This window comes from Gobius niger (assembly GCF_951799975.1).
Source record: "Gobius niger genome assembly, chromosome: 15".
NCBI classification, from domain to species: domain Eukaryota; kingdom Metazoa; phylum Chordata; class Actinopteri; order Gobiiformes; family Gobiidae; genus Gobius; species Gobius niger.
Window position 1 is genome coordinate 5,764,500 of NC_136866.1, and position 287,616 is coordinate 6,052,115.

Genomic DNA, 287,616 nt, shown 5'->3' on the forward strand with positions numbered 1-287,616 from the left:
CTGACTAAAAGTGAAACCACACAAGAATGGCAGTTACCAGAACTAAAGTGAAAGCCTAGAAGTCAAGATATTACACCAAATGCATATTTATTGAGTACAACCCATTACTTACTATCCACTTTGACACACAATAGATTCACTATATTAAAAATGTATGTTTAAAACATTTATGTTGCCACTATGACTACAGCAACACTATGTCCTAGAACGAAAAGTAAAATTGTTGAAGCAAAAGTGAAAGAATATGTTTTGGCTGCTTACATAAACACACAGGAGATAGTCTTTCCCAGTATTTCCAAATAACTTCTGATGCTTGTACTTATTTGTTCAAACTTGTATAACAACTTCAGATCGACGCTGAAAGTGATAAATGTTTTTGTCATTAACTCTTATCGTTCATGATAATCTAATCTAATCCCGTCTTTTCACTGCACGGCTGAGGAACAAACACCCACAGACACTGGAGAACCTGTTTCTACTCGATTTACGGTAAAGCGCTGTGCCGCTTTATCCGGAGGTGGACACGCTGCCTCGGGCCAGTGTGTAAATGAGGACAAAGAGAAAGATGACAGGTGAAGGATGGTTCATGCTTACTCATACAGTCTCACTGAGAACGCCCTGATTCACAGGGAATACAATTGTGCAACCTAATTTATTGACCTCAGCGTACATACTTTTCACGTATAATTATTAGGTAAGCATTAATCATACTTGTGCCTCAGTCAAGAGCCAATTTCAGGAAAAAGAAGAGACGTCCTTTTATGGAAGACGGAGAATTTCGACTTTCCTTTCAATCAGACTATGAAATAAAAATCCAAATATGATTACGGCACCCAACAAATAACAAAATAACATCATCTCTATTGTTTTTTGTCCGGTATACCAGTGTTTCCCAACCATGGGTATGAGGACCCCCAGGGTAGACACTTATGTACCTATGCAAAAAGAATGGAAAATACAATTTGCATGTTGCTCTTTCTTTAGCAGTAAGTTTTAGAAGAATGAGAGAGACAATTTTGTCATTTACTTTCTTAAAGGAACAGGCCAGCGTTTATACAAACTGAGATATGTTCTTACCTGAGCTTAGACGAGTTGATACGTACCTGTCTGGTCATTGTGCGTGCCTTCAGTCACTCAAAATGACCAAAGATGTTGTTAGCATTTGGCCCCTCCCAGTATATTCCTATAGCTCCAAACTTGGTGAAGTTGGAAGCTACCACGCTCTTCCACGGGCACGCACAAAGACCAGACAGGTACGTATCAACTCTTCTAAGCTCAGGTAAGAACATATCTCAGTATGGAAAAACGGTGGCCTGTTCCTTTAAAGACGTCACCAACACTTCAGTTATGGGTACTTAGGGTGATAGGCAATGCAAAGGGGGTACTCAGACAAGGTTTGTAAATGATAATATTACTGTATCTTACCCTTTAGTTGATAGAACTGTCAGTTTTATAACCACGCACTCCGTTATCACTAACATGTGGTCAGTTGGTTGTCCCTTGCCAAAACGGAGATTATTCACGGCAGTTTGGTGACTAACACTAACTGAAAACACATTGAGGTCTGTTCGGTCCAGAGGAAAATGTTGATTTGAAAAATAATGATCGTTTAGTGATGTAACAGCGAGCAACGGTGATTAGTGTCATCGTGTGATTGCAGCCTTTACAGCGCAGTCTGAGTGACAGGTGTGGAGCTCGTGAACTGGGAGCGCCTCGGTTACATAAAGCTCAGACTAAGGGTCATTAGCGCAGATAACAGCTGAGGAGGGTTTAGAGATAGAAGTCCTTCTGTAAGAAATTCTTATTGTGTTTAACCCCTGATGATTGTCACATAGTAAAAACAAGACCTGAGAACCACTGCTATTAAGGGATAAAGGCATTCTCCATAGTATGTCTTTTCTTTTATGTTTTTTAATGAACAAGATGCTTATATATTTGTTCAGTGACTTCAATAACAAGTACTTTAACCCCCCACCTGAACCGAGCACATTTTCTCCAATTCAGCATAACCCAAATCTAAAAGCTTCCTGATAAAAGCGTTAAAATAGAGTTTGGGAAATTCCACAGTTACCATGGAGATCCCCCATCTTTGCAACTGTTAGCATACATTTCCGTTGACTAACATTAGCTAAAAACAGTATAGAAAGTGGAGAAAAAAGCCGTGGAACAACTCTGTTAGCTGCTGAGTTACTGCTGGTAAATACATCTAATACACTGTGGTGTCCAAGTGTTTTAATGTGAACAATAACTCCAGTATTTTAACTTTTAAAATCTCCATTAGTTTACAATTGCTGCTAATCCCATAATGCTTGGCGATATGACATGACATTCCCGAACTCTATAGCGACAACAAGGATGAAAATGCAACAAAAAAGAGGTCAAAAAGCATCAAAGAACATGCTGAAAAAGAAACAGTGACACAATAAAAAAGCGACAAAAACACGACTAAAGAGAGAAGAAAAAAGCAACAAATGAGCAACAAAAAAATGACGAAAACAGGGCAAAAAAGGCTTAAACAAGAGACGAAAACATGACAGAAACGTTGGATTGAAACGCGGTGACAGCACAACAAAAAAGTCACCGTCAGTTTTGCGGGTCTTAGCTTTCAAATGAGGCTTTCAAATAAAGCCGACCTGGAGAAAATGCACTCAGTTTAAGTGGGGGGTAAGTGGTTAAGATGGAGCAAGTCTTAAAACTGGTATGTATGAATAAAATGTTTGAGCTTTTACTTTGCATTTTGAGAACTTTTGACCACTGAAAAGACTGTTTTGAATTCTGTAGTATTGCCATGACAACAATATTGACTCGACCTTGAATCAGTAACCTTTCTTTGAGGCCCAGCATGCTTAATAGTCCAAAAATCAAGTTCTGATCTGACGGCATTTTGTTTAAATACACACAGATTTCGAGTCCACAGTCAATTATGTGCCTAAAACCAGGACGTCACCAGGTCTAAACCAGAACTAGTGCCAGCTCGCGAGGCTTTGACCTGATTTTAATGCGATGTCTGGGGGAGGTCCTTGTTGTTGACTCCAGACACAGAGAGAGAGTTTCCATTGTGGAACATTTCTGGCCCGAGCTCTGCAGTGCCACAGCTCAGAGAGGAGCTACAGTCGCGATACAACTTTATTGTTTCACCGCAGAGGAACTGTCCCTCTAACAAACCGTTGAACTCGAGCGCTCGCCAAGCTTTCCATGAATCTGCAGCAGCTCAAATATGCACAGACCCATTACGACTTTTTCCATTAAAGTCGTCCAAACCACAAATAAGCCCTGTGTCTCCCACCGCATCAGGTTATGGGGTGAAATTTCCACTCAGAGCCACTCATATACACTTCCCATTTAAAGATTTAGTTTCTTGCTGTGTAGCTTTTTGTGCACAGAAGTCGAGCTGCACGATTTTGGAAAAATATGTGTGTGATTTTCTGACATGTATTTACAATAACATTTACAGTATTTTCCATTGATTTAGAAAGATTCATTTCTGCCCCGAACATCCTGTTTAAGAGTATTTCCATTTGAGAGTAAGCATGAACAAATTACTGCATATTTGGAGTCAGATGACAATATTGAAAAATGATTGATATCTTTCTGTAATTTATCGAACCAACAAATATATCTTTCAGGTTTCACGAAGGCTAAAGTTCACACACTCTAGTCATCTGACGCATCAAAATGATCACTGTTTTCTTGTGTTAAAAAGCAGTTTCCTGTTCATGAGTGGCTTGTAGCGTCGGTTAACAATGATCTTCTGTTCAAGCGTAGAGCTGTGGGCTGCGAAGAGCTATCGGGAGCGACCACAGTGGGACGGGACCAGGCATGTGACTCTGAGGAACTAACACTGGCTTCAAGGCGACTTTAGAAAATAAACAAATGAAGGAAAGACAGAAATGTGTTCTGCTGGTTGCACTTTCCTGGCAAGTGAGCAAAAATGTTCTTACTGGAAAATAATGACATGTTTCTTCATTATCGGTAATTAGCTGAAAGTTGTAAATACTGGGAGACTCCAGCCGGGAACCCAGAACCGGTTTGCAAGAGTAACACTCTACTTAAAGGGACTAGATGCAAGTTGGTCATTGTTTTACTCGCTACTGCCACCTCAGGTCTTATGCGTAATTGCAGTCTCTATATTAAACTCGTGCATGACGGCACTTAGGACCCGAATTAACACCTCTTTGAGCGACAGTGCAGGATTTTAGAGGCAGTTCTGCTGAATAGATACTGTAGCTCTTCAATAGGTCTGAGCTCATTCTACACATTAGGACATGGCTGGAGCATGCAGGGGGAGGAAAATACTTAGTTTTAACATTATTAAACTCCATGTAGTCCCTTTAACCTGCATTTTTAATTTTCTCTATAGAACCATTACATTTGGCACGGTAGTACAGTGGTTAGCGCACGTGCTTCACAGGTCCCGGGTTCCCGTCCCACATGGTCAGGGCCAGCTGTGTGGAGTTTGCATGTTGTTCACGTGTGTGCATAGTTTTCCCCCGGGTCCTCCGGTTTCCCCTACCACTAAAAACATGTACAATAGGCCAGGATGAATGAGAGTGTGTTTGTGAGTGTGCATGGGGGATGACGGATGGAAATTAGCCTAAGACATGTTTACATACATGAGACTCATAAACTTCGTAACTTTCATTGTGTCTACTTGTGTTCTAGTATCACTTTTTAGGTTCGTTTTGTCAGACACTAAGGTTAGAGATGTTAAAGATCTTTTACCTTTACATGTTTGAGGCTGAATCTTAGGTGGTTCCTAAAACGGGCCCGTGACTCCTCTAACCTTTCCAAGTGGCGAATTGCTTTGACACCTTTTTGTCCAAATCTTCCACGTATAAACTTCGTAACGTTCATTGTGTCTACTTGTGTTCTAGTATCACTTTTTAGGTTCGTTTTGTCAGACAATGTTAAAGATCTTTTACCTTTACATGTCATACTTCTGATGACGGCCTGCAGATGGCGGCTGAAACATGTAAAGGTAAAAGATCTTTAACATCTCTAACCTTAGTGTCTGACAAAACGAACCTAAAAAGTGATACATGAGACTCATGTTTGTTCATTAACATGCACTGTCCCGACCAAATAAACCAATAAATACATTTAATGCCCAAAATGTGTCTCTCAAGCCTCTCAACAAGACTTCTGGGACCAACAGCTCTGGTGAAATGAAATATATATATACAGATAGATCTATAATAGACAGATAGACGTGCAGCACTTCACACAGGCGCAGGACGCAGAGAAGAATTGTACTTCTCACAGTAATTTTACCAATAGGTACGTTTTATTTTAACTTTAGTATTATTATTTTGATGCATCTGTGCACTTACTTGAGTAAAAGATTTCTATGTTACTCATTCCACTGTGAGTAAATCTAGAAATGGAACAAGCTTCATGTTGACACATTGTAGTAAATGTGCTACACAAATAAAGTTGACATTGACACATAAAATAGCAAACCTGTTTTTGTTGTTGATATTTTTGGAAATATGAGCGTTTTATTGTTGGTGGTGTTGTTTTTAAATCATTTCATCACTTGTGTCACTACTGAATCCTAAATCTGACTTTTATGCTCAGTTCCTCACAATACTCAAATAATATTCTCCTCATTTTTTAAGTAATTATTTGTGGTCACTAGTAAAATTATTTCCAAGTACTTGAGTAAATATTTTTAAATACTCTGCTGTGTGTTTTGAATGTTTACCTGGCTGGCTGTGGGGCTCTTACCTCCATGAGTTCCTCGAGACCCCCTGCCTCGCTCCTCCTCCCAACTCTTACGTCATCATCACAACACGGAAGTAGCGTCAGGGGTGCACTGGGCTGCGGACACTGTTGTTGTAGGGCAATCAGGTGAAAAACAGGGCGATCAATTGGGTTTCCAGACCAGTGAACTAAAAGTGACGGTGTTTCACAGACCTTTAGATGTGTTGAAAGTGTACATTCGTCCCAAGGATTAGCATAAACAGCTGGACGCGTAATGGCGCTCATCCCCTCACAGGTTCTCCGGATAGCCATCCTTCTCTCGTACTTCTCCATCCTTTGTCACTACAAAGCCCTGGACATGCCCGCACACCAGACCTACGGAGGCAGCTGGAAGTTTCTCACTTTCATAGACCTGGTAAGAAACTAAATAGCGGTGTTTTGTCCTCGCAGCCCGCCGATAAATCGCTAGCAATGCACTGCACGTTGTCGTCTCGGCGTCAGTGTTGTTGTAGGTTTCGCGCACTGTCAAAATCTCTGTGAAATTTAGCGACTTAAATATGAAGAAATTAACTGTGCTTGTGTAGAAGGAATGAAAGATATGCTTTGCAGAAAAGCGCGGGATGAAGAAGAAGTCACTGAGCCGCTGCGGTCCTGTCATTTGATGTAGACGCAAACAATGGATCAAGCAGCGCGTTCAACTTTTATTGACAAAGTAAATCAGTAACATGTGAATCATCTCAGGTGAACCTTATAACCTTAAAGGGTCAACGTGTGCAGTGGATGCATTGCAATAATGAATAATAATAATGATAATAATAATAGAAAGACACAGACAACAATCTCACAATCTCTAACGCTCAAATAAATGGGCTAATCGCCATACACTATTATTTACTGCAAATGTACTACTCTATCCTCAAGGGCATTTCTGTACATAACCACCACATAGTATAGAGTGTTTCATTCACTCTATACTAAGTGCCACTTACAACTTTGCTAGGTAACTTGTCATGTGACAGCGGCCCTTCATTGTTCCTGTCCCACTCACTGAAAGGCTGTGTAAGCTGTATTTGGGGGCTTCACTCAAGAAGATGTAAAGCCAAAAGAAGAGAGTTCTGATGGTTAAAGGTTAAAGGTCCCACCAGCACTGGCTCTAACTGAAAATAAACTGAAGATTATGCTGGAGCTAAAATATATATACAGCTCTTTATCTTAGCTGTTTATTGCACTTTTGTGACTGTATTTTGTCCACTGTTGTTGGATTCAACAATCAGCAAATCTGAAGTGAATTTTTAAATAAAATCCAGTGCAAATGCCTTCTGTTGTATTTATGTTCAGTTACCTGTAATAATTATTGCTTAATTTGCTGAAAATCCAATGTTAAAAGTATCGAATATCGTATCGAAAATCCACTGTATCGCTCGAATCGTATCGGTCCAAAAAAAATGATGTATCGTTTTATATCGAATCGTTTGGCCTCAAATCGATATGTATCGTATCGTAAGTGGTGGTTATGCTGTAGTTGCCCTTGAGGGAAGAGTAGACAGAAGGCAGCATATAGTCTGGCTGGCCAGGCTACACATCTACAGCATCTCTGACCATCACAAATAAGTCAAGTTATACTTTATTAATCCCCTTAGTTCTCTGCATTTAACCCATCCTCAGTGCCGCTGGGGCGACCTGTGGGCAGCAAGTGTGGACTGGTGCTCGACGTCTCATCTCCAGATGTGAAGCCAAGCTAATGGTCAGAATCACCTGGCTGGCGGATTAACCTGTTGTACATGTTATAGTGGTATAGGGGAAACAGGAGTGTCCGGAGGAAACCTGTGGGGAAAAATGTAAACTCCACACAGAAAGTGCCCGTCCAGGTGGGAATCAAACCCGGGACTTTCTAGCTGTGAAGACCAACCGCTGCACTACCGTACCATCACCATCCACACACTTAAACCAAAGTCTAGTTAGTGTTAAAAGATGCCGGGGTTAAAGTTAGATGGTAAAAAAATATATGTACAATAGGGACCAGGACCCTCTTGGAAATGCGATTCCTAATCTGTGGATAATACTGATTGCTTTCAAATTGTCTAAAATTGATTGTGGTCTTTGACACAGAAACCTAATCTCATTATTGGCACTTTCTATTTGATTGACATGTGGTCAGTCAATCCATTGTGAGTTGGAGCTGAGTGCGGGATGTATAACGACCATTTGAACACACAATATTGATGCAAGAACCGTTTATCAGTCACTATGTATTGACACGCTTATACTTAACGCTTATATTGACCCAGGTTTCTCACTAGTTTAGAACATACAACTGAAGACAAGGGGAATGCTTCCTTATTCTTAATCAGAAAGTAGAATATAAAATTAAATTAGAAGAATATATACATCATGTTAACATTTATTGCAGTTAATCATCTGTATTTTATCCTAACCTGTAGCTGAGTGCATTCAAACAGTCAAACATTTTCACACTGAAATCCAGCAGCACAATACTGTATACCACCAAATTATTGTTAATGGAATTTCAAGTGACAAAATTTGCATATTTGAATTTGAAAATGTGCAGAAGTTTAGTTTAATTTACTCCCATTTTAGCCTTACCTTTAACCCTATCTTTTTAGTCTTGTTTTGCTTAAGATATTTAACTGAAAGGGACAGACTTTGTTGAAATGGTTTAGTAAAACTTTGCAATAATATCATTATCATCACATTATTCATGTTAGCGAGTATTCCACTTTCATTTATCGTGCAGCCCTGACTGAGCTATCAGACCGCCCGTTAGCTACTGAGGTTGAATCCTATAAATATGCTTTTTCTTTAACTTTAAACAGGTTCGGGTGCAAGGAAACAGACTGAGTGTTGATTCTAAAGGAGACATAGGGAGGCATTTTCAAAACAATGTTCTAAAAGTTGATTTATGTTGTACTACAAAGGTTATTTGTGCTACTATAGTCCCCTATGATAATACTTCTTTTTCTGGCGACTATAAACTAAAGTTAAATCTTGAGCCTAATTCAGTAATGAGCCTTTAAAATTGAAGGACGGTACGAGGGAACAGAGCAGCCATTCAAACTCCAAACAATTCTTCCACTGTGACTGACTGTCCTCAAGGCATTTGGTTTTCCATCGCAGTAATTGCACCAAAACATCCTCCACATTCAAGTTCAAGTTCGGTGTCTTTGAGAGGGCTGGAGTGGACCACAGTTTGTGAATGCAGGTGACAGCAGTGGTTCAGAGAGTTCAGCTTTCTGACAGCCTGATGGATGACGCTGTTCTTCAGTCAGCTGGACTTGGCCGCTGAGGACACGGTGTGATGTGTGTGTGTGGGATCACCCGCGAGTGCACTCTAGCTCCTCTTGGTGAAAGCAATAAAACAAATGTCCTTTCGGCACGGTGGCTGAGTGGTTAGCGCTCATGCCCTTAAGCAAAAAGATCCCGGGTTCAATTCCCTGACCTGAGTTAGCATGTTTCTCTCCCTGTGTCTGGATCAGTTTCCCCCCCAAAAAAACACACAATAGGTGAATCCTCCAGCCAGGTGTTTCTGACCATTATTAGCTCCTTACGGCTGCTCCAGCTGCATCAAAGGATGGGTCGTATACATTTTATATACATATGTTGTACAGTTATATAATGACAAATAAAGCACCGTAGCTTAAACATTTCTTAGGAGGATAAATTACATTCTATTACAGTGTAATCTCCAGACAGATTTTGTATTATTTATTTGGTTGGGCAGTGCATGTTAATGAACAGACATGGGACTCATGCATGTAAACACACCACGCCGGATTGTAGCCTTGGTCTAATTTGCACCCGTTGTCCCCCACTCACACTTTCAAACACACTCTCATTCATCCTGGCCTATTGTACATGTTTTTAGTGGTAGGGGATAGGCCCATTCCCAAGTTTAAAAATCCATTGTAGCCCTTAAAGGGATTATACGGAGTTTAAAAATGTTAAAACTAAGCATTTTCCTCCCCCTACATGTTCCAGCCATGTCCTAATGTGTAGAATGAGCTCAGACCTGTTCACCACAACTGCTTCTAAAATCCTGCACTGTCACTCAAAAAGGTGTTAATTCGGGTCCGAAGTGCCGTCATGCTCGAGCTTAATATAGAAGCTGCAGTTATGCATACGACCAGAGGTGGCAGTAGTAAGTATAAAATGACTAACTTGCATCTAGCCCCTTTAAATAACAAAGTTTGCCCACACGTTATGTGGCAGTACCACAAATAGTTTAGTTTAGCATAGAGTACCTGTGTATTCAACCTTTATGGAGTAATGTGGATCAGGCAGTAGCAGTACTCTTACTTAAGTACAGATTTGTACTTTTTCCACTCCTGCTTTAAGAACAACAGTTGGTAGAGCTTATTAAAGCAGACCCTGAGAAAATGCTGTGTCACATTTTCCACATTAAGGCAGTTCCTGGTTTAACTGTGTGTAGTAATAAGGACCCAACCAAAAGCCCTTAAACGCACCACTGCAACATCTGCAGTCCCTGAAGGCAACGCGGAACAGGGCGGATTATTAACACCGAAATGACAAAACTGAAATCTGTGACATGAAGCCTGCAGCATTAATTAACCATTCAATATTCTGCCAAAATATTATTGTGTAACCTCACCCAAAGTATTGATTTGATTAAAAAAGGTCTAGTTGATCATATGAATTATAAACCATGAACTAGTGTGGATTTTATTACTGATTCCTGACATTTGTTTCAAATTCAATCCCGGACATCTTCACCTTTGCACAGGCACTAACTTGTATTGACTAATGTAACACATGAACGCTATCATGCTCTAAGACCGTGCTAAAGCTGCTAAAATCCTACTCTATATTTTTATCGTGAAGCACATCTGCTAAAACTTAAACTAGTACTATTATTGTAGACTCTGATTTTGCTCAGTGATCTGTTTAGAGAAGCTCAGCTCCATCACTGGAACAGTATTGACTACAGTGTTTTATTACACACAACGCGAGGGAGGGGCGTTTTACTCAGTAGCATACTAGACGGCCATTATCTTCTCCCGCTACGAAAGGGAGTTTAACTGGTTTATTAAGTTAGAAGCTCATGCGTAGAAATACTTTTACGAACATCAATGAGCATGCTTGACTGACAGTGGAAACTCAATTTTTTATTGAATCAACTTTTCCCGAACAGGGCTTAGTATTTCATGTTAAAACCTCTTTCAGAAAGGGACTTGGTTGTTAATTTGCCCGTTCTCAATCTGTATGCATATAATATTCTTCTGCTATTCTTGGTCCAATGACTTTAGTTTACACATACTTTATTATATAGTTGTATACTGTATAAAGTGTATGACCTCTTTGATGTACTACTGTGTGTGCTTGTGTGCTCAGGTGATCCAGGCTGTATTCTTTGCCTTGTGTGTCCTCATTGACGTGTCCAGCCTCCTGACCAGAGCGGGGGAGAGTCGGGAGCAGGAGAGGCAGCTTCGGAAGCTAATCGCTCTCAGGGACTGGATCATGGCCGTGTTGGCTTTTCCCGTTGGAGCGGTGAGAATTAGGCCAAACCTGCTGACTGACTGCATGCTTCACCGCCAAAGAGATGATAAAAGTGTCAGATGCTAAATGTTTGTATTACGCCTACCAAATGGATAATATTTTGAAGTAACAGGAAGTTTACTTGTGCACAGAATCTTCTTGACAGTGACCACAAACCCTCCCTTTGCATTAGTTTTTCTCAAACAATGAAGCCTGTGTGGTGGTGTAGAGCTGAGTGAGGCGCTCAGACGGTGACCCCTGTCTGCTCCTGGGGCTGTTCTGTTACAGTGGCACACTCCGGTCACATGCTTTAGCCTGACTTTAGCCACGGCGCTAACCTCTATAGCCCTCTATAACACAGAATACCTCACCTGGCAGTGGCCCAGGGCTGCAGTTCTGTTTCAGGCACACGTTCTACGAAACCTGAGGATCATACGGGAGCCTATAGACGAGTATAGAGGCCGCTCCGGGCTCGAGAGTACCCTGCAAGTTCGGTTTACACACAGCACAATGCGTACAATTATAACAGCCGCTGAAGACGGGAATCCTAGCTTTCCTCAGCTGATTGGGAGCACACTGGTTTAAGTGACTAACGTTGTCTTGGCACTCAGGCAGAGATATTTTCTTACTGAAGATTTTGTTAAGACACCTGGATACAGTTTAAGTCACACTCTATTGCACTGTAATTATGCGCAGAACTTATGAAGAAGTCAATCAAGCATTCTTTTGTGGTATCTTTCCCAAGGACACAGTGCGTTATCACACAATAAATAAGACGAGACTGGATACTGGATTGTTGTTTTTTTTAATTGAAGATGCTTTGTCACTCATCCAAAAGGCTTTGTCAGCTCGACAACACATTGCTTCTGGTTCCAGGCTAGACATTTTTACGTTCCTTCTTAGAAAGAGTTAGATTTACCGTTGGCCCCACCTAGCTCACTTTAAGATCCACTCTCATATTTAATCGTTTCAATTATTCTGCCTGGGGGGCACTGGCATCAGCTTGTTGCCTGTCCAGACCAGGGATGCGTCTTGATAGTGTGGTCTTAATTTTTAGCAGAAGAACTTTAGGTAGAGGTAAATTAAAATCTAGGCCTCCCTGTCAGTATCAGATTTACTGACGCAAAGTGTGCATGCAAAAAATAGACCAAAGAAAGTTTAACATTATGCTGCAGGTTGTGAAAACAAACACTAATATCTCCTCTTATTTCTGATTGTCAGTTTGTGGTGTTCACATTCTGGTCTCTGTACCTGTACGACCGGGAGCTGGTCTACCCCAAACTCCTGGACAACTTCATCCCACAGTGGCTCAACCACGGCATGGTGAGTTATAGCAAGTCCCAAAAACATGGCACTGGTTTTCTGTTTTGTATGTCTTTTATGCATTGTTTTGAATGATTATGCCGTTTTATAACATTGGTCTGAGTGTTATCGATGATGCAAGATCTAACTTTGAATAAAGGAGCATTGAAGCCTCTGTTCATTTACAGGATGTAGGACGAATCTTTTGTTTCAACAGATGCTGATGAACAGATTCCCCATTGTGAAGTGGGTTCAGATAATCCAATTGTAGAATAAGAAACATGCAAGCTTTCTGATGACCAATACTCATCCCAAACAAGAAGAAGACCAGGAAACGTCCAATATGTGGACACTAAAACAAAGTTGAGAAATAAACTTATACCGGTGAGCTTTTAACCATCTTATGAACCTTTGTGAAAAAACACTGCTTCACAGAGCATTGAGTAATTAACTATGGTTGTTTCTTCTTCTACTGCTGAAGCGCGCCAATCCGTATTACACATTTATTTCAGTTTTGCGAACACAAAACTGTCCACCACATTTCAAAACCCCATAAGCCATATCCTGACCCTTTTATTGCTAGCATGCCGTGCAGTGTTAATTTCGTCGACTAAAATATTTAGTCTTAATTTTAGTCAAAGTGATATTTTTGACGACTAAAATTGGACTAAAACTAAATTAAAAGTTTCTCATGAGACTAAAACTATGACTAAAAGGTCCAGATATTTTAGTCGACTAAAATAAGACTAAATAAAAATGAAAGGGAGAGAATAAAATCATCCAAACTTCTATTGACCGTCTGACAGAGCCTCAGATCATTTAAATTCACTGCCAAAGGATCAGCTCTGAGCTCTGTTCACGTGGAGCAGCTCCATGAAGTTGAGGACCTTGATTAAATATGATTATAATGAATATTATAAATGCAAAGTCGACTAAATTAGTCTTAAATTTAGTCGACTAAATTGACATGCAATTTTAGTCGACTAAAACTAGACTAAAATGTAAACTTTTTTTTTTGACTAAATCTCAACTAAAATTAAATGACATTTTAGTCAAAAGTCTAAGACTAAAACTAAAACTAAAATAAAATATGTTGTCAAAATTAACACTGATGCCGTGAGATGAAATGAAAGTGAAGTCTTTCCCCATACTGCCTGCAGAGGGCACTCCAGGCCAGTCAGAAACCCTGTCGAGCTCAGTCTTTCAAATCTTCAAATCTTTTTTTTAGACATTTTATCAAATTTTAAAATAAATAGCCCCAACAATGAATGATATCAATCTAAAAAATCTCAGCAATATGAGTAATTGAATAGGTTTTGGTCTCTACACACATGCTGTTTTTCTTGTTGGCTGGAATCACAATGATGCACCTGTCCTCACATGCCTATTATCACCGCTCCGCTCACCCCATTAACACGAGACGCTTCAAAGTCGGCGAGTCTCTCTACACCCGGGCGTCCTCTACAGCGATGATGTCACCGCACGACTGTTGCTAACAACGACATTGCGAACGACCAAAACAACAACAGCATCACATCGGGTACACCCTACTTCCCATCACCGCCGCCTTCACGTGCCAATCTGTGTCCGAGCGTTCGGGTTACAGAGCCTCCGCCGTGCTCCTGCAGAGGCTGTCGGAGCCGCAGAGGGCCCCGCGCATGAGCCGGAGTAAATATTTATCTGTATTCCATGGAAATGACTGTTGTTTTGTTTAAATCCGCCGCCATGGAAACGCGTCGAGGGCAAGGCCGAGGGACGACTGAAAAATGTGTCTGAAACAATGCAGCCAAGAAAGCCGTGGAGAGACGTGGAGTTTGCAGAATGAAAAGGAGGATTCTGCCTATGTCAACACGAATTAAGAAAGTTATTGTTACGTGCAAAGCATAAAGTCCTGGCACCTCGGCACAACCAGTCGTAGAGTTAAAATATTCTTGGCCAATTATAGCCATGAAGGAACCATTTCTGCATTTGTCTTTGCAACATGGTGGAATAGTAGCACTGTCGCCTTGCCTCAAGATGGTCCTGAGTTCGATTCCCGGGAGTGGAGGGAGTAGAGTTTGCACGCTCTCCCAGTGCATGACTTGAACTGGAGAAGGAGAAGTCTGCCTGTATATGCTCCAGATGAATGAATGAATGAATGAATAAATGATTTTGCTGCTCAGACTGAACAAAGTAAGCTGCTCTACTTGCAGTCGCAGTGCACGCAGTTACGTAGGAAATCTCAATTTTTGTTCACAGTCTGCAGTGTTGAGTAATGCCAGGTTCCAAGGTAGGATGGCTGATGCTCATGATGTTCGCCTGAGTCACATTTTCAAAGTGCTTAAAGGGATATTTCAAGATTTTTGACATAGGGCCTCATTTCCTAGTTATCCAGAGTGTTGTTGATTTCTGGAGAGTTTTTTTTTTTTTCTTAATTCATGCAGTCCTTATAATGGAAGAGTTTAGTGGCGCTAGGCTAGTGCTAGGCTAGCGCATGTCTATGGTAACTAGTAGCCTGCATTATAAACCTTTTCAAAATCATGGGGTCGTCCTACAAACGTTGCCATATCTGATTTGTAGAAAGCTCCTTTGTGAATTACACGTGTAGTAATGTGGCCACAGGTAAACAAACTGCTGTAGATCCGGTAACCGAGCAGATCACTCCACCGCTGCGTAGCTACAACCAGGAAGCTGATGCTGCTCAAGTTCTTTTAAATGCAAAATGGTTATATTTCAAAAAATATTCAGTCAACACAGACATGTCAGTATTCTGGTGTTATAAGTGATTTTCCTCAGGTGCACTGTGCTTGGGGTCAGACTGTTTTTAATGCAGGCTACTAGTTACCATAGACATGCACTAGCCTAGCATTAGCCTAGCACCACTAAAGTCTTCAAATACAAGGACTGCATGAATATTTTTTTAAATTTTTTTAAAGTCTCCAGAAATCAACAACACTCTGGATAACTAAGAAAAAAAAAATCCAGAAATATCCCTTTAACAATTTCAATCTTCTTTGCATTTGGCTCCTGTTTTCTCCCGTGAACATTTAAATGCCATATTCATTGAGGCTGAACACCACACCTTCGCTGTTACCAGGTCTTCAAAACAAAACACAGCGTTCTGTACATTGGCATCTGTAACCTTTGGACACCTCCCATTTTCAAAAGCTCCTAAACCGCAAACTTACATAAACAGTTGTGCTTTCTGATATTGTTTTATGTAAACGCTTGACTTTGTAGATGTTGTCGAGTCATTTGTTGGGGCATGTCTTACCTCGATCCGCTTGACTTATTTTCTTCTGGGCGGAGATCAATTGGTTGCAACTTGTTCACTTGTGCCAGTTGGACAGCTTGCAAATTGTACAGTAATTTCAAGGGTTCAGAAAGTTCAGATGGATTGTGGTGAAGGAGGAAGATCTGTCTTATTTTGGAGACATTTTCTGTTTGAAAAAAAAGCTTTGCATTTATTTAAAGTACTCAGACTGGGGCATGCCAGGTTTATTTAGATTTCCCTTTTATTGTTTTCAATTTGGCAGGTTTGCCTTTAACACATTTCAGAGCTAAAACTACAAATTAACGAAGCACAAACCGGAGAGATCAGGACTTTGTGAGGACTAAATTGGAGATTTTGCTAGATATTCACACAGGCTAAAAAACTATTAAATGAGGTTTGCCCTTTGACTCTTTAAACTATTTACCACATAGACATCACACACAGATTTTTTTTGCCTCACAGCCTCTGTGTAGATCGCATAATCCGGTTTACCCTGAGATGCAGAGCAAGCAAGAGTTCTGTTTTCCCGACCGCTGTCCGAGTGCGAGGGGTTTTCCAGAGAGATAAAGAAAGGGCCACAAACCACCAGGAATTGAGAGTAGAGAGCTATCCCACATCTCAGTTTAACACTTCAGAAGACTTTCTCCATAACATCAGGAAATTAACTGTGTTAAATGTAATACTTAACACGTTAAACTGTGTTAATTGTTATATTTTCTTTTTTGTGTGTGTCACATTTCTCTTTGTTTCAATAACTTCTAATGTTGGGTATTTAGTTGTATATCCTGAACAGACATTATAAAAGAAAAATTATACTATATGAAAATTAAGCCTGAACCTTATACAAAAGTCTGATCAGATTTTGTGTTTCATTTCTATAAGCTGACAAATCTGTATTCCCCATTTAGAAAGAAAGGAGAAAAAAAAGGTCAATATGCTTTTGTCTTAATGTACACATTCACACATACACCAGGCTACTTAGTCATCAAGCAAATATTTCCCTACACCCTTTTCTATACAAAACAAAAACAAACCGCTTTGTTGCCTGATAATTATGCCTCTGTATGTGTAAGTGTTGAGTAATAACTTATGAACCTGAAGCGTTGGCACCTATGGTGCTGTGCCACAGCTGTGAACTCAGGGCAAACAAGGTAAAAAGGTCTGCCCCCCCTTCTGTTTCTATGGGGATAAGATAGATTCACAGTGCCCCCAAGTGGACACAGACTGCACATTCCAAAAGTAACTATTATGAATCATACATGGGTCAAATGTTTTTTGTTTGCTCCAGTTTTCTGTACCACTAAAACATGCTGGTCTCATTGGATCAAAGTTGCAGCCGTTCAGGACTAACCATCTAACAAATTTGTTGTATAATTATTCTGTAACAAATAAACCACTTTAAAATACTTAAGAAAACAAAACATATTTTATTTAATATGGCCACACCATTTTTTGATTAGGCAGAATACAGTAGAAATTGGGAAGAGAAAGAGAATTAACATTCAGCAAAATAACTACCAGAGATCTGTTCACTTAGTTTTTGATGCCGAGAGTAAAACTACAATAATACATTGTGAATTTTCACTTCCTAGGACTGTGAACTCTCCTGTTACTGGGATAGAAAAATAAAGTTTTCTTTTCTGTTTTTTTTTTTTTTTTTAGCACACTACAGTTCTGCCATTCATCATAATTGAGATGCGAACTACCCACCACAAGTATCCCAGCAGGCTGTGGGGTCTGGCTGCTGTCTTCACCTTCGGAGTGGGCTACATCCTCTGGTCAGTTCTATGTCCAGGCTGCCTGTTTGTGACTGTTTGACTTTTTTCTCTCAGTGCGTCATTTATTTTCTTATTGAATACATGAATTATTCTATGTTTGTTTTTTTTGTGGTTGTGCTTGTGAAAAAATAGTTAATTCTATGGTAGATGAATGAGAAGGCTTGATGTCCATGTACAGTGATGTGGTACATACACATTTGCCCTCACAGGACGTGCTGGGTGCATCATGTGACCGGCGTGTGGGTGTACCCTGTCCTGGAGAAGATCGGCCCTATGGCTCGAATTGCCTTCTTCAGCGGACTGTGTGGGCTCATCGGCGTCTTCTACGTATTTGGAGAGATTCTCAACAGCTACATCTGGGACCAGCACATCACCAGCAACACAGGTTAGATAAACAATTGGGCAGGAATCTCCATCTCCAGTAGTTTTTGGTTAGGGGTTCCAGACTAAAAAACATTGTGGGTGAGAACTGCTTCTTAATGGGATTGTCTCTTTTTTTTTTTTAGCTAAAGTGAAAGGCGAGTGACTCTTTGCTTCAAGCGAAAATCCTTGAAGGTCAATCAAGAGTTGGAGCGTTTAGCCCCGCCCACCTGGACAGCACAAGAACGGAAACAAAGCAAACCTCTACTGAACTGCTTGAAACTCCCATATGTACATCCATAGGAACAAATATCCGATTCCTTTCATAATTATTACTGTAAATACTTGAAATACGGAAGCAAAACTTGTTCATAATTTGCTTTTTCATTTGTTTTTGAGCTGCTGTTTTTGTTTTTAGGAAGAAAATGAAACGTTTTTAGGAAAAGTGAACGGTGAGGTTCCTATACTGTTATCTATTTGCTGGATAAAAGGTCTGACCAAAGGGAACAACTTAAAAGACATTAAGTTATGGAGTGATGTTCTGTGGCACAAAGAAGGCTCTGAATAAATAAAGTTTGAGAGGAAATGTAAGTGTTCTTTTTTTTATGTCTTTGTATGCTGTGAAATAGAGCCTTATGTGACCAGCACTGAACATTTTAATGTGATTGGAGCAAAGGGTGGGAGATATGACAATATTTTAAAGGGGGGGTATTATGAAAAATCGACTTTTTCAAGCTTTACATCATGTTATTATGTCATTCCCTCATTAAAAACATGCCTGAAGTGTTGCCATGGCACATTCACATATTTTTGAGTAATCTGTAAAAACTCTGATGGCGGCCATTTTAGGGATAGGTTTGCCTGAGTCCTCCTAGGAACGCCCCCACCTCCTGGAGACGCCTCCGAGCTTTCCTCACCAGCCAAGTAACCAACCACTGCTCCTCAGCAGAACCCCCTCCCCACTGATGCCACTAATGGGCGCTGGCTGCCCTGCTTTATGACCACGACACTGGGGGCCGCCATTGCTCCGCCATTACTGTAGTACCTCCATATCGCCACTAGGCCCCGATTGAAAAGCATTGGAGTTTAGACACCTTAAAAACAACTTTAACGCCTGGTTAGACTAGACTAGGCTAGATATTCCTCCTGAGATAACGCTGGGTTAATCACAATAAATGAAACCAGGCTGGTTTTCGTAAAAAGAATTTTTGAAATCTTGTACTTAATGAGGGTCGGACTGTTAGCATTGGAGCAGCGCGAGCTACACGTCACGCAAGGGCCGAGTCTACGGTGAAGATCCCGCCCTTATGCCCTTTTTAGGAACATGCTTCGTCAGAGCTGGGGAGGGGGAGTCTGTAAATCCGCCATGAATTCCCCCACGACCGTGGTCATTATGGTAAACGGGGAGGAGTGAGCAGAAGACGTCCATTATTTTTTACAGTCTATGGTTGCCACAGACAGCGTGTGGAGGGGGCGTGTCGGAAAGGGTCAGAGGTTCTTAAAGAGACAGAGGCCTATTTCAAGACATTCACTACAGCCATTTTGAGAGAGCAATTTTATACAAAGCAGTTATTCTAATTTACTGCATTTACAGACCAACAGAAGGTTTGGTCATCATTGTAGTGTGATATAGACTGGTGCTATGGGATTAAAAAAAAAAGCATAATACCCCCTCTTTAAAGAAACTGTTTGTGATCATCAGACCCTGTGATGAAATGCCAATCAGGAGAGATTAACTGTAAGATGATTTCAATGCGTTTTTGTTTAATGTTGCTGTTTGCTTTTCCCCATCCGCTCTGCCTATTGATCATTCCCTGACGTGCTGTGAGTGAGAGACAGTGACTTTAAACAACCGCAGTGATGTTAGATTGTATTTTAGGTTTCAAAGGACATTTTAGGCACTCAGCCGATCCACCCGATCGCACAAAATTGTGTTAAACCATTCCGTCAACACAAAGTAATCACCGCACCTCCTCCTCCTCCTCTCGGGTCATTCAGTTGAAAAAAACAATTTAAAATAAAATCTTAACACTTTTTTTTTTTGTTTTTTTTGGCTGTTCTGTCACTTGTCTAGCCTTTTTTTTTTCTTCCAGGTGTGAGCTTCGTATTTAACTGAAGAAACCACGCTGCTCGGTCGTTCGTTAGCGACTTCACACGCATCCGCTCCGAGGTGCCACTTTCAAACACGCGCACCGAATATATTTACATAAATCTGCATGTCGATGAGAGGAAGACGGCAACATTACGACAGGTTGATCTAGTAACGCAGGAAATTAACGCTCAAAATGTTAACGGAACTCGAGGGATTTAAGGATGTTGAAGTCCAGTTTACTGTGAACAAAAACAGTTATTTTCGTAGAGATGCTCTTTGTGAAAGCATCTCATTATCATAGTTAGATCAAATTGAATTGGTTTACATTAGGGGCCTAAAAGAGAATGGGAAATGTGCAACCCACTTTGATGAATATTGATAATGACTTAATGTCACTTTAGAATTGGAAAGTTGGATGAAGTATCTTGTCCAAAGACTGCATACATTTCTGCACTACAAAAAGTAAATATCAAGCATTGGCTTAAATGACTTGAATTGAGGAAATGTATCTTGTTTTGAGCGGTTTTCACTCATTTAGACACTTTTCCTGATCGGACCAAGTTTACTTTGCTTGTTTGAGGACATTTCAGACCAGCTCTAGTGTAAAAAAAAAGGGGTGAAATAAGAAAGTAAAATTGCCAATGAGATAAGACCAATTTTCTTACCCCATTGGCAAAGAAAATGACCTGAAATAAGGACGAAATGTATCAAAACGAGTCAGAAACATCTCAGAACAAGTGAAATAATCTAGGACAAATGCCCAAGAACTTCTTAACTCGTCAAAACAACTAAAATTTGGATTATTATGCTCAAATTGAGATGTTTATACTGATCTAGTTAAATACTTTTTGCAGTGTGGGAGCCTGATTCAAACCACCTTCTTTGAGGAAATGTACGAGTTTCAACCCTGCAACAGTTTAACTATAGCCATACAGCAACATACTCTGTCTGCAAAGGCTTCCTCCGGGTGCTCTGGTTTCCCTACCACTAAAAACATGCAGGCTTCCTCCGGGTGCTCTGGTTTCCCCTACCGCTAAAAACATGCAGGCTTCCTCCGGGTGCTCTGGTTTCCCCTACCACTAAAAACATGCACAATAGGCCAGGATGAGTGAGGGTGGGGGACAACGGATGCAAATTAACCTATGGCTACAATCTGGGTTGTTTTACATGCCTGTGAGTATGTTCATTAACATGCACTGTCCCAACCAAATAAACAAAACAAATATAATGGACTAATGTTACACTGCTGAGAGGCTTCTCCAGAAATGTTTTAATTGTCCGGTGGAGGCACTAAAATTCCAGCATGAAAGTCAGGGGTTTGATCCCCGAGCTGGGTTTGGCCCGTCTCTGTGGAGATACATATTCTCCCTGTCCCTGTGTAAGGTTCCTCCGGGAGCCCTGTTTCCCCATCCCACTAAAAAACATGTACAGTTGGCCAGGGTGAACGAGAGTGTGTTTGTGAGTGCAAGAGGTGGAAATTAGCCCATGGCCACAATCTGGCGTTGGGTGTTTACATGCATGAGGGATGAGTCCCATGTGTGTTTGTGCGCTCTCCTGACCAATTACACAAATAAATAGGCATTAAGTTATAGTTGTTTTACCCTATTGCTGGGTTGCAGGTGACATCATAGCATTCTGAAGGCCTATAATATTATATAGTTGAAAAATTATTTTGTTTTTGAGGAAATGTTTGGTCTTGTACAGAGAGATCATGGACCCAGTGACTGATATTAATGATATATTTTTTAAAGAGGGGGTATTATGCTTTTTTCAATCACATAGCACCAGTCTATATCACACTGCAATGATGACCAAACCTTCTGTTGGTCTGTAAATGCAGTAAATTAGAATAACTGCCTTGTATAAAATTGCTCCCTCAAAATGGCTGTAGCGAATGTCTTGAAATAGGCCTCTGTCTCTTTAAGAACCTCTGACCCTTTCAGACACGCCCCCTCCACACGCTGTCTGTGGCATCAGTGGGGAGGGGGTTCTGCTGAGGAGCAGTGGTTGGTTACTCGGCTGGTGACGAAAGCTCGGAGGCGTCTCCAGGAGGTGGGGGCGTTCCTAGGACTCAGGCAAACCTATCCCTAAAATGGCCGCCATCAGAGTTTTTACAGATTACTCAAAAATACGTGAATGTGCCAAGGCAACACTTCAGGCATGTTTTTAATGAGGGAATGACATGATAACATGATGGAAAGCTTGAAAAAGTCGATTTTGCAAAATACCCCCCTTTTAATTCAGATATTTTCTTTGTAGCTACGACTTGTGAAAGTGTAAAGCTGTTAATAGGAAAAACTGCCTCCTGCCCCCCGTTGGGTCCGATGACATCATCATATTCTAGAACCTGCAACCCAGCAATATTTGTTATATTTAGTGAAATATCACAGGTAAAATTCAACTTGCCCCCAATGCACTGCCTCTGCCCCCATCAGACTGGGCACATGGGCTGGCAAATCCGATTACACTCGTGATGTGCTGCTGCCCCTGGCCAACCCTCAGACACACCCCTTATATTATGTCAGCAACCAGATATAACATGGCCATAACATGTGCATGATCAGATATTCCCATTCAAGCCTATATAATTTCCATGCCTAATCTGTTCAATATTGATGGATTAATATGTTTAACCATAGTTTCAGATCAAATGAGATTACTAAAATAGACAATAGCTCCCTCTCCTGGGTGGATCGAATTAAAGACAATATTTGGACTGAAAAGCAGGCTATTGAAAACTCATGATTGTTAAATTATACACATTTTAATTGATTACAAAAAAGAGAAAAATACAAGATCATATATAAATCAGTTCTATTGCTTTCTGGTCTTGGGATTTGGTGCTAAAAAAAATAGAAATACGTGTTTGATGTTGCACTATGCAATGTATGACAACAAGTACTTTTATTTTTGTTACCATTTGGATTTTCTTGTTTGTAAAATGTCTTCAGCATCTCCACAGCTTCCTCTGCTCTGTGACCTGCAACACACTGCACACCAGTACCATGTTTTATCAATCTATTAATAAAACTTGAATGCAGATTCTTTGCCAAAGTTGCCCAGGATTATTTGAGAGAAATTTTGTTTTCCTTCAATCCAATCCTATCAACTATTGCACATTTTGCCAACAACTGTTCTCAAAGTACTGCATACAGTACATACAAATAAAGAGATTCTTCAGTATTGGGGGTAATTTGGAATTACATTGTTCACAAATTACTAGTTTTAGCTTTTACCAGTTTTAAGAAATACAGACATTTTGCCAACCTTAAATGTGGTCCCAGTTTGTGGTAAATTTGCAGAAGAAATGTCCAAAACAGATCCACAGCCTCCAAATCTGTCGTTCCTACAGCCGTACACCACTACAGGGAGATCTGACCAGCTGTCAAGGAAGGGTAATGCACAAAACTGATTCCCAAACTGTCCATCTTCAACATACCACATGACTCTGATAATGTCTATGCTGCTCTATTTGAATTTAGAAAAGCCACTTCCTGATGTAATTGATGTGACTGATTAGTGGGGTCTTGCACAGGCCTTGTCTGATGTATTTACAATTGTGTTTCTGCTATAGACCCATCCTAAATGAGCCAGGATCGTGCATAGTTGGCCACTTCTCCAGGTCTAAGTCAGAGATAAGTCAGAGATAAGTCAGAGATAAATTCAATAAGACAAAAACCTGGGACACTAGCACAGCACTCCATACTCCACACTATCCACAATTATTTGCCAGGGAGCTCGATCGATAGAACTAATAACTGCACAGTTTATCCGCAGAAAAACCTGTGTAAAAGGATACTGAAGAGCCGGAGTGCAGCAGCACACATGATACATGGCTCCACTGTAACATACAGCACAGTTTTGTCACAAACTGTTTTAACTTCTAAACCTTTAACTTTGCACCAATCTCTGAGTTCATCCAGAGCCACCATCTCAGCATGACGAGTGGCCTGAAAACAGAAAGTATGCATTTATATTTTTGTATTAATTCACTAAATACCAGAACAAGATCAATCCCCTGAGGTTCTTACGTTTTTGGTCTCATTAACTTCGTTTCTTCCTTTTCCTATGACCTCATTGTTGTAAACTAGAAGACATCCAACTGGAACTTCGCCATTCTCCAGAGCATCCTTGGCCTGGAAAAGAGGAAAAAGTAGTTCCTAGCGATTTGTTTTTGATTTTACCTTTGATAAGCATTTAAACATTTCCTGCAGTTTTGGCCCATATTAGTATACAAGTAGGATTTTTTTTTTTTCATTTAGCAAGAATCATGTTTTGGTTTATTTTAATTGTAGCTTATGTAATCATCTGCAATTACAGAATCCGAGTTTATTACCATATCAAACGCCTTATCCATCCATTTTTGGATCTCTTCATCGCTGGGATAAAAGCTTTCTCCACAACCGTCTGCTGGTCCCATTATAGTCCTCCTATAATTGGCAGTACACTGATAAATCTTTGTACAAATCTGTTAAAAAAATATTCATTTTATGCTCATCAAACACATTTCCAATTCACAGTTTATCAGCATGAGAGAGCCATGCTTTGGAAGAGCCGGGGGAACAAAATAAAGGTTGCACAAGCTCTGAAAGCAGCCAATCACATCGATAGTTGTATCTGGTAAAGTGTAATAAGTGAGTAAAAGCCATATCCGGTAAGTGTGTGAAAATAAAAGGGATATATTGCGATTAGAAAATATTTAACTTTTTAAAATGCACAGTTTTAAAGCAGCTTTGTGAAACACTGCTGACGATTTAATACACACTGCATAAAAATCAAATCAAATCTGTTTTTCCTGCTTTTATTTTGATAGTGACTTCCGCCCAATGACTTATTTGTTCCGGCTTGACGGTTGACAGCTAACGTGTTAGCAGAGACTTGCACGGTTGCACGGCTTTGGAAAGTGTCCAGTCAACATGTTTGTCATTTAGCTGGTTTTAAGTGTATTTTGGAGTCTGTGTTTTGGTCACGATTTAATTATGTTTTCTTCAACTTGGAATTTTTTAAAACGCCATAAAAGAAAGTTCATTTTTACCGGTGCAGTAGTTGGTGGTAAGTTTAGCTTTAGCATTTATTTTGCTGCTGCTATGACAGTGGCTGCTGTATTGCTCAAAAGCAAACTCTAAAAAAAATGAAATTAATGTAACTATGACCTTAAAGGATGTCATTGTATGTCGTTTGTGGCACTAACGTGTTGCAGCTATGAAATCATGGCATTTTTGATGTTAGATACACATTGTGATTTGATTTGCACTGGGTTAAAGTTTCATTTGGGAAGTGGTTTTATATTTTTTCTTAATAAATCGATCAACTGAATTCAATTTGAATCCTATGTAACCCATAGCAGCTCGCGTTAAGCTTCTTAAGTCACATCAGATTTATCAGTATTATCCTGTAACACTTTACTTTAGTCCAAGAATGAGAAGACGAAACAAGAAGTAGTGCACTCACCATCACTATTCTATCTACATAATCCATTACAGTGATTAAAGGTTTGTAATGTTTGGCATTTCATAAGTTGATCCTCTTGTTTTATTCGCAGGCGTGTACTTCCTGGGTAAATATGCACAGAGGAAGATCAGAGAGATCCAGGAGAGAGAGGCCAATGAGTACATTGCTCAGGCCCGAAGACAGTTCCACTTCGAGAGCAACCAGAGGACCTGCAACATGACTGGTACGTGTTACACTCAGAAGTCTATAGATTTGATGTCACCATAGCCACATTAATGTACTCTTTGTCATGCTTTGTAACTGACATCATGTCTTGTTTCAGTGTTGTCCATGCTGCCATCGCTAAAGGAGGCCATCGCAACTCAGCTCAACTCTGAAAGTCTGACTGCGCTGCTGAAGACAAAGTGAGTGAAAATGTGTCTGTTTTGCTGCATGTCTGTTTCAAATTCCCTTATTTCATTGATTAATGTGTTGAACTGAATTAATATGGTCATCTGTCTCTCACCAGACCGACTAACAAGTTGGAAATCTGGGAGGACCTAAAGATAATCAGTAAGTTTGGTCTGCGGTTTCTGAAATGTTGATGTGAAATTGTGTGTGGTCTGTTGAACTGGTGCTGTGGCAATTATAGGTAAGAAGTATGTTTTACAAAAAGGTTTTATATGAATTTTCTGTGCAGGTTTTACTCGTACGATTGTTGCCGTCTACAGCACGTGTATGTTAGTGGTCCTGCTCAGAGTCCAGCTCAACATCATCGGAGGATACCTGTACCTCGATAACTCGGCCAACAAGAGCACGACGGTCAGTGGCTTCTCCTTGGACCTTCTGTTGTTTATACAGTGTTGTCAAGGGCATGTCTGTATCGCGTTCATTAACACAGCCAGAGCATTCATTTAGAATGACAGGAAAACGTATGCACAGCAATATAAGTCCATGTATTTGTTTTGTTTTTGATTGATCGTGAGACAAAATGAAAGTCCTTGATGTCAGAACTAGGCCAGCTACTACCGAGCCAACTTGGCTGCAGATTTAAAGGAATAGGCCACCGTTTTTACATACTGAGATATGTTCTTACCTTAGATTTGACGAGTTCTTTAGGACCTGTCTGGTCTTCACCCGTGCCTTCAGTCACGTAAACACAGCGCAGACGGCGTTAGCATTTAGCCTCTCCCTCTCTCCTCTATAGCTCCAAAACAGGTCAAGATAGAAGCTACCAAGCTCTTCCACGTTTTCCCTATTTAAATATGGTTACGTGAAGTGTTCCACTACAAAGTATAATTACACAAAATTAAACAATGTGGATTTTCTAAGCGGATAAAAGGGGGAACTATATTGTAAGGCGTAATAATACCAGGAGTTGTTCGAAATCCGCGCAGTAATCTTCACTTTACTGTGCGGATGCCAAATTACTCCTGGTATTATTACGCCTTACAACATAGTTTTATCCGCTTAGAAAATCCACATTGTTTAATTTTGTGTAATTATACTTTGTAGTGGAACACTTCACGTAACCATATTTAAATAGGGAAAACGTGGAAGAGCTTGGTAGCTTCTATCTTGACCTGTTTTGGAGCTACAGTGGAGAGAGGGAGAGGCTAAATGCTAACGCCGTCTGCGCTGTGTTTACGTGACTGAAGGCACGGGTGAAGATCAGACAGGTCCTAAAGAACTCGTCAAAGCTAAGGTAAGAACATATCTCAGTATGTAGAAACAATGGCCTGTTCCTTTAACCCTCTGAGGCTGCTGTAAGTAAAGAGTAAAGAGTTGTTCTTGTTCTCAGGCTCCCATGGCTCCTCCAGACGTCCAGCAGCAGTATCTGTCCAGTATCCAGCACTTATTAGGAGATGGTATGTAGTTCTATATAACTTAGGCTTTAATCCCTTGTACCTCTTAACATCCTTTCTCACTGGAATTTTTCTCTGTCCAGGTTTGATAGAACTTATGACAGTTGTGAAGAGAGCTGTGCAAAATTCATTAGGAGGGTATGTGTTTTAAACTCTATACTTCTGAGGGATTTATTCGTCTAAATATTAAGCATCTAGTAACCATAATATTCAATTAACGACTCTGAGTATTTTTGTCTCTGCCACAGTGTGTCCCTGAAGCAGACTCTGTCGCTGCTGGAGTTGGAGCAGCAGATCAGTTGGATTAGGGCTGAGGTGGAGGGTTCTGAGCCTGAGCGTCCGATGTCCTGGTACATGTTGGCGAGCGACCAGGAGGCGCTGGCAGACCAGGTAAAATAATGATTTGGTATTGAGAAGTTGTGGCTCCGATTACTTTTCCAAGCTGCTAAAAGTGCTGCATTGTACTATACTTATTCCTTGGGTCTAGTGAATGTTGAATGTCTGTCGTGTGTTCAGGCTTGTGGTTTGACCGAAAGTGATGTGCTGACAATACGACTCCTGGATGAGACCAGAGACATGTTGGACAGGTGAATAACGCTGACTTCACAAGGTTTCTTTGCACAGCTGAGTTTGAATTATAAAAATCTGTATGTGCTCTTTTGGACACAGCCCTGACTTCAAGAAAGTCCTCAACACCTGCATGAACAGAGGTTTCTCCCGTCTCCTTGACAACCTGGCCACGTTTTTCAGATCTCCGTCTGTGGAATCAGATCACAGTCCTGCACCCGACAGGTAGGAGTCTAAAATGAAGACGGTCAAAGCCACTATAGTGTGTATTTTCAACCATTTCTGTAGAGAATAAACATAGTCAGCTGTATTTGCTGCACTTTAGAAGATCAATTTCAGGTAGAACTTGTATTCCATTTACTTATGAGAAGAAAGTCATAGAAATGCCTAACTACTCAAAAGAACAAAAGTAAATGACTGAATCCTTCATTTTATCTGTGAGCTCATCATCCAGCTGTTCCCATACATTAGAAAGTGGTTTAGAAATAATTTAGCAGGAATAATATGGAAGTTTTATTATGTTTTTCTGTTTCCAGTTTGACTGCAATGAGTTTACCACTGGCCAAGATCATTCCCATCATTAACGGACAGATCAACACCATCTGCAGCGAGACGCCCAGCCACTTTGTTCAGGTGAGATTTGAGGAGAATTTGTCAATACTCAACTGTTATTGTTTTGGGCTTTTTCCAATGCTTGTATTTTTTTTTTTCTCTTCAGGATATACTGTTGAACAACCAGGTGAAGGAGTTTGCCGCTAATGTTTATGAAACGTTTAGCATGCCCCAAGAGCTGCAGAAATAACTACAAATTAAAGACAAATGCACTACAACATGAGTTGGACTATGCCCCCAGGTCACAACATGAACTGCACATCCTCAAAGTGGCCAAGGACCCAATGCATCAAGGGAAATGTAGTCCCATTGAGCAAACGGCTGCTATACGCGTGGACAAAACTATTCTTTCGGATTTTACAGATTTTGTATCACTTCTGGTGAATTTATTAATTCTATGAATAGCCTATTTGCTTCTCTCTTTAATTTCACTATAATTTAGGGTTTTGTTTTTTTCTAAAACTCACTGTTCTAATACATAATTTCTAACATGTTGTTGGGAGGCTTTGACATGGCTTATGTGAAGTGTTGACCAAGTCAAAGCAAAACGTTTTGTCAATTACAAAATCTTTCTAGACATTTTTAACAGATTGTAAACAATATGAATTTCTTGTCTCCCAAAAGTAAGATTGGAAAGAAGGAAAAGGCACTTTAACTCAAGTCATAATCGAGATGAGGTGCACCTGTAGAGAGTTATAGCAAGAGGCCCATATCATGCTCATGTGAGAATAGCTATATTACAAGCATTTGGCAATAGAAACGTATCTGCAGCTATACCATGGCAATAAATAACACGTTAATTCTTACGTTGTCCAGCAACGGTTTGGAGCATGGAGTTGAGTAATTTCTTTAGTTTATTTCTCAGTTCAAACATAAAATTGTACTGATAAAAGTCATAGTCAAACCTCAGACCTGGTTTTGAAGTTTAAATGGTTAAATCACAGCTGGTTTTACAATGTGGAGAACAATTCAGAGAAATGAAGCTGTTGGGCCTTTACCAAGAAGAAGTCATAAATTCCAACATATGCCACTTCTGGTAACTTTGCTTTCATTCTCAAGTTGCGTGTTTTTCATCTGGCTGAACCTGTATGTCTGTTAGTCTGTCCAAAGGTTATGGAAGGCTAGTGTGCAGAGATACAAAGATCTATTTTGAAGATATATTGAAGATTTAATGAAGATGAACAACACACCAAATGAATGTACAAACATAACTATTTTATTTACCAATGTATACAGTACAAAACATTCTTCAGAGGTGAGGTTCTCAATGGGACAGGGCGACCATGTTGTCCTGCTGCAGACAGGAGGAAGCTGAGGAGAAGCAGCAGTTTGTCATGGGACAGAAGGGTTCGTGACTCTGGAGCGCTTCTGAGAGAAGGCGCTGTTCCTCTGACAGAGAGTCTACCTGCAGATGAACATAAGCGGAATGACATTTGTTTTGTCCTTGTATCGCTCTCCTTTGATTTATTGTAGCTTTTTGTTTTAATTTAGTTTGTTAAATCGTGGTTCTGGTTTACAACATGTGTGAGAGAATCCCATTGTTTAATATAATTGATACCTCTTTCCTGAGTTTTCTGTTTCTATGCTCCAGATGTTCACAGGCCTGAAGAAAAGACAATTAATCCACGCTTTAGTATCACCTCTTTCTCTGATCTGCCCGATAAAGGCCTACATTCCTTTATGCACTGACCTCGTGCAGCTGGTCCGCTCTCTGAGTTTGTCTCTTTCTGCTTTTCTGAGCCGCCACCCTGTTCTTCTCTCTCCTCTTCATCCTCCGCCCCTCGTCCTCACCCTGTCAAACATGATTGACAGCAGCTCAGTGGTTACAACATTTGTCCACAGATCCAATGGTTAGTGGTTTTAAGTGGTGCTCAACATGACATTTATTTTTAGCTCATTATTTTAGGCTGGTGAGCTGTCTGTAAACAACACCAAGAACATCTCTGTAAAATTAAAAACTCCTGAAAATGAATGTGCCTTTGGCCCCAGGTGTTTCCAAATGATCTGTGTCCAGAGTTTCCTCAAAGCTATTTACTGCTTCATACAGAAAATTTAAGGAAGCACGTCTTTTTGTCTTGCTGCAGGTTAAGGAACAGGTCAGTGCCATTCTGAGCTGTTCGTATTATTTTTTTTTTTTATGTAACACCAATTAATATTGAAATAAAAATAATAGTTGCAAAGCATGTGGCCAAGACTAAATATGCAACTGTTTCTCAACCATCCACATATAATATCACAAGACTCACTTCTAAACTGCTTTTAGAGAACCACAAGATCTCTTGTCACGGCTGTATATTATTACATCATGACGGGACTTTCAGTGGTTTAGTGGTCGCAGTCGCAGGACATACTGATATTGTTCTATTATTTCCCTTTTCGTTTTGATAGGCTTTGTTTTCAATCAAACTCGACTTATGACTTTGAATCATAATGACAATAAATTGTTTCTAAAGTATTTGATGCAATAACATTCACTCAACTCCAAAAAGAAAAGATCTCTAGTCCATTGACTTACCTCCTCCCAATTGTCGCCCATCTGGATTACTGGTTGAGCCGACATCCCCTCAGATCTTTTCTATTTAATGAAAGCTACACCTGGTTATAGTTGTTAATGTGGACAGAAAGAGTCCAGAGGCTGAGGACAGGAACCATCTCAAAAACTTTCACTTCATCTTTGACTTCATTGCCCTTTTAGAAGAACTCAGGAGGAACAGGCAAGGAAGTCACATGACACGGTCCACTGGCTATCAGGAGTTCAGTTTGCCTTAACATTTATATGAAGTACATTAACACACTTTGTATAATTCTGACTAAAAATAATTACTAGGATAGCAAAGTTGTATGTGGAATATCGAAGTGACTATAACAACCAAAATCTACTGAGGGGTTAATTTCTCAAGGCAGGCGCCAAATAGCAGGTGCAAGGGGGGGGGGAGAGAATTCATATCTAGTGGCCATGGCACATCTAATTGACCATTTCAAATATTACTCATTTTGCACTTGAGCAAAACACAGCCGGACACAGCCCAGAGAAAATAATACCTGCAGTGAAATAATGGATTTTTTTTTCCCGGGCCAGTCAAACGAATGGAAACGTTTTAATTCAGAATGTGGTTTCTTTTATTATTTACACTTATAGATCTTGTAGGACCCAACAGCAGACATTTAAGGTATACAGTAACCCGTATGCAGTTGTTAAAATAAAATATATTGAACATACATTAATAACATATTACTGAAGACGGTTCTGTTGAGCATGTTTAGAAATAGACTAAATAAATGTTAATACAGCCGCCTGCAGTGATGTTTAAGCCAGATAGTTGCCTTAAATGTATTACATGATGGCTCTTTAATGTATTGTGTTAGCCAAGCTCACCTCCATCATGGACAACACCTCCCACCCACTGCACGGGACTGTAGAAGAGCTGTGCAGCTCTCTCAGTGGCAGACTGAGACACCCTCAGTGCAGGACGGAGCGCTACCGCAAAGCCTTCATCCCCACTGCTGTCAGACTGTACAATAAGACTGTGAAGTAACATGTGCAATAATCTCTGTATCAGCTGCACTTTATTAACTCTGAGTGATCGTCTTGCCGACTGTAACAAGTGAATTTCTCCTTTGTGAGATCAATAAAGGATTATCTTATCTTATCTTATTAAACATATAAAAGGCAAGTGTAGTGAATAATGACCCCAAAATATGGCTTCATTCTCAAATAGATTTTTATTGTCAAAGTTACTGACCTCTTAACTCCCACCTGAACCGAGAGGATCTTTTTCCTCACGTCATCAGATTTTGTTTGTTGTTATTTTTTATCACATTTTTGTCACATTTTGTCACATTTGTGTCATTTTTTTTGTAATTTTTTCGTCAATTTTTGTCAATTTCTTGTGACATTTTTGCCACTTTTTCATACATTTTTCGTCACTTTTTTGTCAATGTTTTCTCACTTTTTTGTCACATTTCTATCACTGTTTTCGTCTCAGTTTTGTTGCCATTTTCACAGCTTTTTTCCAGAAGCTTTTGGACTGGGGTAAAGCCAAACTGGAGAAAATGTGCTCGGTTCAGGTGGGAGTTAAGGGGTTAAACCTGTAACCAATTTCTCCCATTCTCAAAAAACGACAAAGAGGAAGTTGAATTTAAACTGTTGGCGCCTTTAACTTGTACTGTATTTAAATCCAGTCTGTTCATCTGGTGAAGATGATTTTTAAATGTCTTTAGTTCATTCTCCTACTGTGCTTCTAATCCAGTGGTATGTAGCAGTTTGTCGCGGCTGCCTCCTCTACGAGCCTCCTGATCGGCTGTCGGAGCTTGGGGAACGAGCTCAGAGAATCTGATTGGTCGTTGTGTCCGAAGACTTCTCTGTGGATTTCTAGTGAGGCCTCGCTTGGCTTTGAGTTGAGGATCTGACATAGGCCTTCAGCTTGTTTCTGCAGGGTCTGGATGGACTGAACAGAGAGAACACACACGGTTTCACTTTTATTCAGTTTGCAGTTTCTGTGTCTAAAACCAAATAAACCAGACAAAATCAAATTATAATAAAAGGTTTTCCAAATGACTGAACTAATGATGCAAATGACTCGTGCCACTGCTTCCCATAATATGACAAACCAATAAGACAATATTTTGGTATTTCTTAAATGAAAAGGTAATGCCAATGCTTTTATTATAGAGCATGGGTGGTTGATGATTGTTTATTAATCTTATAAACGAATGTGTAACACTGAAACTATAGTAATTGGTGACTTTACAAGTAAACTGTCGAACATTATGTTGTTTTACCTTTATGACTTGAGTGGCTTGTTTTGCCAATCCAGGAGCTTCTGCCGACAGCGTGCTCATTATATTCTCTGAAAATTAACGTAAAAAATAATATTGAAAGAGAACACTTACATATTATCATTATAAATCCACCCTCAAATGCACAGGCATAAATAACTGCATGCAACGATTACTATTATGTTAGGTCACTATTTTGCTCTGCCACCTTCAGAAAGAATCACTTCTGCTTAAAATAGGCATTTGAAACTTTCACCCTGGTATAAACTCTTCAACTTCAGAACACCCACACAACCTTTTGTGGTACTGCTGTATGCATGTGTGTGTATATGTATGCAAGTACTCATACAAACAATATGTATTCACTCAGGCCCTGAGGAAGGCCTAGAGCCGAAACGATATTTCTACTTTTGGAGTGCCTCAGTTTGTTTGATTTTTTGCTGAAACGGATCCCTGCACTGAAGAGCACCCAAAAGACTAAACTTATACAACTTTCTACATCCGAGTAGCACTCCAGCCTCCCAATTTTTTCAATATGTATTCACTGTTTGTAATGTAAACATTGCTGATTTTTTACCATGTTCTGGATCCATGGGCACGTCTTGTGGCTGGGCTGTGTTTTCATAAAGGCCCTGGAAAATGGTAAAAAAATACTTATTTTATTATATTGATGTTCATGATGAAAATGATTATTATTACAAAATGTCCATTTTATTCAGATTTACATCTTCACTTACAACTCACCAATAATTTGCGTTCAGCCTTCAGAGCATGAACCACGTGGGGCAGGATCTTTCTGGGGTACGTGCGGCGTTTGTTGCTGGTCTCCACAATCACATCGTCCAGTTGTCCATCCAGGTCAACCTCTTCTGAGTTGCATTAGAAAAAACACATTTAAAAACACATTTTTTTATTGTTTTGAAAAGCAATTAGAAAACTATAAATAAAAATCAATAAAGAATTAAGAAACATGATCATAAGCAGCATCAGTGAACCAAACATTTTATTGTAGTGACATACTGTATGAAGTAGAAATTAAGAAAAAAGCAGGGCTGGGATAAAAATGCTAGGGGGATGCTAAGGATGATTTTGAAAGTTATTACTGCAGAATCAAGCCGATATAAGCAGATCACCTTCATCTTCAGGGGCATCGTTCCAAGGCTGTCCATTCACCAAAACATTATCTTGAACAGCCGCCTCAAAGTTCTGCAAAAGCGAATCCATGAAATCAATTCACAAACAAACTGCAAACCCTATAGCACTGATTCATCACTATTATAATAACCATTGATTTCACTTGTTTCTCCCCAGTTTATTCAGTTATGCCCAGGCCAGAACTTACACACAACCTACTGATATGATCCTCAGTAATTCAAATAATCCTAGAAAAAATAACTGCAAATGTATATAACAATAAAGCAGCCATACAACAACCATGTAGAATGTTTTTGATGTATTTTAACATAAATATATATAACTATTTGTTTTGTTATATAACAGTAATGTATTTGTATAACTCACCGCAAGCAGTTCTCCCAGTAGCTCCTGCTTTGAATCCGCAGTTAACTCCGTCTGTCCGTCAAAAACTGTCTTTAAAAGCTCTTTGTATCTGTTTATCTGCTCCTGCAACTGTTTTTTGGACTCTACTTTCACCCTGTATTCAATATTTGAGTCTTCAACTGAGGCTTTATTGTTTTGTGCAGCTTCCATCTTTACCGCCAACTTTTGTTTACGTTTTTTCAATCCGGAAGTACTTGTGTCACTTCCTGGTCCGTGTCTTTATTGGTTCCCCCTTAATGTGAATTACGAACGTTCCACAGCATCAAAACGGATGTGGATGTTTTAGTTTAGCTCTTACGAATCTACGAGCGAGTATATCACTCAAATTAATCTTTAAATGTGTGCAGTACATATGTATAAATAGATATCCGATGGCGAATGTTTTTGTAGATTGCCATTGTCACATATCCGCACGGGAGTTTGTACAGGTAGCCGATGCTTATGTTTCTGGAATATTAACAACACGGTTATTAACACTTATATTTTAAGCGTTGGATTAGAACAAGTGATCGCACAATTCTTTTGTTGTTGTTGTTGTTATTATTAATTTCGTGATTGGTTGTTTTTGTAGGATCTGGACGATGTTATTCAGAGGACCACCCAGGTTTTGATAACTTGCACACATTTTTTTAGCACACTACTCATTGATCCAGTCTAAAATGTGTGTGTTTGACAGGCTGGAGTAAAGACTCTTGTGGCTGTAACAGAAGATCAGAGAGAGTTCGACAGAGTTCTCCAGTTGCAGAAAAGGTTTCCATATCATTTTGAATTCAGATGTAATCACTTTATGCTTTTGCCATTGCGCTGTATAATCCATCCATCCATCCATCCATCCATTTTCTTCCACTTTTCCGTTCCCGGGTCGTGGGGGCAGCTGCTGGAGCTGCCTAAATCACATTGCACCAGCCCCTTATGGCTCCTCCTGCAGGTGGTGGTTCCACAGAAGGACGGCCTCACAATTCTCAGGCCTGTTGGTCTCTCATAAGGGCCTTCTGAACCGCTCTTTGTCAGACCCGTCACCCAGGACCTGTTTGCCCTGGGAGACCCTACCAGGGCTCAAACCCCTCCACCACATTAAGGTGGCAGTTCCAGGAGGGGGCACTGTATAATAATAATTATAATAAATAATGGCTTACACTTGTATTGCGCTGTTCAAGCCTGTATTAAGTTTCTCAAAGCGCCACACTATAGTCATTATTCCATACTCGGTGGTGGTAAGCTACTAATGTAGCCACAGTTGCCCTGGGGTGAGGCAACCAGTCTGTGCCATCGGCCCCTCCGACCACCACCAACCATTCACTCACACTGTTTTTAGTGGTAGGGGAAACCGGAGTACCCCGAGGAAACCTACACAGACATGGGGAGAACATGCAAACTCCACACAGAAACTCCTCTGGCCGGGAATTGAACCCGGACCTTCTAGCCGTGAAGCATGAGCACTAACCATTGTGCTACCATGCCATATAACTATGACAACTAATACGCATGCAGCAGTTTTTACAGATACTTGGTGGCTACAATTTTAAAAGTACCTTTATTACAAAGCGTCATACATTTGGCTCATATAATAAAGAGCATAGTTCTGTAGTTACAAAATAAAATCCTTTCTAAACCTTTATTTTTTTCTTTAAGCTAGTTTTCAGTTCTGTGTATTGCTGAACCTGCCTCTTGTGTGTGGTACAGTTATGGAGGTCTGATCGCACCTTGTTTTGGGGTCCATCCTCTTCAGAGCGACGAGGGGCCGGACAAGCGCAGTGTGAAGCCCCAGGTAAAATAACATGTACTGGAGTCAGGACTGAGAGAGAGCAAGGGAGTCATTTTATTTAATGCTTTGAGCCATGATACACACAACTCACAACAGAGAATCAGATCATAATCAGAATTACTTACTACTGTTGCCTATTACCAGGGAGGGCCTCAACCAGGGGGCATTTTTAATTTCTGTGAAAATCATGTCTTACAAAAATATCTTCACATTTTAATGGAAAAATACAGACCAATGACACAAGGGTTCAGTAATGATCGGCACCATCTGAATGCAGTGAAATGGAAACTATAGGATAAGTGCAAAATGAATCCAGTTAACAAGTTTTCCAGGTCAGTGCATTCAAAGTACCAGTCCCCAGCCTGGAGAAATGTTGAATGTTGAGTAAGGAAGGGCACCCTGTGTGAGATATCTAATTCAATACACTCTGGGAGTCATTCTGGGAGAGTTTTCACAGGGCATTAGTCAAGGAATCCATTTTATCTTCCAAAATAGTATTGTATTATTTTAGACAATGCGAATGACGCTCATGTTGTTGTATTTTCCATTTTCAAAGCATGACTGAGGAAGTGTTTGCTGCAGTCTAAACTCATTCCGAACATCACATTTTTTCAAAGGGGATCTTTACTTGCAGTGCTAACAATGGACATGAGTTACTGCTCGATGAAAATGCTTTAGAAATGGTTTTATCCACAGATATCTAATTTTACAATACACAATAGACAAATCTCTATCACAACACAAAAATGTGTACAAGGCCTACTCTGGAAAGCCGCCATTTTGGATGGACCGTTTCTTTGGTTAAACCGCCTGCCATTGTTTGTGAAGAATTGAAAAATTGTGTAGTCTGACAAGTCAGGCTTAGTGTAAACCACACCTGTCTTCCTTAAAGGCATGTATCGCAGGGTTTCCTCAAGGAGAAATTATGTAGCATTGGGTTTGCTTATCGAAAAAGAGGGGGTATTACACACGGCTTAGGACGAGAGAAAACTTACATCAGTAAAATAGTAAAATACTTGTGATAACCAAATACCACAATTCTATTTATTACTGGCTGCCACAGGTTTTGTTGTTTGGGTTTGTTTGTTTTTTAATCAGATCAGTAGCCGATGTCCTGCTTGAGTCGTGTTTTTTGAAGGATATAACGTTAACTTACTGCATTTCACCAGGATCTGGAAGCTGCGTTGCCTTATTTCTACAAACACAGGGACGAGATAGTTGCTGTTGGAGAGGTACTGTACAACTATTACTTATACCTCTGACTTTTCCTCATTTATACTTACAGCAAAACTGCCTTGAGCGCGTATATCACATATAAAGATTGCATCATATCAACAATGTTAGATTTCACATAGTTTATATGTATGTTTACAATGTACAGATGTTTTATTACTTTACATATTTGTCAGTATTATTAAATCAAAGGAATAGACGTATAGTTACAAAACATAATAAGCAGCCTGATTACAAAGTACAGATTAAAATGTCATCTTGTACTTAATTAACAGAAGTCTTATGTAATAAAGTCATGCTGTAAATCTCTTTCTTGCTGTAGTGAATCTTTCCCTCTGCTGTCACGAGTGTCTCCATGAATGTGGTGTTACTATGGAGCCTGACAGAGGAATGTGGATTTAGAGCAGATTTTACTCTTCACTTCACCAGAGACCAACAGCCCGACTCTGTCTGCAACTCTGTTTTTACATGTCCTTTTTTGTAAGACCAGAAACTATTGAGACCACTTGCACACATTCATTTGCATAACGTACTTACTTGCTAAAGGGCGACCTGGTGGAATACGGGTGAGCACTTAAAGCTCACAGCAAGAAGATGGCAAGGCAAGTTTATTTGTAGAGCACAATTCATACACAAGGCAATTCAAAGTGCTTCACAGTTGCAGAAATACAAGAAAGCAAATAGAGTCAATAAAAACATCAACATAAAAATTTATCAATTACAGTAAAAGGCAAGAGTGCGGATAAAATACTTTCAGTCATATGCATCGGTAAAAAGAACAGTTTTCAGCCTGGATTTGAACATTGTCAGAGTTGAGGCCTGTCTCACATCCTCATGAAGACTGTTCCTTCTTTGAATCCTGGACCGTGTAGTGACTTTTTTGTTTGGGTTTGCATGTTTTTTCCTAAATCCCTTGTATCCTAACCCCAGTCCATGTGTTTTCAGATTGGCTTAGACTTTACCCCTTGGTGTGCCCCATCTGAACAGGAGAGAGATGACCAGATGAAGGTGTTCGTCCAGCAGCTAGGGGTCGCCAAAGAGCTCAATCTCCCTGTGTATGTATAGTACTATTGGGAAAAACTGCCAAATCTCACAATATTGCATTATACTAGCTATTACAGATTTATATTGTTCATTTTCTGAACTGTCTTGCAATAGTAATATTTTTTTGTTCTCAGAAATGTCCATTCTCGGTCAGCAGCCAACGTTGCCATCTCCACAATGAGAGAACAAGGTGTGGTAAAAATGACAAACAGACATCGTCGATAATTTCCTCATTTTGTGTGTTTTCTGTTCCATCAGGCATAACTGGCGCTCTGCTTCATAATTTTGCGGGGAAATTGTCTGTTGCGTTTGACGGAGTTAAAGCTGGATATTTCTTTTCTTTTCCTCCAGCTGTGTGCACCAACCCACAGGTACAGAGCCACTACATTAAGCTTGAATTTTCAATAAAAATGTGTCATTTTTTATGTTTAATGGGTGAAATGCAGAGAACACATTTTCCTGCATCTACCAAAGTATTACAACTGTCTAATATTTCCTGCTTATACCAGTGGTGGATGTCACATTCTGTAGGGCTTTCTGCTTACAGTTAAAGGAACAGGCCACCGTTTTTACATACTGAGATATGTTCTTACCTTAGCTTTGACGAGTTCTTTAGGACCTGTTTGATCTTCACCCGTGCCTTCAGTCACGTAAACACAGCGCAGACGGCGTTAGCATTTAGCCTCTCCCTCTCTCCTCTATAGCTCCAAAACTGGTCAAGATAGAAGCTACCAAGCTCTTCCACGTTTTCCCTATTTAAATATGGTTACGTGAAGTGTTCCACTACAAAGTATAATTACACAAATTAAACAATGTGTATTTTCTAAGCGGATAAAAGGACTATATTGTAAGGCGTAATAATACCAGGAGTAGTTTGGCATCCGCACAGTAAAGTGAAGATTACTGCGGAGTAAAGTGAAGATTACTGCGCGGATTTCGAACTACTCCTGGTATTATTACGCCTTACAATATAGTCCCCCCTTTTATCCGCTTAGAAAATCCACATTGTTTAATTTTGTGTAATTATACTTTGTAGTGGAACACTTCACGTAACCATATTTAAATAGGGAAAACGTGGAAGAGCTTGGTAGCTTCTATCTTGACCAGTTTTGGAGCTATAGAGGAGAGAGGGAGAGGCTAAATGCTAACGCCGTCTGCGCTGTGTTTACATGATTGAATGCACGGGTGAAGATCAGACAGGTCCTAAAGAACTCGTCAAAGCTAAGGTAAGAACATATCTCAGTATGTAAAAACGGTGGCCTATTCCTTTAAATGAACATTCACTAATGAAACATCTTGTATTTGCAGAAAGTGAAGCTGATAAAACAGCTCCCACTTGAACACATCTGTCTGGAAACAGACTCTCCGGCTTTAGGCCTCAACAAACACGTACGTCTAAATACAGTCCTATAGGATGCATTATGAATTAGATAAATGTTGATATACTTAATTTACTTAGATAGCAAAACACAAATGATTTTAAGTGTATTTATTTTTCTTTACATTTTGTGTCCCACAGGAGAGGAATGAGCCGTGCAACATCGCTCTGGTGTGTCAGTACATCGCCCAGATAAAAGGACTGTCCACAGAAACGGTTCAGTTTGTTACAACTCAAAACGCTCAGAGACTTTTCACAAAGATCAGCCAACTCTGATACATCTCGGTAACGACTTAAGAACGGGTCTGAGTTGGAGGCGTTAAAGCATCCAGAGATCACAACCTTTTGGGAGTCCAGTTGATGTTGGATGAATTCAACGTCCTGCAAATGCCTGCGTCCGCCTCTAGACCAAAAAACCCTGTACTCCTGATGCACTGAGTCTGAAGCAGTGCACCCTGGTTAGATCTTCAAAGGTCATTTTAATCCTCTTCATGAGCATCGTCAGCCCCCACAAGTCTACACAAGGTGAGACTTATCTGGAAAAACAAGAAACAAACCTTTGGCGAGCACATTTGACAGGAATATTTTATGGAACTTAATCAATGCTTTGTGTCTATTAAAACCTGAACTTGTTTACTTTCATGGCATCGAAAATATTTGTACGATCACAGTGTCGACATTGGACTTATCAAGTACTTTTTTGGGAATTCGCGAACTATATTTCTTCCTAGATTTCATTATCGAGCCATCATTCTCACTAATCTCAATGCACGAAAACATTATCTGGCACTCCTTACTGCTGTCCTCGTAGTGCCGTCTCTGGGCCAGGGGAGCAGGCACGGGGTGGTCCAGGCGTGTGGTCGTGATCTGGGACTGGCCCGTCAGAGCGTGATCCAGGCTGGAGCTGGTCTTCAGGTGTTTTCTATAGTGCCTCCTCTGGACTCTGTCCCAGGACTGTCGCGGCCCCCCTTCTACCTGGCACCACGTCTCTCTGCACAGGTTCAACTCCAGCAGCGCCTGTTCGTTGTGGGCTGACATGCTAGATATAAAGATAGATAGACAGATACTTAATTAAAAGTAGGTAAGCAGATCGATAAGGTAACTAGAAAAAGTCAGGTCAACACTGTGGGCTGTGTATGGGGTTTGTGATGTCAAGGTTTCCATGGAGATGAGAAACTAGATACATGCAGAGAGGGTTTGGGTTACAGACGGCATCTCTGGATTGGCACATATATGGTCATGTTTGAAAACAGTTAAGGGGGAAAACAATTTGGAGAAACTTTCTTTTATTATTCAAAAACTACTGTAACAAATACTGAAATATGAATTTAGTTTTGTACTAAATAAAGATACAAAGACATGGAGAGGAGCAAGGTGGTTCAACAGCCCAAAAATACATAAATAACGGAGAATGCTAACTTGATGCTTCATGTTAGCATCGGGCTAATGCTAACGGTTAGCTAGCGCTAGCTACAACTGCCGTTTTTTCACTTCTACTGAACAATCTGCTGTGAGAAAATATCCAAATGGGCCCGATTTACACTTGACTTTATTTATGTGATAAATAATAAGTTCATATTCCACTAGAAAATGGCTCAAAAGAGTGAAAAAATTGTGTTGCTCTAAAGATTCTATTTTCCCTTTGACGAGGCCACGCCCCCTTCTATGACGAGATGCCGTCTGTATCCACATGTAGACACAAAGAAACTGATGAAGTCCTGTTTTTTTAATTTTTTTTATTGCTTTTTTGTGAATGGGAAAGCACTTTGTAACCCTGTTTTGAAAAGTGTTTTACAAATAAAGTTGATATGCTTTCCAACATTACTTTGAAAAGACAGCCTGTAGAGGAAAATACACTCCTTTATGCTTTGTCGTTGCACACAGTGTACTGTAGATCCAGTTTTAAAATACACACTCACTATAGGTGAGCTCTGGATATATGACCTACAAAAATACTATGAAGTAGAGACCACACTTTTCTATCCGGAACAATGTTATTTGTCCAGTTGGTGTATGAAAGCTGAGACAGAGCGAGACCTCCCTTTGGCTGTTTGGAAAATACACGGGGAAACCCAATCACCCTGAGAAGCACTTTACTAAAACTGTTGAAGTGGCGCTCGCACATCTCAAAAAAGCCTAATTTAGGTTCTGAATGTTCGACTCACAAACTCCTGACAGGCTATCTACTCCACTCTCTAATCCTGTCTGCTTTTAATTTGACTAAGTACTCCGTAGTGTAACTATAGGGTGTTGGTGCTGCTGATGCCCTGCTTTTGAACGGAGCAGAAGTTGATTGTCAGATGGGAGATAAACGCTCGACTGGAGTGAAAAAAGCGGAGAATATTTAGTCCAGATTAAAGTGTGTTAAACCAGGATTAAAGTATTAGTCATGAGCATATGGACACGGCTAATCAGAGTGGCAGACTTCAGACTGACAGGACTGAGTTGAATACAAACTTATAGATTCACACATCAATTGAAATGTATTGCAACATGTTATAATTTGGGATCCATTTGCGTACAGACTTAGGAGATAGCCAAACAGTTGAGTTAAAGAGGGGGTATTATGCTTTTTTCAATCACATAGCACCAGTCTATATCACACTATAATGATGACGAAACCTTCTGTTGGTCAGTAAATGCAGTAAATTAGAATAACTGCCTTGTATTGGCTGCCCATTCACCACAGAATCCACTACAAAATCTGCCTCCTCACATACCAGTGTGTCCATGGAACAGCCCCGGCATACCTCACTGAGCTCCTTACCCCACACACCACCACAAGGCGCCTACGGTCCACTTTCACCCACACCCTTCACCAGCCCGTGACCAAGCTCTCCACAATGGGCGACAGGGCCTTTAAGGCAGTTGCCCCGAGACTCTGGAATGCCCTGCCAGAGTCCCTGAGGGCTCCCCAGAGTGTTGAGGCCTTTAAAAAAGGCCTAAAAACACATTTATTTTTAAAGGCCTTTTCAGACTAATTTGTTTGTTTGCTGCGTTGTTTTTACTATGTGAATGCATAGACTGTAGAAAATAATGGACGTCTTATGCTCACTCCTCCCCGTGTACCAGAATGACCACGGCCGTGGGGCAATTCATGGCGGATTTACAGGCTCCCCCTCCCCAGCTCTGACGAAGCATGTTCCTAAAAAGGACATACGGGCGGGATTTTCACCGTAGACTCGGCCCTTGCGTGACGTGTAGCTCGCGCTGCTCCAATGCTAACAGTCCGAGCCTCATTAAATACGAGATTTCAAAAAATCATATTACGAAAACCAGCCTGGTTTCATATATTGTTATTAACCCAGTGTTATCTCAGGAGGAAGATCTAGCCTAGTCTAGTGTTGAAACAATTGAAACCAGGCTTTAAAGTAGTTTTTAACGTGTCTAAAGTCCAATGCTTTTCAATGGGGGCCTAGCGGCGATATGGAGGTACTGCAGCAACGGCGGAGCAATGGCGGCCCCCACGTTTGTGGTCAAAAAGCAGGGCAGCCAGCGGCCATTGTGTGAATGTTCTTTTTGTTTTTATCAGATTTTACTCTTCTGTTGTAGCACTTTGAGGTTTCGTTGAAATGTAAAGTGCAATATAAATAAAATGTATTATTATTATTATTATTATAAAATTGCTCTCTCAAAATGGCTGTAGTGAATGTCTTGAAATAGGCCTCTGTCTCTTTAAGAACCTCTTTCCGACACGCCCCCTCCACACGCTGTCTGTGGCATCAGTGGGGAGGGGGTTCTGGAGGAGCAGTGGTTGGTTACTCGGCTGGTGACGAAAGCTCGGAGGCGTCTCCAGGAGGTGGGGGCGTTCCTAGGAGGACTCAGGCAAACCTATCCCTAAAATGGCCGCCATCAGAGTTTTTACAGATTACTCAAAAATACGTGAATGTGCCAAGGCAACACTTCAGGCATGTTTTTAATGAGGGAATGACATAATAACATGATGCAAAGCTTGAAAAAGTCGATTTTGCATAATACCCCCCCTTTAAGGACATTTCCCTCCCTCCAGGTAGGCTAAAATACAGCAGCAACATATGACTCAGATGTGACACAATGTGGCCAACAGTTGGAACAGTATAGCCACTGGGCAAACATGATTGCACCTGCAAACAGACAACCGCCCGTTCATTGACTATGGCACAGCATGACCTCCCTTGCTCTCTATGACATTTGCATCAAGTCATAGAAAGCAAGGGAGGACATGCTGACTCCACCCAGAGGACAGGTGAGATGCCTGAGGGCTCTAACAAAAGGGGGATGAACCCAGATGAACGCCACCCATATAGATCAGAAAATCCCACAGGCGGCCCCAAACGATAAGAATGAATTAGCACAGCATTACAGATAAACACAATGTACTAATCCTATATACTGACAAAAGTGTTTATCAAGTTATTAACCCCTTAACTCCCACCTGAACCGAGCACATTTTCTCCAGTTTGGCTTTACCCCAGTCCAAAAGCTTTTGGAAAAAAAGCTGTGAAAATAGCAACAAGACTGAGATGAAAACAATGATGGAAATGTGACAAAAAAGTGAGAAAACATTGACAAAAAAGTGACGAAAAATTGATGAAAAAGTGGTAAAAATGTCACAAGATATTGACAAACAATTGACAAAAAAATGACAGAAATGTGACAAAAAATTACAAAATGTGATAAAATTTTGTCAAAAAAAAGATAAAAAATGGACGAAAAAATTTCAGAAATGTGACAAAAAAATTACCCCTCCTGGAACCGCCACCTTAACGTGGTGGAGGGGTTTGAGCACCAGAATGATCCTAGGAGCTCTGTTGTCGGGGGCTTCGTGCCCCTGGTAGGGTCTCCCAGGGCAAACAGGTCCTTGGTGACGGGTGACAGCTGCCCCCACGACCCGGCAACGGAAAAGTGGAAGAAGATGGATGGATGGATGGATGGATGGATGGACAAAAAATTACAAAATGTGATGAAATTTTGACAAAAAAATGATAAAAAATTGACAAAAAAATTACAGAAATGTGACAAAAAATTACAAAATGTGATAAAATTTTGTCAAAAAAAAGATAAAAAATTGACGAAAAAATTACAGAAATGTGACAAAAAATTACAAAATGTGATGACATTTTGACAAAAAAATGATAAAAAATTGACAAAAAAATTACAAAAAATGACAAAAATGTGATAAAAAAAATGGACGAAAAAATGACAAAAAAGTGACAAAAATGAGTTGAATACCCAACAAAAAAATGCTGGAAAAAAATCTGATGACGTGAGGAAAAAGATCCTCTCGGTTCAGGCGGGAGTTAAGAGGGTAAGCTCCTAATGCTGAATGTGTAGAAAACCTTTAGCCCCTCTTTGGGAACACTTGTGTCCTTATTATAGCCTATTTATAAATACATTAGAGCTTAACTAACTCTATTCTCCTCTCATCTCTTCTATGTCTGTTTATATGTGTTGTTATGGACCAATGAGTGAGGGATGTTTCATCATGTGTTGTCAGACTCAGCTTCCACATGGCACCCCTGGGTCTCCTACGCACTGCGAGAGGGGCAGTCTGCTCTTCACACATTGCGATCCTGTGCCGCTCTGTCATTGGCTGTGGGGCATCGGAAGGCTCTGCTCCGTGACTAATACAAAGGATACGCACTAATGCCAAAGCGGCTGTTCCTCTATCCTGACGCGCAAAAGGAGACACACACGGAAGCGACATCAGACCAGGGCGTGGAGTCAGTCTGGAGCATCTATGACGGATATCTATTTCTATAAACATGTTATTACTGATTAGAAGCTGTTCAGATGAGTGAAGAAGCGCGCGTTTTGCTTTTCCGGCCCGCTTCCTCGTTTTGAAGCGGAGGCTGCGCACCAGTAGCATCATGGTCGCCGGTGAGCTGGTTCAGGAGCATGTGCGCGCGGATAGCGGCGCAGCACCTGACCGCAGCCCACCCCTCTCCATCTCCCGGAAGAGCCCCGAGCTCGAGCCGCAGAGGGGCGCGCAGACCTCGGCGTCGGAGCAGCATCAAGCCTCGGCGGCACCGGGAGAGCAGAGCGGGGAGAGCGGGCGAGAGGCGGATGAAAGCGAAGCGATGCTGCCGAATGGAGCCGGGTGAGATAAAGGCTATTCCAGCTATAGAAAACACAAAAATAGGATCCATTCCATTTTCCTTATTCACTGAAGTGTGTGGAAACGGTTTATTTTGTTTGTAGGAACCATAGAGGACCTTCGTTGTTCAGTGCCAGATTCACCTTTCACATAACTATAAATAACTTAAAGCCTCATTGCGGAACATTACAGGCTGAGTGTCATAAAACTCCACAGTGGAATAAATGCTTCTTTTTTTAATCTTTTTTCATTTAAGTTAAATAAATTGATCAAGCCTATTAGAATAACTTGGGGATGGACGTCTGTGGGCTTCTAAGTCAAGTCTAGAGGAGAAACACAAAGTCTGGCAAATAGACTCAAGAAAGGAATGTCCCGAGATGAGCGTCAGACAATATGATTGATGAAGGTGAATACCATTCTCCACCCAGAGAAGTGAGTTGCCTGAGGGCTCCAACAGCAGACTTATATGAAAAGCCCCCACTGCTACATTCTTCAAGGAATAGTATTGATGTATGCAGGCTTAAGACTTGCTTGAACTCTGCTGGTCCTCTTACCACCCGCCTAAACCTGAATTTTTGTCACATTTTTGATTAATTTTTGTTGAATTTTTGTCACTTTTTGGTTGAGTTTTTGTCACATTTTTGTTGAATTTTTGTCACATTTTTGTTGATTTTTTGTCACTTTTTGGTTGAGTTTTTATCACATTTTTGTCACATTTTTGTTGATTTTTTGTCACTTTTTGGTTGAGTTTTATCACATTTTTGTCACATTTTTGTTGATTTTTTGTCACTTTTTGGTTGAGTTTTTATCACATTTTTATCACATTTTTGTTGAATTTTTGTCACTTTTTGGTTGAATTTTTGTCACATTTTTGTTGAATTTTTGTCACTTTTTTGTTGAGTTTTTATCACATTTTTATCACATTTTTGTTGAATTTTTGTCACTTATTGGTTGAGTTTTTATCACATTTTTGTTGAATTTTTGTCACATTTTTGTTGATTTTTTGTCACTTTTTGGTTGAGTTTTTATCACATTTTTGTTGAATTTTTGTCACATTTTTGTTGAATTTTTGTCACTTTTTGGTTGAGTTTTTGTCACATTTTTGTTGAATTTTTGTCACATTTTTGTTGATTTTTTGTCACTTTTTGGTTGAGTTTTTATCACATTTTTGTCACATTTTTGTTGATTTTTTGTCACTTTTTGGTTGAGTTTTATCACATTTTTGTCACATTTTTGTTGATTTTTTGTCACTTTTTGGTTGAGTTTTTATCACATTTTTATCACATTTTTGTTGAATTTTTGTCACTTTTTGGTTGAATTTTTGTCACATTTTTGTTGAATTTTTGTCACTTTTTGGTTGAGTTTTTATCACATTTTTGTTGAATTTTTGTCACTTTTTTGTTGAATTTTTGTCACATTTTTGTTGAATTTTTGTTGCGTTTACATCCTTGGTTTCTTCTCATTTTTTTGTGGCTGTTTTGGTGCTTTTTCCCAAGAAGCTTTTTGATTAGGGTAAAGCCAAACTGGAGAAAATGGAATCCGTTCAGATGGGAGTTAAGAGTTTAAGAAATGTAAACAATTATCAAAATGTTTGCCATTCCAAAGTACAGAGCGATGCACCCCCTCGCCCCCTTATACATCAATCCCACAGGCGGCCCCAAACAGTAAGAATAAATCAGCACAGCATTACAGATAACACAATGATCTAATCCTATATACTGACAAAGGTAATCAAGTTATGTAGCTCTCAATTCCTTTATTTAATGCTGAATGGGTAGAAAACCTTTGGCCCCAAAAGCCCCTCTTTGGGAACACTTGTTAGAAATCATAGCTTACTAACTCCGTACTCCTCTTTATCTCTCCTATATGGGAAAAAGAGAGGGTTAAATCCACCCAGCTTCTTCTCCTATTAGAGAGTATGTTGAAATGATGTTTGATGGCTTGTGACAGGGTGGGGGCCTGTTTGACACACAAAGGCTGCCACGATGTAACATTTTCATTTCCTTTAAGATAAAGTTTCTATTTCAAGTTTTTCCATCAATATTGTGTTAAACATTTTGAAATCTTGAACAGATCTTGATATGCAGAATGAATACAGGGGTCTTTTCCGAGCTAGAATAGTCCTAAATTTACTCAACCAATTGGAAAGATACATTTGTTTTGTAAAAGTAACTGATATCAATGCATAGATAAGATATACGTTTACAAATGAGTAGAAATGGTAATGTATAATAGGTTGGTGTAGGTTGAAAAGGTTGGGCAAAGTGATAAAGCAGTGCAATATGAGCAAAGGAGACTTATCACGATCTAATATCCATATTTTAACAATATTCTCCAACTGTCCAACAGGAAACCAGAGGACCAGGAGTGCAGGACTCTGGAGACCAAACTGTACTACAAGAGATTCGCTGTTTTGACTGTCTTCAGCCTCTACTCTCTGGTCAACGCTTTCCAGTGGATCCAATACAGCATCATCACAAACGTCTTCACTCAGTTCTACGGGGTGACAAATGACAAAATCGACTGGCTCTCCATTGTTTATATGGTGGCCTACGTGCCGCTCATCTTCCCCGCCACGTGGCTGCTGGACCGCAGGGGGCTCCGGCTGACGGCGCTGCTCGGATCTGGGCTGAACTGTGCCGGAGCGTGGCTGAAGTGCGCCAGCGTTAGCCCGGATCTGTTCGGGCTGACGGTCACAGCGCAGGTGATCTGCTCCGTGGCGCAGGTGTTTATTCTGGGGCTGCCGTCTCGAATCGCCTCCGTCTGGTTTGGGCCCAGAGAAGTCTCGACGGCGTGTGCCATGGCTGTGTTAGGGAACCAGGTAAGAAAAGTAGTTTATTGTGTATGGGATGTTAGTAATTATAGCATGATGCTTGAGGTGCTGTGCTTTTGCCTTTCTTTTTTAGTTGGGGACAGCCATAGGTTTTTTACTGCCTCCGGTCCTGGTTCCGAACACTCCGGACGACCAGGATCTGACCGCCTACAACATCAGGATCATGTTCTTCGGCACAGCGGCGGTCTCCACTGTGCTCTTTCTCCTCGCACTTGCAGGTACAGAGCGTTCATATACATGCATGCAATCGGTGAGGAGAGGTTGAAGAAATCTACAGGCTTTTTATTTAGCATGAGCCTCAAAACATGCCTTCCTAATCAACAAAGCTGCATAAATTTATGAACACTTATTTAAAACTTGGCCTAAAACACCACCAAGCATTTCCTACGTCAGTGTGACATTAGATACAGTATAAGTGTTTACTACTATGTATATTTGTTTTTCATATTACAGTATAAGAGCCTTGGTTTAGTGCACGTCTTTGTCTTGTGGGAAATGCCTTTGTACCTCTGAACAGCTGCTACTATCTCTGAGGATTTCAATAAACACAATGTGGTCAAATGAGCCAGTCGAGAGAAAGATAAGTCACTGTTCAGACTGTAATGTAATTCAAATCAAATCAAATCAAACTTTATTTATAAAGCGCTTTTCATACCAAAAGGTATGGTAACAAAAAGGTAACATTTAAAACAATGCACCTGGGACAACCTCCCATATATATAAATTTTATATATTAGGATTAAATAAATAGATTAGTCAGTTAAAGGCTAAGCTAAAAACGTGGGTCTTGAGCTGCTCTTAAAAACATGAACGTTCTCTGCAGCCCTGAGCTCCTCCTCAGCCCTGAGCTCCTCCTCAGGTGGTTCCAGAGGCGAGGGCCGTAATATTGGAAAGACGCCTCACCATGAGTCTTTTGTTGACTTTAGGAGTAACTAGGAGACCCCTGCCGCGGGAGCGAAGGGGCCGTGAAGGTTCATAAGGTAAAAGCAGTTCTGAAAGATAAGAAGGACCAAGACCATTAAGACATTTAAAAACCATTAAAAGAACTTTAAAATCGATCCTGAAACACACGGGGAGCCAATGCAGCAATTCTAAAACCGGTGTAATGTGGTCCTACTATGGTCCTACTATGGTGCTAATGCAGTGCCTGTTATCACTATTGCTGGAACTATATGCTACTTTTCCATTGAGCTTTTAATACATAATCTTCTACTATGATATTACAATTCACTATATAGATTGGAACTGGCTGATTCTGTTTAAGTCCTTTTTGAAGTTCATCTGTAGGCATTAAATGTGTGTGTAACATTGCGGTTTAGTATTAATTCATTCCAGAGTCGGTCTCAACTGCCTTTTCCAGTTTGGTTTATTATTATGTCATCATTTTAGTGCTTCAAGCGTAGTATTGTAAAAGCCAGATTGTTTTTAATCATTGGATTGAGCCCAATAGCAACTTGATGGGAGGGTGGTGTACACAGTTTTCAGATACTGTAGTGTTTTTAGGTGTTGTCAAGATATGTGATCACAGCTCCAGAGACATCCTCCTTTCTTAAAAATATATATAATGTTTGTTGTCAGTAAACATTTAGCTTGACATACTGTATCAAGGGGATCTTGAAGAATCCATTATCCCTATTTTTTCACTGCTTACAAAAAATGTATTAACAGATGTTCACATGTTTGTATCGATTTGTGATTTCAGTGATTAAGGATCGTCCTCCCAGGCCTCCGAGCCAGGCCCAGGCCGTTCTCTGTGACTGTCTCCCTGAAGACTACTCCTACAGACAGTCTATGTGCAACCTGATAAAGAACAAGGCCTTTGTGCTGCTGCTCATTAGCTACGGTAAACACTATATCTATATACTCCACTCCACGGAAATACAGCTAGGTTTCAGAATGAGGCGTTCGACTTGTGTTGTAAGGATATTGAATTTACATAAGAAATTATTTGGCTGATTGCTGTCCAGGCATGAAGTAGAAAAAGCATTTACCCACAGAAGTGTTTTTTTTTTTTGGGGGGGCCCGTTGCTTTCTTCATCTACTGACATGAATATACTGGAGTGCCAACCGGATCTGCTCGGTGCTCTTTGTCATCATGTGCCTGAAGAGTTTTTGTTCTCGTATACAAAGAAACTGTATTTTACTGCCAAAGCCTCTTGACAGTCAGTGCTTTTTCAATGGTAAACCAAAAGTTTTAATTTCTAGTTTTGGGAAATGCAAAACAGACTAGTTTCCTGTCTGTGTCAGCAGTAAGTAGACATCCAGTTAATTTTATTCTATTTGCCGTGGCAGACAAACCACTAATGGCTATTTCATGTATTACATTTTCCCCCACATATCTCTGCTATAGTTTAAATGATGGTCTCTCTTTCAGGTATTTTGACTGGTGCTTTTTACTCTGTTTCCACACTTCTGAACCAGATGATTATGCACTGTTATCAGGTAGGCACTTTTATATCAATAATTGTCTTTTACATGGATAAAAAAAAAAAAATTCTGCTTTGGATGCACAATTTCTAACACAGACAGATTCCAAAGTACTGATTTGACATCCATTCCCAGCTCAGGCACCTAAGTCTAGAGGTATGGAGTCTGAACCCACTACAGTAATGCCCAGTGCCAACACAGACAGACGCTGAACAAGCAGGGATGGAGTAAACCACGACGAGGGTGTTTTCTGAGGTTATTGTCCTGAGATCATTAGTTTAGTTCACGCATGCCTTGGTCCCTCCACAGCACCGTCCTCTGCCCCGCCGCACCGAGCCCCACTGCGTGTCCAGAGAGCAAACATCACTGAGAAAACAGGGACACTAAAACCAGATAGGACAAGAATGTGTTACATAATTAACACCTATGGAAGCACAAGAAAGTCAGACGTATAGAAAAAAAAAAAGTCAGGAAAAAAGCAGCCCGTAATTGCTAGGAATTTATTTCAGTTTTGCACTTGTAATCAGGGTTACAAACTCCTTTAGCTCTGACTTTTCCTTTAGTATTTCTTAAACTTGTTGAACTTTTAAACCCTATCGTGTGACTTGTGCCCTGTGCCCTGTACAAAACCTCAGACGAACTGCCCATGTGATTGTTAATCCCTTTACATTTTGCCGTTTTAAAATATGGGAAACATACATGGCTCAATGTACAATATGCTGTGGAGTCTTAAAGGAATAGGCCACCGTTTTTACATACTGAGATATGTTCTTACCTTAGCTTTGACGAGTTCTTTAGGACCTGTCTGATCTTCCCCCGTGCTTTCAGTCACGTAAACACAGCGCAGACGGCGTTAGCATTTAGCCTCTCCCTCTCTCCACTATAGCTCCAAAACAGGTCAAGATAGAAGCTACCAAGCTCTTCCACGTTTTCCCTATTTAAATATGGTTACGTGAAGTGTTCCACTACAAAGTATAATTACACAAAATTAAACAATGTGGATTTTCTTAGCAGATAAAAGGGGGAACTATATTGTAAGGCGTAATAATACCAGGAGTAGTTCGAAATCCGCGCAGTAATCTTCACTTTACTGTGCGGATGCCAAGTTACTCCTGGTATTATTACGCCTTACAATGTAGTCCCCCCTTTTATCCGCTTAGAAAATCCACATTGTTTAATTTTGTGTAATTATACTTTGTAGTGGAACTTCAGCTTGATTAAATAAAGAAAAGAAAATGATGGGATTTTATAGTCAGATTGCTTCCTAAAATAGAAATAACAAAAAAAGTCCTGAAAACTTTCTTACACACTTACAGTGGGAATGAGTATCTTGATCCGCTAATAAACTGAAGCTCTTATATTAACCGCTTGATTCACTAACTTTGTGTTGTCCTCCTTCCAGAACCAGGAGTTGAACGCTGGTCGTATCGGCCTGACTCTTGTCGTCGCTGGGATGGTGGGGTCTATTCTCTGTGGACTGTGGCTGGATCACACCAAGACATACAAGTACGTCACGCACGTACGTCTCCTTAAATACTCGACTCTGACTTTGATAAAATGACACGTCCCTTTCTTCAGGATGACCACTCTGATCGTGTACTTCCTCTCCTTCGTTGGCATGGTGATCTTCACTTTTACCCTGGATCTGGACAATATTTACCTGGTGTTCGTCACTGCTGGAGTCCTCGGGTCAGTAACACATTTAGTCTTTTTCTATTGAGGAATTGAAGTAAAAGGCATATTTTTGATTCATTTTGAAATGTCCAAGTTTCTTACTTATTTCATTGCTCATTTATGCTGTGGGTTGTTGCCTTTTGCTAGTCAGAGATGCCACTGCACCCATTACACAACAAACCTATTCACACAGGCCACGGTCGCCCCAAGTAATAAAGTGTGTAATTTATTGGCGCCCGTTGTAGAAACCACTGAAAGGAAGTGGTCTCCTGTAGCCCTTTTTGTTGTTTAATGCTGTTCATGTTCCTGTCTGAATTAATGTAGAAATATTAATGCTACACAATAAGATATAAAGAGGTTTCTCACTGGTCACAGCTTGGTTTTTCTTTTTTCTTTATTTTTTTTTTCTTTTTTCAGCAACATTTTTATTGAATTTTCTCAAAAAAGCAGGAATTGTTTTACAGGCTTTGATAAAAGTACAACATGTATCAAAGTAGTCATAATATTAACAATATATAAGTTTATAGAGGCATATAGAACAGTGGCAGCCCGACCCTTGCACACCACAACAAACCAACCCCCCCCCCCCCCCCAAAGTGCTAATAAAAATAAAAATAATAATAATAATAAAATAATACAAAATGATAATACAAAATAAATTAATAATAATAATCATTTAAAAAATGGAATGATCATGAAGTTACAAATCTCCACTTTCCATCAAGACATATGACAGATCCACCCTTTCCAAATAAGTAATAAAAGGTTGCCAAATCTGATCAAATGATTCCCCTTTACCTTCAAAGTATAGGTTATTTTTTCCAATGCTAGAGCTGATGCCACAGCTTGGTTTTTCTAATTCTTGTGCATTTTTTGGCACATTTTTGCGGCGCAGTTTGAGTCAAAGCTGCTGTGTTAGGGAGGTCTGTTATCAGTTTGGTGAAAGTGGAAAGACTGATCTTATGCAACAACTGCATTCTTAATGTTTTGTAGTCAGTGCATGTTGTCAGTATGTCCTTGAGATCAAACACATGAAGGTTGAGACTGAGGAGACTGAAGACAGAGCGATGATTAAGTGGCTTTTAGCCGATTGGCTTTGAGGACAGGCACTCATGATAAACGGTGACATAAAAGCCATAAGAGGCCACAATACATCACTTCCATTTAACTGGGATTTACACATGTTTTACCAACACAACCTAAAACAAAAATATATTCTCATTTTGTGCCTTATAGACCTATACTATATAATACTAACTCATATAAACTCTGAAGCCTAGAAATATATATTGTCACATGATTGTAGTACTGTACTTATTACTTAGGTTTTGTTCTTACAGGGCAATATTTTACAACTTGGTTCAACAAAGAACAAAAAGGTTTCCTGTTTTGAGTCAATACAAATGTTGAATCCTGTTGTGACTTAGAGTTATGTTGTTGGTTCAAACAAGGAAGTGTGTTTACTAAAATATTAATGAAAGACAGATAATGACAAGAGCAAAACCTCCACCGTTCAACGATAGTATATTTATTGATCTGTTTGTGCGTTCACTTCATTTATAACTGTTTAATTTATAAGATACATCGCACAATCTCAACATGTTTAGGCTTCACAAATAGAAGCTATACTCAAATTAAGTTGGCTTTTGTGAGTCTAATCTTATAAGTCAATGTTACTCTTGTCTTTTGTCCAGGTTCTTCATGACGGGGTACCTGCCTCTGGGTTTCGAGTTCGGAGTGGAGATCACTTACCCTGAGTCTGAGGGCACCTCCTCCGGGCTGCTCAACGCTTTTGCACAAGTGAGATTCAAGCCAGTGATAATGACATAGATACTGTATTATGTGCTATTTATTGCCAGAAACATGGTGTAACTAGGCTTAGAGTTGGTGTACTGTGTTCAATTTCATGCTGCATACAAAAGCAGATCCAGTATTACAGTATTTCAACAGCCAAAGCTAAAGCGGCTAATCAGAGTAAAATGGTAACTTGCCAATATAGCAGACAGTCTACAAGTGAGTGTTAATGCCAAGTCATCCTATTGTATTCTCTTTTTTTTTGCAGATATTTGGGATCATCTTCACTCTGATCCAGGGCAGACTCACCACTGACTATGGGCCACTGGTGGGAAACATTTTCCTTAGTGTCTGGATCTTCCTCGGCATCATTCTCACAGGTACAGACTACATTATACAGTCATTTCCAGGAGCATCGGACATTAAGAGAGTAAACGGTGCTGTTTACCCTGGACCAGTGCTTAATTTGATCGTCGGGAACGCATTCCGCCAATTCAGTTTTTTTCAGGGTAAAGGATCCGGGAAATATTTAGGAGAATCCGGCAAAAAATGTCTCTGATATAATGGTGTCTAATGAGAGTGTTCCGGCAAATGTTTTGGCCTGTTCCCCCAATCCATCACATCAGACCAAAAGTGTTCCTGAAAATACTAATTTACAAATTAAGCATGCCCTGGACCCAGAGCAAATGCTTTGAAATAGATAGAAAACATGAGGTACAGTCCCACCAAGGATCACTGTGATCTTTAGAAAAAAAGAAAACTCTTTGGAGAGAGGATTTTAAGCTGTTATTGGGAGGTGTAAAGTCTCCATTGGTTTCCATCTCAAAAAGTAGCAGTAGTACCACTAGGGGGTGGTTTTATAGCAATGTTAGATCCTTTGCCAAGAAAAGCGCTAACCTCTCCCCTGCTTTTTTACGCGCCTCGTTGTGTCATCCGGTTTGTACAGTTCACTACATCATTTTTTTTGTGTCGTTTTAGCTTTAATCAAATCTGAGCTGAAGAGACACAACGTAAACATGGGAGTGGAGAGGCCGGTAAGTACAGTGCACAACATATTTACCTGCTGGACATCAATATAATGCTTTAAAAAGGCTTATATAAATGCACAGTTAGTTCTATTTTCCTATCCCGGTGGCCTGGATAAAACCTCCTCGAAGGCTTTCCTCGAAATCTTTCTCCTGAGATGAATTCTCTGTTGTAAATTTTCTTGACATTTACTCCCTGTGCTGCTCTGTCCTGGCAATGATCCAAAAACCAAGGCCATTAACGTCACCGTGCATCAGAGTCAGAGCGACTGATTAGCTCTGATTGACTTCAAGAGTCTGCTAGTGTCCTCGAGAAACATCAAACATTCAATCAGCAACAGGCAGTCGTAGGAACAGGTTTTGCCTTCATGTGAGGCTCTAGTTTAAAGGAACAGGCCACCGTTTTTCCACACTGAGATATATTCTTACCTGGGCTTAGACGAGTTGATGTGTAGCTGTCTGGTCTTTATTGTTATGTAGCCTCTCCTCCTCTCCTCTATGGGGCCAAACGGGGGTGAAGTTAGAAATGGCCAACCTCTTCCACATTTCCCCTATTTAAATACGGTTACGTGAGTAGTCTCCAAGTATAGTTACACAAAATTAAACATGTCGATTTCCTGAGCGGACAAAAAGGAATACTATATTGTAAGGCGTAATAACACCTTAAGAGCACTTCGACATCTGCGCAGTAACATCTTCCCTCCTATAGAATTCTCTGCGTAGATGTCAAACTGCTCCTAAGGTATTATTACGCCTTACAATATAGTACCTGTAAAGGATCAAAAAGGTGCGCAACTAAGTTCGCCATCTGCTCCGGTCCACATCGAAATCACTCTCAGGAGAATGGTTTCCTTCTTAAGGTCATTTATTCAATCATATGTCACAGAATACATGTTACAGCTCAACATGCTTCTACGGCCGTAATACGGAAGTCTAAAGACCAGTTGCACATCCATGTTTATATAGGCTTGGCTGTTGTGTCCCAAACGACACATAACTCTCGCCCCTTGAACACAGATAATACGTAACTCTAGACTTTAAACACAGAGAATTGTAGAGAACTGGGCAAAACATGTTTTCTTAGCCATTAATCGTTAACCCTATAGGTTGGACAATCATTTTGACCAAAGTACAAGAACATTAACGAAAACATCTTACCTAAGGATGACAAAACAGAAAACACGTGTTACAGTCCAAGTTATGACCTCTGCGAAGGTTTTATAAATTGAGACAAGATTAATTAATCCACAATTCCCTCTCTTGATTACCTTTTAATACAGGTAATCACAATTAAAAAATAAAACATTCATAATATCTTGATTCAGTTGACATTAAGACGCAAATCGCTATCTCTCTTTTAAAATTATAGAATTATACACCCATCTTTAGTAGTGATGTTCAAATAATTGGATTAAAAACAAAGCTTTTTATCATTTTGAAGTTCAATTCGAGTCATCATCATTTTCGTTATGGCCATGTTAATAGATCTAATTGGGCATTACATTCTACGTTTTTTAGAAGGGCTTCTGGTGTCTCAAATGGATTTGACATGTCGCCTTCAGTTAATGTTTTGCTGATGCCAGGATGGATGGATAAAGCTATAAGACAAATAAAGTTTTTGGTAAAATTTTCAGGACTCATTTCCAATCGTTCTCTAAACAACAATAGGCTAAACACAAACAAAATTGATATCATTAAGAAAATACATATCGCCATACATGGAGAACGACTCATCTTCCGTAGATTTATTTTTAAAATGTTCATAATGGAAACAGCTTCTTCTGGTCACGTGTAGGATGTAAGATGTGACCACGATCATCTGTGTACCTGGAGCAGAGGTTTACCAGCACATGCTCTTTTACTTGGTTCTAAAAGTGTCTTTTCCTGTACTTGGATGGTGTTTTTGTGAATTACAGTACCTTTGGTTCAGCTTGTGGGAGAGATATAGTCATAGATCTCCCTCTCTTTTCAACAGTCTTTATCAAGTTCCAGCCTCTCCAATTAGAGGTGCGTCCTTGTCCTGTAATGGAAGAGATTCATCCGGCAGTTCATCTGATATTTGATTATATGCAACAATGTCTTTTAGTTCAGAAGGGCTCACATTTCCCCTATTTAAATACGGTTACGTGAGTAGTCTCCAAGTATAGTTACACAAAATTAAACATGTCGATTTCCTGAGCGGACAAAAAGGAATACTATATTATAAGGCGTAATAACACCTTAAGAGCACTTCGACATCTGCGCAGTAACATCTTCCCTCCTATAGAATTCTCTGCGTAGATGTCAAACTGCTCCTAAGGTATTATTACGCCTTACAATATAGTACCTGTAAAGGATCAAAAAGGTGCGCAACTAAGTTCGCCATCTGCTCCGGTCCACATCGAAATCACTCTCAGGAGAATGGTTTCCTTCTTAAGGTCATTTATTCAATCATATGTCACAGAATACATGTTACAGCTCAACATGCTTCTACGGCCGTAATACGGAAGTCTAAAGACCAGTTGCACATCCATGTTTATATAGGCTTGGCTGTTGTGTCCCAAACGACACATAACTCTCGACCCTTGAACACAGATAATACGTAACTCTAGACTTTAAACACAGAGAATTGTGAGAACTGGGCAAAACATGTTTTCTTAGCCATTAATCGTTAACCCTATAGGTTGAACAATCATTTTGACCAAAGTACAAGAACATTTACGAAAACATCTTACCTAAGGATGACAAAACAGAAAACACGTGTTACAGTCCAAGTTATGACCTCTGCGAAGGTTTTATAAATTGAGACAAGATTTATTAAACCACAATTCCCTCTCTTGATTACCTTTTAATGCAGGTAATCACAATTAAAAAATAAAACATTCATAACCTCCCAACCTCCCGCACAAGCTCAGGCTCCTTCCCCCCCAGCGAGGTGACGTTCCATGTCCCGAAAGCCAGAAGCTGTGCATGCGGACCAGGTCGTCGAGCCACCTGCCTCTGACTGCCACCCAGTCCTCTCCGCACCCGACCCCTACAGATCCCTCTGCGGGTGGTGGGTCCACAGGAGGGCGGGCCCACGTCGTCCCTTCGGGCTGTGCCCGGCCGGGCCCCGTGGGCAGAGGCCCGGCCACCAGACGCTCGCGTTCGGGCCCCAACCCCAGGTCTGGCTCCAGGGTGGGGCCCCGGCTGCGCCATGCTGGGCGACGTCTCGGTCCTTGAATGTCATACGTCCATGAGATTTGGGTCATGACCGAAAGGACAAGATCGCGAATACAAGCGGCCGAAATGAGTTTCCTTCGCAGGGTGGCTGGGCGCACCCTTCGAGATCGGGTGAGGAGCTCAGTTACCCGGGAGGAGCTCGGAGTAGAGTCGCTGCTCCTTCACGTCGAAAGGAGCAGCTGAGGTGGCTCGGGCATCTGTTCCGGATGCCTCCTGGTCGCCTCCCGCGGGAGGTGTTCCAGGCATGTCCTAGTGGGACAAGGCCTCGTGGAAGACCCAGGACACGGTGGTGGGACTATGTCTCCGAGCTGGCCTGGTGTCGCCTCGGGGTCCCCCCCAGAACAGCTGGAGGAGGTGTGTGTGGATCGGGAAGTTTGGGCATCTCTGCTGAGACTGCTGCCCCCGCGACCCGGCCCCGGATAAAGCGGAAGAAAATGGATGGATGGATGGACATTCATAATATCTTGATTCAGTTGACATTGAGACGCAAATCGCTATCTCTCTTTTAAAATTATAGAATTATACACCCATCTTCAGTAGTGTAATTTTCAAATAATTGGATTAAAACCAAAGCTTTTTATCATTTTGAAGTTCTATTCGAGTCATCATCATTTTCGTTATGGCCATGTTAATAGATCTAATTGGGCATTACATTCTACGTTTTTTAGAAGGGCTTCTGGTGTCTCAAATGGATTTGACATGTCGCCTTCAGTTAATGTTTTGCTGATGCCAGGATGGATGGATAAAGCTATAAGACAAATAAAGTTTTTGGTAAAATTTTCAGGACTCATTTCCAATCGTGCTTTATGTATGTAAAACCTTCTTTTGCACCCCATTTTATTTTTCAAGAGTATTATTCAAATATGCTTTGTTTTACATCCAAAAAATATTAATTTAACGTACTGCAAAATTATAGTTAATACTATAATGATTCAAACTTCTGTGTATATATGGTTTTGAATTTTAATCCTAATGAATGTATTAAAAAAATGTCAAAAAAGTTAAAAATCAAAAATTGAATAATTATTTTTTTATATATCTTTTCTTGTTTCTATTTCCCCTCTCTTCTCTGTATTTTCCTCTCTTCTTCCCTCTCTTCTTCCCTCTCTTCTTCCCCTGGAACTCCAGGGGTAGAACTTCTTGAATGGTGATTCTCATCAGCATTTGTCAAGCGTTGCACAGCCAACCTCACTGTTTTCAGTGGCTCATGTTTGATGGGAAGACCAGTCGTCAGTTTGCAACCATTTCTTATCCAACCAGCAATGGATATTGTCCTCTTCCAAAACTGCTTCGCCCTCTTCCTGTTCCTGTTCTTCTTCTTCTCGAGTGTTAACAAATGGGGCAGTGTAATAGATTACCTGGATTTGGCCTAGGCTGGTTTTGTTGTACAGTGTTGTACAGTGTCCCTTGTGCTTGTTGTGGTTGCATCACCATCTTGATGGCAGTTGCCAATTGCTCAGTTGTTATTGGCACATCTCCTTCAGTGAGATCTTGTTTGACTGTCATAACATTAGACGTCTTTTCTTTCTTCATGTCTTCAGACTGTTTTTGCAATTTTTGCAATTGTAGCTTTATTGCCGCTAACTCAAGTTCTTTCTTCTTAGAGTCAGTTTCTTTGTTGTTGTTCAACCACTTGGTGACGTTGTGGTTGCAATATGCATCAAATTCTTCTTCAGATTTAGTATATAAGCCAATCACATCACTCAATGCATTTTGCACTGATTTTGGCATTCCCTTGACCAAGGTAGAATAGAACATGACTGTTATGCCAGTTCCTGGTTGAATTGGCTCTCCTGTTGCATCATGATACAGGGCTTTAGCACGTTGTTTGTAGCTGTAGTAGTCTTCGTCATCTTTCATCCGCAGTGACATAAGTTCATCAGTCATGATGCATGGAAATCTTGTTTTTAATTCTTCTTCTAGTGCGTTTCGAAACATGTGCATGGAAACAGTTTTCTGCAAGTTCATGTGCACTTTAATTTCCACTGCACGTTTGACGTTATGTGCGACTGTTTTATCTGCAGCTTTCGTCAGGGCAGCATGTACATCACCCCAACATAATCTGTCTCCAGCGGTATGTTTAAGAAGTGCTCTCATCCATGGGACTCCGCCCTTATTTAGTTTTGGCAATACCAGCATTAAGGCACTCCAATCTTTGAGTGTAAATGGTTGATACATCACTTGTTGATTGTCCGTTGTTCTTAATGGATAGACTGTAGCAGAGTATGTTGATCGTGGTTCTGCTTTTGCATCTGGCAGAGGATCAATAACGCCATTAATGAATGCCCCATTGTATTCTTCTGTGTCAACGATTCCAGAGAAGTTTCCAGCGACAGCAAAGGGTTTTTCATGCTGTGTATTGTTGATATGTAGATTTTCTCTTGTTTGGTCAACACTCTTGCTTCTGGGTCGTCTTTCGCTGACGATTGTGTCTAGTTCTTTCAGTTGTCTGTCAGTGTCTAATATGCTGGTTAATGCTGACACTTGATTTTGTACTGAATTCACTTGCTTTTCCAGCTGGACCAGGTCAGGAGTATATTGTATTGGTGTCAATGACAGAGCTCCTGCTGTTATGTTGTGTGTCATTAAAGGCCGGAGGTGTCATGAAAGACATTGATCTATTGTCTGTGGCTGCTTCTTTGCTATGGAGGGACGGGTACAGACGTGGTATAGGTGCTGAGTGGGGGGTACGATAAGGAGGCGATTTGGCCATGCGTGGTGTCTTCTTTAATGATTTACCATCATGTGATTCACCATCATGTGAGGTTAAACTTTGAGTGGATGATGGGTAGTATAAGGTTTTATATGTCAGGGGTATGTCTTCTTGGCTTTGTGTTCTTCTTGTAGTCTCTTTCAGGCTTTTTCTCAACTCATCTACTTCTTGTACATCATCATCATGATCATATGTCGTTGGAGAGGTTGGCCGTGTTGGAGTTTGTTGTGAGCGTGTGTTGTATCCGTGTCTTTTGTCTCCTTCTAATATGTAAACGATTGTTGAGGGTGTCTTCAAAATCTTCTTCGGGAGAGGCTTTGTTTTAAATGTCACTTTTTTATCTTCATCCGTTGGTTTCATTACAAGGATTGATGACAAGTCTCTTAATTGTTGACTTTTCAGCATTTCCTTCGCCCATTTCTGCATCCTCCGAGCTTGGGCTTGTTTCTTCTGATGGTCTTTGATTTTTAGTTCATTCAGTCTTCTTCCCCGAAAGGTTCGGGTGGGATGGGTCTTGTAGTGAAGGACTTTTCCTTCGTGGTATTGCATGATACTTCTCCATTGGTCTTCTGTTGGTGCAATCGCATTCTTTCCCCCATGGATCAAGCTTTTTTGGGCGTATTTTTTTCAGACAGTACTGGAGGGCCTCTCGGGGCCCCCGTTTGAACCCATTCGCCAGGCAGGGATGGACTGTCTGTCCTACTTTGCCCGATCAGAGCGGTACGCCACTATCTTGAGCGGACTGCCAGCTTCAGACGCTCAGATCAATTGTTCGTGGGCTTTGGGGTCAGGAACAAGGGTGCCCCACTGTCCTCCCAAAGATTGGCCCACTGGATATGCCTTGCCATCCGCGCTGCATATAAGGCACAAGGACTCCTTCCGCCAGCAGTGGTCAGAGCACACTCCACACGTGGGGTTGCAGCTTCTCCGGCACTGCTCCATGGCGCTTCGATTGAGGAGGTCTGCATGGCAGCCTCTTGGTCGTCCTCTTCAATGTTTGTGCAGTCATATCTGTAGGACGTTGCTACTGGTTCAGTTGCCCACGCAGTTTTGGGTGATGGACGGTCATGAATTCCCCCCCCCCCTCAACCCTATAGTGGTTTGGGAGGGAATGACCTGGATTGGTTTGGCCTTGGTGCTCTTGCACTCTTGGGAGAGACGCTTCCGAGCTCCTGTTTTTCCTGCATGGTCGGTTCGGTGCCTCAGGCGCTCTTGGGAGAGGCGGCCTGGCCGAACTGGACCATTCCTTTCCTCGGGTGGCCAGCGCTCTTGGGAGAGGCGGCTACGGCCACCCTTGTTATCAGGGGTGAGTCTGCACTAGCGCTCTTGGGAGAGGCGGCTCGTGCAGGCGTCACCTGATTGTCTTTTTCCGGGGTGAGGCGCGCTCGCGTTGTTAACGGCTATCGGCTGCCCCTCACCCTGCCCGTGAGCCCCTGCTACCTAGGGAGCGCTGGGCCGCTCCCTGGGATGCATAGAGTTGCCACGGGCCTGCTCTAATCATGCGAGACCATGCCTGCTGGGAGTACATTGGTCGGCCACGGCTGCGCGTTGCTTTATGCAATAGCGCAGCCTAAGGGCAAGCACACTATTGAAGTAGAAATCTAAGTTACCTATGTAACTATAGTTCTACGAAATGTGTGCGCCGCCCTTAGCTACGGGCCCAGCAGGCACGTCCTCTCTTCGATGGCTGAGTTCAAAGGAGACGATTGAAGGGAGAGTCCCCCTTTTATAGGGGTCAGGGGTGAGTGGACCCCAAGTATGATTGGAGCGGTCAGTTCTTTGATCCTCTCAGGGCGGGAAGCTGGCGCTTCCGAGAGATTTGCAATAGCGCAGCCTAAGGGCGGCGAACACATTTCGTAGAACTATAGTTACATAGGTAACTTAGATTTATATAGGCTTGGCTGTTGTGTCCCAAACGACACATAACTCTCGCCCCTTGAACACAGATAATACGTAACTCTAGACTTTAAACACAGAGAATTGTAGAGAACTGGGCAAAACATGTTTTCTTAGCCATTAATCGTTAACCCTATAGGTTGGACAATCATTTTGACCAAAGTACGAAAACATCTTACCTAAGGATGACAAAACAGAAAACACGTGTTACAGTCCAAGTTATGACCTGTGCGAAGGTTTAATAAATTGAGACAAGATTAATTAATCCACATACCCCAATATAGACCAGACAGTTCAACTCGTCTGTAACGTTGAAAATGTTTGGTGGAATTTGCCTTTTATCTGGTTTATGGTCAATATTTCTATAACATCAAGGTTTATCTAGACAAAACAAAAACTGGCAGATCTCTTCTGTCAACTCAAATGATCTATTGTGCTCTTATTTTCTCATAATTGTCCCCAAAAGTAGTGATATTTTTCTCAAAATATGAGCAGGATTTTGGTCAGTTGAAAGGCCTTTCAGCCAAAAGGACAAATACTGATCTGATTAAGTATATTTGTATATTTCTTTCTATATATTGTTTCTCCCATAGTTTCATCGGCCCCTGCTCTCCATCTGAGATTATGTTACCGTCACTTCTGGTCTATTTCCAAAGTGTGTTTCTTAGTGGAGTTACAGAAAACTTGAATTTATGAATTAACTTTTGGTGTAGATAGATTATTTTTGAAAGGATTCAGTCAGTACCATAGAAAGATTAGAAAATGCAAGTTACAGCCACAAGGGGGTGCTATACACTACACGTAATACTAGGTCTAGATCATTTTAGTTTATGTAATGAGTTTATTTATTCATGTTGGATTAGTTCTTCTTGTATTCATCACTTGTCCCTAAACCACTACTATGCCCCCTTTTCCATAACAATTAATGCTATTTCCTGTTTGTAGCTTCCTGTGGAGTGTTCGCCTGAAGAGAAATCCAATGATGTAACGATCCCAACATCGTTCAGTTTTTCCAGAGAAACTTCAATATAGAGTACAGTGGGTATCGCAAAGAGGACCAAATGCTCCAGCCTGGGAAGAGTCGCCTGCAAACTTCACTCCATCCACACTTTACAGCGGTTTTATTGATCCGTTTGAGAACACGTTGATGCTGAATCATAAGTGCAAAAGACTATTCAAGACTTTTTTGTGCCCAGTTGCAGACTCCTGGACGACTGAGAAGCTCTTGCACAAATGTACCCAAGAGTAGGCACTTGTCATATTGCTATTTATTTTAACTGTTTAACCATTGAAAGTTACAGGTGATGCTTCAGACACTGTGACTAACTGTAATTGTAGATATTGGCGAATGCAGCTTCAGTCACTGAGAACTAAAACCTCAGCAGATAAACTGTTACTCTACAAACACGGAAGGTCAAAGGTCAATATCAGACGTAAAATCTGCATTGGGTGAAAACTCTTCATTCTTCCGACCGAGCCAATGTTTCCTGAGTTACTTGAAGATTCTGCTGTTTTACTGTAAAAATGTACAGCACTCTTTATTAGCATCTTTGACTTTTTATTTTGTTTGTTTTGTAATGTAGCTCTTATATTTTTGTAACAGTTAAGTTGAACAGATTGTGGCAAGAATTTTTGTGTCTGTCTGGACACCAATAATGGACATCGCCAGACTTGAAGGTTTGCCGCCAGATTGGACGTTATTTGGTGCATTTGTTCACCAAGAAATTAACCACTTGAAATCTGGATGACTGAAGAATTAAGGTCAAACACAGATCGTGCTCCAAAAATGAATTGTGATTGTACCGATTTTCAACGCACATGAACTACGCCCGAATGACATTGAAGGATGGGTCAAAAACAGAGAATAATTGTACCTATGGGATCTTATACGGTGTTCAGAGTTTTTGTTTTTCCATCTTGGCATCTGCACATTAATTTGTTGCTTTTCTCATTCCAAAACGACCACCACAGACCAAACTGAATGTGAGCTTTTTACTTAGATGCACAATTCAAAAGTGACGCACAACTTTTAGGAAAACTGCCACTGTCGGTGTCTCGACAACTGATGATTCAAATTCTATTCAGTTTGGTGTAAAGTACAAGAAAACTAATGTCGCTGAAGAAACCAGAGACGCACATTGTCTATATCTTTAATTGTTTGAAATGCAATATTGTATGTGGTTTTGGCATGTCATTTTAAATGGAAAAATCCATTATTTTCAATGGGAGTTTAATAATAGGCTCAGAATGTTGTGCACAATGTACCTCTGAGCATTTACCCATGAACTACAATACCTACATTTGTTTTTTACAATATTGTCATTAAGTAATCTTTTAAAAATGTTACTGCTGCCTCACTTAATGAAAATCATAACAACTTACAACAAATGTCTTTGTTAAAAAGACAATCTTTTAACATTTGTTTGCAGAATTTGGTCTCCTGCTAACACGTGTACATTTTTATCTTATTTATTTAATGTTATTTATTGACAATTCATTTTAACCGCAATCAAACTTTTAGTGAATTAACCTGTTTCATGTCAGACATTTCGGCTTATGAACCCCTGGACTATTGTAATGTAAATATACATGTGTAAACAGCTGAACTGCTTTGTTTGAGTAAAAATGAAACTTATGTTTTGTTGATTCTGCACTTCCTGTAGCTGCGATCACTGCACTTCAAGCTGCTGCTACTGCACGAAATACTTATACTCACACTGTACTGTATATTCCAGTTACAATTAAAGGGGGGGTTTTATGCAAAATTGACTTTTTCAAGCTTTACATCATGTTATTATGTCATTCCCTCATTAAAAACATGCCTTAAGTGTTGCCTTGGCACATTCACGTATTTTTGAGTAATTTGTGAAAACTCTGATGGCGGCCATTTTAGGGATAGGTTTGCCTGAGTCCTCCTAGGAACGCCCCCACCTCCTGGAGACACCTCCGAGCTTTCGTCACCAGCCGAGTAACCAACCACTGCTCCTCAGCAGAACCCCCTCCCCACTGATGCCACAGACAGCGTGTGGAGGGGGCGTGTCGGAAAGGCTCAGAGGTTCTTAAAGAGACAGAGGCCTATTTCAAGACATTCACTACAGCCAGTTTGAGAGAGCAATTTTATACAAGGCAGTTATTCTAATTTACAGCATTTACAGACCAACAGAAGGTTTGGTCATCATTGTAGTGTGATATAGACTGGTGCTATGTGATTGAAAAAAGCATAATACCCCCTCTTTAAGTAAAGCACACTGTGGCCTTTATTTTGTCAAGATTTCAGTCTCCAGTGGTCGACAATTACAATTAAAAAAATGGCGAATGAAGAGGCTTGATTACATTAACAACCAATAGAAATCAATATATCAGAATCTTTTTTCTCTCCAACATATTTCTAAATTCTTCACATGGCACAAAACTTTTAAACATTACCAAATTTGATAAACCTTAGTTTATTCCTTTCATTCATTTCACAATATAAAAATTGGTTCATCAACTGATAGAAATCTTAAGGGTTTATCTTGCGACCTAAAAAACTTTATAGCATCTTAATACCATTGTACAAAACCTTTAACATGGAAAGAAATTGGTCGTAATACCGATTGAAATATCTTGCTGAAATTAACATATATTTACAGCCAAACAAAAACCACAACATTAACTTATTTGCAAAACAAAAAATCTAAAAACTAAAGACAAATGAGAAAACTGTCATTGCGCCTCAAGTCTCCTCCATGTTCCCATCTGAAATGTACAGAGGCATTATTAATTTAATAAGTACACATTTACATTTTGCAGTTTCTGACCCGTTTAATCGCTCAGATGTTGGTGGTTGAATGGAAATGTTTGAACATCTTGGAGCACATGTCTTTTTGTTTATCGAGATTTTCTTTATAAGACCTATGAACGAAACAGATCAATTAACTTCTGTCGGAAGAGATTTTCCATATTTGCGTCGTCGTGATCTTACATCGCCACTTTCCTCAGGAGGTTGTTGATGTCGCTGTCGAAAGGCTTCCTGCCCTGGGCCAATAGGAGGCACTTCTGAGCGCTTTCATACTCCTGCAGCTCCACATAGGCCTACCACGAAACACAACTACTTCAACACAGAGCAGGGAAATATACAGTAGATATGGCAATAAGATTTGTGAAGGGTAAAAGTGATGATGACGGTATATAAAATGGGTATGGACACCTCAAACACTCAAACAAAAATGTCTTTATTATCAGTTACCAAACATGTGTCCGACCATAAAAATAATAAGGTTTAATGGCAAATCCAAGCTTACTGCAGTGGTTAAAAGAAATTGCAGGTGTAAGAGGACCAAAACATAAAGACAGGAAAAGCACTTCTTTAAACCTTTAACCCCCACCGTTACCGAGTGCATTTTCCCAGTTCAGCTTTCCCCAAATCTAAAAGCTTCTCGACTGGAGTTTACAGACTATTTTCACTATGTTTACAGCGGTGTATTTGTTGCTTTTCATCACTCTTTTGTCATGTTTTCGTCACTTTTGTCTCTCCTTTGTCGTTCTTTTATGGCTCTTTTGCAGCTCTCATGCGGCTCTCTTGTGGCTCTTGTGTCACTCTCCTGTCTCTCTCTTGTCTCTCACTTGTGGCTCTCTTGTGGCTCTCTTGTCTCTGTCTTTTCTCTCTATTGTCTCTCTCTTGTCTCCATCTTGTCTCTCTCTTGTCTCTCTCTTGTATCTCTCTTGTGGCTCTCTTGTCTCTCTCTTGTGGCTCTCTTTGTCTCTCTCTTGTGGCTCTCTTGTGGCTCTCTTGTCTCTCTCTTGTGGCTCTCTTGTGGCTCTCTTGTGGCTCTCTTGTCTCTGTCTTGTCTCTCTCCTGTCTCTCTCCGGTCTCTCTCTTGTGGCTCTCGTGTCTCTCTCTCGTGGCTCTCTTGTCTATCTCCTGTCTCTCTCTTGTCTATCTCCTGTCTCTCTCTTGTCTCTCTCTTGTCTCTCTCTTGTCTCTCTCTTGTCTCTCTCTTGTGGCTCTCTTTGTCTCTCTCTTGTGGCTCTCTTGTCTCTCTCTTGTCTCTCTCCTGTCTCTCTCCTGTCTCTCCCTTGTCTCTCTCTTGTGGCTCTCTTGTGGCTCTCTTGTCTCTGTCTTGTCTCTTTCCTGTCTCTCTCTTGTGGCTCTCTTGTCTCTCTCTTGTCTCTCTCCTGTCTCTCCCTTGTCTCGCTCTTGTGGCTCTCTTGTCTCTGTCTTGTCTCTCTCCTGTCTCTCCCTTGTCTCTCTCTTGTGGCTCTCTTGTCTCTGTCTTGTCTCTCTCCTGTCTCTCTCTTGTGGCTCTCTTGTCTCTCTCTTGTGGCTCTCTTGTGGCTCTCTTGTGGCTCTCTTGTGGCTCTCTTGTCTCTCTCATGTCTCTCTCCTGTCTCTCTCCTGTGGCTCTCTTGTCTCTGTCTTGTCTCTCTCATGTGGCTCTCCTGTCTCTCTCTTGTGGCTCTCTTGTCTCTGTCTTGTCTCTGTCTTGTCTCTCTCCTGTCTCTCTCTTGTGGCTCTCTTGTCTCTCTCTTGTGGCTCTCCTGTCTCTCTCTTGTCTCTCTCTCTTGTGGCTTTTCTCTTTTCAGTCATGTGTTTCTTGTTTACCGTGTCATCGTTGGTTTCCCGGCACGTTTTTGTCACTCTTTTGTTGCTTTTTTGTTGCATATTCATCCTTGTTTTTGTCACTACAGCATATTTACACTTTTTTTCCAAGTAGCTTTAAGATTTAGGTAATGCCAAACTGGACAAAATAAGCTCGGTTCAGGTGGGAGTTGAGAGGCTAAATGATTTCCGACAGCTCAGAGGGGCATTTCCTCACCTGTCCACAGCGGAACAGAGCCTTGGTGTTGGCGTGGTCGATCTCTAGCGCCTTGTTTCCGTACTTCAAGGCCTTCTTTGGACTCTCAAGACGCAGCTCAGTGAGAGACAGGTTCAGGTACACAGGAAGCAGCGCCGTTTTAAGGGTCTCTTTCTCCGCGCTACAGTCGGCTTCCCTGTTTTCCAGAAGCTCCATAGCCTAATAAAAGCACATGTTTATTATGTATTTGAGTTAGAGATATTCTGAATGACAGTTAAGTTTTGCACCACAGACAGATAACTTAACTTGCAATAATAAACATATAACAAAAGTTGCCACCTCAAACGTTGCTGTATTATGACTTACAGTAGATTTTTCTGCACTTATTTACCTGTTTGTAACGATCTTTAGCGTTGTAATATCGGCTCTGCTTAAAGCAACGATTGCCAAAGCCCCGCAGTGTATCGACGACTTCTAAAAACGTTGACAGGGGAGAAGTGTTCTGTTCCTCCTAAGTAAAACGAAGCGACATCAGTATGTTTTCAATAATAATATGCCTTTGCTTTGTAACTCTGCTTACTGGGCTCAACGTGAGAAAATCATCCACTTGTCCAGAGTCGAGATAATCCAGGATGTGGACCTCATAGAGGACCTCAGCGTGTGGCGGGATGAAGGGAGGGCAGCCCATGTCCCCGTAGGCGTACTGAGGCTGCAGCAAGAAGCGCGAAAACTCTCCCTTCTTCATCGTCAACAAGCCCAGCTCTAAGCCTGCCAGGGTCACATCTGCAGCAAGAGGGTGTAGCCAAATCGGGGCTTACTCTCGCACAGGAAGCTTACAGAAAGTGATGCCTTACCTCTCCCTAGTTTCATAATTCGAGGGTACTTGACATTCAGCGTGGTTTCAAAAGGCTGGTCAGAATACTCCAGAAAACCGGAGTAATGCACTGTGGACGAAACGATAGATTATGTGTAAAAATACATAAAAACCTAAAAAAAAAAAACACCCTTTATCTCAAATTTAGTGTGAGAAGATTAATAAAAGATACAGATATAAACTGAAAAAGAATTGCAGCCTTTACTTTGCTTTTCAATCACTTAAGTGTAAATTGTCAGCTGGGTTTGGAGCTATTTGAATAGCTTAAATTGAAAGAATGCAGTGTTTTTTGGTAGTAGTCTTTTTAAATTTGCTTTATTTTATCAAGCAAAACATTACGAACACATTCCTTAATTACAATGTAGGCCTGAAAGTGATTAAAGTGCACTTAAAGTTTGTTCAGGAAATTCTTTGAGCAATATGAAATGATTTATACATTGAAACCTTTTGAAACAGTGTGAAAAAGATACAACAGATATAATAAGGATGTGGCACCGTCAATAACATACTTATGACTGAAGCATTCTCTGGCACTGGGGGGCCTTCCCCGGGCTGGACCACTTCTTTCAGGATCCCGCCGTCATCAAAAATGTCATTCATCTTAAGACGCAGCTGCCCAAATGGGCTCTGTCAGAAGAGACACAGCTATGTCAGCAACAACCCAGACACACAATTATCCAACAGACAGATGAACTAAATATAAGTAGTTAAAGTAAAGTAGAAAGTCAATTGTACTATATGCTCAATATTCTATACTGATCCCAACACTACAGAACAGAAATGTAGTATTTATTATGTACATTGACAAGAGCTACTTGTACTAAAATGACTTGAGTTTAGTCCTTACAATATTGAGCCAAATGTTTGCTGATTCTGTGCATCTAAAATGTGAGTAATCGAGATTATATAGAATTGTAGAAAAGGTTTGGCGAGCTTCCTAGAAAGGGATGCAGAGCTACAGGTTAGAGATCCCTGGTGGTCTATTGCCTATATAATAATTTCATTGTTATGGTTATGAAACTTTTAACAGAATGTCAATTAGAGTAAAATTTTGTCATTTAGTTTTATGCTGTACTAATACAGATCAAGACCATTCTTAAGTGTTCATGAAAGGTAGGTATGTGGAGATTTCTAAAATGGAGTTGCCATTTTCGTCCCCAATATCTGTGACCGGGTTTTGCCCTGATCATTTTTAGAGCGGGACAGCAAATGGCCTTTTTGGCTGAAATTAGACGGCCTACGGGATAATTGTCTTCAGTCTCGTGCAGAAATGGAGAGAATCGGTCTTCATTTACTCCCGCAGCAGCAAATTCAAAATTAAATTTTTAACTTCAATATGCAATTTAATAAACACCTGTGGACACTGTGGAGAAGGAGGTGGACATGAAGAGGGTCTTGTTGTCGTTTGCTGCTCAAAGTTTTGTGATCTTTCAAACTCCCCCATATTTTTTGTCACTCCTGCTAATGCACGTGTGGAAGAGATAAACCTTAGTGCCAACACCATTCAGCTACTCAGCTCCACTTTCTGTCCACTATCATTAGTTTTGTTTACTCTGCACTGACACAAGTGAAAATAGCCTAATTAAACCAAACTCCAATGTTTAAATGAACTAAAGGAGCTAAAATATAAAATTATGCTTTAACACGTGCAACCAATGGAAATATGTTAAATCAATGTTTACTGAAATGTTGATGAAAGAATCTTGAATATTTAAAAACTATAATTTATCTTTTGAGGTCACACTGACCTCCATTCGTTTCAATGGAAGGGGCGGGACTAAAGACAGATGCTGATTTTGACTAGAAACCGCTGAAACTCTTCATACTGAACACATACACACACATTTCATTGTATATTGTAGGGGGATACTGCATCTTTCCACTTAAACTATTTACTTGCCTTTCTATTGATACCTAGGAAAGGTCTATTTTTTTTTGTAAAATAGCAAAATATCAATACCATTGCAACTATACGTAGTTTTGATACAAGACTCATCAATTAATGTAATAGATTTGTTATTTAGTAGTGGCACAACACAGACTAGAGCAGGGGTGCCCATTCAGTCTCACTGGCAAATATAAATGCAGTTCACTTTTTGGCCACCATAGTCAAATTGGGGGCGCTGTTTCACTCCTTTCGCAAAGTTAAGGAAACCCTGTTCTGGTGTCTTGGTATTTGTCAGTCATAGAGCGTTGAAGCATCAACTTCCCAACTTTTTCCAAATTTTATTGCAAAGGTCATTGACATCTATGACTTATGAAAGAATTTATGTTGAACTGACACTTTCAAATTGGTCTACTATGGCGTTTTCTTTGACTTAAAGAAATGAATGAGGTAAAGTCACTGTAGGTAGTGCAGGTTACAGGTGGTGTTGTTGCACTATATTGCTACAATAATTGATTGTGTTCTACTAAAACTTGGCTTTTGTAGCATATTATTTGCATAGATAGAATTAAATGCGAATGTATACCAAAAAAAGAAAATAAAGTAACCATTATTATTTGCAGTTATATGTGTCTCACGCTGACATCGCCGTGATTGGCCCTGATTAGGCACTTTTTCATTTGTCCCTCGGAGAAAAAAAGTTTGGGCACCCCTGGACTAGAGCATAAGAAAAAACATAACAAATTGACATCCATGCTGTTTTACACCGCACTTACCACAAGAGGGCAGCAAAGTAACAGGTAAACAGACGCTTATTTACAAGATGAAAAACTTGCAAATTAGTTTAACAGTTAATAAAAAATGGTAGTTTATGAAGGAAATATCCAAATGATTAATTTTGAAATCTGTTCATAAACCAGCAATGATCGAGCGGACACTGTATTTATGACGTATGCTGGCACGTGCTGCTCTTTTCTCATGTAAATGTTGTTAGCATCACATGCTAACTCTTTAGCTTGCGCACTCACCGCAGGGTTCCTCAGCCGCTCCTCATTCTGTATTAACCTGCGGATACTGGACACTAATCCATTCCCAGACATGTCCGATACTGGGTCAATACACGAGTACAGCAAGAAAAAAACACACTTAAAGAAGGATAAATAATTGCGATCAAGTTGACGCACTGACAGCGTGAAAATCAGGCTAATTGACGACCACGTGACATTGACAGCCAATGAAAATCAAGCGTGGTAGCCTAAAATGGGAAGGGGAAAAACGAAGGGAATTTGTTTTTTATTTTTATAACAGTCATGTGCTTTGACTGTAAGAACAGGATCACTCACACACTCTTAAGTTTTGCTCGTTGCTCATGAATTTATTGAGACTACATTTCTGACAACAAAAATCTAATCACCTAAAAAGACAATTTGAAAACGTTTTGAAAAATAAACTATTACAAAAATAAACTAGCATGCTACAATGTGATCAGTAAAGGCCTACATCAAATATCGACACACGAGAGAACAATAAAGAATTCAAACAGCAGTGAAATGTACATAATGTTTATATAAAAATACCTCGGATAATGCAAAATAACAACAATGTCTCACAATATTGACACTGTAAATTTATAAACTACAAAAGATCTGACCCTGAGATAAACCTGTGATTCATTCATAAACTTTAAAGTTCATCTCTATCAGAAGTTCTGCAGCTCCTCGGGATAAACAAAGTTACTCTTGAAGAGTCTGTAGGCTAAAAGCTGCCCTCCGAAGATCATCATCACCAGCCCGGAGCCTACAAGAGCACAAACAAAAACAAACACACAAATTTACCAAACATTATATTGTATATGGTATTAAAGTGATAGTCTGGAAGTCGAAATATTTTACAAATTTTATGAAATGTGCACAATCGACTACCTGGTCTTGCATTTTGATGTAAAGTAAGTCAAAATATTTATATATATATACTCAGGGGCGGACTGGGACTGAAAAACAGCCCTGGACTCTGACTAGCCTGGCCCAAATTAGCGTAATTGTGACTTCCACAAATACATATTTTAACCTCTTACATTACATAACATTAACATTAACGAGTGCATTTTCCCCAGTTCGGCTTCTGATTATTATTTTTTTGACTGGTATCATCAGCAAAAAGAACGAGAAAGGTGGTCGTAGAAACAGAAGCAAAATCATTAAAATCATCATAAATAATAATGGTCCCAAAATTGAACCTTGTGGTACACCATACTCCACGGAATTCCTTTTAGATTCATGTTTTTTTAAATACTTTTTTATATCCTTTTTTCTTTTTTCTTCTCACGTTTTTGTAGTTTTTTTTCCGTGTTTTTCTCATGTTTTTGTTGACTTTTCATCCTCTTTTTCTCGCTATGTTGATGCTTTTTTTTTTAGCTTTCAGATTTGGGTAAAGCTCGGTTGAGGCGGGACTGGTGGCCCTAGAGCCAGTGGCCCTTCTGTGCTCTTCCAGAATGGACATATGGCCAGTCCACCCCTGTATATACTTTATAAAGTCCCTCCTTCCCAGATCTCAGCAACAAATCAGAGTCTAGTATCCTCCCGTATCGACCAATGAGACGAGCCTTTCCTGTGAACCAGCCTGTCAGGTCCAATCAGGAGGGAGGGGGAGGAGCTTTATCGTTCACTTTTGAGAATTCTGTTCCCGCTCTCCTCATTTTGCAAACTAGGAAGTGTTTTCTGGTAAAAGTTCAAACGTCTCCGCACTTTGCAGACTTACAGACTATCACTTTAATTGTGTTAGAACATAACGAGGAGAACAGCGGTTAAATGTTACCCAAGGCTATCCACCAGTGCTCTGCAGATGGGAAATCTGACATCACTGCAAAACAAGAACAGAAAATATGAAACATCTGATCTCTTAACCCCTTAACTCCCACCTGAACCGAGCACTGTTTCCCCAGCTTTGATGAAAAAATGCGAATAATTTGACGAAAAAGTGACAAAAAAATTGACAAAAAATTGACAAAAATTTGAGAAAAATTTGACGAAAAATGGAGAAAAAATTGACAAAAAACTGATAAGAATTTGATGAAAAAATGGGAATAATTTGACGAAAAAGTGACAAAAAATGGACCAAAAAAAATATGAAAATTTGACGAAAAAGTGACAAAAAAGTCACGAAAATTTGACAAAAATGAGACGACTGCCCAACAAAAAAAGTGCTGAAAAAAAAATCTGATAATGTGAGGAAAAAGATCAATTTAGTTTTGTAGGTCTTCGCTTTCAAATGAGGTGCTACACTGGCCTACAGGATTTGGGTAAAGCTGAACTGGAGAAAATGCACTCGGTTCAGGCGGGAGTCAAGAGGTTAATACCACGCAGCCCCAGACAGGTTGCATTCTTAAGTTGGTGCGTAATAAACCACCTACATAATACGCTGTGTGGCCCTCTATCCCATTATGTAACAACCGGGCTCCCAATCCCATCAGCATTTCCGCTCCATTGATCTTCTTGAGTGTTTGGCTCCTCGACTTACTTACCTGCTACAGTCATGGCGACGTGCAGCAGCGTGACAGTGATGGCATAGTCCCAAACCCACTCTTCGACAATCCAGGCGAACACCAAGCCGCCGAGGAAATAGGTCACTTCTGTGGAGATGACGCCGACTGCACAACAACAGAATGCACGTTGTATATGTCGGTCAATATAGGGGTCATTTTGTGATGAATTTGTACAATATGGTGATTTGATTTGATATGATTTTAATACAGCCTGTTTTGCGCATGATTTAGCTGAATTAAAAGCCAAGGTGACTGACAGGGCGAGGCAAAACAGAACAGGCGTAACAGATTGTGAATTTGAAAAAGCACAGATGACCCAAATATGTTTCCCTCGTTAGTCATGCTGGAAGTTGACGCTACAGCGGCTAAACAGGAAGCGGCATTAACAGCATAGTGACATTATTCATTACTCGGACACTGACTCACTGGTTCCGTCTGCTTCAGGTGGAGCTTGGGCTACTCTGTGTGTCTTTATATTGTGATTTAATCATAGTTTAGGTCTGGTATAAATCTGTTTTTTTGGATCTGGTGGTACTGGGGAAACCAAATGTTTTCTTAGGCGATACTTGATCTGAAAAGTTTGAGAGCTACACACATTCAATCCGCTGAGAGAGGAGAGATGCAACACTTTTTAATGTAAGACAGACAGACAGACAGACAGACAGACAGACAGACAGACAGACAGACAGACAGACAGACAGAGATAGATAGATAGATAGATAGATAGATAGATAGATAGATAGATAGATAGATAGATAGATAGATAGATAGATAGATAGATAGATAGATAGATAGATAGATAGATAGATAGATAGATAGATAGATAGATAGATAGATAGATAGATGGTGTGTGACTGTGGGGTAAGATTACGGGTTAAAAAGTTAAATGTTTAAATACTTTGGGTGTCATTTACCAGTTGCAGCACAGTCATTTGTGCATCACGTACTTTGAGGCACTTATACTCTAAAGCAGGGGTTCCCAGTCTTTTTTGTCTTTTGTACCTCGTTCGAGGATCTTGCCAATATTATTGTGTAATTGTCCAATTTAACTACGATTTTTCAGTATTTAATAGTGTGTTGTCTTCAAAATGAACTCTCATAAGCAAATATTTTACTGAAAAACATAATTAATTCTAATCACTTTCTTTTTGAATCTGAAACAATTTCAAGTAGCCCTTCCAAGTTCGGGAAACACTGCTCTAATGGACATCATTTCAAATGTTAAAACGGGTGCCACATAAAGATACACATTTTATGTTTTTACCGTTGACTTGCCATTTAGCAGCTGTCTTGATAAATGACCCCATACATTTACAATATTCTCGCGTTTCCATCTTAATTATGCACTAACTAAGCAACAATATTAGCTACATCTATTTCTAATTCAAAACTTTTTTAAATGATGCCACCAAAGGCAATTGTTCAAGGCAAACAACCGAGTCAACATCAGAGACACATCAGTGTTTCTTTTTGCTCACCCAGGTATTTTGGGTTCTGCCATGACGGTAGTGTTGTGTAGTCAAAAGGAGCCAACAAGCTGTTGATCTCATGAACCCTGGAAACACAATTATCACAGCGCTTCATCCTAATTCACAGATAATTGGATAAACCGCGTGATGGTTTGCGTTCATACCTGAGCAGTCCGATGCACAGGCTGACAGCGATGTAGTACAAAGAGTAGAAACACACCATGCACATCAACAGATTCTGCAAGACAACCTGAAGCACAAAAGAGAAACAGATAAACAACTTCAGAGAGTAATAATTCCCCGCAGATGTGAGCCGCGAGTCCCGCTGAGTTTAAAACAACGGGAGGTCTGACGTTCAAACGCGGCGGAAAAGGAAAACTCATACTTTTTTTTTTACAGCTTGTGTTCTAAACTTTAGATCGTCATTAAGGAAATATCCACTCTGCAGCTCAACCGGTGTGCAAAAAGACACAGAAAGTTATGGTATGTCTTAAAGGGGGGGTATAATGCAAAATGGACTTTTTCAAGCTTTACATCATGTTATTATGTCATTCCCTCATTAAAAACATGCCTGAAGTGTTGCCTTGGCACATTCACGTATTTTTGAGTCATCTGTAAAAACTCTGATGGCGGCCATTTTAGGGATAGGTTTGCCTGAGTCCTCCTAGGAACGCCCCCACCTCCTGGAGACGCCTCCGAGCTTTCGTCACCAGCCGAGTAACCAACCACTGCTCCTCAGCAGAACCCCCTCCCCACTGATGCCACAGACAGCGTGTGGAGGGGGCGTGTCGGAAAGGCTCAGAGGTTCTTAAAGAGACAGAGGCCTATTTCAAGACATTCACTACAGCCATTTTGAGAGAGCAATTTTATACAAGGCAGTTATTCTAATTTACTGCATTTACAGACCAACAGAAGGTTTCGTCATCATTGTAGTGTGATATAGACTGGTGCTATGTGATTGAAAAAAGCATAATACCCCCTCTTTACACTAACACAAGTTATCTCCTGACAAGCAAAGCCGTATAATTTGGGGAAACAGGCACTTCTGCTCGGAGGCTTAGTCCAACTTCTAATTACTCCACGGAAGAGAGGTAGATTTCTATCTCACCGCAGCTATGGAGACTTAAATACTGCAGCTAAGTATAGGGTTTGGCTCATAGTGTTCATATCAAGACAGAAAAGTGGTATATTGTTGATAGCCTGTGTATGGATGGTCTAGTTTTGAGCACCATTCAAAAGAGAGTAAGTTTTTGGCCTTCAGTTTTAGAGTCCATCTTCCTTTTGTTATGTTTTCTTGTTGGAATGAAAGTATAAGATGCTCCACTGTGACCACTCCGTACTTTGTCCACGCAATAAAACTTCACTCTTACGTTTATATTTCAAATCCTCCTCGTCCCTGGGCTCAGAGAACATGCTGCTTCCACTCCATCTTTCTTTTTTTCCTCCCTGACCCAGATAAGTGACAGTAACTACAGTAAGTGCAGACAGCAGTGCTTTACAGTGACAGACGGGAGGAGAAGGGAGGGTTTTTTTCGGATCACCGCTGATGGAGGGAGCGCAGGTTCGGTTAATTACAGTAATGACGGCCCCGTTGCTGTCAGCTGTCCGGCATAAGCTTTTATGTGAACGCTGAGTCGCCGGTAATCAGATTAGTTACACCTGCACTATGTACGTACCATCAAAATGTGATGTCATAGGGGATCATTAAGGACAAGGCTGGTGCTGTGTATAAACTGCACAGTGTGGAGCGACCATGTGCAGTACTCTGTTGGGTATTTGTCCAGTGGGTGCAGTTCAGCCTCTTGCGCTATCTCGCCTTGATCTTTGTTTACTGAAGTGGAATAGCAAGGAAGTGCGCCTGCTTTAAAGCTGGAAAAAACAAACCTCTCTGCTGCTGAAATGTGAGGATTGTTCGAATATTTATGAGGCTACTTTACTGGCCCTGAAATCGTTTTAAGATTCTTTCCAGTTTTCAGTTTTGTGGCTGGAAAGATAAACATTGATGCAGCAAAACCAGTGTAAGATATGGGAAGACTTAAAGTGATAGTCTGGAAGTTTAAATGTTTTAGACATTTTATAAAATGTGCAAAGCGACCACCTGGTCTTGGATTTTGATGTAAAGTATCTCCTTCCTGGATCTCAGCGACTAATGAGAGTCAAGCATCCTCCCGCGTTGACCAATGAGACGAGCTTTTCCTGTGAACCAGCATAGATACAGACGGGATCTCGTCATAGAAGGGGGCGTGGCTTCGCCGAGGGGGAAAATAGAATCTTTTGGGAAACACATTTTTTCTCTCTTTTTAGCCATTTTCTGGTGGAATAGGAACTTTTTAATCACATACAAATAAAGTCAAGTGTAAATATGGCCCATATGGATATTTTCTCACAGCAGATTGTTCTGTAGAAGTGAAAAAACGGCAGTTGTAGCTAGCGCTAGCTAACTGTTATCATTAGCCCGATTAGCATTCTCAGTTTTTTTTATGTATTCATGGGCTGTTGAACCACTTTGCTCCTCTCCATGTCTTTGTATTTTTATTTAGTAGAAAACTATATTCATAATTCAGCATTTGTTAAAGTAGTTTTTGAATAATTAGAGAAAGTTTGTATCTTTCTCCAAATTGTTTTCCCCCTTAACTGTTTTCAAACATGACCATAAAAGGGCGATTCCAGAGATGCCGCCTGTATCAATGTCAGGGCCAATCAGGAGGGGAGTGGGAGGAGCTTGATCGTCTACATTCCTGCTCTCCTCATTTTGCAAACTACGAAGGGCTTTCTGGTTATAAAGGGGAGGAATCTTCACTCTGTCGCTCATCACTTTGCAAACTTACAGACACTCACTTTAAAAGGTGCATTATGCAACTTTTCATGTGGAAAAAAAAAGTTGATATTTGTGTGTATTTGACCTTGTGGTGATGCAGTGGCTGTATGAGTGGTCAGCATGGCGCCTTTACTTTCCATCACGGTGGTTTCTAAGTCGCTCCACGATCAATTGTTTGGAAGGTTTTCACTGCTCTCACCGGGAAACCTACAAAACAGTTGATCCTGGAGCGTTGTAGAGACCACTGTGATGGAAAGTAAAGGCGCCATGCTGACCACTCATACAGCCACTGCATCACCACAAGGTCAAATACACACAAATGTTAATAATGTACCTTTAAAATCTACACGTACAGCTCTTTTTGCACACTTTCACAGAACCGGATGTTGGTTGTACAGCCGAGTTGAGTAAATGAGTATGTTTTTTTAGCCTGGCTAACACCAGACTAAAATCACAAGTGATATTTAGTCTGGGGACCACCAATTCATTTTCTCGTAGGAGAGATGTGGTTTACGATCGTCCATACTCGTTTATTGGGCGATACGAAAAAAAAAAAAAAGTCTATCATGCGTCTGCAAGTAGCCACAGCCAATCGTATCATCGTATGAGATGACGTATGCCGTACCCGCTGTAAACTTTTGAGCTAAATTATTTAGAACAAGGTCTAAAGCTTGATCGAAAAATAGCATTGCGTCTGCTGCTTCATGTTGGATCCGTAAATAAACTTTTTTTTTAAATCCGTAAATAAACTACAAGCTTTCGAATAGCGCGTCATCGTCTTGCCGTCCCTCCTCGCTCTGTGATTGGTTCCCAAATCCACCGGAAAATTGGGCCATGGTCTCCAGGCTGTTGTGCAGTTCGAAATAATTCGAGCGCACACAGCAGCATGGTGTTAGCCAGGTTAATGTTTTTTACTAATATGTTCACAATTGCAACATGTCAACTGGTCAAGGGTTTAAGTTTGATTAAAACGTTTCAGCTACAATCAGATCGCCATCATCAGTTGGAAATGTCAGACTGGCATTATCTGTACCTGCTGTCCACACCTGTGTTGCCAGATAAGACGGTATCCAGTTGAGTCTGTTAAACAATCATTGGAAAAGCAAGGGCTTGGTTAAACCCCAAACTAAAACAAAAAAGAGGGACTGCTTTAAAAGTCTAATGATTTCCCCTCGCAGAGCCGACCCCACACTCACAGCGAGTCCTTCTTTGGCAGATGGGTAATTTATAGAGGCCAATGTTTATTTCAGTCTTGTCCGCCGCTGGGAACCACTGGAGTCTATTCCGAGCTGCCTCCAGACCGTGGATGTATCAGCGCTAATGCTAATACAGTCAGAGACGAGTAAACACCTTCTCCAGAGCATTGCTTTGTTTGCCTTGTGCAGATTAGCCAATGACCTAAAGTGGACAGAAATCTCTGCCTGACAAATAATTTACTGTAGCTGGCTTTGCATTTAACTGCAATACAGGATAATAACTGGAAACTTTGAAGAAGGAAATGACAGTGCATATGATGTGTAGTTGTTCTGAATGGATTTCTTTATGGATTAAAATAACAACTCAGCATCATGTCTGGCTGCTGCATCTCATCATAGAGAAAGAGCAGTCTATACTTTCTTAATTCTGCATTAAATACCCTTTTCCAGCTAAGTTCTTCATATATCATTTACTTATTTCTTCAAAAATGAGTCTGGTTGACTTGAAGACTTTAAGCACAACAGTCTCACAAAGGTAACAAAATACACCAAGTCATATGGCTGAAACTAGATAATAATTAGGATACTTTTACATACAACCTGGAAGAACTATAGTAAGTCCACACCTGTACTTTGGCTGCTTTTTTTTTTTGTTATGGGTCCCTACTGCAGAAAACCCAGCGCAGGCATTGATTTAGGGAACACATACAAATAATAAGTCGACTTTTGTGCAGTGTTAATTTCATCGCCTAAAATATTTAGTCTTAATTTTAGTCAAAGTGTTATTTTTGACGACTAAAATTGGACTAGAACTAAATTAAAAGTTTCTCATGAGACTAAAACTATGACTAAAATGTCCAGATGTTTTAGTCGACTAAAATAAGACTAAATAAAAATGAAAGGGAGAGACTAAAATCATCCAAACTTCTACTGAGCGTCTGAAAGAGCCTCAGATCATTTAAATTCACTCCCAAAGGATCAGCTCTGAGCTTTGTTCATGTGGAGCAGCTCCATGAAGCAGAGGAACAAGATTAAATATGATTATAATGAATATTATCAATGCAAAGTCCACTAAATTCGTTTTAAATTTAGTCGACTAAATTTATTTACAATTTTAGTCGACTAAAACTAGACTAAAATCGAATTACATTTTCGTCAAAAGACTAAGACTAAAACTAAATTAAAATATGTTGTCAAAATTAACACTGCTTTTGTGCATAGTTGTTAGATGTCAAAGGGCACACATAGAATACACACAATGCCATAGTGTCTAAACTCGTGCTACGACCATCTCAAAACCTCTATACGCACTATCGTTGCTATGCTCGACTACCAGGTGCTTACCCAGGTGTCACTGGGTGTGGGCTTGAGAGTCACAGGTCCATGGCGTTTTATGAGAGTGACTCCACAGCACCGGCAGCAGTAGTCCAACAACATGAAGGGCCGCTGGAGAGGAAGAGCCGGCAGCGCGGGCTACATGTCTGGGTTTGAACGAGGCGGATAGCATGTTGTGAGTGCAGCGTGGAGGACGCTGCAGGAGGGAGCGGGGATTAGGAGAAAGGGGATTACGACTAAGAAGTCTAGGTAAGCCCCTGAAACGGATCAGGGCGGTTTGCAGGTGAAGCCTAGGCAGAATATACACTACGCACAAAAGAAGGATCTGAAATATGAGGTTCTGTAGCTTAATAGAAAATCGAAATGCAATAATATAATATAAGCACAATCGTACACATTCCAGAACATGGTTATAGAGGCTCAAATTCAGAGTTAGCAGGCTTTACACAGAAGAAGATGGAGATGGATTATTGTGTTGTTTGCAAAGTATATGAATTACTTAAACAAGTTTTTTTTTAAATTAATTGTCACCTTGCTAAATGCACCTTTTTTTTTTGTCTTTTTACTTACCCTCCTTCCTTCTTTTGAAAGCAGATTTCCACCCAGACTGGATTCTTATGAGCTTCTGTCTGAGAAAGACAAATAATGTGTTATGTGTTGCAGATTGCATTGTTTTTTTGTGTAAAAAATAACATAAACTTGGTAGTGGGTTTGTATATTTACTTGGAGAAATGTAATTCATGTCTCAATGCTCATTAGCACTGTTGGAAATAACAACAAATACTGTACAAGAATGAAAATAAAAACCTGTGCACAGAACAATTGATGATTCCAAAATGTCATGGCCAAAATATTTTCTCCTATTTTAGTGTTTGAGAAAATCCCAGGGGTATAATTTAATAAACATTTCAGTTTGTATGTGCATTTGGAAATCATAGAAATGGAAAATATAACCAAGTTGTAGCTTATCACCACATATTACAAAGATCAGAGGTGCATCAGTGCTAAGGTTTAACCGCTTAACTCCCGCCTGAACCGAGAGGATCTTTTTCCTCACATCATCAGATTTTTTTCCATCATTTTTTTTGTTGGATATTCAACTCATTTTTGTCACATTTTTGTCATTTTTTTGTTATTTTTCATCAATTTTTTGTCAATTTCTTGTGACATTTTTGTGACATTTTTGCCACTTTTTCATAAATTTTTCGTCACTTTTTTGTCAATGTTTTCTCACTTTTTTGTCACATTTCCATCATTGTTTTCGTCTCAGTTTTCTTGCTATTTTCACAGCTTTTTTCCAGAAGCTTTTGGACTGGGGTAAAGCCAAACTGGAGAAAATGTGCTCGGTTCAGGTGGGAGTTAAGGGGTTAAAATAAGTCAATAATGATGATACAAACATATCATACAAGATCTTACTGCATTAGATCTTTTAATGTGTATTCTAATTAACTCAATACTATATTATATCGATTATATTATATTGTCAAGAAAACTACCCTTCTCTATGCACTTTTATTTTTTGTTGTTACTTATAAATTACACATTTTCATTGTCTACTACATTACTGTAATTCAGCTTGAACAACAACAAAAACATTTGACGACCACTAGATGGTAGCAAAGTAGAACAGCCACGTCAGTCCAGTAAAGCACACCATGTAATATGCAAGACAACCCATTACCATCCCTTTACAGTGATTCCTGACAATGCCAGTACAGCATAGCCTTAAATGAAAGCTTTTGACAAAAATGATAGCAGGCAACATTCAAAAGCGTCAGAAAAACTATTAAAAAGTGGAAAGAGAACATGTAAGTATAGCTGTGAGGTGATCCAAGTCAGGGGTGAGGGTCCAGTATGACGACAGTTCAACATCACTTACAATAACAGCTAAAAATAGGGAGAAAAAAAACTACTATCTAAGTCGTCAGAGCTTGCGTAAATGTGGAAAAAGAGCGGAGGGATGGTCTTTTCATGCTTGTGTGTGTGCGATGGGGGGGTTCTACTCGGCTGCCAAGGTAACCTGCATCACTGTAACCATAGCGATGGAGGAAGTGGGATGCTGGGGAGTGGGGGGGGGGTTCATCCGAAGTGTTCAACCTTTGTGCGTTTGCAGCTCAGAAATGTCGTCAGAAATGACTTTAAGGGGACATTTTAACAAGACATGCACAGAGTGAGAACAGTATGACTGATTAGTCGCACTGTGAGGGATGGTTTCCTGTTTTTTGCTTTTCAAGGGAAGCCACTGTATATTCATCGCCATCCTCTGCTTGTTTTTCTCTCACGCAAAATAAATTCTTGTTCTCTCCCGCTATGGTGTAGGTAGGGCTGTGCAATTAATCGAAATTCGATTACGATTTCGATTACAACAGTAAACGATAACAAAATTAGCATAATCGCAAAAAATCGATTATATATTTTTTTTTTTTCAAATTATTATTATTATTATTTTTTTTCACTTTTTTTTTTCACTTTTTTTTTCTAATTTTTAATTCTTGGATATTTGTCTTTTTCTGCTGGATATTTGTCTTTTTCTGCTGGATTTTTGTCATTTTTTTGATGGATTTTTGTCACTTTTTTGATGGATTTTTGTCACTTTTTTGATGGATTTTTGTCATTTTTTTGATGGATTTTTGTCACTTTTTTGCTGGATTTTTGTCACTTTTTTGATGGATTTTTGTCTTTTTTCTGCTGGATTTTTGTCACTTTTTTGCTGGATTTTTGTCACTTTTTTGCTGGATTTTTGTCACTTTTTTGCTGGATTTTTGTCACTTTTTTTGCTGGATTTATGTCTTTTTTGGTTGAATTTCGGTCACATTTTTTGCTGGATTTTAGTCACTTTTTTGCTGGATTTTTGTCACTTTTTTGCTGGATTTTTGTCATTTTTTTGATGGATTTTTGTCACTTTTTTGATAGATTTTTGTCACTTTTTTGATGGATTTTTGTCTTTTTTCTGCTGGATTTTTGTCACTTTTTTGCTGGATTTTTGTCACTTTTTTGCTGGATTTTTGTCATTTTTTGCTGGATTTTTGTCACTTTTTTTGCTGGATTTTTGTCACTTTTTTGCTGGATTTTTGTCTTTTTTGGTTGAATTTCGGTCACATTTTTTGCTGGATTTTTGTCACTTTTTTGCTGGATTTTTGTCACTTTTTTGATGGATTTTTGTCACTTTTTTGATGGATTTTTTTAAAGGCAACAAATAATCGTTTGAATAATCGTGATTTCAATTATGACAAAAATAATCGTGATTATTATTTTTTCAATAATCGAGCAGCCCTAAGTGTAGGGCTGCGTGGCAAAAATAAAATGCCAATTGTTTTCTTTACTACAATTTTGAATCATATTTCCACCCTTATCCTCACCTTTCTGTTCAGGAGTCAACTCTCAAAAACAACTCGCCTTCACTATACCTTTAGAGCCATTGTTTCAACGTCATCATGAAAACTTTTCCATTTGAAAACACCACCTGGAAGCACATTATGCACAACAACATGCTGCACCAATACATATTCATTTATGTGCAGAATCTACCATATTGTATGCATATATTCATCCTGAAGCCGACGTCTTTTTCCCCTCATATAATCAGATAAAGTGCAACATTATCTGCTTATATATTACACTAAGATGTGAAGAATATGAAAAATTGCATTTGGTAAAAAAAAAAAAAGAAGAAAAAAAAGAGAGATAATCCTCAAGAGTGCTTTTTCATATCTGGGGAGTGATTACAGCACAGGGTTGACTTTCAAACAAACTGTTCCCCCTCCACAAAGAAGACAGAGGCAGATAAATGAATGTACTAATGCAATCCACTGCTCTGGCTCATGTCTGCGCTCGTTTTATTTTTCTAATCAGCTCGTACGCCGGGGTATGCCAAGGTACGCCCGAGAACACGGTGGGAGCGTCGACCTATGTCAGCGTGGAGCTTGCAGCGCGCACAGGCTATAATTAGTGCTGTACTGATGCTGACCGCTCGTAAGTAGTCAGTCATCATGTACAATTACGTTTTACACAAATACAACGGCAACAGTTATTTGCAAGAAACATGGTTGCAACTGTAGAGTAAAAAATAATTGCTGAATTTAGCAGTTTATTTAAGCAATATGCAAATGTGTCTGCCCCCATTTAAAAACAGTCTCACTTTGCATAAGCCCAGCACAACTCAATTCAAGCAATGCCAAATTGTGCTATTCAACGTAGGAAAATCCAGCTTAAGGACTGAATGGAAGAAATTGGCATTGAAAAAGTGCAAAACTTGCCCATATTTATTTTTTATTGTTGCGATGAATGACTGAAGCCTAAGCAGGAACTTAAAGGGACCATACAGAGTTGAAAAATGGTAAAATTATCTATTTTCCTCCCCCTAAATGTCCCAACAATGTCGTGAGGTGTAGAATGAGCCCAGACCTGTTCACCACAACTGCCTCTAAAATCCTGCACTTTCACTCAAAAAGGTGTCACTTCGGGTCCGAATTGCCGTCATGCACGAGCTTAAAGGGATGTTTCAGGATTTTTGAAACAGGGCCTCATTTCCTAGTTATCCAGAGTGTTGCATTTATATGGTTAGTCTGGCGTTATAAGTGATATAAGTGATTTTCAATGCAGGCTAGCTGATACCGTAGAAATGTGCTAGCATTGCACTAGCCTAGCGCCACAAAACACTTCAAATATAAGAACTGTTTGAATTACAGAAAAAATATCTCCAGAAATCAGCAACACTCTGGGAAACTAGGAAATGAGGCCAAAAATTAGGTAAAAAATCCTGAAACATCCCTTTAATATAGAAGGTGCAGTTACTCATATGACCTGAGGTGGCAGTAGTGAGTATAACATGGCTAACTTGCATCTAGCCCCTTTAAAGTGCATATGACAGGTTTTAATGCTTTGGAAAGATGACTTATTTAGATGGATAACGGCTGTTTGAGTGATAATTATACATTTTTATAAGTTTAGCAGAAAAGTTCTTTTTTAATTTGAACGTTTACGCTACTGTAATGTTCCAGAGAATAAAATTAAATCGCACTATTCCTGTGGGTCAAGGCTACGACAGAGAAAGCACGACTTTACAGCTTGACCCAGTATGATAAATAGCAATTTAATTTTATTCTTTAACAGTTGGCATGGCAACAGTTGAAAATAGTTTGTCCTCAATCTATGTCACTTCCTGTCAGTGTCCAATAAGGAAGTGAAACTATAAACGTCACAAAAATGGTCACACATAAGAAAGCTATAGGTGAAATGTTTAGCAAAATCTTCATTGTGCTAACTATGTTTAAAGGAATAGTCCACCGTTTTTACATACTGAGATATGTTCTTACCTTAGCTTTGACGAGTTCTTTAGGACCTGTCTGATCTTCCCCCGTGCCTTCAGTCACGTAAACACAGTGCAGACGGCGTTAGCATTTAGCCTCTCCCCCTCTCCTCTATAGCTCCAAAACAGGTCAAGATAGAAGCTACCAAGCTCTTCCACGTTTTCCCTATTCAAATATGGTTACGTGAAGTGTTCCACTACAAAGTATAATTACACAAAATTAAACAATGTGGATTTTCTAAGCGGATAAAAGGGGGGACTATATTACCAGGAGTAGTTCGAAATTCGCGCAGTAATCTTCACTTTACTGTGCGGATGCCAAACTACTCCTGGTATTATTACGCCTTACAATATAGTTCTCCCTTTTATCCGCTTAGAAAATCCACATTGTTTAATTTTGTGTAATTATATTTTGTAGTGTAACACTTCATGTAACCATATTTAAATAGGGAAAACGTGGAAGAGCTTGGTAGCTTCTATCTTAACCTGTTTTGGAGCTATAGAGGAGAGAGGGAGAGGCTAAATGCTAACGCCGTCTGCGCTGTGTTTACGTGATTGAAGGCACGAGTGAAGACCAGACAGGTCCTAAAGAACTCGTCAAAGCTAAGGTAAGAACATATCTCAGTATGTAAAAACGGGGGCCTATTCCTTTAAGGCCTATTAACCACTTACACCAGCACACGTGTTCCTGGATACTTTTCATAAAGGGTATGGCCATGACGTTGCAGCAAAAGCCAAATGAGTGTCATCTTTGAGAAATTCCTTATTCGTTGTCACAAGGTACTCTGCACACTTTGCATAAAAAATGTTTGACCCAAGGGTCTAAATTGAAAAATAAATGATAATACATTTTAAGTCCAAACTGGGTGACTAAACCAGAAAATCACCATCTTAAAAGTACAACTAAGGCAAAAATGAAATGATATGACCGTGAGTACCACCTGTGGAGGCCAAAGCACCACAGTTTGAGAACCGCTGCTCTATATCTATATCTATGGAGACTATTATAAGATATACTGTAGACTTTTAGCTCTTTTTTATGTTTCATCTTCTTGCCGCCGTCTGCGCTGTCAAGGTCTTTAAACAGAGTGTAATGTATGTGACCATGAACGGCAAAACTCCACAGCTTTTCTTTATGAGAATTAAAAGTCATACAGGCAACAAAAAAATAAGTGTGAGGCAGAGGTTTTGAATAAAATGTTTAACAATGGCCTTTACTGCATATCAAACCACTCTTTCAAAAACGATCCTCTGACTCTTTGCCTTTTGGCCTCAGGTAAAGGCTCTGCTTTCCATAACTTAATTACTTTCCCCTGTTAATTATTCAGCCACACAAGCCCACAGCTGCTTGCAATAAATATCAGCAAAAAAAAAAATAAAAATCTTTGAGAACCCCCGAAATCCCGTGTAGGCTTGTAAACAACAACGGTGTACAATGCAGGGCTTTGTTTGTGGCCTCCTCTGCTTCTCTCCCACACTCTCCTTGCAAAACAACCGGAGCGTTTCGGTTTCTGTCATAAATGGAATGTAACAGGGACTTTATTAAAGGTCCTATATCATGCAAAATCGACTTTTTGGAGCTTTTAGCCATGTTGGTATGCTATTTCAAACACATCCCCTGAGCGTCTGAACAGATCAGTCATGTTTGCGCTGCAGCTGTGAAGATGGAGCTCGTTATAACCTACTCTGGACACACCTGTTCTTCATCCTACCAAGCGATAACGTCACGGAGAAAAAGAAGCGCGTTTGGCTACGTGGACAGGAGTATATAGAGTCTATGATTCAACCTTCCTAAAGAAGAGGCCACTCCCGTCAGAAGTTGTTTTTTTCTCCGGGATTCAGCGACTATCACCAAAATAGTGTTTTTCTGTGACTGTCACTGATGGATGTTTGGTGAACCTTCACCAGAATCAAAGTGGATTAACTTTTATAACCAACGCAAGTCCCATAATGTAAACAGCGATGGACCAGAGCGGTGAGTCAATCCAAACGCGGGTTAGCTTGTGTGTTAGCATATTAGCATGTGTGTTAGCCATTTATGAAGCTGTGTTGCAGATGTCAACTCCTTATAACTGCATTGTGAAGTCACTTCACTTATTGCTGTTTATTTATATTACGGTAAAGTATGTGCGGAGAGAGGGGGCGGAGTTAACTGGATCGAAGCGTTGTGTCGTCCGGGTTTGAAAAATACCTCCAGAAAACACTTATATTTATCACAAAAATGAGTGCTCAATAGCGGTAGAGGTACAATCATTCATATAAATGCCTATACTTAACTTTGGAATGGCTAAAATAGCATGATACAGATCCTTTAAAGCCACGCTGTGGAACATTGCAGTGTCACAGGAGGAACCGAACTGCAGTAAAGCGTAATAACAAACACTCGAAACAAAAAAGGAAATATTTTATCTCATGTCATGCAGCCCCTACCGTGTAAGGCTTTAAGAGTCAAGAGTGTACTACAGTCGGGGCGGACTGGCCATATGTCCATTCTGGAAGAGCACAGAAGGGCCACTGCTCTCTTAATTTTCTCCTAAACCTCCTTTACCCAAATCTAAAAGCTTAAAAGTGAAGCATTGAAATAGCGACGAAAACGACGGTGGAAAGCAACAAAAATGTAACAAAAAACGTGACAAAAACATGACGACATAGCAATGAAAAAAGCGATGGAAAAAGAGTCAAAAAAAAAAGTGACAAAATCACGCCAAAAAGCCACAAAAAAGTAATGAAAACGCAACAAAAAACAACGTAACATGTGACAAAAATGCAGCGATCACTTTTGTAGGCTTAGCTTTCAAATTAAGCGCTACACCGTTGCTTTCCATTAGAGGAGCTTTTAGATTTGGGCAAAGCTGAACTCGAGAAAAGGCACTCGGTTAAGATGGGAGGTAAGAGGTTAAAATATGTCTTTGTGGAAGTGCTGCATCTACACTCACTTGGGCCCGGCTGGTCAGAGTCCAGGGCTGTTATTCAGTCCCAGTCCGCCCCCGACTACAGTGGCCAGATGTGTCCCATGAGAGAGCCTTGATTGGGTCAAACTGTTATTTTTGCTTTGTAGGAGCAGCCATGAGGTGCTAATTGGAGTTTAGGTTGGGGTTGAGGCAGTGTTGATTTTGTCGACTATAATATTTAGTCTTAATTTTAGTCAAAGTGATATTTTTGACGACTAAAATTGGACTAAAACTAAATTAAATGTTTGTCATGAGACTAAAACTGTGGCTAAAATGTCCAGATATTTTAGTCAACTAAAATAAGACAAACTTCTATTGACCGTCTGAAAGAGCCTCATATCATTTAAATTCACTGCCAAATGATCAGCTCTGAGCTTTATTCATGTGGGAGAAGCTCCATTAAGTCGAGGACCTTGATTAAATATGATTATAATGAATATTATAAATGCAAAGTCGACTAAATTAGTCTTCATTTTAGTCGACTAAATTGACATGCAATTTAGTCGACTAAAACTAACTAAGACTAAGACTAAAATTGAAAAGTTTTTTTTGACTAAATCACGACTAAAATTAAATTACATTTTAATCAAAAGACTAAGACTCAAACTAAAATAAAATACGTTGTCAAAATTAACACTGGGTTGAGGTTACTTGGTCAGGTTTGGAGGCTTGACATGGCAGCGCTGGAAAAACTCAGTGTTTCCGAATAGCCCTGAATCCTCTCTGCTGTAGCACTATGAAGAACAAAAAGTATAAACTAATCAGAGAAAATATACGTTCTTCTTTGTTGTGTTACTTACATACACTGTAAAATATATATTATCATTTAGATCCAAATCTGTGTTTCATGTTGCTGAACCTAAAAATATTCAGAATGTAAATACAGGAAATACCAACATCTGCAACACTGATTTTGGGCGGACACAAAACTGCAGTTCTTCTGAAGTGCCGGAACTGCTTCAAATGATCCTGCACTGACCACATCTGACAAGACACATTTAAAACCCACTGCTACAAGGAATTTCAAAGTGTTTCTAAAACCCCCGACCACAAGGCTGTCATCCCAGATCTCACTTTAAATACATCATGGTATAACTGTAGCCTATATACTGTATACTTGTGTCCTGTGCCATGAATCTGCCATCAGGTGCTATTTATTTACAGTAAGCAACTATAATGTGCACAGCAGCCACCACATTTGGGAGTCAGTTGTAGAACGTTTATGTCTCTATAGATGCTTTAACATGCGAGCACAGGCCAATACTGTACAGCGCGCGCAGCTGCTCATTGCTCCAGTGAGATGCATAATTTACATTGAAGGTTTAAAGCATCCCAGATCTTTCCCCTCAGAACCAGCCCTCCTTACATGCGAGCAGCAGCCAAGCGTGGCACAATGCCCGACAATAAACACTCACACATGGACTGCGCATGCAAACTATTCCACAGCCTCGCGCGCGCCCTCTCTCTCTCTCTCCTCCTCTCTCCACACTGAAGAAGCCCCTCTCTCACATCCCCACAAGCGGAGAAGCGCTTTAGAGCAACTGCGCGGAGCCATCGCTGCTGCGTTCACTACAACCCCGAGGATTAAGACAGCACTTTTTTTTGGGTTGAATACTTTTTTTCCCTTTTTTTTTTTTTTGCTGTTTTCTTCCATTAATGCACAAAAGTTGATCAAATCGCCTGTTTTTTGGGGGTTCTCATTGCGATCGTGGTGACAAGTTGTGTACCTTGTTAAGCTTTGCGCGCCAGAGAGACAAACGTTCGTTCTTTCCGTGGCGTTTTTGAAGCTGTTCTAATTCACAGCAAAGCGTCTTTGTTTAAATGTTGAAGGGGAAAAAAGTGACGACGCTTTGAGAAGCTTGTGAGAGATCCCCAATGTGACGTTTCTAACGTGCGCCCTTATTGTCTTGAGCGCACAAACGCGTCCCTTTTCCAGTTTGGACGCGAGCTACGAGGAGGAATGGATGAGCGCGCTCTTCATTATTAAGAGCCTTGGATGTACGAAAGACTGCCATTTCCTATTCCCAAAAGGAGCTCCGGAGTGTCCGTCATCTCCCGTCTTTCCAGCATGACAGTAGGCTTCAAAGTGGAAGATGATGGGTTTTTACAATCCCCCAGGTTCCCGACTAATCTCTCTCCATGTCTAAGCGCGCACTGAGAGCGGACGGTCGTCTTCGTAAAAGGTGAGTTACTTTATAGTTTGTTGTGAGTTTTACACTTTGGAGTGGCAGCAGTCAATGTTAATCTGTGGCTATTTGTCATTGCCTCGCGGACGCATCGCATCTGTACCATATTTAACTGGTCAGTCTAAGCACAGCCTATCATATTCTTTACACATGTAATAATTTAAAACTCCGCTATACGCGCAAAGCAAAGAAGCTTCTCCAAAGGGGCCAATACTTACCAATCACATTACGCGCAATTAATTACAACCTTATCTTCGCGTCATTAGATTCAAGCGTCATAGTTATTAATCCCCAATCACAGATATGGCACTTACTGAGTAATCCTGTTGAAATACCCACAATTAGGCCATTTTACTGAAAGGACATGGAGAGGTTAGGTATTCAATTTTAAGCCTATGAAATCAAAAACGGGATAATCCAGTGCAGAAGGCAGTGGTGTTTTGTAGTTGTGCTGGAGCTACAGGCGTCACTAGTCCTTTCAATGACTATAGAAGAAGATGCATGTCCATAGCCTGTCTCAGCCTGAAGTTGGAGAAAAAACCTAATCTATAAAATGCCATAATATTTCTATGCCACATTGTAGCCTTCATTACAAGCAGACCATATAACTTTATAAACACCAGCTCATGTCTAAGGCTTTAAGCAAAATCCATATCCATCAGTTTCCAATTTATCCAGGGTCCGCCATGTTAGAAGAAATTATATACATATTGCAGAAAGATATAAACAATATTTCAGTCTTTCAGACCAAGAGAAGAGATTCTGATTTTTATTGGGGGAAAAACTACAAAAAAAGCAACAAAAAAAAACAACTGGCTTAAAATTCTGTCAATAACCCCCACGTGCTTTGTCTAAAACTGAATAAAACAAAATGGGTTGGATCAGGGTCATCTCACTGAGAGCCAACATGATAATCACTGCACTAGAAGAGCATTCACTGTAAAAAAGCACAGTAAAAGGCTTGACTTTGATCTAGGTTAAAGATTGCATTGATTGCCAAATGTATTCATGCAAAGAAAAGAAATACTCAAGGTGACATTTGTGGAGAATTACAACCACTAAATCCTACTACTGATGCATCACGCTGAGCATCTTGAGAATGGCACGCCACATCCCAAGGCGGCTGTTCGAGGCGACGAGGGCCAGGTAGGGACAGCTTGTGCCTGGAGCTGTATACTCTGTGTGGGTGAAGGGTGACTGACTGACTGACTGACTGGCATCACCAAATGTAGGGAGAACACAATGAGTCACTTTCACCCGCAATCATCACGGGAGCGCACTCTCAACACGGGCACGCTCCTGTCTGTCTGCCGCTCACTTCTGATGATTCAATTAAAACTCCCATTCTCACGAGCCGGGAGGATCTCGTCACGGGTGGCAAACGCGCTGATTAAGTGTGAAGGGTCCGAGACGTTGCGGTAAATAAGGAAGTAGCGCTTCGTCAGGGAGCACAACCATAACAGGAGAGTGGAGATATGAAGGGTTCAGGATGTCTTCATGCTGCTCTGTGTATTCCTATTTAAGCCTGATACCGAAGAAGACCAAAGTATTTTATTTTGTGGCTTACACTGGAAAAAGTAATTAACTAGATTAGTATAAACATCTCAATTTGAGCATAATAATCAAAATTTTAGTTGTTTTGACTTGGTAAGTTGTTCTTGGGCATTTGTCCTAGATTATTTCACTTGTTCTGAGATGTTTCTGACTCGTTTCAATACATTTCGTTTCGTATTTCAGGTAATTTTCTTTGCCAATGGGGTAAGAAAATTGGTCTTGATCTCATTGGCAATTTTACTTTCTTATTTCAAGCGAGATTTACCTTAGAACTGGTCTGAAATGTCCTCAAACAAGCAAAGTAAACTTGCTCCGATCAGGAAAAAATGTCTAAATTAGCAAAAAACGCTCAAAACAAGATACATTTCCTCAATTCAAGTCATTTAAGACAATGCTTGATATTTACTTTTTGCAGTGTAGAGGCTGTACATTTCGATATCATTACTCATTCACTCCACACTCCGGGGCAGTTGAAGCTTGTAGCCTCAGCTGCCCTGGGGTAGAGAGACGGGAGTGAACCTGCCAGTCTGCACCACAGGCCCCTCCAACCCATTACTCACACAACAGTAAACTGAGGGGGATGTGTCTTTTCTAAAGGACAGGATAGTGCTTGCACCAGTCAAAACCGGGATTCGAACCACTGGCCTTCGCATCCGTGGACAAAATGTAATGTTCTCAAACTTTTCACACAAAGTGCCACCTCAATGGAAGACATTTGAGACTTACACATTTCTTCTTCTGAAACACTGAAGAGGCACCAAGAGCCCCTCACGCAAGCAGCACAGTGGAGGCGTCACAAGAGGAGCGACAGGGAAAAAAGGGAGAAATGAGGAGGTATCCGGGTAAGGAAGAGGAAGGAGGAGGAGCTGACCAGTGAAGGACACAATGCTCTGAAAGAGGGACAAACCCAGGAGGCGCTGCACCGTTTCAGAGAATCAGTGGAGACTAAAGGCAGCCGGTTTCCCCCACCTGCAAAAACATGCTGCTCAGGTTGGCGGCTCAAGACTGAACACCTGAACACAATTTTGTTGACAAATAAAGCACTTACTCCTATTCTGAGTGAGATATTCTAACTTCCAAGTACCACAGTGTATACATCAACGTGAAATCAGGACTAAACTAGGCTCCAAGATAGATCTAAATTGGACTTAAGGATTTCTGGAAACTGGATGTAAACCACGTCTAAACCAGAAACAAAATGCCTAACCCAAAAACATTACAAAAGCAGAAATAAATGAATCTTTAATCAAAATGAAATGCAGTCAGATGGACCTGATGACCCTCTGAAGCGGCTCGAACAGCAGAATGAGGGTGTTTCAAATAGAGATCCACCGATGTTGCAAGTTAAACTGAGGCACTCCAGAAGAACCTTATAAACTCTGAGCAATTAGAAAATCACTGTGTATGATTTTCACACCAGAAGGCTAGCGTATGGCAAATAAAAGAGGTCTAAAAATGCCCTCACACCCATGTAGAGAGTGGTTTTGAAACTAAAGCAAAAAGGATGTTGAAAAGAGTAGGTACAGCAGATTGAAGTGACATTGTCCAGACTTCAGATGTGGACGACAAACCCTTGACCGCGAGTCTGTAAAGCTCCAGTTCATTTTTCTCACACCCCGACTCAATCTTTTCTTTCTCTGTGACCCATTTGTCATCTTGGGAGATTGAACCGAGTGTAACCTTTGGGCTGTTTGTCTTCCTTCAGACCTTTAGACGGAGAAAGAAAAGTCACTAATATAACATATGCTCAATGATGCTTCAAAAAACTATGCAACAGATGAGGATGGCCGAGTCTTGTAATGGTCCAATAATAGGTTTACCAAATAGTCCAATAGTTTTTGAGCTGGAGAACTTTTAAATGTCAGAATGCTGCTGTTTTGGCAAGTGTGGTGACATATAAAATGTAACTAGACTTTGGGGTTTGTTCACATTACGACTGACAGGGCTACATTTTTGCAGATTCGACCATTTCTTGAAGCCAAACTTGCAAAATTTGGTCTGATAATCTTATCCTGACACATTGAACGGGCTCATCTTCCACTTCCTCCATGAAGCGCTGCCTCTTTCTCCATGTTGTTCTGATAGTTCTTCTATACGGCTTTACAGTGGGTGTTTGCGTGGGCGGGACAGCTGCGGGACTCTCTCTCTCCACAGCTGACACTGACCTCTGAACTCCCCCCCCCCCCAAAGGAAAGAGAGAATTCCACTCCGAGGATCAACAGCGTGACGTCAAAGTCAAGTTAAATACGCAGTCCGAAAAGCAAATGTTTGGGAATCATGTAACACTGTAATGAGAAGGTTTGATGTTTGTTCTTTCTCAACGTGGTATGTGCAAACTTAAACATTAAAGTGCACAATGACAAACAGTTACGAGTAAGAAAAGCTGTCCAGTTAACACGCTGGCACATAGAGTTGACTCCCGAGCTTCAACACATTTCCTGCATAACTCCCCCCCTACTCTGTCATGCTGTACAACTCTCTCCCCTTGCAGTTTACATATGTGTAGTTTTTGCCCCACATGCTCTACATCAGGGGTAGGCAACGTCAAGCCCGGGGGCCAAATCCGGCCCTCCAGTACAGAACCTCTAGCCCTCAAGGTGATTTAAAAAAAAACATAATGACAAAAAAAATCAGAAAGTACTTTAACATTTTTAGGGTTAATTGGGAGAAATACTGTCAATACACCCAATTAGGTCATACCATGTACAACTCTGGCATTTGTAGAAAGTGCACTGGAGAAAAAAATAATAATTTTAAGGAAGAAATGACAGAAACCTACATGAATTAAGAGATTCAATCAAAGTTTTGAGTAGATTTGGTCTGGTCTTAGATCAGATAAAACATCTTATCGCCAATGGAACAAGTCATTATTCTCTTGATTCAGATTATATTGTATAATTTCCAAGTGAAAAACAAATCTTTTTAAAAGGAAAAGTTAATTTGTCTGATTTCAAAGTGGGTTTCATGCTTGTTCCATTGACATCAGCATTTGTATCTTTGTCTTAGATAAGTCCAAACAGACTCAAATTCAACACAAAGAACCTTTATTCAAGCAACTTTAAGTCATTTATCTCATTCAAGATGGTAATTTTTCCAGCGTAGTGCTTTACTTTGGCCTAAAATTGGCGGCTTCGGCCCTCGGTCTATTTACCATGAATAAAATTGGCCCTCCGTTAAGAAAACTTGCCTACCCCTGCTCTACATCATAATCCCATTTTCTGTCTTGAGGAACACAGATCAAATACACATCACGGTGGAAGAGTGCTCTTGGGCCTCTTCGAGAGAGACCTTCCTGTGTGGAGTTTACATGTTCTCCAAGTGATTTTCCAGGGACTCCACTCCCCCCCGTTTCAACCTAAAGCATGTTCAGATAATATTTCAACTGAGCCCACTGCTTCTGACAGGTGTTCTGATGGCATTGATGGAAAATATCATCTGCCTTAACCTTAGCATGTGGACAGTGTTCATTTTGAAAACATATTTTATTTTATTTTAGTTTTAGTCTTAGTCTTTTGACTAAAATGTAGTTTAATTTTAGTCGAGATTTAGTAAAAAAAAAAACATTTCAATTTTAGTCTAGTTTTAGTCGACTGAAATTGCATGTCAAATGCTGTAAAACGGTCCTGGGGCCTCTTGAATCATTATATAAATATGCACTCAAGATCCATGATAAGAAACCCAGGCGTTATCACCATTGTCAAATACTAAATAAGTATGGAATTCTGAATTTTACAAACCTAATATTCTACTCTAATGTTTGCTTGCTTTTTTAAAATTATCCATGGAGTCACTGCACCTCCCCTGAGAAAATGTATAACTTTATGCACTGATAAAATGACTCGAGCTACTCGATCCACTTCTAGGGAAGAATGCAGCGTCCCAAAATGTAAAACTGCCTTCGCTAAATCTGCTTTCTCTGTGATCGCAATGGGTCAGTGGAACACACTGCCAACCGAGATTATTGCAAGTACAACAATCAAAAGTTTTGCGCATTTGACTAAAAAATGGCTTCTAGAAAAACAAACTTGCACTCATAATCTGTAACGCCATGTGGGAGCGACCGTTCACCTAGAAAAAGGACCGGTAGAAAATGCTCTAATGTTTCAATCTTGTTTAAATTAAATGTATGTTTTTAATGATGTCAAAATGTATAAATCCATGGTCAAGTATTCATCTACATTTAAAATCAGTTTTTGTAACATCAACCTGCCCAGGGACTACAGGTGGAAATTAGCATCTTTGCTATAACCTGGCACAATGCATCTTTCCTTTTGGTCAATGTTAAATTGTGCACTGTCCCTGTTTAAATAAAAAACATACCATACCATTTAGTTGACTAAATTTAAGACTAATTTAGTCGACTTTGCATTTATAATATTCATTATAATCATATTTAATCAAGGTCCTCGACTTAATGGAGCTTCTCCCACATGAATAAAGCACAAACCTGTTCATTTGGCAGTGAATTTAAATGATCTGAGGCTCTTTCAGACTGTCAATAGAAGTTTGGATGATTTTAGTCTCTCCCTTTCATTTTTATTTAGTCTTATTTTAGTCGACTGAAATATCTGGACATTTTAGTCATAGTTTTAGTCTCATGAGGAACGTTTAATTTAGTTTTAGTCCAATTTTAGTCACAAAAATATCACTTTGACTAAAATTAAGACTAAATATTTTAGTCGACGAAATAGCTCTGCATGTGGAAAACTGTACTATTCTTGCTACGACTACGAATAATTTGGCCTGAGGTTATAATAGGGATGTCTTATGTGTCAGTATTTAGACAAAACTTTCGATCTTTGACTCTCAAAAACTTGCAGTAGAAGAGCTTAGGCGTAATCTTTTACCACTTAACTCCAAGCCCGGGCCGTCTACTTTTTCCCCCATTTGACATCCGAGTGGGAGGGCGAGGTTCAACTTCGGCTGAGGCTTACAACCGGCTTCGCTTTATGAGTTGTCTAAGGACGGATTTAACAGACCTTTATATTGCTCACAGACCTTTTAACAAGTTAAAATTAGTGTCTGTATTGAGTTTGTGAGTCAGCCATCTGCCTGCTGTGTAAAAAAGGGTTCTTCTCAGGATTTACTCACCGCGCGTGTTGTGTTATGGCAGGTGACCTTAACGCGAGCAGCAGTGGAAAGTGGGGGGGTGGTCTGTTTGTCGATGCACAGCTGCCGCTCGGAAATGCTTTGCTTCTTCCATCGATCCTCGCCTAAAACATGTGACAAACATGTAATCGGATACAAAACAGCCTGTCCGATCTTGTTGCACGCACTGTAAGCTCCTCATATTTTATCAGTTTGGCCCTATTATGGTGTGACTGGGGGACGGTTTAGTTGCAGTAAGTCATTTGGAAAGCCAGGTTTGTCAGCAGTGCACTTACGGAGTCCAAACTAAAAAATGGATCTGGGTTTTGTTACACACTTCAAAGCGCCTCCTTCGTTCTCGGTCAGACTTTTCCTCCAGTGCCGCCGGCTGTCCTCCTCCCCTCCTTCTTTGGCTATTCACTTATCCCATCCCTGGCGCCTCGCTCTCCTCTCTGGCGTGCGTCCCTGTGCGTGAGAGGTGGAGGAGATGTAGTGCAATTATCACTTCGCACCGTCTGCGTTAATGCGCACCGCAAAGATGAGGGTTTTCCCTTCCCCCACTTCATACGCCTACATTCAGTTGCACCTGCTACACCTAAAACCTGTGAAGAAGACTGAGATGAGGTGGAGGCATTAAGTTATACGGCGCTTTTTTGCAATCTTAGTCTCCAAAGTAAATAAGAGTTTGTAGTTTGTGATTGCGCTTTAACACACTGCAAAAAGTAATTAACTAGATCAGTATAAACATCTCAATTTGAGCACAATAATCAAAATTTTAGTTGTTTTGACTAGTTAAGAAGTTCTTGGGCATTTGTCCTAGATTATTTCACTTGTTCTGAGATGTTTCTGACTCGTTTCGATACATTTCGTCTTTATTTCAGGTTTTTCTTTGCCATTGGGGTAAGAAAATTGGTCTTATCTCATTGGCAGTTTTATTTTCTTATTTCAAGCGAGATTTACCCTAGAACTGGTCTGAAATGTCCTCAAACAAGCAAAGTAAACTAGATCCGATCAGGAAAAATGTCTAAATGAGTGAAAACTACTCGAAACACGATACATTTCCTCAATTCAAGTCATTTAAGCCAATGCTTGATATTTACTTTTTGTCTTTTTTGCTTTCAAATATCTCCATTATTTTATTATAATGGCGCTGCGTCAGGAATCACAGAAATTGTAGAGGTTTTAACTAGAACACCGAGCTCTACATGAGACACAAAGCCAGGGTTATTACAATGGGCTTTGTGGTAGACTTGATTCCAAACCAAAATGTGCTTGAAATGCTTCCTCAGTCACTCACTTTTCTAAAATATCGCATTGATTATCTTTTTTTTTTTTTTTTTTAACAGCTACGCTCATAATCTGCAATACATCCTTTGTAGTTATTAAGATCCGCACACCTGTCAGCCCGCACAGCTGGTTGTTGCTATAGAAACACATGGATGTGGTGTCATCTCGCAGCCGCACGTGTTGTTGCTATAGGGATTGCCGAGACGTGTCTCCTATAGATAACAAACGCTGGGGGAAAAAAAAAGAAAAAGACGTTTCCGCCTCTTGTAACTGAGCTGTAGATTGTAAACACATTACAGGGGAAAATTGGTCAAATAGAATAGCACGTTTCTGAAGCCTGGGGAGAGCTTAATTGCGCTAATAGTTTCTGGGTAAACAACACAGGCATTTTAGTTATTATGGTGATCATGCACAGGGAGATTTGTCATTTATTGAGCACTGATTTCCAAAAAGGCTTCCAGTGGGAGAATGGTTCTGAGTGACTGCACACAACGAAAATATGCTGAATTGCTAGTGAACAGAGTCTGCAGTGCACGGACACGGATCAGGCGTTATTGAGAATTAACCTTTCATTTGCTGCGGTCATCGCCTGCACGCAGCGGCACTGGAGGATGGTGCAGGGGCTTCAGTGCTCGCTGATTAAGCTGCTGCTGGTGTCCCCCATGTTAGGATGTTCGGAGGACGGAGTGCAGCTTTTTTTCCCTACACTGCTCCACTTGTTCTCGTGCTTCAGACTTGTTACACCCACACATGGCCTTGGCTTGGTTTTCTGTCTGTCTTGTCTTTTTTTTGTTTTGTTGGCAAGACATTTTAACAGGGGAGTAAAGGAGGATAGTGTGACTTGCCCAAGGAACATATTGCTAAATCTCAAAACCAAGACAGCTATGAAGAGCACAACTCAAACATACTAGACATCTTCTTTAGCAAAGCCGTGAATCTTATGTACCTCTGTCCTCTGCAGGAGGCTGTGGGTTTGGCAATCCCGCCTCTTCCAATTTCTCTGAGTGCTACGTTTGAAAAGAATGGATGAGACGCCTCCCCTAGTGTATTGTTCGCTGTATATCTGGGTCAATCAATCCTATCGAACTAGTTGTTTCCCATGGCTTACCCCTCTTGTGGCCAATAGTTGCAAGGATAAGTTGAAGTTGTCAAGACAGTTCTCCTGGAGTAGAAATGCTTGGTTAGAGAAAAAAAAAAAAAGATAATTCACTGTAACTAAATTGCAATAAAGAAAGAAAGACAACATCTGGGACAACTGGATGTTTTGTCCATCCGACGTGTAAACAAGCAGCTGCCTCCCTCTCTCTTGATGCGGCTGCGTTTGTGGTTTCTGCTCTCCACATTGTTTTGCTGGATGCTTTTGTGCGTCTTTGCTGTGTTTTCGTGGGGTTCGGTTGATCTTTTTACTTCAAGGAGTCCATAATGGTCCTGAAGAAAGCAGCTTTTTAAACAGGGGCGGACTGTCACTGAAAAACTGCCCTGGGCTCTGACTAGCCTGGCCCAAATTAGCGTAATTGTGACACTTCCACAAATACATATTTTAACCTCTTACCCCCCGCCTTAACATTAACGAGTGCATTTTCCCCAGTTCGGCTTTTGATTATTATTTTTTTGATTGGTATCACCAGCAAAAAGAACGGGAAAGGTGGTCATAGAAACACAAGCAAAATCATTAATATAAATGACAAATAATAATGGTCCCAAAATTGAACCTTGTGGTGCACCATACTCCACGGAATTCCGTTTAGATTCATGTTTTTTTTATACTTTTTTTTTTTTTCTCACGTTTTTGTTGACTTTTCATCCTCTTTTTCTCGCAATTTTGATGCTTTTTTTTTTAGCTTTTAGATTTGGGTGAAGCTCGGTTGAGGCGGAACTGGTGGCCCCAGAGCCAGTGGCCCTTCTGTGCTCTTCCAGAATGGACATATGGCCAGTCCGCCCCTGTTTTTAAAAGTAAACAAACAGCTAGCTTATGAGCTAAAGACATTTCAGACCTACACATTTCTTCTTCTTAAAAATGAAGAGGCACAAGAGCCCCCCCCCTAAACCTGCAGCACCGTGGAGGCGTCACAAGAGGCGCTACAGGAAACAAGGAAGGGACAAACGAGGAGGTATCCGGACTAGACTCACAGCTAAACCACACATGTCTTCTGGAGAATAAAACAAATGAACTGCTAAGCTTTTGGTGAAAGTCTGTTGTGGAGCGGAGAGAGCTGCAGGAGGAAGAGGAAGGAGGAGGTGGAGGAGCTGACAGTGCAGGACACCACGCTCTGAAACAGGGACAAACCCAGGAGGCGGTACACCGCTTCAGAGGATCAGAGGAGATTGAAGGCAGCCAGCCAGGTTTCCTCCAGGTGCTGCGGTTGCTGGTCAGGTTGGCCCACAGTTATTGCGGCTCGGGACGAACACCTCAACACAATTTAGTAATACAGTTGGAGGCAGCAGTGTAAGCAGGGACTCCCCTTCTCCCCCCGCACTTCCTCCAGCTCCAAAGCGTTCCTCGACCAAATGATAGACATGGTGTCTCCTGTGTGTGTGTTTTTGTCGTGAAGCAAATCGTGCAAGAACCCTAGATAGAGACATTTCAACTTCATTGAAGGAAATTGCTGTTCTTATTGCCAATAACATACAGCGGCAGCCACCCTCTTGGACATAGCAGTTAAGTGTGCACTGACTCTGAAGGCTGACAGTTTGATCCTCCCTTTGTTTATATCAGGGGTAGGCAAAGTCAGGCCTGGGGGCCAAAACCGGCCCTCCATCATCAAACTCTGGCCCTCGAGATGATTTTGAGAAATATTATGACCCAAATCAGAGATCAAAATAGTAAAAAAGTACTCTAGCAATGTGGAAAATACTGTCAATTCATTAAAATGTCTCAGCAGAGCACCCTTTTAGGCCATAATCCTAAAAGAAGAATCATCTGAAGGAAGAAATGACTTAAATCTACTTGAATTAAGAGACTAAATCTAAAGTAGATTTGAGTAGATTTGGTCTGGCCTTAGAGGAGATGAAACCTATTCTTGCCAATGGAACAAGCACAATTTTTTTCTTAATTCAGATTATTTTGTATCATTTCAAGTGAGAAATAAATATTTTTTACAGTAAAAGTTAATTTGTCTGATTTCCAGTGGGATTTCTATTTGTTCCATTGGCATTAGCGTTTTTTATCTGATCTTAGATTAGTTCAAACCAACTCAAATTTAACATAAAAAAAATCTAATTTAAGATGAACATTTTTCCAGTGCAAATGATGTACAACACTGGCATATGAAAGTGATGCTTTACTTCAATTGCTTCAATTGGCAGGTCCGGCCCCTGGGTCGTTTGACGATGAAGAAAACCGGCCCTCCACTGAGCAAACTTGCCCACCCCTTTGTTTATATTATCCTTATGACCTTGAGGAAGAAACAGGAATGCACTACATGTTTAGCTATTGTTTCTTCTCCACCAAATCGCAAACTGTTCTCCCTTGGATCTCGGTGGATTTTCAGTTGTTTCGTCTCATTTCTTCACATCTTCTAGGATATACCTCCTCCTCTGCTCGACAGGATGTGTGGGCTCGTGTTTGACGCGCTGAAAGAGAGCCACAGCCAGAGAAACCTTGTGTTAGTCCTTGCGTGATTCACCATCTGTCTGAAAGCCTACTTACCGCACTGGTGAGCCACAGACTGACATGAAAAGCATATTAAAATGCGAGCTTCTAAATACCAAAGGTGTCCGATTGCTTGTGGCATGTTCGAGGCGGGTTTTATTGCTCGGAGGTGTGTGTTTGAGCAAAAGCGACAAAAGAAATGAAACTAAAAACTGAAGCGCATGGGTACAAATTTTATTAGAGGAAAGCAATAATACAATACAAGCTAAATCAAGGAATTCAAGCTGTGGTGAGAAGAAGAAAAGGGAAGATTCTTGAAGGAAGATCAGCTTAGGCCACTTGTGTTTTGGTTCCCATGCTAAAAATGTGTTTATCCTCGGGTATGCGGCCACACTGGAAGGCAAATACGCAGCTGAGGAAAATTCAACCTCGCCATAACCTTACAATGGACCGGCCAATTATAAGCTTCCCATCACATCGTTACAGGCAATTAGAGCCGAGTGTGCTCATATTTTCAAAGGCCATTGGTTTACAGGTACATTTATTTGCAAGGCTAGGAGACTGCTTTTGTTGGAGAACTCGAATGTGAGCGAATGCGAGCCTGGACTCTTGTCTTGGAAATGAGATTCAGGTCCGTGCTTTCAAAATGAGTGGAAAGTTGGCGAGCGGATAAATGCATTTTTTCTCCAAATTTTGGGTTTCGAATTTGCACACTAAAACAAAACAGTGGAGACAATTAGCATTTGGACGGGACATTCATGACCATTAGAGGTTCAGGTTGTTGGCAGATGGGTTTTCATTTTTTTGTGGGCTCACAGTTATTTGTCTAGTGGCTCAGCATTACAGTATATTTTTAAATCTGCAGAGAGAAATAAAAGGTGTATTTTAACAGGAAGATCACGCGCTAACTGTTTGCATAATGAACGATAGAACATTGTCTTAAAGGGGGGGTATTATGCAAAATCGACTTTTTCAAGCTTTACATCATGTTATTATGTCATTCCCTCATTAAAAACATGCCTGAAGTGTTGCCTTGGCACATTCACGTATTTTTGAGTAATCTGTAAAAACTCTGATGGCGGCCATTTTAGGGATAGGTTTGCCTGAGTCCTCCTAGGAACGCCCCCACCTCCTGGAGACGCCTCCGAGCTTTCGTCACCAGCCGAGTAACCAACCACTGCTCCTCAGCAGAACCCCCTCCCCACTGATGCCACAGACAGCGTGTGGAGGGGGCGTGTCGGAAAGAGGTTCTTAAAGAGACAGAGGCCTATTTCAAAATTACATTTATTAATCAATCATATAATGTGGTCGTAAATAACATAATCAGTAATATTGTGTCCATTAAAAGTACTTAACTAAAAACAAAAAACAACAAGGAACAAATGTACAACTTAAGATTGGTGACTCGTTGTTATTGGCAGTGATGGGTATTTGTAATTATTGAGTTTTCTTTCCCTGTCTTGGAACCAGCAGAATGTTGTAACATAAATATTTATGATTGTATAGTCACTGGAATATGATAAAATGACTATATGTCATATCTTCTTTGTGCATAGTTAATGAATGTATCTATTTCTTAAGTACGAAAGGGGGTAGGCTCTAACAAGCTGAAGCTTCTGCCTACTCCTTTTGAGCATCATATCCTCGTTATTTATTTATCTATTTGGCTATTCACCTACGCATGTATCTTTCTTTTGCTTGATTACTGTGCTGAACTCTGTTCCTATGAAGAACTTTGTGGAGCTCAGATGCTCAAATAAAAAAGATGAATTGAATTGAATTGAAAGACATTCACTACAGCCATTTTGAGAGAGCAATTTTATACAAGGCAGTTATTCTAATTTACTGCATTTACAGACCAACAGAAGGTTTCGTCATCATTGTAGTGTGATATAGACTGGTGCTATGTGATTGAAAAAAGCATAATGCCACCTCTTTAAAACTATGTTGGCTACGCCGCAGGCTGACGCATTTCTCTGGGGTCATCATTGGATTCTGGTGCCTTTTTGGGATAGAGAGCAAATGCGGTCTGATAAATCCTCTTAGTGCTAAATGGCGCTATGTTAATGTGCATGCAAGACCAGATTAACAGCCATTTGGGCCCAAAATGAAGGCCTCCCAAATATAAGCCGGTGTTTGTCTAAAGCACTCATCCTTTTAATAACTATTAATAGCCGTTTGTGCAGCTGGTGAGACAGATTTGAACATTATGTCAGAAAACCAGCCCTTTATCTTCGTTATTACACTCGAAGACATATTATACCCTTTGCTTCAAGGTTTTATTGTAAATAGAAAAGTGCGTCACTCCCATCTGCTCGTCCCTCCTTTTTCTGTAAATACCGTGTTATATCTTGGCAAGAAGATTTACAAGAAAAAGCGAATCAACTTATGAGCATGAGTAGGAGTAAAGTTATTATCATCGACTGTAAAGCACACTGTCCCTGAGGCTCTGAAATGTTTATAATCCCGCATTCGTCTGTGCTCATAAGAATCACTCTCACTGTAACTGGCGTTTCTCAGACTCAACAATACGTGACCGACTTCTGCTTTCACAAACAGACAGATTTACCAAAGTCACTGTTGTAACAATGTGCAAAAAGCCCTGGATGAAAGAAGACAAACAGACACTTCGAACGTAACATGTCAAATGCTCCAGCTTGTGAGGAAGAGAGGGAGTTTCAGGCTTTGTCAATGAGCAGTAACTCAGATTCTCTTTTTTTTCTTTGCATCTTTAGGTGAAACATGACGGCGGCTGCAGGTGTGCTAACAGGGCTGGCAAAGCTAAAACGCCAAGACTCCTGCCGCTCTCAGCATCGACCCGCCTCTGCTTTGGGAGGCGCTGCTCAAGAGGCTGCTCCCAGGTAAATGAAGGTGACAAAAGGAGAGAGGGGGAAATGCACTCAAGTCGTTGTTGTTTCATCCCTCATCTAAGAGGCTTCACAATGACAGATGGGAATGGAAATGTAAAACAGAAAACTTCAATGTTTCACTCATTATTCCCTATATGTTCACATTCATTCACTGGTAGTCATGTTCATTCAGTCTCAGTTGGAAGCTGGAATATATCCATAGGTCTCAGCTGAGAAAAAATTGGACAGCTACAATAGCGATGAACAATTCAAAGCAATATTCTAACTTTTAAATGGCCAAACGTCCCGCATGAAGCATTCACAACAAGAAAATGTTATGCGACTTAAAGTGCATAAGACACATTAGACACAATTTGTGCAAAAACATAGTTAACACAATTATATTATATATATATATATATATATATATATATATAAGATTGTACCCATCTTTCTTTTTTGTGATGCTTGTAGTGTCACTTCCTTATTGGACACCAACAGGAAGTGACAAAGATAAACTGTTGCCGTGCCAACCATGTTAAGGCAATGGGGAATGAGTCAAACTGCTTTGAAACTTTACCTTTATCTATGTCACTTCCTGTCAGCAGCTCAAAAAATTCAAATAACTTTTCTTCCCTACATTTCTCATTCAAAATGCTGCTTCACTGAAATAAAAATGATTATTATGCAACTGGTGTTATCCATCAATATAAGTAGGGATGCACCGATACCACTTTTTCTAAAACCGATACGAGTACGAGTACTTGGATTTAAGTACTCGCCGATACCGAACACCGATACGAGTACAAGGCATTTTCTTCAACATTCTTACTTTTTTCACAGCAGATTGGTTTGTAATTAGTTAATTTACTCATGTACATTTCCTTAAGTAAAGTAGGCGACACATTTAAGAGCAGTTATATTAGCATTGTGCTGATGCCATTTATTTATTTATTTTTATTTTCATTCAATATCATTTTTTATTTTTATGTCTCTGTCCATCATAGACAGAAAAGTCCATGTCCAAAAGCTCCTAAATGCCTGTGCTTTATTCATTTATGTATTTTTATTTAACAATAGTATTGAGATGTTACTTAAATGGTCTCTTTTCGTCTTTACTTCAGCTCCTGTAGATTTTCTCGTGTGTTTGTAGTAACTTAGCGAGAAGCTACAGCGTTTTCATTGTTCTGCTGCAGCTCATTTTCGCTCAATATAAACATGCTGTATGTCTTTACGTTGGATTTTCTGAGGACTTTTTAGTCGCTGGGTTAGTTGTTCAGATGAATAAACCCCTGGGCATAAAACGGCGTCAGAATGGCCTAAACTGCTAGCCGCGAGTTAGCAGCGTTAGCCTGTATGTTGTAAACACTGCAGACGCTGCAGCACTAACAACATTAAAGCAGTACTAAGTAACTCTTCCCCCTAGAGGCCATAAGCGCAACTGCAGGTGTAGTAGCAAGTTACGATTTTTTAATTTATTAATTGTCTTGGAGAGTAAATACTACGCTGACAGGAAAGGCAAAGGGAGAGAGGGTTACTGTGCAACCAATTATACAACGGAAATTTTTTTTTTCACTCAAACTTGGCTGTAAATACTGTTTAAAGTGACGTTAGCCCGCAGCTAGCTTTGCCCGTTAGCATGTTAGCTTCTTCTTCGTGATTACATTAGTGTGTATTGGCTTTCTCCGTCAAGTTGCAAACATGGTTTTCACCAGGGGGAGATGAAAGACCCTCCAATCATCCCATAAACACTTGTATTACCCCCACAGGGACTACGAAACGGATTTATTAAGGTAAATAAGTTACTTAGTACTGCTTTAAGCTCTGGTTAAATCCAGCACAGACTCTGATTTAGAGAGCGCAGTCTGTAATAAAGTCAGCTCTGTGTGGAATATTGTATTTGCACTAAACAATCCTCCAGTTTGTTGCTTCTTCTCTCCTCAGCTGAGAGCTGCGCCTCGTAGGTGCTCTGCCTGGCCGCACGTCAAATGGTATCGGTTTCTGGTATCGGAACCTCATGAATGAGTACGAGTATGTGGTATCGGCCCGATACCCGATACTGGTATCGGTATTGGTGCATCCCTAAATATAAGTCATGTTTTCAAAAGCATTAAAGTCATATGCACTTTAAAGATGGAAGTTATTGGGAACTATTCTAAAGATCTACACTACAAGAAAACGTCCCTTAAGTATGAAAAGGAAACAGAATAATATTACTTGCTATTTGCACAAGAACCTTTGTTTTGCTCAAAAGTCAAAGAGTAGCTATCGACACAACTTTCCATAAAAGTTTGATATAACACACTTTTCCAAGATCTTACATCCACTAATAGTTATTGACAGTCACAGCATCACCGAGACCCCAGATGCCTCATGTTCAAAAACGCATCTTTTCGTTGCCCCTGCAGAAAGCGGAAACGCAGAACAGATGTGGTGATCGTTCGGGGACGGTTACGGCTGTACTCCGCCTCGGGGTTTTTCCTGCTTTTGGGGCTGGTGATCCTGGCCGTCGGGATCTGCATGGCGACGCTTGGTTACTGGCCGCACGGTGACAGACGGGACGCGGCCAAAGCGCCGACCGTGCCGGCGGGAACCGAGGCGTCTGCCACGCAAGAGACACACGGAGTGAAAACAAACACATCGCAAGGAACCGCAACCAACTCCAGCTCGAGTCATCAAGTGCAAGGTCAGGATCTTCTAGCGAATATTTGATCGTTTTACTGAAACAAAGGCATTTTAGATACGAAAGATGAGGGTTTAATGCTTGATAAAGGTTTGTAAACTTTTTGTAGTTTCCCATTCTTCATTGTAGTACAAGATTAGCCTCCAAGTCCTGTGAAAATCCTAAATGGTCACATTGTTGGAGGCTCATTAAGGTTTTGTAGCTGAACCAAACATAATATAACTTTAAAGCAAATGTGCAAGATGTCTAATGCGTCCCAGAGCTACTTGTTATTTCCCCCAATTAAGAGGATCTGTGTGTTTTATGTCCGCAGAAACGACAAAGCAGTCCATGGGCCTCCTGACGCGCTTCCTGGAGCAGCACCGTCACTCCGAGCGGATGAAGATGTTCGGGCCCTTCACCATGGGCATTGGGATCTTTATCTTCATCTGTGCAAATGCCATCCTCCACGAGAACAGGGACAGGGAAACAAAGGTATGACTGTGTACGCATTTCAAACAGGCATCAGTCAACAAAATACGTTTAATATTTACTCCTCGTTCGTTTTTTTTTTTTTTTGCTCAGGGCACACTGCAGTTCTCCATATTCATCACATCCGCATTATCTAACATCCTTATCTGGCCATTTTTTCATTTCTCCCTGCTCTTGTGCCCTCTCCCTCTCCATCTTGATTTGATTAACACTTGCCTGCACGCTTATCCTCTCCCCAGGTGATGCAAATGAGAAGCTAAATTACCAAGTGAGTCACATGCTTCACGGTCCTACATGTTTGAAGCCAGACAGAGCGTTTAATTTATGGAGATAATTCATTATGGAACTAGTCTTCCTAATCAAACCTAATGCTGTCATAAAAACAAATGGCCCTATAAAGATGCCCTGAGGCTTACCTTCAACATTGTAAACAAGATCCTCATTAAATTGGCAAATAATTGTGCTGTGAGCAATAAGGGTGTTAATGCCTTTTCTACTGTGTTAATTATCATGAAAGGGCCATACAATGGTTCCTGGGATGTCAGTGCAGGCGGTAGATCAGTCGTCTTATAATTCACCGTTGTCCTATAGGTAAGAAACTTCACACCCTGGCTGTAAGTACTTTATATGTATGATATATATATAATGTAGAGGGGAAATATGTGAGCGACTGATTCGTGGCGCTTCGGAGCCAGCCCAAGAAAAGGTGTTTGAACAAGCTCTCCATCTATGTATGAAGTGAATGAGTAATGAATACAGTGGAAATGAGTGAAAGCATCTTGAATTTGTCCTTGATTTGGTCTTATCAAACTAAAAATGCACTTGCTTAAGGCAGAGGTTAATATATTCTGTCAGACAAAACCTACAAGCTTGTAAAGGACTTACTATTTTTCACTGGAAATTCATTTCATTGTATAGAGAGTAACTGCTCTTGATAGACATCACAGTCAGCAGCGTATCCAGTGGTTCCCATTCTTTTGTGTCTTGCGTTCCCCACTGGACCTTCTATTTGTGCGACATGTCCCTCCCTACCTCGAAGGTGTTTATGATTGTCCTTAAAATGGTCAATTAAAACTACCATTTAGCAAAAGGACAATATTCTGTGTTCAAAGTAAAGCTCAAATTTATACATTTCTTTTCAAGACATCATTAAATAGACTTTCTTTTCAAAATTATGTTTAAATAGCCTTCGGCATGGCGGCACGGTAGCCCAGCTCTCGCTTCACAGCTAGAAGGTCCAGGGTTCGATTCCCACCTGGACGTGTGGAGTTTGCATGTTCTCCCCGTGTCTGCACAGGTTTCCTCCGGGTACTCCGGTTTCCCCTACCACGAAAAACATGCACAATAGGCCAGGATGAAAGATGTGTGTGAGTGAATGTATGGTGGTGGTCAGAGGGACCGTTGGTGCAGACGTGTGTAGTCGCGACAGCGCTTCTGTCAGTCTCCCCCAGGGGAAACAAACGTAGCTTTCCACCGAGTATGGAGTGAATGTACAATTGTCTCATGTAATGCGCTTTGTGACCATGTCTGTGAAAGGCGCTGTATAAATAAAGATCTTCTTCATTCAAATTCACTTTTTTTTCTGAATTCCAAGTGCCTCCTACTAAGTGTTAGAGAATTAACAATGGTGTTCAAGAGGATAGATGAAAAACAGGCAGCAGTCTGGATGTCTTATACAGGAGAAGTTGATTTACCATCGGAACGGGACCCGGAGACATGAACTCGAGACATTGCGCTAGTCCTACCATTCCAGTCTGTCTGTGCTTCCACAGAAAAGGGATAAATACCCTCTCAGAGCATCATACTGATACACAAGAGTCTGAGCACCACAGTCAAGGCTGTGACAGAGATAGTACGACTGTACAGTATGATAAATAGTGATTTAATGTTATCCTCTATCACTAAGTACCTCCTAGTAAGTCCCTGTACTTCCAGTCGGGAAACATTGCAATTGACAATAACGCATAACAAGAGAACATCTGCACAGAAATACAATATATCAGCTATAATAAAACATGGATATAAAATATGCTTCCACAATTCTAAATCTCCTCTCTATTTCAGATCATCCACATGAGGGACATGTACTCCACTGTCATCGACATCCAACGCTTGCGGCAGAAAGAGCAGAAACAGCAGCTGCACAGAAACAGCACTTTCGCACGAGAGGCCTTCAGCGACAACATCAGCCTGGCTCGAAACTCGCTCCTGGGCTTCGCCTCCCGGTCCGCAATGGGGTCCGCCGAGGAGGAGGAGGGGCTGCTCGGGGAGGAAGAGCAGGTCAAACTGGACTGCAGTTTTGCGGGGCTCCTGGCTCCGCTCTATCGGGACCGTCCCTTTTATAACCCAGGGCTGGGGTTGTCTCACGCGGACTCCGTTCGGCACCAGTGGTCGGTGGACGGCGACGGGGCGAGGGGGGGGCACCACGCCCGCTCCATCGTGACCTCCTCCATCTCCGCCTTCACCCTGCCTGTGATCAAACTCAACAACTGCGTCATCGATGAACCAGAGATGGAGGCCATAACGGAGGAGGACAGGGGGGCGGAGCGGCGGGACGACAGGTCGCAGACTTTGACCTCCATGGAGTCATTAGCCGTCCCCGCCGCCACTGTTGCCAAGGCGTCCAAACCTCCGGGCCTGCACAGGAGCAACTCGGCCGCCTCTTCCTCCCACTGCTCCTCTGCCTCCACTCTCTCCCCAGCCCCCTCGTCTACCTCAGGCTGCTGGCTCTCTCCCGGAGCGGCCCGCAGCGACTTCGGCTCCAACTCCTCCCTGCACATGCTCAGCAGCCACTCCAAATCCCTGGACCTGGAGCGCAGACCGAGCCTGCTGAGCGTGCACCACGAGCAGAGGAAGCACCCCAGCTGGCCGCGCCTCGACCGTAGCAACAGCGCCCGCGGCAGCAGCAGCAGCAGCAGCAACCTCAGCGCCTCCAAAGGCAGCAGTAAGGGTTACACGCGGCTGGAGGACAGGGAGGACCACGCCGGCGAGCGCCTGTTGGACGATTCCGCGGCGACGGCGGCGCGGCGCGACTACAGCAAACGGGAAAAGCTTTTAATGATATCCAGGTCGCACAATAATCTAAGCTTTGAACACGGCGAGTTCAACAACAGCACACTAAAGAGGGGCAGCTCGGAAACACGATTCTGAACTTTTTTGTTTTTTTTCAGACTGAGAGGATTGATTTAGCGATAGGTGCTGTTTTGTAGCCGACCCCCGACTTGTGAAAAAGTGATCCGACAAAGCAGAAACGCAGCTACGATGCCTTTTGAACAGGTTGCTTAGCCTGGCCGCCCCTTCCTTTGTTTTTTAATATTCCTCTAGAAAACAAAAGAACTTTCCTTCAAACAATGGTTGGAACCGTTCTGATTGAGTTTTGTTTCTATGATCTTTCCAATTGTGTCAAGGCTACTGATAGTTTTCTGATAGATGGCGGTAGATTAGAGACAAACAGGACAAAACACTATGTTGGAAAAAAGACTATATCACTGTATTGCTGAGATCTGATTTATTTGGTGGGTGAAAAAGTAGTGTCTATGTGTGTGCAGACTAGACTTAACTCAGGATATGATGGATCATTTTTATACTGTTGAAATTCTCATGGACCTGAAAAGACATCCCGTGTATACAGTACATGTCCCTGTTATACCAGCAATCACAAGCTTCAAATCATGTGTTTTTCATTCCTGGGTGTGAAGAACCAATAATAAAACATGTTTGGTGTTTTAATGCAGAAATGTGGAATACGGATTTGCTGCACAATACAATACAAAATTCTCCACGATATTGCCATCATGTCACAAACTACAGCTTTATTTCCGTCCGTCCGCTCTCATCACATTTTGCCGCGTCTCAACTAGCAATTAGCATCCCCTTTTTCTGCGCTATTTTCTACCACACGGCGTAAACAGGACTGTCTTGTTATTCAAAACGTGACATAAAGCGTGGCGTGTGCTCCCACGCAACACAACAGGTGCGCGACGGCAGCTCTTTTAAGAGACGGGAACCTCGGCGGAAAGTCTCATTAGTGGTTCCCGCGGCGGGCCCGTGTACAATGTTGTTCTGTCTTCAAATAAACTGTATTTTGGATGAAACTGTTGCTGTTAAGAATCTTTGCTGATTTTGAGCTCACGGAAAGACCTTTGACAATCACGTTTTTACAGTTTTATTTCTAAAACTCATCCAGACTATTTATTTTAAGCTCTTATCCCCTGCCTGAACTGAGCGTATTTTCTCCATGTTGGCTTTACCCCAAATCTAAAAGCTTCAACAAGAAAAAAGCATCAAAATAGCAACAAAAACAAGGATGAAAATGCAACAAAAAGTGACAAAAACGTGACGAAAAAGCAATGAAAAAAAAAACATGGAAATAGTAACAAAAAAGGGGGAAAATTAACAAAAAAGTGACAAAAACGTGGCAAAAACACAATGAAAAACAAGGAAAAAGCAACAAAAAATCACGACGAAAACGCAACAAAAGCACGCGCTGACAACGTGACAAAAAAGTTAGGATCACTTTTGTAGGTCTTAGCTTTCAAATGAGGAACCCAGGGTGCTGAGAGCGCTACAGCACCCCCGGTGGATCGTTTACGCATTACCGGCAATAATAAATAAAGAGGAAATAAGCACAGAAATAGGGTTTTTGGGGGCGATCTTGTCTCTCAGACCCCCTAACGAAAATATCCTCCCACGGCTCTGGTCGAGAAGCTTTTAGATTTGGGTAAAGTCGAACTGGAGGTAATGATCTCGGCTCAGGCTAAGAGGTTAACAGAGAAATACTCACAGCCCTAACGCCTGATAATGGACAAACTATATCAATATCAATAGTTCAGTGCTGGAGCCAGAAAAGTATTGATCTTCATTTCTATAACAACTTGACTTTCTTTAATAAAAATGCTCGTGCTCATTTTAAATGTCTCGTTCAGTTTAGTACAAACTGCTCCATACTCTTTGTGCTTCAGTTTGAGCTGTACGAGGGATCGTAGCCTTGGTCATTTCAGTAGATTCAATACATTCTAATGATCCTATAGAATGGTTTAAATGGACTATACAGTGTTTAAACATGTTCAAATTAAGTATTTTCTTCCCCCTACATGTTCCAGTCATGTCCTAATGTGTAGAATGAGCCCAGACATTCACCACAACTGCCTCTAAAATCCTGCACTGTCACTCGGGTCTGAAGTGCCGTCATGCAAGAGCTTAAAAAGGGGGTATTATGCTTTTTTCAATCACATAGCACCAGTCTATATCACACTACAATGATGATGAAACCTTCTGTTGGTCTGTAAATGCAGTAAATTAGAATAACTGCCTTGTTTAAAATTGCTCTCTCAAAATGGCTGTAGTGAATGTCTTGAAATAGGCCTCTGTCTCTTTAAGAACCTCTGAGCCTTTCTGACACGCCCCCTCCACACGCTGTCTGTGGCATCAGTGGGGAGGGGGTTCTGCTGAGGAGCAGTGGTTGGTTACTCGGCTGGTGACGAAAGCTCGGAGGCGTCTCCAGGAGGTGGGGGCGTTCCTAGGAGGACTCAGGCAAACCTATCCTTAAAATGGCTGCCACCAGAGTTTTTACAGATTACTCAAAAATCCGTGAATGTGCCAAGACAACACTTCAGGCATGTTTTTAATGAGGGAATGACATAATAACATGATGTAAAGCTTGAAAAAGTTGGTTTTGCATAATACCCCCCCTTTAATATAGAAGCTGCAGTTACACGTATGACCTGAGGTGGCAGTAATGAGCACAAAATGACCAACTTGCATCTAGTCTCTTTCAGTTTATTGAACCTCTTAACCCCCACCAAGTGCATTTTCTCCAGTTCAGCTTTACCCAAATCTAAAAGGTTACATAGCCTATAGGCCAGTGTAACGCCTCATTTGAAAGCTAAGACCTACAAAACTCATCTAAGTTGCTTTTTTTTCATTGCTTTTTAGTCACATTGTTGCCACTTTTCTTCTTCTGTTGCTCTTTTCGCCTTTGTCACTTCTCTGTCGCTCTTTTGCTGCGTTTTTGTCACTTGTTTCTTGCATTTCATCCTCATTGTCGTCTCATTATTGCGGCTGTTACGTCGCTAGTTTTTTTTCCAGAAGCTTTTAGATTTGGGTAAGAAAATGGAGATAATGTGCTCGGTTCAGGTGGGGGTTGAGATGTTAAAATGTACAGAGACATTAAGCTCATAGAGACAGATATACTCCACTAAATCATGACCATTGACAGCAGATAAATCAACAGAAAAAATAAAAACTATAAAACTATTTTCTAAACTCCCATTCACAGGGGTTCACAAAAACATTTCACTTGAAAGCAGGTGATGTCCAACTCCTCGCACAAAAAGCCCGAAGGAGAAAATGTGCTATTTTTCAACGCGGCATGTTTTTCCTGTTCCTGTTTTGGAATCATGTTCAGATCTGAGTCATTGCCAATTATCATAGCATGCTCCCCAGCTACACACAGGCATGCTCAGCGACCCATCCCTTTGCATAAACTCATGAATATTTCATCTTTAATGCAAATACAGTCACAAACTTAAGTATATTTAGATACAAAAGCAATCTGTTTGGTAAAAGATGCGTATTTGCCATGTGGCCAGACTACCTACCTATTCTGATGGGACAAAATAACTTAAAATAACTCTTAATCCTTTGTGATGGCAGCCCAGATGAAATGATATATTTAGGTCGATTGATGCCAGCTGACATTAGAAGTGTCTCGGCTAAAATTAGTCTATCTTTTGCTCCAGTTGAGATATTTTAAGCGTTGTTTTGCCTGTAGTTCCTTGATGCATCTCATTCACTGTTTCCCTCACGCGGGTTTTCAACAACAAAGATCAAAGGATGCCAGGTTTCATATTATTCTAATCCTCCGAGCTTCAGCAGGTGGTACTTATGGGATTTATGGGTCTATAATGGAAGGCGAATCTTCAGGAACGGTGCAAAAGACGGACTCATTTTTATACATTTCATAAAACGGCAGCCTGATGAGTTTACCATATTGAACTAATGGATGAGAAGCACACTTTTACATCCAAACTTACAGAGGAACTGCTTCGTCTCTTTCTCTTTTGAAAAACTTGCCAGATTCAGAGAGAAAAAGATTCAGCAGACAAAACCAAAATGATTTTTAGCTCAATAGCATTGAATCGAATAACAACATTCCTCAACATGTTTTACTGTGTGCTACTTTACAATAAAAAAAATGGTAGAAAGTTACTTGTGCTTCAAAGACACTTTTGTGACTTTGTGACTTAGGTGGAGTTCATCCTGGAAAGTCGAAAGGTATTGCAACACATTCAAATAAGTGACTTAATCCACTTTATTTAATAGTTTGTAGATCATGTTCAAGTGGATGTAGAAAGGGAGAACGTACTGCAACTGGTAGGTCGCAAGCTACTAGTTAGGGATCCCTGGTCTATACTGGCTGGTTAGTGTTTAATGAGAATGAGGAAACTTTATAAATTCCATCCATCCATCCATCCATCCATTCATCTTCTTCCACTTGTCCGTTGCCGGGACATGGGGGCAGTCGTTGGAGCTGCCCAAATCACATTGCACCAGCCCCTTATGGCTCCTCCTGCAGGTGGTGGGTCCACAGAAGGACGGCCTCACGATTAACCGGGCCTGTTGGTCTCTCATAAGGGGCTTCTGAACCGCTCTTTGTCTGACCCGTCACCAATTACCTGTTTGCCATGGGAGTGTTTGCCAATAACAAGCCACATCTTTGTAAAAACAGGCAGATGATTCGGTAAAGGACCTGTCAGAGATTTTCACTGGCTTTTGAATGATTTGTCACATTACAGAACAAATCACAGAATACATAAGTTGTCGATGAATCTGTGATATCATCTGAGTCAGTGTACAATAGGCCCAAGTGGGACATCTAACTTGTAACCTTTAAATTATGCCTTGTATCCAGGGTTAATTTCGTCGACTAAAATATTTAGTCTTAATTTTAGTCAAAGTGTTATTTTTGACGACTAAAATTGGACTAAAACTAAATTTAAAGTTTTTCAAGAGACTAAAACTATGACTAAAATTTTGAGATATTTTAGTCGACTAAATTAAAATGAAAGGGAGAGACTAAAATCATCCAAACTTCTATTGACCGTCTGAAAGAGCCTCATATCATTTAAATTCACTGCCAAAGGATCAGCTCTGAGCTTTATTCATGTGGGAGCAGCTCCATGAAGTCGAGGACCTTGATAAAATATGATTATAATGAATATTATCAATGCAAAGTCGACTAAATTGACATGCAATATTAGTCGACTAAAAGTAGACTGAAATTGAAAAGATTTTTTCGACTAAATCTCGACTAAAATTACATTACATTTTAGTCAAAAAACTAAAACTAAATTAAAATATGTATTTCATCTTTAATGCAAATACAGTCACAAACTTAAGTATATTTAGATACACAAGCAATCTGTTAAAAGGTAAAAGATACGTATTTGCCATGTGGCCAGACTACCTGCCTATTCTGATGGGACAAAGTAACTCTTAAAATAACTCTTAATCCTTTGTGATGGCAGCCCAGATGAAATGATATATTTAGGTCGATTGATGCCAGCTGACATTAGAAGTGTCTCGGCTAAAATTAGTCTATCTTTTGCTCCAGTTGAGATATTTTAAGCATTGTTTTGCCTGTAGTTCCTTGATGCATCTCATTCACTGTTTCCCTCATGCGGGTTTTCAACAACAAAGATCAAAGGATGCCAGGTTTCATATTATTCTAATTTACATTACATTTTAGTCAAAAGACTAAAACTAAATTAAAATATGTTGTCAAAATTAACAGTGCTTGTATCCCTAGTTGGTATGCATTTTCCATCCGATTGCCACCTCATACTGTGCTGTAAAGTAAAGCGTGACTAAAATACTGGGCCATGACCTATTGTAGCTGGAGTATAAACTGGCCAGTACGCAACAGGTGTAAGAAAACACTCCACAGCGAATGACTCAATATAACTGGACAGCTGCGTCTTTACAGTAAGCCCCCTCCAGAGCTCACGGGTAAATCCCAGTCTATCACATATTTATAGTCGCATCAATGGAAGGAAATGGCTCTGAAGTGTCACTGCTCAGGTGCTTTTCTCCCAGGGGTGAGAGGACACAGTCAGAAAATTGATCCCCTTCGTGACACTCTCTCTCCCCTCCTTCGTATAATAACAGCCCTTCTCTTTCCAAGGCAGCGTTTTGTTTAGACAGTCGCCTCTGCTGTTTTTTTGCGACTCCACCGGCGAAAGCAGCAGCAGCAGCGGTGTGGGAGGAAGGTAGTGTCAAAGGCGAGTTTACCCACATAATTGGCTAATAAACAGGCTAATTATCTTGCCACATCTGGAGGCTAAATTGAATCACAGGCAGATTACGGGGAGCGAATCGCGCAGACCGGTTTGTTTGCGCAACTGCGGGAGATGATGCCAATTTAGATGGAATTAGAATTCGCCATGGAAGCGACTCACCCCCTGTCAGCGGCTAATATGCTCTGAAACATACACTTAATCCATAAATTAATGATTTTTATTGTTTTTCTGAAGACGCCTTCGTGTCCCCCTCAAGCTGAACTCACAGCATGGCTCTCTTGATGTTGGTTCAGGAAGTATTTAGACCTCCATTAGTTATTTTTATTTTACAGACCCATATTACTCTCAGTCTTAGCTTACAAAAGTATGTCCATGATGGAACTTCAGTTTAAGTTTAAGTTGAATGGTTTTGTATAGCCCAATATCACAACAGAAGTCGCCTCACAGGGCTGCACCAAACTTTAAAGAGGGGGTATTATGCTTTTTTCAATCACATAGCACCAGTCTATATCACACTACAATGATGACCAAACCTTCTGTTGGTCTGTAAATGCAGTAAATTAGAATAACTGCCTTGTATAAAATTGCTCTCTCAAAATGGCTGTAGTGAATGTCTTGAAATAGGCCTCTGTCTCTTTAAGAACCTCTGAGCCTTTCCGACACGCCCCCTCCACGCGCTGTCTGTGGCATCAGTGGGGAGGGGGTTCTGCTGAGGAGCAGTGGTTGGTTACTCGGCTGGTGACGAAAGCTCGGAGGCGTCTCCAGGAGGTGGGGGCGTTCCTAGGAGGACTCAGGCAAACCTATCCCTAAAATGGCCGCCATCAGAGTTTTTACAGATTACTCAAAAATACGTGAATGTGCCAAGGCAACACTTCAGGCATGTTTTTAAAAAGGGAGTCACATAATAACATGATGTAAAGCTTGAAAAAGTTGATTTTGCATTTAAGGCAATAAAACAGAGCAATAAATATGACAATTAAAAGTTCAGGTGAATCCAGGCAAATATAATGTCCAATAAGCGTCGGCAGCAGGTAGCGACGAGCGGCGCGGGGGTCCCCCGTCGCTAGACTCTCCAGCACGGCAAGGAAAAAGAGAAACCTTGAGGAGAACCACAGAAGGAGAGATCCACTCCCATGGACGGACAGGCTATAGAGACCCAGGGCCGAAGGATCCCTCAGCAGACGGGCCAAGATGTTGAGCCACAGTGTAGAGTCTTTAAGAGAATACATTTAACCATCTCTTTATCAGACTTCAACCTAGTAACAAATAAACCCACAAACCCATTGTGTCCACAAATCACTGCTTGTTAGTTTGGCTAAAGATGCCGGCGTGTCCCCCTGAAACTCACGCCATGCCTCCGTTACGTAATCCTGAGCTTGTGTAATTAGGCAGAAATCGGAGGTGCCCTGTAGCGCGCGTCACTGGGAAAATCGTGTGGCGTTAGCGCGCGCTGGCATGAGGCCGCCGTGGGGGTGCCAGGACACAGTTGCCATAGCAGCCGGGGATGTGCTCCGGACCCCCGCCTGAGGAGCCAAAACACAGTTCTCCACTAAGTAAAAGCAACCCGCAAAAAGGCAGGGGCGGGAGTAATTATTCTATGATGAAACTGCAATCAGCTTAAAGCCACGCAGAGACAATTCACCCAATAAATAGAAGGAAACACAAGCATTCATTTCATTACAAGTGAATCTGAGACTTTGCTGCGAGCGGGACATCACCAGCTCGTCTCCATGGAGATGCTGCTATGCTTTGATGACAGGCAGCCAAACATAGGGTGAAATATAGTAATTAAGAACCCCCTGCAATGGTACCATAACAGATTATTAGGGGCACATTAGGTATTGCTGTCATGTTTGTATATCAGTATTTTACAACATTGCTCATAATTAGGGCTGGGGACAGTTCATGTTTTATCCGTACTGGTGCTTAAACAATACGCTGGTTCTACATAACATTGCCATTGGCCATGAGAGTCTGTCCTGTCTGTCCACATTACAGTTCTATTTGGGTCATCTGCTTCTCATCCGAGGGTAATGGTGGGTCCTGTTATGGTAAACATTGAGACCATTGAGCGCTGTCCTCTTCTTCTTACTGCAGACTTTGTCTTATCATGATACAATATTTAATTTATCTGTAGTCTGTTCATCACTATTCACATGGTGTCTCCTGTCCCCCCCCCTCGGGAGTGCCTGTCTAGATCGAATGGAGGAACCTGGGTGAACGGAGGAACCCTGCATTCTGGAATCTGAGGACTGGACGGTCTGTGATCTTGGCCCGTCTGCTGAGGGATCCTTCGGCCCTGGGTCTATAGCCTGTCCGTCCATGGGAATGGATCTCTCCTTCTGTGGTTTCCCCAAGGTTTCTCTTTTCTCCCGCCGGGTTTTTGAGTTTTTCCTTGCCGTGCTGGAGAGTCTAAGGACGGGGGACGCCCACGCCACTCGTCGCTACCTCCTATTGGACATTATATCTGCCATTATATTTACCTGAACTTTTAATTGTCATATTTATTGCTCTGTTTTATTGCCTTGATGTTTGGTGCAGCCCTGCGAGGCGACTTCTGTTGTGATATTGGGCTATACAAAACTATTAAACTTGAAACTTGAAACTTGAAACCATATTAAATGAAAAACCGGAGAGAAGTTGTCATGAATCAAGCGTGCAGGTTTATTTAACATATGCATATGGAGACACACCAAGTACCTGGATACAAGATGCTCTGAAGAACAGTTCACAACTCACAGTATTTATACACAAAGACAGCACAATGATCATACGATTATGGAATGCCCCAATGGTGTAACAGGTCAGATTGACCTAAGACGTTCAGGACCCTGACGAAATGTATAAGACAAGCGTCAACAAAACGAGGACACAAACACCATATCTTTAATTCCGGTCAAGCGAACCCAATGATGTAATCGTCAAAGTTGTCTTACATTGTTGAGCTACATAAGGCGCCATGGACAAGTAAACAACTGCCAATGGCCATGAGTGAGAGATAAGCTGGATGTGAGAGCACGAGTGAGTGAGGACAGAAATCCTCCGCCCTTATCGCACCAACTCATACACAAACATGCACTCTGGTAAATGAGGTAATGCTCACTGAATATAGGTCATTGTATGTAATGGTGAAATGTCCATAAAGCATATGTGACATGATGAGAGGAATAAACAATGAATGGTTCAGATTTCTATAACAGTCCCAAAGCCCTAAAAAGGAAAAAACACATCCAATCTTAATAGTGGAGGACCAAAGTCGACTATGAAGATGAAAAAGAGAAAAGTCCGCACAACTAAGTAGCTCCCAGAAAAAGTGTTTATTACTTACGCCACATGTAACGTTCCTCAGACAGGGTCCCAAAGCCCTGTCACTTGGGAACCACTGATGTAAAACATTGGCATTTGCAGAAAATAGTTCTTCACTTTAGGCTACAATGTTGAGATTCGGCCCTTGGGTGTTTTGGCGATGATGAAAATCGGCCCTCCACGACGCAAACTTGCCTACCCCTGTTTTATGCTGTCTGGTCCCAACAGGCATCAAAACCTGTTCGCTAAAGATGCAATATTTTGTTTCAATACCTGCTGCCAGTGCTTTGTTACCAGCGCAGTAGCACCAAACTTAAAGGCCTTAATCCTTAAATTGAAATGTTCTGCAGGGTGGCTTTAAGGACTGGGAAACTGAACATAATGCTTGTTTTCTTTTTCGAATGTTGATGTAATCTGACACACAATTTTGCAAATTAAGAGCACTGACAATGGAAATAAAATTGTTCTTGTAAAAGCAGGGATGGGAACAACTCAACCACTAATGTTTTGCAGGTCAAGGTAACTGAGCACAACCACCTTTGCCAACCGATTAGCACTTAGAGACAGACATACTTAAAAAGCTATAACAGAGCCATAATCTTGAGCTGTTGGCCTGCAGCGCAGTGCGAATGGCAAGATAAGAGGAAGTCTAATGCACTTGACATGGATTTGTCCCCACACGGCTGTAGTGAAACAACTAACCCACTTTATCCTCGTTTTAATAAATAATGCCCTCCGTTCTAAATATACACCTTTGGCCCGCCATGAGTCCAACTGGGATTGTACTGGAGAAAGGATGGACTGCTGCGGGCCACAAGACTTTCACCCACTGTGTGTCTGCGGTGGGAGAAAAACACTAAAGATCATCATGTTCTCATCATGCAAATAAGCTCTTTCTACAATTGGCTTTGACCTTTCCATCCTCAAGACCAGTGTGTAGAAAAAAAAAACAATGTCTGATTTCATAAAGGGTGGTACAGCACGTGAGCGTAGACACAAACAGAACGGGCCACATGTGAGGCTTGGGAGAAAAACCAAAACGTTCAATAAAAAATGGGACAGAAATTAGCGTTTTTAGATTGCCAGTTTGTTTGTTTTGTAAATAACAGCATTACTTTCCAGCGTCTGCACATGGATTTAATTGGCATCGCTCAGCTTTCACGCATGTTTGTGCCACTGCATCAATTAATCTAGTTTTTTTTTTTCCTGCACATTCACAATGTCATATGGAAATGGCATTCAGAAACGTCGTCGTGCATTCATCTCATTTTCTATAGCAGGTGAGCTTGTTTTACACAGGGAAGACAATGACAGTGATGTAAGATTTCTGCTTCTTTTTGCGCAAACAAAAGGACGCACCTCTTTTCCGTGGTTAAGATGAATAGAAAACGAGCACAACATTACCATTGCTTCATACGTAAAAGCCATTACATTGTGCAAACCTTGACCCAACCATCTCCCACAGTACATTCAGTCACCATTATAGACGAGATGAAGAAGATACTAGGAGGGAGATGTAGGGAATTGCTATAATGGAAGATGGAAATGACAATGCAGCTGTCGGGGAGAAAACCACAAGGCATCACCTTCAAGTAGTAGTTTTGTCACATAAAAATTGCACGACTGAAGCGATGAATAATTAACGAGTGACAAAATTCCCCTTTAGTTTCCATTTCCCAGCCTCTACGCCGAACGCCAGCAGTGTAACTTTAGACTTTTGGCTCCGACTTTGAAAAAAAAACCGCAAGGACCGAGACACAAACTTGACGCATTTCAACTTCAAGCTTCAAAACGGAAAGAAAACAGCAGCGGCAGTGACGATTCCAGAGGAGATGTTGCAAGGGAACTCAGGCAGGTTTGTGAAATACAAGGAAAACAATAGCAATGGGGGAGTATGTTTACCCTACGGAGTTAACAAAAGAGAAACCTCATTCTACAATAAGAAAAATATGTTGTCTTTCTATTAGAATTCAGCATTAACTCTGGTCCATGGGCGTACAGGCTTTGACTGTTCATTCACCGCCAAATAGTTGAAAGCCAAGGCCAATCTAAAGTATTAGAAGATAGTATTGCTTTCTAAGATTTTAAACACACAGTAGATATAATGATCAACTGCAGGGGAAATTCAGTCCCTATGTAAATGTGAATAGTTGGAACATTGTGCTCTGAGTGAATGATACTTAATCGTGGCCTATAAACCTGGTTGGATGTATGGAAGCTAAATGAAATTCACACCAACATTTTTAAAGGAACAGGCCACCCTTTTTACCTACTGAGATATGTTTTTACCTGAGCTTAGACGAGTTGATACGTACCCGTCTGGTCTTTGTGCGTGCCCTCAGTCGACGAGGGTGAAGTTGGAAGCGACCACGCTCATCCACGGGCGCACACAAAGACCAGACAGGTACGTATCAACTCGTCTAAGCTCAGGTAAGAACAGATCACAGTACGGAAGAACTGTGTACCCTCAGTAACACAAAAAGACCAAAGATGTCGTTAGCAATTAGCCTCTCCCAGCATATTCCTATAGCTCCAAACGGGGCTATAGAAGTTAGAAGCGACTAAGCTCTTCCACAGGCACGCACGAAGACCAGACAGGTACGCATCAACTCGTCTAAGCTCAGGTAAGAACATATCTCCATCCATCCATCCATTTTCTTCCACTTGTCCGTTGCCGGGTCGTGGGGGCAGCTGTTGGAGCCCATATCACATCGCACCAGCCCCTATGGCTCCTCCTGCAGGTGGTGGGTCCACAGAAGGACGGCCTCACAATTCTAACCGGGGATTCTGAACCGCTCTTTGTCTGACCCGTCACCTAGAACCTGTTTGCCATGGGAGACCCTACCAGGGGCACGAAGCTCCCGACAACAGAGCTCCAGGATCATTCAGGTGCTCAAACCCCCAAAGGTGGCGGTTCCAGGAAGGGAGAACATATCTCAGTATGGAAAACCAGTGGCCTGTTCCTTTAATAAACAAGAGTTTGAGTGCAGAAAGGGTTTGGTGAGGATTTACCGACTTTGGAAATATTGCAAAGAAAAATATGTGCAAGTGCCTCTACTCAAAGTCCTCCACAGCGCTTTTTATCCCACTACAGCTGTCTGCTTCAAACTGTAGCTGACAACGACCACCTGTAACTTCCATAAACAAAACAGAAATTCTGGCCCATCTGATTGTTCTTATACTGTAACTATTGCCTGGCATATGCAAGGACAGATGGCTTCCCAAATGCTGCAAAATGCAATAGTTACTCTCCTTGAGCCGTGCAGGAGATGCTTCATTCCAGCAGCAATCAGGCAGCACAATACAGAGTGATTGGCGGACTGTTCGGTCTGGCAAAGTTCAGAGGATTTAACCATTTCCCCTGGCATGTGATGCATCAAATCTGCATTGACAGGTTTTCAATACATTGGTCGGTGGAGTGCCACAGCTGTCGGTGCTTGTAAAATGACAGATTAAAGACTCGCAGCAGCACGTGGCACATCCTTTCACGTTGGCATTTTTTCTATTTTTCAATCTGCATCCGTTTAACTTCATTTCAAGTTTTATATTTATTGTAATTCTTCGTTGTCTGTGTTGTTAAGCAGCTCCCTTAACCACGAAACGCAAATAATTTTTCCTCGCTTGATTGCACTCTTATGCCGACACTAGGCATTCAGGTGCATAGAAAGATGAACGAGGTCATAAGGGTTTAAATGAGATAAATAAAGCAGGCAAAGCGGCAGCGGGAGAATGGCCGATGAATCACTGTAATAAGTTTTTAAAGCTTTCATGTTCAATCATGCACAATACAGTCCATTGTTGTTTTTTCTAATGCTTACAAAGCCTGTTGTGTCCGTAAAATTAATAGACTGCAACAGGGTCAGACCAAAGGAGTAAAATATTGTGGCTGGTCAAACAAGAGATAAAAACGTTGCAGACATTGTAGTGCAAATGTACAGGGGCGGACTGGGACTGAAAAACAGCCCTGGACTCTGACCAGCCTGCCCCAAATTAGCGTAATTGTGCACTTCCACAAATACATATTTTAACCTCTAATCACCCGGCTTAACATTAACTGAGTGCATTTTCCCCAGGTCGACTTTTTATTTTATTTTTTTGATCGGTATCATCAGCAAAAAGACCTGGAAAGCAAAATCATTAATATAAATAATACTGGTCCCAAAATTGAACCTTGTGGCACACCATACACCACGGAATTCCTTTTAGATTCATTTTTTTTTCATACTGGGCTTTACCCAAATCTAAAAGCTTCTCGATTGGAGAGCAAAGGAAAGCTAAGACCTACAAAAGTGATGGTAACTTTTTGTCATGTCATTTTTGTCATATTTTTGTTGGGTTTTTGTCATTATTTTTTCTATCATTTGTTTGTGTTTTTCTCACCTTTTTTGTAGTTTTTTTTGTCCGTGTTTTTCTCACGTTTTTGTTGCCTTTTCATCACATTTTTTGTTGCTTTTTGTTGCTTTTCCAGCACATTTTTGTTTTGTTTTCATCCTCTTTTTCTCGCTATTTTTATGCTTTTCTTTTTAGCTTTTAGATTTGGGTAAAGCTCAGTTGAGGCGGGACTGGTGGCCCTAGAGCCAGTGGCCCTTCTGTGCTCTTCCAGAATGGACATATGGCCAGTCCGCCCCTGCAAATGTATTACAAATGATCAGAAATTGCACTTCTGTCACCACAGTCTCATCAGAAGTCTGTGGGAAGCAAAGATGTTTTAGCCTGTTTTAAGGGCAGCCAAAATGTCATGTGTGAACATTTGAAGACGCTACCCAGAAACAAGTTTTACAGGTGACCTTAAAACGTCCTCTCGACTAAAATCCTTGTAATTCTTGTGCTCACAGCTCAGCCTTGGTGCAATCAGCCTGAGATTGATCCAGCCCTGATTCAGATGAGCGGGAGGTCCGTGTCACTGCAACGTCCTACCGTTTCTGCCGAGATTGGATGAACTGTCTGCGCTTCCCGGCGGAGCGGCGCATTTTGCAAATTGCACCTGCCTCCAGAGTCGTGTCGAGGTCCTTGTCCGTCTCATGAAAGCTGAAGTCCTGCCAAAACCTTCAATTTGTAGCTCAGCGGTGCATGTGTTTGCTCACTCGCTGCCATGTGCTCAACTGTGCTTTCAATAGAAACGCAGCGTGAGACACCGCTGTCGCTCACCTGGTCGAGCCGCAACAAAAAACAGAGTCGTCCCGGTTCAAAGCCCGTATCATGTTCGGGTCATCTCAGATCACCTGGGGAAGAGGCTTTTTTAGTTTAATCCAAGCACATTTCCTACCTTGCCTGACACTATTACAAGCCAATAAGGTAGATGAACTATGAGCCTCCATAGACAGATACATACAGGCTGCATTAAAGGAAATAGCCAATGGCAAAAGTTCTTCAAACTCAGTGACACCATAGAGCACATCCATCCATCCATTTTCTTCCGCTTTATCCAGGGCCGGGTCGTGGGGGCAGCAGTCTCAGCAGAGATGCCCAGACTCCCCGATCCACACACACCTCCTCCAGCTGTTCTGACCCCGAGGCGACACCAGGCCAGCTCGGAGACATAGTCCCACCAGCGTGCCCTGGGCCTTCCACGAGGCCTCTTCCCACTGGGACATGCCTGGAGGCGACCAGGAGGCATTCGGAACAGATGCCCTTGCCACCTCAGCTGGCTCCTTTCGACGTGAAGGAGCAGCGACTCTACTCCGAGCTCCTCCCGGGTAACTGAGCTCCTCACCCGGTCTCGAAGGGTGCGCCCAGCCACCCTGCGAAGGAAACTCATTTCGGCCGCTTGTATTCGCGATCTTGTCCTTTCGGTCATTACCCAAATCTCATGACCATAGGTGAGGGTGGGAACGTAGATCGATCGGTAAATCGAGAGCTTTGCCCCGACTCGGCTCCCTCTTCACCACGACAGACCGATACAGCGGCCACATCATTGCAGATGCCTCGCCGATCCGTCTTTCGATCTCACGCTCCATCCGTCTCTCACTCGCCATAGAGCATATTTCACTTTCAAAGCACTAACAGCTTCAATGAAAGTCCAAGTCTTTTAAGATAAGGCCTGTACCTGAAACATTGGCCTACGAAGAACATCCATTGGCTTGAAGTCTGTATTTTCTTGTTCTTTTTTTTATGTCAATGAAGACACATCACAAAAATACAACATTTTAGCATTACTAGTACAGCCATTTTCAACAACAAATGTCTATTTTTTCCATGCTGTTTATTATAAACTAAAGTCGACAAAGAGTGATTGAGTGTCTTCCAGTAAATGTACTGACTTCTCAGATCCCCAGTAATTTTCAACTTTGCAAGCATAACCTCAAACATCTGGGTATGAAAACTTGTTCAAACATGTCTGACCTTTAAAAATAGAACTTTCCCCATTCATTTACAAGCTTAAAGGTGACCAGGAGAAGTGGATATTATCTTAGCTGGAGGAATGAACTGAATGTATTTCTTTTCCAGTTCCATCTACACTTCCCTAAATGTTTTTCTTCAAGTAGAAGCATTATTCTTATCCTTCATTTGAAAAAGAAACCACCCCTAATTAGAAAGGGTTTGCTACAAAAGCCAACCTCAGGGGATGGGTGGAGGAAGTCAAAGACCTTTGCTCATTTGTATCTTCTAGTGTTTCATAAACAAAGCTGTGGGAAAAAAGCAGCTGGTGAAAATTGAAGAAGTAAAGACTTGCAGTGCAATTTTATGTTTGTAACTATGTGCATTCGCTACACATTTCACATGTTTGATGGTTTGCAAAAGTATCACTTTCATATTAATCAATGTCACCTTTCGACTGCACAAATTCTTACCTGTGTGTAGCTGACTATAGAGCTCCACAGTCCCGCCTCCTCTCCGGTCCGGAAGTAAAATTCCCCTTGCTTTGAGACCGTATTGATTTCGAAGTCTTTAATTCCGTAACTACGTCATCTTGGGCTGAATCCAGCTCTGTGGTTATAAAGCGACCGCAAAGTCAGACCCAGGTGAAAAAAGCACGTATGAGATCTATCTAGTTTAACTGCGAGCCATCGTCCTAGAACTACATTACCCAGGATGCTCGGGAGTCCCATGATCTACTACGAGGCTTTTGATTGGTGGAGCTTCACGTTCCCACACGTATTTATTTATTGTAATGTAGACAACATATTATAAACAATGTATTCAAACGTAATGCAGGCAGATAGTTGACGTTTTATCCATATCTAACACTGAGAGTAAGAAAAACGTCAGATGGATCAAAAAAATGTTCCTAACGATCCAGTTAAACAAACCACCGGTCATTTTTATTCCAATTAGCAGGATTCAGATTGTTTAATGGTGAAATAATATAGAACTTTTGTCTGCAAAGTAAAAGAAACTCGCCGTGTTTGCTGAAAACCTGGTTGCCTTGACCAGCGGGCACGATGTCGCAATGGTTCTTGGGATACGGAGTTTCTATAGTCAGGAAGTGAATGATGTCACAGCCTTGTACCTTTGCCTTTTCTTCAACATGTCGTCTTCTTTTTGGATTGAAATGAAACATTTTATGGTCAGGAATTGCTACATAGCTGATTAGCTTTTAACCTTTAGCGGTGACGTCAAACTCTTAATATTTGAATTTCTGGAAAATCGACGGTCGTGTAGACAGGGATTTTTTGCTTCCGGACCGGAGCAACAGGACTGCAAGGGGCGGGACTGTGGAGCTCTATTCATGACCAAGCATACAGGATTATTTATAGCCGTGAGCGCTTGAGGCAAAATGAGGCGCGTGTTAAGAACAGTGTCAACAAAATTCTCAAACCGGTGTGCTGGGACCCATTTACTCTGAAGTGTCTGCATTAGATACTTACAGGACTTGAAATTAGACAGGAGGCGGGAGCGGCAAAAAAAAAAAAAAAAGACAAGACAAGGAGACAGGAAGACTCATGGGAAATTAAGCCTTTCTGGAGGTTTTGTGGACGGATGCGTTTGTGGGCAGCAGCCGCTGAGCGCGTGCGTGGGCCGGCTGACGGACGGGTCACACAACGAGCGCGGTGTCTATGTGGTTACAAAGCCTCCTCGTGAGACCGTCGGGCGCTCAGGCATCAGCAGAGTAAAAGCTTTCCTTCAACCACAAACATTTGTACAGTAGCGTAAGGGAGAGATGCACCGCACGAGCTTTCACTTGAGGGTCTCAGTTCTCATTAATAAAAGCCGGCGCATGCATGAATGAGCTAATCCTTGTGTGCCTGCTCAAATGAAGTGTTTTCTTATTGCGTTGCTAATAAAAAAACAAAACAACTGTTATTCATGTCTCTGGACTCATTCCAGAGCTTGTGTGCGTTGTAGTGTCAAACTGTTTGCGTTGTGTGAGCAGTGACGGTTCAAACTCCCTCCCCGCCTGGACTTCCTGTCTCTGTAGGTCTCATCAGCCCACTCAACCAATCGAGAAGGAAGCATCCCACGTCCCCTTTAACGACGCAATTAAATTACTGCTGCTGAAAGGAACGACCTCGGGCCACAACCCGCCCGCATCGCAAGCTTATTCCCCTACTTCTCCCATCCTCTCACAGCCATCCATTCTCTTTCTTTCGCTTCTCTCACAACAGATGCTATACTCCTTGGCTATCAGCGATCGCTCCCCCGCGGCTCCTCTTGGTTTCGGTCTGACGGGCTTAATTGTGCTCTCAACTGTCTTTCTTGTTGCAGATGGACGGAGCACGCACATGTACTGAGTGTTCCTATTATAATTAGATAGAAATGATAGTAAGTCCTCAGAAAAGCAATCTCGCTCTTTTGATTATCCACGCAAAAAAACAAAAAACAAAAGGGCCGTGCGTTGTGCGGTTGAATATGAATGCGAGCACAATGGAGCTACAAGGAAAGAATGTGAAGTATGTGTTAGTGGGTTTGATTCAACAGCAAAGGAGTCTTGAGTCATATAATAAAACACAGCCATTCCACGCAGGCTAGTGGCAGAACTCGGGTGCATATTTTAAAGTAGAATATATACAATTGCATTATCAGACGTTCTTTTTGGTAACATACTGTTCTTTTTTCAATCACATCCCACAGATAACTTTATTATGTGTTAAGCTTTTTTTTTTATGAGATTGTACTAAAAAACGCTTGTTCGCTGCATTCGCCATCCTCTCTAGAAATCAATCCGTCAGCTATCCCTAAAAAGTTATTCAGCAAATATATGACTTTGTGCAAGAAGAGTAACTTTTCTAAACCAATTTTTACTTTTTCTCACCTAATATTGCTCTGAAGTGACCATACACCGGCTTGAGTAGCACATATGAAGCTTCTGCACAAATTCAACCTGGAAGACCCACCTGAGGAACTCATGCATTCCCCTCATTGCAGGTAGCTCCTCACCAATCAACCAATCATCTAATCATAGCCCCAAGTCGCACCTTCACCGCAGCTGCTTATTCCTGCTTCAGCCATTCATCACCCAGGATCCCCTTTTTGAGCTTCCTTGTCCATCGCTCGGCCGTTTCCCAGCATGTGCTGCGACCCTCCTCCACCCCTCCTCCACCTGGCCCATTAGTCCGACGTCTCATTATAACGAAAATGTCCCATTGGTTGTGTATTGGTTGGTTGGCTCTCCAATCCACAACACAAATGGATTTGAGATGTTGGACTAATGGCACCTCTGCTCAATGGTAAATTTTCGGAATAATGATACTTAATTGATACATTTTTATGTTGATGTCCAGAGGAGAAGGAGCGACAAAACAGAGGTTAGGTAACTTTGTGTGAAAGAGCAAGTAAAAATAGTGCTCAAGACAGAGCGAAATAGTGCTCAAGGTACTGAACGTACCGTAAATGCTCTAATATAGGCCGGGGCCTTTATTTACTCAAGGGCATCTAGGACCAGGCCTTTATTGGAACCAGGCCACAATTAGAGACAGGCCTTTATTTCTATTTGAGCAAAACGGACGACCAGGAACCAGGACCGGATTAATGTGTTGTTATCTTGTGTAAAAGGCGAGTTTAGACGGAGCGTTTGTGTTTGTGATCGATCATAAAAGACCCGAGAGAAGACGAGACGCTCGCGCTGATGGGAGGAGTTATTTTGAGGCGTGGGACTGACCTGCACACGGAGCAGCTGGACGTGCTTTGAAGACGCGATGGTGACTTTATTAAAACCCTGGAGGGTCACACAGGAACAACATGTGTTGCCCTGTTTCCACAAATAGTCACTGGAGGTTTGAAAAGTGACCATTTACCATTTACGCTCGGATCAGCTCCTCCGCAGCGTCCCCATCAGCCCGGGGTCCCGTTTGTTTCCTTCCTGCACGTGAGTTTTCAGTTACACCAGTATGAGACAAATTCCTAACATGGGGAATATTTCTACCACCATAGTTTCTAATAAAAGCCCCGGCCTGTTTTAGAGACCGGCTTTAATTTGTCTCCGTCAGCCTCGAACCCGGCAACTGTTAGAGACCCGGCCGCTAATGGAATACAGGCCAGTATTAGAGAATTTACGGTATTTTATCTACACTCTTGCCTCTTACTGTAATTGATTCATTTTATGTTGATGTTTTTATTGATAGTGTTTGTTTTTCTTATATTTTATGCTGCTTTAACTGTGAAGCACTTTGAATTGCCTTGTGTATGAATTGTGCTCTACAAATAAACTTGCCTTGCCTACGTCGGACTACTGGGTTGTCGGACCAATGGCATGGCTCCCTCCACCTGGCCTCTCCTTGGCTCTGCTCATCATTACCCATAAGCTGCCCTGGATCTCATCCTCTACCACCACCAGTGTCCAGACTCTGTCAATCATTCATCTTTGCCGTGTATTTCACATGGCTAATTCAGTCTTCAGTATTCATGTCCAATGAAACTGTCCTAACTCCACTCTTTCAGGTTGAAATATTTCTACTTTTCCCATTTCAAGCAAGTCTGTAAGTGACAATGCAAGAAGGTTTGATTATATTACTTCAGCATTTCATCCACTATTTTTTTCTTTCTTCTTTGAGTTGTTGCTAATATGAACTGTTATTAATTTGAGTAATATTCAACGTATTATGGTGCTACCTCTGTCAGCAGTAATCCGGCTTTTCGAGAAACGCACTGACAGGCATTACTGTAAATAAAATCACAGGATTGGCTGCTAACTCATAGCGAGCACCTCCTCACGCGTTGAAGCAGATGGACGGCCAATACCGACCTGTTTGGAGAAAAACAATGAGTCAAAACAAACAGCATCACCGTCCACGAAGCCGAGGGTCTACACCAAATGGCAAATCCTGCTTCAACATGCGGCTGGTGGGCTGAGAAACTGGCGTAAACAAGCGCGAGCCATGACTGAACAGTACAAGCTGGAGGGGGATAATGTTGAAAATCCTGTCTTAAAGGAGGATTGGAAAAAGTTTGGTTTATCATTTGAAGCAGAAGTTTCCATGTACGACGTCAAATGGGTGCAGGTTTGCTCTGGTGATGGGATTTACGGCTCTTTTCTTTGGAGCCAGGTCTCTGAGATCAGATCATTTCAAAGAGCCGTTCAAAAGACTGGCTCTTTCTAACGTCAAATTTTACGCCAGCCAGATAACTCACAATATATAAGACGCGATCGAAAAAAGTCAGGTATGATGTATGAAAAAAATGTTTATTTTAGAACGTTGCGATGGCGTTTTGGGGCTTCAGATAGGGAAGCTAACGGGCTCTCGTCCCCTACCTGTAGGAAAAGCAGAAAAATATTAGTAAAAGGGAGGGAGGGCGGGGCCGGAAACTCCGAACGAGAGGACGAGGTTAGTAGACGGGGGGCTTAAATAGGCCGGCGGCTGGAAGAGGCGTGTAGGAGGTGTGGTCCGGCTCTCGAACCTCAGATAAATATAAATACTTATCTCTATTTAAATCATCTAAAATCACCGTGGGACTGATATTTATCCTTTGAAAATCAAATCTTGTGGCACAACTAATAAAAAGAGTCTGCAACTGTCTGACAAATCATTTTTAGCGCATTTAGCTTTGACTTTAGTGCAAAAAGCTTTGACTTGTGTTGCCTGCTCCATTGTTGGGCTAATTCTTGTGTATGTGAGGAGTTCATCCATCCATCCATCCATCCATTTTCTTCTACTTTTCTGTTGCCGGGTCGTGGGGGCAACTGTTGGAGCTTCCCAAATCACATTGCACCAGCTCCTTATGGCTCCTCCTGCAGGTGGTGGGTCCACAGAAGGACGGCCTCATGGTTCTAACCGGGCCTGTTGGTCTCTCATAAGGGGCTTCTGAACCGCTCTTTGTCTGACCCGTCACATAGGACCAGTTTGCCCTGGGAGACCCTACCAGGGGCACCAAGCCCCCGACAACAGAGCTCCCAGGATCATTCGGGTGCTCAAACCCTGCCACCACGTGAAGGTGGCGGTTCCAGGAGGGTATGTGAGGAGTTCCGGGTAAAAAAGATTAGGCTCTTTTCACAACTCAGATCCGGTTTGAACTGCTCTTGACCAAGATGCCAAACAATTCATGTAAAAGCATTAAAAATCCACACAAGATTAAGGAAACACAGCGGTAATTGGAGCTAAGTGTCCGAATCAGAAGACAGACTTGTAATTAGAGCTGCAAAATTAATCAATGCTGAATTTAAATTGCAATTTGAAGTGTCGCAATCAGTAAACATGTCATGAAATGTGATTCATGTATTTGTTTAGCAATTCATTTTTTCAATTATTTCTCAAATAATAATAATTTTGGATGTGTGTCAAATTTGCTCTGTGAGAGGCATTTTGATTATGAACTGAAATTGCCATTCTACTCATAATTGCAAGGCTCGTCAGGAAAAAAGCAATTATTTTTTTTGAGAATCCAGACTATCTGGTTATGTTTACTGACTCTGAAAGTTTCATTTACATTTACTTTTGAATTTAAAGCAAACGCAATGTGTTTCCTTCAAGATAAATTGTGGCTTTACCGAACTCCCCTGCAGAGAAAGATTAAGACCGACCAAAGGGGCATTTGAAAACTTCTGGCCGCAACTTTTGGAAACTAAAAATGGCCAGACATCCAGCATAATGCGATTACAGTGTCCGCTCAATGTGTAAATCTTAATAATGAATGAAGGCGATGATTGGGCATGGCCTAAGAGCGCCGGAGTAAGCGGAGAAACCCAGACACAGAGGGCCACAGAGGGCTGAAGGAAATTGCATTTGGATCAATTAATCCAAAGCAGTGTGACAGAGAAAGATGGCCATGATATTGTGGCCACAGATTACGACACACTCTAATGTAAACCTTAAGTGCCAGTTAATTGGTCTGAGAAGGACGAAATGGATGATAATTGTCTTTCTCCATCAAGACAAAACAGTCCAGATCGGTCTAAAATGATTTGGTTCATTAGAAGTTAAAGTGTATTATGTGTATGCTAGCAATACTGATGGGAGCTTACTTAACGGCTTATTGACTGACTAACTGGATATGAGAAATTGATTTTGGTATTATTAGCACATTGCAGAAACATTCACTCCGGTACGTTCAGAAACAGCTACAAACTGACATTCTAAACATTTAAATAGGGGGTATTATGCTTTTTTCAATCACATAGCACCAGTCTAAATCACACTACAATGATGACGAAACCTTCTGTTGGTCTGTAAATGCAGTAAATTAGAATAACTGCCTTGTATAAAATTGCTCTCTCAAAATGGCTGTAGCGAATGTCTTGAAATAGGCCACTGTCTCTTTAAGAACCTCTGAGCCTTTCCGACACGCCCCCCTCCACGTTGTCAGTGGCATCAGTGGGGAGGGGGTTCTGCTGAGGAGCAGTGGTTGGTTACTCGGCTGGTGACGAAAGGTCGGAGGCGTCTCCAGGAGGTGGGGGCGTTCCTAGGGGACTCAGGCAAACTTATCTCTAAAATGGCTGCAGAGTTTTTACAGATTACTCAAAAATACGTGAATGTGCCAAGGCAACACTTCAGGCATGTTTTTAATGAGGGAATGACATTTAATGTATAAGCTAAGCAGGGTAGAGCCTGGTCTGTACTTGGATGGGAGACCGTTTGGGAAGCCTGGGCGAATGTAGTGAGTGAGTGGTTGGTGGTGGTCGGAGGGGCTGATGGCACAGACTGGTTGCCTCGCTTCCTCGTCAGTCTACCTCAGGTAGGCACCAATTGGATTGAACAAATAATGCAATGTAAAGCATCTTTGTGTGTACAGAAACATGCTGTGTAAAACCGATGCATTATTATTATCATAGTGTGAATTATCACAGAAACACAAATAAACACAGCAAGTTGTGTCACTGGAAGTCTGGGGAATTAATCGAAATTTAATAGAAATCGCAATCTCTACTTTGGTCAATCTCAATAATTGTCAAGGCACTTTATAACAGTCCTATCCCTTGTCTATTTAAAGCCATTTCTTTGGCAAAAACAGCACCAAGTCTTGGAGTTTGTATGAGACAATGGATGATTTTTGTTAATTTATAGTGAAGGAAGGCGAAGGTTCGTCTAAGTTCATGAATCAGCTACTTTGATTTCTATAATGGGAAAAAAACAGTGAATCATTTCTTTGCCACTTCCCCAGCTTCTCCACAGAGCAGTGAGTGCAAATAAAACGCGCCTGATGCTGTTTCCATGCATTGCTGAACTCCTCCTCCGCACTGTATGGCCTGAGTTTGAGTAAGCCGGACACCGCCTGGCATCTCAAATCACAGGTCACAGTTTCACCATGACCGGCAGCAAATGCTCAGCTTTAGACATTTGGAGACCACAAAAGTGAAAACGACTCCTGTTTACACTAACGTGGCAAAAAATGGACTGGGAGCACCAAGCTATAATTACTATTACTACACATGTGTACAGTTTGTCAGCAGTTTGTTCATGTGTTGCTTCTAATGTGGTTGCATATCATAATGTTGACTATAATTGCTTCGTAAAACATCACATGCCACGGTATGATGTCTTCCAGATGGCTTTGGAAAAAGAAATCAACATGAATGGAAAAAACCTGTAATTAAATGGCTGATTTCAAGTGCTCCGTTGTGGCACAGAGTGTTCAAATCAGCGCGGGAGCCCAAAATCTTAGATAAACATTATGTCCCATTTATTTTTGCCGCAAAATCTGACTCATAGAGATGATATGCTTTTCATAGCAGTATGGAGAGGTGGCTGAGTAACATCCTGGGTACAGAGTCCTACAGAGAGAAGCGGATCTATAGTTAGTATAGTCTCCAGCAGCTCCCGAGCATTTCCCCCTTTTTACCAGTTGACGTCAGCAAATCCAACACACTTTTTCAACCTGTTAAACTACTGCATCTTGGGAATAAAGTACTTAAGGCGAGACACTGCAGGTGAATAAATTTACAGATATCAATTTGAAACTGTTGCTGTAGATCACAGGCATAAATGTGAGAAAAAAATACATTGCAAGTTTTCTGTCATTTTATCTTTTCATATAAGAACAAGGTGTTTTATGCCTAAAAGTGACCAAAATTTCCCATCTTTTCGGCGACAAAATCTGAATAATGGATAGAGCTACATTCAAATGTGTTGTTTCATTTTATTGATGAATGAGTTACCAAGACTTTTTCAGAGGGGATTTTGGATTTCTTGTTTAGTTTTAAAATAAGCTGTTTTTTAGTGGAAAAATTTGTAAAAAATGTAATTTTCGTCTTATTTTTTGACATTCAAAACTCAATAAATGGAGCTTTAGGGATTAAATAATAAAAAATCCCTCTGAAAAAATCTTCCAAATATTGTTTGGAAATTTGAAGTCTTTAGGTCCGACTGACGTGGACATAGTGTCACCACAATGACAGAAAAATGTGTTTTGAGAAAAAGGCCTTTGAAATTGTTTTCTCCCATATAAGTCTATGGGGGAACATTGAATCAGCGCAATATTTAAACATGTTATTGTGAAAATTAGGCATATTTTCTGTTTCCGGGTGAAAGCTTATTTGTTCAGAGACCAATTTGGCCCAAAACCTGAAAATTGAAAAAGTTGAGTTTTGCCTGTAGTGTCTCCCCTTAATAACAATACAATGGTTAATAAAGATATTCCAGCACAAAAATCCGATGAAGAGGCAGCAGATGCAAATGGAAACAGGACTGGGAAATGTCGAGTATGTTTTCTGTGCTACATAATTTAGCTTTTTCTAGGATCATAAAAAATGCCTGTTATCATTACCAAATGCTGACATCTCTCTGGAAATCAATGCTGTCTCCACAATCTGTGTCATCGAGCACAAATGACTAGCGACACTTCGGCCTATTGTGTATTGAATAATTGAAGTCCTCGCGTGAAATGGCCAGGGTATGTTAACACTCGTCGAACACAAATTATAGCCTTTATTTCGCGTCCCTTTGTCCCGTCTGTGTGTATCTCAACCTGTAAAGCACACACAGGAAAACACGGCAATCCATTTCAAGTGGATGAAAAAAAAAAAGAATGCATATTTGATCTGAAGTCAGCGCCCTTATGAATAAAACAGCGCGGCCCGACGCAGAACTTAAAAGCGCCAGTGTGCGATGAAAGAAAGAGGAAACACAGAGAGTGAATGTGACGTAGCTACGCAGCGGGGACGGCTCTTTGATTTTGATGACCAGCAAATGCTCCAGCGACAAACAGCGGAGAAAAGCAGGGGGCGGGGTTTGCGTCTCCGCGGGGCGTCCGCTTCTCTGGAAACGTCTGACTCGTGTTCCCTTGTGATTTGGCAATAAGCTCCAAATCACACAAGGGAACATGATGACAAAACCATGCAGAATTCAGTTCTTATGTGTCTGCCAATGCTGCAACAGGGAAAAAATATGGCTGAAAGTTGAGGAGAGCAAGCAGAAGAACAGCTGTTAACGTGTTAGCTTAATATTACAAATCAGGTAGAGCTTCTTCAAAAGAGTTAAAGGGGGGGTGTTATGCAAAATCGACTTTTTCAAGCTTTACATCATGTTATTATGTCATTCCCTCATTAAAAACATGCCTGAAGTGTTGCCTTGGCACATTCACGTATTTTTGAGTAATCTGTAAAAACTCTGATGGCGGCCATTTTAGGGATAGGTTTGCCTGAGTCCTCCTAGGAACGCCCCCACCTCCTGGAGACGCCTCCGAGCTTTGTTTGTTTGTTTGTTAACTTTATTGTCCCCGTAGGGAAATTTCGTCACCAGCCGAGTAACCAACCACTGCTCCTCAGCAGAACCCCCTCCCCACTGATGCCACAGACAGCGTGTGGAGGGGGCGTGTCGGAAAGGCTCAGAGGTTCTTAAAGAGACAGAGGCCTATTTTAAGACATTCGCTACAGCCATTTTGAGAGAGCAATTTTATACAAGGCAGTTATTCTAATTTACTGCATTTACAGACCAACAGAAGGTTTGGTCATCATTGTAGTGTGATATAGACTGGTGCTATGTGATTGAAAAAAGCATAATACCCCCTCTTTAAATAGCCTAATGATTAAGTATAATTAGGTAAAATAATGAAAGCACTTTACAGCACAGTAATATAAAGCAAAGAAATGGCCAGTGTAATAATAACATGGTAATAATTACATGGAAACAGGACACAGACGCATTTATTTACTGTATAATGATGCATTTGAACCCAAGCCCTAATGGAGTTTCAAGACTGTCAATTAGGTGGAAACAGGGCAGCAAAAAGCTTTATCCCTTGCTATCTCTAGTTATCTTTAGGGATGGGCGATACCACATTTTTTGGAATCTATACGATACCGATACTTTTGGGGTAATTTTTCTCAATACCAATACTGATACCGATACTGGTCATTTTTATATGGGTGAATGTATTTCAATCAATACACATTTATAAAACTGGTTATTTTATATAATTAATAGGTACATTAAAATGATGTTACTTTAACTGGTTAATTAAACAATGTTCATGTGAAATTAAATACATAAACAAAGTTTAAAAGTAATACTTTAATGACAAACAGAATCTAAACCAGATTATATGGCTCAGTTCAATTCCCTGCTGCTGTGGACTGTTTTGGCTCAGAACAAAGACGTAAATTGTCCTTTTATGTTTAAAATTGCTGCCACGCCTACTATTTACATATGCAAATTGGTATCAATACTTAAAAAGTAGCCGTTTGGTATCGATATACAGCGATACTGTGGTATCGATCCGCCCATCCCTATTACCTTTGGTCACTAAGCTATTTGCCACATGGTAACACAGGCTTGAAAAACACAATACAAGAAGTCTAAGCCATTATCATTGTTAATATTTCCATCCTACTACTTGGCTGTAAAGTGGTTTGAATATCAATATGATCGATCAGCGTTCTTTGTTGTCTGGGGAACAGAAACCAAAAAACTCTTTGTATATTTGTAGAAAATAAGTGATGTTTATGAGTCAAAAAGAGACATTGAAATAGTAAAGATTGTGGAGCTTTTCTTATGTAAAGTCACGCTGCGTAACATTTCACCCAATAAATAGGATGGAATACAAGCAATTTTTTCCAGCACAGATCTTTTCTTGAACAAAAAATATTTTTTTTCTGGGAGTGGCTCTCCCCAGACCTGCCTGTAACTTCGTCTCCAGCTCATGTCCATGGAGATGTTGACTAAAGGCAGCCAAATATGAGATTTAACCTCTTAACCCCTGCCTGGACCAAGCACATTTTCTCCAGGTTCACCTTTACCCAGATCTAAAAACTTCTTGAAAAACGTGACCAAAAAAAACGATGAAAAAGTGACCATATCATGCGATGGAAAAAAAGCCACAAAAGAGTAACAGAAAAGTGATGTAAACGTGACAAAAAATTGACAAAAAAGTGTCGAAAAAGCGACAAAAAAGTGATGAAAAATTGACAAACAAATTATGAAAAATGTACAAAAAAGTGACATAAATGTGTGTTGAAAACGCAGGAAAAAAGCCTACAAGAAAAACAACAGAAAAGTGACAACAATGCGGCAACAATGCAAGGAAAAAGATCTGTTTAGATAAGTTTTGAGCTGTGTGTTGGCAACAGCACAGCATTACCAATAAAATCATCTAAATATTTCATTTTGTCTAAGCAATGTCTAAGCAATGAGAGATTGAGTGATGCTTAACTAAAATCCCTCATGTCTTTCAAGACGGAAACCTCAAAGCTGTAATGTTAAGAGATACTATTTGTTGGCTTGTAAAGTATCTACAGAAACACCCGGTAATTGCTTTAAAGGAATTTCTAACTACGCTTACAAGGTTATCTCTGTGATTCATTAAATATTTATTATGAAGCTCGAGGCGTGTAAAGCTTTTAATAAACTTCAAACCCAAAGAGACACAGGAGAGGAGTTAGAGATGTGCTGTGGTCATCACTATTTGACCCTGTGGCGCCGTTTATGCTCCATTAGTGTTAAGGGGGACATTAAAAAGGGAACATTGAAAGAGTCGAAATATTGCAGGAAGAAATGTCTAAGAGAAATATTGTCAGTTTTTTGGTCTTTTTGTAAACAAGGTTCTCTTGCACCACATATAGCCTTCTGTTTCATATTTAATGAAGTAAAATAACACCACACTCCGAGTCCCAAAAGAAGAAAGTCGAAAACACCAAATAATTGAGGGCTAGGCAAAAATTAGAGTCAAGATACACAAACTAAAGACTTAAAGGGATATTTCAGGATTTTTGACATAGGGCCTCATTTCCCAGTAATCCAGAGTGTTGTTGATTTCTGGAGATATTTTTATGCAGTCCTTATATTTAAAGAGTTTAGCGGTGCTAGGCTAGTGCTAGGCTAGCGCATGTCTATGGTAACTAGTAGTAGTCTGACCCAGGCAAATCACGTATAATACCAGACTGCCCATATAAATGTCTGTGTTGACTGAATCATGTTTGAAATATAACCATTTTGCATTTAAAATAACTTATATTTGAGCCGCATCAGCATCCTGGTTGTAGCTACCCAGCGGCGGAGTGATCTGCTAGGTTACCGGATCTACAGTAGTTTGTTTACCTGATGTCGGCGTTACTACACGTGGAATTCACAAAGGAGCTTTCGACAAATCAGATATGGCAACGTTTGGAGGACTACCCTATGATTCTGAAGAGGTTTTTAATGCAGGCTACTAGTTACCATAGACATGCACTAGCCTAGCACGAGCCTAGCACCACTAAACTCTTCAAATATAAGGACTGCATAAAAATATCTCCAGAAATCAACAACACTCTGGATAACTAAATGAGGCCCTATGTCAAAAATCCTGAAATATCCCTTTAATATAAATGGTAAAGCTATACTGCAGGTTTGTCCATGAGACCACAAGAAATCATGTGCTTTCAAGATTCACTGTGATCCCCAAACACCTCCATTATCCAAAAGCTGCATTTTCACCACCTTTCTTCAGAAATCCTCAGCAAAACATCTTTTCAAATCACCCATTTCAAATCAGACACGTCATTTTCTTCAATTCATACTCCAATATTTTCTTTCATCCTCCCCTCCCGCTTCTATGGAAACTGTCTCCTCCCTGGTAATAACTGAGACCAGGATTATGGGCTCTCCAAATCCCAGGTTTAATCTCCAACAGCATTAGACAGGCACTCTCTGATCGCCCGCTTATTAGCAGCCAGAGTTCAATAAGAAAAATAAATAATGAATGTAAATAAAGTATTCATCTGGGTGGTGTTCTCAGGGACAGCCGGGTTGGACAGTGTCTGCATGTGAAAGTAATGGCTGGCTTTGACTCAAGGTAATGCATTCAGGGCACCTTGTTTTTTTTCTTTTCCGACAGACAGAAAAACGCTGCCTGCCAGACTCTCTTCAAGCGAGCGTTAGTCTGAGCATTCAAAGATGCAAAATAGGGTGCGTAATATAACAGGTCGTCATTTATGTGGCGGCGAATATCTGATTGTTAGGGAGGGTTCAGCATTTATTAAAGGGGGGGTATTATGCAAAATCGACTTTTTTGAGCTTTCCATCATGTTATTATGTAATTCCCTCATTAAAAACATGCCTGAAGTGTTGCCTTGGCACAAGGCACACATATTTTTGAGTAATCTGTAGAAACTCTGATGGCGGCCATTTTAGGGATAGGTTTACCTGAGTCCTCCTAGGAACGCCCCCACCTCCTGGAGACGCCTCCGAGCTTTCGTCACCAGCTGAGTAACCAACCACTGCTCCCCCTCCCCACTGATGCCACAGACAGCGTGTGGAGGGGGCGTGTCGGAAAGGGTCAGAGGGTTCTTAAAGAGACAGAGGCCTAATACATGCCTTTGTAACGACCAGGTTGGATTACTGTAACGGCCTTTATGCTGGTGTGAGCCAGGGGGCGCTCTCTCTCTCGACTGCAGCTCGTTCAGAACGCTGCTCCCATTGGCTCCCAGTCAGATTTAGAGTTGATTTCAAAATTCTTCTCTTTACTTTTAAAAGTCTGATTGACCTCGCCCCCTCCTATCTGTCTGACCTGATTCAGCCTCACGCCCCCTCTCGTGCTCTCAGGTCAGCGGATCAGCTGCAACTGGTTGTCCCAAAAACCAAGCGCAAACTTCGGGGAGATCGGGCCTTCTCTGTTGCTGGCCCACGGCTGTGGAACCAGCTCCATTAGAGATCAGACAGGCCCAGTCCCTGTTTTTAAATCTCTCCTAAAAACGCACCTTTTTTCTCTGGCGTTTAACGCAAATTGACGTTGCCTGCTGTTGTTGTTGTACTTTTTTCCTCATATTTTTTACTGTGAATATTTGTATCTGTTTCTGTGTGTGGCACTTTGGCCAACTGTACAGTTCTTAAAGTGCTTTATAAATAAAGTTGGTATTGTAGCTACCCCCGGTCATCTCAAAAAAGGACTGCACGCCTCATACTGATGTCCACAAGCATTTATTGGCACAGCAGCAATTCATGGAACACCGTGAAAACTACGAGAGAGACACACAAGAGCTATGTTGTAAACTCTGGACATTAGCGTAGCATTTTTGGTCACAAATATACAAATTGTACAGAAACAAAAGGCAAAATTAATATTACCGTGTTCGCCAAGTAGACCAGTGGTAGATTGACTCTAAAGCAGTAAAAAGTATTAGGCTTAGTTTATCGCCGTGCTCTTGACTCTTGACTTTTTCCGCGGTTGGTTATACTCTCTCTAACATCCGGCTCAAAACGTCACATCCTGTGACTATCGACTAAATTAATTTCTCTGATAAACAAAAATAAAACATTTAACATAAAGCTGTGGTACATATTGCTGTGGACATTTTTTCTGTTTTTTACAAAATTAACAAACAAAGGCTGTAGTAGCATAGGCTGACCGATAGGTGTCGTCTCAAACTTAAACAAACAATTTAGCGTCAGCTACAGGTATGGTTCTAATTTTCTGCATTTACAGACCAACAGAAGGTTTGGTCATCATTGTAGTGTGATATAGACTGGTGCTATGTGATTGAAAAAAGCATAATACCCCCTCTTTAATTTTCTTTTTTAGAATTGTCTGAATGATATAATAAACAGGATGGTACACATTCACTAACAGCAACCCACAACAGTCTCTTGATATCAGGGGAAAGGATCCGGACCAGGCTGTCTCCATTAAACTCTCCCCAGATCCCTGGTGGAACTGACATAAATAAGAGGTGTTTATTGTCGTTGTACTGACAAATGTAGCACAATGATCCAAGCAAACAGTGTGCAAAGAGACATCAAGCAAACTGTTATTTAAAGCCCGCATAGGTCCGTACAAGCCGGAGCTCTTGTTTAACACTTGAATGATTTAATGTGCGCTGCAGGACATCTCGGGCACATCTGCTTAACTTCAACAGGAATAAAGCGTCTGTCATCACATCTACCAGTGCTGTTTAAAGTTATGTGAGGTTTTTGAAATGCACTGCTTAAAACACCTGCTTGGCTTTGTAAGACAAGATGTTTTTTAAGTGGTAAATTCAGGCAGTGATGTGACTAAGCGTAGATTTAAAACAACCACCTCCAGACTTCAACAAATTCTCAATAAAGTCAAAATCATTAAGAAGTTTATGCAACAGAGATGACCCGTTACCTTTACATTTTACGCCGTGACATTTGCCAATCTAAAAGCGTTTGTTTAAAAACCTTTCAGTCGCGGTTCTGGTTGGATGTGACGGATAATGGCTCTCACTTGACATTGAAGCCTTGTCAAGACAAAAAACGTCGCCCGAATCATCTGCCATTTTCGACTTTGTGACGCTGCTGCCCGAGGAGATGAAGGACTTGGTGATGCTGTGAGGAGTCAGAGAGCAGATAAGAGGCAGGGAAAACACCGAGTCCAACAGAGGCACTGATTAATCCCATTTTAAAGCTGCTTCCCCCTCAGTGACTTTACTGACGCTCTATTGTAACCTTCTCCTCTGCTCAAAGCCTCCCTCTCTTTCTCTCGTCTCCTCTGTTAAAACGCACCTCCTGCAGCTTTTGTCTGGGGTTAAATGACCCCACTCACTACAAGAGCTGCAGCATCGGGGGGAAGAGATAACCTTTTCGGGCCAGGCTTTTAATCTATATTCCTCTCACAGCTACTTCATCCTGGCATGTCCAACCTCCACGGGCTGTACCTGAGACACAATTTAGCGATGGCTCAGGGCTAGAGAATCTGAAATCTAATACTATAAAGCACTTTTCCAGATGCTCAAAGTTGTGCATTCAGTCCATACTCTTGGTAGTACGGATGTTTAATTTAGCCTCAAGTCACCTGCGCATATTCAGAAATCCCTCAGTCATTGTCACGTACAGAAGAAAACGCCAAGTAGCAACTAATGAATTAACTGTGTTTCGACTTCCAAGGGGGCAGACCCACTTCCATCCTAATCCAGTCTTGCTCTAAAATGTAAAAATAATGAATACAAGACCTCAATTACACAGTCCAGCCCTCGACACAGCTGCTTCCTCACCGACAAATTAGCAGCGGACATATTTTATTAAACCTGGGCATAAAAGCTTTTTAATCAATGCCTTCACTACCTGCTCAGCTACTCGCGAAGGAAAATATAGCTTGCGGCCACAAAGCGTCTTTGTAAGAGTCACAGTTTGCATAGATAATGTGTGTGGCTCTTGCGGGAGTTATGCACAAAGTATCAAAAGAAACACACAATTTAAGCTCTACCCCCTTTACGTGCGTTTTGTGATCACTCGTACAAGCCTTTGGACACAACACGCAAGGTCAAAATACGGCCTTTAAGATTCATTGCATGACTGGAAACAGAGTAAAGCTGCTCGTCTGGGCAATACAGATGTTTGGCAGTTTCTCTAATAACTGTGCTGCTCCCTGATCCCATGTTATTACCCACAATTGTCTTTATGTTGCAATGTTTGTTTAATGAGCAGTTGTTGATGGTAAATGGAGAAAAGGCAGGCATGTGTGTTTTCTTCTGTCAAATATAGTATTGATTATCCCGGTAGTTACCATAGCACCTGGCAGTGGGAGCATAAATTAGCACGGCCCGCAAGCCACTTGTACTTTCTGTTCTAAAACAAGAGATTCAAGTGCCCCTGCTTGCTGCCAGACATTTATCTGACAGGTTTTATATCAATCCAGTCATATATGCAAATGTACAACATGTCACTCAAATGCTGTATCCTTTAGCTTATTGTATAATAATAACGACAGAGTCTAGCGCAGGGGTGTCAAACTCATTTTGGGGTGCGGGACGGAATTCAGCTCGCACGGCGGGTCGCGGGTCGCCTATAATAGAGAACATTTTTCCAATAAATGAATAAAAATAAGATGTGATTTGGTCAAAGCCCCAACTTGACTATAGCTTCATTAATAACAATGGCTTACACTTGTATTGCACTTTACAAGCCTGTGTCTTGTTCTCAGTGAGGGACGGATGGAGCGTGAGATCGATAGACGGATCGGTGCGGCGTCAGCAGTGATGCAGTCGCTGTATCGGTCTGTCGTGGTGAAGAGGGAGCTGAGTCGGGGCAAAGCTCTCGATTTACCGATCGATCTACGTTCCCACCCTCACCTATGGCCATGAGATTTGGGTAATGACCGAAAGGACAAGATCACGAATACAAGCGGCAGAAATGAGTTTCCTTCGCAGGGTGGCTGGGCGCACCCTTCGAGATCGGGTGAGGAGCTCAGTTACCCGGGAGGAGCTCGGAGTAGAGTCGCTGCTCCTTCACGTCGAAAGGAGCAGCTGAGGTGGCTCGGGCATCTGTTCCGGATGCCTCCTGGTCGCCTCCCGCGGGAGGTGTTCCAGGCATGTCCTAGTGGGACAAGGCCTCGTGGAAGACCCAGGACACGCTGGTGGGACTATGTCTCCGAGCTGGCCTGGTGTCGCCTCGGGGTCCCCCCTGAACAGCTGGAGGAGGTGTGTGTGGATCGGGAAGTCTGGGCATCTCTGCTGAGACTGCTGCCCCCGCGACCCGGCCCCGGATAAAGCGATAGAAAATGGATGGATGGATGGAAGCCTGTGTCACAAGTTCCTCGATGTACTACACTGTTATTCATTCACTCCACACTCGGTGGTGGTCAGCTGTTATTGAAGCCACAGCCGCCCCCTGGGGCAGACTGTCCATTTACCACGTGGCCATATAAAGTGTTGTTCATATCCTGAGCTCTTATTCCCTCTGCTGGACACGTGTGGAACTATTTCCTTTTTTTATTTTTTATTTTATTTAATGCCCCCTAGTGGCTAGAATGAGCATTCTGGTTATTCTTTAAAAATTCATAACTCCGCACAGGAATGGGCTTGAGAGATACTTTTTTTTTTTACATGCTCTGGAATTCATGCTCTACAGGGCAGGGACTGGATTAAATCATCTCGCGGGGTGGATTGGGCCCGCAGGCCGTATGTTTGACACCCCTGGTCTTGTGGCTAATCTCTTGATTTGTCAGAAAATGGTGCTGTTTCACTGTCTTCAATGTGATTTTTGTTAGTTCTTTTAGATTTCTTCATACTCAGGCAAGCCGCCATGTTTGACTTGGCATTGTCTTCTGGAAATATCCCCGTGCCATCAGGGAAGAAAAAATCCTTCCTCATTCTTCGGCCACGTAATGTTGCTGCACATGACCAACTGCAGCAGCCACAGACATTTTTCTATGATCAGTCTATGTATTTTGTGTTGATTGGTGTTGTTATTGTCATAAACCACACTAGTTTTCTTTAATATATTCAAAATTGAATAGAAAATCCCAATCAATCAATATTGCCCTGCCAAAAATGAGCAGATAACTCTATGTCGCCGAGTTGTTTTCTTCGAACAAACCACTCGAAGCCAAACACAATCACTTGTAATCAGATTCCTCCGTCGCAAATCACTACTCTCATCAGGCTGACAGCTCCGTCCATTACTTTTCTCTCCCAAAGGCGGGATTGTGAAATGCAAATATTATTTCTGGGTCTGGGAGTCTCTGCTGCTTGCGGCGGTAGTTTGTTTAGGACGTACGTGGCTGCATGATGAAATTTCCCTTAAGGCCGGAGAGCCAGGTCGATGAAGCGAGGAGCGCCTGGCCCGCGTCTGCGCTCGTGCGTTCGAAAGAAACAAAGAAAGAGGCTACCGGCCACTGTTGCGTAATCGGTCCTGATGCTAAACCGTCACCATGACAACCGAATCAGCAGCTGGACTCAGCCGCCTCATCGTTACCGCTATGTTTTTAATCACCCTTTCCCCCCCTTTAAGTTAAGTCGTCCTTTCCAATCCAGAACACTAGACCCGCTCCACTTTTACAAACACCCCAGTTATGCCTCTCCTCGCCATCTCTTCCAATTTGTCCTTGTCAATCAAACCGAAGCTTAATTAGCAAATTAATTACTCTGCGTCGAGCCATTTCGTCCACCGACTCTCATCCGCCGTCCGTCACTTTGCCTCAAACTCGCGGTGACACAATTATTCGCAGATAATATAACGTCAAAGAGTGTGATGCGGTCCAGTTTGTAGCTGTTTGCTGTCCTCTCTCCTCTCTCTCGGTCTCTCACATCCACCCACGGACATCTCGAGTCTGTCTTGCCATTAGTGCCTAATCTCCACGCTTACACTCCATGATTATTCATAACTAAAAACAACAGATCCGTGAGTGACACGCAAGTACAAGTCGTTTTTCTTTTTTTCTTTTCACCCCCTCGTGTTGCTTTCATCTTGTGCGTCCATTCTCAAGCGAAGTGCCAGCTAATTACCTCCACGCATAATGCCTCGTCACCTGAAGTCTGCCCTCAGCCTGTTCATCCGCCTCGTGCCAGAGAGTTATCGGTTGATTTCAGATTCAACAAGAAAATGACGGAGGGTTGTGTGCATCATTTCAGCCTGAGGAGCTGTATGAGAGATCCAAAAGAAAAAGGTTCACAGATTGGGTGCTATTATCCCGCATTGGCAACAAATGTGACGTGCCCCGGCAGCCTGGTTGGTGAGGCGGCTGCACGTGTACAACAGGTACTTTTAACTCCTTAACCCCCTTTCACCCTATATGTCTTCTCCAATAACGATTGCAACAACCAACAATCGTTACTACAGGGTTTATACAGGCAGAAGCAAGTCAAATCGAATCAAATTTTTAACGGCAATTGAATGCCAGTATGCCATATTTTAAAGGCAAAAATGCAGAAAGATTTGGTGCATATTTAATTTCTAAACATTTGCAAACATTTCATCAAACAGAGGAAAGAGAACTGGACAAAAAGGGCAACTTAAGAGCAAAAACAATGTGGTCAACTTCAGCCATAGATCATCATTTTAACGAGAGTGTCAGACAAAGAGTGGTTCAGATGCCCCTTATCAAAGACCAACAGGCCCGGTTAGAATCGTGAGGCCGTCCTTCTGTGGACCCACCACCTGCAGGAGGAGCCATAAGGAGCTGGTGCAATGTGATTACCCGGAAACGGAAAAGTGGAAGAAAATGGATGGATGGATGATGTTCCATGATATGAAGCACTTTGAGTGCCTAAAGCAGGTGGAAAAGCCAGTTTGAATCCAATTTAAAGCGTTTTAATGACATACAAGTAACACTCACTACTGCCACTTCAGGTCTTATGCATAAATGCAGGTTCTATATTAAAGCTTTACATCATGTTATTGTGTCATTCCCTCATTAAAAACATGCCTGAAGTGTTGCCTTGGCACATTCATGTATTTTTGAGTAATCTGTAAAAACTCTGATGGTGGCCATTTTAGGGATAGGTTTGCCTGAGTCCTCCTAGGAACGCCCCCACCTCCTGGAGACGCCTCCGAGCTTTCGTCACCAGCCGAGTAACCAACCACTGCTCCTCAGCAGAACCCCCTCCCCACTGATGCCACAGACAGCGTGTGGAGGGGGCGTGTCGGAAAGAGTCAGAGGTTCTTAAAGAGACAGAGGCCGATTTCAAGACATTCACCACAGCCATTTTGAGAGAGCAATTTTATACAAGGCAGTTATTCTAATTTACTGCATTTACAGACCAACAGAAGGTTTCGTCATCATTGTAGTGTGATATAGACTGGTGCTATGTGATTGAAAAAAGCATAAAACCCCCTCTTTAAGCTCGTGCATGACTGCACTTCGGACTCGTAGTAACAACTTTGTGAGTGACAGTGCAGGATTTTAGAGGCAGTTGTGGTGAACAGGTCTGAGCTCATTCTACACATTAGGACATGGCTGGAACATGTAGTGGGAGGAAAATACATAATTTTAACAATTTTAAACTCTGTACAGTCCTTTTAAGGCCTTGATTATGGCACAAATCATTCAATGACTTTTGATTTTTTTTAATGAAACCCTGCACGACTCCAATCTCAGTGGCTCCACGTTAAAGAAGTTGATGATGTCAAAATCTCTAATGGAGGCCAGGGACCCATTGTTCTCGATGGAAAATGCTTTGTTCGCTCTGTTCACAGAGTCTTTTCAGCTGACAACACTGGAAGGTCTGACATTATAAAACAAAGCCAGACCTTTTAAACAAAATCGTGAACAAAAATGATAATTTTTGGTCAAAAGGAGGAACTGAATGGTAGAGTGGGTTGCATTATTATCCTCTCTTATTACCAGTTTTTGTTTCCTTTGGATAGGAAGAGTTACTCAGATATTTGCAATAAAGCAGCCCTCAGTATTTTTAACATCCAGTGAAATCTTCCACAAAATTGTGCCCTCCATAGTAAAACCCTGCACAATCCTGCTATGGAAAACAAGTACACCAGTCGTACATCGAGGACCAGCACTAATGTTGCATGTGTGATATGACGGCGAACAAACAAGAGAAGCAAGAGAACCGCTTGTATCTGTCAAAGCAGTGTCAGTGCTTCTGGCTCGTGCATTCAAACTGAAATCTGTCGCCGAAGCAAGTGACAAGTGCTGATTATTCCTCACAACACAAATCCAATTGTTACGACGACTGTTATTAGTTTGAACGCGATAAATTGCTTTAGAGTCTGAGTCTTTGACAAGTTTCATATGAAAAACGAAAGCTAAGTTGAACCGCATTCAAACAAAAGAACACAGTGTTTTAAATAATACAAGCAGGACAAAACGGGGCGGTGCTGCTGTTGTTATGGGAACAAAACATCTCCATGCCCTTAGCTCAACACGTTTATGTGAAACGCTAAAATAAACAACGATTGCTTTGTTCCTTGTGTTGCAATAATAGAAGCGAGACAAAATAAAACAAAGTGTAAACTTCTGCCCAACAAGAGGATTCGAAGTCTGAACCGACTGGATACGAAAGGGGTGTAGACGATGAATATTCATTTATTTGGCTTTTGTTTAACCAGGTAAGTCTCAATGAGATTCAGAACCTCTTTTACACGAGAGTCTTGGTCCCAGGTTGGGCCCTATTGTACATGTTATACGTGATAGAGAAAACCGGAGCACAAAGGGGAAACTTAGGCAGATGCACGAAACACAGACCGGCACCACCTGCTCGAGGAATTCAACCGAGGAACTTCGTGCTGTGAGATGTAAAAACTCATTTTATACAGTAACATTGCACAGATTTATGAAGGCAACTTATCAGTCCATGGATCCTCGGGCTGTGCAATTAATAGAAATTCGATTGCGATTTCAATTATTACACTAAACAATTACAAAATTAGCATAATCGGGAAAAACATTCTTTATAATCTTTCTCTTTTTTTACATTTTATTTAATTATTCAAAAACAGAAACAAAGACAACCAAAACCATATATAAACGTAACCATGTATAAGTTATTATAGAAAAAAAAAACGATTATGGATGCCCTCCTGTTTGTCCATCCAAAGCAATCTCACGAAACAAAGCAAACTTGCATTATTTCAGGCCGCTTGGATTATTTTCCCTTCACATTTCACGTGCCATGGCTCATACTTTTGCCTGACATAAAAACAAACAGCCCTGTGTGATGATGTCATCAGGCCGCGCTGCTCAGTTTACTTGCGCAGGTGTGAGGGCTGGCCAGCAGGGGGCAGGTGTGAAACTGAGACCTCGCCTCAATCGAGGCATACGTGAAATCATATGTACTTTTATGACTGTTCAGAAAACAGAAAATATTCAGCATCGTTTTTTGAAGGCAACAAATAATCCTGATTTCAATTATGACTAAAATAATCGTGATTATTATTTTTTCAATAATCGAGCAGCCCTAATGGATCCATTTGTAAATGTCAGAAGTCATAAACTGACCGAGACACTGTTGATAAAAAGACACAAGACAGACGATTATTTCCATCAGTACGAGACCGAGAGGCAAGAGCACGTTTTGCGTCATCAGAAGTCATTACACAAGTATCTGGGACAGTGTTATGACTGCACCATCAGGTGGAGTGATGATAAGTGATGGAGCCTGTGCAGTTTGACCCAAATGATAATTATTAGCTGAGTTGGATTCCAGGCCTGCACCATGTTGGAAAAATAGCAAGTAATTGGGATTTTTCGGACATAAGTTACATTAAAGGGACTATACAGAGTTTAAAAATGCTGAAAAAGTATTTTTTTTATTTAAAGGGGGGGTATTATGCAAAATCGACTTTTTCAAGCTTTACATTATGTTATTATGTCACTCCCTCATTAAAAACATGCCTGAAGTGTTGCCTTGGCACATTCACATGTTTTTGAGTAATCTGTAAAAACTCTGATGGCAGCCATTTTAGGGATAGGTTTGCCTGAGTCCTCCTAGGAACGCCCCCACCTCCTGGAGACGCCTCCGAGCTTTCGTCACCAGCCGAGTAACCAGACAGCGTGTGGAGGGGGCGTGTCGGAAAGGGTCAGAGGTTCTTAAAGAGACAGAGGCCTATATCAAGACATTCACTACAGCCATTTTGAGAGAGCAATTTTATATAAGGCAGTTATTCTAATTTACTGCATTTCCAGACCAACAGAAGGTTTGGTCATCATTGTAGTGTGATTTAGACTGGTGCTATGTGATTGAAAAAAGCATGAAAAAAGTATTTTCATCCCCCTACATGTTCCAGCCATGTCCTAATATGCAGAATGAGCTCAAACCTGTTCACCACAACTGCCTCTAAAGTCCTGGAGGTGTTAATTTGGGTCCGAAGTGCCGTCATGCACAAGCTGCAGTTACGCATAAGACCTGAGGTGGCAGTAGTGAGCATAACGAATACAATGATCACTTGCATCCCAGAGCACGTTCACAGAGGTCTAAGGTTTAAAACATTGGACTCCACAAAGACTATTTGGAGTGTCAAAATCTTCAGCAGTAAAACGGAGAAGGTTTATTCTGAATCATGGACCCGCACCAGGACCAGAGGCTGCAACAATGCGATCCCTGACCCCTGAATGCAGAGGCTCTCCAGTCTATGAAGAGCCCTCTCGGAGCTTTTCTGACAATACTTCACTGTTTTCCTCAGCATTTCTTGTTCGCCCTCCACGCTGCATCAATAAAAGTCGGCGTCTTTGTGAATCTACTCCATCCAGTTAAACCTGTCATTACTGGAGGAAAATGTCAGCGGCTTTTACATAACACCGGAGGCGCCTCGGTCTCGTTAGCGATGCGGCTGTAGCTATGACGATGCGCATCTCCGGTGACCCTCACAATGCACTGTTTTCATCAGTCTGAAAGTACTGTGAAACTTATGCTAAAAAGGCCACCGAAGTTGCCATGACAACTGCAGAGAAAAAAACAAGAGGACGCGGGGAAAGTCGGTGACTCTGGTGCGAGCGCTCTCTCCCCAAAAAACGTGTCGGAAAATCTGTGCCAGCGCGTGAAAGTATGTATTCTCTGTAATGTATTATTGAGAGATGGGAAGGGGAGGCTTTGGTGCTGGTTTTAAACTGGATTAAAGCCACATTGAAGGTATGTCGGATCATAGCATGTCATATTTTCTACTACTTACCCCATTTCAGCCATTATTCGCACAAAAAGAATAAATTACTTACTTAGTTTTCAAATTCTCGAGACAAATATTGAGGGGAAAACAACGTAGCTGTGTTTCTGTGTATTGAAAGCTTGTTATTAAAGGAACAGGCCACCGTTTTTCCATACTGAGATATGTTCTTACCTGAGCTTGGGCGCTTCTAACTTCACCCCGTTTGGAGCCATAGGAATACATTGGGAGAGGCCAAATGCTAACAACATGTTTGGTCGTTTTGCGTGACTGAGCGTACACACAAAGACCAGACAGGTACGTATCAACTCGTCTAAGCTCAGGCAAGAATATATCTCAGGATGGAAAAAACGGTGGCCTGTTCCTTTAACCTCTTAACTCCCGCCTGAACCGAGAGGATCTTTTTCCTCACGTCATCAGATTTTTTTTCCATCATTTTTTTGTTGGGTATTCAACTCATTTTTGTGACTTTTTTGTCATTTTTTTGTCATTTTTTGTCACATTTTTGTCACATTTTTTGTCAATTTTTTTTGTCAATTTTTTATCACATTTTTGTCTTTTTTTTGCCACATTTTTTTCACTTTTTGGTCAATTTTTTATCAGTTTTTTGGTCAAATTTTTGTAATTTTTTTGTCAATTTTTTATCAAATTTTTGTCATTTTTTTGCCATATTTTTTTCACTTTTTTGTCAATTTTTTGTCATTTTTTTAATCAAATTTTTGTCATTTTTTATCACATTTTTTTGTCTTTTTTTGTCATTTTTTTGTCATTTTTGTGATTTTTCCGTCAATTTTTTATCACATTTTTGTCATTTTTTTGCCACATTTTTTTCACTTTTTCGTAAATTTTTTAATAATTTTTTTGTAATTTTTTTGGTCAAATTTGTCATTTTTTTTGTCACATTTTTATCACATGTTTGTCATTTTTTGGTCATTTTTCTGTGACATTTTTGCCACTTTTTCATAAATTTTTCGTCACTTTTTTGTCAATGTTTTCTCACTTTTTTGTCACATTTTCATCATTGTTTTCGTCTCAGTTTTGCTGCTATTTTCACAGCTTTTTCCCAGAAGCTATTGGACTGGGGTAAAGCCAAACTGGAGAAAATGTGCTCGGTTAAGGTGGGAGTTAAGGGGTTAATGCTGTTTTGTGAGGGCACCAGTTTCCGCGACCCAACTGTGAAATTGGCAGCTCTTTGTTCTCGTCGGCCTGCGCGACAAGAGACGACCAATTAAAACCACATTGTGTGATTTTTTTGCCTGAATTAATGGTCTTGGTTGGCAAAGAAAGAAAAAAATTACTCGGCGTGGAAGGGCCTCTAAAGTGGCTCACCCAAACGAATAAGGAACTGGTTAAGAGGAACCTACAATTGGACCAAAAAAAAGCCTCCGTTTCAAAGCGCTCGGGTTAAAATACAACAGATTCAAGCGTTTTACTGTAAACTTCAAAAGGTCAACGCCATTTTGTCCAAACCTGCTGCTTCTCCGAGACAGCTCCTCCCAATTAGACGGCTCCGTTAGCGACCGTGGGTTGTCTGATCGAGGTGCGCAATCAATGAAACGCAGGAGGAGTTTCCCACAGTTAGTTAGTAATACAAAACACACCGAGCCAAAAACCACCCACGCGTCAGACTGCGCACAAGTACAGAAGCTCCTCAAAGCGCTGCTGCTGCTGCTGCATCACCACCACTCCACACACTCACAGGCAGACAAAAGAGCAACAGTGGGAGCACAAAGGCGCGAGGTTACAGGCTGAAAAGTGGGAGTTTTTGTTGACAGGGATGAAGGGGCAGACTTGGGAGATGGAGGCAAATCTTAAAAACTTCACGCAAGATGTGATGGTTTTCCTTAATAATCAGGTTTAATCCCGATTTTGTGTGTTTTGTGAGCGTTGCCTGGACTCGGAACAAAACAGGATCTTGCTGAAAAACGCACTGTCACGACGCCCCCGAAACATATTTAGACTGTATTCTCCAACGAGCAGGATTTCTATGTGGAGGGAGGAACATTACGTCGTCGTCTAATGGGTGACTATCAGACACGGCTGTGGTTCTAAACTCGGGGTCATCTGCAATTATAGACTTTATTCCTTTTAAGAGATGAAAGAGAGAAAAGAATTAACCTCTCGTCTTAACAGAACATTTGCTCCAGTTCGGCTTGACCCAAATGCGAAAGCTTCTCGACAGGAGAGAAACTGTGAAACGCCTCATTTGAAAGCGAAGACCTACAAAAGTGATTCTAACTTTCTAGTCACGTCATCATCGCCTTTTTGGTCTCGTTTTTGTCGCTTTTTTTGTTCTGTTTTTGTTGTGTTTTTGTGGCTTTTTTGCTGCTTTTTCAGTGTTGTTTTCATCGTGTTTTCGTCACGTTTCTGTCTCTTTTTTGTCATGTTTTCGGCGCTTTTTTGTCATGTTTTTGTCTTGTTTTTGTTGCTTTTTCAGTGCTTTTTTTCATTGCATTTTTGTCGCGTTCTCATCCTCGTTTTCGACGCTACTTTGCTGCTTTATTTTGTTGAGCTTTTAGATCTGGGAAAAGCCAAACTGGAGAAAATGTATTTTTGTCTTGTTTTTGTCTCGTTCTTGTGGCTTTTTTGCTACTTTTTCTGTGCTTTTTTTCCCATTGTGTTTTTGACGTGTTTTCATCACGTTTCTGTCTCGTTTCTGTCTCCTTTTTGTCATGTTTTGTTCATGTTTTTTTCACGTTTTTGTCACTTTTTTGTCATGTTTCTGTCGCTTTTTTGTCATGTTTTTGTCATGTTTTTGTTGCTTTTTCAGTGCTTTTTTTCATTGCATTTTTGCTGTGCTCTCATCCTCGTTTTCATCGCTACTTTGCTGCTTTATTTTGTTCTCCAGTTTGGGAAAAGCCAAACTGGAGAAAATGTATTGTCTTGTTTTTGTGGCTTTTTTTATTGCTTTGTCATTGCTTTTTTAACATGTTTTTGTCTTGTTTTTGTCTCATTTTTGCTGCTTTTCTGTGCTTATTTTCCCTTGTGTTTTTGACGTGTTTCATCACGTTTCTGTCTTGCTTCTGTCTCCTTTTTGTCATGTTTTGTTCATGTTTTTGTCACTTTTTTGCTGCTTTTTCAGTTTGTTTTTTTCATTGTGTTTTTGCCGTGTTTTCGTCACGTTTCTGTCTCGTTTCTGTCTCCTCTTTGTCATGTTTTTGTCTCGTTTTTGTTGCTTTATCAGTACTTTTTCCATTGCTTTTTTGTCGCGTTCTCATCCTCGCTTTCGTCGCTACTTTGATGCTTTACTTTGTTGAGCTTTTAGATCTGGGCAAAGCCAAACCGGAGAAAATTTCCCCGGTTCAGGCGGGAGTGAAGAGGTAAATAAACAAAGCACTGTATCTGTTTTTTATCCGACTTAAACCAGAATCTACCTGTTCAAAAGTGGTCTCAGGATGTCCTAATTAATCGGGAAAACAACAAACCCAATCGATGGAATAGATCCTGACGACAGCCTCTCTCAATTACGCTCCACTTCTCACCGGTTGATTTGATCACCTCCTAAAGCCTGCACTGCCTTCCCTCTCTCCCCCCACGGGAAAACGCCACAGTGCTTTAATGAGCTCCAGGCTGACAGCGGCTCAGAAGTAAACGAGCATCAAAGTAGCCTGCAGCCATGACAGGGGACACTTTCTTTTTTCATTGTTTAGAAACATTTATAAATGACGCACAAAAAAAGAACAAAGCAACAAGAACAGCCGTGTTTAGCCTGTGTTGGAAGGAGACCCCCTGTATATGTATATATCAGCTCTGAGTATTGCTGCATGTTAGAGCTGGTGTGTGTGTCAATACTTAACCTCTTAACTCCCGCCTGAACCGAGAGGATCTTTTTCCTCACGTCATCAGAGTCATCATTTTTTTGTTGGGTATTCAACTCATTTTTGTTACTTTTTTGTCATTTTTTGGTTAATTTTTTTATCACATTTTTGTCCTTTTTTGTCACATTTTTGTCATTTTTTTTGTCATATTTTTGTAACTTTTTTTGTCAATTTTTTATCACATTTTTTGTCACATTTTTGTCACATTTTTGTAACTTTTTTGTCATTTTTTGGTCTTTTTTGTCACATTTTTGTCATTTTTTTGTCATTTTTTGTCGTCAATTTTTTATCACATTTTTTGTCACATTGTTGTCACATTTTTGTAACTTTTTTGTCATTTTTTTATCACATTTTTTGTCACATTTATGTCACATTTTGTAACTTTTTTGTCATTTTTTGGTCTTTTTTGTCACATTTTTGTCACATTTTTGTCATTTTTTTGTCAATTTTTTATCACATTTTTTGTCACATTTTTGTCACATTTTTGTACCTTTTCTGTCAATTTTTTATCATATTTTTGTCATTTTTTTGTCACATTTTGGTCATTTTTTTATCAATGTTTTCTCACTTCTTTGTCACATTTCCATCATTGTTTTTGTCTCAGTTTTGTTGTTATTTTCCAGAAGCTTTTGGATTGGGGCAAAGCCAAACTGGAGAAAATGTGCTCGGTTCAGGAGGGAGTTAAGGGGATGAAATATCATTATTCAGAGCAATAATAAATAAACCTCTGAGTGTGACATTTGGACATCATCTAGTGGTCATTCGGAAAAGTGCTCAGGAAGTTTAATTGATGTGACCAGCTGTTGAAGCCTGGAGCTTGATCAGCCAATCAGAAGGTGAGAAAAGATGAGCTTCTCGAACAAATTGTCAAAAATGAGAAGAAAACGAGGATGAAAATGCGCCGGAAAAAAAAAATGCGATGAAAAAAGCGACAAAACAAGAGCGACAAAAAAAAAAGACAAATAATCAACAAAAGAGCAACGAAAACGTGCCGGAAAAGGAGCAATGACGACGAAAACACAACTCACAAAAAGCCAGGGAAAAGAGCGAAGAAGAAAGAAAACCAAAAAAAGAGTCAGTTTTGTAGGTCTTAGCTTTCAAATGAGGTGTTACGCTGTTGCTCCCCAGTCGAGAAGTTTTGGGATTTGGAGAAAATGCCCTCGGTTAAGGCGGGGGGGAGAGAGGTTAGCGTTTTTGTCGTGATTTCGTCTTTATTTTTGCCATGTTTTTGTCCTTTTCTGTTACTTTTTCATTTCTTTTGTCACTTGTTTTCATCCTCGTTTTCATCGCCATTTTGATGCTTTTTTCGAGAAGCTTTTAGATTTGGGTAAAGTTCAACTGGAGAAAATGTGCTCAGTTCAGATGGGGGTTAAGAGGTTAAATATACATTTCACAAATTGTTTGTGAAATTTCACATTTCACATCATTTTTTGTTGGGTATTCAACTCATTTTTGGAACTTTTTTGTCATTTTATTGGTCATATTTTGTCACATTTTTGTAATTTTTTTGTAATTTTTTAGTCAAATTTTTATCCTTTTTTTGCCACATTTTGTCACATTTTTGTCATTTTTTTGTCACATTTTTTGTAACTTTTTTGTCATTTTTTTGTCCATTTTTTATCGCATTTTTTAGAAGTGGTGGCTCCAGCAGAGGGCGCTGTAACTGAAGCTCGTTGTGTGTGTCCTACAGTGTCCTCCCTTTTGTTATAACAAACCAGTCAAGGTTGATTCAATCCAGGCTTAACCTAATCCAATTGTGTTTGATCAATATGGACTTAAGAAGCAGAAAATGATCCCGTTGTGCAGGGAAGATAACAGACCGAGATGAGAGGAGGGGAAAGTGGGGCGACTGGAGGGAGATAACAGACTCTAAATACTGTATCCAATTTGGCACAAAAGCGTGGTACAGATAAATGTGTTTTCTGATGCTGGCTGAGAGCTTTACGAGCCAGGATTCTGAGAAGGAGGAAAGGGTTCAGTGCGAGCTTTGTGCAAATTTGGAAATCTAAAAAATGCAGTAGGCAAAAATACCGCTTACATAATGAAAAAATACGAGTACGTCAAAGTCGTTTTGTAGAGAGAGCTCTCGGGTTGACTGACGAATATGTGGCTGCTTAACTGTGCCAACAGCCTCTCAAACCATCAGCTATCGCTCATTCACTTGAGAGGTGGGTGAAGTGTCTTGCCCAAAGAACACAGCGCAGTACAGCAGTCATCGATCGAACCTCCAGCTTTCCGGTAGAAGACGATTTCTCCACCTGAGCCACTCTTGCCTCAGTCTCACTAGTGGGAGGAAAAAGTAAGTACACCGTTTGGAATTTCTCACATTTCTGCCTAAATTAGTCATAAAGTGTGGTCTGATCTTTATTAAAATCACAAGAATGATTAAACAGTGTCTGCTTAAACTATTACCACCCAAACATTTACATTTTTAACATGTAAAACTTCACAGGACAGGGAGGAATAAGTAAGTACACCCCCCGAATCTCACTGAACGGCAGCAGTTTTGTAAAAAGGAACGGTCTGATCCTGAACTGATTTATTCCACGCTGTTGTGAATGTCTCAGGTCTTTCTGCAAAATATCGTTATAAACTTGTGAATTCATTTTTTTCCATTGATGCTTCACAGTGGAGAAAAGGTTTCGATGTTGGTGTGCTAATCCATTTTTCCTCCACACATGACGTCGTGTGTTCCTCCCAAACTATTCAACTTTGGGTTAATCAGTCACACTTTTGCAGAAACAGCTTTTTTGTGTAGTTGCAGATTAGACGCTCACAACGATCAGGATGAATCTCGGACCATTCCTCTTTACAAAACTGCTGCAGTTCAGTGAGATTCAGGAGGTGTACTCACTTATTCCTCCCTGTCCTGTGAATGTTTACATGTTATGGCCAATAAAAATCTGATCCAATGTAAATGTTTGGGCGGTATTAGTTTAAGTAGACACCGTTTAAAGGGGGGGTATTATGCAAAATTGACTTTTTAAAGCTTTACATCACGTTATTATGTCATTCCCTCATTAAAAACATGCCTGAAGTGTTGCCTTGGCACATTCACGTATTTTCGAGTAATCTGTAAAAACTCTGATGGCGGCCATTTTAGGGATAGGTTTGCCTGAGTCCTCCTAGGAACGCTCCCACCTCCTGGAGACGCCTCCGAGCTTTTGTCACCAGCCGAGTAACCAACCACTGCTCCTCAGCAGAACCCCCTCCACACTGATGCCACAGACAGCGTGTGGAGGGGGCGTGTCTGAAAGGGTCAGAGGTTCTTAAAGAGACAGAGGCCTATTTCAAGACATTCACTACAGCCATTTTGAGAGAGACATTTTATACAAGGCAGTTAATCTAATTTACTGCATTTACAGACCAACAGAAGGTTTGGTCACCATTGTAGTGTGATATAGACTGGTGCTGTGTGATTGAAAAAAGCATAATACCCCCTCTTTAATCATTTTTATGATTTTGATAAAGATCAGACATTTTATGACCAATTTAGGCAGAAAATTGAGGAAAAACTCCCACATGTACATGGTGTTTTTTACTGGGCATTTGCTTTAGTGTGTTAATGCTTATGTAAAGCGTAAAATACAAAGTAATATACAGAGAAGAAACATCCAGGATTTATTACAATAAAACCAAACACAAAGTCCTAAGCTTGCCTTAAATATAATGTGCCGCATAGGTCTATCATAGTGGTTCTCTGATTTTTCACACCAAGCACCAAGTATTGTATGGCCACCACATCATAAAAAATATTTGTCCTTCCAAATGGCTCCAGGCAAAGACCAAGATCAAATCAGGAACAAATTCAAGGGTTTAAAACAGACTCAATTATGTCTAAACTGGGTGTAAACCAGAAAAAAAACACACCCAGTTTTGATGCGTAACTAAAGCATGAATTACACAGTATTAAAATGAATAAAGTCTAGAGATGAAGATGACCCCGAATACCAGCAGAACAAGCCCAAGTCCCACCACAAACCACAGGCCGACCACCACCACCACATACTCAGTCCTGCAACGCTCGGCTAATCTTCTTACCAAATCACAAGGTCTGACTGTTGGACCTGGGCAAAGTTCAGCTCCCGCACACGAGCTGTTTCAACCACAGAGGCAAATCAGACCGGACGATTATAAGGAATGGAATAAACACATTACTCTGAAGACATCGTTTGTGGACAGAAATGTTAAGAAGATCCTTTTTCTGACCCAAAGTGTGAGTAATACTAACAACTAACATCTAATAGCCGGAGAGCAATCTTAAAGTGCATAATGAAAGGTTTTTTATGGTTTATAAGTTTGTTGAGATAAAGCTTGTCGTGAGAATTCATCATAGTTCGTGAAGCGGCAATTTAATGAAGGAAAGTTGAAAACAAAGGTGACATGTTTATGGTCTGGAAAGTTAGAGACAAAAGTTGGTTGAAAGTTTCACAGAACGCCGACTCACTGATTTCTATTGGTACAACATGGCGGCACGGTGGAGTCTTGTGCCCAGGAATCAATAATAAACGTAATGAATGTCAAACCAGGGAAAGCTACATAAAAGTGTCTAAACTTAAACGAGGCGTTGGTGCAAAATCGTCAAATGCAGCTTAAAAACAGAAGAGGGAGTTAGAGCTGTAGCTTCTGTTTTTATACTGAATAGACCTGTTCATTAGTTTAGGATAAAAACAGAAAAAAACAAACAAACAAAAAACAGAAAATAGCTAAAACAGAAATTCTAAGAGTTCCTGGAAGTGAAAGTTACCCTCTTACCACCCGCCTGAGCTGAATGCATAGACTCCACTTTGGCTATAGGCCAGTGCAACGCCTCATTTGAAAGCTAAGGCCCACAAAACTGATAATTTCCTTCACGTTGTTGCTGTGTTGTCGTCACTTTTTTCACGCTCTTTTTCATCTCATTTTTGTCACTTTTTGGCTGCACTTTTGGGGCTTTTTTGTCACTTTTTTGTTGCACTTTTGTTGAGTTTTTCTCACTTTTCGGGTGCCTCTTTTGACACTTTTTTGGTGTCACTTATTTGTTGCACTTTTGTCACTGTTTGTGGCTATTTTTGACACTTTTTTTTTACTGCACTTTCATCACTTTTTTGTCACTTTTTTGTTGAGTTTTTGGCACTTTTTAGCTGCACTTTTGTGGCTTTTTATCCTCGCTTTCTTCTCATTTTTGTTGCTATTTTGCTGCTTTTTTTCCAAGAAACTTTAAGATTTGGATAAAACCTTTTTGTACATTTTTTTTTACACTTTTTTGTTGAGTTTTTGTCACTTTTTGGCTGCACTTTTATGACAAAATTTTTTGTCATAATTTTGTGGCTTTTTTGTTGCACTTTTGTTGAGTTTTTGACACTTTTTTGGTGCTTTTTTGTCACTTATTTGTTGCACTTTTGTCACTGTTTGTGGCTTTTTTTGACACTTTTTTTTCTTACTGCACTTTCATCACTTATTTGTCACTTTTTAGCTGCACTTTTGTGGCTTTTTATCCTCGTTTTCTTCTCATTTTTGTTGCAATTTTGCTGCTTTTTGTCCAAGAAACTTTAAGATTTGGATAAAACCTTTTTGGGCTTTTTTATTGAGTTTTTGTCACTTTTTTGTTGCACTTTTGTCACTTTTTGGGCGTTTTTTAGCTGTACTTTTGTGGATTCTTGTTGTGTTTTCATCCTCATTTTCTTTGCTATTTTGCTGCTTTTTTTCAAGAAGCTTTTAGATTTGGGTAAAACCGAACTGGGGAACATGTGCTCGGTTCAGGTGGGGGTGAAGGGTTAAAATGATGCCACTCTCGGACAGGCTTATTCTCTATGACAAACACAAATCATCAAATCATACAGTACATTATCTCATAACATCTGCATTCTGGCCTCCTCAGTGTTAGAAGACCTCTTTGACCTTTGACCTGTACCTTTTGTTCCTCCGTGTTGTTTCCAGCGGTGACCGTGCGGCGATGGGGGTCGTGACCGCGCCCTGGTGTGACCTGGTTTTGTTCCTCAGATCCATCACTGAGTCCGGCTCCGGCGACGTTTTTCCTCTGTGGATCTCTGCCTTTGTGCTGTTCGTGAGCGTCGGTCTCATCTTGCTCCAGCTCATCGTGTTCTTCACCTGGAAACTCACACAGGGTAAGGACAAGGTCACTCATTCATCTTTAGTTTGCAGTACAAGTGGTTCATGTTTACATTTCGTTTATGCTTTTGTAATGCATTTAAAGTGGGTGGTTCAGTCCTAATATGACCTTATTCGGATGTAGGCAGAGGCAGGTAGTACTCAGTTGCACGTACTTGACCTACTTTTTGAAGTACCTGTATTTCTGAGCAGTTTTTATCACAGAAAGTAAGTAGTAGTATTTTGAAGGAGCTGTACCCTTACTTAAGTATACGATGTGGTAACTTTTCCCTGTATATTAGCTTTGACATCCTTAACATCCTTTTTGATTTTTTCCCCCCAGAATCGTTTTCAATAGGTTATTTAATTGTTACTTGACTGAAAGACGATAAAGCCGTGTAAGCCTGATTAAGAACAACTTAATGGCTTTATTTCTATAGTAGCCACAGTTAACAGATATTTACAGAAATAGAAACTGATAAACATTATGCTGAGTTGTTTTCCATGGCACAAACCCATTTCAGCAAATGACTCCGCACTATATATTTTAATACATCAACTTTTGATGGTGCATATTTTGCCAATATCTTTATTATACAAAAAAAAAAGCAAAAGCTAAAAAGAATAAAAAGAGTGGATGTATTTCTGTAAGAGGTGTTAATCTGTGGAAGATCATTTAAAACTGTCCCAAACAGTCAAAGCTTTCAAAAAGTTGTTTAAAGCTGCTAAAATTCAAGAATATATAAGCTTAGGATGAATGAAGTAAGAAAAAAACTAATAAAAAATAATAATGATGACATGATTTAGTTCCAACTAAATTAACATATAACAAATGTATGTATACATATTTGTTGGAATATTGAAATGTATGTTACTAACTCCAGATACAGGCTCATTTCTCGTCTGTTTGACACTTGATATTGTTCATTATTAATGTTTTGTTTTTTCTCTGGTGAAAGTCTGTAATCTGGGTTCGGCGTATTAAGTTTTCACTTCAGCCTAAACCCTTTTGTTCATGTTGTACACAAAGAATTGGAATGAACTGACCGAATAAACTACTACTACTACTACTACTACTACTACTACTACTACTACTACTACTACTACTACTACTACTACTACTACTACTTCTACTACTACTACAGATTTTACAGGTTTTGTCTGTCTCGCCAACACTAAAATCTGACTTTACGCTCTTTTTCTATATTTTGGCTCTTCCTCCTCTGGATGTCCTTGGAGGGTCATGTTTTTGGGTGGGGGTAACTCGTCAAAACAAGGAGCCTATGGAAAACTCATCCTGCCTATGTTCAATACGTAAAGTCAAGGCCTAAAAAGCAAAATCTCACATGTTTGTATATCATGTTCTGGATGGTTTTCATAGGCTATAGGCCTATTATAAATCGTGACCATTAGGCTGAAGACTTTCTAGTTGAAGTTTCATCATCATCATTGTTATTATTATTATTATTTTTTAGCCAGGCAGCCGAGGCTATTCCTTGAGACGTTTGTCCAACACAATCCTTGCAAAGTAGAATTGATCTCCCGCCCAACATTATAAACTTGCCCGACAGTAAAACAAACTGAAATCTTGAAGTCCAAGACCCACAAAATTCTGATCTCTCCATAATCTCACCGACGTTCACGCGCGTCCATCCTCAGCACATGTATCTTCACAGATGTTCTTTTGTTACAGTTGAAGCGTCTATGGACCTGAAGACCAGCGCCACCTCCAGGCCAAACTCCAGAAGTGCAGACTGGAGAAGCAGCAGCTTGTAGGCTCTGAAGTATTTTTTCTAGGTTTACTTTGCAAAACTAACGGGGTAAACACATGGTCATGGGATGCATTTGTACAGTTAAAGGAGAAGACTGGTTAGTTACATTGTTACAAAGATTATAGTTGGTAATCTTTGCACTTATGTTGTCTATGCTATACTACTTTTAAATATTTTGATAGACTAGCAGGACTAGTGTTATACAAAACATGTTATTGTCATTTTGTAAAAACATTTATAATAGACAAAGGAAAAAAAGACAGTAAGTAAATTTTTTTTTTAGAATAGAACAATGGTTTATTATATAAACGTGTAACAATGGGCGTCTGCAGAGGTGTGTGGGGAGACACAAAACACTGAAGCTGCTAGATCAAAAACTACTGTGATCACTGGTTTGCTAAAAGAAACGATGGGGAACCTGGTGGGATTTCCCATTTTGTTTAGTTTCTTAAAAGATTAAGAACCCTCCCCCCCGGTGAATAAAGCTTTCATTTCTCAGCACATTTTTGGTCAATCTTACGTCAGCTGTTTGAAGTGTTATTGTCTCACTATTGTACTTTTCATAAAAATAAAAAAGTAATTTTTATCCCTCAACATATTCAAATTACAATCCATACATTTTTTTCGGGAGAACCAGGACCAGGCGCCCCAAAGCTCCTGTGACGAGACTATCAGCAGTTGGGCCCCAAAGCCGACAGTACAGATCGATAATGTCACATGTGGAAAAACAAATGTTGATCAGTTGGGATGTTTCTTTCAAACACATTGTGACGACATTGAAAATACCCAAAAAAAGGAAAACAAGACGTCCCAGCGGCGAGCGGAGACCAGTTTTAGAGAAACCATATGAACACATACAATAAACTGTTCTAAAACTGGTGCTCACTCGTGTTTTTGGAAAAGCACAAGCCTTTACAGCTGCCTAACATCGACCTTCATAAACTGTTTTTCTATCATCGTTTTGCCTCTTTTGTAACTAGAGGATTAAAGCTTGTGTGGAATGTTTAACTGCATAGTAATGGCAAAGCTTATTTTGTCAATAAAGTTATTACAAATGTTTAAGTAGAATCATCAGGACCATCGGGTAAATCAGTCAATGGTGGTGAAATTTTACATGATTTAAAAGAGATGTCAGACAGTTTTTTTAACAAACTGAAACCATATTTTAAAAGCATTTGAACAAACACACTGACAAGATGAAGACCTTCTGGTGTGTTACAACTGTTTGCAATGTAGAGCAGCTGCTACGATGCGTTTCTAAGACCGGATGAAAACTACAAGCTTAAAACACACTGAAAACGAAGTGTTTCCTATAAAGCTTAGAGTTGTGAAAGCCTCTTACACCTACACACTTTCGCCAGGTGCTTCGATTCAAACTGAACGTAAAAGTTACAAGAGCTGTGTGGAATTTTACTTATTCATTTGAGTCAGTTCCTCTTTTTGGCATCCCTTTTGTGACACCAATTAACTTTTAGATTGGCAACATTTTCTAAGTAACTGTTTACGGCTAATCTCTCCCAATCAAGTCCGTGACGCCCAAAAGCTCATATGGAAAGGGGAAAAAAATAAAGCCAAAGTATGTTTATTAGACACCTTAAGCTGGCTTTGCACCAATTACATCTTTGTATACATTTATTCCAAATATCAAAAGTTCATTTTAAACGATTTTGTAAAAACTGTAGCTGCTTGTCACTATGAGTGTGGCTGAAAAACTATTCTCACAGAAAAAAAAAAAAACATTTAAAAAGGAGTTGTTGCTGTCAAACCTTCTGTTGAAAGCTGTGAACTGTTCGATATAACCGTTCTGTAGTGTAAACACATTCTGCATTTACCTTGTGTCGCAACCAGGGGAATTTCATATGACAATTTGTAGGAATGCGTAAAGTTCATCTGCTGATGACATGGAGAACGAACAAGTTTACATCGAAAGGTCCCACATCGTCGTACTGACAACCAGTACAATAATTTAGCATGTTAGCCTCCTATCTACTCTCCGCTTTGATTATCAGTGCATCCCTATAGCTTTTTACTCTGTGACACATAAGACACACTAACTTCTTTCTTTGTAAAATACAGTTAAAGAAAACATACTATTAAAAAAATAAAAACCTGCTACAAATGTTAATCTAACAAAGTGGTTCTGTTGTTCCCTCGGAAAGAGCGAGGATATTATTTTTTTCTTTGTTTAGAAATGAGAGGTTCAGGTGCGTTTCCCTCCTTTTTCAGTCACGGTTTCCCAAAGTGGTTGTGTAGGTCACGAGTCGACATGGCCACTTCAGCTCTGCAGAAACACAAATAAAAGGGGAATTAACTTGGAATCAGGAGCTTTATGTCATTCCCTAATTTGAGTCAGTGCCCAACAGTGTTAATTTCGTCGACTAAAATATTTAAGTCTTAATTTTAGTCAAAGTGTTATTTTTGACGACTAAAATTGGACTAAAACTAAATTAAAAGTTTTTCATGAGACTAAAACTATGACCAAAATGTCCAGATGTTTCAGTCGACTAAAATAAGACTAAATAAAAATGAAAGGGAGAGACTAAAATCATCCAAACTTCTATTGACCGTCTGAAAGAGCCTCAGATCATGTAAATTCTCTGCCAAAGGATCAGCTCTGAGCTTTGTTCATGTGGAGCAGCTCCATGAAGCAGAGGAACAAGATTAAATATGATTATGATGAATATTATCAATGCAAAGTCGACTAAATTCGTCTTAAATTTAGTCGACTAAATTTACTTGCAATTTTAGTCGACTAAAACTAGACTAAAATTTAAGATATTTCTTTGACTAAAACTAGACTAAAATCGAATTACATTTTCGTCAAAAGACTAAAACTAAAACTAAATTAAAATATGTTGTCAAAATTAACACTGGTACCCAATGTGCATCTTATAGTTGATCTGTACATGCTCAGATGTACATGTACTACTGCAGTGATAGTGCAAGTGTCATTACTAAGACGCATCCTGGGACATCGATAAATGTTCCCTTTTAAAGTACATTTTGACAGTTAAATATCTGCCTAAGGTTTATGAAAACACGCGTTTAAACCGATAAAGGCCAACTATGTTTTGATTAATATACGTACAGTAATTTGGTGATTACGGCAAGTCTGCAGTGAGGGCCCCACTCTGAAATATGTCAAATGTGCTTCATCAGCTGCCTTAAATGGATAGAAAACTAAAATCCTTTCAGGCCATTGGAGTAGCATGATTGACTTAAATTGGGCGACTGACTCATACTGGGAAATGACACACGTCTCGCCCACGTCTCGACTCCACAGGTGAAGAGCTTTTACTGCAGATCTCCAATGCCGCCATTACCTGCGTCAGTCAATCCTCCTCCTCCTCAGCCAATTCAGTTTCTTTGTGCACCACCACTCTGGTGACAGACATGTCTGGATGTTGCTCTTTGGCCTCCTTTATGGCCTGGGCCAGTGCCTGCATTGGCCACGGGCAACCACACAGGGGCAGCATCACACACAGCAGGCAGTGGTGTGGGAGACAACGGAAAATAAAGAAGCAAAAAAACAAAACAGAAAATGACACAAATGCTGGATTTATGAAGAAATTAATGTTGATGATACAAGTCTGGTCACTGTGAATCATCAACTCAGAAACGAAGGGGAATCTGATCACAACAAATGCAAGTATCTTTCAATTTCTCACATTTGCTCAAGTGGAAATCCAGCGATAACAGACAAGCAACACAAATAACAATAACAAAAGCACCATGCACAGATAATGATGATTGAAGTACAGTATTTCTGCCTAAAATGTTCCATCAATGTTTTGGAAAATGTTCATTAAGATCTCAAAAGGAGCACAACAATTTCAAAACATTATAATGGTATGTTTTTTCTATATGCATGGATGATTTATGAATTGAAGGTGCTTTTAGGTACCACAGCAGCATCATTTACATGTCACCCAAATGATGTTCTGGCTAAATACTTGATGATATTGCTATGCTGTGAACAAAACTGACCTCATCGTGGTCAATGTCGCAGTCTCCGGTGATAACGATGCGCTTCTCGATTCTGGTTTCCGAAAGCCCACCTTTTAGTGTCTGAAAAAGGCAGAAAAGACCATTATCAACTGAAAAAGGGGCGAGCGAGTGATCACGCAGCTTTGATCTGTGCGTGTACCTTGGTAATGTGTGTGGTTGTAGTGGTACACAGAGATTCAGAGGTGATTGTCTGAGCAGTCATCAGCACTCCGGGCTCGCCGTCGGCACTCCCATCCAACTGCAATGACAAGAATGCGCTCGAGTTAACTTCCTGTAATATTCGCGTCGGCTCTCGGTCATTCCTGTGGAGAAAAGCTGCGTTTAGGTCTCGCTAGTTCGCCCGTCTCAAAGCGTGCACCTGTGAGGCTTCGTATGTGATGGTCTTGGTTTCCGTGTGAACGATGGGCACTTCTTTTGTGGCTATCTCGGTTTTCTGGGCCGCGAACGTGTCTGAAATAGTCACCATCTCCGTCTTTACCACCGGAGGCTGAAGGAGCAAGGAGAAGAAGGAGAAGAAGAAGAGTGGGGGGGAAAGAAGAGGTTAATAAAAATCAAGATTTGACAGTTAGTATTTTGATCTAACAAATGTTTTTTGGACACATCTAGCCGCACTCCCGCGCTAAACAACAGCCTTCTATGTGCTGGCAAACCAAGCAAATAGCATGCAAAACAGCAGCCCCTAATTGTCAACAAAAGGCAGAAGACAAACAGCAACGAGATGATTCATGCAGTGTGTGGTATCCGACGACAACAACGACGACGACACCCAAGACTCCGAACGACACGGCACAAACATGAATAAAACATACGCCCACGGGGGGGATAAACACCCGTCGGGGAAACACTCATAATGTAAACAACATGCAAAGATGGCAGTGAGATGGGCGATTCCGAAATGTTTGGCAATAATGTCTCCACTCGATAATAGTTTTCGAAAAAAGCCAATAGCAAAGAAAACAGCACTGCCAAACATGTGGAGGAGATACATACACAAAAGCATGCGCGCACACATGTCAAAACAGGCATGCAAGGCAAAAAAAACATGCACCCAACAGCACCATGCAATCCTCAATTAAGCCCCATTTATCCACAGGTCAGCGGTTGCACTAAAATAGGCATCTCTATTCAATTGTGCTATCCATGAATAAATAATGAGACGGTTAAACATTAATGTGTACATGATTGTAGTGACACGCCAGCACTCAAACGATGCCTTCCACTTTAGGGCAAATTTGATCATTACAGCGATATGAATAAGATGTGGGGCTTAAATATTCAAGCAAGCAAGAAGGAAAAACCAGCACTGTGGAAAGCAGGAAGGAGGAGGAGCCGAATGGGTGTCTACGTTTGGGACAAGCCGAAGGGCGGTCCGCGGCTTGGCCTGGAGATGGATTTACCTCAGTGCAACATATAACCTGCGGGCGGCGTTCTGTCTCCACGGTCATAGGCTGCCCGTTCACTTTGGGCTCTTCTTGTCCCGCGTCCGGAGAGTCTTCCTCAGCCAGTGGGAGGCCGTTGGGGGGCGGCGCTTCCTCTGGGGTCAACATGGGGTCGTCGGTGCTCTCTTCGTTCTCGGGTTCTGTGGCGTGCGTCTCCTCTGCTTCTTTGGGCAGATCTGCATCGTGGGTTTCCTCTTGTTGCACCTCTACGGGAGCGGCTTCTTCTTCGATAACGGGAGGTAAAATGGCCGTCGTGTCATTCGGTAACTGTTCCGCCACTTCCACCTTCTCCTCCTCTTCCTCTTCTTCTTCTTTCTCCTCTGGGATTTCCGAGTGAGCGATGGACACGTGGACATTCGGGTGGTACTCTGCCTCTTCCTCGCTTTCGCTTTCCGACGAGACGCTTTCTCGTTTTTTGGGCTCGTCCTCCTCGGCTACAGGCATGGCCTCCTCCACCTTCACTACCGGCTCATGCGGCACCTTCTCGATCGTTACAACTGTGGGTTTGGGGGCCTTGGACACCTCTTGGACAACAACGGTCTCTTCGATTTCAACTTCGGCCGTCTGTATACATCCATACGACACACACACATACATGCAGTTCGACAATGAAATGCGCACGCACACAACAAACGCATGGGGGACAGAAACAAAAGCAAAAAAAAACATGATCATTGGGAACAACAAGAACAGGTGATACAGCTGGAATTAAAAGGGTCAAATGACAATGAACTGTGGAGGAAGACAATTACACCATAGCACACAATGGGTGGAAGATGAAGTCAATGGAGACTTATGGAAACCATGAAATCTGTATGGATGGAATGACAGAATTTAAAGTCAGGGGGCACCTTTACTGGTTCTTTGGGTTCAGGGGTTGCGATTTCGACAGGAGCCGTTTCCGTTTGGGACACGGTGACCTGCACAACAAAAAGGTTTCCATGACAATCGCGGAGAGGAACGAAGAGCGTCATTAGTCGTCACATAAAATGGCATCCTTTACATCCAAAAGATAAAAGAGTTGATTTTGTAATGCCATCTCTTTCATTCATTCATTCAGCACGGCACAAAAAAGGTAGAGTAAAACTGGGGGGGGGGGCAGGAATGCAAAACCATTGAGCTGGAAAAAAGAAAACTTGAAAGGAGTCGAACAGATACGAAAAAGCAAAACAAATCCCGTGTCATTGACAAAACCTCAAACAAGTAAAAATGAATGAATGGAAATAATTGCATTCATTTCACTAATTCAGCATTTGTCACCAACGGCATTCACGGCTTGGGCACTAAACATTTATCTGAGCTGATCGTGCTTAAAAATTCTCCACAGTTCATTAAGGTTGAATGCTTGATGGCGCATAATATTGCAAGCATTCGCCGAGCAGGATATTCAAGCACTTAACATCTGCGTGGCATAACACTGTACGTTTATGCCAGCAACGTAATTAAAGCCTCACACTATGGACTACATGGTACCCAACCTCCCAGCATATGTATACATTTTCCAAATATGTAATTGCTATTCAGTTGGTACAAATAACATTTTTGGATGAACTATGACCTGACACTCTCTGGGGATCCCTACCCCTCAGGTTGGGAACCACAGGACTACAGCGTGCAAACACCATGCTACTAAAGCTAGCAGAAGCACCTCATTGGTAGAGAGAGAAGACAAAGTTTGATGGCACGCTGTCGTTGTAGATGTTTTTGAAGCATCTACTGTTGAGTTAAGAACTGAGCAAAAGCCAGTGTCCGCACCAAAAAGAATTGATGCTATTTCTTCCTCAAGGCTCTACAGACACAGATGAAAATAGAGACAGAGAAGAATGAGGATTTGTGCACCAACACGTATCGACAAACACACATCCAGTCAATGTTAATATCTCCACCTGGGAAAAAAAGTGATTAGTATGGAAAAATCCTCATTAGACTGCAACCACGAGCGCTTTCTTTAAAGGGCTACTAACCCCTCCTTCCAGAGCCTCAGTATCAGAGCCTCAGATTTGAAAATCTCAACAGAAAGGGGGCGTTGCCTGGAGGACTAAGGGGCACGCGGGAGGGGTGAGGGGTGGGAGGGGCTTGAGGCTTCTGACTTCGACGCTGCACCTGCAGCGCTCCTCGTAAACAAAGTCCGAGCATGGGAGCATGGAGTTCCAGCGAGCTAACTTATTTAGCAACTTGTTCCACTGGGACAGCTCGACAGCTCTCTCTACACAGGGGGGGCATCGTGGCAGACAGCGGCCTTGTACCTGAGGCGCTGGGTCATTTATTCCTCTGTCATTTACAAAGCTAGCGGCTTAGCATTGAGCTCGATCGACGTTAGCATCGCAGCTAAGGGACGTAACTGTCCTGGCTGCTTCAGAATTTACCGATCTATTTTAGATGTAGACTTTTGCTGTGGTCTACGTGAACATGGGAGATGTATCTCAGTGTCCTCAGCAGAGTGTGTGATATAGAGACGTGGCTATTTGTGTTACAAAGATTTTTATTATTTTTCTTACAGCAAAGTGCACAAAACATATCAAATAAATAAATGTAGGCCTGTATTATTGAGCAGGAACGCTGTCTTTTTGAAATTGTTTTTGGTTTGCCATTGAAGATGTGAGACAGAATCATTCAGGTCATGTTTCTCTAAAGGCTTGACTGTAACATTGTGAACCCAAAGAGCCAGTTAGCCCCAAGTAAATAGCCTGAAGTAATTTCTATTACTAAATTTAGTGAACTAAAAGGTTTAACCAACGTTAACACATACACTAAACTACCACTGAATGATGACACTGTAGAGTAAAGACTATAATGAAGTATTTATATGTATGCTTTTTTAGTTGAATATTGAAATATTAATGAAAATTATAGATCTTGTTTTGTACCAGTACTTGATTCTGCACTTCTGGCTCTTACAACAGTGCAATTTCCAAATTATAGCACAATTTCTTTGGTAAAACTTACTACAAACTTACAGCTCACATTTCACTTGAGGTTGAGCTGCATGTGGCACTCACTTGGTCTACATAGATGTGTGCAATAAACAAATTGAACAGACAAAGTTGACTGGTTATGTTATACAATACCAACTGTAATAAATATACATGCAGTAAGTTTTCAGCTTCTAGAAACATAAAGTGGTGCTGCATATACCTTCCTGTGACATATCTGACAGAACATATACAGGCTTCATTTTTTTTTTACTGCCCACAATTAAATCTTGCATGAAACATTGATTTTAATCTATTACGTTGTCCAATGGGCACAGAATGGTTCAGGCACAGGTCCTTTGTGTGCTCCTGATATGGGAGAGGATCCTCGACCACACTTTCAAACAGCAGGGCCATTAGTTGGTCAAAGTAGACTGTAAACAAAGCACAAAACATTTGTCCTTGTAAAAGCATTGGTTGTGTTGTTTTTAATGTGACATACCTGAGGTAGCTCTGGTCTTCATGGCTCTCACTGTGTAGTCTCCACGCTTGAATTTTGGATACACTATGACGATTTGCCTTTTTTAATCATAATTCAAGGCACCAAACTGCACCCTAAAATTTCACAAATAAACATTAATATGCAGTATCTATTTTCTAAACATTTCAAAGTGATAAAATAACTAGTGAATATTTGTTGAACCTTTAGGAATCATTACCTGGCCAGCCTTCCTTTGAATAAGAGGCCCAGACTATTGTGAGAATCAGACTATGGATTCCTCAATATTTGAAGTGTGGTATTGTGGGCTTATTTTAGCTTAATCTTTCAAAAAACGTGGTGTTAACAAAAGAGTAAGAGTCTCTCGCATGCTGCTGTGCCTACAAAGAATTATAAAGAATTACAAAGAATAATAAATTGATATGTGAAGTGTAAATACATCAATATAAATTAGATATTGGGAGGAGTAGTTGTAATTACACATACTTGATTTTGGCCACACTCTTGCATCATCCCCAACCAAAGGCCTGTGAAGACAGCGAGGGAACAGGGGGTTTTCCGTGGACATTCTGAATGTAGTTGCCCAGATGTCCACTCAGCCACAGCCTTTGATGGTGACCAGTAGAGATGGTTCATATAGATGGTTCACAATGCTTTTCTTCCACCTCGTCATTTCCTCCGTTCACCTTTTCTGGCCCAGCGCATCATTTTTTTCCAATCTCTGGGACACAAAACACAAACCCCTCCTTCTCCATGCGCACGCTGTTTCCAACCTCATTGCTCTAATAAGACAAAAAAATAAGAATATGAGTTCTATCATAATGCACAGTTATCCAAAGTTACATATTTATGTTTGTATTGTAATGTTTTACCTGGACTAGCTCGATGTCAATGACTTTGTTACTCGTTAGATTCATCATGGTGTAACTGCCATACTTGGCTGAATGTCCTACATGAATGCAAGTTATACATTAGCTGACTTTTAATACTTCAAATAAATGTTTATTAAATGTATTTACCAGGTGAATCTGCCCGCATGTCCCCGCCCAGTGTAACAGAGCCGCTTTCAAGAGCCTCCCTGATTAGGTCATCCTGCTCCAGCTTCCACTGCCAGTTGACCGTAGGGATGAGGAGCTTTGCCTGATGCCTATAGAAGCACTGCTCTGACAGTCCCTGAATATTGAAGGCCCCCAAGAACTATAAAATTAAAACATCTGTTATCATCGGATAATATATGGAAAAATAAAATGTTTTTGTAGTACCTTTGAAATCTGGCTAAAGGATGAGCCGGTGAACAGCACAGCAGCACAGAGCTGTAGGTTTCCAGCTGGGATGTTGTTCACCATGGGCTGACTGGACCACTGACTGGAGAACTCACAGCGAGGACACTGTTGAGTGACCCAGACAGGACATCGCCTAAACAGCTCCAGCAGTTGGTCCTCAAGAACAATATGTTCTTTGTCCTTGTGTGGAGGGACTTCAGCAGGAATGCTATATAAAATAAAGGATATTTCATCCCTCAAAAAACCAGGACGCTGTATATATTTTTTCAATTAAAACTCTAGATTTCCTTTGTACCTTGAACAGTTCACAGTGCTGGCACTGTCATCGATGTGGAAGCTGGGGTCAGACGCTGACACCTCACACCTTCTCCTTTTTAAAGATGTAGAGGCTGCTCTGGGACTGTCAGGAAGAGGGATTTCCATCAGGTCCTCAGTCCCACAACCGACGCTTGTGTAAGCGGTCCGGGCTTGAGTAGCTGTACAAAACACAAACAAAAAAAACACGTTTAAAATGGCAGTAATTACACAACTTGTGTCTAACTACAGTATATAAAAAAACAAAAGTGTAGACTGTTTTATACATAAAATGACAGTGCTGTATAAAGGATAAATAGATTTCACCTTTGCGTCGCCTGCTCGGCTTCACATTGGCCTGGACACTTGCATGCCTTGTAATGACTGGATCAGTCTGGACATTTCTCTCTGCTCACTTTTGGCTGAAAACATAACAATAAATAATATTTATAAAGTGCACACACAAGTGACATGCAAACACATTGTTTGTATTGATGATTTATAGGAATACAACCTAGGATATACTTCAGAATATGCCACCCTATAGCAGATCAACCAAATATTTGTATCAGGTTAATTCTGGCTACAGTCGCTACTAAAAACTTCCAAATGGTTTGGCATTTTGAAAAGCTGCGTCCAAATAGGTGTAAACTTTGGTTCACTTCAGAAAACTTGTCAACATGAACATAATTATCAGAATGTATCCTACTTTGTGAACCTGTTCAACAACAATGGCAATAACAACTATACTGATTCTGAAACCACGTAAGAACAGCTCACATCTGTGAGCGCCCAATGACCACACGGTCCACCTGGAGTGGTCAGCCCGCTCCTCACTGACCACATGGTCCACCTGGAGTGGTCAGCCCTCTCCTCACTGACCACATGGTCCACCTGGAGTGGTCAGCCCTCTCCTCACTGACCACCCGGTCCACCTGGAGTGGTCAGCCCTCTCCTCACTGACCGCATTCGAGCATCAAACGGGAGCAGAGCGCGCACGGAGCCGGTCAGTTTAGCCTCAGACACACAGTACGTTCTAGCTATACGTTAGCTTTACAGGCTAGCTATACGTTAGCTTTACAGGCTAGCTTGTAGCTACTGTCAAAAGCTACAGTCATGTCAAACTTCGATTAGTTTGGTGCTCAGACTCGTGCACATTTGCGCACAGTGTTGGCGTAACTTTGCAGACTGATGCATTAGCAGGCTGCCCCGGGCAGCGAGTAGACGCGCTTATAACCGGTGGCTGCTGTTCCTCAGCCACAGTGAGCGAGTGCGGGACACGTCGCCTGGAGCTGAGGCTGCAGTGTCTATTTACACGCCATATTTTTTCAACAGATCTACACGACTCATGTGATTGGTGTTATCAGAGGCCAAAACGGCGAATTTGTTTGAGACACTACAATAACGATCTATTCTGACGTGCACATAAAAATTCTATATACTGTACATGACTCAATCTGTGAGCAAAGTAGCTACTACTGACAGAAATGACCGGGACAGAGTGAACCAAGTGCCTCTTTTTACAGCAGCTACAATCAATGCAATTACTACCAAATCCAAAATGGGTAAATCATTATTTTTCTCACTCACCTCACATTGTTGGCGGGGCAGGAGTGTCTGTGGGGACGGCCTCGCTCTTCAAACGGAGAAGACTAGCATAGCCCAGTTCAACCTCGGTGAAGTTGGCGAAGGAATCAGCACGTAAAATGGTCTTTTCAAACTCCAGCCCCACTACGCTACACTTCCTCCCCATCTTAACACAGTACAATTAACAACTAACAATTAAATTATACACGATAGACCACTAAAAACAATACTAACAAACGCCCTAAGCTAAACTGAGCAAACTAATCTAACAATAAAAGCAACTAGTGACTAAAACTACAATATTCAACAACTAACACAACTAAAACTATACACTTATTTATAATAAAAAAGCTATCCTAATAAAATCTACCTAAATGCTATGACAACTAATCGCAAACCTGACAATCGATGAAAATATTCTCTCGTTATTCCAACTCCAACTCGCTACGGGGGCGTGAGCGAGACTGAGCCCTTTTATACCCCAGAGCGGCAGGGCCCGTGACATCATCTCTCGCCTCCTGACATCATCTCTCTCCCCTCCGCTAATTGGGTGCCGAATTCAAAAAATCAAATGCAGTACCGACAGTTCGCTGCAGATGGCGCCACACAGACGGTTTGGGACACAAAGACAGGATTTCAACAAATTTGCACTAAATTGTTAAAATAGTGACATATACACGTAGACAACACTATAAGATACCCATTTATACAACTTAGCTAGAAAAAAAAGTTGATTTGGGGGTTAGTTGTTCTTTAAAGAACAACTAACCCCCAAATCAACTTTTTTGGCAGAGTCATAAACATCCACACACGTACCACGGGCTGCGGCTGAACGCGTATCGTTGTGGCGGGGGAGGAGGTGAGGCGTTTCTCCCACTGGTTGGGCTGAGGAGGAGAGGGAGGTGGCGCCTCCATAAATGAGCGCTTGAGTTGGCTAATGCTAGCTTGGTGTTTCAGAACCTCATCCTGGGTCTTATCATGGTCCTATTGGGTTGGTTTTGGGGTAAAGGGATAAAGGGAGGAGAGAGAATCGGGGCGGGAGGTGGATTTATAAGGGGCAAGGGAGAGAGAGGGTGAAGGACGGGAAAGAAAGAGCATACGGGAACAAGTTAAAGAAAGAGGAGGGTGGACAGAGGAGAAGGGACAAACTTGGTTCATAAAAAATGAACTTTAGTCTGTCAATCAAAAGGACAACATGATGGACGCCGAGCCTCACTGGAGCACTTTACTTTTAAAAATAAGACTTGCTTTTGCCCCTGAGGAGTAGAGCAAATGAACAGCCATTTTAAATTGGAGCACTATTTGTAGACTCAGTGCTGCAGTGAAACATGACTTTTCCATCTAATTGAGAGGTTTTTCCTCACGACAACGGACAACATGGAGCTGATAATGAGATTACACCCTCTGCGACCTTTTGGTTAAGACTTCATCTCTGCGGCATTGTCAGAATCAGCCAAACATTGCCTCTCCACGAGGCTACTGTTTTAATTGAATTTCTCTTTCTGCAGCTTAATCATTTGCTAAAGCTGCAGTATTGCTTTGGTACACTGTTTTGAAGAGGTAAAATAAGAAACAGTTGAGAAAGTTTCCAAAGAGTGCTGAAATTGTAGAGAGTATGATTATTACAAATACATTAAATCCTCCTATACTGGGCATTAGTACTATTTATCATATCACATAATCTTTATTTATCCAGTTTTAAATAATACAATGTACTCAAGCAGTTTAGAAACAATCAGTTCCATGTTGTCATTTTAAAATCTTTTTTTTTTTTTTTTTAGTATGTTATTAGGTCACACTGTTTGCTTGAAGCCAATCACCACCAAACGGAGGATACTCCACAGGAGGAGACAGGATTAGTCGGGTTAGGCACTGAACACTGACCAACACTGAAGCATTCAACATGCACAGAGCATGCATATCAATGCATCGGACGTCACATTTCCACACCTCTTGACCTTATCACAAAGCAGCCATTGTACACAGACAGCATGGGAAAGGGGCAATGCTATGACCAATTCAAAAAGTGTTACAAATACAAAATAAAAGGCTAATGTTCAAATGACTTCCTTTTTTTAAGAGCTTTATCTAAACACTTAACTAAACTTTTAAGCATGTTCACAAATGGCACATGTATGATTGAGATCAACGGAATGAGTGCACACTTCTGAATACTTATAAACAATACAATGAAAAAAAAAACTAAAATTGAATTGTGACATCCAAAACTTTTCTTCTCCAAACTTTAAACATTTTTTTTATGCTGATTACTGATAATACAACACAAGAAATTCAGTAAATTATAATGAAAACCTTCAGAACGCACTAGCTGTTTTCTAACACGTTCCCTGCTGGCTGTACTTGGCTGCATTGTATGAGAGGAGACAGAACCAAACCAGATGAGAGTAAACCATGTGAAAATGCCTGGATACACAGCAGACATGCACAAAGAGGCTGAGAATGCGAAAGGCCGCAGTCTGGTACAGCAAAGTACACAGGAAGTTGACGTTCTGATGGCGTCAGAGTACATAGAAACATGTAGTTCTCATTGCTCAGCCATCAGACGGAGCCAGTACCAACCTCCAACATTAAATTACTGTGCCTCACATAAATATTCTCCCCATGCACTCCCACTGAACTCTGAAAGGCAGACATACAGCAAAATAAAACAAATGCACAAAATAAATCAAAGTGAATGAAAGAACACGTGAATGCATACATAATAAACTGTGGAAAAATAAAGACACTAGAAGTATTTCTTGTAAAAACAATGAACAAAATAAAGTACACAACATGAAAAACCACAGTGTCTTCACACCCGCCAAGAGCACAGGTCACCAAAACACACCAGGGATGCAAATGTGAACCCAAAAGCCACAAAGGAGCAGCGCCAAAGTAAAACCAGTGCCAAGTCAGAACCTGCCTTTTCCAATCCAGGAAAAATAACAGCCCTTGCGTTTCCAAAAGATCAGATTCCATGCAAATAATAGCGCAACTTTTTACTGAATTCCTGATTGGAAAAACAGGCCAAACTGGGAACGAATGATTGACAGACCAATACAAAGACAGGTAAGAGTTTTGAACCTGAGAGGGAGCGGCCTCACTGGCTCCAGGAGACTGTGGTAAAATCATTGAGAGGGGACACATTAGGTTTAGAAGCCGTACAAGTCTGTTCTTATAATGACTGAAAGTTTATAGCTTGAAGCGTAAAGATAGGCCCTACAGACCTGCGTGACGGCAGCCTCAGCATCACCCAGACTCATGTCCACCTTGAATATTAGTGATAATGGTCAAAATAAAAATTATATGGGCATCAAAATAATAAAAGTAAAATGTGTCATGAAAAATGTTAGGAGTTGATATTAGCCATGTCGTAGCATGTGCTAATGTCCCCCTGTCTGAGCTTAACTAGGTGAATGTGAATATAAACTACACTACACTAAATAATGAATACTCTGCTTTCATCTTATTCACAAAGTCCTCTCTCTGTACACTAACAGGACGATTATAGGTGCAACATTACACACAGCCAGTCATCTGTATCAGAACAAATGCACTAACCTAGACATTTGGACTGTCAGAGCACAAAGGCAAAACGTGGCAAAACAACAAAGGCAAATACTTTTAATTACTGCATTTGACGGTGTGTACACAAACTGCATTTGAACTGTACTATAAAACGGCTAGAGAAGCGACTGTGCGGGAAATCTAAAATCTTCCCTGCAAATTTCCCCAAAGAAATAGCAAAGATATTGCACAGAAAAAGAAATAAGTCTTGAATAAAAGTCGACCCAAAACACAGTAAATGTTTGTATGCCTTTTTAAAGGTGCTAATCTATTCACTAGCCTAAATAGCTGTCAAGATTGTCGACAAATTATCTTATCTACACGTATTTACAGAAAAACGGACAATATTCTGACTACTACTATAATATTTACTCTGTCTACAACCTAAATACTGCATTAAGACATTGTGGGGTTTGAAGGGTGGGGGTAAAAAAGGAGAAATTTAAGTGGGGAGGACTGGTACAAGGATGTGGCAATCACAGTGTGAGCAATACATTGAAGGAAAAAGCGATAGAGGGTAAGCGGTAAGTGTTCTCGTCTACGCAGCGGGGTCGCACATATCCGACGTCCACGTATGCTGCATCGATTGCGTCGTCACGTACTCCTGCGCGTTCAAACCGAAGCAGCTTTCGTCGTACTCGAACGCGTTTTCTGGCAAAAACATGGGCAGCACTGCTCGCCTTTGTCGCGGGATCACGCTCTCCATGTAAAACAGCGTCAGCCCGAGAGGCGTCGCCAAGATGAGCGCGAGGACCATCGACTGGCTCGCGGTCAGCATCACGACTAACAGGAAAACCACCAGGAGGACGGGGAGGAAGAACGGGGAGGGGTTGAGGAGGTACTGGTGCAGGGAGGCGGTGAGCAGGGTCGGGGAGAGGGAGGAGCGGGACAGTAAGAAGTAGGAGGAAAGGTGAGAGGAGAGGACGGAGGAGGCGGACGGAGGGAGGGAGTAGAGGACGGGCGCGAGGGTGCTAGAAGTAAGGGCGGGCAAGTGCAGGCGCGTTTGAAACCAAGGGAGAGTGGACGCGCAAGTCAGAAGCCTCGAAGGGAGGCGGCACGTGAGATACACAACCAACCACTGCCATTTTAAAGCGATGTACTTTTTGGACGTATTGAAGCTGGCAGTGTTAAATTTAGGGATATTAGCTGCAAATGCCTTAACCTTTTCTGCAGATGTTTTTTTCGTCACTGCTCCGAGTACTTTTGTCATAATGTGAACTTTTTTGCCCATCATCACCAGAAAGCAAAGAAGATAGTACAAGTACTTAATCCTCTGTTTAAGACAGAACCAGCGTCGCCAATGACCGTCTGCTTTGGATTCAATCTCACAGTGCTCTCCTGTTTCCGAAAGCTCTAAATCGCAGTTCGTTTGGGGCGGTTGTGCTACAATGTAGGGGGATGTGAAATGGTCAAAATCAGAAAGAGATGAGAGATGGGCGGGTAGTATCCATGAGCTGTCGGGGGCGGTAGGGTCGTCGGGGTGCGCGTCATCCTCCGAGATGTCGGACAGGGCGCGCTCGAGCTCGGAAATTGTGTCCAGTGAAGGAGGGATGGAGGAGAGCGAGGATGATGAGGAGAATGACAGGGGAAACATGAACATGGACTGGCGTGCAAAGTGTGTGTGTGTGTGTGGGGGAGTTGGAAAGAAACGCGTAGATTTCAGTACATATTTCGTGAAGGGAGAGCGTGCAAATGAAGAAAAATCATGTGAGTGAAGGAGAAAGAAGAGAGGAAAAGAGACACAGCATTAGTCAGTGAAAAAACACAACACAGTAGGTTAAAAAAAATGCAGTGCAAGAGAGTACAGAGTGTGCCAGAACAGCCTCAACGGGGCGCCAACCGAGGGCTGGAGACGGGGTCAAGTCCACAGTGCTGGGGGGTGAGGGGGCAGGGAACAGTGACGGGAGAAGTGGAGGCATGCGGAACAAAGAATTCTCAATACGACTGCTGTCTATGTGTTTCTAAGTATCCTATGCTTCATAAGTTAAAACAGAAAAAAAAATTAACTAACAGGTCGGAAAGGCTGGTCCAAAATTCCCCTAAACATAGTGAACTCCTTGTATGTGCTTGGACCGTAATACTAACATTCTTGCCTGCATATATGTTCAAAACTTAATGTTCTATAGAAAAACAATGGCCCTTATTATTTGAACCCTCACAAGATGTACCGATACAAACCTTGGAGTCAGAGTTAAGCTCTAGATGAAGCTCACGGCCGTTCTCTCCTGCGCTGGTGTCTGTGATGCTTATCGCTGGTGCTAAAGGGGGAAATACAAGCATACTTTAGAAGTAAAAAAACAAGCTAGACTTTTATTCGATCGCATAGCTGATAAATATCAAGCATTTAGGTCACATTGTATTCGCCAATGTTGGAGAGAAATACTGGTTGGTGCAGTGTTGCAAAGCTGTCAGCAGAGGGCAGTACAAGACAGGTTTAAAATGGACTCTAAACAGAATATTATTTTTAAAAGCAAATACCTGCAGGCCAAATTACAACCTGGATGACTTCCTAGAATACTAATCACACATTTGCGTGACAAACTGTTGTCCAACCACACGAATGCTTAAGATGCTCAAGGAATTTGGAAAATGCAAAGGTTTACCCTGTACTTAAGTCATGAGGCGGAGAGGACAAATGTTACGATGCGTCGACATGTTGCATTGCTTTGATTTTGAAAACCTTTGTTGCAGTCATCTCGCTGCTGTCTTTTCAGTCTCCCCCTCTCTGCCCGACAGGAAACATATGCTACAGCTATTTCCTGTATCTGCCGAGTCTCTGAGTGGTTTACATCCAAGAAGAAAACACACGCGTTTTCTCATGCCAAATTCCACCTGCCAGATTTCCCCCCACTTTCATTCAGTCTGTCAGAGAAAACAAAGTATAGTTCGTTACCTCCATCCAGACTGCGACTGATGCGTTTCGACGAGGTGCGTTCGAAGTTGGGCGCGGGCCGGTCGATCAGGGAACTGGCCACTCGGGTCTGAGCCTGAGTCCTGCCGCTGTATCGGAACTTGGAGCCCAAAGTCAAGAAGCGCGCCTTGGTTGGAGGTTCTGGTGCATTTAACCTAAAAGAAACAGAAGCGTGGTAAGGATTTATTTATTTTACACCAGGACAACATAGTATATAGTAAGTACATGTAGATATTAGTGACAGGAGGCTATGCATGAACTAATATGGCATACATCGTCATACCGTTTCTGCTTTGGCAATAAAAAGGCACTAGTATATGAGAATAGGTAGACGGGGCAGAAATATTGAATCTCTTCCTCCAACAGGATATTGAAGCTTATTGTCCTCTCTCCTCTACACCAGCAAAGCACGTGTGTTATCTCTTTGTCTTTCACTACAAAAATGCCTAGATACAAAGGCCTTGACAAACCCAGCGAGTCATGGTAATATTTAGTTCAATAACAATAAAAAGAACTGCAGGATTGGTACCTGAAGAAGCTGTGATTCTCCACACAGACTTTCCACAGTCGTTTGGCTGACCGATGGTTCTGCAGCTTAAAGCCCACAGTGCTCTCGAACTGCTCCGTCTGCCAAAGAAAGACATGCGTTTAGTAAAAACAAAAGACAATGTTGTGACTACACTAGTGCGACTTACATACCTCTCCCGGTCTGATCTTGATGTAGAAATTGTTCCTCTTGTATGAAATCTTAAGGATTTTGGGCCATGCAAACCGGTTTATCCGCAGTCTGTCTTTGTAGACCAGGAGTCCATTGGCACACACTCCTAACATGATGTCAACGCCTTCCGAGTCCTTGGAAAAGTCAAGAACATGTTAAAATCATTATCAAAGTGTAGCAGCTGAATGTCATATTTTTAGACGGTAAATGCTGCCCAGAAAATGTCCGAACTGAGTCAATAAATGAACTAAAGCTTTTTAATTTGGGGCAAAGGGGGAATGGGCAACTCACAAACAAGGCCAAGGCCATCTAGTAGCGGGGTTATTGATTACAGTAGCGAATACAGGAAAAATCTGTTGCGCTAATGGAGGATACAATATGTTGATAATGGGCAGTTTGACCGAGACAGGCGTCACATGGAGCGGCCATGCTATTAGCTGCTCATCGATCGGCACGCTGCTGCTGCACACGGACACGTTTTACCACTTTGCCCTGCGATAACGCATAGGCACTGATGCAACACCATATTTCCCCTGGCTTTCGGATGTTTCTCTGAGTAACCACAGAGCTATTGCCAGGAGACAGGCGCTTGCATTGTGCATATCGACCACTTGGTCTGTTTGGAATTGTGGCTGACATTTTTTTTTGCTTGCCCACTTCTTGTGAACTACTTTGCCTATACAACAGTTGTGTTTTAAAAAATGGGGTCATCAATACTGCACAGACTAAACAAAGTTGGGACAGGAATAGGTTTTCCGCTTGATTTCCCCACATTTTTGGAATGCCGTGAAAAACAAAATAGGAGACCAGTTCCCTGTTGGGTTTGCGATGAACTGGAGCATGGATTTAAAGGGGACCAGTCCGTTTCAAACAACTCGCTCTAACTCTTTCCTGTAAAACAACAACGCATTGTCTTTGAAGTCAAGTCTGCAGACACTGGAGCAGAAACACGCCCGCCGCTCATGACCTGTGCTCTATCCCACCGAGAGAGGCGGCCCGTTCCCATGACAACGGCCTCCCCGAGTGTTTGTACAGCTGCCACGGACGCAGATACACGCAGCAGCAACTGAGGCCACATCAGAGACAGCCGGCCTAATCCCACATGTCAACAGCAGAACAATAAAAGAGGGAAGATACCGGTCTTACCTTGGCATGGTGCAGGTCCACGCCGTACATTGACAACTTCTTTGCGTTTTCTAGAAACTGGGCATCTGCCTGAGCCGGTGTCATACCCCTATAACAGTACAGACACAAAACAGGAAAATACAGCCGTTACTCAAACACAATTTCCTTCATATGTACAAAAAATGTGTACATAGTTCGGCTGTTCGGCTGTATAGTTCGGTTGCCATTTCAATTGTTGATATAATTAAAGCAGAATTAAGTAACTCATGCCCCTAGAGGCCATAAGCACCACTGCAGGTGTCATAGCATGTTGCTTTTTTCTTTTACTCATTCATTGTCCGTGAGAGTAAATACAACGCTGATAGAAAACACATCTGTTTGCGTTGGCGTTCAATTCAAGCTGAGCTGTATTATAACTCTATTGTGTGTGCTTCTCTTGTTGTTTTGTACTGTAATTTTATATTGTGTACCTGTATGTGAAGCACTTTGGGCCCCTAGTGTTGTTGTAAACATGCTATACAAATAAAGTTGACATTGACATAGAAAAGACAAAGTGAGAGAGGGATATTGTACATCCAATTACACAATGGAGATACATTTCATCACTCAAACTCAAACACAAAAAAAGTGGCGGTTAGCTTTGCCCATTAGCCTGTTTGCTTCTTCTTCGTGATTATATTAGTGTGTATTGGGTTTCCAGGTCGGAGCAGGGAAAGTTGCGAGGGTGGTTTTGTGGCTAGAGACACCAGAGGGAGATGAAAGACCCCCCCAATTATCCCAAAAACACTCGTATTACCCCCAGAGGGACTACGAAAAGGATTTATCAAGATAAACAGGTTACTTAGTTCTGCTTTAAGTGAAATATTTTATGAGATGGTACTTTGTGTGGAAGGTTTGAGAATGTACATAGGCTTGACCATAAAATATCAGCAATATATGACAGTCAAGAGGCATAGTATAGTAGTATAGTATGTCAACAACCACCTCGATAACAAACTATAGGGTTTTAAGTAGTCACTCGAAATCTATTGCCTAAACTAAATTTGGGCTTTATCGGATAGGAATGCAGAATATAGGAGAGATTGACATTAATTTTATGTACTGCTTTCTCTGACCTGTGGGACTTGTGAAGCTCAAGTATCTTCTCCTCCATGTCTTTGTTCTGATTGGGCGCGAACGTCAGCTGACTCATGTAGTCTAGCGGCTTGGGTTGGTCTGCCTCATAGTCTCCGAGCTCGGCCTGTAATTTCACAAGCAGCACAGGTTAGTCACACGTTGTTTAGACAGTCTCCCACATGCGCAGACACAGATAAGCAGCAGCGTTTTCCCATTATTAGAAGAGACTAGTTACAGTTTCTCCAGAATCCAAGTAACCTGAGCAATTAAGTTATAGCAAATTATGCAACTTGCTTCTTGCATCAGGGCTCAAAATGTTTTCTTTTTTCCTGAAAAGTATCGCCATTGTATTTGCAATTTGGGTTTTGAAATGAAAATAGACTTATCTGATCAAAGAAGAGTCACGTTAGCAGAAATCTGAACCACACACTTGGCAGGTAAACACCATAAGACCAAACGGAGACAGGACATTTTGTTCGTTGCTAAGGCAATTGTACAGCCAAAAGAATTGAAGCATTTGTGACTTGCTTCTTCTTGTATTATCAAATGTAAGACCAGCTACATTGTTCAAAAAGGACCAAGGAATGACGCCTATAAAGTAAATAAAACACTTCCCATAAGGATTGCCTGTGCCTCCATAGTCTCAGCAGAAACATGTGGGAAACACTAGATAAGGACATGCACCCAGTACCTGCAGTGTGTAGGACCCCAGCAGAGTGTGCGTGACGAATGAACAAGGCAGTCGACCGCAGGCCACGTCTTCGCGCAGCTGAAGACACAACAGGTACCTGCCCGAGAAGGAAGGCGACGGGAGAGAGGATTTAGCTTTCACTTGAAGTCTAAACAAGAAAGAAAACCTCTTTGTAAGCGGCTTTGAAAGGCTCTAGTGTTCGTGATAACAATGAAGTGGAGCCAAATTGCCCTCTTTTCAATCAGCTTTGCAGGATTATGTGTCTTTCTTGCAGTTTGTGTTTATTGTGTGATTTACTCTGTCGTTAGTGGCACAGTAACCTGGGCTTTCACAACGTTTTACAGATCGAGATAAAAATACTCACAAAAGTCACAAGGCGGACATTCTTAACCCTCGAGACGTGAAGTGGACAAGAACATATTAATAACATAGGATAATAGGAATGTTTTGTGCCTCTGTGTATTTATTTTACGTTAAAAACTGTGTCTTTGTAAATAAATAACAGTAAAAATCCAGTGAACACAGACTGGAGCGCTTCAGCAGTAGAAGATGACACCGCCATCGCTCAAAACTGCATGAATAAAGCAAAATACTAGTCCAGATATGTTTCTGAAAAGGAAACAAATGCCCGTTTAAACGCTCAAAGAGTTTATTTTGCATGATCTGCCTCCTTTATAAGTCACAAGGAGGACATTCTTGATCTCACAGACTTAAACTTCATTCATCCATTCAAAGTGTGTTGCCTCACTACGCTTTACTGCCTCAAAAGAATATTACAATTCACAATTCAAACAACATCTTTCATTTCAAGCTTGCAGCTCTGTGTGTGGCGGGGTAAGCAGCACGACACTGTATTTCATCTCCAAGTCTAACAAAAGGCTTTGTGGGGTTGAAGAAAATTCCCGTTGTAAACAGCGAGTGCTGGTCATCTAAGGTAAAATGTGTCCAAGAGTGTGTGCGCGCTTCAGATTAAGTACGATCAGGAGCTGTCCGCCCCATTAGACATACATTCCACTCCTAAACGCTGTTTGCCTCCAGGAAGCCACGTGTTGTGAGCATGCATATGTAAAACCAATGTTTCCTCAGAGCGCCAAAACAAAGGGGTGTAAAAAGCACCCGCATGTGCCTTCTTGACTTTACAACTTTTGAACATCTTTGAGTTAGTACTTGTCGAGTAGGTCACAATAATCACTGTATCGACTTGCTGTTCAATAAATATAAATATAAACAATACATTTTGTGCACAATATTTATCGTGGGTCACATTTATTAGCATTTTTTGTCACATTTTTGTGATGCAATATTTACTTTTTACCTGAAGTAGGTTGTATTTTTTCATGTTTCATATTTATTGTGGGATGTTTTAAGACAAAGTACTTTTCAAACCAACTTTACTGTAATTTTTAAGCTCTTATGCGCCTTAACCGGGCATGTTTTCTCCAGTTTGACTTTAATCAAATCTCAAATCTGCGACAAAACGAAACATAAATGAGGATGAAAACACAGCAAAAAAAGCATCAAGAGAGTGACAAAAATGAAACAATAGAGGCGACAAAAAAGCACCAAAAATACAACAAAAAAGTGCCATAAAAATGGCGATAACGCATTGAAAAATCTTAGGTGAGTTTTGTAGGTCTTAGCTTTCAAATGAGGCGTTACACTGGCCTGTAGGCCGTAAACTTCAGTCAAGAAGCTTTAACATTTGGGAAAAACCGAACTGGAGAAAATGCAAAGTGGGGGTTAAGAGGTTAAATGACACAGTTTATAGCAAGATTTTTGTGGCTGAATAAGTCAAACTTCAAATCAGTACAGGCCTGGACAGTTCAAATACAGTAAAAAATGTCATCAATGAGGAAGAAAGGCTTTGTAGTGGAGGCAATCTGAGCTCTGAAGTGGTCAAAACAAGTCCTGTGATAGTGACCCCTCATGAAATCAGTACGTGGGGGTCAAGCATTTTAAGGCCTTGAGAAGAAGGTGGACTGAATGTGCAGGATTACCCAAATATGCATGAATCAAACTAAATAACTGAACATTAAAGGAATAGGCCACCGTTTTTACATACTAAGATATGTTCTTACCTCACTTTAGACGTGTTAATATATCCCCGTCTGGTCTTTGTCCGTGCGCTCTGCCAGGGAAACGGAGCACATACGCAGCCTCTCCCACATGTCCTATAGCTCCAAAAAAGCTCACGATAGAAGCTACAAAGCTCTTCCACGTGTTCCCTATTTAAATAAAGTTACGTGAAGTGTTTTCATGCGAAGTATATTTACCCAGAAATGTAGCATGTCGATTTTATAAGCAAATAAAAAGGGGGACTATATTGTGAGGCGTAATGCGTCCGCGCAGTAACTCCTAAAGGTTATTGCCGGAAGTGAGCGGGGGAAGTCTTTAGGAGTTACTACGCGGACGCTGTGCTCCTCGTATCATTACGCCTCACAATATAGTCCCCCTTTTTATTTGCTTATAAAATCGACATGCTACATTTCTGGGTAAATATACTTCGCATGAAAACACTTCACGTAACTTTATTTAAATAGGGAACACGTGGAAGAGCTTGGTAGCTTCTATCGTGAGCTTTTTCGGAGCTATATGACCTGTGGGAGAGGCTGCGTATGTGCTCCGTTTGCGTGACAGAGCGCACGGACAAAGACCAGACGGGGATATATTAACTCGACTAAAGTGAGCTAAGAACATATCTTAGTATGTAAAAACGGTGGCCTATTCCTTTAAAACAAGCTTTAAAACCCAAGTTCAATAAGGGCCGTCTAAGTTTAAACTAGCCAGAAAAGAAAGTGAAATCTGCTTCGTGCTAATACCGTGTGAGGTCTTCTGTGAGCAGAGACGGATCCGGAGGGTAGAACTTCACATTGAATGAAAACTGCCAGTTATTACCTGAAACAAAGACGACAAATACATACAGTTAGGGATGCACACTGTGAGAAAAAACCCTGCAATGTTGTGCAGCCCTAAATACAGCGTAAACAAACTCCAGCGCAGATTCATTCATATTCAAAATGTCTCAATCACAGCTCGTTTGTGTTTGATATGCTGAGAATGCCAGCAGGAAGGAGCTGAGCAAAATGGAGCTGGGTGTGAATGAGGGCAACTAATGCATAACAGCTTTCAGAGGGCATTAAGCCCGGTGGTACATGGCAAACGCGCACACAAACATGCGGCAGATCAGCCACTCGTTACATAACCCAACTCCGAATATGCCAAATGCCCGGTAATCTTTATCATCTCCCCATAATCATAAAGACATCGGCGAACTGTTTCACATGGCACAGCTTTGCGAGTCCATTTGCGTGAGACAATGGAGGGTATACAGATAGTGTCACAGCTTGGCTACAGTCAAATTAGTGTCAACGTTGAATTTTTATTTTCTGAACGTTGAGGTTTCTGTTTGGACTGAAAGTGAAGCGAGTTCAAACGCTCCATGAGTTTCGTATCAAAGAAAGTCTATTGGGAGTTGACGTCACATTAAAGTAATTTCCTCCTGCAAAGCCAGACAAGTATTCATTCAACATAAAAAACAACAAGAAAAAGACTCCTTCCATCTGCAGTGTACATGTATAAAGAACATATGAGGAATGACGACAAAGTAATCAACAATACAGTGAGTTAATGAGAATGGAAGCTTTCCCTGTGCTTCTATAGAGATGACCTGGTCCTGTTGCCAGTGTTCAGGGCTTGGATAGTCCCCTGTGGCCACTTCCTGTTTCTAAACAAACATCCATTCTCCCCACAGCGCACAGTAAATCCCCAGACTTCAATGCTCATGTTTTTTCTTCTTATAAAAGGCATGACTTGAGCGCATTCACCTCCGCTCGTCATTTCAGCAAGTTATTCAAGAGTGTTAAGCAAACTGGGGGATTAAGCGGATCCCTGGTTTGTCAAGGTTTGATTTTTGCTGAAACTTGAAGAACTTTCAATAATAACAAAGTAAGAGCATGTTATCAATACTGAAACCTCATGGCACCTAAAAGTTTAATAAACAGAGAAATGATGATTTAATTAAAAGATACCAGAACACACACCCAATTCATTTCATGGTATTATTCCTCAGCTTACCCTAATAGAAGGTCTGTAAATTATCAGGTTTTGGAAAAATGCAATACACTGAATAAGATCGTCTAGTGTTTTCTTCTTGTGTACGAGTGGCTCTTACTTTGGTGGAACATCTGTCTTGTGTCTCAAAGGTGAGCAGAGGTTAAAGGCAACACGAGGGCTTGTGTTAAACTTTTACTACCACACACGCTGGAAAGGTACCTGGCCTAAATCCAGGGCTTCTGGGCCAAATCCCTGTCTCATTCAGCAGAATTTAAAATGTGCTCGGATTCAGAGGCTGCCTTTAATGGCTTAAGGAGTTTATAAATGTATGCTCAAGTGAGGAAGGGTATTTTTTTTTGACCACACAAGATGGTTGTTTCAGCCATATCCAAGTAGGGGTTTAATCAATGACTGAAGAAACAGGGGATCGAGGTACATAACAAAATGCAAAATACAGGTTTGAGTCTTTCAAATTTAACGGCCAACACTGTCTCAATTGTACCGACTCGTATCACGGAAGACACGCATGACGCTCCTTCTGTAAACACATGGACAAACATATACAGTCCTGCCAGCAGCGTCTGCTACATTCCACTGATCCTTAGCCCACAGGCTCGGCCACAGACGGCCACAAAACACAGGCATGCACGCTGAGAAAACCGACTCACACTTAGAAAACCTCCAACGTATGGAATCAGCGCACACCCAAGCGCTCACTCGTGTCAAAATAGCACTTTATGGACAACACTGACGGGACTTTACGTAGGTTTGAAGCTTTAAATTAACTTTGGAGGCAGTTTTTGAAAGTCTAAGCCTACTAATATCAAAAGAAGAGAGTTCTATATGCAAGTGATGAAAATGTGCTGCCATCTGAATATACTGTATCACTTTAGCAGAAAATTTAACTGTAACTACAAATAAAATTGATTTTAATAAGGCTGCTTCCATCTCAACACATGCTGAATAATAAAACTCAATCCAAAATTTCTTTTAACCACACAAAAGATCAATAAATAATGCAACAGCGCGATCGCTATCTTTGGCTCTTTTCCCGCCACTGGCACAACTGCTGCCGATCGGTGTCGCGTATCGAGGCTCCATTTTGTCACGTTTTTTAACCTTTGTAATGTGATCCCAACTACGTGAAATAGAAAACTTACTGCGGATCTGTCTCTTGATTTCTTTCGTGGGGTCCAGCCAACACTGTAAAGGAAAAAAAACAAAGGCTTAGCTTCTGTTTACAAAGAAGTCATTTTCTTCAATTGTGTTGAAATGCAGAAACATCCAAGTCTCCGGAATGAACTCTACCACAGTTTCTAGCTACACAAGTTTCTTCGAAGTAATTCTACCATTACAGATTTAAAAAAAAGGTTGTCGATTGCTTTGCCCCTTGAATGTTGTTTGTGTAAGAGAGGCTCACCTTGTGGTCATGGGTGTCTTTATACGTCAGGCCAAAGTAATCTTTTTCCATCAAGTTGAGGTGCTCACAGACTTTGAAGAATAGGTACTGGCCTTTAGCTCGTTTCTGGGCAGAAAAAAAAAAGAAAAGAAAAAAGAGACGGTTAACACATCATCATCATAAAGCTTGCACTGTTTTTGTTGTATTAGACTTTGGAGGTATAGGTTTTTAAATAGTGCAACCCGGAACCAAAGTACATTGTTTATTTTCCATTTACCCAGTGCTGGATGAAATGCATAACATTTTCTTGAAACAGGTGATGAAACTTGAGCTGAGAAGTTTTGGCACTTGGACAATAATCAGTCCTTGTTCTTTCCGCCATCCTTCTTAAATTCTGGAGATGCATTCCTTCAAAAGCCAGATGGAAGCCTCTTCACTGAATTATGGCAATGACATTTAGCACACATTCATTTCTGCATAAACATGCAACAATGCTCCTTAGAGGAAGGAAAGGGCAGACAGCAAAGAGGGAGTAAAAAAAGAAAGAATCCGTCGCATTTTTTCCCTTTTTCTCAGCGAGAGGCAGCTCTCAGAGGGACACAGTGAGTGCTGTGGAAAGAGGATGAAAGCATGCATTTTCTAGTGTCTGGGGACAGCTCCAAACATTTGTGGTATTTTCTAATACTTTCAGACGCAAATGGACACATGTGGACACAGGGCTCCAAGAAAGTTGCATTTTGAAAGCTACAAAAATGTAAATCTTTGTCATTGTTTAGAAGCAAGACAATACCACAATTATTTTTACAAAGCAAGTTTATTTGATGGTAAATGGCCTCAACTTATAAAGCACTTTTCTACCTTCATTAGGCCCAAAGCACTTTACAGAAAGGAACCACTCACCCACCAACACTCTCATTACATACATTCATGCATGTATAGGCAAATGAATAAATGTTATTTTTCTTGTGTAAATTAATGTGTGGCAATGGTTGTGTGTAATTGTAGTGCAAAAGGAGCCAATGAAAATAAGAATAATAGGAACTGAACTTAACCTTAATCAACTGTGTTTCAGAGTGGTTCTACTCATATATACTTTGTGTGTAGGTCAATTCCAATAAAATACCTCAACCGTGTGATGCCTAAATCCTGCTGTAACCAATACTAATGAAATTCTTAGAAAAAGCTTTAAGATCATGTGACATTAAGTCTCTCTTTGAACCAAGTGCTTATCCGTCCAAAACAACTAATAAGTGTTTTTTTGTTGTTGTTGTTGTTGTTTAATATTCCATTAAATAAAGTGAACCAGATTGAAAAATTGACAGTACAAATGTGAAAGTGTGTATTGAAAGCCTGCTGGGCCAAACAGAGAAACTAATCTCTGGAATGCATAGTGCATCTCTCCCTCGCGGCCCAACTATGCCCGAGCGCCGGAGGGTTAGATGATGTGTATGAGTCTGGGACAATAGTGGTTAGCCGCTGCATCAGCGTTATCTGTCGGCAGACAAAGCCGCTACTGTTCAAACTGCCACAGACACATGGGCACACTGATGGGCGGTGGCATACTGTAGATTAGGGTTAGGCTTTGTCACTGGAGCAGGCTGCCATGTCATGTCTCCAGAGCCAAACATGGAACTTCTCAATTGAGAGAAACGGACACCGCATTTGACAGACTCAGGGTAGTCCTCAGGTAAATATCAGGTCATTGTATTAGTCTCATCATTCTGAACTGCTTTTAGAAACTTCACTGGGCAAACCTTTCAACCCAACCCAAGCTATACAATAATACAAAATGTCATTGCATAATCATAGCCCCTCCTAAACATAAAAGCAGTGTCGAGCAAACTATTTCTTGAATCTCTCCTTAACCTTAACCTACAAACAAATGATCACAAGCACAGTGCTGTGTAAACTCCTGTAAGTGGTCCCTCAAACCTGTGACAGCAGTGTGAAGACCATGTGACATAGGGGGGTCCTGTTTGCATGTGAAGAGGGAGGGGGGGCCACGTGCTCTTTAGGCAGCAGCAGATGCAGACTCCTAATCTGGTGGGACCCTTGTAATCTACCATGTTTGTGTGTGTGTGTGGAGGGCACCAGACAAGCCCCTGCAGCGTGCTCCGCTTTGCTCGGCATTTATCCCCTTAAACCACGCCCAGGCTCCACAGTACCAGATCCTGCCTCTGCCATCGTTGCACTTTGAGTCAGAAAGTTAAATAGCCCCTGTTCAGTCACAAACACTGTAGTGGATCCTATTAACATTACGTCACCGGCTGAGGTCCTCACAAACAGCCTCAATGACCAGCCAGTACACATCACTGTCATTCCTGGTGTATTCCATAATAATAAACTAAATTACAATAGATTAAATGTCTGATGAATGGTTTCTACAGCAACTCACAATCGATCCTGAAGTTTATATCTCACCTCCACTTCGCAGGTGAAGTCGGTCCCATCCAGCAGGGTCACGCGACACACCACCAGCTTCATCTTGTTCTTCCGGACCAGTCTGAGAGGGGACTGGAACAGCGAGGTCTGAGTGTCTCCCGTCTCCGGTTCAGTGGGAGCCTCTGTCGTCGTCTCCTTCACTGGCGCCTGCTGCTGCTGCTGCTGCTGCTGCTGCTGCTCCTCCGGCGGCTGCTGCTGCTGCTCCTGCTCCTCCGGCACCTCTCCCTCTTGGACCGCCTTTGTCTCCTCTGCAACACTTTTCTCCTCGACCTTCTCCTCCTTCACGGGCTGACGGGAAAAAGCGGCCACAATGCAACAATTAAAACGTTACACTCTGCAATCCTTTCGGCAGTAAACATGCAATCAAGTCTGTGTGACATAATAAAACTGTCCCGGGGATAGTTAGGGCTTTCTGTGACAGCGGTCTCTCCTACCATTTTTCGTCTGGGGGTCAAGCCGGAATTTACTCAAAAGGAAAACGCACTTCTTTCAAAAAATGAGCCGATTTGTTTCTTTGGGAGTGGAGACTGGAGCGGTGATGTCAATGGGCGGGCCTGGGTGGTCTGGAGTGTGATCACTGGACAGAAATGCGAGCGTCAGGGAGAATGGCCCTCTCTGTTGTGCAGTGGACACAAACTCCAAATCGCACATTGCAAGTCTCTACCATGTAACCGAAATGTAGCCTGACCTGCTGCCGAGACACTTCTACAGCGCTAAATCAATTCACATCGACAACTTCACTAGTGTTTTAAGAAATTATTTTGTACAAACTAGAGCTGGGAAATTTGAATTAAAGTACATCCTAAATAGTGGTGGCTGCTGATCTTTCATAACATAAAACCCATTCAATACAGGCTCTTTTTTTGTGGCCATATTCCAATGACCAGAGTTAATCAAATCCATTTTAATTATTGCCCAGCTCTAGCAAAAACCAAAACAATCAGACTAGATTTTGAAGCATACTGTGTGACGTAGATTGACAGTTTGAACTAAAACCGCAGAGGTCACTTGAGAGGGCTACTACAACAAACGACGCCAGAAACGAAAACACTGTCATAGTTGTATACAAGTGCGTTAAGACGGGGAACAGCTTTTCTCCACGTTTAAGAAATGACAAGAGAAAAGAAATGAAAATACCTCAGCTTCTGTCTTGACATCAGCCTTGGGTTCGGCTTCTTTCTCATTCACTTGCTCAGACTTCTCCGTCGCCTTCTCTTCCTCCTCCTCCTCCTCCTCCTCTACCTCTTCGGCGTGTCCGTTCACTTCTGGGGGAGCCCCTTCCTTTTGCTCGCTCTCCTTGTCGACAGCTTCCTCCGCCGCCGGGACGTCCTTAGTGGGTGAGGTCTGCAAAATGCACAAGGTGTAATTAGCCCATAAACCCCCGTCTTTTCATCTTTCCGGCATGTGTGTCGCGCTGCGGTCCTTTACCTGGCTTTGGGACTTCTGCTTCTTGAGCCATGTCGGCAGGTAGCGGGATATCCCTTTGCCCTCTTTATCCTTTTCCTTCTTGTCTCCCTCCTCGGCGACAACTTCCTTGGTCTCTTCGGGCGCCTTCTCCGATTGGTCCGTCTGAGCTGCTGACTCCTCCGCTTTCTCCTTCACCTCCGCCTCGGTGCCCGCTTCTGTTGTCATGGCGACGCGTCAACCTGCGCAGTGACGACAGAGGGGGCTATTAAAGATGATGTAACACGATAACGAGCGTTTGCGGTAAAAAGAAAGAAAAAAAAAGGCTATCAATAAGAGGAGAAGTGCCCGGTTTGGTGAAGGAGCGAGATGATGGAGAAAGAATCACACTGCACTCTCTCGACATTGCCACAGACATGCATTATTAAAAACGTGCAACTTGGATTTTAGCCGGCAGTATCTTTTATAAATGAGCCGCATGGTCATTTTTCATTTATAAAAGTGGGTCAAAAGAAATATGTCAAGGCTGTGCATCAGCAAGAACGTGAATGTATGTCATGGTCAGGTTTTATGCCCCAAACTCTGCAACTGCAACTTTATATAACTATGTCGACCAAAGTGTGAAAAACAAAATAAAAGCAACATTGCATTATGATTTTTAAGCAAAAAAAAACAAAAGTTGATATATGTGTGTGTGTATTTGACCTTGCAGTGACCCGGTGGCTGTATGAGGGGTTACCATGGCGCCGTTACTTTCGATCACGGTGGTCTCTACAACGCTCCAGGATCGATCGTTTTGTATGTTTTCTGGCGAGAGAGTCCCGTCAGTGGTGAAAGCCTACCAGAAACTCTAAAAACAATTGATCTGGGAGCGTCCTAGAGCGCCACGCTGACCACTCACACATGTGCTGGGTCACTACAAGGTCAAATACGCACATATAAAGTTTTTACATAAAAAGTTGCATAATGTTCCTTTTAAATTCATTTTAAATCAAACTGAATCATTAAACTCTGATTCCTATTTTAAGTAAAAGACCCTATATCTGACTATTTGTTTTAGGGTAACATTTTTGCCCCATAAAAATATGTTGTAAAAGTAGTCATTTGTAAATAGTCAATATGCAAGGGGGTTTCGTCACATTTTGACTCCGAAACAAGGCTGTGATGGTAATAAACAATACCTATTAATGGGTAAAAATTAGGCATAGTGACTTTAAATCTGGTTGGTGAAATTCAAACCCAAAGAAATCAATTGTAAATCTTGTGATTTCCAAATTGTTCGATATAAAATGTTCTTCACTTGTGCACAGTGCAGCCCTACAGTATTCTTCGCAAAATGCTTACTCTCTTTCTAGCAAATGAGTTTTCTTTTTTTTTTTTTTTACATCTGCTCTCGGCTCTCGCATGACCTCACATTCTAATAGCCTCTCCATTAGCCTTCCTCTTACACCCGTAAACAAAAAACACATGACTTTGGGACATCATGATGTAATCCAGCCGGTTACAAACGCAGACACACAGAACACCGCATAAAGACACGGCTGGAGGAGGAGGAGGAGGAGGAGGAAGAGGAGGAGGAGGGGTCAAGTCAAATGCCTCAATTCTTGATATGCGAGTCACTGGTCTCTACCCTGCAGCTCTGGTCAAGTGTGCACTCTTCAACCCAAATACCTCTGGCAGGGCTGTCCACACATTTCTTATTATGGCCGTGTACACTGTGATGCCGATTCCCTGATGGCACTCGACATGCGTGACATTAATCTCAAGGGCGGGCTGGGTCACTACACAGAGGACACGTCCACCTGCATCGACTGTGCATGTGTGCTGCTGCTATGGCCGGATCCCCCCGATTCTTTGCGTCCGCTCTTTCGCCCTCTCCGTTATTCACCCTGTCGTTTGTATTTTTCTCTTGGCCCTCTGAATTTCACCCCCTTCCGCCCCATCACCTTCAATAAAGTCAACGCGCCCGCTAACCAACACCCAAAGCACAATGGAGGTGTACGTCTAAAAAAGGGGAGGGAGGGAGGGGGCAGGGAATAAAAATAGCTCAGGTCTTCTTACGTACGATGGGTTAATGAAGCGTGAGGAGAGGAGAGTGGTGGATGACAGATGTGTGTGGAGGGAGGAGGGCCCCGCTGTGACAAATAAGAGAGGGTCTACACACATTCGAATTACGTCGAGGCATCCGCTTAGCTAAATTGACAGGGATTTGGGGCGTTGTAGTAATGGTATTGGAGCTGCACAATAAGGAAAGTGGGTGCTTTTTTTTTTTTTATCATGCAAAACACAGACACTTTCACTTTGCTTCATTTATAACAATATTATACAGATTATGTAGGTGCTAAAAGGTTTTTTTTTTTAATCATTTCTCTGTAGTAGAAAGGACATACTTTAGCACCACTTGAATGAACTACGCTTTATGAATTATCAACACACTAAGCCAGCATCAAGTACCGTCATCATATTGCATAGTTTAAAGGGGGCGTATTATGCAAAATCGACTTTTTTTTTTCAAGCGCCCCCTGCTGACACAATTCAACACTGACACATTTAGAAGCTTCGAAATCTACACAGGATTATAGATGAGACATTTTCCAAAAATATCAGCGGTGCGTAAAGAAAAAAACAGTATCGGTCAACCTCTATATTTCTATGATTGAAACCTTTACCTCAGGTTTAAAGGGGGGGTATTATGCAAAATGGACTTTTTCAACCTTATCATGTTATTATGTCACTCCCTCATTAAAAACATGCCTGAAGTGTTGCCTTGGCACATTCACGTATTTTCGAGTAATCTGTAAAAACTCTGATGGCGGCCATTTTAGGGATAGGTTTGCCTGAGTCCTCCTAGGAACGCCCCCACCTCCTGGAGACGCCTCCGAGCTTTCATCACCAGCCGAGTAACCAACCACTGCTCCTCAGCAGAACCCCCTCCCCACTGATGCCACAGACAGCTGTGGAGGGGGCGTGTCGGAAAGGGTCAGAGGTTAAAGAGACAGAGGCCTATTTCAAGACATTCACTACAGCCATTTTGAGAGAGCAATTTTATACAAGGCAGTTATTCTAATTTACTGCATTTACAGACAAACAGAAGGTTTGGTAATCATTGTAGTGTGATATAGACTGGTGCTATGTGATTGAAAAAAGCATAACACCCCCTCTTTAACATCATTTTCAAGGTAAAAACAAAACAAAGCACACACATTGCTTCACATACAAGGAAAAAATCATAGATGCTAATACAGGCAAAGTAGAGTCAATTATGCAAGTATTTCTTTCTGAATATTTCACTAACAAATCATTTTTGCGGGTAATTAGGCAGATCGGCCTGACGACTGATATGCGAGGGGACGTCACCCCATGGCGTGAACGCAGAATCCAAATCGGTGCCAACATTGTGTTACAAAATGTGTCATTTGTTTTGACAGGGACAAGCCTTCCGACACCAAATGTATTCCAAAGCACCTTGCACCTACTAATTGATAACCAAACCAAATCAATGCGTAAAACCACATGATGCTACACCCCCCCTCGCCCTTTCCGGCCATTCCCACTCCCTTGTGACCCTCTTCACTTCTCTGTGTGCGAGCTGGCATCGGACGCGAGCTTTTTACGGCACGTTTGTCACGGCAGCTTCAAACTGGCGCTTCCTCACTTCACCACGGGGACCCTGCGCTACCTCTCACGCTCCCCCCCCCCCCCCCCTCGCTCTCTTCCTCTTTCATGTCTGTCCATCCCTCCTCTGCTTTTGCCCACGGTGCCTCTTGCTCTCCCGTTCCAAACTCACCGTCCACCCTCCATCTCCCTCTTTCGGAATCTCTTTCTCCCGGACCCCCTTTTCAATCCCCCGGCCTCCAATCGGCCACTGGAATTATCTGCCCAGAGAACCCTCCTGTTTCTCTGCTCTTCCCACAGTCTACGGACAATGCGGGGGCACATTATTGCTTTGCACCCAGGGAAACTTTGTGGCATGAAAGCGTTTCAACATTTTTCCTTAAACGAGTTCAGGGTCAAATCTTTTATCTGGTCTAATAGTTTATTCTTTTACACTAGAGAAAAGTTTTGCCTGCATTTCAGTCCCTCAAAACTCTTGTGTATCCAAAACAGTATCTGCATCAACATCATGTGCTTGACCCTTACCTGTTCACACACCCCACAAACTTTTGTACTGAGAAACACTTTGTACAATGCTTTTGTAGTACAACTAGAAACATCAATACATTTTCCAATTGGCACAGCCGCTCTTACAGCTGCTCATACTTCAAAATACGCTTAATTTTTTAGGATTTGTCAAAGAAAAACAAGAATGCGGCGGCTAAAAGTCTTACCTCCGGGCGATGCTTTCGCTTTCGACTTTCTACCACTTTCTGCCTGCTCCGACTTGCTTCACCCTCCAAACAAGACCTCACCTGTCTCTCCTTCAGCTTGACATCCGCTTCACACCTCTCAGCAGAAATTTGCCCTACAAACTGTCATTGCCATTCCCTCCTCCTCCTCCATCCTCCTCCCTCCTTCTTCTTGATCCTTGCCGTGCGACCGCTCTCGACTTGACTTGCACCCCTCGGGAGCGCCGCGAGAAACCAGGACAGGGAGCGAGAGACGCCGGAAGCGGGGGGTGGAGACGGCGGAGGAAGGAAGGCCAAGAAGGGAATGGACTCCGAAACTGCTAAATTGACAAGAATGTGCTAGACCATCAAACCATTTCCCACAAGCACTGATAATTAATGAGAGTTCATCACTTAATTGCCTCTTAAAATACACATCGCCCACCAATAAATTAAATTCATAAAAGCGCTTTTCCCTTCCTACCGCTTCATTACTGTCATCCAGGTCTGAAACATCCGCTGCCATGGCAACAACCACAATCTGGCCTGGCTTGTGGATAACTGATAAACTTTTAAGAGCTGCCATAAAACGCCAAAAGATTTTTAAAAAGCGTTCTCGTTATTCATATGCAGCGTGAGGCCCCAGGGGACGCACAAAGCGCAGGAAGTAGTTTTCACGGTGGATCATGGTTGAATCTGCGTCCATAAATCCCCATGGAGACAAGAGATTACTGCAGCAAAAATACAGATTAGAGCGCCAGCGAAGAAGTGACAATGGAGATTATTACCGTGGATAAAAGCTGTTTCAAAGTGACCACAGCTGCTGTGACACAGCGCGGCAACACTCATGGTGGCTACTTTTCACTGTCATGTGTAAAAAAAAAAAAGAAAAGGACTGAACCACCCGCTGTACATAAAACACAGTGCGACTCGGGTCAAACTTCTCTTAAAATAATACTTTTCGGATGTTTCTTAGTTATAAATTGTCTTTAACACATAGTCAGGGCAAATGTGTAAGAACATACTGCACAGAACAAAACCAGCCACTGGGAACATTGAAAGATAAGATTGGCAAACACAGTATTGACAAATGTAGGTGTTGGAAATATGTCAAGGCCAGAATTGGTTGACACTGACAGTATTTAAAAAGTGGGGCTTGGAACAAACGCTTTTAGGGGTTATTTGTCAAGGCAGGTGCAAAATATTAGGTGCAAGCTGAAGAACCGTTTTTTTTTGGCATGTTGCACTTAATTTACCATTCAATGTTGCCTGTATTATAGTAGTCGCACCCCAAATCCACTGCGAGAGTAAAATAACTAATACATGACTCCTGCTGATACAGTTTTGCACATTCTACTCACTTTAAACAAGAGCAAACACTTGGCAAATGAGCCCTCAGGGGTTTATAACATATGACAACACCACCTGGTTTGCCACAGCAAGTACAAGTTAAAAAAGTTGGAAAATATATACAACTTTATAATTATTATCAGTAAAATTAAATATTCAAATTTGAACGTTTATCTTACATCTAGGGATACTTAAGATATTTGTAAAAAGAAAAGCTTGAAAAATGTCTATTCGTGTGCATTATGCTTGAGTTGTTGCCACATCCAGAACATAAATCATCACGTTATTATCACAGCATGACATTTTAACATATTTGCTGCAGATAGACTAAAATGTAAACAGCCTCTACATCATAAAATGGTCCATTACAGAGCCTAATTGTTATCCGTCTGATTGTAGTGGGACATTCCTGCTCCTACAGTGACTCCTCATCATCACTGGCGCAACAGCTGAAGTTTTTAAACTCGTCTGTTGTCCAAAAGCTGACATTTATGGAGCTCCGGTTTGGACACATATACGACACGGTGCGGTTAATCTGCTGCGCTCTTGTATGATCAACCCATCTGTCTAACATCTCACTGATGAACAGAGGGGAATGTGCGTAAAGAAAAACGCTCTTTACAGGAGGCAATAAAGTAACAGTGTGTGTCACGGTCGATCAGTCACGTGCGATGATGGTGTAAAAATGATGAACCTGTTGTCCCTGCACTCTGACCCTCACAACAGCGGATTACACAGAGGATAATCCCGTGTATGTTTTTGTGTCCGTCTGTCTGTCTATATCTCTGTCCATCTCGTCTCAGTCTGCTTCATAACAGCACAGGGGCGGCGCAAAAACATCGCAAAAATCATCGACTGGAGCATCACCATCGCTAAAAACGGGAGTTTGTCATCGGACTGAGATCTCCGTTTTTTTATGCAGAGTCTAAAACCATCTGTGACGACTCGGGGCTGCTCAATTCATGAAAAATATCTACTTGGTCTTCGTTCAGCAACACATGTGTCCATCAGATCAGCTGACGATTTCTTCTTTCCTGATGGCACAGGGATATTCCAAGATGACAATGCCAGGATTCATCGTGCTCAGATTGAGACAGAGTGGTTCAGGGAGGATGAGACAGCATTTTCGCACATGGATTGGCCCCCGCCGAGTCCAGATCTCAACCCCATTGAGAATCTGAGATGTGCTGGGGAAGATTTTGAACCGTGGTCACACTATCCCATCATCAGTACAAGATCTTGGTGAAAAATGAATGCAGAAGCTTAGTGAGACAATGCCAAAGCGAATGTGGGATGTAATCAAAGCTAAAGGCAGTCCAACTTGAGATAACTTGGTTTTCTTAATTCATCCCAATTTTAGCCTTGCGTTTCTGCTTAGCCTCTGTGGCATTTTGCTTTTGGCATCTGTTTCACTAACTGTCAAAGTGGAATTCTAAAATATTGCAACATTGTCTATGCAGTAATCAAGATACAGAGTATTGTACAACCCTAACCAGACCCCAGTGTCTCCTCCTTTGGCGTCTGAGCAAATGAAAGGTCCGCTGCTAAGTGACGCTTACCTGACCAGTACTATGTCATTACCATTGTAAGCGTGCCATTACAAGCTTCGCACTGCTAGCAAAGTGTAATCATTAACTCATTTTGTTTGACACATTTTTGACGACTCTTGAGCTTGTAAAGTTTAAGAGGTATAATGGCCTATGTCCTCTGTTTTTTTCTCTCTTTCGTGCAGAAAGGATAATAGCTTGGCTCACAACTGCTTCTGTCACTGGCTAAACTCCAGTATTCAGCAATTAAAGCAACCAGGCGCAAAAGGCATGTTTGGGGTCACTCAGAGAGAGCTCTGTGCTGTTAAACAAAATGCTGTGTAGCTGAGCCATAAAGGCATTTGGGTAAAGTGTGACAGTAAAAACAGCAGTCTCTAGAGCAAAGGTGGGTGTGGTGTTGCCGTGGAGACCTCAGTGACAACAGGTGCAATAAACAAAACAAATAATCCTCGATAAAGGAAGTCTGATAAGGAAGAGATTGGATGAATAAATCCATCTCCTTGAACAATTTTTAGTAGGATATTGTCGATGGAAGGAGAAGTATTCAAAAATCACACAGCTCAATCCATTTTCAAAGTTTAAAAATGCATAGAAGTATTCATTCATACCATATTTATATGTAAAGCCATTCATTATCCAACCCAGAACTGTTGAACAAACAAACAAACGGTCGTAGTTTGGAAATGGGATACGTCAGTCTTGTTTGGCTCTTTGTTATTATGTCTATTCTACGATTTATCTTGTTGGCAGCTGCAGCGCCCGAGTCGTTTCCCTCTGGAACAAGTCAATTCTGAATCCTGAAATCTCTCAACATTGTCAACACCTAATGAATTATGTTGTTAGTCTATAACAAGGCTGAGGAGTTGACCCATTCATCCCTTTCAAAGCTATTTATTAATCTAGATACCCATACATTACTCAACAGTCCCAACAGAAAAAAGCTTCCAAAACTCAAAACACAATAAAAGAAAACATTACACGAACAAAGCAACATGACTTTGTACATCTTGTAATGAAGCCATGATGAGAGAAATCTGTGTGTGGTAATTCAGTGAGTGATAATATAAAGCACTCGTACAGCTTTATTCCATCAAGGACAAACCTCAAGGCATTGCGCTAAATTTAGAGGGTCCCATGTGACCAGTAAGATGTCCCAATTTAAGAACCATTTTCCTCGCTTAGGCCGAGGACGTGCCACATGTTACGTCACCCTGCCATAGTCAAAGACACCATCGCGCAACCAGCTGTTTTCACTGACAGCGGCAGACAGATTATTCAGACGCCTTTATCAGCAAATCCCAGGCCCGTGACCTTTGAACTCTACACAGGAAGCAGGAAGTGCGGCGATGGGACAGTGCTCAGAAACCGAGCACAACCACAGCTCGTCTTTCCGAACGCTCCTCTCTGTGTTCTCATCACTCGCAAATCGCAGTGTGAGGGGAGTTCTTGCACCTTAAACCCAAACAGGAAGTGACAAAGACTCAGCATAAACAAGTTATTCTGGTTTCCTTGAGGGGATTATTTTAGTGGAAGTGGATCATATGACCAACACGGATATGCAATACCTTTGAATGCTCTACCCATGTATATACCCATGTAACATAATCAGTTTCTTTAGGAAAGATCTTGAGTCGTTCTCATTATTTTCTGTTTATAAAGCAAACACAAGCCATCCCCTTGAGATGAATTAGTCCAGCACAAAGCACATTCAAGATGACAATTATGCTAACATGCTTTTCAACAAAAATATTCCTAAGTGTATGTGCTAAACTTAGCTCTTGAAAACAAACTCTGATAAGACTTAACACTTCCTGTCCCAAGAAACCAACGAGCTAACCTCAATGAGAACTGCTTTCTCCTTCTTGTATCGTCTTTATATCAGTTTTCCTCACACACAAACACGTCACAAAGCTCTTTCAACTCAGCCTCAATGTCTTTACAAACTCCATAAAGCTGCTAATTAGACGATGCTAACGGGTCAGCTCTCCATTTCCACCTTTTCTGCCAGGGACACTCCCCAACTTTGAAACTTGCTTTTGCCACTTCCTACACTCCGCTTTTTTCTTAGATTTCCCTCAATATCTCACTACAAAAGGACTACAAAGGTGAGACTAAACAAAGAAGTCAAGCACTTCTAGACAGGAACAAACTACTACAACCAGTGGAACCCACGTCACACATTGAGACACAGAAAGCATCTTAAAAACACACAAAAACAGCAGCTCTACTCAAAAGGTAGTAGTGGAGCTGAACTTCTTACTGGATCCAAGTTTCAATAACACAGGACATGGGACGATCTTTGAATCAACATCATATCCAGCATAAATCTACTCTATAAACGGCATTCAACTATTCTTATCTTCGTTAGGCTTTGAAATTTGACCTTGCGATAACACAAGAACCAAATATAAAGCGGAAAATCAATGTTGCGGATAATAGATGCCAGATTTTGTGCAATGGAACTCAAAGTGCGTTTTACCCGGGATGTGGCCTTTCCTTGTTGTCCCCTCTGCCCCGTCCAGCCCTGCACTGTCCAACCCCTTTGTGTGAGAATGTGACCCGCTGCTGATTAATCTGTTTTTAACCATGCTTGGACCTGCACCAAAACCGCAGGCCCACTCTCACTCTTTTTCTGCTTTTCATTGTATCACTTCATTCAGAGCTGAGAGAAGTCGATTGCCTTTTTGCAGCTACAACGAGGACTTTTCTTCTCAAATGCGCCTTCTTGATCGGCCAAAACAAACCTCACTTCACAATACGCCCTAATTTTTTTGCTTTTCACAAACACTAACCTTTCTCCCTAGCCCTCTTTCATGTAGTCGCCTCACCCCCCTGGTTCTGAAGCCTTTGTTGGGGGTAATAAGCTGAACGGTGCAATACTGTTTCCATTCATCCATGGCCGTCTGATGTCCTCTGCTTGATTCAAAAGTCCTACAGTGGCCAGTGGCTAAACGGGCTATTACTCATTGTCACAGCTGAGCGCAGCCCTTTAGACCGTGCACCTTAATAATTACTTGGAACAGCTAAGGTACTGCATGTATGAAGTACACAGATGTGCGCAACAGTACACAGAGTATCCCAGAAAGACGGTTCAAGGGAGAGTTCATTCGTTTTCAAAAATATTATGATTTAGATTTAGATTTCATGTGTATTATGTGATTTAGTGTTTTTTAGCTCATCTCCTGTGTGACACACCTAATGCAGGACAGTCGGATGCTTTGCTCCTGTTGAACCCACCGGCCCACAGTGCAAACACACAAAGAGATGTTCCCATAGCCTTTCCGAATGGTTAAGCAATATCTCTCCCATTCTGTCGCTCTCGCTCAGGCTCTCAGTCCAGTTCCGCGACACATTTCATTGGCCTTTTTAACCACCTATTTTCCCCCTTCTAAGACTTCTCATGTTGTTAAAAGACACAGAGAGCACCTAAATTAAACTGCATGACACCTACTCATCTGCACACCTGCTTTTCTGACTTTTCAGGCTCTAGGCTACTTTTACTTTTCAGGTCAATCCATGTAACATTCCTGAGATTCTTTTTTTTTTTTTTTTTTTTTTTAAACCATGTTCTAGCACTACATTATCGGCAGAAAGCACAAAACATTTTTGAACACCAGGGAGTTCCAGCTAAATTTAATGAGCAAATTCTCCCACCAGATAAACCAATTAGGCCTTCTCATTAGTGGGCCGCCGCTGGACAGAGATGCTACTGTTCTACACTTCCTGGGGTGCTGTGAAGTGCAAATCATAACTGTTGCACAGCTCAGACGAAGCCCACTGATAACTTTTGCAAAAGGTCAAATGAGGATAAAAAAGTAGGAGTCTGGCAAATCTTGTTTCTTGATTTACATCGGGGGTAAAAAAAAAGATTAAGCTTAAACATGACGCGGGCAGTTTCTTGGGCATATGATAACAAAAGTCAGTTTCCCACAGCGGACCTAAATAACCCTAGCGCTTGTAACGCAATACAGCACAAAGGCTTTTGTGATCCGTGTAATGTTCAATTGGTGCAGTGAGACCATGGAAAAGAGGTGTTAAATCAACTCTATTGTCATTTGGGAGACGATGGTTCGTGGAGTTGTATTGAGTTGCACTGTTGTACACCGTCATGTTCCGACACCATTATAAATACATCGGTTTATATTATACATAGTTGAGTGACAGACTGGGTGAACATATGACTCGAGTGAAGCATCAAAATTTTGTGTCAAGCGAGTCTTTTTCCTGTAATTTCACCTCCAAAATGCCAGTGCATGATGGAGAAGAGGTACAGGGCGTCTTGTGCTGACTAAGATGATGACTAGTCAGTGTGCACAAAGACAGGGGCTGGTTTCTAAGAGGATTTCTACAGTTATAATACTTAACTGTCCGTATGTTCATCTCAGCCATGTACTGTACAGTAATACGGTCAAACGGATATAAATGCTAGGCTAACCGGGGAGTGCAATTCAACCAAAAGAGCTGGTGAACTGACAATGATTTGAACTGGATTGCGTGAATGTCAACAGCACAGATACCTTGTGAGATTATGTGCAGTTCGTGTTCAATAAATGTCACTATAGACAACTGCAGTGTGCCGGAGTAACAAAGTACAGCTTCAATACATAGAATTGAGTATTAAAGGAACAGGCCACCGTTTTTCCATACTGAGATATATTCCTACCTGAGCGCTATCCTCTTCTTCTTACTGCAGACTTTGTCTTATCATGATACAATATTTAATTTATCTGTAGTCTGTTCATCACTATTCACATGGTGTCTCCTGTCCCACTCACCCTCGGGAGTGCCTGTCTAGATCGAACGGAGGAACCCTGCAGAACGGAGGAACCTGCATTCTGGAATATGAGGAGAGGATGGTCTGCAATCTTGGCCCGTCTGCTGAGGGATCCTTCAGCTCTGGGTCTCTATAGCCTGTCCGTCCATGGGAGTGGATCTCTCCCAAGGTTTCTCTTTTCTCCTGCCGGATTTTTGAGTTTTTCCTTGCCGTGCTGGAGAGTCTAAGGACGGGGGACGCCCACGCCGCTCGTCACTACCTGGACATTATATTTGCCTGGATTCACCTGAACTTTTAATTGTCATATTTATTGCCTTAATCTTTGGTGCCGCCCTGTGAGGCGACTTCTGTTGTGATACTGGGCTATACAAAACCACTAAACTTGAAACTACCTGAGCTTAGACGAGTTAATGCATACCTGTCTGGTCTTTGCGTGTGCCCTCAGTCACGCAAAACGACCAAAGATGTCGCTAGCAATTAGCCTCTCCCAGTATATTCCTATAGCTCCAAACGGGGGTGAAGTTAGACGCGACCACGCTCTTCCACGGGCACAAAGACCAGACAGGTACACATTAACTCGTCTAAGCTCAGGTAAGGACATCAGTATGGAAAACCGGTGGCCTGTTCCCTAAGTGTTTCAGTGTTGCGTCCTTGGGCAAGACACTTCACCTTCCTGGCCTCCAGTGTCTGCGTATGAATAAAGCGCTTCGAGTCTAGACCTGAAACAACTAGTCGACGACTAATCGATTATTGAAATAGTCGACAACTATTGTAGCAATCGATTAATCGTTTTCTGGTTCACACAGACTCAAATAGAGCAAAACTGACATGAAAATGTAGTATTTTTGATGAAAACCTACTTTGTTTTTCATAGTAAGGGTCTGTAGTGTTTTGTATATTGTAAATTTCATAAATACACGTCTGTGTCTCATCCAGTCAGAAGCAGAATTGGCACCGAGAGCCTCCAACAAACATTTACTTTAAGTTTCCTCCATCGATCAACACGTCCTCAAGCCACGCCACTTTAGCTTTATGTCATTTTTTTTTTTTTAAATCCAATTTTCCTACACCATTCACAGCCAAGCGATTAATCGATTAATCGTAAAAATGTTTGATAGTGTAATCGATGACAACATAATCGTTAGTTGCAGCCCTATTCGAGTCGGTGCAAAAGTGCTGTTTTCATGCCCAATTTTGAATAATTTTATGGCATTATAGTTTTGTCCTAAAAAAAAAAAAAAAAAAAAAAAATGTTAAGGGGACTTGGAAGACTAGGCTACATGCAGTATACAAATCTCAGGTGTGGAAAAAGTTTGAGCCACTGAGCTAGAACTGATCTGTGTTGTTCTGAAATGCGCCTTGCAAGGAAGAACGTGCACTTTTTGGGGGGGATGCAGCAACAATGAATATCTTAAGCACCATTATGAAGGCTTTTTGATCAACAGCAACTCCATACAGCTGTTCGAGGAAGTCATGAACACCCCCTCTAATCACAGAGTGGGTGTTAGCCCTGCACGTTAGCATGTCCCTCTGAACAAACCGCGAGCGTGAACGTAACTCTACTCCAGGAAATACGACATCCACCCCTGCATTGAGCGCTTTTTATTCGAAACCAACTTCAGCCTCGCACGACATTGACGTTTTCTATGGAGTTTGAACACCGAGCAAACCACAGGGAAGATGCCCGAGCAGGTAGCAGCGGCGTGGGGAGAGAGAAGTCCGCTCTCCGCTGAGGTGATGATGATAACAGGGATAACACGGGAGATGGATAGACGCCATGGAGCGGTCACATCTCACGCATGCCCCCCGTAATACATAACGGGCGTGAATGAAAGCGCGTTTTTACCCACAACAACACACATATTTCAGCGTCCATGCAAGTTAGGGTAAAGGACGTCGCTCCCTATCCCCGTGGTGCAACAAATGTAAGCTTCAAAGCGTATAAAAATGTCAAGAAACCGCCGAATCGAAGGCAGTCGTTAAACGTTACACGCAGCGTCACGTGATTTTGGGAAAGGAGGCGAAACTCGTCGTTACCTTGTGTCTTGTCCTGCGGTTTGCGAGCGTGTCTTCCCAAAAGGTGGCCTCACACACGCGGTTCTCCTCCTAAAAGCAGCGCTGCTCCCACTGCCACACAGCCTCCAAATGCCTCAACTACGATGACTGAAAATCTGGCCCCAGCTCAAACTCTACGTGTCCATCATCGACACGTCCCGCCCACTACAGTGAAAAGCATCTTCTCGCCGCCTCCCATTGGCTCGTCTCGGTTACTGTACAGAATGCCGTGATCTGATTGGTGGTTTTAGCTGTCTATTTGCTTCAGTGGGCGGTTCCGAGGGCTGGAGCGACGAGACACCGCCATCTACTGGACAAGCCAGGTGACTACATGTTTACCTCGTCAGTATGGCTGGATCAGGTAAGAATTGATTGCTTTTTTTTTTGCTGGATTTTTGTCTTTTTTTGCTGGATTTTTGCCATTTTATGCTGGATTTTTGTCACTTTTTTGCTGGACTTTGTCATTTTTGTGTTGGATTTTTGTCACTTTTTTTGCTGGATTTTTGCTATTTTTTTGCTGGATTTTTGTCATTTTTATGCAGAATTTTTGTCAATTTTCTGCTGGATTTTTGCCTTTTTTTTGCTGAATTTTTGTCACTTTTTTTGCTCGATTTTTGTCACTTTTTTGCTGGATTTTTGTCATTTTTTGCTGGATTGTTGTCACTTTTTTGTTGGATTTTTGCCATTTTTTAGCTGGATTTTTGTCACTTTTTTTGCTGGATTATTGCCATTTTTTGCTGGATTTATGTCACTTTTTTTGCTGGATTTTGCCATTTTTTTGCTGGATATTTGTCATTTTTTTTGCTGGATTTTTGTCATTGTTTTTGCTGGATTATTGATTATCATTTTTGTCGATTTACATCCTCATTTTCTTCTCGTTTTTTGTCACCATTTTGAAGAAGCTTTTAGATTTGGAGAATTTGGAGAACAGGAAAACATGTTCAGGTGGGAGTTAAGATTGATAGTTTTGGCATTTTAAAAGTACTAAAAGTTGTGGAAGGAATTATTCAAACGTATCTATATGACATTACATATGGACTTCAATATAAAAAAAATACAATTCAAATCCAACATAGAATAGAAATGACATAAAGACAGTTATCATTAAAAGCCCTATACCTTTTATTTTATTTTTTTATTTTTTATTTCCAGTAGTGGATTTTTTCTTTCTTTTTTTTCTTTTTTTAAAAGTACTCCAGTATTTTGTCAAAGCAGTCACTATTTTCTTTCTTTCATTCACAATATCCTTGTGCATTTAGTCAACTTTTGAATACTATCTCATTCAGACGTGTTTGATCAAATTGCTCCTCGGGCATTGACTTTAATAATATGGAGGTCTTTCAAATTGTATAAGCTTGGGGGGAAATCCCTTCTTTTTATGTTATTTTTTTTTTAACTTTTGTGGTGGTAGGTAGAATGTACATGTACTGTAAACTAAAAAAGACTGTGCATGGTCTTCACCTCATTTTCCAAGCCCAGCTAGAGTCGCACTGTATTTAAATACGCCTACAGTCTGTATACAAAGTACCCACTTGATTACATAATAGACATCAACAAACAATGGCTTTTTGCTTTCTCGCCCACCATTCTTATACACTCTCCTGACTGTGCCCACAAACAGATTACAGACGCTCAGGTAATTGGCTTAAAGTGCACGGCAGTGCGTGCTTGACATCCAACAACAACACTGAACATTTTTTGTGAACTTAAATACTCAGATACTAAAATACTAATGATTTTTTTTCATCCCTTATTTGAATGTTTTCAAAAGAGACAATAATGTAAGCAAATTAGAAGCTTTGTATTGAGTTGACTCACCATTTGCAGTGCGCATGTCCCGGGCAAAAGCAGCATGTTGAGGAAACACAAACAAGCACCAGTGTTAGAAGTAATTATTTCAATCATGTAATTATAATACACACAGGTACACACAACACTATTGCTACTATAACTGTTTTGTTCTGTTCTTAAGAGATTTGAAGTTGATAAATATGTACCAAAATAAAATATGTATAAATCCACCTTTACAAGAAACTGTAACAGCAGCGTTTACTTTGTTTTTCAGTCACGCATTTAATCAATCTCCGCAAAAAAATATGAAACACGGCCACTTTGGGGGTTTTGATTCTTAATGCAGGGATGAGTGAGTCAAAGTCCTTCCCCTCGGATCTCTCTGACCCATTACAGATCAAATTTAATTTCAACCTGATTACATCCAGCTGGAGATGATCACACAACTCAACCTTCTTTAACCTCAAATTTGAATATAATGAAAAGCAAAACCATGTCAGATGTTGTCGTGCTTCTGTTTATTCTATTGATGAGTTTCACTGCGATGTAAAATGAGGACTGCTAGAATTCAAAGCAAAACTGCATGTATTTCGAATGGTGAAAAGCCCTAAAAATAGCATCCGTACAAGCAGAATGTCATGTGATTGAAACTTATCTATAGTGCAAGAGGAAGACTTGCCTCTATTGATGTCTCTCAGTGGAACAGTGGTTCTTTCCACCAATATCAGGAAACTTCAAGGTTCAAGACAGAACTTTCAGAATGAATACACAGATAGTGGAAATAGTGGGACAGAAAAGCAGAACTAAACTTAAGGACTCACACATAAACTGCTAAAACTAAACCAGGTCATTGGGTTAAATGCTAAACAAAGACTCAATCAAGACTAATAATGAATCAGCCCATGTACCACACACATTAGTGAGAAACACTTGCTTGCCTTCTTGTTTCTACACTGACTGTACTTCCCTCTTCTTGCGTAATGTCACATTACACTGCACATCGAACAAGACCAAAGAAAGGCTAATAAATTATATAATTTGCTGACCTGTGTGACCCGCAGTGTCGAACAGATTGCTGTGGCGAGGATGAGCTAACGTCCCATGTTATTGAAGTGAACTAGTGCAGCAGTAGTTTATTACATGCAGGCGTGAGATCAAGCCAGTGCAGATTCCCTGAGAGATTAGTGACGAGCTCCTCTGAGGGGAATTACCAGGACAGGGCCATCTGGACAGCCCTACACTGCCCACTAGACCAACTACAGTCCTGCCAAGCCCATGCCACCTCCAGAGCACCAGGACACTCAAATTAATTGCTCTAAAGACATGTGTAAACAACTTCATTATTATTTTTGATTAGCCTATTTTTAAGGACGGTATTTTTCATTTTCAATGCCTCTCAAACAGTCAAAGGATCCCCAGTTGAGAATTGCTTTCATGCATCTGATTGAGAAATGACAATATCTTTCCAAAAATGACCAAATTAAGCATCACCAGAAGGAGCGCATTGTTATTTTAAGCATTTCATGTGGTTTTAGTCACAATAACAATAGTGAAAAACTGTACCTGAAAGTTAAGCTGCCCTTCAGCAGGAACACTCTGTCCTCTCTTCCGTAACGTGTGTCCACCAAATGTAAAGACACTGAGCAAATAGCGGCGTCTCCATTCCCAGGTGTGTGTTTAATGTGGAGCTGCAGCCCCGGCCCTCATGCTCCCTGCTCTTTCTTTGTGTGTGTGTCGTAACGTAACACTTTTGGATCAAGTGTCATTTAAAGGTGGACAGGAAGAAGAAGAAGAAGAAGAGAAAAAACAATGCCTGAGATGTAGGACCTGAGACAATCTGTGGTGAGAAAGTTCACTCAAAGTTTATTGGTTGAAGACAGGTTAAAATGAAGTTGCCTAGTACATAATATAAGCCACTTTCTCAGTTTTGTGTGGATAATGGAGAAATGACGAATTTTTAATAGATAAATTCCTTAGTTTATTGAAGTATGAGGACCAGTTTATGATAAACACTTGAAGTTACCAAACTATGTACTTCCAGCATAGAAAGACACAATGCTGTGAAAAACTATAAACCAGCTGAAAGGTCAGTCACGCAGAATCTAAAGCTTATTTTCACAACAGGACCTTCTCAAAAACAGTGTTAATTTCGTCAACTATAATATTTAGTCTTAATTTTAGTCAAAGTGATATTTTTGACGACTAAAATTGGACTAAAACTAAATTAAAAGTTTCTCATGAGACTAAAACTATGACTAAAATGTCCAGATGTTTTAGTCGACTAAAATGAGACTAAATAAAAATGAAAGGGAGAGACTAAAATCAGCCAAACTTCTATTGACCGTCTGAAAGAACCTCATATCATTTAAATTCACTCCCAAATGAACAGCTCTGAGCTTTGTTCATGTGGAAGCAGCTCCATGAAGTCGAGGACCTTGATTAAATATGATTATAATGAATATTATAAATGCAAAGTCGACTAAATTAGTCTTAAATTTAGTCGACTAAATAGACTAAAATTGAAGTTTTTTTTTTTACTAAATCTCGACTAAAATTAAACTACATTTTAGTCAAAAGACTAAGACTAAAACTATAATAAAATATGTTGTCAAAATTAACACACTCATGTATGTTGAGTGGAATCCATAATAAAGGCCTAGACAGTGTTTTATTTTCTTTGAGTATTTATTAGGATCCTAGTTCGCAATCATAAGACTCAATACTCAAAGTTTTTCCTTCACTAGAAATGATATCCTTCACTAACTAAGGCACATCCACTAGAGGGGAGCATTGCATCTTTGCTTTCTGACCAAATAAGCTCTAGCAGCCTTAAAAGCCTTCTATGAGAGTCACTATAGGACAGTGGAGGCAAGTTTGTGTCACAGAGGGACGATTTTCATCACTGCCAAAACACCAAGGGCCGAACCTCACCATTGTAGCCTAAAGTAAAGAAACATTTTCTGCAAATGCCAATGTTTTACATCTGTGGTGCTAAAGTGGTCTGACTTCGAGACCCGCCATTACCTTAACAACAAGCCATGACCCAAATAAAACTGCAATTTGTCATACATCGTATAAAATATTGTATTTATCCACACCTGTCCTTATTGAACATGCTGTAGATTTGCTTTTAAGACTGAAATTATGATCAAAACAACCCAATAGTATTAATTTTAACAGACTCCCGTGTGTCTCCGTGTAGTTTCAGATGGAAAATATTGATAAAAGTCCCGACCCACCAGTTGAGAATCACTGTTTTACATTATATATGACCAAGTGGGACCTGCTGTAGGAGCTCAAAGGACATTAGTACTTTTCCCACACTCATACTAAAATAAAGGCAAGCTGCTTTGTGGCACAAGAAGGCCGGGTCTCTCAAGAATGTCCACACCTGCACACATACACAACACACTGATAGTACTGTGTTATTGCAGGTATACACCATTGGAAGCACTTGATTTGTCTTCCGCTTGCCAACTTATACAACAATTAGCAGGAGCTGTGCGCAGTCTCTCAGTATCCCCCAAAAAGATGCTGTGTCTAATGAGTGTTTTCCTGGCTGTCACCTGCAACCATGGTAACGTTTACTGCAGTTTCATGGTTCGATCCTCATTCTGCTCATCCAGTTGCAGTCTTTCACTACAGCGCGTCCCTAAGCAAACCGTAGCCAAATACAGTGTTTTGAAAGCTGAATATTGTCAAGCGGATTCGAACAATATTTAAAATAGCAAGTAAAGGAATAAACACACCAGACTGAATCCGGTGTTCTGTGTTTTACTTTGGTGTGGCCATTCAGATCCTTGTCGTACAAGTAGGGTAGGAAGTGTAGTTGTTATAGTAATAATATTCTGTTTATGGGAATCTAATAGCCTAAAATAATGATAGTATTTTTTCGTATTATGTTCAACGTCAAATTAGGCGTATACTGTGTTCAATCAAATTGCATACAGGAAATGTTATTGTGGTATATGATGGCAATGATGGCATGGAATCATCTTTTTAGGATGATTTTGGGGCATTTGCAAAGTTGTAACGGCAACATTATGTCCCGGTGCAAACAAAAAACAAAAAAAAACAAAAACCGACCTGATGTAACCGAACCACAAAAATGTTATAAATACAAACAAGAATATTTTGACTTGACTCATTTGTTGCACTGAATGTGATGACCTCATTATGGTCCTGGCTGTCTGACTAAATGGAAATAAATAAACATGTTGCCGCTGAACACATTGAAATCATACATTTCCAGTGTCCTTCTCATCTGCAGCACAAAGCACAGAAAAAGCAATTATTATTATTATCATCATCGTCCTCACATAAGCCAAGATGTCTAGTTGAATTTTTTTCAATAAAATGTCTATACAACATAAGAGGATGTTTGTGTACAAGGCATAATAAAACATAATAGTGCCCATAACTGAATTTGCAACTGTACACATAGGCGTAATTATGCCACTGTAAAATTACATTTGCTTGCCCTCAATTGGCAATCACCAGCCCATAAACCTGTAGATGGGTCACATGTTTTATTAGCATTTCTTATCAAGTGCACTATAATGTTGATTGATTAACCTCTTACCACCCGCCAAAACCAAATGCATTCTCTCCTCTTTGCCTTTTTTTGTTACTTTTTTGATGCATTTTTTTGCTGGATTATTGTCACTTTTTTGTCACATTTTTTGCTGCTCTTTTGTCACTTTTTTGCTGGATTTTTGTCTTTTTTTGCTGGATTTTTGTCTTTTTTTTGCTGGATTTTTGTCTTTTTTTGCTGGATTTTTGTCTTTTTTTTTTTGCTGGATTTTTGACACTTTTTTTTTTGCTAGATTTGTGTCTTTTTGTTGGATTATTGTCATTTTTTGTCACAATTTTTGCTGCTCTTTTGTCACTTTTTTGCTGGATTTTTGCCATTTTTTTGCTGGATTTTTGTCTTTTTTTTGCTGGATTTTTGTCAATTTTTTTGCTGGATTTTTGTTATTTTTTTTGCTGGATTTTTGCCATGTTTTTGCTGGATTTTTGTTACGTTTTTGCTAGATTTTTGTCTTTTTGTTGGATTATTGGATTATTATTATTTGGAGAATTTGGAGAACAGGAGAAAACATGTTCAGGTGGGAGTTAAGAGGTTAAAGAGCACTGTAGGTCTTGAGTAGATAGTGGAAAGTAATCAAATAATGTAATTTGACGTAAGTAATGATAATGTCGGTATTTGGACCTTTAGGCTATGAATGAAGCTAGTTATAGTAATACTAGGCTGTCCATGCACTATTCAGATCCTTTGTTTCCAGGATTGCAAAGTGAATCCATATCAGTGGCATAAAATGTATCTTTCAATATTTGGTGCCTTATAGCTTTGTGTGAATTCATTTGCCAAGTCGTTTCCTCACATCCTATAGCAGGGGTAGGCAAGTTTGCGTCGTGGAGGGCCAATTTTCATCATCGCCAAAACACCCAAGGGCCAAATCTCAACATTGTAGCCTAAAGTAAAGAACTATTTTCTGCAAATGCCAATGTTTTACATCAGTGGTTCCCAAGTGGCAGGGCTTTGGGACCCTGTCTGAGGAACGTTACATGTGGTGTAAGTAATAAACACTTTTTTTGGGAGCTACTTAGTTGTGCGGATTTTTTCTCTTTTTCATCACACTATTAAGATTGGATGTGCATGTTATTTTTCCTTTTTTAGGGCTTTGGGACCCACCATTACCCTCGGATGAGAAGCCGATGACCCAAATAAAACTGTAACGTGTCATATATCGTACAAAATATTGTATTTTCCGGCGTTTGTTGTTGAACAAGCTGTAGATATCCCATTAAGACTGAAATTATGATGAAAACAACCCAGTAACATTCATTTTAACAGACACAGTTAGTGTTTCCATGCAGTTAGATGGAAAATATTGAAAAGAAAGTTCCCCATAGCAGTGTTAATTTCGTCGACTAAAATATTTAGTCTTAATTTTAATCAAAGTGATATTTTTGACGACTAAAATTGGACTAAAACTAAATTAAAAGTTTTTCATGAGACTAAAACTATGGCTAAATTGTCCAGATATTTTAGTCGACTAAAATGAGACTAAATAAAAATGAAAAGGAGAGACTAAAATCATCCAAACTTCTACTGACCGTCTGAAAGAGCCTAATATCATGTAAAGTCACTGCCAAAGGATCAGCTCTGAGCTTTGTTCATGTGGAGCAGCTCCATGAAGCAGAGGAACAACATTAAATATGATTATGATGAATATTATAAATGCAAAGTCGACTAAATTAGTCTTAAATTTAGTCGACTAAAACTAGACTAAAATCGAATTACATTTTCGTCGAAAGACTAAGACTAAAACTAAATTAAAATATGTTGTCAAAATTAACACTGCCCTATAGACTCGCGACCCACTGATCATGGTTCCGTGACCCACTTTTGGATCCCAACCCACCAGTAGAGAATCACTGTTTATCATTATATAATATGACCAAGCTCTTATTTGCATAATAATATTTCTCAAAATCATCTTGAGGGCCAGAGGTTCTGTGCTAGAGGGCCGGATTTGGCCCCCGGGCCTGACGTTGCCTACCCTTGTCCTATAGCCAACACCACCACCAAACACATTTTCACTTTCTTTTTCTTTCTTTCTTCAGAGGGTCAGTGGACACTTAAATGCCTGCCATGTGACTCCCCCCCACACATTTGGATAGCAAATCCATTTTTCTCACACTCATTTGGATAACAACCTCCTTGTGAAGTAGGTGCGGCCAAATCCTGTGCGTATTTGTGGAAAAAGTGGACATCATAGAGTGAAGGCCTTTTCCGTGTGACAGTAAAGATAATTGTTCGCCTCCACGCAGCGGAGTGAGAGGGGCGCAGAGAGAGAGAGAAAGAAGGCGCTTCCGCATTCAAGCCGCCAGTCAGAGCGAGCTTTTACTACGCGCAGCAGCATGTCAACACCAGTCTCCGGAGCGAAGCAAACTATTCACCGCGAGGGCCGCCGCCAGTAAAGCCCTCCGGACGACCGCGGCTTCCGAAAAAGCGTTTCATTAATCTCCTCCGGCGACCCAAACTTGAAAGCAAAGGAAAGCCCTTTTCTGTTCTTTTTTTTAATCCTCCACTGGAAAACTTTTTTTTTTTTGACGTTGGAGCGAGCGCAAAGCAACGTCGAGCAGAAGCGACTACGACCGACCATCGACGAGGGAGAAGCGAGAATCTAGAAGTGTTTCGTGTTGCGTTTTTTGTTTTTTTGTATTGTTCTGGAGAAGTTGCTTTACCGAACAGAGGGAATCCAGTTTACGGTGATCCGTTTGGCCAAGGAGAACGCGTCTCTGGAGAAGAGGAGGAGGCGGAGGAGGAGGAGGAGGAGGCTGTGTGTTGGTAAGACCATCTTTACGCATCACTTTTTTCCTGGTTTGTGCCAGTGCAATGTTTCATACACTTACATAACAGGGAGGCTAACCCACTGAACTACTTTCCAAAGTGAGGTCGTGCTGTTTTCATCAAAATAATGGCAAGTCTGCGATGGAATTTTGTCTGCAGGTTTGGAGGGCAATCCTGCACTCACTTTGGAAATGGTTGCTTTAATCCGCTTGTCTTTGGTTCAAAGGGAGCTGGGTGCAAATTCAAGGACATAACCGAGAGAAAATGTCACGTGTGATTTGATTTGAGCCACCCTTTGATGCTGTTTCCCCCCCCTGGTAGATTGAAGAGTCGTACTTGAACTTGCTTTAGGCACAGATGGAGTAAAAATGAAAAGGCAAACGCATCTTCATCCACAGCATTGCTTTATCTGTGTCACTTATTAGGGCTTTTGCTGATGCTTTTGAATGACACAGGGCCTAATTGTTCAATAATTAATTCAAATTAACTGTGAACCGTGGAGTCCTTCTCGTATGGGTCTAAAGAAGCCTCTGTTTTTTCTTCAGCCTCTTTGCTGTTTGCGCCGTCATTGCCCACTTGTGTAAAGCGTGTGGGCAGCTTTAATATTCTCACTGTCCCACTCACTTCTTAGTGAAAAAAATGTGTTCTAGTGTGCAGTGCTGTGGTGGTTGCCTTTGAAAAATCTTTTGTTGATATCATAGAGTCTGCAGTCACCACAAGTCAGAATAAGGACTTGTTTGTGTGTCCAGCTTAAATAGGCAGTAACTTCAAGTTGCTGTTATCAAATTGTTCATACTGAATATATTTAGCCTTTCAAATGCTACTTTGCCTAGATCAAGATCAAATCAGGACTAAAAACGGTCTAATATAGATCTAAATAGGACATTTCTAGACCAGACCATTCCCTTTAGTGCATCACGAAAGAAATTACCTCTGAATTAAATGAATCAAGTCTAAAAAATCCGATGACCCCGAGAACCTGAAGAAGCCTGAGTGACGTGTAGGGCTGAAACAACTAATCGATTAATCGACAACTAATCGATTACTAAAATAGTTGTCAACTATTTCAGTAATCGATTAATCGTTTTCTGGTGAACACAGACTAAAATAGAGCAAAAATGACATGACAATTATGTATTTTGGATGAAAACCTACTTTATTTTTAAAGGGTCTGCAGTGTTTTGTACATTGTAAATTTCATAAATATCTGTCTTTGCTTCGTCCAATCAGAAAGCAGAATTAGCACAAAGAGCCTCCTACAAATGTTTACTTTAAGTTTACGCCATCAACATGTCCTCAAGCGGCGCCACTTTAGCTTTATGTGGTCAAAAAATTTAAAAAATAAAATTTCCATGCACCTTTCACAGCCAAGCGATTAATCGATTAATCGTGAAAATAATCGGTAGATAAATCGATTATCAAAATGATCGTTAGCTGCAGCCCTAGTGACGTGCCACACTTTGAGAATCAGCGGTCTCTGTCACATAGTTAGTTACGATTCTCATCTTAAGCGTCCTTTTGTTTAGGACATCACAATTAGGAGGAATTTCCTGCAGGCTTTAACATAAAATAGAAAAATAGTGATAAAAAAAACATTTGCGTGATAATTCTTCACACATTTTGCGCTGGTCACAGATATTGCAGGACTCAAAGCGCTTTTCATACGACCGAAATCATCCACATCTCAAGGGACATGTTTTTTATTCACTCTAGGGCTGAACGGGTAACACTTTGTATTACGGTGTGCTCATTAAGGCACTAATACGCGTTAATAATATGCTTGTATAGTTTTGACACACAGCTTATTATACTTTTATCTGATGGGCCATTAACCCCTCAAATCCCACCTGAACCGAGCACATTTTCTCCAGTTTGGCTTCACCCCAATCCAAAAGCTTCTGGAAAAAAAGGTGTTAAAATAGCGACAGAACTGAGATAAAAACAATGATGAAGATGTGACAAAAAAGTGAGAAAACTTTGACAAAAAAGTGACGAAAAAATGACCAAAAAAAGACAAAAAAAAATTACAAAAATGTGACAAAAAAGTGACAAAAAAGTGACAAAAAAGTGACAAAAAAATGACAAAAAAAGACCAAAAATGTACCAAAAAAATGACAAAGAAAAGACAAAAAAATGACAAAAAAGTGACAAAAAAGTGACAAAAAAGTGACGAAAAAATGACAAAAAAAGACAAAAAAATTACAAAAAAATTACCTACAAAATTTATTAAAAAATTACAAAAAAATTACAAAGAAAGACAAAAAAATTACAAAAATGTGACAAAAAAATGACAAAAAAATGATCCATTTAGATGAGCTCTGTAGATCTTTGCTTTCAAATGAGGCGTTACACTGGCCTACAGGATTTGGGTTAAGCTGAACTGGAGAAAATGCTCTCGGTCCAGGCGGGAGTTAAGAGGTTAATAATATGCTTATTCACAGCCAACCCTTAACCTCACCCTTACCTTAACCCTTACCCTAAAATGATTACTGGTGCTTATTAATCCTTAATGAGCACCACATCGAAAGCGATACCTTTTGATTTTAATATTTTGAATGTTCATATCTCAAAATCAACACTGTAACAATAGATCTTTCAGCCCTAATTCACTCTATAGGCCACAGCGCTGATAAGTCGTGGAAACAATAGTAGCACTAGGAATCAGTAAGGAACTTTATAGTAATGTTTTGACTGAGTTTGAACCTATTATCTTTTCCACTTATAGCCTACACATAAATCCGTCCAGCACTGTTTTCTCATCTTGGCAAATTCATCATGTTTCTTTCCATGCTTTTTCGAGCCTCAGCCTTCCACCCCCCCCCCTAACCTGACCTTCAGTGTTACTAATGCTAATCACAATGCTCGGGCTTTAGACTCGGAGAAGTCTTTATTTTGTGAGAACAGAAAGCAGCACTTGTGACTCTCCAACCACTCGAGAGGCACAGCACGTTGTGTCCATCCCTCTCTCGAAGTGCGTCACCGGCCAACAAGGAAATCCCATTTTACCACGTAGTTTATGACCGTGGATGGTTTCTTTGCTTATCTGAGATCAAGACGGATCCCCGGGCGCTTTGCGGAGGGCAGGGATAGGGCAGGGAGGGAGAAACGCTGGATCAAAGGGGAAACATTTCACCTTTGTTGCCATGTTGGAGTCTGGATTTTTGAGGCCCACAGGTATGATAAAGAAACAAAGATGTGCAGATGTTTTACTTTACTTTACTTACTTTGCTCAATCCTACTTTGAGGCTTTAAAAAAAATGTTTTCCCTTTGGTCGTGCTAAAAAGTTCAGCTCGACATGAACCTCTGTGTGCACTCGATATGTTTCGACACATCAGTGTTTTTAGTCAGAAAGTCTTCATTTGCCCTGGTTTGTGTTTGAAATACTCCGCGTTCACAAGCCTTTTGTTTCTTTATGTTACTACTGCATTAGGAGGAGCTCAGGGCTGCAGAGAACGCTCATGTTTTTTAAGAGCAGGCTCAAGACCCACCTTTTTTAGCTTAGCCTTTAACTGACTAATCTATTTATTGAATCCTAATATGTAAAATGTATATATATCGGAGGTTGTCCCAGGCACATTGTTTTAAATGTTGTAATCTGTAAAGCAATTTGTGATGCCTTTCGGTATGAAAAGCGCGTTATAAATAAAGTTTGATTGATTGATTGATTGATTGATTGCATTAGTGAAGATGGAGGACATTCACAAATTTAAATCTGAAAAAAAAAAAAAAAAGGCTCCTTGATTTCGTTCTTCGGGTCTTGTTTACAAATGAGCTGGACTCCGACCAACGCAGCGATCGGCCAAAGTGTTATGTGTGTGAAATGTCATTGCTCACTCACAGCTTATTTGCATGGTGTAGTTTGACATAAGCTTCTCATGATGTTGATGTTGTTCGGTCTAGTTTTTAGGGGAAGTCCCATTTTTATACCACTCATAAACAAAAGCCACATTTTAAAATAAAACTAACCCTCTATTCATTTGAGGATACTATTATGCCGCACGGTCATTGTCTTATTATGCGGAAAATGAGCTGCCTTCAATACTCAGATGATCTACCGACATATGCGTGAGACTTTCATAAACTTCGCTGCTCTACCTCTGTTTTAGTCCTATTGATTTTTTTTTGTTTTTGGTCTCACCGTGATCTTTGGTCGTTGTGTATCTCTGTACTGATCTCGCCAGGATTATACTTTCATCAAGTTAATATTTAAACACCTGTACTCGATTTGTGTCGGTAGAGTACGCTTTTATTTCTTCTTTATTATGAATTTGTTATGACTGCGGGATCCGGGTATTATCAGCTTTGTGGCGGTGTAGTATTTCAGCTTCACACTTTGCCTGTTGGTTCATGACCGTCATAAAAATTGGTATTTTGGAAACAAGTAAATTAGCATCACAGTTAGGAATGCCCCTCCGGCTCCACCCTGTTTGTTTATGAAGGCATTTTTAGTATCCTGGATTTAAAAGTGGAACATTTCCCTCTCGTGTTGCAGGTGTTCTTGAAGTCTGACTGCGCTGCTGCCGGCTGAATGCAGAGAAAGCTGTGAGCCCCTTTGGCCCCGGGGGGACATTGTCCGATGTGTGTCCAGCAGGTGAAGCCCATGGCCTGGCTGCGGGGATGGCAACCTCTGCCCTGAACCTCAGCGTCATGAGCAGGTCAGACTGGAGTCACTTACCTAGAAGCACACTTGTTTGGTTGGTTTAGTCTGACAGGCTGCTTAACAAGACAGACTGGTTCACACCTTATTTATGTTTCCTAAACATCAAAGTCTAGCACTTAAGTGTATGTCACATTTTCCAGTTTGTATTTTAAGGCAAACAATCAGAATGTCAGTAGGCTTTTTCCACAGCTGCCTGGAGGTAGACTGAAACTGACCACGACTCGACACTCACTCACATCACACACTGGTGAGGTGGGTGAAGTGTCTGCAGTTGGAGCTGGTAGATGAACTCCTGGCCTTTTAGATCGGTCCAAAAGCTAGGGCTCAGTAGTAGATACTGTATGTGACGTATTATCCAGGCCAGAGTCACTTATTCCTTGGAATTTCAGACATTGCGCGAAGCAGCTCAATAATCCCTAACTCGTGTGTTTTTCCCATTGTCCGTCCACAGCAGTAATCAGTTCCACGCTCAGTCAGGCTCCTCCAGTAACGGCTCCAGAGTGAGAACGAGTCCCGTGGGTCGACCAGTGCTCCCCGTGCCGGACCGAGGCACCTACTGCCCGCTGCTGGGAGGCCTCTACAGCCCCCCAAGCCCTACCAGTCCAACGGTAAAACCTTTTAAGCATCGCGGCCTTTCTTCAACATATATGAGCTTTCAAATTACAGCGATTGATGTCGATTGCCATTGAAAGACAGGCTTTAAACCGGTAATGCACTGTGCAAATTTAACATTATTTTTTCAATTAGTTGAAATTCGATTACGATTTCGATTATTACACTAAACGATTAAAAAATTAGCATAATCGGAAAAAAAGTTGTTGTTTTTTAGTTTGGTTTTTTTCCAATTTTTTTGGGATAATTTTTTTTTTTCTTGCATTATTTCACGGCGCTGGGATTATTTTCCCTTCGCTTTTCACGTGCCACGGCTCATGCTTTTGCCTGACATAAAAACAGCGCTGTGTGATGATGTCATCAGAACGCGCCGCTCAGTTTACTTGCGCAGGTGTGAGGGCTGGCCAGCAGGGGGCAGGTGTGAAACAGAGACCTCTCCTTAATTGAGGCAAACTTGAAATCATTTGTGCTTTTATGACTGTTCAGAAAACAGAAAATATTCAGCATAGTTTTTTTTAAATTAATAAATATATAAATAAAATAAATACTTTTTTTTTAAAGGCAACAAATAATCCTGATTTCAATTATGACAAAAATAATCGTGATTATTATTTTTTCAGCCCTAACTCTGGCCATAGAAGCAACAGCAAGTGCTCACGACTCTCATTGACTTGTGATGGTATTGTTGTTAGGGCTTCAGTGCTGTTTAAGTTTGTATGGGAAAGAATGAATCACTTTTGGGCAGAGTCAAGATATGTTTTAATCCTCTCCCAACGACCTACACCCAAAAACCCTCTGCCAATACTGTACAGGGCTTACCTTCATAGCATTTACCTTACATGGTGTGACTGAACCGTTCTCCTCTTCGCTTTTGCCTTTTTTCCCCCCGTGTGTATGTTTCCGCTGCCAGACAAGTCGTCAAACTCTGGGTCCAACTTTCGTGTTCCCCTCTCCCGCCTCCTCCTCCTCCTCCACCTCCACCTCCTCCCTGTGCCCGAGCCCCATCCCGCCCCGCCGCGCTCGCTCCCCCTCGCCGCGCTGCCCCGAGCTGCTGGGAGTCAATGTGGGGCAGAGGGTGCGCCGCCTGAGCTCGTCCGGCTGCGAGGACCGCGGGGAGGCAGAGGGGCAGGAGGAGCGTCCGGGCGAGAGCGACAGCAGAGGGGAGCGAAGGCGCCAGGCACAGCTGCTGCAGATTCACCGGGAGCTGCAGAACGTGGAGGTGAGGCTGGCGGGCGATTGGAGACTACTGACTAATCAATTGAAAATATCTAACACTAAAGAAGTACAAAACAATGGCTAAACGGTGAGGTTTTGTTGGATGTAAGATTGTAGTGATATTGGTGGATTATTGTGTAATGTATATTGCGTAGGTCGGGGTTACGATAACGATAATTTTGCAACATATTGTTAAACATCCTGCACCATTTGAAACCTTTTATTGATTTTTTTTTTTACTTTTTAGGTGAGATTTTTTTTTCATCAGAAATTAAATGAGAAATTGTAGTCGCTATAACTAAAGCTAACAAGTTATTACTCTATAATTACATTGTGTCCCCTTGTCTCAAATTTGTTGCAAATTGAATTGTTTTTTTTTGTTTTTCACCAGTAACTAAAAAAAGCAAGTAAGCAGTTTCACCTGGTAAATTGATATATGCGAAACTTTTTGTAATTTGGAATCATTTTGTAATCGTTTTTCCCCTTTGGAGTTTTTTTGTTCTTTCTTTGCTGCTTGACCTTTTCATTTTTGACTACGCTAGCGCTGCCATTAAGACTTTTTCTTTCTGAGCAACGCATTAACCTTAAAGGTGCATTATGCAACTTTTTATAGAATAGAATTGAAAAAACTTCATTGTCTACCATGCACAATGATGGCAGAAATTTGCCTTTGGCTTGCTCATACGTTGCCCAGCGATGTACATAATAAAATCAGTTCATTATAAAATCAGTTCACTGCAGACACAGCAGCAGCAGGTACACTTCATTAAGGAAAGGAAAAAGGAACAGACTGGCCGAACGACATTAATACTTACAACTTATTCAGCTCCTTGATGGCATTTTATGCGGGGAAACAAGTTGGGATTCGTGCGTATTTGACCTTGAGTGGTCAGCATGGCGCCTTTACTTTCGCTCCAGGATCAATCGTTTGGAAGGTTTTCAATGCTGACGGACCCTCTCACCAGAAAACATACAAAACAAGTGATCCTGGAGCGTCCACTGTGATACTGTGGCAAATACACACAGATATCAACTTTTTTCTTTCCTCATAAAAAGTTGCATAATGCACAGAAGAAGGACGATGTTTAAGCGCATTTACACCCCCCCCTCACAGAGACTCACACAACTGCATCAAAGTGAACACCTGCGGTATAAGATATCAAGGAGAGCACACCACACACTCTAACTTTTCTCTTTTGTTGTGTTTCTAGGTCAGGGGAAAAGTCGGCATTTTCGAGGCCCACATCTCCGGGATCCGCGCCCAGGTGAACAGCGAGCTCCAGCGCAGCCCCAGGTCTCCGCGGCGATCTGTCGGCCACGCCCCCTCCTCCTCCTCCCCCCCTCCCCCCGCCCACTTGCAAAACTCTGCCCCCCAATGCCCAATGACCCACCTGCAGGAGAGCAAGTTGTTTCCCTGCGCCGTCCCGAATGGAAGAGAAGGAGGGGAGGAGGGCGAGGAGAGAGCAGCCAAGTCGCTGACGGGAACCCCCAATGGCTGTCGTTCGGACGGGGCGTCGCAGCAGCATCCGTTCGCAGATGGGGAGGATATTGAAAGACTCGGAGCCGGAGATGCGGAGGTAGATGAACTCCGAGACAAAGGCGAAAGGACACAGACGGACAAAATGGAAGTCTCTCAAAACGAAACACAAATGGAGGTGGTTGAAAGCGGTGTAACGCGCACGTCGGACATTTCGGACCAAAACCACGCTTTTGTCGCCCCGCCTCCGATCCCGGCCGTCATCGTCACCGACAGCGAGGGCCCGCTTCCCGCCGCCGAGGGCCTCGGCTCGGACCAGCCCATGTCCTGCACGCCCAGCCCGGTCTCCAGCCCCGTTCCTGGGCATCACTTTGCCACCCGCTCCCTCAGAAAGCTGTCCTCTTCCTCGACATCCTCCGCCGGGTTCTCCTCGTCGTGGGAAGAGTCGGAGGAGGACATCTCCAGCGATACGGAGAGAGGGGACCAGCTTCTCAACCCGACAACGCTCAGTTCTCAGCAGAAGGCGGTGAGTACCAGTTAATTTGGGTCTGGCAAATACACTGGCAACATATCCTTGGGCCGCCTTTAGTTTTGATCACAGCATACATTCGCTGTGGCGTCGTTTCAATAAGCTTCTGCGATGTCAAATAGAGTGTTGATTCTCAGTGGGGTTAAGATCTGGACTCTCAAATTATGTCTCATGCTCCTCCTCCCTCACAACATGAGCCCGATCAATGTTAGAATTGCCATCTTGGAACATCAGGCCATCAGGGAAGAAGATAATCCGGTCATTCAGCATATTCAGGGCGTCAGCTGATCTCATTCTTTGGGCACATGTGTCGCTGAACCCAGACCTGACCGACCTGACCAGCCACCCCAGATCACAACAGTCAAATCCAGTTCGAGCAGTGTAGTTCCTAATAATTGTTGCTCTGTGCAAAATGTGACTCTCGGATCACTCTCTTATCTCAAGTTGCCGCTGCAGCAATTAGGGCTGTTTTAGTCACGCACGTAGTTACTGCTTAGAGATGTGCCTTTTCCCAGTCCCATGATCTCTGAGTTTCTCTCCCCCTTTTGTTTCTTTATTTTTTTTTTCTAACCGTTTGACCTTTAGTGGAAAGTAGGAGAGTGTCATAAAGAAAGGGTCGTCACAAATCAAAGCCTGGTATGTGCTTTAACCAAGTAACAGCCACCTTTGTTTGGTAAATTTAAAGCTTTGGTTGGCTAGAGATGTGGTTCTCCAATAGGAAGTGAGGAACTCTCAGGGGGTGGAGGGCCCAGAGCTGGGGGTGCATGAAGATTTAAGAGATAGATTTTTAGATTCAATATAACTCATAATCAAAAACAACATAGATTTGTTGACCTTACATTTTACGAAACATAAATTAAAATGTTGTTTTATTTGGATTCATGTGATCTGTGTTATTCATTTGTTTACAGACTGACCCCTGAGAGGCAATAACTGTATAGAATATTGAGCTGCTGTTGCGATTTATTGCAAAACCATCAAAGCACAGTGCGGTCCATTAGATTAAACAAGAAAGCAATAAGTTCATCAAATTGTGTCACTTAAAAAAATACAAAGTCAGGACCAAAACAATGTAAAATGATGCTAAATCAATTCAAATTCATCTCTAATACTGATCTTTTTTTTTTCTAATTATCCCGTTTTTTTGTTTAAGGCTGTGTTGGCATAAAATATGTAAATCTCAGTCAGATGGAAGACCGGATTTTGCGATTTATTGTGGCTTCTTGTGATACGGATGTTGTACCACCGACCTAACACTGCAGTAATAATATAATACATAATAATACATTGAGCTGCATTAATACGTTGAAGTAAATGTACACTGCAAAAAGTATTTAACTTGATCAGTATAAACATCTCAATTTGAGCATAATAATCCAAATTTTAGTTGTTTTGACTAGTTAAGAAGTTCTCGGGCATTTGTCCTAGATTATTTCACTTGTTCTGAGATGTTTCTGACTCGTTTCGGTACGTTTCGTCCTTATTTCAGGTAATTTTCTTTGCCAATGGGGTAAGAAAATTGGTCTTATCTCATTGGCAATTTTACTTTCTGATTTCAAGCGAGATTTACCCTAGAACTGGTCTGAAATGTCCTCAAACAAGCAAAGTAAACTTGGTCCGATCAGGAAAAGTGTCTAAATGAGTGAAAACCGCTCAAAACATTGCATGCATTTCCTCAATTCAAGTCCTTTAAGCCAATGCTTGATATTAACTTTTTGTAGTGTATAACTTCTCTTGCACACCGAGTTATTTGATGCTTAAAATTGCTTTGTAATAAGTTTTTGTCACGTCTCGTTGGTATAAAAAGATTCAGGCGAACGATGTTTAAAGGCATTGGTCAAAACAAAGTGTGGATTCATGCTTTATTGTAAGTTATACACAAACATACAGAGTAAATTCCTCACCTTTTTTAACACATACTTGTCCAGTATATGAAGCGTCGTCACAACACCCCTCTTGTAAAGCGATCGTGTTGATGCGTGTGCTGGGTTTCGATTTGCCCGTGCATGTTGCTGTGTCAAATTGGCCTCCCCTTCCCAGAGCAATGGATGACATTCAGCACAACAAAGCCAGCTCTGTGCCCAGACCTGTGTGTGTCGGGAGTGTGTAGGTGTGCGGGGGTTTAAGGAGTGAGTTTGTTTTTAAAACAGGGAAAAAGGGAAAGAAAATGGCAGCGACGGACACTTAGCTTTACGCACGTAGGTTCAGACTAGTGTATTTAATGCGCTGTGTAGGTGGATGGATGTCGTTTTTTGTTTGTTGCAATGCGTTCGCAACGGGGCCATCTCACTTCTGCTTTGAAATGCTTTTGATTGCACGGTTCTTTGTTTTGAAGAGGACTCCAGTTGGTCTTCACACTGAATGCATTTGCAGACGAGAGCTCGTGTCGAAAATGATCATAATTTCAGCTTTTGGAAGAAATCCTTGGAAATAGCAGTTATGTAATAAGAAAACAGTGTCCTTGGCTTTTCATTTCAGGAGAGACACATTTTCTACCTTCCAGAAAGTAGTAATTTGCATATTCATTTGTAATACCTTATGACCGCTCCACTTACCGGCATCTACCTTCAACGGAAAGTACACCTTTGTTGGGCATTTACAAGAAAATGGCCATTATTCTCTTTGCATAAGCCTTACAGGATCGCAATATATTTTACTGGTTTAGTCGTTTACTGGCAACTCTTCATGCACATTAATGACAATAGTTTTCTTAGCCAAAATAAAAGATGATGTATTATATATTTTTGCTGATGTTGAGCAGGTTTGGACGATCTTGAAATCAGACAGCAAATGGAACAAGCGTCATTTTGCCTCAAATTAGAGAAATGAAAAGAAAAAAACTATACCTGAAATGAGACAACAAATAAAAGGTCAAAAGGCAAGAAAACCATTGCACATCTTACTATAGGAAGCGTACTTAATTCAGCATTATCTTTTTTCAAGCACCTTTTTAGCCCTTTTGTCTCGGGTCATGTATGATAAGTATAATGTTTTGATCTGTGTTTTTATCAGATGTTTAGAGTGGTTTGCTTTTCTGAGCAGGTGATTTTGGTTATCCTCCTCAAAACATACAGTCTGTCTATAGGAAATCATGTTAGATAAGGTTTTTGTTAAACCTTATATAAGCTCCGCAGGTGTCCCGGGGATGCAGACCTCATTTGTTTACATTAGTTTGGCTGGTAGATTTGAATAGTGTTTGCTTTCATCTTTGCATATTTCCTTTGTTTTCCACAGGAAGTGACCATTGTTTCTCATTAAATGAAAGGCTGAGATATTCCTGTGCCAACAATGTGAAATTAATCCAGATTTTCTGCCGTATCTAAGGCTCTTTGCTGTTACTGTCTGCACGTGGAGTAAACCTGTGCAAAACAGGCAGTAACACATAAAGTATGCCTGATTGTGTGGGAGGTTTGCAGGAGAGAGGAGGGACAGGAGGAGATCGAAGAAGGAACATAGAACAACCTTATGGTTTGTTTTTTTAATCATCAGATCGACTCCAGCAGCACCTGGTTATTTATGTATTTTGTGTTGTGTTATAGAAAGCATTCATTTTATTTGTAAGTGTCATAAGTTATATATAGTTTTTGTTTTTAATACACAACAAAATGAAATCAAACATCGAGATCCGTTCCCACCTGTGAAATATGCATCTAAGTCACAAAACCAACTCTAAATTCAGTTAATCTGTCGTCTTTTCTCAAGTCACCACAGAGAATTGTACAAGCTTAGCCAGGGATTGGGGTCTAGAGTTCATTTTAAGCTTCAAAAGGTTCTCCAAGGAAACAAGTGGCAGTTTCATTTTTCCCCAAAACACAGGTGCCACATGCAATAAGCCATCTGCTCGGACACGCTCATTAGCTTTAGATGATATCACGTCATTTTCTCACAGTGCTCACAGTACATCGAGAACAGAGCCATATATAGACGGTCTTTGGCAGATCTTTCAGCGGTGGGCATCCCTCCAGTGAGGGGCTGCGGGGCACTGGCAGCGTTGGGACACCTGCAAAAAGAGGCCTATCGGTTTCTCATTTAAATCGTCTGCGTCAAACTTCACACAAAAAGCTTTTTTTTTCTGTGTCTAAACCACAGACAGCAGACAAGTGGCCCGTATCGAGCTAAGCTTTTGAGCTTTTAACCCTTTTGTCCTGTAAATGATTTAGTATTGCTGTATTATTTGTTTTTGTCATGATATGTGTGTGCAAATCATAGTGTTTGTGATTCTTGGCGCCACATATTGGGGATTACAATGACTGTACGGAGATGATGAAGGAAGTAGAAGTAGAAGTATGCAGCGTCAGTGCAGTTAAGTCCCTGTTTATTTTGTGTCCTGCAAAAATCTGTTACTCACTCGGACACACAGACGCAGGAAGATGCTTCTTACATAAACTCGCGGCTGCGCCCTCTTTGCTCACAAACGCACTCGTCAATGCAGCGACACACCTACAATACAAATTAGCCCTAGATCTTTACACGATGCTTCACACTGTTTGCACACGGGAAAACCTTTTCCATAAACTGACCCTCAGGCAGCTTGGAAGCATTTTATTACAGAAGCTTTTGTTGGCTAATGGTGGAGGGAGAAGTCGCAACTCGAGTAAACTGTTTCAATATGAAACGTCAGCACAAGGATAATTTACAAGCTTTACAATTTGAGGACAATAAAAGACATACTGGCCCTTTAATGGTACCTAGCCTTAATTGAAAGTAAATCTCTTCTCTCACTTGAGTAAATTCCTTAAAAGTAAGCGCCTCTAGTTTCCTCCTGGCCTCTGCTTTTCACTTTTTCCTCTTTCTTACTGGACGACTGCTCATTCATCTTTGCTTAGGCTGATCTAACCATAACCTCATGAGCAACACCAAAGATAGACTTTTCTACGGATGAAAAAGGAACTCTATTGGCCCTGAACTGTAACTCAAGTGAATGTGTGTAGAGACGCGCCATGGGCCGTGACAGGCGTGTTTGTACTACAGTGGAAAATGTTCACTACCACCGCGGCCCGTCGCCAAGGCAACCGTGTGACGTCAATCTGAGTTTCCCTCTCACAGCTGGAAGTCTTTTTATGTATCTGCTTCTGTCTCAGTGCTACGAGGAAACCTCTAGTCAGTATTGTGCTGAGGAATGTTAAAGACCCGTGGGCACAGGGGCTGGTTTTGCTGTAGGTTAATGGTTAGAGTGTTTTGCAATTCCTGCCTATTGTGCCCATTTTGAACACATTCAGGAGCATTAGTATCTGAGGGACGACGGAACTGATAACCCATCCATCCATTTTGTTCTGCTTTATCCGGGGCCGGGTCGCGGAGGCAGCCGTCTGAGCAGAGATGCCCAGACTTACTTATCCACACACACTTCCTTTAGCTCTTCCTTCAGCAGGTAGTTTCTCCTGCATGTCCTAGGTCAGGGGTAGGCAACCTCAGGCCCGGGGGCCAAATCCGGCCCTCCAGCACAGAACCTCTGGCCCCCAAGATGATTTTGAGAAATATTATTGTGCAAATAAGAGATCAAATACCTGTTAAAGTATCTAAAAATGTGAGAAACAGTGTTAGTATTTTTTTTTTAAATGTCAGAACATCCCGCTTGGTCACGTGTAATGTTAAACAGTGATTCTCTACTAGTGGGTCGGGACCCAAAAGTCGGTTATAGAACCATTTTCAGTGGGTCGCAAGTCTATAGGGAACTTTTATTCAATATTTTCCATCTGAAACTGCGTAGAAACACTAACTGTGTCTGTTAAAATGAATGTTATTGGGTTGTTTTGATCATAATTTCAGTCTTACAGGGATATACTGCTTGTTCAACAAAAACTTGTGTGGAAAATACAACACTTTATACGATATATGACAAATTATAATTTTATTTTGGTCCTCCTTGTCATCCGAGGGTAATGGCGGGTCACAAAGCCCTGACTCTTGGAAACCACTGATGTAAAACATTGGCAATGATGCAAATCGGCCCTCCACGACGCAAACTTGCCTACCCCTGTCCTAGGTCTTCTCCAGGGCTTCCTTCCAACACCTTCCAGGGCGGCGATCAGGAGGCATCTGAAACAAATGCCCGAGCCCTCTCAACTGGCTCTTCTCGGCATGAAGGAGCAGTCGCTCTACTCCGAGCTCCTACTGGGGGACTGAGCTCCTCACCCCATCCCTAAGAGTGCGCACAGACACCCTGCGGAGGAAGCTCATTCTGATCGCTTGTCCTGTCGGTCATGACTAGGGGTGGGAACCTCTGCGTACCTCACGATTCTATACGATGCGCGATACATGGCTCACAATAACAATATATATATAATCTTTTATTGCAGAACAATAATATGCAATACATCCCGATTTATTTTAACATACTACATATTTTTCATCATATACATTTTGTGTCCATGTGTTTGTAGCCCTTTTTCTTAAATAAATAAATGAATAACTGATCCCTGACTTACTTACTGGGTCTATTGATCTGTCAGTGACATCACTTCATTTGCATTTAAATAAATATAGACAAAATCACAGTCCTATTTCAAAAGGAATAAATCAAAATCGAAATTAATCTTATTTACAATTATATAAACTATCATTAAATCACTAAAAGTGATTTATTTGTGTGACAGTGTTTGGTCAAAGTGCTTAAAACTGTAGCGCTGCCCTCTACTCTTCGACTGAATTCTTGATCGTTATTGGCAATTTAATTCCAACCAATAACATTTTCATTTTGATTCGATTACATAATTAAGTGTGCAACCCTTATTTTTATATTGTTCATGAAAAACGGTAGGAACAAGACAGAACGGTGAATGATTGGGTCCGTGTGTAAAGTCTGGGTGGCCTTTGCATTCTCCCTGTGTCTTTGTTGCTTTCCTCTGGGCGCTTGAGTTACTCCCTTGAAGAACTGGAGAGGGGTCCCCCAGGCGCTGCTCTGTGGTCCACTGGTCTTTACAGGGTCTCTGGTATTGAAGGATGGGTTTAACGAGGATATACTTACCAGCGAGACTGAAAAATATCCCATTGCAGTGTTGTGTCGGTCCTGCTTTGTATACTTACATGTGTACTATTCAAATTTGTCAACTCAAGTGCACAAACATTTTGAATCAGGGGCGCCTGATTCCGAGCTTTACCCAAATCTAAAAAGCTAAAAAGAAAAGCATCAAAATAGCGAGAAGAAGAGGATTAAAAGTCAACAAAAACATGAGAAAAACACAGACAAAAAATGATAGAGAAAAATAATTAAAAAAACAACAAAAATATGACAAAAATGTGGCGACGTGACGAAAAGTTTCCATCACTTTTGTAGGTCTTAGCTTTCAAATGAGGCGTTACATTGTTGATCTCCAGTCGAGAAGCTTTTAGATTTGGGGGAATTCCGTGGAGTATGGTGCACCACAAGGTTCAATTTTGGGACCAATATTATTTATTATTTATATTAATGATTTTGCTTCTGTTTCTACGACCACCTTTCCCGTTCTTTTTGCTGATGATACCAGTCCAAAAAATAAGAGTCCAGGGCTGTGTTTCAGTCCCAGTCCGCCCCTGTTTTGAATGGGCATGTTTTAAAGTGGCCGAGATGCACCGGAGTTGACATTTTGAACTCGGAGGGGTAGCCTCTGCATTGAGTTTAGGCATTTTTGCATAGTTTCAGCAGACACTAGAATCTCCGGGGAAACCCTGCTTCACGTGAATAATGTTTGCACACCAAAAAAAAAAAAAAAAAGCGGCCTTGCAGTAACGCAGCGCTGTGGCTTTCACTTCTACGTTCAAGTTCGCCCCACTTCGGAGCGGTTTAGCAACAAAAATGTGCAAATCGTGAGGACAACAAGCAATATAAATCAAAGATAGTCGCATAAACCTCTTCTAAAATCTCTAGATGGGAATGAAGTTTTCGAGACATTGATGGATGCTTAATATTGAGCTTGTCCCGGTTTCCACATGTAATCCGCAAATGCAACACACACACACGCATCTTCCTTGCACTTGACGTTGAGCCACTGAAAGATGTTGCTGCAACTTGCATTTTGCGGACTCCGTTTTTGCAGAAGCAGAAGAGACCTTGCGGTAAAAAACTATTAGGTTGACTCGGTGGTTCCCTGGTGCCGCGCAGTCGACAAAAACATCTGCCGTGTTTCCCTTCGCTTTCACATTACACTTTTTGCACGTCAGAGTCGTCCCTCGCCCGCACTTGCACTTGTCAGTCACTTTGAGTAGAAGTGTTGAATACAGTTTAGAAGTGACAGTTTCCCTTTTTTTTTTTTTCTTTTTTTTTTTTGCATCGTCATCAAGCGCTCCAACGATCCTAAAGGGCGTCCCAGACCTGCTGCTTTCAAACAACAAAAAACTGCATGTTCTTGTTTGATGGATGACTGAAGTAATTGGAGCCAGAATTGCATTGGGCTTTTGCAGAATTGAAATAATGTAAGACCAGGCAACTATTTGAGCTAGTTATTTGTGCGACACAGTTCCCGTGATCCATTCAGCTAGAAATTATAAAAGAGAAAGATGCAACGTAATAGAATTTAGGATTTATTGCAACACACATTCATCACATACAAGTTCATTCTTATTATGATTTTTTATTACTGTAAATAAAAACTACGTCCGTTTTAAATTGATTTCTGTTTTCTAATATACATAGGGATGAAAAGGACCAGGCATTAAGCTCTGGATGGAGATGACACGTATTTACATTTGGATGTAGTTCAAAAGACCATTGAAAACTGCTGCTCGCGTTTACAGAGGGCAAGGCCTTCTCTTTTTTTTTCTTCTCTGTGTCTTTTGTTTGTAGTCACTGAGCGGCGGAAATGGAAAATACTGTCGCTGAGGCAAACGCCCCCCCCCCCCCCCCCCTGTCCCCACTTCCTGTCTGCAAGAAGTTCCTTCGCTTACAGTTTCCTCGCTCTCTCATTGGCCTGAGTTCTCTCAGCCTCTCAATGGAAACTTCAGTGTTGTACTTCATGTACATCTGCTGTGGGGTTAGAGATAAGGGACACACCAAACCACTGACGCTTGTGAATATTAATCGCCAAACGGCTAAAAGAGTCTTTATGCTATATACATTTCAATTTGGGTACTGTTTGGGTTCTGTTTTTTATTTTTATTTTTTACATAAAGCACATTTCCAGTGTCAAATTTCTTCTTTCTTTCTTTTCTTTTTGGAGCATTAAATTAAAAGGCCTTAAATGTTGTTAAAAAGCATCACATTATGCAATACATTATACAATTTCACTTTATTCCTTTTTGATCAAATGAAATAAGAATAATAATAATAATAAGAAATGAGATATGCACTGCACTACAAGAAGTAAATATCAAGCATTGGCTTAAATGACTTGAATTGAGGAAATGTATCTTGTTTTGAGCGGTTTTCACTCATTTAGACACTTTTCCTGATCGGACCAAGTTTACTTTGCTTGTTTGAGGACATTTCAGACCAGTTCTAGGGAAAATCTCTCTTGAAATAAGAAAGTAAAATTGCCAATGATATAACAACAATTTTCTTACCCCATTGGCAAAGAAAATGACCTGAAATAAGGACGAAATGTATCGAAACGGGTCAGAAACATCTCAGAACAAGTTAAATAATCTAGGACAAATGCCCAAGAACTTCTTAACCAGTCAAAACAACTAAAATTTGGATTGCTATGCTCAAATTGAGATGTTTATACTGATCTAGTTCAATACTTTTTACAGTGTGGTTGCATGAAAAAAAAAAAAAAACAGTATTTGGACTTTAAAAACGTACAGAGATGTAACAGATACCAAGAAAAAACCCTTGTGGAAATCTTTGTGGTCCGTGTAGCAAAGTCAACCACCGAGCTCACCTCAAATTTCATATTTATATAAACAGACGTTTTCAGAGTACGACAAGTCGACTCGCTATCATTGGTCTGATTGATGTATTCAAGTCCTCATGCAAATCTACCAAATCCTCTATCGTGTAACCATTTTATGTACTGGTTGTCATTCAGTTACTCAAAATAAGGCTTTGAATCATGTCGGCGTGTTTTCAAAGGCAAATATCACAGCGTACACGAGGCTGCAGGGTTGGACGTCGGTGGATCAGCGTCTGTGGAAGTTGCTGGTTACGCCGTTTCCATTTGTCAGTAGTAGTCGTAGAAGGAGCAGTATTTGTAGTTCAAAGCTGTACATTCGGCACGATGCAATCCTATGTCATTGCGTCAGTTTATGTGGTATGTGCAGTAGCAGTTGCAATAATAGTTGTTGTAGTAGTAGTAGTTCAAAGGTAGACTATTGACACGATGCGTCACTGTGGCTTCAGGGTCATTTCTTCTGTGGAAGTTGCTTATGATGTTTCCATGTGTTTATTTTACATCTCGTGTTGCAACTTCTGTCGCCACCTTTCTGCGGCTTTTGAAAACCCAAATCCTCCCAGCAAACAGAATTGGCGTGAGGTTTTACAAGGTTGCACCGCTTCCAATACCTGTCCAAACAAAGCATAAAAAGTCCACCGTAGTTTGCATTGCTCATAATCACTTCGTAAACAGACAGCAGTGCATCATGTCCTACTCCCAGAGACAGACTTCTCCCCCCCCCCTGGTTTGACTCGGGGCTGAGATTTGCATGTCCAGATTATGTTTGTCCCCTCGTTTTGCCATCCAAATCAGCCACAATTGTTTATTCATGACACGTGCGGTCTTACATCGCAGAGGGCGAGCGGATCGCACAGGCTCGAGGCTCTGGCGAGAGCTGAGAGGCGCGCAGGTCGACGCTGGGCTGGGCCTGTTTGCCCAAGACTTTTGTTACTGTTTGTCTTTTTTGAGTGACAGAGGACTAGTCAATATTTCGCGATGTGGTCTTCGTGGCTGTATCTCGCGTGGAGTGTGGCCGTGTCCGTCTGTGCTGTGCTAATTGTCGCTATGATCCACGTCCGAACAAGCCAGTGTCAGGTATGGTCACCTCCGAGCATTTACTATTTAATATCTCATCAAGAGGCAGGTTTGTCTTATTTTGTGTTGTTGTAAATACATATATAGTATACAGTCCTTTATTCCCTGGCTGTACGTAATGACACAAACTTTTTTTTTTTTTCTTTTTTGCATTGTACTGTGTATGCAAGGTAATGCTTGTTTTGCATATTTCGTAGGCCATGGTGGAAATTGGCAAATTACTTTGGGCAAATGGGCTAGACATCATATTATTGTTTGTTTATTTATTGTTCCAGTAGGGGAATCTGTCCTGTTCATTTGACAACCGGTTAGGAGCGGTGGGAGACTTGGTTTTTGCAGCCATATGGGACCTGATGCAGGATCTTGGTTAGGAGTGCGTGGCTGGGGGATTAACCAATAGACTGACAAGGCAAACCCAGCTCCACGTAGAAAAAAAGGCCCCACCCGACCCAGGACTTAAACCATGGGTTTTCGGTGAAACAACAATTAACATGTACAAGATCACAGGACGTTGAGTCAAATTTAGATGTGTAAACTTTACATAGGGGGATCAACAGTCACAGCAGCGAAGTCAGACGAAGCCACTCCCTTTCAAATGCCCAGAGTTCATTAAGAGGACAGCCCTGACCCCGAGCACATCCCTGCACCAAGCCGGTTTTGCCTTGCCGATGGTCAACCTCTTAACTTCCGCCTTAACCGAGCGCATTGTCTCCAGTTCAGCTTTACGCAAATCTAAAGCTCCGTACCGGCTATAGGCCAATGAAAGCAGTGAAAGCTGAGGCCCACAAAACTGATCGTGACTTTATTTGTGTGTGTTGTTTTGTTTGTTTTGTTTTTTTTTGTCTTGTTTTGTTATGTCTTGTCATGTTATTGTAGAGCTGGGCGACCCCCCCCCCCCCCCCCAAAAAAAAACAAACAAACAAACAAAAAAACAAACAAACAAACAAACTGCAATTTCATTTATAAAAAACTCGATTTGATTTGCTTTTTTTCCCCCGCATTTAAAACAAAAATAACGGCAAACTCTAAATATATTAGGGCTGAAACAACGAATCGATCAATCGACAACTAATCGATTATTGAAATAGTTGTCAACTATTTTAGTAATCGATTAATCGTTTTCTAGTAAACACAGACTTAAAAAGAGTAAAAAATTACATGAACATTTTTGATTTTTGATGGAAACCTACTTTGTTTTTCAAGTTAGGGTCTGTAGAGTTTTGTACATTGAAAATCTCATAGATATCTGTCTGTGTCTCGTCCAATTAATAAAGCAGGACTGGCACTACAAAAACACTTTACAACACAGTTTAAGTTTACTCCATCAACATGTCCTCACTTTAGCTTTATGTGATTAAAAATAAATGAAAAAATACAATTTTCATACACCATTCACAGTCAAGCAATTAATCGATTAATCGTAAAAATAATCGGTAGATTAATCGATTGCCAAAATAATCGTTAGTTGCAGCTCTAAAATATATTGTAAATATATATGTTTATTGTATTTAATTAAAGTGCAACATAAACAAAATTTAAAAGGCCTTTCTCTCTCTGCAAAGTCACTGTGCAGTGCGCTACAAAGATTGTAGCATCCAAATTATTTATGCTCTATTTGGATTAATAAACTAATAACTAACTAATAAAACAACAATAAATCCGTAGGTGGGTTCTGTTCTTCTTCCTCTGAGCAAAGGGCAGAGAGCTAAGAAGAAAAACAAATTAGATTTTTTTTTTAAACAAATTTTTCCCAGCCCTATGTTACTGTTACTCTTTCTTCCTTACCTTTTTCCCTGCTGTTTTGTCATGTTTTCATCTCGTTTTTGTCACTTTTTAATTGTGTTGCTTTTTTTGTGGCTTTTTCATCACTTTTTCATTGTATGTTTGTGGCTCTTTATTTTTTTGTGTGTGTTTTTTAATTTAAAATCTTCAACAAAACGATAACGGCACATACATGAATAAAACAAAGATCAAGTTAAAATATATTTTACAAATGGAGTATTTTCATCCTCTATTGAAGAAGCTTTTGGATTTGGTTAAAGCCTTTTCGTTGTCATAATACGTCTCCTCCCCGTAGCTTCCTCCAGCCCTCACTATCCCCCAAGTGCTGCTTATGAGTGGATTTATGCCATGCTTACTCATGTCTGACCGCTTCATCTCTCACCCTTACATTTATGGAGTGCTCGTCTTAGGTTGATGCCGTTCTCATTTTTAATATCGCTTCGCTTTATATGTTCTTCAAAGTCTCCCGTGTCGCAAACGCTGTGACAAACTATTATCATTACGAACTTGACACAGACCAGGCACTTTCTCACACACAGCCAGCGAGTTACATTAGACAGACGACGGGGAAAGTCCGACTCTTGGCTTCTTCCCAGAGTTTAACGTGATCCCGGGACCTTTTTTTTTTTTTCTTTTTTTTTTTTTAAGCTTAAAAGTACATGGAAAATATGAGGAATGCCATTACTGTCTCCAACGTGCTCATACTTTTTAACCTTACAAAGTCCGAGGGTCAGGCTCCTCTCTCTGGCTGACCTGCCTTCTGGTTTTCCACCATGTGATGTGTACACGCAGTTTTTTTTCTTTTCCCAAAATATTTCCCCGACTCTCTTCTTCAGCGGTGCAGACAGAAACGGACCACGTGACTCGAGCAGAAATGAGCGTTTTTTCGAAGCGCATGGGCCATAGATAGACATGGCTTAAACGCTGCCTTCTATGGTGTCTAACGTTTTCCCAGTCTTCCCTCTTCATCCTCCTCCTCTTCACTATTTTGTCTATTTGGAGAGATAATATTGTGCTTCTTAATGTGAGCGGACAGGGGAAATCCTTTGTGGATGAGATCACGGCATAATCTAAAAAAGAACCTGAAAGTTGTTTGGCATAGTGTACAGTGGAGCTGTACAGTATGTGAAGGTGACATATCATCCATATCCCAAGAAGCCACAATAAACCACAAAATCAATCATTTTATTCTTTTCTACTGTAGGTGAATTCTCTTTTAACCTCTTTATCCCACTTTAACCGAGCATATTTTCTCCAGTTCAGCTTTATCCAAATCTAAGAGCTTACAACCATTATGCAACCCCTCGTTTTTGTCACATTGTCGTGTTTTCGGCTCTTTTTTTGTTGCTTTCTTCTACTTTTTAGTCATGTTTTTTTTTTTGCATTTCCAGCACATGTTTGTTGCTTCTTTGTTTCTTTATTCCTGCGTTTTTGTCACTTTTTTGAAGCGTTTTTGTCGTGTTTTCGGCTCTTTTTTTGTTGCTTTCTTCTACTTTTTAGTCATGGTTTTTTTTGTGCATTTCCAGCACATGTTTGTTGCTTCTTTGTTTCTTTATTGCTGCGTTTTTGTCACTTTTTTGTCGGTCTTTTGTGGCTCTTTTATTGCCTATATCATCACGCTTTTGTTGTTGTTTTTTATTCTTTCTTGTTGTCTTTTCATCCTTGTTGCTTTGTTGACACTTTTCCCAAGATGCTTTTTGATTTGGGTAAAGCCAAACTGGAGAAAATGTGCTCAGTTCAGGTGGTTAAATTCTAAGTAGATTTTGTGGGATATTTTTTTTCCTATTTACTAGCAGAATGTGCAGTCTGTGTGTCATTGGGAAAGACACAACAACACCACATGAAGGTGTGTGTGAGTAGATTCCTCGATTCTTGCTGTGACCTTACAGTGTGTTTCCCAAAACTTTCAGCTTGCAAACTTCGTATTTGACCTGTTATTTTGACGATTAAAAAGCTTGAGACAAAAATAAAATGTCATGTGAACAGTCTCTTGAGACAAATAATGTCTCTTCACGTCTGCTTGTGTCTCTGGCAGGAGTCCCGCAGATCAATGTGTCCCGGACAGGAACAGGGAGAGCCCTGAGGAGGAAGAAAAAAAAGAAAAAAGCACGATTGTGTGTGTGTGTGTTACCAAGGGAAACCCCCATCACAGCAATGAATTAAAACGTCCAAAAATAAAGGCTTTCGAGTGGGAGAGTGATTGAAGAGAGGTTTCCATTAGGTCAGGGATCCCCGTCTGTGTGTGTGTGTGTGTGCGTTGTTAGGTGCGCTGCCTTGAAGTCGTGTTTTGCTTAAGGCCGTTTTAAACAAAAGCGGTAGGAAAGTGCTGGATCAGTCAAAAGGGCTTAAGAGCTGGGGGGGGAACTTAAATTACAGGTGCTCGTTTCCAGGGGTGATATTTAAGCCGCTGCGCACTGTAATTGAGGACGCACCACTTAGGAAACCCAGCTTAAGTCATGTTGTTCTGCATTGAGATGATTAAGGGATTTTGTCTTTTGACACTAATGATCTTTGTGGTTGTGTTTCTGTCTTTTTTTTTTTTTTTTTTTCAATAGCACAAATCCTGGAAGAAAATCAAGAACATGGTCCACTGGTCGCCGTTCGTCATGTCCTTTAAGAAGAAGTATCCCTGGATACAGCTGGCGGGGCATGCAGGTACACGGCGGTGTGCAGGGGGAGACTGCATTCTTCGTAGTTTCAAAACACTCCTCCCACACGCAAGCACAGTGCGAAGTCCTTGGCGGTGTTTTCAGAGAAACCGAGGCGAAATATTACAAAACGCACAAGTTTGGAAAAAAAATCAAGAAAAATCTAAACGAGAACTGAATTTGGAAAGGGGTTTTTATAATTCCCTCTGAGGTGTCACACAACTCTCACTGGATCCCTCATCATGTCCACTTCCTTTGTGCCTTATCTCAACCAATTTCACTGTAGTAATATGGCTTTCCAAGTAGGGATGCAAGTAGGGCCGATACCACATGCTTGTACTCATACTCGTACTCATGAGGTCCCGATACCAGAAACCGATACCATTTGACGTACGGCCAGCGCACCTACGAGGCGCACCTCTCAGCTGAGGAGAGAAGAAGCAACAAACTGGAGAATTGTTTAGTGTAAATACAATAATCCACATAGAGCTGACTTTATTACAGACTGCGCTCTCTAAACCAGAGTCTGAGCTGGATTTAACCAGAACTAAATGTTGTTAGTGCTGCAGCGTCTGCAGTGTTTACAACATACAGGCTAACGATGCTAACTCGCGATTAGCAGTTTTGGCCATTCTGACGCCGTTTTATGCCCAGGGGTTTATTAGTGACTAAAAAGTCCTCAGAAAATCCAAATTAAAGACATACAGCATGTTTATATTGAGCGAAAATGAGCTGCAGCAGAACAATGAAAACACTGTAGCTACTCGCTAAGCTACTATAAACACATGAGAAAATCTACTGGAGCTGAAGTAAAGACGAAAAGAGACCATTTAAGTAACATCTCAATACTATTGTTAAATAAAAACACATAAATCAATAAAGCACAGGCATTGAGGAGCTTTTGGACATGGACTTTTCTGTCTATGATGGACAGAGACATAAAAATTTAAAATTATATTGAATGAAAATAAAATAAATGGCATGAGCACAATTGTAATATAACTGCTCTTAAATGTGTCGCCTACTTTACTTAAGGAAATGTACATGAGTAAATGTATTAATTACAAACCAATCTACTGTGAAAAAAGTAAGAACGTTGAAGAAAATGCCTTGTACTCGTATTGGTGTTCGGTGTCGGCGAGTACTTAAATCCAGGTACTCGTATCGGTTTTAGAAAAAGTGATATCGGAGCATCCCTATTTCCAAGAGAAACCACCTTAAACTTGCTTGACTGGAAAGAAAGGGCCTCGAGCCTTTTTGCTTAGCTGGTCAATATGTTCTTAAACACCAAAACAAACTTTTTTGCAAATCCTTGAGGCTATGTTTTGTAACGTATGTTTTGTCTTTCCCAGGGAGCTTTAAGGCCGGAGCCAATGGTCGGATCTTAAAAGTAAGAATTTCAATATATTACAAGCAAGTTGACAAGTTTGTTTCAACACAGATGTAGTGGATGTATTGTGTGCCCCATAAATAAGGTTCTATTTAACAAATCTAGATTCATATTCAGCTTTAATTTAATTGCACTTCCAGTAAGGGCTTAACTTTATCATTTCTGGGAGAAGTAATGTCAACATTTTTAGTGCTTTTATGCTACTACTAACACAATCCCTCGTGCGTGTGCGTCATAGTAGATAATTAAGTGTGGCGTTAATCGTGATGTGAACATGTTTTAAAACTCTGCCTCAGAAACACTGTGAATGCGAGCAGCGCTGCCTGTCCCTCCTCATGAAGGACGTGCTGCAGCCTTACGTGCCCGGTTACCATGGCGACGTGGAGAAGGACGGTCAGAAGTACAACCAGATGGAGGATTTGTTGGCCGAGTTCGACTGCCCCTGTGTCATGGACTGTAAGATGGGCGTGAGGTGAGGGGGAAAAAAAAAAGAAAAAAAAACTGAGATGAAATGTTGAAACCGTCCTCTGCTGTGCTGCAATACATTTTGCAAAGCGTCTCGGATGCCGACTTACTTATATAGATACAGACGGTATCTCTGGAATCGCCCATATATGGTCATGTTTGAAAACCGTTAAGGGGAAAACAACTTTGAAAAAAATCTAAACTTTCTTTTATTATTCCAAAACGACTTTAACAAACGCTGAATTATGAATACAGTTTCTTCTAAATAAAGATACAAAGACATGGGGAGGAGCAAAGTGGTTCAACAGCCCATAAATACATTAAAAAAACGGAGAATGCTAACATGATGCTACATGTTAGCATCGGGCTAATGCTAACGATTGGGCACCCAGGGGGCCTTTGGGGCATGTCCAGTAGCCCTTGGGACTTTTTCTAAAGTGTAAAACACACTGCGTAATTAACTAGATTAGTATAAACATCTCAATTTGAGCAGAATAATCCAAATTTTAGTTGTTTTGACTAGGTAAGTTGTTCTTGGGCATTTTTCCTAGATTATTTCACTTGTTCTGAGATGTTTCTGACTCGTTTCGATACATTTCGTTCTTATTACAGGTAATTTTCTTTGCCAATGGGGTAAGAAAATTGGTCTTATCTCATTGGCAATTTTACTTTCTTATGTCAAGCGAGATTTACCTTAGAACTGGTCTGAAATGTCCTCAAACAAGCAAAGTAAACTTGGTCCGATCAGGAAAAATGTCCAAATTAGCGAAAAACGCTCAAAACAAGATACATTTCCTCAGTTCAAGTCATTTAAGACAATGCTTGATATTTACTTTTTGCAGTGCACTTCATTTTCTTGAATCTAATTCTTAAAATTACAGTTATTTCGGTTCTTGTGACTCGATATGAGTTTAAAATAAAGCTATTTTAATATAATATGGGGTCAATATCCTATAAGTGAACAGTGTACGTTTAAGTCTTTAGGATTTGTTTTTAACTGGTAGCCCTCGAACAACTTAATGCTCTTAAAGTAGCCCTCAGCTGAAATAAGGTTGGTGACCCCTGAGCTAGCGCTAGCTACGTTTTTTCACTTCTACAGAACAATCTGCTGTGAGAAAATATCCATATGGGCCTGATTTACACTTGACTTTATTTGTATGTGATAAATAAGTTCATATTCCACCAGAAAATGGCTAAAAAGAGTGAAAAATTGTGTTTCCCAAAAGATTCTATTTTCCCCCTCGGCGAGGCCACGCCCCCTTCTATGATGAGATGCCGTCTGTATCTATGTTTGTTGACCCTCCGTTTTTTTTTTTTAGGACATACCTGGAAGAAGAGCTGACCAAGGCCCGCAAGAAGCCCTCTCCGAGACCCGACATGTATCAGAAGATGATCGAGGTGGACCCCAGCGCCCCCACACCGGAAGAAAACGAGCACAAGACCGTGACCAAACCCAGATACATGCAGTGGAGGGAGACGATAAGCTCGACGGCCACGCTGGGGTTCAGGATAGAAGGCGTCAAGGTAGGACGTCGGCCCGGGACAATGGAGCACTTCCTTCCCCTCTTTCTTCTGCGTGGGTGTATGGTGTCCTTCATCGGGCAAGATCTCACTTCCTGTTTTGACCAGCAACTTCCTGCTGAGAACGTGTGTGCACGAGACTTTCTTTGTGGCGGATATTTTCCATTGCGGTTAGATTTTGCAAATTATTTCTGATATCAAGATTCAGTTCACAGTGAGCGGTTTAGACTCTTGAGGTGCTTTTACGCATGAAAGAGCGCTGAACTTTTTAACACATTTGACAATCGTGCAGAGGTCAAACGTACACTGCAAAAAGTACCCTACTAAAAACAAGGAAATAAATCTTAAAATAAGGCATTTTGTCTTGTTTTAAGGAAAAAATTCTGCCAATTTTTTTGCATTTTTTTCTTGCTAAGAATTCTTATTTCTAGAATATTTTTCTTATCATAAAACAAGAAAGAAAAACTAAACTTAAGCAAATAAATAGCTAGAATTAAGCAAGATGTCCTCAGAAAGTGGAATAATTTAGGGAAAACATTCTTATTTGGGGGTATTTTACTTAAATGTTGCTTGATTTAAGCAAAATTTTCTAAATTACACACATTTTTGAGCAAAATGTTCTTAATAAATACTAATGTTTAAGGAAAATATTGCCTGCGCCCGGAGACCCGTCTCCATGATGTGGAGCCAGGCTGATGGTCAGAATGACCTGGCTGGAGGATTCACCCATTGTACATGTTTTTAGTGGTAGGGGAAATGTACGCAGACACAGGGAGAACATGCTCCACACAGAAAGGCCCCGTCCTGGTGGGAATCGAACCCAGGACCTTCGAAGATTCAACAAGTTTTTCTTTCTTGTTACAAGAAAAATTAGCATGTTTTTTTTAGCAAATATATCTCAAGAAGAAATGGCTAGATTTTATTTCCTAAAATAAGATTTTTTTTCTCAAGAAAACTTTGCTCGGCAAGACATTATTACTTTTTAGGGAAAAAATAAGAACTTATTTCTTAAAGTAAGACATTTTTTACTTGCTTAGAATCCACTTGAGGAAATGTATCTTGTTTTGAGCGGTTTTCACTCATTTAGACATTTTTCCTGTTCGGACCAAGTTTACTTTGCAGGACATTTCAGACCAGTTCTAGGGTAAATCTCGCTTGAAATAAGAAAGTAATATTGCCAATGAGATAAGACCAATTTTCTTACCCCACTGGCAAAGAAAATTACCTGAAATAAGGACGAAATGTATCAAAACGAGTCAGAAACATCTCAGAACAAGTAAAATAATCTAGGACAAATGCCCAAGAACTTCTTAACTAGTCAAAACAACTAAAAGTTGGATTATTATGCTCAAATTGAGATGTTTATACTGATCTAGTTAAATACTTTTTGCAGTGTATTTCAAGTGGGAACGATTTTGTGTCAATGACTGGAGTGGAAAACCTTCATTCAAACCTTCAGTCGTTTTATTAGTGTTTGCATTTGTAGTGGTTTGTTTTAACGTCAACATAGATGAAGGTTTTTTCCATTTGTTATGTCCCGGGTTGTTCCAGTTCAGGGTAATTCATCTCAAGAAGCTTCATCAGCAACAAAACAACAACCCAGTACGGGTAACAAACTGAAAAACCTTTGGGAAAACTTCCATTTCATTGAGAGCTGCACAGACATGGTTTTAGACTATTAAAAAATAAAATCTAATTGAAATCTAAAAGCAGATAGGGGGGGAAACGCGCCGTATCATTCTGGCCCAATTGAGACCGTTCAAATTGCAAATCATCTGCAAACGGTTAATCAGTCGGCTGAGCTCGTACGTCTGTCCGTGGCAGCTCTACGGGCCGCGGCATCTGGCTCTGACACCGCACACATCTCACTATCTCCGGGTCAAGACCAAATAAGGACATCCCCTGTATCCCGCTGGTCTGTTGTCATGGCACCGAGGGCTATCCCAGAAAACAGAATTATGCCTCAGCTTTGTGCGCTGCTTATTGGATTACAAGATTTGAGATTCATAGATGGAGCGTGCATTTAAAAGTCTCTGTTTCCGCGTGTGAAATTAAAAGCAATGGTGCTTTTTTTTTTCTTGGGCAGCACCAAAGAGAGAAGATATTGCTGTAAATAGTACCTTGTTGCCTGGCAGCTGGGACTTTACTTGTTGCAGACTATTCCACACACTAGATAGAAGATGCTCAGCTATGATACTACAAATCCTTTACTGCATAACATATACCAATATATACAGTATATATACTATAATGAATTAATTTGTGCATAAAAATAACTATAAAACTGCCAATCACTACTACCAGTATGTGAAATGGCATTGTAGGCTGGACATGGTCGACTTTAAGTACTTTCAGGGGCAGAGTATTCCTGATCCAAAATGAAAATGACTATACTTGGATAAGGTCAGGAGGAGAAGGATATGAATAGCAATTCTATAGTTTACGCATTACAAAACTGCGAAAAGTAACTTACTAGATTAGTTTAGATGTCTCAATTTGAGCATAATAATCCACATTTTTGTTGTTTTTATTAGTTAAGATGTAGTTGGGCATTTGACCTAGATTATTTCACTTGTTTTGAGATGTTTCTGACTCGTTTCAATACATTTTGCTGTAATTTCAATACGTTTCTTTGCCAATGCGGTAAGAAAAAGGGTCTTGTCCCATTGGCAGTTTTGCTTTCTTATTTCAAGCGAGATTTACCATAGGACTAGTCTGAAATTTCATCAAACTAGCAAAATAATGTAGGTCTAATCTAATCTAATCTAATCAGATCAGGAAAAAGGTCTAAATGAGTGAAAACCCCTCAAAACAAGATATTCCCTCAGTTCAAGTCATTTAAGCCAATGCTTGATATTTACATTTTGTAGTGCATATCATTTTATGAAAGCTACCTTAAAGGAAAAGTAGAAGGAATTATTGATTTGAAACAATTTCATTTTTAGTTGTAAACTCGCTCCCAGTGCTTTCACTCATTCTGATCTCTTGCCATTTTATGTCTGCAATTGCGCTGCAAAACGTACCCTACTAAAAACAAGGACAAAAATCTTAAAATAAGACAATATAAGACATTCTGCCAATGGGGCAAGCATTTTTTTCTTGCTACGAATTCTTGTTTCTAGAATATTTTTCTTATCATAAAACAAGAAAGAAACACTAAATTTAAGCAAATAAATAGCTAGAATTAAGCAAAATGTCCTCAGAAAATGGATTAATTTAAGGAAAACATTCTTATTTAGTGAAAGATTGTGGGGTATTTTACTTAAATGTTGCTTGATTTAAGTAAAATGTTCTAAATTACATACATTTTTGAGTAAAATGTTCTTAATAAATACTAATATTTAAGGAAGAGATTGCCCGTGCCCGGGGACCCGTCTCCATGATGTGGAGCCAGGCTGATGGTCAGAATCACCTGGCTGGAGGGTTCACCTATTGTACATGTTTTTAGTGGTAGGAGAAACATACGCAGACACAGGGAGAACATGCTCCACACAGAATGGAATGTATTATCTCTCTGTGAGAATCAGTTCTTACATTAAGAGTTGTTGTGATCTTAGTTTTTCTTAAAATAAGAAAAAATATTCTTTGTCTAAAGCTGAAGAAGATTCAAAAAGTTTTTCTTTCTTGTTACAAGAAAAATTAGCATGTTTTTTAGCAAATATATCTGAACAAGAAATGGCTAGATTTTATTTCCTAAAATGAGAATTTTTTTCTCAAGAAAGAGAACTTTGCTCGGCAAGACATTATTACTTTTTAGGGAAAAAATAAGAACTTTTTATTTAAAGTAAGACATTTTTTACTTGCTTAGAATCCACTTTTTGCAGTGTGGTAATATGGAGGACTTATTGGCTCAAAATCCCTTTCCTGCCACAACGGTTATCTGTCCTGTAATCATCTCTGTCTTTCATGCTTTTGTAATCACACAATATCAACCTTGTTTCCCAAATGCTTTCTTCTTTATCTACGCCATATACACAATCATAGACTTCATAGCTATTCAGTTTGTCTAATGATTCCCCTTTTATGGACACGCAGAAAGAGGACGGCACGGTCAACAGAGACTTCAAGAAGACGAAAACGAGAGAGCAAGTGACTTTGGCCTTCCAGGACTTCGTCAAAGGAAATAAAGACATTCTGGTGAGTGTTTGGTGATAACAATGAGTGTGAGAAACGTCGCTGGGCAGTGGAAAAAACGACCTTATGTTTGCTGAGACTAAACAAAAGGGAAGTCCTTGGGAACTCCCTGTATCTTACACTCACAAAGCACACTCGCAAGACCAGCTCACTATCGATTATAAAGTCTTTTGTTATCAAATGCACAGCGAACAAAGCATTTTTTCTTTCTTTTAATAAAATGTACCTTGCCTTTCTTCCAGAACCTTTACCTCGAACGGCTTAAAGAAATCCGAGGCACGCTTGAGATTTCTCCATTTTTCAAAACACATGAGGTAAGTCTTGCGCAAAGCTGGATTTTGCACGTCGAATTTACTATTATTACGACATGTTAGCTATATTTTCTTTGACTAGAGAACACGCTGTCCGATGAAAACCCACATGTACAAATTTGTGACTCAAAGTTGCGTCATGGAAAGTGGCCAGCGGCAGCCTTGGCCACACAGTTAGTTTCACACTTATACAAACAACCCATCAGACATAACAGCCAAACAAAACAGGAAGCAAGAACCATTCTGCAGTGAGAGTTTTTAAAAGGCTTGTATTACTAGAATTATTTAGATACGGCGATGCAATGGTGTATTTTAAACACCCACACACCAAAAGCTGAAATTCATGTTTTGATAGTTCACTTTTCATTCTCCTCTCAAGTATAAATGCTCCTGGATATGTGTTAAAAACATGCAATGACGTTTATATCTAGTGCTGATGCTCCGGTCTCTGGTTTCTCATTCATGCATCCACCCTTAAAGCAGCACTATGTAACATGTTTACCTTAATAAATCCTTCTCGTAGTCCCTCTGGGGGTAATACAAGTGTTAATGGGATGACTGGAGGGTTTTTCATCTCCCCCTGGTGTCTCTGGCCAGAAAACCACGCTTGCAACTTGACTGCCAGCGGACCGGAGCCACCAATACACACTAATAGAATTACGAAGAAGAAGCTAACATGCTAATGGGCAAAGCTAACTGCGGGCTAGCGCCACTTAAATAGTATTTACAGCCAAGTTTGAGTGAAAAGAATTATTTCCATTGTGTAATTGGATGTACAATATCCCTCTCTCCCTTCGCCTTTCCTGTCAGCGTAGTATTTACTCTCTAAGACATTTAATAAGTTAAAAAATCGCAACTTGCTACGACACCTGCAGTTGCGCTTATGGCCTCTAGGGGCAAGAGTTACTTATTACTGCTTTGAAGATATAGGTCTAAAACGTTCTCAAACCCTCACACCTACACAGAGCTCTGGCTAGTTTTAAGCCAAGACTTAAAGTGGACATATCATGCAAAATCGACTCAAACCATGTTTTGGTTTGGTCGTCGAAGACACACCTGGAGTAGTATTTAACAACATTCAAGCAGTTTTGAGATAATCCCCGGACAAAGCTTTTAAAAGTGTCTGTTTCTTCTTCTACGGCGTCAGCGCCTCGTTCTGTTCCTCCTGATTACACTTGTTTCATTGTTCAAACCCAAAAACTGTCGGCTACATTTTTAGCTTAATCCAATATTATCAAAGTGTGTTTGTCTGCTGGAGCTGCTGACCATGCCGTACATTCAACATGGGAGTTATTTTTAAGAAAATTATTCCAATAGATGCCAGCAGGAGGAGCCTTTTCACCAGCTCTTTCTTTTTATCACCATTTAATTATTATAGAGACATATTTTTAAACTATAAAACGTAAAATATCAAAGCCGAGGCACCAAAATAGGTATATTTTTAAGATCCATATGCATGACATATCCACTTTAAGCCCTGAGAATAACATTTGTAAGACAGATTTGGTATCATGCTCAATTGCTAATGAATTCCACAGCTTTGCAGACTGACCTAAGGAAAACGAAGTCCTGCAGTGTGGAGCATTGTTATTGATTCTCAAGCCGATATTTCTATGTGCTTTCGTAGGTCATTGGCAGCTCCTTGTTATTCGTCCACGACAGCAAGGGACGGGCCAAAGTCTGGATGATCGACTTCGGCAAAACGACGCCTCTTCCCGAAGGAGAGGAACTCACGCACAGGGCAACATGGGCGGAGGGCAACAGAGAGGACGGTTACTTGTCTGGACTTGATAGTGTGGTGAACATCATTTCATCTATGCTGGACTCTGAAACATGAAGCGTGAGGTTTTTCTTCAACTAAGCGAACACTTTGCAAACTCTGCCACTAATCCCGCACTTGTCTTGGGACGACTTGGAACGCCAAAAGAGCTCCTCTCTAGACTCTAGACATCAAAAAACAAATGGCCATTCATGGGCGCAGTTTCTCTAAGTTTGTGCCCGATATCTGGCTCCAATCCATAAAAGGTCTTTTTAAGTTTAACGCGCCACATACACAGATCTTTGTGGAAATTTATGCTTGTCATAGCAGAGCGGCACAGGTGCACAGAGAATGTCGGCACATCATAAAAACATCAGCATTTCACATACCGTTTTCCAGCCATGGCAAGTTTAACTGCCTTTTATGAAGAATTTATCTTCAATGTCTTTTTAAAGATATTTTTATACAAAGCAGAGGTTCCTTTTGAAGTCAGTCAATGATGCTAATACTAATACACTCCAGACCAAGCGCTTATAAGAAGCCTTTACTGTTTTAAGGACAATTTGTATGCCAAAAGAAACATATTTTTAAATTTCAGTGGAATTCATTTTGAAAACATTTGTGCCAAGTCAATGCCTTCTTTTCATATATAATAGGCTACTACTTCACTTAGCATTTACAGAGACCAAAATATGCTGACTACAATGTGACACCCCGTGCGTGTTTCCTCTGGAAGGAGTTTTTAGTCACAAAGCTGAATTTTAAAGCGGAAAACTTTTTATCTGTTTACTGTGCCGTCCCTAAAGCAGCGGCTAGAAGTAAACGGCTAATTATACATTTCTACTTCCATGTCATCACAGCATGTTAGCCCAAGTCAAGTGGTTTTCAAACTTTTCACACCAAGTCCCGCCTTATAAAATATTTGACCTCCCAAGAAAAAAACTAAAGCATAAATAAAATGATCTTTAATTAAATTGAGTAGCCCAAGTCCCACAGTTTCAGAACTGCTGGCCTGACAAACTGGGAAGACGGACTTGCTAGGGGGTCAGCCCTATGTTCCCCCGTCAATAGAAGTGGGGGGAAAATAGATGTATTAAGATTAGGCACCAGTCCACTATCCTTAAAGGGGCTAGATACAAGTTAGCCATTTTATACTCACTACTGCCACCTCAGGTCACACGGGTAACTGCACTTTCTATATTAAAGAGGGGGTATTCTGCTTTTTTCAATCACATAGCACCAGTCTATAGCACACTACAATGATGACCAAACCTTCTGTTGGTCTGTAAATGCAAATGTAAATTAGAATAACTGCCTTGTATAAAATTGCTCTCTCAAAATGGCTGTAGTGAATGTCTTGAAATAGGCCTCTGTCTCTTTAAGAACCTCTGACCCTTTCCGAGGTGGGGGCGTTCCTAGGAGGACTCAGGCAAACCTATCCCTAAAATGGCCGCCATCAGAGTTTTTACAGATTACTCAAATATACGTGAATGTGCCAAGGCAACACTTCAGGCGTGTTTTTAACGAGGGAATGACATAATAACATGATGTAAAGCTTGAAAAAGTATAAAAAGAATAACACCCCCCCTTTAAGCTCGTGCATGACGGCAGTTCGGACCGAATTAACACACTTTTTTGAGTGACAGTGCAGGATTTTAGAGGCAGTTGTGGTCTGAGCTCATTCTACACATTAGGACATTTTTGGAACATGTAGGGGAAGGAAAATACTTAATTTTAACACTTTTAAACTCTGTATAGTCCCTTTAAGGTTAGTGGCTGGGGCAGGGGCAGGTTTAAGCTGATTTATATATGTGTGATGTTTCACTCTCATGACTTGTGATTGGTTGATGTATCAACTCTCACCTCAACTCACCCGGGGAACATCGGTCCGCACCCCTTGCTAGCCTCCCCATGTCAAGAATATGAGTTTAACAGAAAGTCTCATTAACGCCTTAACTCCCACCTGAACCGAGCACATTTTCTCCAGCTTTACCCCAATCCAAAAGCTTCTGGAAAAAAGGTGTGAAAATAGCAACAAAACTGAGACGAAAACAAGGATGAAAATGTGAAAAAAGTGAGAAAAAATTGACGAAAAAGTGAAAAAAAATTTACAAAAAAAATGACAAAAATTGACAAAAAATTGACAAAAAAGTGCGAAACATTTGACAAAAAATTGAGAACAAATGGATGAAAAAGTTACAAAAAAAGTCACGAAAATTTGACAAAAATGAGACGACTGCCCAACAAAAAAAGTAATGAAAAAAAATCTGATGATGTGAGGAAAAAGATCAATTTAGTTTTGTAGGTCTTCGCTTTCAAATGAGGTGCTACACTGGCCTACAGGATTTGGGTAAAGCTGGAACTGGAGAAAATGCTCTCGGTTCAGGCGGGAGTTAAGAGGTTAACTGAGGAACATTTCCAATGACACCTAAGATGCAGCAGTGCTTATAGAATGACGAGAGGCTCTTATGCTCTAAGGCTGGTGAAACGTCCCAGGACAAAGTCATGTTTCGACACTGTGTTTGACCTGCTCACATGTACAGTACAAGTTACCTGTGTGATTTAGCTCAGTTTGTAGTACTCGAATGGAACACTTAACAGCCATGAACAATACGTTATTTAAGCTATATACAGTGCCTTGTCGATACGAAGCCAAGTCAGAAAACTGATTGAATTTTTGTTTTTTTCCCCTGCTGTTTAGTCTTACAAATGTGCATGTTTTATCATACCTGAAAATATGTTTTGAAATGTAGATTATAGTTTATTTATAACATTGTGTTGTGTTTTAGACAAAGGTTTCTGTTGAAAAATGGACTGTTACAGCGTGTATAGTTTTGAGCATGTTTTCTGCAATGAGAGTAAAAATGTCTGGTAAAATCGTGTGTTTCATTTTTCTGTAATTCAAATATTTCAAACTGGTCATGACAATAATAATTTCCATTAGGCTTATGTTGCGTTTTTTTCCTCTTAATGGCAGCCTGGGGGAAAAAGGCCTAGAAATCCCAGACTGACCAAACCCTGTGTTGTTTTCTTGACTTTTTAATGGTTGTATTTGCATCAGGAGGTCATTTGCCATTCAAATCACACCTTTCGCAGCACCAGCATCCGGACCAGGCTGTGGTGGCAAGAAAAAACCATCGATTAGGAAGTCCTTGCTCTCTGATAAGACAAAACACCATATTTAAGGTCAAGTTTGTCCGTTTTGTGTTTTGTTTTGTTTTGATGATCGGCATTTACTGAACAGGTCTGCCAGCACAATGTCAAGTTACAGCCTTACTGCTTAGAGTGGCCTTGTTCGCCCCCTAGTGGCGGGTCAAACCTGAACAAGTATTACAATATTCACATATTATTCCAGTGATGTATAAAAGTACTCCAAGAAGTACAGCATGCAGAAAGCTACTCAAGAGTCAAGGACGATGTAGAAGCCTATGCTTCTATATCTTACTAACAGTGTTGGGGAGAATACTTTGAAATAGTATTTAGTATTTAACATTTTTTAAGCATTTTTGTTTATTACTTTTTCATTGCTTCTTTTTGTTGTGTCGCTATTTTTATGCTTTATTTGTAAGTTTTAGGTTAATGTGCTGACACATGATAGCATATATCAGGCAAACATTTGAGGTTTCCATGGTTAGCGCATTGTTCTAATGCGGGGTAGGCAACGTCAGGCCCGGGGGCCGAATCTGGCCCTCCAGCACAGAACCGCTGGCCCCCCCAAGATGATTTTGAGAAATATTATTGTGCAAATATCAGTTAAAGTAGTCTATAAATGCGAATAGTGTCTGTATTTTAAAAATGTCCTGTCAGAACATCCCGATACCAAGCGACTTCAACATCAGGAAAAAGGAACATGAGAAACTAGAGAAATACCAGGGGCTCAGAGAAGAGCTGGAGAAAACCTTGAGGGTGAAGGCATCAGTGGTGCCCGTGGTCGTTGGGGCACTCGGGGCAGTGACCCCCAAACTGGAGGAGTGGCTCCAGCAGATCCCAGGAAATACATGACATCTCGGTCCAGAAAAGTGCAGTCCTAGGAACAGCAAAGATACTGCGCAGAACCCTCAAGCTCCCAGGCCTAGAGGACCCGAGCAGGAGGAAAAAGAGACCGCCCGCGGAGGGTGAAGAAGAGTTTATATATATATATATATATATATATATATATATAATGATGAACAGTGATTCTCTGCTGTTGTGTCGAGGCGCAAAAGTGGGTCACGGAACCGATTTTCAGTGGGTCTCAAGTCTATAGGGAACTTTTATTCAATATTTTCCATCTGAAACTGCATGGTCTGTTAATGTTATTGGGTTGTTTTGATCATCATTTCAGTCTTAAAGTGATATCTACTGCTTGTTCAACAAAAACTTGGAAAATACAATATTTTATACTATATATATGACAAATGACAGTTTTATTTGTTTTTTATTTTTACTGTTTCAAAGTTCACTGTCTCTTCTGTCCACACATACAAACCAATGTCCAATTATTTCCCCATAAAGTGGAGACAATATTCAAAAACTTGAGCGTGATGTTGTCCAATTGGAAGGACTTTCAGACATAAAAATAATATGTCAGGTTTGTGAATCCAATTACTGTCAAATACTGTCCCATAGAGTTGTATTGGCACGTGCCCTCCACCTGACATTATGACATCATCACATTCTAAATCGTGAACGCCACCTATTCTGTTCCTCTGACCAGAGTCTCAAATAATTTCTCAGGTAGAGTTTAGCTCTTTTGTCTTATGTGTCATATGCAAAATCCCTGATAATTGGGCGTGTGGTGCCACTGCTGCGCCGCCAGGAGTCACTGTGGCCTCGCTGTCGCACGCACATGTTGTCCGTGAGGATTTCCTGTAGCAGCAGAAGAGCTGAGGAGGCCTGACCAGAGCAGGAGAGCTACAGTCTATGGAGCCCATGGATCTATTATGGTGATTTATGATAACCTGTGCTGTTTCTCCTCAAACATATAGTAGGTATGTGGATCAAACTCAATAGAAAGGCAAGTAAATAGTTTAGGTGGAAAGATGCAGTATCCCCTACAATATGCAATGAAATGTGTGTGTATGTGTTCAGTATGAAGAAAGTTGCAGTGGTTTCTAGTTCAAAATCAGCATCTGACTTTAGTCCCGCCCCTTCCATTGAAGCGAATGGTGGTCAGTGTGACCTAAAGAGAGAAATGACCAGAACTTTTTAAATATTCAAGATTCTTTCATCAAAATTTCAGTAAACATTGATTTAACATATTTCCATTGGTTGTATGTGTTAAAACATCATTTTATATTTTAGCTCCTTTAGTTCATTTAAACATTGGAGTTTGGTTTAATTAGGCTGTTTTCAGTTGTGTCAGTGGGCAGAGTAAACAAAACTAATGATAGTGGACAGAAAGTGGAGCTGAGTAGCTGAATGGTGTTGGCACTAAGGTTTATCTCTTCCACACGTGCATTGGCAGTGGTGACAAAAAATGTGGGGGAGTTTGAAAGATCACAAAACTTTGAGCAGCAAACGACAACAAGACCCTCTTCATGTCCACCTCCTTCTCCACAGTGTCCACAGGATTTGAAAGGTGTTTATTAAATTCTTGCATATTGAAGTTAAAAATTCAATTTTGAATTTGCTGCTGCGGGAGTAAATGAAGACTCGATTCTCTCCATTTCAACACGAGACTGAAGACAATTAGTAGTAGTAGTAGTAGAAATGTATTGTCCCCATGGGGAAATTCATTTGCAGTGAGTGGAAATACACAAATACAACATTGACCACAGCAGACAAATCCAAACATTGGCAACATACAAAAAACAAACCACGGCCCGTCAACCTCAGTTTAAATTATCCTGATTACGAAAAACGACGCCCCTTCCAGAAGGAGAGGAACATCATTTCATCTATGCTGGGCTCTGAAACATGAAGCGTGAGGTTTTTTTGAACTAAGCGAACACTTTGCAAACTCTGCCTCTAATCCCGCACTTGTCTTGGGACGACTCGGACTCACGAAAAGGACTCCTCTCTAGACTCTCGACTAGGGATGGGCGGATCGATACCACAGTATCGATATGTCGATATCAAACGGCTACTTTTTGAGTATCGATATTGGGCAAAAAGTATTGATACTAATTTGCATATGTAAAAAGTAGGCCAGCAATTTTAAACATAAAAGGACAATTTACATCTTACATCTTTGTTCTGAGCCAATACAGTCCACAGCAGCAGGGAATTGAACTAAGCCAGCCATGTCATTCTAGTTTAGATTCTGTTTGTCATTAAAGTATTAGTTTTAAACTTTGTTTATGTGTTTAATTTCACATTAACATTGTATAATTAACCAGTTAAAGTAAAATCATTTTAATGTACCTGTTAATTATATAAAATAACCAGTTTTAGAAATGTGTATTGATTGAAATACATTCACCCATATAAAAATGACCAGTATCGGTATCAGTATTGGTATCGAGAAAAATGACCCCAAAAGTATCGGTATCGTATAGATTCCAAAAAATGTGGTATCGCCCATCCCTACTCTCGACATCAACCCCTCAGAGAAACCGCACCCATAAATAGCCATTTCTTTTCTACCTTTGTGCCCGATATCTGGCTCCAATCCATAAAAGGTCTTTTTAAGTTTAACGCGCCACATACACAGATCTTTGTGGAAATGTATGCTTGTCATAGCAGAGCGGCACAGGTGCACAGAGAATGTCGGCACATCATAAAAACATCAGCATTTCACATACCGTTTTCCAGCCATGGCAAGTTTAACTGCCTTTAATGAAGAATTTATCTTCAATGTCTTTTTAAAGATATTTTTATACAAAGCAGAGGTTCCTTTTGAAGTCAGTCAATGATGCTAATACTAATACACTCCAGACCAAGCGCTTATAAGAAGCCTTTACCGTTGAAAATATGTGCCAAGTTGATGCCTTTTCTTTAATCTTTCAGGCTTCAACTTTAGCATTTACAGAGACCAAAATATGCTGACTACAATGTGACACCAAGTTTTTACAACCGTGCGTGTTTCCTCTGGAAGGAGTTTTCAGTCACAAAGCTGAGTTTTAAAGCGGAAAACTAGAATCTGTTTCCATATATTTCTGCAGTAGTGCTACTGCCTTCCCCACAGCAAGGGCTAGAAGTACACGGCTGATTATGGATTTCCATCGGCCTCATAGCTTGTGTTGTGCTATTTCCTCTTAATGGCAGCCTGGAGGAAAAAGCCAAGAAATCCCAGACTGAAAAACCCAAACCCTGTGTTGTTTTCTTGACTTTTTAATGGTTGCATTTGCGTCAGGAGGTTATTTGCCATTCAAATCACACCTTTAGCAGCACCAGCATCCAGGCTCTCGTGGCGAGCAACAACCATTGATTAGGAAGTCCTTGCCCTTTGATTGTAAAAAACAAAAAAAAAACAAAAAAAAATGTCCTTTTTTGTACCTTGTGTTTTGTTTTGATGATAAACAGTTTTATATCTAACTTTAAGAAACATTTTAAAAGAGCTTTAACAGTGTAGAGTTTGTTGTTGTTAAAACAGCACTGAGCTTATTTAGTGAGGCACAAAGAACAATAGGGATTGGAAAGTCTCGCTCAAGTTCTAGAGTAGATCTTTAGCGCCCTCTATTGTCACTTTTTTGCCCTCTATGACACTGTCATACAGTTTGGACTTTTTTAGAGATTGATGTTAAAGGCCCTATGCCTGATTTTTCGATTGCAAACAATGAAAGTGGAAGCCACAAAATTAATTTTTTTCCTAATATATCTGTAGCATCCGAATTCTTCACAGGGACAAATTTATAGGCACATTTCACAACTTGCAGGGTCACTTTTCAGGGTCATTTTCCCAAAATGCTAGAAAAATAGAATAAAAGTTTATAAAATTGATACCAATGTTTTATCATTTGATCGCGCTGTTTCCCCCCAAAGGTTTGAGTTCACAATATGAGAAAGGAGGACAATTTATGCATGTTTTATTTTTATTTTATTTTATTTTATTTTATTTTATTTTATTTTATTTTATTTTATTTTATTTTATTTTATTTTATTTTATTTTATTTTATTTTATTTTTATTTTTATTTTTATTTTTATTTTTATTTTTATTATTATTATCATTATTATTATTATTATTATTATTTTACTGTCTTGGATTAAGTGGATTCTGTTTAAACATGCCCGGTAATTGCACAATAAGAAATGTAATAAAAATGTGCCAACTGGGGCCACGGGCCAAACCCATAACTGGCCAAACCCTGAAGATAACAAACAAATGACCAGCCAATCAGGAGTCTTGTTCCTGGCCCGACCTCCTGTCAACACGAGGAAGGAGCCAATAGAAAGACGGCATTATAGACGGGACAACAGTAAACAGGACCGCGTAGTTTGTCATATTTGTGCGGATTAGGACCGTCTTAATCGTCCAGTGTAAGTAAAATGTGTTCGTCTGTCGCTGCGTAAACGTTTGAAAGTCGTTTGGTGCAGATTGTCTGATGCGCGATAGTTTGCGACGCATGACTGTTGTGCGCAGTGAGGTCAAGAGCGCGTCGCGTCTGCGCAGATCCGCGGGACCTTAGCTTTGCAGGAGCTTGAGTGAGTTAGTAAATAAGACCTGACCTCGTGGAGCAGAGAGGGACAAACTGGATTAAGCTCTGTCTGCAGCTCCAGCAGAAAGCTACTACAGTAACTGCACAGTCTGTGTCATACATGTGTTGTTGCCGATGATACAACTCGACATTGAGTGACCTCGCTGACAACTGGACACGAAAAGTGCAGCCGCTTCGCTTCGACTGGAGGTGAGTGGGCTTGAAGTGGGAATGTTTGCACGAGCTTGTCTTTGGAGAATCCGCTTGGCCCCGTCTGTGGCACAGAGGAAGCAGCGCGATGCAGACGCGCCTGGTGATCGTGGCTCGTGCCCTGAAGCAAGCACACTTTGTACTTTATGAACTTAACTTTCTCCTCACAACTTCTCTGACAGTGTCTCCACACGCCTGGACGAGCATGCGCGTGCACAGTCAGACATATGGTTCCCTAAAGGTTGACACTCTTCAACGCGGCGCTTTTTTCATGAAAGAGGAAGTTGCTCAAACAAATGTATTATTCCTGAAGCAAAACATAACCTCTCTGATGTTTATCAAGTCATCCTAATCGGGGTGAGTAAACAAAGTGGGATGTGCCTCAATGTGCAAAGGGGTGTGCCTAACTTATTGTTTAACAGGATGTTTTTCCATGTGGCACAAATCCTGATAAAAAAAATGCAGCTTGTGCAGTTTTGACTGTGTCAGAGGAAACGCGCCCCACAGCGTTGATAATCACAGATAGGTTCATCTTCTGTATGTAAACAAAAGCTCTCCTGTTCTCACTCCAGCCAGTAAAAGGTTTGGATCTTTCTTTTACCTGGCACTAGTTGCAGTGTGGGCCAGTTTGGGCTTGTCCTGCCATAAGATTGGGCCATTTTTTTCCTCTATATATAATTTTAATAAAAGAAAAATGGCCCTCTTTGGCACTACTGCTGATGTGAACTGTGTGACAGGCTGAAAGATAGGCTGCTGATGAATGATGAAGTCCAGTAAGTTATGTGTTGTATGGACCGACCCCATAGACATTGCATGGGGTCAATGCTGTGGTGGCTATTTTCAAAGGCATGAGTCAACAGCTTGTGCAGTGGTAGATCTCGGACAACAGCTGAAGCTTAGGTGTTTGTCCAGTCACTGTACAATAATATTCTCAATAACAAAGTGCTTTATATATCCAGCACCTCCACTCTCTTCTAATGCCAAGGCCAGATTTTTTAATAAAGGTTAGGGACGCCCGATACCCGATAACTGTCTCTAATAATGCTATGATCAGGGGCGGACTGGCCATGTGTCCATTCTGGAGGAGCACAGAAGGGCCACTGGCTCTAGGGCCACCGGTCCCGCCTCAACCGAGCTTTACCCAAATCTAAAAGCTGAAAAGAAAAACATCAAAATAGCGAGAAAAAGAGGATGAAAACAAAACAAAAATGTGCTGGAAAAGCAACAAAAACATGAGGAAAAACACGGACAAAAAAAACTACAAAAACGTAAGAAAAACACAAACAAATGATAAAAAAAATAATGAACTTTTGTAGGTCTTAGCTTTCCTTTGCTCTCTAGTCAAGAAGCTTTTAGATTTGGGTAAAGCCTAGTATAAAAAAAACATGAATCTAAAAGGAATTCCATGGAGTCTGGTGCACCACAAGGGTCAATTTTGGGACCAGTATTATTTATTATTTATATTAATGATTTTGCTTCTGTTTCTACAACCACCTGTCCCGTTCTTTTTGCTGATGATACCAATCAAAAAAATAATAACAAAAAGCCGAACTGGGGAAAATGCACTTGTTATTGTTAGGGCGGGGGGTAAAAGGTTAAAATATGTATTTGTGGAAGTGCACAGTTACAATAATTTGGGCCAGGCTGGTCAGAGTCCAGGGCTGTTTTTCAGTCCCAGTCCACCCCTGGCTATGATAATGATATTACTGAAATATTTCTCCCATGTCAACACAGTACGTTCCATTAAATGTAAAAAATGTTAGCTTTTTTATTGAATGTGTTTTATAGAAGACTAAAACTCAGCATCTCTCAGTCAGATGGAACCCCAGTGATTTTGCAAAAGATTTTCGCAATGTCACCTCATATTGCGATAACAATAATTTCGGCAACATATTGTGCGGTTCTCATCAAGGTGCAGGCAAAAAGGCTGAGCTCGGCATGTCTAAGGTGCTATTTCGTGCTGAAAAGTGTCTTCCACGCCCTCACTGTCAGACAAATGAGAAGTTGCTCAACAATCGCTGCAACGTTTTTCTGAAGGGCACGGACTTTGCAAACACTGATGTTATCTCCTGTTTATATTTAAGGTTTCCGTCTGCAAAAGCATTGTAGTTGAAGTGTGTACTTGCACATGCACTTTAGAGTCATTTTTTAACTTAAATAATTTAGGTCTATGAATGTTTTAAGACTGTTTTTTTTTGTGCGTGTGCAGTTTTTAGCCTCGGTTGCCTATAAAGGAAAAGGCTTGCCCCACAGTTGCCCCACTTTTTTGCCCCATTGTATATGTGGATTTTGCACAATCTTAACACAGGGCAGTGTTTTTTTTGTTTTCTTCTTACCCCGCTTTGGCTCAAACCCACGCGGAGCACGTTCAAGCATGTCGTCACACCCACAGAAAGCAACAAAGGCACATGGCTACAACTGTATACTTAATGAAAAGAATGCTGTTTGGATTGACCTCTTTTTATTTTCCTGATGAGCGAGGGGAACCAGCAACACATTTAACTTGGCGACTGCAGAGGAAAAAGAAGATGAAATTAATCTGATGGGATTTCCTTTCTCTCTCCCTCACCTTCGAAGGAATAGGCCACCGTTTTTACATACTGAGATATGTTCTTACCTTAGCTTTGACGAGTTCTTTAGGACCTGTCTGATCTTCACCCGTGCCTTCAGTCATGTAAACACAGCGCAGACGGCGTTAGCATTTAGCCTCTCCCCCTCTCCTCTATAGCTCCAAAACGGGTCAAGATAGAAGCTACCAAGCTCTTCCACGTTTTCACTATTTAAATATGGTTACGTGAAATGTTACACTACAAAGTATAATTACACAAAATTAAACAATGTGGATTTTCTAAGCGGATAAAAAGGGGAACTATATTGTAAGGCGTAATAATACCAGGAGTAATTTGGCATCCGCACAGTAACGCAGTAAAGTGAAGATTACTGCGCGGATTTCGAACTACTCCTGGTATTATTACGCCTTACAATATAGTCCCCCCGTTTATCCACTTAGAAAATCCACATTGTTTAATTGTGTGTAATTATACTTTGTAGTGGAACACTTCACGTACCCATATTTAAATAGGGAAAACGTGGAAGAGCTTGGTAGCTTCTATCTTGACCTGTTTTGGAGCTATAGAGGAGAGAGGGAGAGGCTAAATGCTAACGCCGTCTGCGCTGTGTTTACGTGACTGAAGGCACAGGTGAAGATCAGACAGGTCCTAAAGAACTCGTCAAAGCTAAGGTGAGAACATATCTCAGTATGTAAAAACGGTGGCCCATTCCTTTAAGGCTTGACTTTTTTTGCTTATTGGCCACAGTGGTTTGCTCGTGTTTTGCAAATGTCGCGAGTAAGTAGTGACATAATGAAAGCCTATTGATGATTGTGTTGATTAATTCACACAATACAACAAAACTAGGCCTAGAATTAAACTGACACCCTGCCTCAACAGCAAGTGGTCACCGTAGGGGTCATTGAATGTTCATACTGTAACTGCACATTGAGTCACGAACCAGTAAAGCTTCGGCCATCACAGTCAAAGCTGGTGAAACATCTGCTCTTGGAAAGACACCAGTCGAGTTAAATATAAGGATGACTTGTTTAGTGCCGGTATCAGTATTAGAGTAAGGGCGCATCACGCTGCCAAGAAGTGACATGAACCCCAACACGTGCACAGGAATAACCGCCCTCCTTCCACAAGTTTCCAGTGACATGATCAGATCTGTCCGTGCCACATACTGGAGCCTTCACAGCGCACAGCCACGCTCGGCATCCCCTCCTCTGTTTTTATGTCCCTGTGTGTCTGAGCAGGAATGACGGTCAGGAGTAAATTTAGACAGAAACATTCATCTCAACATGACTGTGCTGTCCTTGTTGGTTCAGGCAAGGTGATTCAGAGTTTACATTCTGCATCAATCAGGCATAATTTATATAACTCATAAAATTATACCTACGCACCTGATTGTGCCGCATGGATGCTTTGATTGATAGTTTTGTTTGCTTACGTTTTCCTATAATAGTTGTCTTTCTTTTGTTTTGTTGCTTCAGTCCGTCATGGCCGCTGACATGATGCTTTTGATGCGGGGCTTGGCAAAGCTGAGCCAGGCCGTGATAGAGACTCAGAGCACCGCCGTACGAGGCGGGACAGGTACGTTAGCCTACATGTGTTTATTTACGATTCAAAAAAATAAACTTTTTACTATAGCGCAAGCCAATTTGCTTAAGCCTTAGCTTCGGAATGTTTCATTGCAGTGCCAGCAGTCGGGGCAGCGATGGAAAGTGTGCAGGCTGTTGCAGAACAAGGCCTCTCTGTTGCCATGATGAAGATGCAAGTGAGTTGACCTCTTAACTCCCGCTATAATGTTCAGCTTTCCCCAAATCTGAAAGCTTCTTCACTGGAGAGTTCAGTCTATACGTCTTAATGCCTCATCTGTAAGCTAGACTGCGTCGTTATCGCGGTGACACTTTCTTTGCTCTATTTATGTCACATTTTTGTTGCGTTTTTCCAGCTTTTTGTTGGGTTTTAGTTGCTCTTTTAACATTTTTTTTTTTCATATTTTTTAACCATTTTTTTCTGCTTTTTTAACCATTTTTTTCTGCTTTATTGACAATTTTTTAACCAGTTTTTGCCACTTTCTTGTAAGTGTTCTATGGCGTTTTTGTAACTTTTTTGTTTTTCTACATCTCGCTTTCATTTCTATTTTGGCGCTTATTTTCAAGAAGCCTTTAGATTTGGGCAAAGCCAAACTGGAGAAAATGTGCTCTGTTCAGGTGGGACTCAAGAGGTTGAATATAACATAAACAAACTGAATGCCATTTAAGTCTGTGTTCAACTACATTTATTACTCTGTAGGAGATCTCTGGCCAGCAGAGCACACCGACAGAACCTGAATTTGACTTTCCTCAAGACGATGGAACGTTCCACGCCTCAGAGTTTAGGGAAGAGGGCAGTGAATTTATGGCTGGAGAGGATGGATCAGCCAATGACGGTGTGACTGCAGGAGGAAGCCATGGAAAACATACAATATTTGAGGGTTATAAAGATCCAACTAAACAGTTCACGGGACAAACCAGATCCTACCACCAAGACTCAGGGTATATTAATAATTCCTATAGTTGAATGTAATGTGTTGTTTACAGAATTGTTAATGCTGTGTGGTTTACAGGAGGCACTTTTTGCCAAACCATCATTTGTACACCCAGCGACATTTGTGGGGACAGATGCTATGCCAGCATTCGATCAGGCAGCTGAGGAGCTACCATCAGGACCCGTCCACTGTCGGGGGACTGACAGCTGAGGACATCGAAAAAGCCAGACAGGGAAAAAGAGCCGATGCCAAACCTCACAAACAAATGGTGATTGTTAATGTTCACACTTTCATAGTATTCATTCTTAAATACTGAGTAAAACTAACGCTTATTTTCAGCTGAGTGACCGAGCCAGAGAGCGAAAGGTGCCTGTGACTCGACTCAGCCGACTGGCCAATTTTGGAGGTAAAGCATTGTTACTTCCTTTTCCTTGTGTTTCGGTTTTATTTTCATCCTTGTGAAACATGTATTAAGAAATACATTGTAACTTGGTTCACTTTGTACTAGTTTGAAGCATGGAGTTTCCTTTTCTCCTCATTGTAGATATAGTTTTGCTACTTCACCTTCTTCTGATACAGTTCTCAAAGTCGTCCAAGTGGCACTTGATTTGGAGAGTCTAAGCACCATTGTATTATCGACCGTACACTGCATGGCGACCCAATCTAAATCAAGTCATTTAGCACTGATGGAAACACTGCCTAACCTATTACTCCTTATTACCTCTAAAAATCAGCCGCCTGAGCCTTCGATGATGGGTCAGTGAACAGGTGCAGGGATAGGGATTCAAAGCAGCTACAAACACATTGCGAGGTCGTAACTTAAACCTGGAACAGCATCTGAACTGCAGGGACTAAATTGCTAGCTCAGTCTTACACAGCAATATTGTTTGGAGATTTACATCCAACACATTCTGTGAAAGGGCTTAATTTAACATGTTGAAAGGTATAACTCATGTCGGGCGTATTCATGTAATGCTCATGATGTTTAGTTAACAACAGCCCCTACAGGCATCACCTGTATGTTGCACTGTTGCGGTAAACAGAGCTTGTGTGGCCAATGATTGACAGAGACATGTGTTTGCCCCGTCTAATATTTCCATCACCCTTTGAGCAGTATGACCTGTAACACCTTTTCTCATAAGGGCATTGTTCATATCCAAAATTCACAGAAGAGCTGAGAGTATATAGAAAGCGTGGATGTGTAATGCTTTTTATTTTTATTATAGGAAGGAAAACACCCTGCTCCACACAGTCAGATCTGCCTATTGTTTTTGGCTCATAGCAGCGCCGAGTGTAACTACGAGCTCATGTCAGCTTGATTTTGTTTAACCGCTATTGCGTTTCTGTGTTGCTTCAGTTCCCGCCAGTGCACTCATTATGTAATACTAGGTTGTATAAGACATTGGACTTTGAGGAACTCTTCCCCGAAAACAGAAGCCGCCTCTTTTTGTCTTCATATAAATATGCCAGGGGCGGACTGGCCATATGTCGATTCTGGAAGAGCACAGGAGGGCCACTGGTTCTAGTGCCACTGGTCTGACCTCTCACTTTACCTTACCCTTACCCCCGGGCGAAACCCAAATCTAAAAGCTTAAAAGAAAAGCATCCAAAAACAAAAATGTGCTGGAAAAGCAACAAAAAAGTGACAAAAACACAACAAAATGTGACGAAAACGTGAGAACAAAGCAATGAAAAAAGCGATGAATAAACAACAATAACATGAAAAAAAACCGAAAAACAAGAGACGAAAACGCAACGAAAAAGTGACAAAAAAGTGACAAAAAAGTGACGAAAACACGCCAAAAAGCCCCCAAAAAAGTAATGAAAAAGCAACAAAAACATGACAAAAATGCAGAGACAACGTGACAAAAAGTTACCATCACTTTTCTAGATTTTAGCTTTCAAATGAGGCGTTACAGTGTTGCTCTCCAGTCAAGAAGCTTTTAGATTTGGGTAAAGCCGAACTGGAGAAAATGCTCTTGGTTAAGGCGGGGGGTAAGAGGTGAACATATGTATTTGTGGAAGTGTCACATTTACGCTAATTTTGGCCAGGCTGACCAGAGTCCAGGGTTGTTTTTCAGTCCCAGTCGGCCCCTGAAATATACCATTTCAATCCAGGATTACATTATTAAACAATGTCATTATTATAGGATTATGTGACTATGATATTAGTCTGTGAATGTTTACTCTGTCTTATAGCATTTTTTTTCCGCATGTAATATTTTATGGAAAGAACAGACGCCACTAAAGATCCCAGCTTTGTTTTGTTGGCAGCTGTCAAGCATCTGTCAGTGAAGTGGGTGGGATGTGAATTATAGTGTAATTTGAGCTGTCTGTCTCTGTGTTGCCTGCCTTATGTTATTATCATCCTCCACATTGCTCCGTGCACGTTTATTGTCTAAATCCTGCTCTTCTGCTGCTTGCTATGTTGCAGGGCTCGCTCTCGGCTTGGGTATTGGAGCTCTAGCGGAGGTGGCCAAGAAGACCATGCGGCAAAATGGTATGTAACACAAATACCTTTTCTGTTCACACCGCTGTGAAACTTCGTGACCCGAGAGTTAGTGCTTGTTGTTGACATATGATTCTGCAAACCCGCCCCTAACTCGTAACCGTGTGTTAACTAAGGCTAAGATCGCGCTCGGAGTCAGATCTGTTAGCGTTTGTGCTCAGTAATCCCGGTAAATACGCACGGCCGTAGCGCGCACCTGCCCACTAGTTTAAATCTGCTGTAATGCGCCTGAAGTCCACCCAAGTCTGGACCAAACCGCCTGCCAACTGCATGACCTACTGACACACATACTCTGCAAATCGCTTTGTTAATAAAGTGCACTGTTCCACGATTATAATTTGGCACCATTTTTCGACAGGTGCGGAGGGTGAAAGCAAGAAATCTGTTTTGGAGTCGAGTCCCTTTCTGTCTGAGGCCAACGCTGAACGCATCGTCCGGACACTTTGTAAAGTCAGAGGAGCCGCATTAAAGCTCGGGCAGATGCTTAGTATTCAAGGTGAGCTGAACGGAAACTGAAATGTTCAATCTTGTATCTAGTGGTGGGACGAGTTAATTATGGCCTTAGTAATGAATTAATCGCAATGAGCCAAATCAGCATATTCAGTCCGGTCAAAGTTCACAACTGCCCAACAGCAAAGCCCATTAAAACCAGACTATCATAGCACAGGGTATCCGCGGGGTCTTAAAAAGTCTTAAAAAGTCTAAATCCATGGTAAACTGGCCTATTTGGTCTTAAATCCACGGTAAACTGGTCTTAACAATTAACGTTCAAAGACCCAATTATTTGTGCAAAATTTAGTTTAAAAAGTAGACAAATAATAATCGGTGAAATGCAGAATCCGCTTATTAATCACATTTAAGTGTCATTTTATTTAGGGGTTGTATTTATTTTTTAGAGGTATATTTTAGATGCTTCTTTATATCTTACCTATATTTAAACGTATTTTAAAGCAGCACTAAGTAACTTTTTACCTCAATAAATCCTTTCCGTAGTCCCTCTTGGGGGTGATGCAAATGTTAATGGGATGATTGGGGGGTCTTTCATCTCCCCCTGGTGTCTCTGGCCAGAAATTCACAATTGCAACTTTGCTGCCTCCGGACAGGGGCCACCAATACACACTAATGGAATCACGAAGAAGAAGCTAACAGGCTAATGGGCAAAGCTAACTGCGGGCCAGCGCCACTTAAACAGTATTTAAGATAAGATAAGATAATCCTTTATTGATCTCACAAAGGAGAAATTCACTTGTTACAGTCGGAGTCAAGAAGATCACTCAGAGTTAATAAAGTGCAGCGGATACAGAGATTATTGCACATGTTACTTTACAGTCTTATTGTACAGTCTGACAGCAGTGGGGATGAAGGCTTTGCGGTAGCGCTCCGTCCTGCACTGAGGGTGTCTCAGTCTGCCACTGAGAGAGCTGCTCAGCTCTTCTACAGTCCCATGCAGTGGGTGGGAGGTGTTGTCCATGATGGAGGTGAGCTTGGCTAACACCCTCCGGTCCCTCACCTCCTCCACAGAGTCCAGGGGGCAGCCCAGGACGGAGCTGGCCCTCCTGACCAGCTTGTTCAGTCTGTTCTTGTCCCGCTCTGTGCGGCCCGGGGCCCAGCACACGGCCGCGTAGTGGAGAGCAGTGGCCACCACAGAGTCATAAAAAGTCCTGAGCAGAGGCCTGCTCACTCCGAACGACCTCAGTCTCCTCAGAAGGTGGAGGCGACTTTGGCCCTTCTTGTACAGGGAGTTGGTGTTGTGGGACCAGTCCAGTTTATTGTTGAGGTGAACAGCCAAGTTTGAGTGAAAAGAATTATTTCCATTGTGTAATTGGATGTACAATATCCCTCTCTCCCTTTGTCTTTTCTGTCAGCGTTGTATTTACTCTCACAGAGAATAAATGAGTACAAAAAACACAACATGCTACGACACCTGCAGTGCCGCTTATGTCCTCTAGGGGCATGGGTTTCTTAGTACTGCTCATACGGATTATTTCAAACACTACAAAGACAATAGCAGTTTGATTTGTTTTGGAGAATGATTTTATTAAATAAGTTTATTATCGGCCTGACTGTGAATAAACAAGTTTGACGGTAAAATTGTTTTTGGCTTCACGCCGTGTCTTGAAGCAAAAAGGAAACTGAAAAAGTGTCTGTGCCGCTAAAGCAAAGTGTGATTAAATTCGATGAATATTTTTAATCACACTAAACCTTATGTAACCTTATGTTTCATTCTATTCTCTAAACATGGCTACATCGTGTGGTGTCATTGGCTTTGTCCTCAACCTATTAGACTTGTTACAACCAAAGAAACACATCCTGTCTAAATCACATTGTTTTTCTATGATATGTTGATGCCAATTTAAAAGGCAAGTAATATAAACATAGTACCAACTTTATTCTATCTCAAAGTGAGTGATAAAGTGCAAGAAGGAGATTATCAGAGGACAAAGTTGAAGAAGCTATGGCCGTGGCAGTAAACATCTTGGAACAGGCTGGGTTGTATAAGAGCAGTAAACAAACCACTATGTTTGTTGACTCTTTTCCCCCCCAGGACTAACCTTGAAAAGTGACCTTTGGTTCTTTTGGCATTAATGGCGGGAGTTCACAGCCAAGTTTACGCACCGCACATTTTATCCACAGCAGAAAAAGAAAACGTGCTGAGTGTTTGCTCTTAGGTTTCTGCCCCCTGGAATAACCCATTGTGCTGCATGTGGTTATTTGTAGCGCCGCTGCAGATTTTCTTTGAACTGGTGACAACTAAGTGCCTTCTTAAATCATGGAGGTGAAAGTTCAGACATGCACTGCGGACAAAGCACATACTCTGCTCACTGCTCCTGGTGTACAAGTACATCAGACTACTGTATAACAAAAACATAACAATGCAGTACAGCTTCACATTGAAGCGTGTCACGCCATTATGCTTTTATTTGTGTCAACAAGAGTTTGATCATAGATAATTCAGTCAGATCTCTTTTTTTTGCGCAATTTTTTGCTATGTATCATGTATGTATTTTGTGTTTCAGATGATGCTTTTATCAACCCACAACTCGCTAAGATCTTTGAGCGTGTCCGACAGAGCGCTGACTTCATGCCAATCAAACAGATGACGGTACAGTGCTTTTTCAGTTTCTAAGATAAGATCAGCAATTATTGATCTCACAATGGTAGAAATTCACTTGTTCAGCTCTCAGAAACAGTGTGCAAAATAGACAGGAAATGTGCAAACAATTAGAGGTATCTTATATACAATGACTACAAAAAACTTAGTGGGCAAGAAGTATAAGCAATGAATACACACATGTAACATCTTGTTTAATTTGAGTATATCAGGGCCCTTAAATTACTTTTGTTACAGGGCCAGATTTGTCGGAGGTCATTGGCCACTGGGCCGGTCAGTCGGTGAGCCGACCACTGCCACCAAACGTATTCATATTTTTGGGATAAATAAATGATAATTTCATTATCATCAATGCTTGAATAGAATAGAATTGGACCTAAACACAATAGTTGTATTATATTCCAGCATTTTAGGCTTTAGAAACATTGCAATAACATATTAATACAGAATAATAAAGAGCCTAATAATAAACTAGGACTACTCAGAACTAAACCAGGATTAAACCAGGGCAAAGCATGATATATCAGGGCTAAGGCAGGACTAAATCAGATAAACCAGACCAAAGGCCTGATACAGAATAAGAGAGTTACATGTGAGACCAGAACATCTCAAACAACATGGCTAACTCCTGCTCAGCCACTGCTCCTCAGCTGAGGGACATGCGCTGACCAAACCCCTGAGCCGCTGTTCTGTCAAGAACTCACGCTTTATGATAAAAGTGAAAGAAGCTCATCGGAGATGGCGCACTCATCCACTGTTAACTTCACAAAGAGCATCTCTGCGCTTGTACATTTCCCTCAAAGACGTATCTAATGAAGTCGGGGGAGAAAGGAAGAAAATGCACCTGTCAGATTCATGATTCAGATGTTATTTAGTTAAGCTAGAGCCCAGAGAGCGAGGTTTAGCGCTGACCGGTTAAACACGCGCTGCAGGTGCAGTACACGTATCCAAAACTCACGCACCATCAGCTTCATCGTCCACTTTTCAAACATCCACAACTGAACTGGTGTTTCTTACCTGACAGTAGCTGGTCAAGCCCTTTGTAACGATGAAGACGACAGGGAAACATGTGGTCATCTGCCGCGGTGCGCGAAGAGAGCTGCTTCTGCGTGGGATAATCCGAACAAAAGTCCAAAAACACGCTGCACACTGTCCCTGTGCTTCGGTGTAGAAAACAGTCCGTCAGTCCGTCCAACGATAAGTCTCCTGTTTACTCAGTTTACACCGTTTAAAAGAGCCATGTTTTCATTTGAGCCGCGCTGTAGGAGAGACGCTAGCTAGGCTGCAGGCACTGCTTCGAAAAGCAGTGCGATTCGATCGCGGCCGGGATAATGCCAAAAAATAGATATACTTATGGAATATGAGGCGCGGGCCAGATTTAATTGGTTGGCGGGCCGGAGCTGGCCCGCGGGCCGCGTATTGAGTAGGCCTGGAGTACATTATTGTGACTTTATATTTAATTTATAGTACTTTTAAACATTAAAACTGGTTAACCTTGTAATGGATCAGTTTTTCTGGCCGGATAGACCAAAAATCACTGTCTTTGGAAGAACAGCACTTCAGAGCAGGTATCCCACTAGATTAGTTTGTCCTGAAATACTCCATGGAGCTATGGAACAGAGGGTTTACCTCTCACATCCTCAATCCGTTTCTCATGTTTCATTGGTCAATAAGCTGTCTTATTTTAAATAAGTTTTATGGTATGGTATGGTATGGTATGTTTTTATTTAGACAGGGACAGTGCACAATTTAACATTGACCAAAAGGAAAGATGCATTGTACCAGGTTATAGCAAAAGTGCTAATTTCCATTCCATTAATTTCCATTATATAAGTTAACTTCATTGTAGTGGGTTTTGCGTTCTGGCCATGTTTCCATAGAGATCTAGCCCAATAGAAAGTGGGAAGGACAGGGAGAGTGACTTTCTAGAGTAACTGTAATGCCAAGAAGTTGCAGCAGTCAAACAACAGTGCCTTGCCCTTTGCAAAGACATGCATTGAAACGGGTTCCAATTTCACCTAGTGCCTTGAATGTCCTGTTTTTGGAATAGCTTTTCGGTATGTTACTCTAGCAAGCCTGTGTTCTGAATATTTACATGGCCTGATTCTCAAAGAGCAATTGTTTGGCGCACCTTTGTGTGTTTTTAGAAGGTGACTCAGCTTTGTGATAAACCAGGGCTCAGATTTGACCTCGCTAAGCCTCTACTCCAGCTCAGCCAACGTTGCTTTTTGTCGCGATTTCACAGAAAGCCTTGAACAGCGACTTGGGGCCCAACTGGAGGGACAAACTGGAGGCCTTCGAGGAGCGTCCGTTTGCAGCCGCGTCCATCGGTCAGGTTCATCTGGCCCGGATAAAGGACGGAAGAGAGGTGGCCATGAAAATACAGGTATCTGATGCAATGTGTGTGTGTTTATACTCTAAACATTTGCCAAACAAAAGAAAGGAAGGCTTTTAAAAACGGTTGATAATGCAAATATTGTGAAGAGAGGAGCGGGTCTCACGTTTTTTTTTTTCTTTTTAGATTTATTTTATTGTCCTATGGGGTAGTAACCAGAAACGTTATTCTAACAGATGTTTGATATTTTGAAAAGGCCTCCGCTGCTGAACAGTTGTGTAAAATGCATTACCCTGAGTGCTTTCGGATAATGGGGTTTTATTAATATTAAATGTCCCCAAATGTGCTTTCCGTCAGTATCCCGGTGTAGCCCAGAGTATCAACAGTGACGTCAACAACCTGATGACTGTGCTGCACATGAGCAACGCTTTGCCAGAAGGTACAGACAAAACTCACCGTGTTTGTTTCACGTGTGGCCTATTTAAGAATCCTACTCCGCTACTGTGAAAGGGACTATACAAATCTTGTTCTTGTTCTTCTACTTGTTCTTCTTGTTCTTCTTCTTGTTCTTCACCATCTCCTCCTTCTTCTCCTTCTCCCCTTCTTCTTCTCCTCCTTCTTCTCCCTCTTATCCTTCTTTTCCTTCTTCTCCTTCTTCTCCCCTTCTCCTTCTTCTCCTTCTACTTCTCCTCCCTCTCCTTCTTCTCCTCCTCCTCCCTCTCCTTCTCTCCTTCTTCTTCTCCTCCTTCTTCTCCTTCTTCTCCCTCTTATCCTTCTTCTCCTCCTTCTCCCCTTCTTCTTCTTCGTCTTCTCCTTCTTCTTCTCCCTCTTATCCTTCTCCTCCTCCCTCTCCTTCCTCTCCTTCTCCCTCTCCTTCTTCTCCTTCTCCCTCTCCTTCTTCTCCTCCTCCCTCTCCTTCTCCTTCTTCTTCTCCCTCTTCCCCTTCTCCTCCTTCTCCTTCTTCTCCTCCTTCTTCTCCTCCTTCTCTCTCTCCTCCTCCTTCTCCTCCTTCCCCTGCCTCTCCTCCTTCTTCTTCCCGTCTTCTCCTTCTTCTCCTTTTCCTCCTTCTTCTCTCTCTCCTCCTTCTTCTCCTCCTCCTTCCCCTGCTTCTCCTCCTCCTTCTTCCCGTCTTCTCCTTCTCCTCCTTCCCCTGCTTTTCCTCCTTCTTCTCATTCTTCTTCTCCTTCTCCTCCTTCTTCTCCTTCTCCTCCTTCTTCTTCTCCTCCTTCTTCTCCTCTCTCTCCTCCTTCTTCTCCTTCTCCTCCTTCTTCTTCTCCTCCTTCTTCTCCTCTCTCTCCTTCTTCTCCTTCCCCTGCTTCTCCTCGTCCTTCTTCTTCTCCTCCTCCCTCTCCTTCTCCCTCTTCTCCTTCTCCCTCTCCTTCTCTCCTTCTCCCTCTTCCCCTTCTCCTTCTTCTCCTCCTCCTTCTTCTCCTCTCTCTCCTCCTTCTGCTTCCCCTGCTTCTCCTCCTCCTTCTTCTTCTTCTCCTCTTCCCTCTCCTTCTCCCTCTTCTCCTTCTCCCTCTCCTTCTCTCCTTCTCCTTCTTCTCCCTCTTCCCCTTCTCCTTCTTCTCCTCCTCCTTCTCCTTCTCTCTCTCCTCCTTCTCCTCCTTCCCCTGCTCCTCCTCCTTCTTCTCCTCCTTCCCCTGCTTCTTCTCCCCTTCTCCTTCTCCTCCTTCTCCTCCTTCTCCTTCTCCTCCTTCTCCTCCTACTGTTACTACTTAAAAAGCAGACTCTTCTTAAATACTCCCTTAACGTTCATTCCCACTTTTTGTTGTTGTTGTAGGTTTGTTTCCAGATCACCTCATCGACGTGATGAGAAGAGAGCTCGCACTGGAGTGTGACTACATCCGAGAGGCTCAGTGCGCGAAAAAGTTCAAGTGAGTGGGGCCACTAATTATCACAAGAACCCCAGTTTTAGTGCGGATGGTCCTAACTTGTATATGCTTGACATAGGGAGCTGTTAAAGGATCATCCATTCTTCTATGTGCCGGAGGTTATTGATGAATTAAGCAGCAGCCACGTCCTCACCACAGAGCTCGTCCCTGGGTTCCCCCTGGACCAAGCGGAAACTCTGTCCCAGGATCTAAAGAATGAGGTACGCGACACAGAACACGTTGAATAAAAAATGAGCTGACAGGTGGGAGCCGAACTGACAGGAGAGTTTGTATATGAACAAGACATGATGTAGTTTTCTCCCTTATTGTGGTCAAATGTAATTGTTTCACAGTGCTTTTTTACCCAGTGAGCTACTTTTACATAACAAAACCATCAGAGAGTTACACTAGTGTAACTATATGACTTAGGAGGAGGTCCCCTGGAGGGTTTGTAGCCAAGATGTTTCAACAAAATGAAAGGAAATTGTCTTTGTACTGCACTTTATGTATCTAAACATTTGCAGATTCTGTTCAAATCTTCAGAACAAACAAATACAATTACTCTAAAGTGTGACTTAACACACTTATAACTTGCTTATAGCTTCATGCCCTTATAGCTTCATGATTTCTATGGTTTCATGCAGCTATAATCTGGAGCAGTGTTCATGAGGATGAGACAGGCCTCAAAACAGTTCCTTTTACCTGTGCATATGACAACTGAAAGTATTTTATCTGCGCTACTTTACCGTGATTGATTATGGATTGATTTTATCTGCCTTCTTGTAACTGTGAAGTCGCTTCTGTATGAATTGCGCTCTAAACTTGCCTTGCCTATTTCAATATTTGAAAAGAGCCAGTTTGCAAATATAAATATATGTATGTATATATTTCCCTGCAGATTTGTGAGAATATCCTGATGTTGTGCCTCCGGGAGCTGTTTGAGTTCCGCTACATGCAGACCGACCCAAACTGGTCCAACTTCTTCTATGACCCACAGACGCACAGGGTGAGACCCGTTGCCTCAGTTCTTACTGTTAAGCTTAGCCTTAGCATTATTGTAAAGGGTATAATGCAATGATCCCTGTATTCCTCTAGGTGGCACTGTTGGACTTTGGAGCCACAAGAGGCTTCGAACAGAGCTTCACAGACCTCTACATTGAGGTGAGATGTCAAAACTGTGGATACTCCTTACTATACCTCAGTTTATTCTAGCTATCCAATAATGTACTTATAGTTCATACTAAATGAATACATGTGTGTGGTTGTAGGTGATCCGTGCGGCTGCTGAAGGCGACAGAGAGGGAGTTCTGAAGAAATCAATTGATATGAAATTTTTGACTGGGTATGAATCCAAGGTATGTACAAACTTTATTTTGGGATTCACTTCTTATCTATCTTATCTTATCTTATCTTATCTTATCTTATCTTGTCTTATCATGTCACCATTAAAACACACCTGCATTAGGGGTTACACACTCCTGTTTTATGCAATGCACTTAATGGAGACAATCAACTTTCAATCTACTTTTTTATTGCTTTCAATCGTTGTCAGGAAGGAACAAACTTGTAGTATTCACTTCATGCGGGTTTTGAGTAATCCTATTCACTTCCACTGCTGAAGCGCTTCAGTCTGCGTTTCCTGTATTTTTAGTGTTATAGAGGGAACACAAAACCTCCTTCACATTGTTAAAGTAGAACCAAGTAACTTGTTTACCTTAATAAATCCTTTTCGTAGCTCCTCTGGGGGTAATACAAGTGTTGATGGGATGATTGGGGGGTCTTTCATCTGTGACAAAAATTCAACAAAAATGTGACAAAAATTCAGCAAAAATGTGACAAAAATTCAAACAAAAATTTGACAAAAAAATCATCAAAAATGTGACAAAAATTCAAACAAAAATTTGACAAAAATTCAGCAAAAATTTGACAAAAACTCAGCAAAAATGTGACAAAAATTCAGCAAAAATGTGACAAAAATTCAGCAAAAATGTGACAAAAACTCGACAAAAAAATTACAAAAACTCTAAGCTCTAAACTAAAAAAAAAAAAAACATAAAAAAGGTGACACAACACAGCAACAACGCGAGGAAAAAGATCAGTTTTGTGGGTCTTAGCTTTCAAATGAGGTGTTACACAGACCGATATAATGGCCAAAGAGGACAGAATGCATTTGGTTCAGGCGGGTGGTAAGAGGTTAATAAGTAAATAAAAACGCATGCTACGACACCTGCAGTGGTGCTTATGGCCTCTAGGGGCATGAGTTACTTAGTACTGCTTTAAAGCATAGACTTTAAAGCATACGTCTTATGCTCACTCCTCCCCGTTTACCATAATGACCACGGCCGTGGGGGAATTCATGGCGGATTTATAGACTCCTCCTCCCCAGCTCTGACGAAGCATGTTCCTAAAAAGGACATACGGGCGGGATTTTCACCGTAGACTCGGCCCTTGCGTGACGTGTAGCTCGCGCTGCTCCAATGCTAACAGTCCGAGCCTCATTAAGTACGAGATTTCAAAAATTCATATTACGAAAACCAGCCTGGTTTCATATATTGTGATTAACCCAGTGTTATCTCAGGAGGAAGATCTAGCCTAGTCTAGTGTTGAAAAAATTGAAACCAGGCGTTAAAGTTGTTTTTAAGGTGTCTAAAGTCCAATGCTTTTCAATGGGGGCCTAGTGGCGATATGGAGGTACTACAGCAATGGCGGAGCAATGGCGGCCCCCACGTTCGTGCTCAAAAAGCAGGGCAGCCAGCGGCCATTGCTTTAAAGCGCATAATCAATCCCCGGACCCGCTCTGCGCTCAGAGTGTGTTCATTACGGCAGCATCAATTCGCCAACTTGCCGTTAACTGAAAATATTTTTTATTATTTTTATTTTATTTTTTTCAAAAGAAATATAAACCATATACCGTAACTAATATACAAAAACATACACACAAATGTAAAAGAAACAAACAGACAGACATACAAAAATGAGAGAGAAATAAAAACAGAACAAAAAAAACAACAACAAAAAAAACAATAATAAAATATATAACGAGGAGGGGAGAGTTTAGTTTGCCTCGTATACAGTTGTTTACAGTTGCCGTTTTTGCAGAATGTACATGATATATACAATATAAATGGCTATGGCCAATGGCCAGCGTTGATTTTGTGGCGTATTGTGTTTGTTTACGTTTACGTTAACTGAAAATAAAAGGTTGTTTTTGCCGTTTGGCACTCCAAGCCAATTTGAAATCCTTATTAGCCCAGTCTCTCAGTCATTACTTTCATTTCTTTACATAGAACATGAAATGTGGATGCTAAGGTATTTGGGGAAAAAATGGTTTTAAGCCTCAATTATGCATGTAGGAAATAGTTGTCAAAAATATACTCCAGCGCTGGTGTTGTTATTGCTGATCATGACCATTACCCAGCATGACCACTAACTCTTTCTCCTCCAGGCGATGGTGAACGCTCACGTCGACGCCGTCATGATCCTGGGGGAAGCTTTTAACTGTCAGGACACCTTTGATTTCGGCTCCCAGTCCACCACCGAGCGCATCCACAACCTCATCCCCGTCATGCTCAAGCACAGGCTGACCCCTCCTCCAGAAGAGACCTACTCGCTGCACAGGAAGATGGGCGGCTCTTTCCTCATCTGCTCCAGGCTAAACGCGAAGCTCGGGTGCAAGGATATGTTTCAAAAAGCCTACAACAAGTACTGGGAGGGGCGGACCAAGCCGTCGGACTGAGCCGCGAGACGAGCTGAAACTGCACAACGCACAAACTGGGGGCCAAAAGTAAAAGCCGTGGAAAGAATGAACAACCGACGGGGAGAGTGGATGAGATTCCTGCCCGCGACTGGTTACTTTGCACCAGCCAATCATCGCCGTTTGGGGCATCTCACTACAAAAGACTTCCAGTTTTAGGTTTAAAAAAAAAAAGGGAGCAGCAACGATTTGTTTTTGTTTGAGAATTTTAATTTGCTTTGCTGCATTTTGCCGTGTCATGTAATCATGAAATGTTTTTTGCTTCAAGCATGTCCTGAGTTTGTTTTTGTCAATGAGTCATGAGTTTGACTTTTTTTTCCCCCCGTACATTTAATGTGCAAAAGGTTTTGTCAGTCATTTCTAGAAACTGGATAACCAGGAAAACGACAGAGGAAAAAACAAAAAGCTTTTAAAGGAATAGGTCACCGTTTTTACATACTGAGATATGTTCTTACCTTAGCTTTGACGAGTTCTTTAGGACCTGTCTGGTCTTCACCCGTGCCTTCAGTCACGTAAACACAGCGCAGACGGCGTTAGCATTTAGCCTCTCCCTCTCTCCTCTATAGCTCCAAAACAGGTCAAGATAGAAGCTACCAACACTGCAAAAAGTAAATATCAAAAAAAAAAAAGTAAATATGTCTTAAATGACTTGAATTGAGGAAATGTAGCTTGGTTTGAGCGTTTTTCGCTAATTTAGACATTTTTCCTGATCGGAGCAAGTTTACTTTGCTTGTTTGAGGACATTTCAGACCAGTTCTAGGGTAAATCTCGCTTGAAATAAGAAAGTGAAATTGCCAATGAGATAAGACCAATTTTCTTTCCCCATTGGCAAAGAAAATTACCTGAAACAAGAACGAAATGTATTGAAACGAGTCAGAAACATCTGAGAACAAGTGAAATAATCTAGGAAAAATGCCCAAGAACAATTTACCTAGTCCAAACAGCTAAAATTTTTATTATTATGCTCAAATAATAATCTAGTTAATAACTTTTTGCAGTGAAGCTCTTCCACGTTTTCCCTATTTAAATATGGTTACGTGAAGTGTCAATTACACAAAATTAAACAATGTGGATTTTCTAAGCGGATAAAAGGGGGAACTATATTGTAAGGCGTAATAATACCAGGGGTTATTTGGCATCCGCACAGTAAAGTGAAGATTACTGCGCGGATTTCGAACTACTCCTGGTATTATTACGCCTTACAATATCGTTCCCCCTTTTTTCCGCTTAGAAAATCCACATTGTTTAATTTTGTGTAATTATACTTTGTAGTGGAACACTTCACGTAACCATATTTAAATAGGGAAAACGTGGAAGAGCTTGGTAGCTTCTATCTTGACCTGTTTTGGAGCTATAGAGGAGAGAGGGAGAGGCTAAATGCTAACGCCGTCTGCGCTGTGTTTACGTGACTGAAGGCACGGGTGAAGATCAGACAGGTCCTATAGAACTCGTCAAAGCTAAGGTAAGAACATATCTCAGTATGTAAAAACGGTGGCCTATTCCTTTAAGTTCAAAACGCTGCTATATGTTGCTGTAACTTGCTTGAATATTGCAGTAACAATATTATTGCGATAAACACATTCCGTTACGGTCAATTTAGACACAAATCTTAAGTAATTTGTTTTTTCATCAAACTATGTCTAAACAAGACTTAAAAATTCTAAATCAGAACCAAAACAAGGCTAAGATGGAACTATATTTGGACAAACTTTTGCACATTAAGTTACTGTGCGTTTTTGTTTTAGGTTGTGTCAATCTTAGTCAGATGGAGGAATATTGCACAATAATTTGGCAATATATTGTGCAGGACTAATATTGTGGTCACTTCAGACTGTTATGGCATTCGTGTTGATGTTTTGATGTAAAGATCCTGCCTATAGAGTGGTTTATGCCGGCGTTTCCTTGCTTTTTGTCACTAGTCATATTGCATCGGTAAGTTTTCTGACCACAAAACACAATCACTGTTACTTCCTTCTGAGCTTCGTCAAACTAATGCCTCAATTTTAATACCAAAGTAATATTTTCATATACCCTTCCAGGTGAAAAGGGTGAAATGCAAAAATGAACTCTCAGATGTGCAGATCCCACTCACTCATCACGTCTGCTAATGAACTGTCGAGTTAGAAGAGGTGCGTTTCCGTGTGTCTCACTGCTGAACTAACCTGACATCTTCAAATATCTGTCTCCCCCCCCACGCGCCAGAGAGTGTGAAAACCACCGTCACCTGGCTCCTGTGCTGCTGCAAAACAAACTCCTCTGTTCTCGACCACTGCACATCCGCTGTGGAGAATGATGATGTCAGTTTATTAATGTAGTTTCCCCGTGCCAGATTCTTAGTGTGCATCTAAGGTCTAAACAGTGCCTGTGCTTACATGAACTAGCAAAAAGAAATCTATATTTTTATGGATAAAATATGGTGACTTTTTTTTAATTGAATGGTTTTGCCTGGAAGATATTAAAAGGAGTAGATTTTCACCTGTCAACTGTGTTTGCTTTTTTTAAATATATTCAAACGTTTTCCACTGAGGGCCGCATGTTTTACGCAGAGCTGTAACTTGAGGCTACAATTGTAAAAATTATGAAACTTAAAAAGTACACTACAAAAAGTAAATATCAAGCATTGGCTTAAATGACTTGAATTGAGGAAATGTATCTTTGTTTTGAGCGGTTTTCACTCATTTGGACACTTTTCCTGATCGGACTTTGCTTGTTTGAGGACATTTCAGACCAGTTCTAGGGTAAATCTCGCTTGAAATAAGAAAGTAAAATTGCCAATGAGATAAGACCAATTTTTTTACCCCATTGGCAAAGAAAATGACCTGAAATAAGGACGAAATGTTTCGAAACGAGTCAGAAACATCTCAGAACAAGTGAAATAATCATGGACAAATGCCCAAGAACTTCTTAACTAGTCAAAACAACAAAAATTTGGATTATTATGCTCAAATTGAGATGTTTATACTGATCTAGGTAATTACTTTTTGCAGTGTATGATCTCTGGTAATGTATGCCACCTCAACAAGAAGGACCACCAAAAGTTGATCTGAGGGCCACACTTTGGGCACTCCTGATCAGGGGCGGACTGGGACTGAAAAACAGCCCTGGACTCTGACCAGCCTGGCCCAAATTAGCGTAAATGTGCACTTACCACCCGCCTTAACGGAGCACATTTTCTCCAGTTCGGTTTTACCCAAATCTAAAAGCTTCTCGGCTGGAGAGCAACAATGTAACGCCTCATTTGAAAGCTGCATTTTTTTGTTGTTTCTTCATTACTTTTTGTTACATTTTGTTGTGTTCTTGTTACTTTTTTGTCATGGTTCTGTCACGTTTTTGTGGCCTTTTTGTTGCTTTGTTGTCGTGTTTTTGTTGACTTTTCATCACATTTTTTGTAATTTTTTTCGTCTTTTCCGGCACATTTTTGTTTTGTTTTTATCCTCTTTTTTTGACGCTATTTTGATGCTTTTCTTTTTAGCTTTTAGATTTGGGTAGAGCTCGGTTAAGGCGGGACCGGTGGCCCTAGAGCCGGTGGCCCTTCTGTGCTCTTCCAGAATGGACATATGGCCAGTCCACCCCTGCCCCTGATAAAAGCTTTCAATGGATAAGTTCTGAAGGAAACAAATACGGAGTAGAGCAGCGGTTCTCTTTTCGGTGGGTCACACGTTTTTACTTTACTGCTGAAAATGCATTAATCTTTTCATCTTATTCAACTGTAGTGTGAGGGCAAACACAATGATACAAATTAAATCATTTTGAGTTGAAGATTCTTTCATGGGTGATGCGCTGGCTCAAAAGGGAAACCAACATGTTCTTTCTGATATGAATAAAGCTGCTATATTGTTACTTTTTCATTTATTAGGCTATTAGTGAATTTTATTTGATAACACTGTGATAACGCTACTGGTCTGGCCCTTATGACAAGTGTAAAAAACATGGTAAAAACCCAGAGTGACCCTTGAATCAACAGGTTTTCTCATTATCATCATTATAATAGAAATATGCTTTGATTTCCCTCGGGGGACGAAAGAGAATAATGACATGATTAAATATGCACATGCAAAATGCGCGACCTTTATGAGTCAGACTTAGCCTTAATGCAATATTGTTGTTTTTGTAATTCAGCTCAGCGGCCGATAGGTGGCACTGTATTGCAGCCACTGGCGCCGTTAGATTCCGCTTGAACATGATCGTACATAGTCGTATTTAGAATTTAAAAAATAATTATGAAACCACCAGTAAAGTGCTTCTTATAAAGATACATGAACAAGAGACTTTTAGTTGAAGGACTTTCCGGAGAGGAAGGAAAACACACCGCTTTTAAGGGGAGACACCACAGGCAAACTTAATTTTTTCAGTTTTCAGGTTTTGGGCCAAATTGGTCTCTGAACATACAAGCTTTCACCCGGAAACAGAAAATATGCCTAATCTTCACAAAAACATGTTTAAATATTGCGCTGATTCAATGCTCCCCCATAGACTTATATGGGAGAACACAATTTCAAGGGCCTTTTTCTCAAAACACATTTTTCTGACATTGTAGCGACACTATGTTCACGTCAGTCGGACCTAAAGACTTCAAATTTTCCAGCCTTGGACTGAACAATATTTGGAAGATTTTTTCAGAGGGATTTTTTATTATCTAATCCCGAGCTTGATTTATTGAGTTTTGAATGTCAAAAAATAAGGCGAAAATTACATTTTTACTAATTTTTCCACCAAAAAACTTATTTTTAAACTAAACAAGAAATCCAAAATCCGCTCTGAAAAAGTCTTGGTAACTCATTCATCAATAAAATAAAACCATAAATTTGAATGTAGCTCAATCCATTACTCAGATTTCGTCGCCGAAAAGATGGGAAATTTGGGACATTTTTAGGCATAAAACACCTTGTTCTTATATGAAAATATAAAATGCACCTGACACCTGCAGTGTCTCGCCTTAAAGATGAACCTCCCTCCATCCATCCATTTTCTTCCGCTTTGGGTCGCGGGGGCAGCAGTCTCAGCAGAGATGCCCAGACTTCCCGATCCACACACACCTCCTCCAGC

At 41.0% G+C, this 287,616-nt stretch overlaps 14 protein-coding genes across 28 annotated transcripts; 7 read left to right on the plus strand and 7 right to left on the minus strand.

Annotated features, from left to right (window-relative positions):
* Nucleotides 1-5,789: 5,789 nt before the first annotated feature.
* aig1 (androgen-induced 1 (H. sapiens)) lies at nt 5,790-18,467 on the plus strand. The gene is made up of 6 exons (XM_079571845.1): nt 5,790-6,118; nt 11,071-11,226; nt 12,436-12,537; nt 17,432-17,547; nt 17,757-17,932; nt 18,054-18,467. The coding sequence occupies exons 1-6, from the start codon at nt 5,978-5,980 to the stop codon at nt 18,071-18,073; spliced, it is 711 nt and encodes a 236-aa protein (XP_079427971.1). The 5' UTR covers nt 5,790-5,977; the 3' UTR covers nt 18,074-18,467.
* Nucleotides 18,468-22,775: 4,308 nt separating this feature from the next.
* On the minus strand, nt 22,776-24,540 carry adat2 (adenosine deaminase tRNA specific 2). The gene is made up of 6 exons (XM_079572291.1): nt 24,336-24,540; nt 24,031-24,135; nt 23,799-23,949; nt 23,267-23,373; nt 22,917-22,989; nt 22,776-22,842 (listed from the first exon to the last, which is right to left on the minus strand). Exons 1-6 carry the CDS (start codon nt 24,417-24,419, stop codon nt 22,814-22,816), a joined length of 549 nt encoding a protein of 182 aa, XP_079428417.1. The 5' UTR covers nt 24,420-24,540; the 3' UTR covers nt 22,776-22,813.
* Nucleotides 24,541-24,856: 316 nt separating this feature from the next.
* Nucleotides 24,857-28,853, plus strand: pex3 (peroxisomal biogenesis factor 3). The gene is made up of 12 exons (XM_079571895.1): nt 24,857-25,051; nt 25,542-25,673; nt 25,773-25,854; nt 25,959-26,002; nt 26,130-26,251; nt 27,231-27,297; nt 27,378-27,432; nt 27,543-27,684; nt 27,811-27,881; nt 27,964-28,086; nt 28,398-28,494; nt 28,580-28,853. The coding sequence occupies exons 1-12, from the start codon at nt 24,979-24,981 to the stop codon at nt 28,661-28,663; spliced, it is 1,092 nt and encodes a 363-aa protein (XP_079428021.1). The 5' UTR covers nt 24,857-24,978; the 3' UTR covers nt 28,664-28,853.
* An 814-nt stretch (nt 28,854-29,667) lies between these two features.
* On the minus strand, nt 29,668-31,146 carry batf3 (basic leucine zipper transcription factor, ATF-like 3). Its single transcript, XM_079571864.1, has 4 exons — nt 30,991-31,146; nt 30,164-30,264; nt 30,032-30,076; nt 29,668-29,878 (listed from the first exon to the last, which is right to left on the minus strand). The coding sequence occupies exons 1-4, from the start codon at nt 31,031-31,033 to the stop codon at nt 29,738-29,740; spliced, it is 330 nt and encodes a 109-aa protein (XP_079427990.1). The 5' UTR covers nt 31,034-31,146; the 3' UTR covers nt 29,668-29,737.
* A 1,435-nt stretch (nt 31,147-32,581) lies between these two features.
* On the minus strand, nt 32,582-35,003 carry nsl1 (NSL1 component of MIS12 kinetochore complex). 2 transcript variants are annotated; one of them, XM_079572143.1, is made up of 6 exons: nt 34,774-35,003; nt 34,386-34,458; nt 33,997-34,118; nt 33,830-33,884; nt 33,256-33,323; nt 32,582-32,921 (listed from the first exon to the last, which is right to left on the minus strand). In XM_079572143.1, exons 1-6 carry the CDS (start codon nt 34,960-34,962, stop codon nt 32,715-32,717), a joined length of 714 nt encoding a protein of 237 aa, XP_079428269.1. In that variant the 5' UTR covers nt 34,963-35,003; the 3' UTR covers nt 32,582-32,714. The 2 variants fall into 2 exon arrangements, with proteins under 2 accessions (XP_079428269.1, XP_079428268.1); XM_079572142.1 differs by having other exon boundaries at nt 33,997-34,121.
* Nucleotides 35,004-35,074: 71 nt separating this feature from the next.
* Nucleotides 35,075-40,712, plus strand: tatdn3 (TatD DNase domain containing 3). 2 transcript variants are annotated; one of them, XM_079571843.1, is made up of 10 exons: nt 35,075-35,240; nt 35,384-35,416; nt 35,489-35,562; nt 36,496-36,580; nt 37,747-37,809; nt 38,756-38,865; nt 38,989-39,044; nt 39,113-39,225; nt 40,163-40,243; nt 40,374-40,712. In XM_079571843.1, exons 1-10 carry the CDS (start codon nt 35,184-35,186, stop codon nt 40,506-40,508), a joined length of 807 nt encoding a protein of 268 aa, XP_079427969.1. In that variant the 5' UTR covers nt 35,075-35,183; the 3' UTR covers nt 40,509-40,712. The 2 variants fall into 2 exon arrangements, with proteins under 2 accessions (XP_079427969.1, XP_079427970.1); XM_079571844.1 differs by lacking the exon at nt 37,747-37,809.
* A 16-nt stretch (nt 40,713-40,728) lies between these two features.
* Nucleotides 40,729-41,383, minus strand: spata45 (spermatogenesis associated 45). Its single transcript, XM_079571865.1, has 2 exons — nt 41,030-41,383; nt 40,729-40,768 (listed from the first exon to the last, which is right to left on the minus strand). Exons 1-2 carry the CDS (start codon nt 41,268-41,270, stop codon nt 40,749-40,751), a joined length of 261 nt encoding a protein of 86 aa, XP_079427991.1. The 5' UTR covers nt 41,271-41,383; the 3' UTR covers nt 40,729-40,748.
* Nucleotides 41,384-45,796: 4,413 nt separating this feature from the next.
* flvcr1 (FLVCR choline and heme transporter 1) lies at nt 45,797-65,005 on the plus strand. The gene is made up of 11 exons (XM_079571817.1): nt 45,797-46,311; nt 48,658-49,129; nt 49,215-49,359; nt 50,844-50,984; nt 51,516-51,583; nt 52,971-53,074; nt 53,147-53,257; nt 54,937-55,042; nt 55,305-55,416; nt 56,015-56,070; nt 64,817-65,005. The coding sequence occupies exons 1-11, from the start codon at nt 46,082-46,084 to the stop codon at nt 64,901-64,903; spliced, it is 1,632 nt and encodes a 543-aa protein (XP_079427943.1). The 5' UTR covers nt 45,797-46,081; the 3' UTR covers nt 64,904-65,005.
* A 2,654-nt stretch (nt 65,006-67,659) lies between these two features.
* Nucleotides 67,660-73,540, minus strand: fkbp6 (FKBP prolyl isomerase 6). Its single transcript, XM_079572439.1, has 8 exons — nt 73,436-73,540; nt 71,032-71,149; nt 70,503-70,592; nt 70,229-70,431; nt 70,040-70,159; nt 69,670-69,867; nt 67,836-67,945; nt 67,660-67,765 (listed from the first exon to the last, which is right to left on the minus strand). Exons 1-8 carry the CDS (start codon nt 73,505-73,507, stop codon nt 67,684-67,686), a joined length of 993 nt encoding a protein of 330 aa, XP_079428565.1. The 5' UTR covers nt 73,508-73,540; the 3' UTR covers nt 67,660-67,683.
* A 566-nt stretch (nt 73,541-74,106) lies between these two features.
* tmem244 (transmembrane protein 244) lies at nt 74,107-82,868 on the minus strand (the record flags this gene model as incomplete). Its single annotated transcript, XM_079572292.1, has 6 exons — nt 74,107-74,204; nt 75,222-75,266; nt 75,928-76,053; nt 77,427-77,503; nt 77,582-77,667; nt 82,776-82,868. 6 exons carry the CDS (start codon nt 82,866-82,868, stop codon nt 74,107-74,109), a joined length of 525 nt encoding a protein of 174 aa, XP_079428418.1.
* Nucleotides 82,869-92,752: 9,884 nt separating this feature from the next.
* tmem200a (transmembrane protein 200A) lies at nt 92,753-114,797 on the plus strand. Its single transcript, XM_079571816.1, has 5 exons — nt 92,753-93,208; nt 107,468-107,593; nt 109,990-110,267; nt 110,578-110,738; nt 112,800-114,797. Exons 2-5 carry the CDS (start codon nt 107,475-107,477, stop codon nt 113,883-113,885), a joined length of 1,644 nt encoding a protein of 547 aa, XP_079427942.1. The 5' UTR covers nt 92,753-93,208; nt 107,468-107,474; the 3' UTR covers nt 113,886-114,797.
* Nucleotides 114,798-168,628: 53,831 nt separating this feature from the next.
* On the minus strand, nt 168,629-212,733 carry epb41l2 (erythrocyte membrane protein band 4.1 like 2). 11 transcript variants are annotated; one of them, XM_079571792.1, is made up of 26 exons: nt 202,872-203,104; nt 198,568-198,785; nt 198,277-198,483; nt 197,359-197,427; nt 197,119-197,328; nt 194,719-194,823; nt 194,459-194,501; nt 192,065-192,140; nt 189,246-189,342; nt 188,554-188,678; nt 187,460-187,547; nt 186,295-186,447; nt 186,125-186,222; nt 185,578-185,750; nt 184,863-184,942; nt 182,345-182,386; nt 182,202-182,234; nt 179,934-180,101; nt 174,191-174,331; nt 173,394-173,462; nt 172,501-173,106; nt 171,462-171,590; nt 171,243-171,341; nt 171,083-171,163; nt 170,419-170,535; nt 168,629-169,376 (listed from the first exon to the last, which is right to left on the minus strand). In XM_079571792.1, the coding sequence occupies exons 2-25, from the start codon at nt 198,769-198,771 to the stop codon at nt 170,428-170,430; spliced, it is 3,204 nt and encodes a 1,067-aa protein (XP_079427918.1). In that variant the 5' UTR covers nt 198,772-198,785; nt 202,872-203,104; the 3' UTR covers nt 168,629-169,376; nt 170,419-170,427. The 11 variants fall into 11 exon arrangements, with proteins under 11 accessions (XP_079427918.1, XP_079427915.1, XP_079427916.1 ...); XM_079571789.1 differs by lacking the exon at nt 202,872-203,104 and adding an exon at nt 212,577-212,733 and having other exon boundaries at nt 197,119-197,427; XM_079571790.1 differs by having other exon boundaries at nt 197,119-197,427; nt 202,953-203,108.
* Nucleotides 212,734-221,669: 8,936 nt separating this feature from the next.
* On the plus strand, nt 221,670-261,113 carry LOC306974522 (inositol-trisphosphate 3-kinase A-like). 3 transcript variants are annotated; one of them, XM_079571805.1, is made up of 13 exons: nt 221,670-221,742; nt 226,239-226,401; nt 226,858-227,014; nt 227,929-228,237; nt 229,445-230,236; nt 245,460-245,559; nt 246,905-246,942; nt 247,239-247,414; nt 248,727-248,931; nt 252,964-253,065; nt 253,305-253,376; nt 255,001-255,218; nt 261,043-261,113. In XM_079571805.1, the coding sequence occupies exons 2-12, from the start codon at nt 226,364-226,366 to the stop codon at nt 255,208-255,210; spliced, it is 2,199 nt and encodes a 732-aa protein (XP_079427931.1). In that variant the 5' UTR covers nt 221,670-221,742; nt 226,239-226,363; the 3' UTR covers nt 255,211-255,218; nt 261,043-261,113. The 3 variants fall into 3 exon arrangements, with proteins under 3 accessions (XP_079427931.1, XP_079427930.1, XP_079427932.1); XM_079571804.1 differs by lacking the exon at nt 261,043-261,113 and having other exon boundaries at nt 255,001-255,700; XM_079571806.1 differs by lacking the exon at nt 261,043-261,113 and having other exon boundaries at nt 226,861-227,014; nt 255,001-255,700.
* A 2,393-nt stretch (nt 261,114-263,506) lies between these two features.
* Nucleotides 263,507-282,960, plus strand: LOC306974927 (atypical kinase COQ8A, mitochondrial-like). Its single transcript, XM_079572329.1, has 17 exons — nt 263,507-263,901; nt 267,947-268,046; nt 268,151-268,230; nt 268,752-268,993; nt 269,065-269,254; nt 269,326-269,392; nt 271,421-271,486; nt 271,854-271,991; nt 274,513-274,598; nt 276,853-276,993; nt 277,300-277,381; nt 278,726-278,819; nt 278,896-279,037; nt 279,715-279,822; nt 279,912-279,977; nt 280,085-280,171; nt 282,262-282,960. Exons 2-17 carry the CDS (start codon nt 267,953-267,955, stop codon nt 282,550-282,552), a joined length of 1,974 nt encoding a protein of 657 aa, XP_079428455.1. The 5' UTR covers nt 263,507-263,901; nt 267,947-267,952; the 3' UTR covers nt 282,553-282,960.
* The last annotated feature ends 4,656 nt before the right edge of the window (nt 282,961-287,616 follow it).

Coding starts and splice junctions, on each gene's coding strand:
- aig1 (XM_079571845.1), top strand. CDS start 5,978: ATGGCGCTCATCCCCTCACAGGTTCTCCGGATAGCCATCCTTCTCTCG. Junction 6,119..11,070: donor TTCTCACTTTCATAGACCTG/GTAAGAAACTAA, acceptor TTGTGTGCTCAG/GTGATCCAGGCTGTATTCTT. Junction 17,933..18,053: donor GCACATCACCAGCAACACAG/GTTAGATAAACA, acceptor TTTTTTTTTTAG/CTAAAGTGAAAGGCGAGTGA.
- adat2 (XM_079572291.1), bottom strand. CDS start 24,419: ATGGGACCAGCAGACGGTTGTGGAGAAAGCTTTTATCCCAGCGATGAA. Junction 23,374..23,798: donor TGCTGCACTCCGGCTCTTCA/GTATCCTTTTAC, acceptor ACAGCTGGTCAG/ATCTCCCTGTAGTGGTGTAC. Junction 22,843..22,916: donor CAAACAAGAAAATCCAAATG/GTAACAAAAATA, acceptor TATTTTTTTTAG/CACCAAATCCCAAGACCAGA.
- pex3 (XM_079571895.1), top strand. CDS start 24,979: ATGTTTTCTTCAACTTGGAATTTTTTAAAACGCCATAAAAGAAAGTTC. Junction 27,298..27,377: donor CCAGCACTTATTAGGAGATG/GTATGTAGTTCT, acceptor TTCTCTGTCCAG/GTTTGATAGAACTTATGACA. Junction 27,685..27,810: donor AGGAGGCGCTGGCAGACCAG/GTAAAATAATGA, acceptor TCGTGTGTTCAG/GCTTGTGGTTTGACCGAAAG.
- batf3 (XM_079571864.1), bottom strand. CDS start 31,033: ATGTCGGCTCAACCAGTAATCCAGATGGGCGACAATTGGGAGG. Junction 30,265..30,990: donor GATGGGCGACAATTGGGAGG/AGGTAAGTCAAT, acceptor ATGTTTGACAGG/GTGAGGACGAGGGGCGGAGG. Junction 30,077..30,163: donor GAGCGGACCAGCTGCACGAG/GTCAGTGCATAA, acceptor TCTTTTCTTCAG/GCCTGTGAACATCTGGAGCA.
- nsl1 (XM_079572142.1), bottom strand. CDS start 34,962: ATGGAAGCTGCACAAAACAATAAAGCCTCAGTTGAAGACTCAAATATT. Junction 34,122..34,385: donor CGATGCCCCTGAAGATGAAG/GTGATCTGCTTA, acceptor AATGCAACTCAG/AAGAGGTTGACCTGGATGGA. Junction 32,922..33,255: donor AAGCCACTCAAGTCATAAAG/GTAAAACAACAT, acceptor CTCTCTGTTCAG/TCCATCCAGACCCTGCAGAA.
- tatdn3 (XM_079571843.1), top strand. CDS start 35,184: ATGGCGAATGTTTTTGTAGATTGCCATTGTCACATATCCGCACGGGAG. Junction 36,581..37,746: donor AGCGCAGTGTGAAGCCCCAG/GTAAAATAACAT, acceptor GCATTTCACCAG/GATCTGGAAGCTGCGTTGCC. Junction 40,244..40,373: donor CTTTAGGCCTCAACAAACAC/GTACGTCTAAAT, acceptor TGTGTCCCACAG/GAGAGGAATGAGCCGTGCAA.
- spata45 (XM_079571865.1), bottom strand. CDS start 41,270: ATGTCAGCCCACAACGAACAGGCGCTGCTGGAGTTGAACCTGTGCAGA. Junction 40,769..41,029: donor ACGGCACTACGAGGACAGCA/GTAAGGAGTGCC, acceptor TTGTTTTTCCAG/ATAAGTCTCACCTTGTGTAG.
- flvcr1 (XM_079571817.1), top strand. CDS start 46,082: ATGGTCGCCGGTGAGCTGGTTCAGGAGCATGTGCGCGCGGATAGCGGC. Junction 46,312..48,657: donor ATGCTGCCGAATGGAGCCGG/GTGAGATAAAGG, acceptor ACTGTCCAACAG/GAAACCAGAGGACCAGGAGT. Junction 50,985..51,515: donor GCTGCTGCTCATTAGCTACG/GTAAACACTATA, acceptor TCTCTCTTTCAG/GTATTTTGACTGGTGCTTTT.
- fkbp6 (XM_079572439.1), bottom strand. CDS start 73,507: ATGTCTGGGAATGGATTAGTGTCCAGTATCCGCAGGTTAATACAGAAT. Junction 71,150..73,435: donor AGCGGCTGAGGAACCCTGCG/GTGAGTGCGCAA, acceptor CTCTTCTGACAG/AGCCCATTTGGGCAGCTGCG. Junction 67,946..69,669: donor CTCTGTTCCGCTGTGGACAG/GTGAGGAAATGC, acceptor GTTTCGTGGTAG/GCCTATGTGGAGCTGCAGGA.
- tmem200a (XM_079571816.1), top strand. CDS start 107,475: ATGACGGCGGCTGCAGGTGTGCTAACAGGGCTGGCAAAGCTAAAACGC. Junction 107,594..109,989: donor GCTCAAGAGGCTGCTCCCAG/GTAAATGAAGGT, acceptor TTGCCCCTGCAG/AAAGCGGAAACGCAGAACAG. Junction 110,739..112,799: donor ACAGGGACAGGGAAACAAAG/GTATGACTGTGT, acceptor TCTCTATTTCAG/ATCATCCACATGAGGGACAT.
- epb41l2 (XM_079571789.1), bottom strand. CDS start 198,771: ATGACAACAGAAGCGGGCACCGAGGCGGAGGTGAAGGAGAAAGCGGAG. Junction 184,943..185,577: donor CAGTCGCAGTCTGGATGGAG/GTAACGAACTAT, acceptor TTCCCCCTTTAG/CACCAGCGATAAGCATCACA. Junction 171,591..172,500: donor AGGTTATATGTTGCACTGAG/GTAAATCCATCT, acceptor TTGCTCCTTCAG/CCTCCGGTGGTAAAGACGGA.
- LOC306974522 (XM_079571805.1), top strand. CDS start 226,364: ATGGCAACCTCTGCCCTGAACCTCAGCGTCATGAGCAG. Junction 247,415..248,726: donor GACTGTAAGATGGGCGTGAG/GTGAGGGGGAAA, acceptor TTTTTTTTTTAG/GACATACCTGGAAGAAGAGC. Junction 253,066..253,304: donor AAGGAAATAAAGACATTCTG/GTGAGTGTTTGG, acceptor CCTTTCTTCCAG/AACCTTTACCTCGAACGGCT.
- LOC306974927 (XM_079572329.1), top strand. CDS start 267,953: ATGGCCGCTGACATGATGCTTTTGATGCGGGGCTTGGCAAAGCTGAGC. Junction 268,231..268,751: donor TTGCCATGATGAAGATGCAA/GTGAGTTGACCT, acceptor ATTACTCTGTAG/GAGATCTCTGGCCAGCAGAG. Junction 271,992..274,512: donor GCAGATGCTTAGTATTCAAG/GTGAGCTGAACG, acceptor TTTGTGTTTCAG/ATGATGCTTTTATCAACCCA.